Raw genomic sequence first — 234,511 nt, 5'->3', positions numbered from 1 at the left:
CAGCAGTGACGGATGGGGGCCTCATCTCCTATTTTTGCATTATTCAGCCTGGACAAGAACTTGATCATTGCTTACAAAGTAAATAATGCTGGGGTCGTTCCCAAGCCAAGAATTCTCGATTCCTTTCAAGACCAGGGTCAGCGAGGGCATGGGCAAGTTGGGGAGTAGAGGTGCTCACTGACTAGTCTCTGGCCCTCTTGATGGCTGGTGCTGTGTGCTCCATCCTTGTGGGTGCAGGGGCCTATAATCAGTTTGAGATCTGGACACGAAGAAAAGCCAGAGTTGGCAGGGACCCTTCCCTGCGTGGAGACTGGAGCCCTCACAATGGCTTTCACGCAGAGCCAGTTCTTACTGTGATGCCTCCAGGGCAGTTCTGCTGGGCAGGGCTTCTCTTTCACATGTCAACAAACACAAGTCTTGCATATCCTCTGCTGCACTTTAAAGTGAGATTACGTTCACTCCAATTTGGTAGAAAAGTTTCTAAGGGAGAAAACTCAGCCTGCTGCTTTGGTACAGATTGATAGATGTTAAGGTTTGTAAAAATAAATATGGTGGTAACTATACGTACATTCTAGTCCAGATGTTCATGTGAAACAAGAGTCACCAGGACCTGAAACTTTTTCTAAGAGCCACGTGGAAGGATGAAAAAAGGTTCTATATGCAACCATTGCCCCCCAAATGAGCCTCAGACCTGCATAAACACAGAACTTACTGGGGACAGAAACCAGGGAAAGCACCTCACCATGGACATGTTTGGTCCTTGTCCTGAACACTGTTTCAGATCTCTGCTGTTCTTGCTTTGGAGGGGTCATGTCTACATAGGGAGCTGGGCTGAGCCTTCCACAGAGAGGCCCTGGAGTCTCAAAGGATGAGAACAATTAATTTATTTGTGTCTTCTGTCAAGCTCATATCTCTTACTTGTTTTGACAATAAAATTCCTTACTACTTTCAAAAACAAATAAATATATTTAAAATAATAATAATATTTTTCAGTTTTTGAGCATCATTTACAGCATCTTGGTTCCTTTGGAGAAACACTGGTAAACTATTTTAATAATTACTGCTTGGTCTGTAAGTGAAATACTGATGAAAATTGAGTACTCCTCTAGACTCACACTCTGTTGCATATGAATTCCTGTTAGAAAAACCTGAAATAATTCAGAATTTTTGGTGAGAAAATCTAAAGTAAATTTATGCTTCATCCATCAAAGAGATATTGAGTTATGAGATATCTATTTAAAGAATAAAATAAAATAAAAGTCCTCTTATTCTGTCTGTCCTGCCCTTCACTTGGAAAGTGCTAACCTCCATTAGCCCCACATTAGTCAGCACCACGGACAGCACCGCAGAGAGGAAAGCTTTTGCGGACTTGGTTGTCAAGGACAGTATTAGAACAGAACTGACTGCTTTGAAGGTGTCAGATCAGTTATGGGTGAACAAAGACAGAGATGTGAATAGTAGAGAACAGAAAAAAAGAGGCGAGGAGAGGAGAGGAGAGGAGAGGAGAGGAGAGGAGATAAGGGAAGGGACGACTTTAAGTTCTAGGAATGTCTTTCTATTTTTAGATATGCCTTATCTGCTGGGAGATTTGGATTGAGGAGGATTGAGAAAAATGGGATCAGTGAAGTCCCCAGAAGCACTTCAAAGATTTCTTGTGGAACACTGATCCCTGGACTCTCTATGTCATATCTTAGTATCTGAGACATCACTACTGGCACCATGAGCACACAAGGTAAAGATGAATGTAATAACCCATGGGAAGTGGACTGAGTTGGACAATATCATTCAAAAGGAGGGCAATTATTTTGAGTTTGTTTAGCAGGGCCACCAGGTAGGGTTGGCTAGGTTATTCCAATAAGATGACCACCAGCCAAGGGGAAAGTAGATATGAAATCTAACTCATGTTCTGCTGACCAAGCCAAGGGCCCCAGGATAGTTTTCATCCACTTAGTGCAAGAATTAGCTAATTCCCTAAAATATAAATTACTGGCTAATGATGAGGTCCTAGGATCCATAACCAAAATGCAGAAGTGACCAAAATGAAGACACAAAAAGTGAAAGAAGAAGATTGTGCCTAATCAAAACACAAGAGTTTATAGGTAGTGAGGGGGAAATTTCATTCCAGTATGAAATGAAACCCAGAAGAAAGGCTGAACAGTGCCATTAGCAATGTGTTGCCACGTCACGGCTTCTAGAGGTTAGGTTGAAGACTAAGGAAAGAAGCATTCCAGTTAAGAAGGTTGGAGTTGAAGAAGAAGCTGTGGCAATGGACATGGTGAGAGATCATGTGAGTGATGCCCAAGGTAGTCCTTGTGGAGAAAGAGGCTATTTCCAGAAGACTTTCTTAAATATGCCATGGTCTATTTTTATGAGTAATCTCTTCTAAGTATGTCTCCTAAGTTGTTCTCCAGACTTGCTAAGGGGCTGGTTATCAGAGCTCGTAAAATAGTCATTCTGGCATCTAGGCAGGAATTCAAAGAAGCTGAGAAAGGAGGGTGGATGCTATTGATGCAGAGTAACAATTCCAAAAAAAAAAAAGGTAGATATGAACCTGTCTGGTTTTCAGATATGAAACAAAGCAGTGGCTGCTATACATCTCCTATGACTGCCTGTTAAAATAGACGTGGATTGCATTTTTATGTCTGTTTCAGCATGTATGTCTGCCATGTATGAGGCAGGTATTTTGTCCCTTTAGTGTACATATTAAGAGGAGTTATACTCAGTTCACTTCATGAGCACCAGGCCCTGGTTTAGATGGTGAGATGCTGGACTTCTGTCCCAAGCTTGTTCCTGTAATTGTATTAGATTTGGAAATTCCGTAGAAAGTGGTCCGTGTTTTGGGTTTGTGGGAAGTGTGAACGTCTCTGGGGCCTGAGGGTGGAGCAGTAGCTAGTCTCTTAGGCTGATTTCTATGAACCACAAGTCAACATGCCCCTGCCCTAGTGTAGTCTCCTCCACGTGATTATGGCTGTCTCTCTGACTCACCTTTGAACACTGGGATGTGAAGGGACTGGCACTGCATGACTTCTAGAGCTAGGTCCTATTATACCTTGCACCTTCTGCTTGGGCCTTTTCAAGAGATCACTATGGCAGCCATGAAACCTAAGTGAGCTGATGAGGTCTAAGACAGCTATGAAGGTTGTGTAAAGAGAAACAACCAGCCAGCCTCCAGCTCTTTCATCCAGCTCAAGTGAAGTGTCAGACATGAGGAAAGCACCCATCAGAAAACTCTACCTCCCACCACAATCTGATTAAGGCCACAAAATACACTACCCACATGAGTGCAGGACACCTGCAAACCTGGGAGACATAATAATGAATTATTGTTTTACAACTACATATTTTGGAGAGGTTTGTTATTCTGCGACGATTCTGTGGGCCATCACAACCAGAGTCAGGTCACTGCATCATGTGCGTAAATTGTCAATTTTATCCTCCCTGGTCTACAATCATAACAGTTCATTATCAAACATGTCGCGGGTTCCTGCCCACATAACTTCAAAAAATCTTGCACTTGTTTGAGTAATAGAAAAAGAAATTCTTTGAGGTAAATCTTCTTGGTTTTCCAACTACTTCTTGGATGAAAACTTTTTAAGGGCTGGCCTTGTCATTTTCTTAATTTTTCCCAGTGCAGTTCACACAGAGCCAGGCACAGTGATAATATATATTAAACATCCTTGGAATAAAAGAAGATTTAAGAAATCTCACCTGATTGTCTTCCAAATACCAAGTTCCTTCCCCAACTACCAATTTTAGCTTTGTGGCTTGAGCCAGATACCTAATATCTTGGTTTAGTTGTCTGAAATTGGGGAAGGATTTTGCTTCAGAGTCTGACATATCCTAAGTACTACATACAGACATTGTCACCAAGGTCTTCTCAGACATCCCATGACCCTGTCCCTCACTCCTTGTGTCCGAGAAACATTTATCCTCTCTGATTCCTTGACCTCTCCCACAGTACTCTCACGCCCCTCTTAGTGTTGAGCACTTAATCTTTTTTCTCTTTTCCCCCCCTCAGAAACACGAAGCAAATCTTTTTAAGTTCTCAGGAGTTTTAATGACCAAGTGTGGGGGAAGGTGAGAACCCATGTTGTTAGCGAGCTCTGGGAATCACAGCGTCACTTAGGTGGAGGGATCTCCTTGACAGTGGGGATTCTGGTCACATCCTTCTCTACTGGACACTCACTGAAGTCAGGGAGACATCTCTCCACACCTGGATCATCTTCACACTATTTGACGGGAGTCGATGGGAAAATGTGTAACATTGACGGCCATTTATCTTTATCTGGAAGGGAAAATGTATCATAAATACAGTATGCCATCAAACAAACTTACCGTCTTTCTTTCTACTTCTGCCCTATAGACACACCATCCACCCAGAAACTCTCCGTCACACTTCAAAAGCCAGTAGACGTGCTTCTTTTTATAACCTATATTTTGCGACTATTTCGGACAGTTGTTCACTCTATTTTCTGTGATTCTCTTATTCCTCCACTGAAGTGCTACCACTTTCTGTTGCATTGTCTATGTCGGTCAGGCCTTCCCTCTAGCTTAGAAGATTCTCATGACCAGAGAAATTGTCTCTCATTAATCCTGAGTGTCTGTAGCCTTTCTTTCTTTCTTTTTTTAATCCTCACCCGAGGATATTTATTTCCATTGCTTTTTAGACAGAGTGGAAGGGGGAGGGAGAGAGAGAGAAACATCGATGTGAGAGAGACACATCAGGGCCAAATATTGTACTTGCAACCCAGGTATGTGCCCTTGACTGGAATTGAACCCAGGACCCTGTAGTCTGAGGACTGACACTCTATCCACTGAGCCAAACCGGCTAGGGCTTCAGTGTTCTTAAAGAGGTAGAATTGTACATATGATTTTAAATGAGGATAATTTAAATCAGCTTACAAGCATATGAAAAGATACCTGGCTTCAATCATAATATGATGTTAATTTTTTGCTTCTCCATTTAGATAAGTCAGAATTTTTAAATATACACTTTATTACCATGGCTATGGGAAAAAGTCAACTTTTTAAGGTCTTAGTTTTTCAAATTTAAATTGCACACACTTTTTCAACCAGCTATTCCATTTCTCTGAATTTGTCCTTTCACATAAGCATTGAGAGGTTGATAATGACAAAAATGTTATATAGAATGCAGCTTCATTCATGAAAGCAAAATATGGAAACCACCTAAATGTGCATGAATAAGGGTCAAGTTAAATCGTTCTGAGAATGCTTCTATTGGAATATTAGGTGAACATTAAATAATATGGATACATCACAAGCAGAATGATTTCTCTAACATACATTTTTTATATATATATATTTTTAAATCCTCACCCGAGGATATTTTTTCCATTAATTTTTAAGAGAGTGGAAGAGAGAGGGAAAGACAGAGAGAAATATCAGTGTGAGAGAAACCCATCAATTGGTTGTCTCCTGCACGAGCCCTGACCAGGGCCTGTACAGGGAGCAGCCTGCAACCTAGATATGTGCCTATGATCCGAATAAAATCCAGGACGTTTTGGTCTGCAGGCCGATGCTCTATCCACTAAGCCAAACCAGCTAGAGCAGTGGTCGGCAAACTCATAAGTCAACAGAGCCAAATATCAACAGTACAACTATTGAAATTTCTTGTGAGAGCCAAATTTTTAAACTTAAACTTCTTCTAATGTCACTTCTTCAAAATAGACTCACCCAGGCCATGGTATTTTGTGGAAGAGCCACACTCAAGGGGCCAAAGAGTCACATGTGGCTCGCGAGCCGCAGTTTGCCGACCACGGACTAGAGCATCTAACATACATTTTTTTTACAACAAATAAACTCTAGTCCTCAATGTGTGATTACTAGAAATACTTGTAATATCATTTATTTAGAAAGAAACAAAAGCAGATACAGATACATGATGATAGATGATAGATAGATAGATAGATAGATAGATGATAGATAGAGAGAGAGATAGATAGATATGTAGATGATAGACTTGTACAAGCATATAATATCTCTGTAAAGAGCACAAAAGGACTAGTAACTGTTGCTCTGGAGAGAGGGACTGGATTTAGGAATGTAAAAACACTCAATTTTAAACTAATTATAATTATTTATATGCATATTTTAACAATCTCCTACATGAAAACTGAAAGAATGATAGCACAGATAGAAAACATGGCTGCAAGTGAAGACGGAGGACATTTTCCACCGTGGAGAATAAGGCATGTGTGCTGATCTTGACCTGAGCCTGGCAGTACACGCAGAGGGTGCTGTGTGATGAGAGGGGCAGGAGATGAACCACAAGTGACTCTGGGGCCAGGCCAGGGAGAGCTGTGTCCTCCTCTGGGAGCCCTTAGGGCCCATGTAGTGGATGCTCCTGGGTACACTCACCTGGTACTCATTCTGAAGCACCGAGATGCACAGCTCAAATGCTTGGCCATCCACAAAAGGCATACCTTCGTACTTCTCCTCTGATTTCCAGTCCCCAAACTGACGGCTGTTCATCACCACATAGTTTCCAAAGTACACTCGGAAACAGAAGGCGATGTCTGAGTCCTCTTGAGTTCCAGTGTGGAAATCCACCTGCAGTTCTGGGCGCATGCTGAAGGCAAAGCACACAGCATGTGGAGCAGGACCCTTCCTCTTGGGGGCCCAGATTTGACACCCGCATACACACCCTTCCCAACTCCCCCTGGGGGAAGGAAGGCCTTCCTGGGTGACACTGCAGTACGTCCCTGTGGGGTGCTTCAGCTTGTCCTGCCCAGGCTGGGGAGATGCCTCATCTCTTAGCCCAGGGCTCACACCGAGCAGTAGTCACTGGCCTGGTGCTACATTTCATGCCCTGGAAATACTGCTGTGTCCCTTGATGATAAACCTCAGCTCCAATGCTGAGTGACCCCAGCCCCCAGTCTTCAACACTTACCCACAGACATGCACCTGTAGGTTTAATCCTGGCACCGGATGGATCTCCAGGAACTGCAACTGCATTGTGCTACCATTATGCTAATTACACATTTCAGTATCACTCGTGCATGAAGTGACCTCCAAAGCTACAATAACCTCACTTCTTCGTTTTCCCACCATAGGCTACAGAGTACTCACATGAAAGACATGGCAGGTGTCCCTTTGATTGTCACTGAAGAACCAATGTTCAAGGATGTAAGTTTTGTGTATGGGACCTGCCATGGGAGAAGAGAGTGGATGAGAGGGACAAAGCCAGGTGTGGTCTCCCCTCCTACCACCCAGTGGCAAAGCAGGATAAACATCAAAGGACAAACTCTGAGGGCCCCCTCCTCCCCACCTCATCACAGTCAGGACCCTGTGTCCGTGAAGAAATGAGAGAATTGTCATTGAAAGCAAGCTTTCAAGAACCAGGCTTCCTGGATTCTAATTTTGCCTCTTACTAGCAGTGAGACCGAAGATCAATTACTTGAATTCTCCTTGCCTTCGTCTCCTCAGTGGAAGGAGGATTATCAGAAATTCCTACTTCAGAGGGAGCTCTCAGTAACACATGACCTAATAGATGTAAAACCTTTAACCTGATCACTGGTATGTATGAGGTCTAAACAGGGGTGACCTAGCAGAAGGAAAGGGCCCTTTCTGAAGTACCACCCTCTGATCATTTCCTATCTGAAACTGTAAAGACAAGACAAAACTATAAAACTATAAATATTCACTCCAATGAAAAACATTTGTTAAAAGAGAGGGCAATGATAAGGGAAAGGGAGACGCCCGTGTGTGGGCTATATACGCATAAGAATTTTCAAGGACATGCATGTTCTTTCAGGAACATGCACAAGTCACTGAGGACACAGCCAGTACCTGCACACAGGGTGGGGGACAGTAAATAATTAAAGAAATCTACACATTGTCCATTGGTATCTACTGTTAGCTTTGTCTGGACTGAGGTTGATTTTGTTCCTTCCATCTTCAGGTGATCCATTCTCTGACACCAATTCCCACAACCACCTTCCCCAGAGAGCCAGGATCTGGTTCACCGTTGTTGTTGTTGTTGTTGTTGTTGTTGTTGTGAGGACAAAGGAAGGACTGGCTGGGGGAGGAGACCTGAGGCAGGAGCAGGGGTCACTGTGTGCTGACCTAGACAGGAGATCCTGTGCCCCACAGTCTGAGTTCACCTCCCCCAGGCTTCTTGAGAAGAGGCATCTGAGGACTGACTCATTCTGCTCTCATTAATGCTCAGGGAGGAGTCCTGGGAAACCCACTCTCCCCAAGACCTCCAGTTCTGCCCACCAGGAGCCACAATGATACACATGGAAAGACATACAGTTACTTAAAAGTCACTACCATGTAAGGGAGAACACTCACATGCAGACACAGCCACAAATATTCACAGTTCAACACGCAGTCACAAATTATCACACACACACAGAGAATCACACAGAGTCACACAGAGACATGGGACTCACCATACCTGCCAACACTCCCAACTGACATGCACAGTTGCTCAACCTCTGCCCCAGCTGCACTCTCTCACACACACACACACACACACACACACACACACACACACACACACACAGTCATGAAGACAAATGTGCAATCTCACCCCTTGTACCACACACACACTCTGATCATTTCATCCCAGTCAGCTGTCTACTTCCCACACAAAGTCACAGAGTTCACAGTCAGTCAGACACCACCAAATGCTGGCACTGGATTACACTGGCCCAGGTCAACACACGATTCCCCATAAGGATTCCATCATCATAGGCCCAGGGTCTCTCTTCCACACTTTCACAACTGCTAAATGCCCCAAATATTTTCCTCTTAAACTATCTTGCACTCTTTCCTCCTTCCTTCATGGAACCTGGGATCACTGAAGTCTGTGTCGTTTCTACTCACCGGTACCACTGACATTGTTGCGTCGTCTGCTGGACAGCTCTTCCTAACTGTGTCGAGTTGTGTGTGTGAGCTCTGCGAGCGGCAGATTATAAAGAATTCCTGGAAGCCCCACCCTCTGGATTCATTCCAGTCTCTAAGCCTCTTCTAGAAAGATTTCCAGCATGAGAAGGGGTGGAGTATCACAAATAGGATCAATCACTACATGCGTCTGGACCCGTCCTTGAGCAGGATGTGTTTGTGATGAGTAGAAATTTCAGTGGGTGAGGAAGGAGTAGCAGGGAAAATGCACAAATAAGGGTGATGTAGTGAGTGTGGGAGTGGGTCTAAAGGCCAGCTTACATGCCTCTCACTCAGTATGTATACAATAGCGTGGAACCCACCCAAAAGATACACATTCTTCTTACTGGAACAACGGCAAAGAATTGGTCTTCCAGGAGGTAAGGACTGTCTTCCGGAGGCCTGGGGAGAGCATGGACATTGATCCTCAGCGGACTTGGAGACAGAGGTAGAGAAAGTCTTTGTGTCACCTCCACTCCCCAGTAGGACCCTTGCCTCTGCCCATGCCAATAATGCATTGTTCTCTCACACCTGGAATCCAGCCACACCTTCTCACGTCTCCCTGGGCATCCATGTGAATCCAAATGAGGCCCTGATTCTCCTTTAGATTCGGAGAAAACTGTGAGCACCTTAAATTCTACTCTGATGTCCGTGTTCTTTGGTTCTAGGCCTGTCTGAGAACAGGCACAAGAACAGGTGATGGGACTTCAGCCACATTTCATTCTTTACCTGGGGTGGAGGACTGAGGACCTTTTTCAAGTTCAAAGCCTGAAATAGGAATGTAAAGCAGGGACATATTCAATGTAATCATCATTGACACAGAATCGTGTTTGCATTGCCTGCACACTCAACAGTTCATTTCATCCAATGAGGCTTCCTTCTCCCTGCGGCTCTGAAGAGGTAGCGAATAGAGGTCTTTCCGCCATGTGGGGCAGCAAATGGGGTCATTCCCAGCCACTCGGGGTCCCTGCAGAGCAGCTGTCCCTGAGCACCTTCTTAAGGTTCTTCCCAAAGATGCTTGTGCCCCTGAAAATACTCAAGAGGGTTGGAGTATATGTGATAACTATAAGGCACTTGCTTGTATATGTTCTATTTGTGTATTTATTTAGATGGGGAATCAAGTTATGGAAGCAATATAAGGCTATAACCTGAGAAAGACACTGTAAAAAAGGCTGTTCTTCAGTCTTACTCTGCCAAATGTGGCCTCATCTGGTATTTGTGGGAGTTTTGGAATTGAAAGAGAGAATCGCTCTAAGTAAATACAAGTTGCAAGTCATCATAAGGAAGTTTCGACTGATTGTCCTTTGTCATTGTTAAATCTGAGATTTGTGGGGGCTTTTTGGGGGGTGAGGTTTTGCAGTCTCCCATGAAGAAAACATGACAGGTAGGAGGGGTGGGGATGCTTCTTCCATCTTTTAGACACCATAGTCAAAGCTGGGACATGTTCACAGTTGAAATCACTTTTCCCATAGCAAAGTGAAACCTGACTAGAAAGCCATAAAATTCTTTCTTTTGACCCCTCCCATTGTCACAGCAAAGAAACATGGGTGTGGGGGTTCTTGTCTTCAGATTGACTAAGGAAATGAAACCAAATATAAGATTCAAATACCTTTTGGAAAAACAGTTTTAGCCTTTAAGCTTCACCCCCATGGTCAACTTCCAACATACATCAATCAACATGGGACATTAAAATGAAAAATTGTTTATAATAATAAAACTTCAATAAGTTATAATTTAATCATGATAAACTTTTCAATAAATTATAGCTCATACAATTAATAACACATTTAAGAGTCATTTTAGCCCTAACCGGTTTGGTTCAGTGGATAGAGCGTCGGCCTGCGGACTAAAGGGTTCCTGGTTCGATTTCGGTCAAGGGCATGTACATTGGTTGCGGGCACATTCCTGGTGGGGGGTGTGCAGGAGGCAGCTGATTGATGTTTCTCTCTCATGGATGTTTCTAACTCTCTATCCCTTTCCCTTCCTCTCTGTAAAAAATCAATAAAATATATATTTTTTAAAAAGAGTCATTTTAAAAGTTAAAGTTTATAAAACAATAAATAAAAAACAAATTAAATCAGAATGTTTTCCAACATTAAGATTCCCAAGTGGTAAAATGAGTTTTGTTAGCCGAAACCGGTTTGGCTCAGTGGATAGAGCGTCAGTCTGCGGACTGAAGGGTCCCAGGTTCGATTCCGGTCAAGGGCATGTACATTGGTTGCCAGGACATCCCTGGTGGGGGGTGTGCAAGAGGCGGCTGGTCGATGTTTCTCTCTCATCGATGTTTCTAGCTCTCTGTCCCTCTCCTTTCCTCTCTGTAAAAAATCAATAAAATATATATATATAAAAAAATGAGTTTTGTTATTTTTTAAAGTAGGTTGTGAAAATATGTAGAGTATAACATTTATCACACTTTATTGGGATTAAATAACCTTACTTTAAATCTGGAAATATATATATGAAAAACCATCAGCATGGTTCCTTTAGGAAAAGAAGCTTTAGATTTAAATTTTTCTGAATTTAAAAAAATGTGAATGTAATTGCTTATCAATTTTTTTCTGAAAATTTTGTTTCTAGCATAGAGACAATCATTTGAGATGGGCTGGTCTGTCCTTCCTTCCTTCCTTCCTTCCTTCCTTCCTTCCTTCCTTCCTTCTTTCCTTCCTTCCTTCCTCCCTTCCTTCCTTCCTTTCTTCCTTCTTTCTGTAACCAGACAAATCAATGGGTCCATGCTGCCTGTCACTACTTGAGCCAATTAAGCAGAGACAGGGTTGAATCATATATGTGAGAATAAAAAAGTAAAAAGGCAACCACCATTTTGAACCGGCAAAGGGCAACCCCTCCCTCTTTCCTTTAAATTAGCCAATCCCACAAGAATGTGAGCCTAAACTCTGACCAATCAAGAGTGAGGGACAGACGGTGAGCATCAGGGATAAAGCCCCAAATGGATGACCCACTCAGTGTGTGTGCTTGCCAGACCCTGTGCATGCACACCCATCTGCAGAAGGAAAGATATTTCCCTTGCTATATGGCTCCCCAGTATCCTTTGTGTTCTACCAGGACCCCTGGTTTTGGGGCTTGCCTTCTTCTAAACATTTTGGGGACTGGTCCAGGATTCCATCGATTGCTAGGGAGGGCCATTGGACCCCTCTCCTGAGGAGGCACACCCCACTGCGAAGTTGTGGTGGCCTCAGTGAGGAGGGACGGCCATTACCCCCGGGCCAACTATAAACTCGGGATTGCGAGTCAGCCAGCAACATGGGAAGGGCCCAAGCCAGCACCATGGCAACCAGGCAAACCTCATGCATGAGCCAAGGTAGGAAACCAGACTATAAACACTGCCTTGGTGGTTGGGTATCCTCGGAGGTCGAGTATATGTGACTGGGATGTGTCTTGGACACAAAGCGAGTGCAGAGTTCTGATCTGCGGTTCCATTCTCCTGCGCGGGAAATGACTAGAGAGGGACGAAGCAGATCTCAGGGAGTGCAAGAAATCTCCAGTATGGGGGGTTGAGAGCATAGAATAGCCACAAGGGACCTACCAAGGATGGGAAACAAAAATTCTAGGCCCCAAAAGAGCCATTCCCCCATACAGTCCATTGGAGAGAATTCTGAGGTTCTGAAGGGGGGACAGTCCCCAAACCAGGGACAGGGGACATTGCTTTGCTTCCGTTGTCTTTTTTATGCAGGGCACTCTGTGGTGTCTGTGGCTGAACAGACAGGGAGCACGGTGTGAAGCTTTATCTGTGGGTTGTGTGTGCCTGTAAATATTGTATATGTGTTTCTATTGATGTTTCCTGTCTCCTTGTTGCTTGGTTTAATTTGTTTAAAGATGGGGCATGTCCCGCTTTGGGGGCGGGGGGGGGGGCAGCTATTTGTGGCAAGGCTGACCACGTGGCAGAGATTGCAGGAACGTTCCAGCAGCTGCCAAGAATCCTTAATCTTGGGGACTCTTCCTGCTTTCCCTCTCAGGGCATCAACCACCAGAAACTTAACTAGTGAAAGTTCTTGTCTCTGTGCCTGTAATTTTGGTTACTGATTTACTTTGCTTGCTTTCTATCCTTTGGGGACTTAGTTTGCTCTTCGCTGGTTTATGAACATAGGGAATCCTCTTGGGTTTTGCACCACTCAGAACCTAAGGCATTTGCTGTGCTGGGTTAGTATGAGATAAGATCCTAGTGTAACCAGGTAATCAATGGGTCCGTGCTGCTTGAGCCAATTGAGCAGAGACAGAGTTGAATCATATATGAATGTTTCTCCCATACTGCTGGCCGTATGGGAGAGTAGCGGGTCATCCACAGAAATCTGCTCTGCAGCCCCACATAAGTCAGCTGCTTGTACGGTGTGTGAATCCACTGTTTAGGCAACAAGAATAATGTTTCCATGATAATGGGCAGTTCTTGAATGAGAATGGACCTCGTTCTAAGGTTGACTCCTAGGTCCCGGGGGCATACAACTCCCAGTCAACTTGGTATGTCCTGTTTTTGACCAACACAGGGCAGTCATGGTTGACAGAGCATCATTAATATTTCCCATAACCATAGCTAGTTCCCAGTGTTCTGTTTTTGCCCCGAACAATGAAATATTAATCTGACTTTACCTCGTATGGAGAATCTAGAGGATGGATTTGAATCTGATATTTGAAATCTCTCTTAAAAATGTGAATGTATTGCTAACCTGAGGAATGTTAATTGCTTACATGTCACCTAAAGATTAAGGTTTCTAAGGGTTAAGAATTCTAACTAATTGGAAAGAAATTATGGTTTTGGTATCATTTTGAAGGAAAAAGAAAGTGGGTTCTGAAAGTAGTAAGGTTTGCAAGGAAGGGTTTGTGAAAGTTGTGGAATGTCTGTAAAGAGAAATATTAAAAGGTAGTTTTATAAATGACACAGGCCAGTAATCCAGGACAAGTAGAATAGGAAACCTACGTTGGTTAAACACTAATTTGGAGCTATATATTAAATCCCATCTTCCCTAAACCAAGAAAACTTAAGAGTAAATGGTTTACATTTGCCTCCCTAATCAGAGGGTAAATAGCTTTTATCAATGTACTCAGGGAGACAGGTAGCAGAAATCCAATTAGTGTCATTTGTTGACCACACTGAAGAATAAATGAAGTTTTTCTTGACCGAGAATTGGCTTTAGGTGAATCCAATAGGCCCTGGAATGCCTCAAGATCTTCCTACAATGGAGACTAGGGACCAATGTTTTAAGAACTACTTACTGGATACCTCTTCTACTTTAATCTCTCTCAGGTTAGAAGGCCTCCTGGCCCAAGGCCCTCCTCTTGAGTTCCCAGCTCATTGCCATCCACTGGAAGACTACATTCTGGTTAAGACATGGAGGGAAAACAAGTTGGAACCCTCCTGGGAAGAACCCTACCTTGTCTTGCTTACCTCTGAGATGGCTGTTCAGATTGCAGAATGAGGTTGAACCCATCACACTCAGGTTGCGGGCGTACAACCAGCTTCTCTGGGTGGCGACACCTCAAGTTGGACAGCCATATCAGGACATAGCCCCTTGAAATTAACACTAAAGAAACTATAGACTGTCTATTTGCTTTCCGGTTCTGGGAAATTGCAGGGGCTTGCAATGTGGGCTGGGGAAATGTGTAAAATCCAGATCATGCTGAGCCAGTTAAGTAGTTGATTAACATAACCAAGGGCGATAAGCCCATAACCCTTCAATTTGATGCTTGCCAAGTTATACCATGTGGAGATCTAAACCTTCAAAAGCAGGTACAGGCCTACTCCATTTGCATGTGTCCTGATACCTCACTGTGAGTGAATGGCCTATCCCTTGTCCTGCCTGGAATGATGTATTGTGCACCACCCAACACCAGGCCTAGGCGACTGTATCCTGACCAGGAGATAAAAAGTTTAGTCACCTAAAGACTAGAATACATCTATATAGAGGTACCCTTCCCTATGCGTGCCAGAACTTACAGTGTAATCCCTCCTTCTTAAGTATAGAAAACTTCAACGACTTGGATATTTCAGCATTTAGGCCAAGAGATTGACTAGGACTAGATTTAGGAGTAGATGTCACAGGAAAAGATCCCCTAAAGAGGTTTGCTCTGAGACTGTTAGCCCCACCAGGGACATTGCCACTGCCACCATGATGCAAAAGGAGGCAGGATATAAGGAAACATATGCCTGGGTAGAATGCATTAAATATTCTGGAATATTCTAAATAAAAGAGACTGTCATGCTTGCGTGCCAGGAAGGCTAGAGGGCCAAGTGATCCCACTTCCATTCAGATGAACCTCAGACAGTAACGGATGGAATGTGTGCTTGCCCTGTATCAGGAGGAAACCATGTGGGGAAATGCTTCCTGTAAGACTCTCTCCCTGTTGTTCCCATCCAACAGAGGTAAAGAGCAAGGGTCCCCCAAAACAATCCAGCCGGCAACTTCTGACATAAACTATACCTCCTGCCTCTCAAGGTGGGGGTAGGGGAACAGTACTCAGAGTTTATGGGAAATTTATCTGGATGCATAAATGGCCGGGTATCCTCAGAAGCCCATCATTGTGCACCGCCGATAGCTTGTGCTGATGTCTGGTGGTAATGCGGGGGGGCATTACCTGTGTCCTTGCCCAGCAATTAGACTGGAACTTGTCCCTTTCACTTTGGCATATTGTAAACCCTTTTCGATGGACAGACAGACTAAGAAGAAGAGAGAGAGTCCAGGGGCTCCTTTGATCAACCAGAGGACTTGTATGCATGCATGTAAGCATAACCAATGGACACAGACACTAGGGGGGCAAGGGCATGTGCTGGGGGCGGGAGTGGCCGGGGAGAGGTCAATGGGGGGGGCGGTAAGGGTAAAGGAGACATATATAATATTTTCAACAATAAATCATTTAAATTTTAGGAGCAGGAGGGCGGGAGGGCAGATAGGCGGTTTGTGTCCGGGCTACAAAGTGTTTGGAGTCTCCTCGGACCTTGCAGCCTCTGTCTCTTTAATGTGAGAGGAAGCGATGCGGAGGGGTGGGAAATGGCAGAGCTGCAGATGTTACTAGAGGAGAAAATCCCTTCTGGCAAGAGGGCGCTGATAGAGAGTGACCAGAACCTGGCGCGGGTGACAGACTTCTGTGAGGACAACTACATAGAGGCTACAGACAAGAGAAAAGCTTTAGAAGAGACCAAAGCCCGCACAACCCAACCCCTAGCAAGTGCTGCTTACCAAATCAATGCACTGGCCAACAAGGTACTCCACTTGCTGGGCATCCAAGCCTCTCAGCTTCGGAGAATGGAGTCTTCCATCAATCATCTCTCACAGACGGTGGACATTCATAAAGAGAAAGTGGCTCGAAGAGAGATTGGCATTTTGACAACAAATAAGAATACATCAAGAACTCACAAAATAATAGCGACCTGCAAATATGGAGCCCCCTGCAAGGTCTATTCCAAAACCTTTGGAATATACAGTTCTGGATGATGTGGGCCATGGCGTCAAGTATGGAAATAACCAGCCTGCAAGAACTGGCACACTGTCCAGAACAAATCCTCCTACTCAGAAACCACCAAGTCCTCCCATGTCAGGCCGGGAAACGTTGGGACAGGATACGCCTTACAAAGCCCTGGCACCTGTTAAACCCCCAACAGTTCCTAAGGACTGCATGACCCGTCCTGCTAGGCTTGGAAGTCAGCAGAGCCCAGGCGGACAGCTTCTTCAAATCAGAGACCGAGGACACACAGTGGAAGTAATGGGGGAAGTGGAAGTCGGGAAAACAGGGGAAGCAGCAGTATTGGCATTCCCATGGCCGTGCCTACACCTTCACCACTCACTATTGGATCATTGCTGATAGTCCAACTCCACCACCACCACCTCCACCAGATGACATTCCCATGTTTGGTGACTCTCCACCTCCGCCACCACCACCTCCAGTGGACTATGAAGAAGAGGAGGCTGCAGTAGTTCAGTATAATGACCTGTATGCAGATGGGGATCCTGCTTCGGCCCCTAAGAATTACTAGTATATTGAGAAAGTTGTGGCAATATATGATTATACAAAAGACAAGGATGATGAGCTGTCATTTATGGAGGGTGCAATCATCTGTATTTATAAAAGGCTAACATCAAAGTGTCCCCTTGGGATTTCGACCGGGAGACCGGGAGTTCGATCCCTTCCTATAATGTGCTCTGACCACCAGGAGGCAGCGTGGAACAAAGGAAGGCCTAGGCTGGCAGCCGGAGGCCACGATTGGCTCTGATCGCTGGCCAGACCTAGGGACTCTACCCATGCATGAATTTTGTGCACCGGGCCTCTAGTTTATGTAATAAAGAAGAATGATGATGGCTGGTATGACGGAGTCTGCAATTGAGTGACTGGTCTGTTCCCTGGGAACTATGTTGAATCAATCATGCACTATACTGACTAAAATTTTTGGCTTTTAAAGTAGGCTCTTATTATTACTCAGTCATACTATTAATGGTTAACAAAATTGTCTTCAAATGTGCCCATATTTCCAGGACATGCTGTTTTCTTGGTATAATTGAATATCTACCCTGTAAGCATACATCTTTGAGGCAGTTTGTGTATTGCTAAACAGCAATTTATACAAGAGGTTGTCCATAAGCATTTATGCTTATATACTTACCTACACAATGTTAACTTCATGACCAGCTTAAATATTCTGGGGGTCTGGAGTACAATATTTAACAAATCCTGATTCAGATTGTACCATTAATGTTTCAATGCAGCACATTACTAATGCTATGTCAGAGTAATATTAAAATCAGAAACTTAAATGCTTGTGCTGGTCATACCATTTGTTTAGACCCTTTCATTCTTGAACTATAACTATTTGTTTAAAGCATGCATGCAAATTAATTTTTTAGGAAATATACTTTTTTAAAATCCAAAAATAATTAAATTTTAAAAAAAATATGAGAGCTAAAATGTTAAACTTGTGCAATATAATAAAAATCATTAATATTACATTGTAATAAGCATACATTGTATGAAAAACAAAGAAAAGGGGGAATTGTGAGAATGAACAAGTCATCTTTTATGTCAAAGAAGGGAGTTTAGGCAACAACCATATTGAAACCACAAAGGTCAACCCCTTCCTTTGGCCTTTAAATTAGCCAGTCACACAAGAATGTGAGCCTAAGCTCTGACCAATCATCAGTGAGGGACAGATGGCATGCCTCAGGGATAAAACCCTGAGCGGACCCCCCATAATGTGTGCATGCTCCCAGACTCTGTGCGTGCTCACCCTCCTGCAGGAGAAAAGATATTTGCCTGGCTGTGGGCGCCTGAGTATCCTTTGTGTTCTACCACCACCCCGAGTTTTGGGGCTCGCCTTCTTTCTAACAATTTCAAGGAGAAGATTTTCAAATGAGATGAAAATCAAAAGATCTGGATGTAGAGCTGTTTCTTTGGGGGATGTTTCTACTTCCAGGAACGCTACTGGGTTTTCACTATGGAGATCAGAGAAAATCCCCTTTTGGTTCCAACACAAGGAGGGAAACGTGATCGTGGTAAAATGTGCTCCAAACTCTCTGTGCTCCTTAACAAGGCCTACCCACAAGGGAAAATATTTACCTTTCTAATGGTTTCCTGCCTTTTCCTTAGTCTTTCTTTCTTTCTCTTCTTCTTTCTTTCCTTTTCTAAGGATAATTGAGGCATAACATTATATTAGTTTCAGGACAGGATTTTATCTAGTGTATATACTGTTGCATTCCCATGCCTTGCTTATTGTCTAGGCTTTAAAATGATTTTATGACCATTTGTTTAATGTCTTCTCTTCCTTGTTTTAAAATAAAAATGATGTAGCAATTCTCAGAAGTCAGCATTGATTTTTAGTACATGATAAATCTCAGGTAAATATTACTTCAGTATCTCTTTATGATTTTATGACCTAAAAAAGGAAGTAAATAGAAAAATACCTCAACTTGTGTTTCCCAGTAAATGTTTATTCAGCCTAAGGAAGTAAAAGTTCTGGTGAACACATGCTATGAATATCTTAGTAGTTCTTTTTTAAAAATATATATATTTCTTTATTGATTTCAGAGAGCAAGGGAGGAGGAGAGAGAAATAGAAACATCGAGGATGAGAGAGAATCATTGATCGATTGCCCCCTGCACACCCCCTACTGGGGTTTGAGCCCTCAAGCCAGGCATGTGCCCTTGGCCAGAATTGAACTTGGGACCCTTCAGTCCGCCGGCTGATGCTCTATCCACTGAGACAAGCAGCTAGGGCTATCTTAGTACTTCTTAATGTAAACTGTATTTAGCAGCTGTGCGAACCTTTGTTGTAATGCCAAGTCAAGAGGGAACGTTTTCAAAACACATTAAAAAATAATGTGTAATACACAAAGCTTTTGAACTAAATTATAAAATTATTATGCAAGAGAAAAATTAACAAAATGCATAGGTAGAGCAGTTTGCACAATTAAGAATTCTGTCAACTGTGCAAAAATGCTTACTCTCACTAGTGAAGACTGAATTACAAATAATAACAGTGATGATGATTGCCTCATTTTCTAGAGAAATTACTAATATATTATGTGAGGATTAGGGTAAACAAATACAATGGGCCTGGCTGGCATGGCTCAGTTGTTGAGCGTTACGGTTCAATTCCCTGTCAGGGCATATGTGCAGGTTGTGGATTCGATCCCCAGTGTGGGGCAATCCCCATTGTGGGGTGTACAGGAGGCAGCCAATCCATGATTCTCTCTCATCATTGATATTTCCATCCCTCCTCTCCCTCTCCCTTTCCCTCCGAAATCAATAAAAATATATTTTTTAAAGAAATACAATAGAATCACTATAGTCAAGCTGCTACATTACAAAAATAAAGAAAATGGTGTCATGAGAAAATGATTCTATTCTTGTTGTAATTAGCCTGGGAACATCATCTCTTGAACTTTCCAGTCCTGTATTAATATGTAGAAGTACAGCAAACCTCCAGACAACCATGTGATTGGTCCCTGAAGGACTAAGGAGAGAATGTTCAAGTATCCAGACCAACTAACAACCAGTCTTCAAAGCACTGCTCTTTTAAGAATTACCATCTCGGACCAATTAGTTGTATCCTCAACCTAGGATATGTTTTCATTGATTTTAGAGAGAGAGGAGGGAAGAAGGGAGGGAGGGAAGGAGGGTAGGAGGGAGAGAAGATGGGAGGAGAGAAGGTATGAGGAAGAATAGAAGGGAAGGAGGGAGGAGGGAGAGGAGGAGGGAGAGGAGGAGGGAGGGAGGGAGGGAAGGAGGGAGGGAAAAGAGACAGAGAAGAACATGGATGTGAGAGAAAAAGCATCGATCGGTTTCCTCCCATACACACCCTGACTGAGGATTGAACCTGCAGCCTAGGATGTGCCCTGACCTGGAATCAAACCCGCAACATGTTGGTGTACAGGAGGATGCTCCAAGTAACCGAGCCTCCTGGCCAGGGCAGGTCTGATTCTTTTCAAGAATGTACCTTTCACTATAAAAACTCATCTCTTTTTCTTCTTCAGAACACTCTGGGTATTGCCTAGTTATGTTTGTCATCTGTAAACCCTCTGATTCTTGAAGAAATGTTTATCACTTCTTTCTAGGCAAAGCCTCCTGACTATCTTTGAGTAGTTATTGGGTATTTCATATAAGGTGGGTGTGATAATTAGCACAGGCTTCTCAATTGGAATTTTTGAAGAATCAATCAAAATTTAAGTGATCATATAGCTCACCTCATTTGAGGCAATGAAAGTATGTGGAAAGATAGGAGAAAATGACTTTCTAAAAATCAAAAAATATATTAAATTTTTCAAAAGAATAATAGAAGAGAACTAAAATGTTAAACTTGTGCAACATAATAAAAATCATTATATATTACTTTGTAATAAGCATACATTGTATGAAAAAACAAAGAAAAGGGGGAATTGTGAGAATGAACAACTCATCTTTTATGTCAAAGAAGGGAGTTTAGGCAACAACCATGTTGAAACCACAAAGGTCAACCCCTTCCTTTGGCCTTTAAATTAGCCAGTCACACAAGAATGTGAGCCTAAGCTCTGACCAATCATCAGTGAGGGACAGATGGCATGCCTCAGGGATAAAATCTTGAGTGTACCCCCAGTAATGTGTGCATGCTCCCAGACCCTGTGCGTGCTCACCCTCCTGCAGGAGTAAAGATATTTGCCTGGCTGTGGGCGCCTGAGTATCCTTCGTGTTCTACCACCACCCCGGGTTTTGGGGCTCGCCTTCTTTCTAACAATTTCAAGGAGAAGATTTTCAAATGAGATGAAAATCAAAAGATCTGGATGTAGAGCTGTTTCTTTGGGGGATGTTTCTACTTCCAGGAACGCTACTGGGTTTTCACTATGGAGATCAGAGAAAATCCCCTTTTGGTTCCAACACAGGGAGGGAAACGTGATCGTGGTAAAATGTGCTCCAAGCTCTCTGTGCTCCTTAACAAGGCCTACCCACAAGGGAAAATATTTACCTTTCTAATGGTTTCCTGCCTTTTCCTTAGTCTTTCTTTCTTTTCTTCTTTCTTTCCTTTTCTAAGGATAATTGAGGCATAACATTATATTAGTTTCAGGACAGGATTTTATCTAGTGTATATACTGTTGCATTCCCATGCCTTGCTTATTGTCTAGGCTTTAAAATGATTTTATGACCATTTGTTTAATGTCTTCTCTTCCTTGTTTTAAAATAAAAATGATGTAGCAACTCTCAGAAGTCAGCATTGATTTTTAGTACATGATAAATCTCAGGTAAATATTACTTCAGTATCTCTTTATGATTTTATGACCTAAAGAAGCAAGTAAATAGAAAAATACCTCAACTTGTGTTTCCCAGTAAATGTTTATTCAGCCTAGGGAAGTAAAAGTTCTGGTGAACCCATGCTATGAATATCTTAGTAGTTCTTTTTAAAATATATATATATTTCTTTATTGATTTCAGAGAGCAAGGGAGGAGGAGAGAGAAATAGAAACATCAGGGATGAGAGAGAATCATGGATCGGCTGTCCCCTGCACACCCCCTACTGGGGTTCGAGCTGCAACCCAGGCATGTGCCCTTGGCCAGAATCGAACCTGGGACCCTTCAGTCCGCAGGCTGATGCTCTATCCACTGAGACAAGCCAGCTAGGGCTATCTTAGTTCTTCTTAATGTAAACTGTATTTAGCAGCTGTGCCAACCTTTGTTGTAATGCCAAGTCAAGAGGGAATGTTTTCAAACCACATTAAAAATAATGTGTAATACACAAAGCTTTTGAACTAAATTATAAAATTATTGTGCAAGAGAAAAATTAGCAAAATACATAGGTAGAGCAGTTTGCAGAATTAAGAATTCTGTCAACTGTGCAAAAATGCTTACTCTCACTAGTGAAGACTAAATTACAAATAATAACAGTGATGATGATTGCCTCATTTTCTAGAGAAATGACTAATATATTATGTGAGGATTAGGGTAAACAAATACAATGGGCCTGGCTGGCATAGCTCAGTGGTTGAGCGTCATGGTTCAATTACCTGTAGGGCATATGTCCAGGTTGTAGCTTCGATCCCCAGTGTGGGGTGTGCAGGGGGCAGCCAATCCATGATTCTCTCATCATTGATGTTTCCATCCCTCTTTCCCTCTCCCTTTCCCTCCGAAATCAATAAAAATATATTTTTAAAGAAATACAATGGCCGAAACCGGTTTGGCTCAATGGATAGAGCGTCGGTCTGCGGACTGAAAGGTCCCAGGTTCGATTCCGGTCAAGGGCATGTACATTGGCTGCGGGCACATCCCTGGTAGGGGGTGTGCAGGAGGCAGCTGGTCGATGATTCTCTCTCATCAATGTTTCTAGCTCTCTATCCCTCTCCCTTCCTCTCTGTAAAAAAAAAAAAAATCAATAAAATATAGAATATAAAAAAGAAATACAATGGAATCACTATAGTCAAGCTGCTGCATTACAAAAATAAAGAAAATGGTGTCATGAGAAAATGATTCTATTCTTGTTGTAATTAGCCTGGGAACATCATCTCTTAAACTTTCCAGTCCTGCATTAATATGTAGATGTACAGCAAACCTCCAGACAACCATGTGATTGGTCCCTAAAAGACTAAGGAGAGAATGTTCAAGTATCCAGACCAACTAACAACCAGTCTTCAAAGCACTGCTCTTTTAAGAATTACCATCTCGGACCAATCAGTTTTATCCTCAACCTAGGATATTTTTCATTGATTTTAGAGAGAGAGGAGGGAAGAAGGGAGGGAGGGAGGGAGGGAGGGAGGGAGGGAGGGAGGGAGGGAGGGAGGGAGGGAGGGAAAGAGGAAGGGAGGAAGGTAAAAGATACAGAGATGAACATGGATGTGAGAGAAAAAGCATCGATCGGTTTCCTCCCATACACACCCTGACTGAGGATTGAACCTGCAGCCTAGGATGTGCCCTGACCTGGAATCAAACCCGCAACATGTTGGTGTACAGGAGGATGCTCCAAGTAACCGAGCCTCCTGGCCAGGGCAGGTCTGATTCTTTTCAAGAATGTTCCTTTTGCTATAAAAACTCATCTCTTTTTCTTCTTCAGAACACTCTGGGTATTGCCTAGTTATGTTTGTCATCTGTAAACCCTCTGATTCTTGAATAAATGTTTATCACTTCTTCTAGGCAAAGCCTCCTGACTCTCTTTGAGTAGTTATTGGGTAATTTCATATAAGGTGGGTGTGATAATTAGCACAGGCTTCTCAAGTGGAATTTTTGAAGAATCAATCAAAATTTAAGTGATCATATAGCTCACCTCATTTGAGGCAAAGAAAGTATGTGGAAAGTTAGGAGAAAATTACGAAGTCAGGAAAATTTGTATTAAGACTTAGAGGACTATTTGCTGGATTTTAACTGAGGATGAGTAAAGAGAGAAATCACAAAAATGGCAGACGTCATGTCTTGAACATCTGACTGGAGGTAATTTACCTCCAGTGAAGAGAGGGGAACAAAAACATTTGGTGAAGAGATAAAGAATTGTTTCATACATTAATTTAAAATCTTAATCACATGCTGCAAATGCATTTTTTAAAAAATATGACCAGAAAAGAAGATGGCAGTGAAGTAGGTGAAAGTTACACTCACCTCCTCCCAGGTCCCAACTGGAATTATAATTAAACTATAGAACAATTAACCTCAATAACCAACGAAGACTCGTCTTATGGGCAAGGATTTACAGAAGAAGCCACATCAACACTGGTAGGAAGTGGGGAGACTCGAATAGGGCTGGCCCTACACTCACATGCAACAGCAGAAAACCTGGGTGGATATCTCAGTGGCATAGTTTTCCTCTGAAAACGTGGAGTGTCAACCCCACTCTGGGCCCTTCATTGCAAAAAGGCACCCAAATACCATCTGGCTGTGAAAATCAGCAGGGGTTCTATATGCCAGGAAGAGTCTGCTAGAAACTCAGGTGCCCTCTTAAAGAGCCAGCACACAAAATCTCATTCGCAGCCATTCACCCTAGGCTTCAGCAGAGTCTTTCAAGGGTAGTCGGGGTTGTGTGGCTCTGGGGAGAAAGCTGAAGGAACAGCCACCGGGGTCCCTGTGCTGAGCCACTTCCCTGCACCACCCACAGACACCACCGAGCACTCCCCTTCGAGCTACATCAGACAAGAAGCTGCACTACCCCACACTCCCTGGGGAGCTCACACTCTGCTGAGGAGGCTGTTGCCTGGGCCGGCAAAGTAGACTTTCTGGAAGGGATCTTCAGAGCAAACTCAGAGAGAGTCAGAGATTGAGTTGTATGTCTCTGAGGCAAAGTCCATTTCCACTCCCTCACACCACTTAACAGAGCAACAGAGCCCTGCTTTCCACAGGCCACAGCTGCAGCCCAGCTGGCTAAAGCAGCAACACCCTGCCTCCTGCAGGCCAAAACGGTGGCCCCCCCAGGCCAGAGCAGCCATGGCCTACCCTGGAGAGCTAGAGCAGAGGGCCTGGGCCCCAACATGCCAGAGCAGTGGAGCCTTGCCCCCTCAATGGAAGAACCACTAGCTCCATCTCGCTCACTGCCAGCGACCTAGCCCTGCTTAGCTGGCACTCTGCAGCATTGTCAGCAGGCTGCGGCCAGCCTGGTCCCGTGGTGCAGAAAAATCTCCAGAATGTCCAGGCCGACTCTGAGGAAAACGGAGTTATCTGGCTCTTGGGAGTTCTCCTTTATTTCTCACGTGCCCAAAGGGCACTAGCATTCCTGTGCAGAGCCATCCCTTCTCAGGGCCAAATCTTGGCCTGTTTGGGCCTGATGAACTCTGCTGGCCTCACCCTGACACCTCCCTGATAGCCTGCCCAACCATAAAGATCTGCACACGGCGAGTGGTGGCTGACCGGGGTATACCATGAGTTTGTTGCTGAGTCACCTCAGCGCCGACTCTGGCACTGAGTGTAAATCTGGATCAATCTGATGATCACCGCTTGCCCCATGTTGTGAATCACTGGGAACCTATCTCACAGAACTAGCATATCACCAGAGGCTCATTCAGCGACTGAACCTAACAGGCAGCTTTTAGGCGGAGGTGGGTCTCAAGAAGGCTTGGGTCTTTTTCTGACCTGCCCCTGGGCTTGGTGTGGGTGGAAACTGGCCTTGGTACACAACTTGGCCTCTCTGACACATACCCAGGCCCCGCAGAGGTAGCCGCAAAAACTGTGGATTGCCTTGTAGATCCAAATAGCTAGCACAGAGCTAGTTACAGGCAGTGCCTAATATTAACCTGCACTGGAATCCCTCCCACATGGCCCCAGACCCATTACAGCCAGTGGCAGGATTCCGACAACGTCAGAGCATGCCCCAATTAGCTCCACAAGCGGCACACACAGAGAGGTCTCAGCAGACACCAGACCCTGTAAGGCTAATTCAGCTTTGTGGGGTCGAGCCCTGCACAGAAACTCCTACAATGCAGTCGAAGTCTGTCCTCTTAGCCAGACAGGCAACACCCTGACAGGCCAATAGCAATCAAAACTCAACTACAAGCCTGGCCTGTGTGGCTCAGTTGGCCGAGGGTTGTCCCATGCACCTGAAGGTGGCTAGTTTGATTCCCGATCATGACCCATGACTGGGTTGTGGGCTCAGTCCCCTGTGGGGGTCTGTAGGAAACAGCCAATCGATGGTTTTTTTTTCTCTTCCTCTCCTTCTCTCTCTAAAAAATCAACTTTAAAAGAACATTTTTAAAGGCTCAACTAGCCCTGGCCAGTGGTTTTCAATGGTTAGAGCATGGGTCCACATACCAAAGGGTTGTTGGTTTGATTCCCGGTCAAAGGCACATACCTGGGTTGCAGGTTTGCTCTTGGCCCCTGGTTGGGGTGCATGCAGGAGGCAATCAGTCAATGTGTCTTTCTCACATCTCTCTCTCTCTCTCTCTCTCTAGTTCTCTCTCACCCCCTCCCTCCCTTCCACTCTCTTTGAAAAAGCAATGAAAAAAATATATCCTCAAGTGAGGAATAAGAAAAACAAAACAAACAAAAAGTCAATACAATAAGAGGGTTCACATAACCCACCCAAAGGACATTCTTGGAGCACATAGTTCAGGTGACCAGGCAGTCTGTGCCACTGAGCCCCACAAGACACCTACTAAATAGGCCACCATACTAAGTCTGGAAAGCATAGCAGCTCTTCCTAATCACAGAAACAAATACATGCTCTAAATGAGTGAACGAGAGACATCCTCAAAGGAAAAGAAACACTAAATGAAATAGAGGCAAGCAAGCTACCAAATACATAGTTCAAAGCAATGGTTACAGGGATGCTCAAGAAAATTAGTGAGAACTTCAACAGCATGAAAACGGACATAGGAAACATCCTATATAATAAAGAGGTAATATGCAAATTGGCCATCACTCCAACACACAAGATGGCCGCCCTCATGTGGTCAAAGATGGCCACCCCCATGTGGATACAAGATGGCCGCCATAAGATGGCAGGCAGGGGAGGGTAGTTGTGGGTGATCAGGCCTGCAGAAGAGGGCCGTTGGGAGGACCAGGCCTGAAAGGGAGGGCAGTTGGGGGTGACCAGGCAGGCTAGGGAGGGCAGTTAGGCGTCAATCAGGCTGGAAGGGGAGTGGTTAGGGAGTGTTCAGGTTGGCAGGCAGAAGCAGTTAGGGGCAATCAGGCAGGCAGGCAGGCAAGCAGTTGGGAACCAGCAGTCCTGGATTGTGAGAGGGATGTCCAACTGCATGATCAGGCCTAAACGGGCAGTTGGACATCCCCCAAGGGGTCCCAGATTGGAGAGGGTGCAGGCTGGGCTGAGGGACACACACACCCCATGCATGAATTTCGTGCAACGGGCCTCTAGTCTATATATATAAAACCCCAAGTGACCATTCAACCATTTGACCAGTAGCTCTCATGCGCACTGAACACCAGGGAGCAGACGCTCACCTGCAGGAGCTGCCCCCTGGTGGTCATGTGCTCCCACAGAGGGAGCAATGCTCAGCTGACCAGTGAGCACCAGATGCCGGGCTCACGGCTGGCGAGCGCAGCTGTGGCAGTGCGATCCTCTCCCGCAGACACTCCCCTGCACGCCCTTCCCCATCTGGACCAGGACCAGGATGGGACCGGCATTAGGACTGACTGGGCATGAGCCCATGGCCACTTCTCAGTCATGGGCACTCCGTTATCACTCTAGGATGGCACGCGGAGACCGCAGCAGAGCGCAGCGAGCCTGCATAGCTGCGGCGGCAGGTGCAGCGGGGCCAGGATGAGTGTGCAGGATGAGTGGGAGTGGTGCGCAGCCCGCCCAGGCTCGGGCTCCTCCCTGGCCACCTGCTGCTTCATGCACTACTACATCCCTCAGGGGATGTCTGACTGCTGGTTTCGGCCCGATGCCCACAGGCCAGGCCGAGGGACCCCACGGGTGCACGAATCTGTGCACCCAGCTTCTAGTAAAAAGTAATCAGACAGGGCCCTGGCCCGATATGGCTCAGTTGGTTGAGCTTTGTCCTGTGTACCAAAAGGTCCCCACTGTGCAAGCAGGATTGACAACGGGTCAGTGGGTTAGAATAATTTGTTGCAGGATTGATATTATGATGTGGAGCATAGTAATAGCCTTCACAAGATGTATTAAGCAGGTTTGGGAAAATACTCATCTGAGTGTGACTTAATTTTAACTGGCCCTGCAGAATGAATAAGCCCAGCTCCCACTTCATTTCCTTCGGTGAAACATAAAGGGGGAAAAGGTCCAGAGACAAGAAGGTTTCACTGAATTTTTTGTGTATTAAAAGTCAAGGCACCAATAGATTTTGAATGGGGAACCTTAGTTCCACTTCTGAGGGTTCTTCAAGAAATAGTCCATCTCAAAGCACATACAAAATTTCAGAGGAGACCCACTCAACAATTTAATGATAGAGAAGCACTAAATAAACTGACATGAACCCAAACAACACTCACAGGGAGAAGTGAGCAGTGCATGACTGCTTGCATAGAATTTTCTTTCCGCGTCAACAATCTGGAAAAGTCCCTTAGAACTTGGTTCTATCAAGCCCTGTTTTTCTCAAGAATTTAACTTGGCTCTTTTCCCACTGGAACCATGGAGGGTGCAGAAGAGACGAAGAAGAAGGTTTCTGCTGTGCCATATACCCTTAATAAAAGGAAGTTCACAGAGCTGAAGACCAAGCACCTGAGAAAGATGTTTACCCAAAAGATGCTTCAAAGGGCAAGGAGGAAACTTATCTATGAAAGCTAAGCACTATTATGAGGAATAAAGGAAGATGTACAGAACTGAGATTCAAATGACTGGGATGGTAAGAAAAGCTGGCAATTTCTATGTGCCTGCAAAACCCAAATTGACATTTGTCATCAGGATGGGAGGTATCAATGGTGTGAGCGTGTGGGGCCCTGTCTAGAATCCGCCAGTTGCTCAAGGCCAATTAGAGTCTGAAGGCCCTATTCAGAGTATGCCAGATGTTCAAGGCCACTCTGAGCATGGGAATCTTAATCAGGGTGTTCAAGGCTAAGATGCTATACACAGGTGCAAGGACGCAGTAATCTATGCACTGAGCAAGCGTGCCCTTCTATAACCCAAATGATTGATGTCACTATTTGGAAGGAAGCCTCTTTTGCCTCAGTAGTATAAAGTTGTTACTGACCAGCCAGCACAGCTGCTTAGAGAGGCTGTAGCTCTAAGGATGGCTCTTGTATAGCTTCTATGATGGAGGCTACGATGTAGGAAAGATGTATTGTTGCCTAGCCGGTGTGCAGCTACCTGCTGTATGGGACTTTGCTTTGAAGAACTATTTTCTCTGGTTGCTCCTTGTTAGCAATGGCTACTTGGCCACTGGCTCCTACAATAGTCTCTCATACGCCTACAACTTCTCATGGCTTCTCCGTCTACCACCCCGCGTCCAAGAAGGTCCAGGCCCTGGCAGAGGGGCTCGGTCCGGACAGTTGGCACAGTGGAGCAGGATGGAGAAACTGAGTTCCTGACAGAGCGCAAAGGTCCAAAAGGTGCTGCAGCTCCTTTGCCTTCACCAGATCTTCAATGGCACCTTTGTTAACCTCAACAAGTCTTTGTGGGGTTGTTTGTTTGTTTGTTTGTTTGTTTTTGTTTGTTGGTTTGTTGTTGTTTAACAAGTCTTTGATTAACATGCTGAGGACTGTGGAACCATATTGGATGGGGTACCCAAACCTGAAGTCAGTAAAGGAATTCATCTACAAGGGTGGTTATGGCAAAATCAACAAAACCCGAATTTCCTTGACAGATAACATACTGATTGCTGGATCTCTCGATAAATATAGCATCATCTGCATGGAGGATCTATAATATCTATAGTGTTGGAAAATGCTACACAGAAGCAAACAACTTCCTGTGGCCCTTCGAACTGTCTTCTCTAAGAAGGAGAATGAAGGAACAAGCCACCCATTTTGCAGAAGGTGGAGATGCTGGTAACAGGGAAGACCAGACCACCAGGCTTATCAGAAGGATGAACGAAGGTATTGTAATCTGGTCAGTTATTTACGAAGGTTATTGTTGTAATCTGGTCAGGTAATAAACAGTGGCTGCTTTAAAATTGGAAAGAATAATAATTTGACTTGCCTGCCCTCTAGGGGTCAACTTCTCTTTGCCTGGTGGTCCTTAATGGCCTGTGGATTCTGGACAACCATTTCCAAGATCCGCTGAATACTAAACTTTGTTTAGCGGTTTATTTAAAAATTTATCTCTCCGAGGTCTGTTCATAGTAGTGACTTAGGGGAAAGGACAGCAAGGAAAATATTAAACTTGGACAGCAGGAGAACACTACCAAAAATTTCAGCCAGAACCGCCATCTTCCTGTAATTCGCCAAAATGACTAGCACAAAGGGAAAGAGGAGAGGCACCCGCTCTATGTTCTCCAGGCCTTTTAGAAAGCATGGAGCTGTTCCTTTGGCCACATACATGCGAATCTACAAGAAGGTGATATTGTGGACATCAAGGGAATGGGCCCTGTTCAAAAGGAAGGCCCCACAAATGTTACCATGGCAAAACTGGAAGAGTCTACAATGTCACCCAGCATGCAGTGCGCATTGTGAACAATTGCCCGGGCCAATGTGGTTCAGTTGGCTGGGCAATGTCCCATGGTTGCTGGTTTGATTCCCAGCCAGGGCATACCTCCCCCTCCCCCCCCCAAATTGGGGGATCAACCCCCCAGTAGGGGGCATGCAGGAGGCAGCCAGTCGCTCTCACATCAATATCAATGTCTCTCTCTCCCTTCCTCTCTCTCGAAAACTCAATTTTAAAAGTAAATAAAGATTTATTTATTTTTTAATGTGGCTCTCTTGGGTCCTCGTTTCCAAGATGACCAAGAAAAGAAGGAATAACGGTCGTGCCAAAAAAGGCCGAGGCCACGTGCAGCCTATTTGTTGCACCAGCTGCGCCCGGTGCGTGCCCAAGGACAAGGCCTTTAAGAAGTTTGTCATTCGAGACATAGTAGAGGCCGCAGCCGTTAGGGACATCTCCGAAGCGAGTGTCTTCGATGCCTGTGTGCTTCCCAAGCCGTATGTGAAGCTGCATTCCTGTGTGAGCTGTGCCACTCACAGCCCGGAAGGACCGAACACCCCCTCCCTGATTTAGACCTGCGGGTGCTGCCCCACGACCTCCACCAAAGCCCCTGTGAGGAGCCAAGTCTTTAAGGAGTGAAGAAAAGTTCTCTGGGGGGGAAAACGAAAATTTTTCTTCAAAAAAAAAAGTGAACTATTTGCAGAAGAAATACACAAAGCATCAAATATAGGATGAGTAGCCCCACCAGTGGGCTCAGTGGTTGAGCGTCGACCTATGAACCAAGAGGTCATGGTTCAATTCCCGGTCAGGGCACATGCCCGGGTTGCAGGCTTGATCCCCGCTGTGGGGCGTGCAGGAGGCAGCCGATCAATGATTCTCTCTCATCATTGATGTTTCTATCTCTTTCTCCCTCTCTCTTCCTCTCTGAAATCAATAAAAAAATATATTTTTTTAAATATATATAGGATGAGTAATCAAAGAAATGCAAATGAAAACAAGGAGATGTCCTTCACACCTAGTACGCTGGCAAAATGCAGGAAGCTGGTGGTGGGGACGTGGGAACTCAGAAACCCCATGCATTGTGAGTGGAAGTCAGCCTGGAACAGCCATTCTGACTGTCCTGTCCAGCCCTCAAAAGTAGTGGACTACCCCTGCTCAGAGAAACACAGGGGGGTGTTTAAACACAGTGCTTACATAATAAATTGTTAGCCATGGGAAAAAATGGGAGTCCCTAGAAGCTCCTGGAGTTTTCCCATTGCCTTGAACGGGGTGCCCAGGATGGAGATGAAGATTTGCCCAGACTGGGGAAGCTACCAACCAGATGCCCAGGCAGGCCTGGTCCTTTGGAGCTTCCTGTACTTAACCTCTACTGTCCCCTGACCCCACATACAGTTTCCTGACCCCGGGCCCTAGCCCACAGAGTGCCCTCTGCATACGTAACATTTCTGTGGCAAATTCTATCCAGCATTTACCTAGCAAATGCACTTAGCCAGACCCTGTTCTGAGCCCTGTGATAAGGACTGAGGATGAAGCGGTTCCTGCCCACAGGGAGCACAGTGGCCAGGGCAGAGCCGCCTGTCGCAGCCAAGGGGTAGGGAATGGGGTCCAAGCCCACAGGACATCAGGGAAGGGAAAGGTCAGTAACTAGGGTCGGGAAGCTTCCTGGTATAGAATACAAGAGGGTTGGGCTGTGAACTATGGGTAGGAGTTCATGAACCCACAAAGGCCAGGGGTGTCTGGAAGGACAGTGAGGGAAAGGGGTTCCTGGTATCCTGGGTTTCTGCAGCAAACCTGGGGAGCCACAGGTCTGGCCTCATACTCCCCCTGCCCTTCCCTCCCCCACTGGGCTGACGGTTGGAGATGCTGTGAGCACTGCAGCAGGCAACTTCCACAGACCTCGGGACGGGACGGAGTGCAGTGACGGAAGACGCAGTAAGAACAGAACACTGGGGGACAGGGAGACAGACTCTGTATTTCCCCCTTCTCCCCACCTGACCCCACCCCAGCCCCAGCCACCATCAAAAAAGGACCTGACCCCAAGGGCAACATTTCAGCCCTTCTCGTCATCCTGCTGAGGTTCCTAAGATGGGGAGAGAAGAGAGAAAAAAAAAATTTTAATAACAATAATGATGACAACAACTCCATAAGCGTTTCTATCAGGCTTACTGGGTGTCAGGCACCATTCTAATACTTTCCATGGATTACAATACCCACTCGTGTCTCCTTGCCGTTTTCCAGACACATGCCCATCACAGGGCCTTTGCACATGCTGCTCTCTCTGCCTGGAATACTTTCTACCCACCTGGTTTGATCCCTTCTTTCAAGTGTTGGCACATCACCTTCCCACTGAGGTCTCCCCTGACTGCTCAGTTTATTTTTTTATTTTTTTTAATATATTTTATTGATTTTTTTACAGAGAGGAAGGGAGAGGGATAGAGAGTTAGAAACATCGATGAGAGAGGGAAACATCGGTCAGCTGCCTCCTGCACACACCCCACTGGGGATGTGCCCACAACCAAGGTACGTGCCCTTGACCGGAATCGAACCTGGGACCTTTCAGCCCGCAGGCCGACGCTCTATCCACTGAGCCACACCGGTTTCAGCCTGACTGCTCAGTTTAGAGGTGAAAAACCTTCCAGCACTCCCCATGCCCCTTTCCTGCCTTATTTTTCTTTTCCTGCCACTTATCTCCTTCTGAAATGCCTGCATCGGCCTGTGTTGCTCATTGTCTGTCTGCCCCAGGAGAATGTCAGCGCCACTAAGGCAGGGGTTTGTATCTGTTTGGTTTGTACTGTTTCATCCCTAAGGCCTAGAATCAAGCACTTAGTAGGCACTCAGCAAACATTTGTAAAAAATATGAAATCCAATGAGGTAAAAGCTATCATACATAGCTTTCCTGTTTACAGACAAGGAAACTGAAGCACAGAGAGGTTAGGGTATTTGCCCCAGTCAGTAAATAACAGAGCTGGGATGCAAAGCCAAGCAGCACAAGAACAGGCATATAGACCAACGGAACAGAACAGAGACCCCAGAAATCGACTCAAGCCATTACATTCAATCAATACTTGACAAAGGAGGCGAGAGCATACAATGGAGTCAAGACAGTCTATTCAACAAATAGTGCTGGTAAAATTGGACAGGTACATGCAAAAAAATAAAACTAGACCACCAACTTACACCATACACAAGAATAAACTTAAAATGGATAAAAATGCTTAAATGTAAGTCATGAAACCATAAAAATCCTAGAAGACATAAAGCAGTAAAATATCAGACATCTCTGTAGCAATATATATTTTTTAAAATAATTCTTTATTGTTGAAAGTATTACATATGTCCCCTTTACCCACCCCCCCATTGACCTCCTCCAGCCCGCCACCACCCTCCTCCCTAGGCCTTCACCACCTTATTGTCTGGGTCCATGGGTTATGCATATATGTATACGCGTTCTTTGGTAGATTACCTCGAACCGACCCACCCTTCCCCACCTTCCCCCCGAGATTCCGCACTCTGAGCTATGTCTTGTAGCAATATTTTTGATGATGTATCTCCTAGGGCAAGGGAAACAAAGGAGAGAAAAAAACATATGGGGGTACATTAAACCAAAAAGCTTCTGCACAGCAAAAGAATCCATCAACAGCCCTAGCCGGTTTGGCTCAGTGGATAGAGCATAGGCCTGCGGACCAAAGTGTCCCAGGTTCAATTCCGGTCAAGGGCACGTACCTTGATTGAAGGCTTCTCCCTGACCCTGGCCCTGGTCAGGGCTCGTGCAGGAGACAACCAATCAATGTGTTTCTTTCACATCGATGTTTCTGTCTGTGTTTCCCTCTCTCTTCCACTTCCCCTAAAAATTCAATGGAAAAATGTCATCAGGTGAGGATTTAAAAAAAAACAAATAATCCATCAACAAAATGAAAAGGGGCCGAAACCGGTTTGGCTCAGTGGATAGAGCGTCGGCCTGCGGACTCAAGGGTCCCAGGTTCGATTCCGGTCAAGGGCATGTACCTTGGTTGCGGGCACATCCCCAGTGGGGGGTGTGCAGGAGGCAGCTGATCGATGTTTCTCTCTCATCGATGTTTCTCTCTCATCGATGTTTCTGACTCTCTATCCCTCTCTCTTCCTCTCTGTAAAAAAAAAAAAAAAAAATCAATAAAATATATTTAAAAAAAAAATGAAAAGGGAACCCACTGTGTGGAAGGACATATTTACTAATGATACATCTGATAAGGGCTTAATTTCCAAAATATAATAAAGAACTTACACAATTCAAAACCAGGAAGACAAACAATCCAATTGAAAAAAAGGGCAAAGGGCCTGGTCGGCGTGGTTCAGTGGTTGAACATCGACCTATGAACCAGGAGGTCACGGTTCGATTCCCAGTCAGGGCACATGCCCGGGTTGTAGGCTCCATCCCCCGTGTGGGGCATGCAAGAGACAGCCTATCAGTGATTCTCTCTCATCATTGATATTTCTCTCTCTCTCTCTCCCTTTCCCTTCTTCTCTGAATAAATAAAAATATATTTTTTTAAAAAAAGAAAAATGGGCAAAAGACCTGAAAAGACACTTCTCCAAAGTGGACATACAGATGGCCAACAGACATATGAAAAGAATGCTCAGCGTCACTAATCACCAGAGACATGCAAATTAAAACCACAATGAGATATCACCTCACATCTGCCAGAATGGCTACTATCAATAAATCAACGAACAACACGTGATGGCGAGGATGTGGAGAAAAGAAAACCCTAGTGCACTGTTGGTGGGAATGCAGACTGGTGCAATCACTGTATGAAGTTTCCTCAAAAAATTAAAAATGGAAATGTCTTTTGATCCACCAATCCCACTTCTGGGAATATATCCTAAGAATCCCGAAACACCAGGATGAAAGATGAAGAGAATAGCCAAAGAACATATATACATAGCCTATGAATGCAGACAATAATGTGGTTGGCTAGACCACCTTATTGTCTGGGTGGAGGAAGGCAAAGTGAGGGAAATAAGGGGTATCTATAATAATGTCAACAATTTAAAAAAAGAAAGATATTCCAGGCCTCATGTTATTTTGCCTCCTACAGAAGGTTCCCATTGGCCTGGACTAGGTCATATGTCCATCCCTGAACCAATCACTGAAGCCCAAGGGAATGTAGTGCTCTAATTGGCCAGTCTTGAGTCATGTGCCATTATTGGAGATGGAGGTGGAGTTTGTTCCCCTGGTTGGGGCACATGCAGGAGGCAACAAATCAATGGGTTTCTCTCACATCAATGTTTCTCTCACATCAATGTTTCTCTCAGTTTTTCCCTGCTCTCTTCCACTCTCCCTAAAAATCAATGGAAAAATATTCTGATTTTGTTTATTTGGATCCTCTTTCTTTATTTCTTGATTCTGGTTAAAGCTTCTTCAATTTTGTTTAACCTTTCAAAGAACCAGCTCTTGGTTTCATTTCTCTTTTGTTTTGTTTTTTGTGGTTTTTTTTTAGTCTCTATATCATTTATTTCTGCTCTGATCCTTATTATTTCCTTCCTTCTATTTACTCTGGGCTTTTCCTATTGTTCTTTCTCTAATTCTTTTAGGGGTAGGGTTATATTGTTTACTTCAGCTTTTTCTTGCTTCTTGAGGTAGGCCTGGAATGCTATGAATTTCCCTCTCTGGACTGCTTTCACTGTGTCCCATAGATTTGGGTTTGTTGTGTGTTCATTTTCATTTGTTTCCATGTAATTTTTAATTTATTCCTTGATCTCATTGGTAACCTATTCATTGCTTAATAACATGCTACTTAGTCTCCATGTGTTTGAATGTTTTTGAGTTTTTTATTATGATTGATTTCTAGTTTCCTGCCATTGTGATCTGAGAAGATGCTTGATATGATTTTAATCTTCTTGAATTTGTTTACACTTATTCTGTGTCCTAACATGTGGTCTACCTTTGAGAATGTTCCTTGTGTACTTGAGAAGAATGTATATTTTGGTGCTTTGAGATGACATGTCCTGTAAACATCAATTCAATCCATTTGATCTAGTGTGTCATCTAAGGTTACTGTTTCCTTGTTGATTTTTTGTCTAGAAGATCTATCCATTGATGACAGTGCAATCTCCCACTTAAAGTCCACCAAGAGTTTTTTTTATATATACACTAGAGGCCTGGTGATTTGTGCACCGATAGGGTCCTTCAGCCTGGCCCATGCCCTCTCACAATCTGGGAACCCTTGGGGGATATTGGATAGCTGGTTTCAGCCCCATCCCCACAGGCCCGATCCAGACAGGAGGGAGCCAGATCATGTGCGTTGAGCATCTGTTCTCTGGTGGTCGGTGTGCATCATAGCGACCAGTCATTAGGTCGTTCGGTTGCTTAGGCTTTTATATATATAGATATAGATGCTCCTACGTGGGGTGCATATAACTTTATAAGGGTTATATATTCTTATTAAATCGATCCCTTTAGTATTATGTAGTTACCTTCTTTGTCTCCTTTATGAACTTTGTTTTGAAGTCTGTTTTTTCCAAAATAAGTATTGCTACCCCACTTTTCTTTCATTTCCATTTGCATGGAATATTTTTTTCCTTCACTTTCATCCTGTGTTAATTTTTTGTTCTGAGGTGGGTCTCTTATAGACATCATATATGTGGATTGTGCTTCCTTATCCATTCAACTACCCTATGTCTTTTGAGTAGAGCATTTAATCCATTTACATTTAAGTTTATTATTGATAGTATTTATTACTTTATTTTCCTTTATGCCTATGTTCCTTTCTCTCTGTACTTCTTCTTCTTCTTAAAGCAGTCCCTTTAGTATTTCTTGCACTTCTGGTTTGGTGGTACTGAACTAATTTTGCCTTCTTTTGTCTGGGAAGCTTTTTATTTTGCCTTTGATTTTAAATGATAGCCTTGCTGGATAGAGCAATTTTGGTTGCAGGTTCTTGCTTTTCATTACTTTGAATACTTCATGCCAATCCCCTCTAGACTGAAGGTTTTTTGTTGAGAAATCTGCTGACAGTTTTATGGGAGCTCCTTTGTAGCTAACTAACTGTTTCTCTCTTGTTGCCTTTAATATTATCTCTTTAATATTATTGGCCCTGGCTGGTATGACTCAGTAGTTAGAGCATCAGCCAGTTCACTGAAGGGTCACAGGTTTGATTCCCAGTCAAGAGCACATATCTAGGTTGAAGATTTGATCCCTGGTCCCGGTCAGGGAACATGCAAAGGCAGCCAATTGATGTGTGTCTCTCACCTTGATGTTTCTCTCTCCCCGCCCTCCCTTACACTCTCTCTAAAATTTAATGAAGCCCGGCCAGTGTGGCTCAGTGGTTGAATGTCAACCTTTGAATCAGGAGGTCATGATTTGATTCCCGGTCAGGGCACATGCCCAGGTTTTGGGCTTGATCCCCAGTATGGGGTTTGCAGGAGGCAGCCCATCAATGATTCTCTCTTATCATTGATGTTTCTACTTCTTGCTCCCTCTCCCTTCCTCTCTGAAGTCAATAAAAATATTTTTTTAAAAACAGGAAATATTTTTTTTAATGGAGAAATATTCTTGGGTGAGGATTAACTAAAGAATTCTTTGTCTTTAACCTTGGCCATTTTTAAAATATTTTTTATTGATTTTTAGAGAGAGGAACAAATAGGGAGGAAGAAACATTGATGTGAGAGCAAAACATCCATCAGCTGTCTCCTGCATGCCCACTAGTGGGGATTGAGACCACAACTTGGGCATTTGCCCTGACCAGGAATAGAACTGGTAACCTTTTGGTGCATGAGATGATGCCCAACTCACTGACCCACACTGGCCCTGGCAACCTTGGACATTTTAATTATGATGTGTCTTGGTTTGGATCTCATTGGGTTCATTTTGGTTGGGACTCTCTGTGCTTCTTGAACTTGTGTGACCTTTTTCTTTCCCCAGGTTAGGGAAATTTTCTGTGATTACTTCTTCAAACAGATTTTTTAAAATAACAATAAAATAAATTTTTGTCGGACATCCCTCTCACAATCCAGGACTGCTGGCTCCCAACTGCTCACCTGCCTGCCTGCCTGATTGTCCCTTACCACTTCTGCCTGCCAGCCTGATCACCCCCTAACCACTCCCCTGCCAGCCTGATCGATGCCTAACTGCTCCCCTGCCGGTCTGATTGCCCCTAACTACCCTCCCCTGCCGGCCTGGTCACCCCTAACTGCCCTCCCCTGCCAGCCTGGTCACCCCTAACTGTCCTCCCCTGCAGGCCATCTTGTGGTGGCCATCTTTGACCATATGGGGCAGCCATCTTGTGTGTTGGAGTGATGATCAATTTGCATATTACCTCTTTATTATATAGGATATGAGGCATCTCATAGATCATCTCAACAGCCCCATTTCACAGATTTAAAAAATGAGGCTTAGAAAGGTTGTAGATGCCTGATTATAACAGTGAGGACTGGCTGAGCTAGGATTGGAGTGGGGTGTCTTTGTCCTGCCCACCTACTCACCCTCAGCCCAGCCTCCACCCCTCCCACCTCACCTCCCTCACCTCACCTCCAGCTCACCAGTTGCCTGTTAACTTTTCCTGATCTCCTCTTCAATAATGTTCACAATTTTCTGCATTTTGGCCTCATCCACAAAGCCATCACCTTTCTGGACACAGAGGGGAAAGAGCACAGACATGTGTGTCTCCCACAATCCAGGACGCCAGCACCACCCTCCCGCCCTGTCTGGGACCCTTACTCAGAATCACCTTCTTTGAATGAACCAGTTTCCCATCCACAAACACTTCAAACTCCCCGGTAGCCTGTGCAGATATGTCCTCCTCCTGAGGAGGGAATGTTGGGGGTGGGGGAGGACTAAGAGCTCCTTCCAAGCCCCTGGGGCTCTTGAAGCACTGACTACCCCCACCCCCCTGGTAACCAGCGAACTCACAAAGTGTAAACAGTTTGGAAATTGTTGCTCCAGACTCTTTCTCAGTAGAATGTACTGCAGGAAGGAGATGAAATCACGCTGTCACAGGGTCACAGGTCTTGCAGAAATGGGAAACAGGAACTCCTTCCAGACTTCATGTCCCACATTCTCCCCATTTCCAAAGCCAAAAACTACTCACCCGGAGGTTATAGCTTCAGAGGCCACTGAAGGCCAAGGGAAAAAAAGAGAGGGAGGGAGGGAGAGAGAGAGAGAGAGACAGAGAGAGAGAGAGAGACAGAGAGAGAGAAAGAGAGAGAGAAGACACCACATCAGTCTCTCCCCAAGTCCAGAGGGACCCTGTGAACACCCACGTCAGATCACGTCCTTCCCCAGCTCAGAACTGTCCCATAGTGCCATTTCATTCAGGGCAGAAAACCACACTCCCCCCAAGTCCCCACAGGCTTTGCCCCATCTCCTCCCACTCTGCCCCTGGCCCACTCTGCCCCAGCCACAGGGACCTCCTAGCCTTCCTTCCTACCTCCAGGGATGCCTTGCTCAGAGCCTTTGCGCTGGCTGTTCCTTCTACAGAAGGCAGTTTCTCGTATCTACATCTCTCCCCTCCTTCAGGTCTTTGCTCATATGTCACCTTCTCAGTGATGCCTTCCTGACACCCCCCCCCCAGTTAAATGTGTGACACACCCCCCAAGATGCTTTTTGTTCATAGCACTGATCACCTTCTAAGTAAGATATTAAATAATTTGCTCTGAGTCATACTTATTCCATACCAAAATGTCAGCACCACAAGGACCAGAATCTCCGTTTTATTCGCTGTGTAGCCCTAATGGGTCTGGCACATGGGAGGTGCTTAATAAATAGTTGTTGAATGAATGAAATAATGAATCCATGGAGTCAGAGAAAGATATAGCAAGGAGGAGATGGGAAGAGAAAGAGACAGGGGGAGATGAGGAAACAGGGAGAAAGAGAAAGAGAAAGAGAAAGAGAAAGAGAAAGAGAAAGAGAAATACACACATACAACATGGGGAAAGGAGAGAGATCGTGAGCTGGGGAGAGAGAGAGCCCCTGGCAGAGAGGGGAGAGAGAAAAAGTGGGAGCCGTAAGGGGAGAGGACCTCTAGAGCAGAAGAGAGGTAAGGGGACTGAACGGAAGATCACGCCCCTCCCACAGAGGCATCCAGTCCTGGGTCTCAGGAAGGTCTGTTACTGTTGTCCTTGACATCATAGACACTCCAGACCTGGGGCCAGCCTGGCTTTGCACTTGCTGCTTTCCTCCTCCTTGCTACCTTCATCGCCACGACCCCCAGCTCTCCACTTGGCAGCCTCCTTCTCATCACTAAGATGCCATCTCCTGAGAAAGACTATCCCTGACCCCCTGATCTGAAATTCCCTACCCCGTGTCCCTCAGGTCACACCTTGTCCTGTCTCCCCTGGGGAGGAAAGCAGGTGGCTCTGCTCAGCACTCCATCCCCAGCTCAGGCCTGGCCCATGGTGGGCAGGACACTCCAAAATAAGTAAGGAAGAGAGGGAGGGAGGGAGGGAGGGAGGGAGAGGGGGAGGGAGAGGGGGAGAGGGAGGGGGAAGGGCAGAGGGGGAGAGGGAGGGAGAGGGGGAGAGGGAGGGAGGAAGGGAGGAGTTTGAGTCCCTGAATGAAGCTTGGAGCCAGGAGTCACCTCTGTGGGGCAGAGCAGAAATTTGAACGCAGCGCTCTCTAGCCCCAAAGGGATGATAGGGAGAGCCAAGTTTCCCACCTGGGAACCGGGACGCCCTCCCCTTTGCCCTACTTTCAATTCCCCCAAAGCCCCAGCACTCACCCCTCCCACCCTTTCCCCCTGGGAGGAAGGCAGTGTGGGTGGGGACAGCCCCTCACCAATAGTTCACTCGAATCACAATCTTGTGGTCCACTTGAAAGAACTCGCTGGTGGAGGCGAATGTGTTTGTAGAAATAGGTAAGAAGGTGGGGAACGGGGAGGTCCCCAGGATAGGCATGGAGATGGGTCCAGCCATAGCCTCTGTCAGCTTGGTGGCCGCGGGATCTGCCGTTGGGGTGGACCTGAGCGTGGGCCCCAGTAAATCCGAGGCGGACGCGCTGAGAGCAGGAAGGAGCTCCTGGGTGCGCCCCGATTCATCCGAGCGGCGGTGCTCCACGCCGGGCGGCAGAGCGGGCCCCGGGGGCGGCCCCACAGGGAGCGCCGAGCTCGGGAAGGACTCCGAGTCCGGGACCTCGGCCGGGACCGGGACCGAAGAGGGGGCTGGGGTGGTTGAGGCTGGAACCGGATTCAGGGCCCGGGCTGGAATCCAGGTCCGGACCGTAGTCGATGCAGGGACTGGAGTCGAAGTCCGGACCGGGGCAGGGAACCTAGCTGAGGTCTGGACCGGGGCCGGGGCAGGGAACCTAGCTGAGGTCTGGACCGGGGCCGGGGCAGGAACCGCGGTCGGGGTTCGGACCGGAGTCGAGGTCCGGACCGAGGCCGGGGTCAGGTTTCGGACCGTAGTCCAGGCCGGGACCGGAATCGAAGTCCGAACCGAGGCTGGGAACCGAGTGTAGGTCTGGACCGGAGCCGAGGCAGGGACTGAGGCAGGGACCGGAACCGAGGTCTGGACTGGGGCCGGGGCAGGGACCGGAGCCGACGTCTGGACCGGGGCCGGGGCCGGGACCGGAACCGAGGTCCGGACCGGGGCCGGGGCAGGGACGGGAGCCGAGGTCCGGACCGGGGTCGGGGCCGGGACCGGAACCGAGGTCCGGACCGGGGCCGGGGCCGGGACCGGAGCCGAGGTCCGGACTGGGGCCGGGGCAGGGACGGGAGCCGAGGTCCGGACCGGGGCCGGGGCAGGGACTGGAATCGAAGTCCGGACCGAGGCAGGGTACCGAGTCGAGGTCGGGACCGGGGCCGGGGCAGGGACTGAGGCTGGGAACCGAGTCAAGGTCCGGACCGGGGCCGAGGCAGGGACCCGAGTTGGTGTCTGGAGCGGAGTTGGTGTCTGGAGCGGGGTCGAGGCCGGGACCGGAGTCGAGGTCCGGACCGGGGCCGAGGCCGGGACCCGAGTTGGTGTCTGGAGCGGGGTCGAGGCAGAGACTGGAGTCGAGGTCCGGACCGGGCTCACGGCCTGGAACGGAACCGGAGTCCGGACCAGAGTCGGGGTTCGGGCTGCAGTCGAGGCCGGGACCGGAATCGAGGTCCGGATTGGGGCCGAGGCCGGGACCTGAGTCGGGTTCGAGGGCCTGGCCGGAATCGAAGCCCGGACCGAGGCGGGGGTCCGGGACGGGGCGGGGTCTGCGGCCCGCGCCTGGTGGTTCATGGGGGCCCGGCGGCGGGGAGGCCGGGCAGCCGGGGGCGATCCGCCCGCCCTCCTTCCCGGCGGAGGGCACCGGGTTCCACACGGGGCGCGACCACAAGGGGGCACTGTTACACCGGGTTCCACCCGCCGCAGGTTCCATGGCTCCGGGCCGGGGGACGGCGGACCTTCCCATTTCATCCCCGGATGCCCTCCCCCCTCCCCCTCACCGCCCCGGTAAGGAGCCCGCCCGCTGCCCCGCGTTCAGTCCGTGTGTGTTGAGTGCCTCGTTTGCTGGCTGGTTCTGGGGACAGAGCCCCGAGGAGGAGTGCCCTGGCCCGGCCTCAGGCTCCCCGCCCAGCAGAGGGCACCCCCATCACTACATTTTGGCACCCGGGGTGGTCAGGCCTGGGGGAGGCACAGGCAGAGGGCTCAGAGGTAGGGGACGGAAGCACTGGCACCGGTAGGACGCCAGAAGAGCGGCTGGGACTAGTCCGGGGCCATCAGACATGGCTCCCTAGAAGGGGGGCAACTGAGCAACCTGTAGCAAATAATAACCATAACAGGTTTTACAGTTACGTAGTGCCACGTGCTACACACGTGCCCACAGCTAGTGAGTGGCAGAGCCAGGATTCAGACCGAAGCTATGGGACTCCCGAGTGCAAGCGAAGAGGAAGAATCTATTTCACTGTGAGCTCCTCCAGGGTGGGATTTGTCTTGTTCTCTGCTGGGTCCTCACTCCGAGAACAAAGCCTGGCACAGTGGGTGCCCAATAAATGTTTGTCCTTTTATCTTCAACTAGAGGCCGGGTGCACAAAATTTGTGCACTTGTGGGGGGTCCCTCAGCCCAGCCTGTGCCCTCTCACAGTCCAGGAGCCCTTGGGGGATGTCCGACTGACAGCTTAGGCCTGCTCCTGCACTGCCACTGCGCTTGTCAGCCATGAGCCCGGCTTCTGGCTGAGCAGCGTCCCCCCCCCCCCCCCCCCGCCCCCATGGAAGCACACTGACCACCAGGGGGCAGCTTCTGCATAGAGCGTCTGCCCCCTGGTGGTCAGTGCATGTCATAGTGACCAGTCATTCTGCCGTTCAGTTGATTTGCATATTAGCCTTTTATTATATAGGATGAGTTTAACTTAACACACGATGGGGGGGGGGGAAATAGCAGAGTGGCTTCCTGGGTAACTTTCACATATACATAACAGCATCTTATGTAACCACAGGATGTGAAAGCAGGAGGTTGACCTTGGTCCCATGTTATGAGGTCAGGTACAGCCTTGATTCAGATTCACAGCAGGGCTTCAAACAGGAGTCCTGGTCCACCGTGTTTCCCAACCCCTGAGCCTTTCCCGTGTCCTCGGAAGATCAGGAAACACACCCAATTTTCTGTGATGCTAAGCAAGTCTCTACCCATCTCTGGACTTCAGTTTGACCCTCTGTGAAATGGACTTTTTTCTAGGTAATATTGAAAACTAACATGTACTGAGTACCTATTACTTGTCAACTCGTTATAAATGCTTTGCACTTATTATTAAATACTCACAACTTTCTGAAGCAGGTTCTGTTATCATTCTCATTTTGCCAGTAAGGATATTGAAGCACAGAGAGGTGAAATGACTTGCTTGAATAAGTGGTATAATCAAAATATGAACCCAGGCAGTCTGACTCCTGTGCATTTGTAGGCTTTTAATTTTACTTTTTTTTCTCTTCTTGAGTAATCATTCAGGTTACTTTATGTACTATTGCCACTGCATTGTGCTAAATGCAGTAAGTTTTGGCCTTAAAGCTTGGCTAAAAAAGGAAAAAATTAGAAGTTGTCCCTTAATGTGGAATGCCTTCTACCTTAGTCCTTTGGGGCCCTGCTTCCTTTAACTGTAAAGTGAGGGATTTGGACCAGAATAACTTCTCCTTCCCTGTGTGCTCTAATAACCTAAGATGGTCTCCCTTGTTCCGGAAGCTGCTGCTCTACTTTAGGTTAAACCTTAGGAGCCTGCCAGGCAAAGCCATAGAGCAGGGCCTGCTGACTTGGGTCGGGACTCTTCCCTTATGATGGCAAATCAGGGAACTTTGGTCGTCCCTACTTGATAATCCAGCCAGCTCTGCTCCTGTGATGACCAATGGGTTTGTATGGTGACAGTGCCAAGACTCTGCCATGGGTGAGGCATCCTTTAGACCAGGAAGTATATCCAAGGGGGAATCCATGGACTCAGCTGCCTGCCTTCAGTGTGTATGCAGTCACTGATTAAAAAAAAAAAAAAATGAGTTCTTCCCATCCAAGACAGGAAAGCACATCTTCCCAGCTTTGCTTTTAAATTGAGTTCTGCTCTCAGCAGGCTGTTCATGGCAGCAAAAACTCTGCCTCTGAACTTCGAGAGTGGTCTTAGAAGGAATCATGGGCTGGTGTTGATATCTGTTTTTAATCTCAATTTAAATAGTATTTTATAATAGGATTTTGTTTTAATGTCCATTAGTTCTTTAATGATAGTTATTCCTTGTGACACAAATTCAATATAGTGAAACTTGAATTTATAGGTATTTATTCAATCTATGGTCTCTGTTGACTGAATTAGAGGAATAAGCAGATCTCTTGGCTGATGTTCTAATAAAATGACTCCTTCATTTGATGCTGTATTCCACTTGTTATTTTTCTCTGTTCTTACTTCTTCAGTTTCTATAATTTTGCTCATTTCCAAAAGTCCATGCCTACTACCTGCTAAACAATATGAGGAAGGAGGATTGGCAGAAATTGGCTGATGTAGGCTTGTTATTTTTCAGTGTAGTAGTAGTAGTAGTAGTAGTAGTAGTAGTAGTAGTAGTAGTAGAAATGTATAACTGTCTTAGGATATTCCCAAAATTAAGGAAAATTCCCCCCTCCCCTGTTGGATCTTACTGAGCCTTGTTCCATCTCACATGGAAGGAAATTTGAAGACCTGGAGAGGCAGAGACAAGTCAAAGCACTTGCGTGTCCCATTTATTCCACATCCAAAATAGTACCATCAACATTCAATCACTGCCAGTCCTGCTTCCTACCATTTTCAAGGAATGGATTCTTCACCTGAATGACACCCATGACCCATCCCATTTGGGTTTTTGTTTGTTTGTTTTTTCAGTAATTGGACATCAAGAGAAGGGTGTGTCTGTATCCAACAGCCTGGATAGTTTACCTTCCAAGGAAGAAGGCACTTCAGTGTTGGAGACTGATTGCAAAATTCCCCAACCTTCCCCCACCCATGCCCTTGAATGTGACTATATTCCTTCCCCCACCAAGTGGTGGAGTGGCTCGGTTGAGCATCCTACCATGCACCAAAAGGTCACCGGTTCCATTCCTGGTCAGGGCACATATCCAGGTTGCGGGTTCAATCCCCGGTGGGGGTGCATACGGGAGGCAACCAATCATTGTTTCTGAAATTCTCATAGATGTTTCTCACTACTATCTCGATCTCGATATCTCTCTCTCTCTCTCTCCCTCTCCCTCCCTCTCTCCCCACCCCTTCCTCTCTCTCTCTAAAATCAATAAAAATATATTAAAAGAAAAAAAAAGAGCCCTAACCGGTTTGGCTCAGTGGATAGAGCGTCAGCCTGCGGACTGAGCGGTCCCAGGTTCGATTCTGGTCAAGGGCATGTATCTTGGTTGCGGGCGCATCCCCAGTGGGGGGTGTGCAAGAGGCAGCTGATTGATGTTTCTCTCTCATCAATGTTTCTGGCTCTCTATCCTTCTCCCTTCCTCTCTGTAAAAAATTAATAAAATATATTTTTAAAAAAAGAAAATAAAACGTTAACTGGTGATGTCACAGGGGATCCTTCCTGAGGTTTTCCAAAACAATAACATGTATACACGGGAAAACTTTTTAAATACAATAGAGCAAAGGTATACACGGAGAAAAGGCAGTCTCCCCAGGAATTCTTGTACATCGTGGTGGGAGTGTGGGCTGAGGAAGCAATCTGTCAATACTTGGTGAAATTGGTAGCTGTGCCCTGTAACCAGGCAATGTCTCTCCCGGGTATATATCTGCGGCAGACTCTATAACATTCAAACTATTCACTTCCCTCCCTCACAAGAGGATTTACTTACAGCCCCATAGATACCAAGCTTAACCATGTGACTGACTTCACTCAATAAAATGTGAGCAGAAGTGTTGAGAGCCTGAGCACATGGTTTACTATTCCCTTCCCCATAATGCCCAGAAATGTGTCGGACAGAGGCTGCCTCAGCCCCAGAGTGAAAACAAAGTGGAGCATGTGCTCAGACACCAGATACAAAGCACGCAGCCTGATGGATCAAAGCTGATCAAAATAAAAAGTCAGTATAGACGTCTCTGGAGAAGTGGAAAGAAAAAAACTCAATGATATAAACGACCATGATGTACTTCCAACTGTAAAATGCTCCCCGCCACCCCTTCCAGGTTGAACTCCAAAGTGTCAGGCAGAGATTGGTCGGGCACCACCAAGGAAACACAAAAATATCCAAGCTCTGCCTCCAGGCGCTGATGGAGAAGGAGCAGGTCAGGCCTAGAAACAAAGTGAGTGTATGAGGCATTAAAAAGGGCTGTCCTACTCCTCCCGCTCTCCCCGGTGAGGGGAGATCCGTGGAGAAGTCTGCCTGAGGCTCCCCACTGTGACCTCTTCAGGCCCACAGGAGAAGGAAGGCAGCAAGCAGCTCAAAAGGGCAGCAAGAACTAAACTGAGTCGGAACGGAAAAGGGGGTTGGGGACCTTCCCAGGACTCTCCCCTTATTTGATAGATTTTATAGATATGGGAAGGAGAGCTACAGGCAAAGTGTGGCTGCCTCCACCCAGCGTGTGCAATGTTTGCCAAGGGAGTAGAGGCGGGGTAGCTACCTCCCGAGCATAGACCGAAGGAGCAGATATGACGTAAATCTCACTGGAGTCTCCATCTTCAGGGCGATTCCAATCTACTGACGGGCTGCCAGGGAAAAAAACAAAAACAAAAAAGACTCAGGCTCCTTAAATTCTCAGATCTTGTTTTCCTCACCCACCACGGAGGGGAACCCAAAGCCAACTAGAGGAACTGAGAGATGAAAAGGGCCGGGGTCGGGAAGGCCCGCGAAGGAACCAAGCCCATTGCGCAATGGAGATGGACGCCAGCAGCCCGCTGTGGCCCAGCCGCTCACCTCGGGTCATCCCCGGATCTCTCCTGCGCCCTCAGGTTGTTGAGTGCATCAGGGAGCGCCAGGACCGACGGACCCGGGCTACTCGGCAGCAAGCGAGACCCAGGACCTCGGCCAGGGCCGCAGCGTCGCACGTGGACCAGCAAGAGCGCAGCGCCGGCCAAACCTGCGGCCGCCAGCAGCCCCAAGGCCGGCGGCAAAAGGACGCGCGGCGGGCCACCCTGCCTTAGGCCCGGCGGGGCCGCGGGCAAGGCGCCTACGCTGCCGTCGTCTTCGTCGTCGTCGTCCGCGCCGTCGGAGCGAACGGGAAACTCGCAGCGCGCGCCCATGTAGCCGGGCGCGCAGGCGCAGACCAGGCCGGAGAAGTGGGCGTAGCAGCGGCCGCCGTGGGCGCAGGGCCGCGCGGCGCAGGGGTCGGCGCGCTCGCGGCAGTCGCGGCCGCCGAAGCCCAGCGCGCAGGAGCAGCGCCGCCCGCCGCCGCCCTCCAGGCACGTGCCGCCGTTGGCGCAGGCGCGGCCCGCGCAGTCGTCCAGGTCGTGCTCGCAGCGGGGGCCCGCGAAGCCGGCGCGGCAGCTGCAGCGCAGGGCGTGGCCTAGGTCCAGGCAGAGCCCGCCTGTGGGGGAGGGGCGTCAGGGGCGCCGTTCCTGGAGAGGGTCTCCCCCCAACCCGCCCCCGGTAGTTTCTCAGCTCGGGCAGCCCCACCCTCACCTTTTCTCGGGTTCCCCTCTGTGTATCTCCATCTAACTCCAGGGCCAGCCGCTGGGAGCGTGCGTGGAGCTTCTTGCCCTCTGGTGAAATCTTGGATTAACTCAGCCTCACCTGGTCGGCTGCCTGTGTCTCTCTTTTTCTATCGGCCAGAACGACGGGTCTGAACCACCTGGCCTGTGCCCGGGCCTTCTCCCTTTTCCCTTCCTTCTTGTCTCCATTCTTTTCAGGTTTCTCCTCCAGAGCTCTACCTTCAGGTCTCGGCTCAGATGTCCCCTCCTCCAGGAAGCCCTCCGGGAATCTCCCTCCATCCCAGTCCTGCACTCCCCATGACTACTCTGGGCTGTAGCTGAGGATGACTCTACTCTGTCTTCCCCTTTGGGCTGATACCCCCCCCCCCCCCATGAAGGCAGGGCCGAGAGCTGTCCTGGTCACGGCTGTGTCCCTAGTATCAGACAGCCCAGAATGAATACTCAGTGTTTTGGTGAGAATTAGTTATAATAAAAATGCACCAAGCTCTTTACGTTAATATTAAAACGTTTAGCACCTAGTTCAAACCAGGTCTATCCATCTCTTTCTGGATAAAGCCAGAACCCTCCCCCAGGGCCCATGAAGTTCCATAGGATCTGTCCTGGTCACCTCCTGACCTCATCTCTCACTCACTGAGTCAACCACACTGGCTCCCCTGAGATCCTCAGCACACCTGGCATATTCCTAACTCGGGGCCTTTACAGCTTGCTGCTCCCTCTGCCTGGAACATAATCTTTCCCCAGATCCCACATTGCTCCCTCCCTCACTGCCTTCAGCAAGGTCTTCCCTAACCATTCTCGCTAAAACGTCAACCTGCCTCCATCCCATATATACTCCCCATCCCCTTTCTGGCTTTATTTTTTTCTTATTTTTATCACCATCTAACCTCCCACACATTTACTTCTGTATCTTGTTTAGTGTTTACCTGCCCCATCAGCTCTATGAGGACGGGGGCTTTGGTTTCATTCCCAGGGCCTAGAACAAAGTCTAGCACATTGTAGATGCTCAGTAAATAGCTATGGGAGAGGAACAGTGCCTCACCCCTTTGGTAAAAGAACAAACGGAGGCTGGGAAGAGGGGCACTTCTCCAGGCCCTGGGGCGAAAGGAGGCGAAGGCAGGGTTGTCAGCCAGGACTGTCTGAACCAAGCCCTGCTCTTGCACACTGCCCCGCCGTGACCCTCACCCTCAGCCCTGGTGTTCTGGTCTCCCCACCTCACCGTTTTGGCATGGCTGCAGGCTGCACCGGTCCACCCTCTTCTCACAGTTGGAGCCTTGGAAACCGGGTGGGCAGTGGCAGACGTAGGCAGAGTCCGGGTCTGTGCCTCCCACACACAAGCCGCCATTGAAACAAGGTCCATCCGCACACGTCACCCCACTCACCTCACACTGCAACCCATAAAACCCACGGGGACAGGCACAGGCGAAGGATCCGGGTGTCTCCTGGGCAGGGGCAAGAGGACTTCAGATTGAGGTCTCCTTGGAGCAAAATCCCATCCCCTTCCTTAGCCTTGACCCTGGGGGCTGCTCCTGGGCAGGACTCACCTCCCAGCGTGCAGGGCCCTCACCTAGAAAGCCCCCCCAAGACAACCCCGCCCTCTGCTCTAAGTTTCTGGGTCTGCCCGTCCACCCCACAGGGAAGAGGCTCTGGAGGCCCTGAGAGAGCCCCCTCCCACCTCGACTCCTTTGCCTACCAAAGGCTGCCGGCCTCGTCTGCCCTCCCCAATTCTGTCTGCACAGCCCATCTGGAGCTCCTGGCTCTGAGCCACCCTCTGCCACGGATCCTTCCTTAGATCTCTCCTTCGAAGGCCCTTCCCCTCACGTGCACCCTGAGTATGTCTCCCTGTTCCACGCTGGCATGTCCAGGGGGGTCCACGTTATCCCAGTACACACCAGGCTCACTCCCACAGCCACACCTTTGCTTACCCCAGGCCACTTACCTGGTCTACCCTCTGCAGTCACCGCCCCTCAGCCAAATGGGATTTCAGAAGCCCCAGCCCCGGGCCCATCTCCAGGAAGTCCTCTCTGATACGCCCCCACCCCAAATCCCCACAGGAAGGACAGTGTGTGGCCCCTCAGGACTCATCGTTCCCACCCTACACCCTCAGGTGCCACCTATTGGGTCTGCTATCCCCAATCCCATCCTACATGCAGACTGGACAGCTCTAGGGAGCCCTCCCCCAACAGCTACCCCAGCCTTCCCCAGGCTGCTGTCTCGTGGAGCCCCAGGCAGGGGATGGTGGGAACTCCCAGGGTAAAACACCACTCATCAGGAAGAGGTGGGAGGGGGTGATACTAACACTACAGCTGCCCCCGTTGGCACAGGGATTCCCATCACAAGGCCCAGGACCAGGCGCGAGGCACCCAGTGACAGCAGAGAACGGGTCCCTGGAGCTGAGACAGGTGCTGGTGGAGACAGGGACGGTGCAGAGGGGCCCCGTCCAGCCCTCCAGGCATTGACATTCATCAGGCCGCTCACAGAAACCGTGCTCTGGGCTGCAGCCGGCTCGACATGCCGCTGTGGGGGACCGAGAGGCAGAGGGAAAAGGAGTATTCATGAGGGCAGAGTTGTGTCTAAGTGCGTTCTGTGCACCATCTTGTTTCATCCTTTTGACAGACAACCCTCTGGGCTAGATGGTATTGTAACCCCCAGTTCACAGACAGGGAGACTGAGGCCTAGAGAGGTGGAATGATGCGCCCAGCTAGAAAGTAAAGGAGTGAGGAGTAGAACCCAGGCCACTGGGCTCCAGAGTCTGTGCTGGTGGATGAAGAATGTTGGAGCTCACCCACGGTCTGAGCCTAGAAATGGGAGAATGAGGGAAGGGCATCTGGGGGTTGGGGAGGGACCCTGGCTTTTTATGGGAGATGGGAGGGTCTTGGATTAGGGCCGGTCTGGGAAGATCTGAATTAGCCTAGGAGTCCTACGAGCTTTGGTGGGGCTCAGACATTTGGGGAGCTGTCTGAGGATTCCCAGGATGGAGGTCGGGGATCCCAAGGTTTAGAAGGCAAAGGGGTCTGGCCTGCATTTGCAGGGAGGGAGGATGAAGGATCCTTTAGGGGGCGAAGGGAAACTCGGAGGGGTTTCCAAAGCTTCTGGGTGGGGGTAGGGAGGGCCTCAGAATTAGGAGAGCTCTGTTGGTCCTCGCATCTGGAAATGGGTGTGGGTTACGGGAGGAAGGGGGGATACCAGCATGGGAAATGGGCATGGGATTTCTATTTGGGGCAAAAAGAATGCTAGGAAGAGGAAAGGGGGCTGGAGTGCCAAGGCAGGGCTGGCGAGTAGTCTAAGGTCCTCAGTTTCCCTGAAGCGGGGAGCCGGATCATGGGAGGGAGCTAAGGCCCATCCATGAGTGAGACTAGAGTGGGGCCTGGGGTACCTGGGCAGCAGTCAGGGGCATTCCCTAGTTTCCTGGAGTGGGGTTCTGGGGTATCTGGTGAGGGTTCTCCAGTCCCTAATTCCCTGAAGAAGGCTGCAAAAGGGACCCAGGGTGGGTGAGTGGAGCTAAAGAAGGGCCGGAAAGGAGTTGGGGCAGAACTCGGGACTCACGCTGCGCCTTGCACTCGTCCTCCACCGGCGCGCAGGGGCGCAGTCCCGGGCTGCACCGCGAGGAGGCACTGCGCGAGCGGCAGAGGCGCGCACACGCGGCCCCGACGGCCGGCGGCTCGCAGCGCGCTCGGTAGGAGAAGCGCAGCTCCCAGGCGCCGGCGCGCTGCACGTCCCGAGCCCACGGGCCCCCGGCCGCCAGGCGGCGCCGGCCGGCCACACGCGCCAGCAGACTCCAGGCGGGCCCTGCGGGGAGGGAGCGACGCTGGAACGCCCGGCCGGATTGCGGCGCACTCAGTCTGGCCCTAGAGCCGTAGCGCGCCTGCTCGCACTCTTCCTGGCCCCTCTTAGCAAGGCCCAAACACCCCTTTTCAACCCTGAGAATGGGGGTTACCCCCTTAGCAGCGCGGTGATCCCCCCTACTGCGCCCTGAGACCTTTGATGTCACAATCCCATCTAGTATCCAGTGACCATCACTATGATCACAGCTCTTCCATAGAAGCCAAAATACCCCAATGTTTTGCACCACAATCTTTGTGTGTGTTGTTTATTTGTGGTTAATCCTCACCTATTTTTCTTCCCATTGGGTTTGTTTGTTGTTGTTTTTAGAAAGAGTGGAAGAGAGAGGGGAAAAAACAGAAATGTTGATGCGAGAGAAACACGTCGATTGGTAGCCTCCAGCATGCACCCTGACCAGGGCCCCGGCTGAGGAGGAGCCTGCAACCGGGGGCATGTGCCCTTGACCAGAATCGAACCCGGGACCCTTTGGTGTGCAAGTCAACGCTCTGTCCACTGAGCCAAACCGGCTAGGGCTGCCCCACAATCTTTGCATTTTAGCGACGAGACCTCTCACACCCTGAGACATTTGCTATCTCTATAGGGCCAAGGGGAAACAACGGGTCTTTTGAAGTGAGGTCATAATATTCCCAGATTGTGCCCTGGGATCTTCCTATAGGAAAATGGTGACAGAGACCCCAATTACTAAATCATAAATTACCCTGATTGCTTGAGGCCTTGGAAATACTGGGAGAGTAGCCGTTTCCCCTCATCAAAGTTGTCACACTCCAATATTGTGCCACAGCTTTCTATATCAAAATGATGACAACACCACCCTAGCCGGTTTGGCTCAGTGGATAGAACGTCGGCCTGCGGACTGAAGGATCCTGGGTTCCATTCTGGTCAAGGGCACATGCCTGGGTGGTGGGCTTGATCCCCAGTAGAGGACATGCAGGAGGCAGCCGATCCATGATTCTCTCTCATCATCATTGTTGTTTCTATCTCTCTCTCCCTCTCCCTTCCCCTCTGAAACCAATAAAAAATATATATTTTTTAAATGATGACAACACCCACGTGGGCTTTACATGACATCAAATTCCCCGAATTAAGGATAAGATCACCTCATATTCCTCCCTGAAACCTTTGCTCAATATTCTCTCTGATAAAACCGCAGCAGCGCATGCTCCCTGAGGCCTCTATGTGGACACAGTGACAGAGCTTTGTGTACAAGAACCAAAAGTAATGTACCCTTGGTTCTCAAAATCAAATGGCGGCCGAGCATGACGGTCACTGGGAGCTGCTGTATCCTGCTCTGGTGGCTTTAATTCCAAGGTAGTAAGTGCTCCTATCTATCACTTACTATTGGGACCACAGACTCCTACATGCAGTACCAGGACATTTCTGTATGGACATGGCAGGAGCCCTCGAGCTGTCAACACCCAGCACCACCCTCCAGGAGCTATGATGGCATCCTGGGTCCAGCAATCCTGTGAAAAGCACCCTGCAGACAGCCCAGGTCACTCATGTTGGGCCCCAACTCCCACATTCCACACCGTAGTCCCGAGACTGAAGACACTCACCTCCAACCTGCTCTCCTAACTCTTCTCTCCAGGTTTCAATGATGAGAGAGAAGGTGCCCTGGAAGGGTGAGAGGAACGGATGAAAAACAGTGGTCAGGGCGAGCACTTGATGAAGGCCAGGGTTTAGGGGTAATGGCCATTCCTGGCACCAGGCAGGCAAGGCACAGCTTCGAGAGGGGCTAGCTCAGGGAAGGAGTGGCAGTTTGGGCTTCCTTTACTGAGCATTTAGTAAGTGGTGAGGACTATATTCAAGATAACCTGGTGGAGCCGAAACCGGTTTGGCTCAGTGGATAGAGCGTCGGCCTGCGGACTCAAGGGTCCCAGGTTCGATTCTGGTCAAGGGCATGTGCCTTGGTTGCGGGCACATCCCCAGTAGGGGGTGTGCAGGAGGCAGCTGATTGATGTTTCTCTCTCATCGATGTTTCTGACTCTCTATCCCTCTCTCTTCCTCTCTGTAAAAAATCAATAAAACATATTTTTTTTAAAAAAGATAACCTGGTGGAATCCCTCAACAGGGACCCTTGTGAGGTACCATGGTGCCCCATTTCACAGGTGAGGAAACTGAGGCTAGAAAAGGAAAGTCACTTGCCCAAAAGAGCAAGGGTCTTAGACTTCAAATACAGGTTTATTCACCTCTGTGCTTTTGGGGTTGTGGGATGGGAGAGAGGATTTTGGAGGTGAAAGAGTCACGAATACAGGCCCCAATTGGAAGATCTGAGAAAGGATAAAGTGAGAGGAGATTGGGGGGTCCCCAAAGCAGGGTGTGAGAGGGTCCCTAGGTGCAAGGAAACTTGGAGAACTTGGAAATAAAGATAAGAATCCCAGTATTTAGAGATCTCCAGGGAACAGAGGCAGAGTTCTGTGAATTTATTCTTTCCAGAGGTTGAGTTGTGTGTTGGGGAGCGGGGCGGGGGGGGGGGGGGGGGGGGGGGATCGGGAATTTGGGGTTCCAAGCATGCAGGGCGGGGATTATAACATTTTGGATACCTAGAGGGCAAATTGGAGTCAGAAAAATTGGGGTCGTTAGTAAGTAGGGTTTATGAGTCTGAGAAAGGGGGTTTCCAGGTGGTAGACTTACTGGTCTGGGAATTTGGAATGAGGGGGAGGGTTGGAGGACAGAAAAGTGTCAAGGTTTGGGTAAGGGCTCCAGCACGAGGGTGCCCCGGGGCCGGGTCTCACCGGCCAGGCGTCCCGGAAGGGCAGGCGCATCAGGCCGTCGGGCAGCGGCAGGTCCGGGGCTGGAGCCCGGGACTGTTTGGTGTAGACCGGTCCACGCGCACTCAGCGCCGCGCCCACAGCGCACGGAGACTCGGCGGCCTCCTCTGGGATCCCCGGCTTCAGGCAGACTCTGAAGAAGAGGCGGCAGGGGCCCCCGGCACTGCAGGGGGACCTGGGGGCCCCTGGACCTGATCCCGGCCGGAAAGAGTGAATCTGAAGCTCGAAAACGCCTGCCGGCCGCGCCTGGAGCGTTAAGGGGCACAGGGTGACGGGACCGCGGGTACCCGGGTGTCCTGTTCGCCCTGCGCCCCTTCCCCAAGACCTCCGGTTCTCGCCCCGTCCCATCCATCCCTTCCCACTCCGCTCTGACCTGGGGAAGGAAGAATAGCGCCAGGATCGCCGCCCAGGACAGGAGTTGAGGCATCCACGGGCAGACCATGGCCTTTTGGAGGTCTGAGGAGCCGCAGCTGCTGGCTCCGGAGCCTTATATTTGAGGAGGCGGCTCCGCCCCTTCAAGTGCTGCGGGGCTCGAGGGGGCCCTCGGGGAGGAGGTCGAGGGGAAGGGGAGCATGCTGGAACAACCGTAAGTTTGTCTGGTGGATACAGGCAATGTCGTGAGGGTGTATGTGTGTGGCTAAGGATGGGGTAGGTTTAGGGGGCTGTATCGGATAAGATTGTGTGAATGTGAATGTGTGTGATGTGAACAAGAGCTACTGAAGGGTAGACCTGACTTTGTGATAGTGTGTCTAGGTGAGATTATGTGGCTCTGCGTGTGTCCCAAATTGTATGTTAAGCCTATTTGTGAGGCTGTAAGTAATTCTAAGATTCAGTGTGTGTGCGCACAGGCACTCGCGCCAGCATCTACATAAGAAGAGATGGAGGTGCATGTGACTTCATGATTGTGTGACAGAATGTGTGGCTGCTCCTCTGCATGTGGAAGAGTATATATGAGATCCTGGACCACTGGGTGTTGTCGATATGAACCTGTGGTCTGTGCAGGTGCCTCTAGGCGGCCGTGTGGAGGGGGTGGGAGACTTGAGTGTGGGAGGTCCGTGGGTATAGCCTCATGTGGGTAGGATGAAGATCCGGAGTCCTTTGTGGCTGTGTTCTCCCCTCCCCAAGACAAAGCCATCCTCCCAAACCCACATCATGGATGCAGCAGACGCCAGGGCCAGGAGCCCTGGTCTGAGGGGACTACCAGCTGTATGTAAATGCCACCATCTGCCGGCCCCCGCGCCCCTCCCCCTTTGGGCTACAGCTGGGTTGCCCGTTTGGCCTCCGGAAGGTGTGAGGAGCAAATGGGCAGGAAATTCCATCTTCACATCAAAGGCCCTATCCCTCACTCCAAGATGAATGGGGGGCGGGCGGGGTGGGGGTGGGGGTGACCCCAGGGCCCTCCAGAAAGGAAAGTTAGGAGCAGGTGTTCCAGCCCACTCACTCTGCCACTCTGTGCCAGGTGCTGAGCAAAGCCCTTTAGGTGGAGTAAACTTTTTTCCCCCAGAATAAAAATTTTAATACTTAGAGGCTAATAATTATAGTAGAAAATACAGGTGTTTCATATATATGCATATTTTTTTTCTTTTAAAATGAAGATAAAGCATAGCCCAGCAGAGTCAGGCAGACAATAAGTTAATAATTTTTAATGAATGAAATAATTCAACCCAAAGAGGTTTTTTTAATCCTGAGGACTTGAGTTTTGAGTCGAGAGCCATAGTCAAATTGTACAGAACATCCGAGGTTCCTCTGTACAGGTTTTCCTTCCCTTTGTCATAGTGTCACCCAACTACCTCCTGTGGGAGGCCTTCCCCAACATTCCAAGGCCAGGCACCTCCTCGGAGTTCCAGCTTCCAGTAACTCCTCTATCCCAATCCTGACCTCTGGGTCTTCCTTAGCACACACCCTGTCCCTCTCCCGCATAGACGCTTCCATGGCTCCCCAGTGCCTTTAAAATGCTTCGAGATTCTAAGGTTGACATTTGAGGCCCTCCTTTCCACACCCCCACTACTCAAACAGGTCCTGTGGCCCCAAAGTGTAGTGCCAGGCCTCATGGACCAATAACTGGGAAGCAAACTGGGCCCTGTACTGGGGAAGGCGGAGGGAGCTTCCCATCATGAGACATTCGAATGGAATTTGGACAACCATTAGAACCAGCAGTGAGAGAAGGCAAATACCTGCCCTGGATATAACTTGGGAGGGTAAGATTCCAGGTCTGATTTCTCCAAATGTTTAGATTGTAAAAACAGCAGGCCTTTATTGAGGTCTGTGCCAGGCGTAAGTGTTGGATGTGAATCCTCCCACGTCTCTGTGTGAAGTACTTTGAGGGATTTCTAAGCGTCTTTTTGGCTATTCGGGACTTTCCTTATGTGCCCACAGAATGTCATGCTGAGGTGACATGTGAGCGAAGATCTAAAGGAGGGGAGTAAGCCATATGGATCTGTGGGGGGGGGGGGGTGGCATTCATGGCAGAGAGAATAGCAGGTGCAAAGACCTGAGGTGGCCATGCCTGGCACACTCAAGCTATCTCCACGGCTTTCCTCATTTTGGCCTCAGCTCAAATACACCATCCCAAGTCCTTCCCTAACTGTTCTATCCCATGTAAGAAAGCACCCCAAGACCCCAAAACATTCCTTCTCACCATATTTTTTTTGAGTCATTGAATTTTTAGAGATGGAGAGGGAGAAACATTAATGGGAGTGAAACATTGATCGGCTGCCTCCTGCATGCCCCCTACCAGAGATTGAGCCTGCAACCCAGGCATGTGCTCTGACGGGGAATTGAACCGGCAACCCTTCGGTGCATGAGACGACACCCAACCAACTGAGCCACACCAGCCAGGGCTGTTTTTAATCCATTTATTACCCCAAGAAACATCTAACCATTGTGTCTTCTCCATGAGATTATCAGTCCCACCAGGTCAGAATTTTTTAAATTTGTTCACTGATGCACTCTAGCTCCTGGAACGAGGCCTGGCAGTTGGTGCTTAGGAAACACTGATTGAATGAATGACGGAGGCATTATTAACCTCTTATGAGGAAAGTGAGAAGCCTGAGACCTTGTCCAGGACCATAGGCTTGCGAATGGTATGACATGGGAATTCAGACCCTGCTGGGGTTATGCCTTAACACTAATTAGCCCAATCCTGCCCTTCAGATGATGCCATGATACAGCCCTAGAGCACTTAAGGAAAACATCCTAGGCCAGTGGTCGGCAAACTGTGGCTCGCGAGCCTCATGCGGCTCTTTGGCCCCTTGAGTGTGTCTCTTCCACAAAATACCACGTGCGGGCACGCACGTACAGTGCGATTGAAACTTCGTGGCCCATGCACAGAAGTCGGTTTTTGGCTCTCAAAAGAAATTTCAATCGTTGTACTGTTGATATTTGGCTCTGCTGACTAATGAGTTTGCCGTCCACTGTCCTTGGCCATGTAACATAAGCAGTCTCAGAAGCCACCTGTGCATAAGTCTACACCTCTCCTCCCCTTGCCCTTCAGCCTCAAGCAGGTGTGGCCTGACAGACAGCACCGTCCCTCAGCCAGCACCAAGATTGGGGGAGAGGCCTAGGAGGCCCAATGGGCGCTGAAGCATGCGCCAGCCAGTGCCAGAGCCTTAATCCCCAGGGTGACTGGGCCATTGGGGGACAGGGGCCAATTGGCAAACACACTTCCTTCTTCCATGCCATGTGGGCAGACTGAACGGATTTCCACTTCAAAAGGCTCCTCAGGTTCTGTGGGACCGTGTCACCCATGTGGTAGGCAAGCACACACTTGTCGTGGCTCTTCCTCCATCCTCCACTCACTCTGCAGATCACATTGCCCAAACACATAAGCCTGTCTCCACCTTTGCTTTTGGTTAAGACAGTCTCCAATTCTCAAAGATATGTGGAAATGCTGCCAAACTCTACAGGTTATTTCAATCTGTGAGTAACCAGTATGGCCTGGTAACAAGCCCCATGTGAGTACACACACAGTTTGAATAGGAATTGTCCCATTTAGCCCACATAACCACTCTAGTAAGATAGGTACTATCATCACCTCCATCTTACAGATGAGGAAACCGAGGCAGAAAGCTGCCTTGCCCAAAATTCACAGCTGCTATTTGAGAGCCTACATAGAGTGCCTAATTCAGCCCTCAAACCACTGTGGGGTAAGTACCATTATTATTCTTTTATAAATGTGGAAACTGAGGCACTGAGAGTGAAGTAACTTGCTCAACATCACATAGGAAGTGGTAGAGCTGGGATTTGAACTCGGACAGTCAGGAATTTATAGTCTTAAATAATAAATGCTGTCCAATTCAGGGCCCAGGAGGCACATGAAGCTATTTAAATTTAAAGTAATACAAAATTAGAAATTCCATTCCTCAGTTACCCTAGCCACACTGCAAGTACTCAATAGCCCATGGCCACCGGACAGTGCAGATACAGAACAGTATAAACATTGTAGAAAGTTCCACTGAGAGTGCTGATACACAGTCTGCCTGCTTTAATTAGAAGCCAACATTTAAATATTGGGAGATTTATTATTAATATAAAAATCCCAATTTCTGGCTTCCATTAACAATTAGAAGATCAGCCTGGCCAGCATGGCTCAGTGGTTGGGTGTTGACCTATGAACCAGGAGGTCATGGTTCAATTCCCAGTCAGGGCACATGCCCGGATTGCAGGCTTAATCCCCAGTGTGGGACGTGCAGGAGGCAGCCGATCAATGATTCTCTCATCATTGACGTTTCTCTCTCTCTCTCTCCCTCTCTCTCTCTCTCTCTCCCTCTTTCTTCCTCTCTGAAATCAATAAAAATATATTTTTTAAAAATCAGATCAAGCAACTCTATCCCCACCTTTCCATGGGGCCATAGCTGGCAGAGCTGAGCAGCAGCTGCCCTCTTGGGATCGGGCGATCTGTCCACCAGAGTCCACCGAGCCCACGCTTCACATATTTACACAGCAGCCTAAGCAGCTACCTGTCTTTAAGCCCCCAGGGAAGTCCTCTCTTCTCTTTTCCAGATGGGGAATCTGCAGCCAAAAAGGGAGCTGCACTTTTTGCAGATCACACAGGACACAGAAGACTCAGCCAGAGTAGGGACCCAGGTTTTCAGATCACCAGGCCTGGGTTAAAAACCAGCCCTGATCCACCAAAGCACCCACTCTGTGCTTGGCAGCTAATCAGGCACTCAGACCTCACCCCAATGCCCCCATCTGGAGACTCTCTGGACACAGGAGTATGGCGTCTGGGATGGACTTTATTGGACATGTGGCTGCCCAAGCCGTGGTCTGGGAGCACTGCAGCCTGGGGTCCAGGACCCAGGCACTAAGTTTGAGGAGGCCCAGAGGTCAGGGCTGTTTGGAGCGAGGCCACAGGCGGCTGGTAAGAGAGCTGAAGAAGAGGGTCTGCTTGCTGGATCTGGAGAGCTCGGCCAGGCGCTGCTGCTCTTCCTGGGGCAGGCAAAGAGGAGAGAGAGGGTCAGCAGGATGAGTAGAGCCTCCTCCCAGAATCCCAGGTCCCCAGTTCTCAGCCCAGAAGCCACCTTTCTTAAACCTCTGCCCAGCCCAGACCCCTTCCCTCAAACCCCCAAAACAGCCCAGACCCCAGGAACCGAGACCAGACACTGGCATGAGCCAGCTGTGAGTCATAGGAGCCCAGATTCAAATCCCAGTATCCTCATGATCACCTTCCCCAGCTCCCTGGGGCCCCTCTCCTCAACGCGGAACCTATTTACCCCTGCATGGATGCTGGCGAGACTCGAAACCCTTTACCAGACTGCACTGTTCCGTTCCCTGGTCTCACATTGCCCAGCCTGGAGGCCTATGACTTCTGTGTGGATGGTGGGGGATCCCAGGCTCAAATCTCCCAGGAATTCTGGCCCTACTCCAAGGACCCAATGCAGAATCTAATCAACCTCAGTTCTAGATCCCAGGGAATCTCTTTCCCAGACTCCATCTATACTTTTTAAAAATATGTATTTTTATTGATTTCAGAGAGGAAGGAAGGAGAGAGAGATAGCAACATCAGTGATGAGAGAGAATCATTGATCGGCTGCCTCCTGCATACCCCCTACTGGGGATCGAGCCTGCCACCCCGGTCATGTGCCTTTGACAGGGATTGAACCCAGGACCCTTCAGTCCGCAGGGTGACACTCTATCCACTGAACGAGACTGGCTAGGACAATCCATACTTAGTCTTACTTCCAAGTCACCAAGATCACAATAGACCACCAGAACTCATTCCCCAGACCCTGGGGCCAAATGTTCATGGATCCCTCTTTCCAGACCTGATCCAACCCATGGTCCACAAAACACTGGGGCCCCCAGACCAGCTCAAGACCACCAAGGACAACTCCTCTCCCAGATCTATCTCAAATGCTTGGTGTTTTCTGCCTCCTTTTCTCAGAGCAGGTGCAGAATCAATTTGCCCGTCATTACAAGAGCCCTACAGGACAGGTGGTGTGGAAGAGAAGGTATCTATCTGCTCAAGGTCACAAAGCCCAGAGCAGAGCCAGGCTGCTCCAGGCTCCACCTTCAGGACCCTGGATAGCTGCTGCGATGTCCCCCACCTGGGCTGGGATCGGAGCACCCACCTGCTCTAGCCGGCTCTGGCGCTGTTTGAAAGCCTCCAGCGGGTCATCCTCCAAGGCATAGTGTTCCAGCACAGTCCGGACATCCTCCACACCATTCAATGCAATAGCTGGGGACACAGCAGGCAGGAGTCAGCCAGGCTGAAGGCCAGAGGCAGGCAGACCCACAAGAATAAAGGTCAAATACTAGGGGATCAGTGCTACCTGGAACACTTTTCAACAATTTAAAAGGGCTCCCCTAAACATTCCTGAGGAGCACCCCAAACATGCTAAGCTTCTAAAGATTGCAAGATGCTTGTGGACCTTCCACATCTCAAGTACCCAGTTTTACATGAAAAACAAGCCAAAAATCAAGTGACTGTAATTCCTCTTGAAGGTCAAAGGCTCTAGGGTCAGAAGTCAGGTCAGGGGTCAGCCTCACTCTTGAGGAAGGCAGACAGGTCCAACAAGACCCGGTCATCAGAGTTGCCGTCCCAGGGCCGCAGTGCGACACCATTGTAGGGCTGTAGGCGGAAGGCTTCCTTCTTGCAGTCCACAACCACCACACGGGCTGGGTCCCGATTCAGACAGGAAATGTCCTAGAAGTCGGGAATAAGTCAGGTTAAAGCCTATGCCCCTTCCCTTCCCACAAAGAACCCACAAAGGGAGAGACAGACACACACACACACCATTGTACACCGGGATCATCATGATGGAGCCTCCCAAAGACCAAGCTGGGATGATGGCATCAAATTCCCCAGGGAGCCAGTACACAGATTCCTGGACCCAGGGCCTGGTACACAGACAGGTTGATTTGGAGGTTCCCTGGGGAGGAAGCCAAGCACTTGTGTGTTCAACCACTGCCCCAAGTGACTGTGACAAGTTGAAAGTTTGTGAACCTCTCACCCAGATAAAAAAGTGCAGACTGCCCTAGCCGGTGTGGCTCAGTGGATAGAGCATAAGCCTGCGGACTGAAGAGTCCCGGGTTTAATTCTGGTCAAGGGCACGTACCTCGGTTGCAGGCTCCATCCCTTGCCCTGGTCGGGGCATGTGCAGGAGGCAACCAATCGATGTGTCTCTCTCCCATCAATGTTTCTCTCTCTGTGCCTCTCTCCCTTCCTCCCACTCTCTAAAAATCAATTAGGTGAGGATTAACAACAACAACAACAAAAAGAAACACAGACAGATCTATAGCTACACTGGGACTCACTCAAAGACAGGTACCCAGACACAGACCCTTCAAACCCTCAATCACAGTTCACATCCTTCTGAACCTTGAAGAACTACACAGATCCACCAACATACAGTGAGAAAGCCAACAGACACCTAAACATATGGGAACTTGGACCTAGACTCACAGAGACCCATTCACAGACCCATGAACTCCTGTTTCCATGGGTACGTTGCTGGTGACAACAACAGACCCCAGGTCAAACAAACCCCAACAGGGTCTCAGATAGGATACTATAATTACACAGTCCCAGAGACACTCAGTTCCAGACACAGAGAAATAAAAACAGCTTCCTTTTCCCTACCCCTTGCCCTCTTTAGGAAGATCCCATTTCCCCACTTCCATTGCCAGATTCTGGGGAAGGGAGAGGGCCCCGAGGCCCAGTCCAGACTGGGGACAGGATCAGACCTGGGTCCTCTTTCCCTCATGAAGTGCCAACCCCCAATCCCAGAGATCGACCCATGGCCCCGACATGGCACCTTAACATGGTGCCCATCCATGTATCGTGTAGCATCCCGGAAGAGGCGGTAGGAGATGAAGCCGTGGGGGTCCACACTGTCGATGAGTGGAAATGCAGTCTGGAGTACAATGGAGGAAGAACAAAGTCAGGCTGAGCCCTGGCCCTGCAGCTCTCTCACCCCTCCCCCACACAGACCATCCCTCCCTTCCCCAGGGCCTCACCATGCCAGTCTCTGATGTAAAGATGACGATTTCATACAAAGGGGCAAGCTGTTGGAATAAGGTCTCTATGCCTGGACGCTTCTTAAACCTCCAGCCAGTGGCCAGCTGGGGAGTGAGAAGAGTAAAGCACTGAGACCCAGCGGTCCCAGAGTTCCCAAAAGAACCAAGACCCAGCCCGAGGGATTCCCAGAACCAGCCTGCTCTTCCCTGTCTTTATGGCGCTTGAGGGGTTCATGGTGGGGAGCATCACAGTTGAGGAAAGAGGCAATGAGAGTGACACCTCCTCCCCAAGATCACACAGGGGAGCTTGGGCTAAATCCCAGACTGGCTCCAGGCTATGCCCCTAACCACATCATCATCATCTAGCCACCCAGGTCTATCCAGTGTCCCCAACTCGCTGCCTTCCCCAGGACACACCGACCACTCAGGGTGCAAGAGGACGCCGGTGAGCTCCAAGACCAGCGTGTAGGGCGGCTGATAGTACGGCTCTCGCAGAGGGTCTGGGAGAAGGCAGGGGCTAGTGGGCTCGATGATCATCTGTGGTACAGGGACAGAATGGGGCATTCAGACAAGGAGCAGGGGGCTGGGGAATGGAGGGATAGGGACTGGGCCCAGGGCTCCTGCTCACCTGTCTATAATCTTTGAAATATTTGTATGTCCGGCGCAACTGCTGTACCAGAATTGGATCTAGAACACCGGGCACAAAGGGATTCCACGATAAGGCACTGTTCAACCTCTGGACAAACCATGGCTTTACTTATGGACCAGATACAAACAGGTCTACCCGTTTTGAACCAGCTCATTTCTAAGTCCAAAGGTAGAAGGCAATGATGTAACAACCAGACAGGAACAAATATATTTATTCACCTGCCCAATTTTAACTCAAATACTTCATTCACACACCACCCCAGGTATAAAATAGAATGTTTATACATCTGCCCACTTGAAGCCCACCTATAACTCTGCTGACATGAGGCCACTATATTTAGTTCATTTGGAAACACTAGGCTTCCAGATCTGCCTGCTTTAAGCCAGTATGCTGAGTCTAGTTAAAAAATGATGGACAGTCCGGCCGGTGTGGCCCAGTGGTTGAGCGCTGACCCATGAATCAGGAGATCACAGTTCGATTCCCAGTTGGGGCACGTGCCCGGGTTGCAGGCTTGATCCCCAGTGTAGTGCATGCAGGAGGCAGCCAATCGATGATTTTCTCTCATCGTTGGTGTTTCTATCCCTCTCTTCCTCTCTGAAATTAATAAAAACTTTTTTTTTAATGATGGCATATACACACATTTGTGTACTTTAAACCAGTGGTTCTCAACTAGGAGCAATTTTGTCTCCCTCTCTCCCCAGGAAATTTGGCAATGTCTGGAAACATTTCTGATTGTCAAGATACTAGCATCTAGTATGTTGAGGCCCAGGAAGCTGCTAAACATCATACAATGCACAGGACACTCCCCCACAACAAAGAATTATCTGATCCAAACTATCAATAGGGCAACCAAAGGACTTGTGTGCAAGCAAATGAGCCTAACCAGTGGTTAAGGACAACAGGGGGGTGGGGGCATGTGTGGGGAGGGGTGTGGGATGGGAATGGGGGGATGAGGACAAATATGTGATACCTTAATCAATAAAGAAATTAAAAAAATATATATATATATATATACATATATATTTTTTTTTATGAAAAAAGAAACAGAAAAACAAAAAATAAAACCATGAAAATGATATATTCTTTAAAAACAAACAAACCTGACAACTACTCTCTACTGTCTAATCGGTCAGAAACTCCCCACCAAAAGCTAATTAAAAAGGGGAGGGAGGAAGGAGGCATTGTTTTGGAAATGAGGAGCTCGATGGGGTAGAGGCTTGGGGCGGGGAGAAGAGGCTGTTATAAAGTGGAGGGACTTAGGGGCTGCATATGCTCAGATCTAAGGCACAGGAAGCCATGTGTGTCTGGCAACAGACAGCACCTTCTCCCAACGCACTCCCACCCCAGACTCCCCTCCCCCCATCTGTCCCTGACCATCTGCTCCTGGGCTGAGGGGCCAGAGAAGGGGACTGGGGCTTTGTAATGCCCTTCCCCCAAAAGTCATCCAGCTACTGACTCCCCTACCCCCAGTAGAAGGAGGAGGGGCACCATATGGGCAGAGCAACATCCCTACAAATGGCAGAGTATGGAGGGTCAGAGGACCATAGATTTTATGCTTGTTTACTCACCATTGTCGAATTCATCGGGAATCTATGAGGTAGAGAGAAAAACAGAGGGTTTGAGATAGCAGAGGCAAAACCCCATCACACCCAGAAAAGGAATCATCTCCAGGGCCCTGGAAGGAGTAGGCAAAGGTGCCCAGGAGGGAGAGACTCACTCCAGACCAGAAATGAGCCTGAACTGACCAAAGGGGGGTAGGGGTGTGTGGCATCCACAGGATGAGACCCCTAGCAAGGCCTCTGGGTATCTTTCCCCCTTACCTTGGCACCAGTTTCATCCACAGAGTTGTTTCCTGCAAGGAAGACAGAAATGAACCAGAGGAACTGGGACCCCATCTTTTGGGTCTTGAGGGAGAAAAAAAAGCAGAGGGCCTGGATTCTTGGGTGTAAGGGAAGAGGGCTTGAAACATGGTCTCCTAAAACTGAGAGGCAGGGGCTTATAGCCAGGAAGCCTGGGTCTCTAAGAAACGAGGGAATGGGGCCAGAGTGATAAAGGGATTAGTGGAGGGCTGGAGTTTTGGGTGCAGAGGAAAGAGGCAATGTAGGAGGCTGATCCAGGCCTATCCTTCCCCATTTTCCCCTCTTCCAACTTATTCCCTGTAGACTAATACAAAAGCAACTAGAAACAGTGGAACCTTGAGCACAGGGGATAGAAGAGAGAAGAAAGGAGATTTCCCACTTTCCAAGGTAGATGTTCTAGTTCAGCGGTCGCCAACCTTTCGGACCTCATGGACCACCAGTGGTCCGCGGACCACTGGTTGGCAACTGCTGTTCTAGTTGACTGTCCTATTGTAGGAGGGGCCAGGGAAGGATGATGGGTAAAGAGGGGAAGCTTCTGCAGGAGAATAAAGAGCCAACAGAACAAAACTGCAGGACAGGAATATGTCCCTCACCGAAGATATAGACGACACTCACGGTTCCACCAGCCCCAAGCAGCCCAGCAAGCCAGAGTGCGACTTTTTTGGCATAGCTGGGACCCTCTGCGCCCTGCTGCTGCTGGGACCCCTGGGCCTGGGCCTTAGTGCTTTGGCGGCTCCCCATCTCCTTGGCCTACAATTGAGAAAGGGTTGGTTAGCCGAATGAGAAGAGAGAGATAGTCAGGATGGTTCCGACACCCTGGTCAGATAAGAATCAAGGTCCGGAGCCAGGAAGCAGACACCCACATAGCCTATGGGATTGTGTCCCTGGAGGGGCAGCCAGCAGTTTGACTGGGTCTCTCAGAGGGGTCAACAAATACTGTCTGAGCCCTGACCGGTTTGGCTCACTGGATAGAGCATCGACCTGCAGACTGAAGGGTCCCCGGGTTCGATTCCGGTCAAGGGCATGTACCTTAGTTGTGGGCACATCCCCAGTAGGAGGTGTGCAGGAGGCAGCTGATCGATGTTTCTAACTTTCTATCCCTCTCCCTTCCTCTCTGTAAAAAAGCAATAAAATACATATTTAAAAAAAAATACTGTCTGAGAGATTCAAGAGTTGACAGGCCTGGTACCCAGGATACTGCAGGCAAAGGACTGGAGAACCTGGCGCCCAGAAAAGCAGGGCGGGGAAATGAGATCAGGAGCCTGGCTGAACATGGGGATGCCAGGAGCAAAGCAATGGAGGGCACACAGGGGGACAGAACAGGGAGTTAAGGCATCCTGATGACTGGAGCCCAGGTTACTGAGGGGAAGAGGTTGCGAGCCGGGACGGGGAGCTGGGGGTGTGGGGTTGCGATCGCTTGTCTGGGGATTGGGGAACAGGGCACGGAAGTGATGGACCTGAAGGTCAGAAAGGCTGGTTCTCAGTCAACATGGAGGCAGGTCGAGTCAAAAGCCCGAACATCTACTTCACCACCATCACTACCGCGGGGAAAATACCCCCAAGGCCAGGCAGCGATTCCAGCGTCCCGAGTCCCTTCCCCTCAAGTTATTCCCTGAGCGGCCATAGAGTTGAGGAACAGGTGACCCTCCTTCCCCGGCACCCACGTGGTGCCCAAAGGAAGTGGAGTCCAGAGCATGTCCTGGAGCCCCTAGCACCCACCCCACCCCTGGGGAGCAGGTGTCGGTCACCCCGGGGAGGCTGGGACAAGCCGAAACGCGGGCGGCGTTCCATTCAGCACCCTGAGGTGCAGCGTCCCAGAACCGTGGAGCGGCGACCCGCCCGGAAATCCAGGAAGGAGCCTTTGCACCCGGAGCCCACCACCGTCCCGGGACGCTCACCTGGCCCGAGGCCCGGGGGGGCAGCGTCACCAGCCTCGCGCACAAGCCCCGCGCGCCGAGCGAGAGTCCGCTCCGCCAGCGAAGGGCCAGCGCCGCCGGGGCCGCCATCTTGCGCTGACGTCACGCGGTCTCCGCCTACTCGCCCCTCTTCCCTCTTGTCCCGGGCGGGGCTCTGGCCAATGGGAAAGCAGGGGCGGGACGGGTGGACGGCGGCCCGAGAGAGACAAAAGGCTTCGGGCGTCCAGTTGCGGCCGTGCTCGCCTGAAGCGGCCCTTCCGCCTGGCCCCGCGCGCCTGAAGGGATGGAGAGCCAGCCTGCTCCACGCGCCGCTGGGGCCGAAGGGACCCTCCCCCGCCCCGGCTGCAGTACCTGCCCAGAGGTGAAGCTGAGCCCACACTGACACCCTCAGGCTGCCAGCCCTCACAAGCTCGCTGCCTCACGGGGAGGCCATCTGTTTGCGCTCCTGTTCTCAGACCCCTCGCTCGCCCTTCCTCCCAGGTGGGTAGGCCAAACATTTCAGGGGAACCTGCCAGAGGAACAGCGGCCGCGTCGGGCCTTGTCGGGAGTGTGGGAAATCAACGGATTAGTGGCCACCGGTAGCCACAGTGGATCTCCTTCAAATTAGTTTGAGGGGGGGAAAGTCGGATAGTATTTATGTGAACTTTAAAAAACTTGTAAAACGACCATATAACCTTTAGGGGTACATACTATGGTGGTTAAAGTACCAAGCCAAAAGACAAATGGGCCCTGGCCGATGTGGCGCAATGGTTAGAGCATCAGACTGCGCACAGAAGGGTGGCGGGTTCCATTCCTGGTCAGGCCACCCCACAGGGTCGGGAGCCTGATGGAGGCAACCAATGCATGTCTCTCACATCATGTTTCTCTTTCTGCCCCCCCCCCCCCCCAACACACACACACACACTCACACTCACTCTCTGAAAAGCAATGGAAGAATATTCTCAGGTGAGGATTAACAAAACAAAAGACAAATGCAATTAAGGGTTGTGGATACCTATGGGGGGGAATGGACTGCGGGTGCTGCTAAAGTGGGTGCTATTTGGTACATATTGTTTCCTAAACTGGGTGGTGGGGACACAGGTGTTCCTGGTATATCTTTTTGAAATATTTTATAATACACTAGAGGCCCGGTGCACGAAATTTGTGCACGGGGCGGGGTGGGGAGGCTGTTCCTCAGCCCAGCCTGCACCCTCTCCAATCTGGGACATCCCTCTCACAATCCAGGACTGCTGGCTCCCAACCGCTCCCCTGCTTGCCTGCCTGATTGCCCTAACTGCTTCTACCTGCCAGCCTGATCACCCCCTAACCACTCCCCTGCCAGCCTGATCGATGCCTAAATGCTCCCCTGCCAGCCCGATTGCCCCTAACTGCCCTCCCCTGCTGGCCTTGTCACCCCTAACTGTCCTCCCCTGCTGGCCTTGTTACCCTTAACTGTCCTCCCCTGCAGGGCTGGTCACCCCCAACTGCCCTCCCCTGCTGGCCCTGTCACCCCTAACTTCCCTCCCTTGCCAGCCTGGTCGCCCCTAACTGCCCTCCCCTGCTGGCCCGAATGCACCTAACTGCCGTCCCCTGCAGACCTGGACCCCCCAACTGCCCTCCCCTGCAGGCCTGCTCCCCCCACAACTGCCCTCCCCTGCAGGCCTGGTCTCCCTCAACTGCCCTCCCCTGCAGGTCTGGTCGCCCCTAACTGCCCTGCCCTGCAGGCCTGGTTGTCCCCACTTCCCTCCCCTGCCAGCCTGGGTCCCCCCCAACTGTCCTCCCCTGCAGGTCTGGTCGCCCCTAACTGCCCTGCCCTGCAGGCCTGGTTGTCCCCACTTCCCTCCCCTGCCAGCCTGGGTCCCCCCCAACTGTCCTCCCCTGCAAGCCTGGTTGCCCCCAATTGCCCTCCCCTGCAGGCCTGGTCACCCCCCCAACTGCCTTCCCCTGCAGGCCTGGTCTCCCTCAACTGCCCTCCCCTGCAGGTCTGGTCACCCCCAACCGCCCTCCCCTGTAGGCCTGGGTCCCCCCCGCCAAATGTCCTCCCCTGCAGGTCTGGTCCCCTCCCAACTGTCCTCCCCTGCAGGTCTGGTCCCCCCCAACTGTCCTCCCCTGCAAGTCTGGTCCCCCCCCAACTGTCCTCCCCTGCAGATCTGGTCGCCCCTAACTGCCCTCCCCTGCAGGCCTGGTTGCCCCCAACTTCCCTCCCCTGCCGGCCTGGGTCCCCCGCAACTGTCCTCCCCTGCAGGTCTTTGCCCTCCCCTGCCAGCCTGGTCGCCCCCAACTGCCCTTCCTGCAGGCCTGGTCACCCCCAACTTCCCTCCTCTGCCTGCCTGGTCACCCCTAACTGCCCTCCCCTGCAGGCTTGATCGCCCCCAACTGCCCTCCCTTGCAGGCCTGGTCCCTCCTAACTGCCCTCCCCTGCTGGCCATCTTGTGTCCACATGGGGGCAGCCATCTTGTGTTGGAGTGATGGTCAATTTGCATATTACTCTTTTATTAGATACAATTATTAACTGTTAACTATCCTGCACCCACCTAAATAAAAGAAGTATGTGTCTTATCATTTTTTTTTAATCATTTTACCTTTTATCCAATCCCCGAAGGTTCTCCCCATGCCCCTTTGCTTTCTCCCGCCTCTCCAATCTATCACCAATGGATTTCATATAACCCACTTACATCTCCTTTGATTACAATGTATAAAACAAGGTGAAGAACTGCCATTCTCCAGAGCATTATCCCAATCTGTTGAGATCTGCTTCCCGGCAATTGTTGACGGTTTGGCTCAAATAAACTCACAAAAATTCTTTACAAGTTTGAATGTTTTTACGTTAGCACACACATACGCACGCAAGACTTTTGACAGCTTTTTATTGTAAGACCCTAACATAAAAGCAAGCTGAGGAAGGGGGGATACAGGAAAATGGGGACCCTCCCCCAGACTCTACTCATTCCCATAAACATCAAGGAGAAAGATAGGAATCCTGAAAGGAAAAGAAAAGGAAATACTGAACAACCAGGCTAAGGTCTGCTCCACACCTGGATCCTATGTCAGAACCAAGGACTAGGGAAGGAAGAAGGGACACCCTCTATTTGCCAGATGACTGTCAAAGTTCACCAGCCCGGCCGGCCTCAAGCCTCCAGGAGCTTCCCCAGGAAGCGGAGGTTGAGGATCTTGAACTGTTCATCTAGGTCCATGTGGACGATGCCATCCTCACCATCAATGCTCAGCAGGACTCCTGTGGCTTCCCGATCCTCGCCCAGGATGACCTTCACCTGGAGAGCGGGTATGGCGTCAGGTCCATGCCAGCAGCCCAGTGCCCGAAGCCCAGTGCTCACAGCCATGTCCCTCCTTACCTTGTTGTTCTTGGTGGGGGTGATGGGCTCCAGGTGCTCACTGGAGATGCTGACAACCTTCTCACTGTCCTTCAGGTACACAGAACACATGCCTCCCTGGGGGTGGGGACAACCTGGTTAGCCTGACCCGCTCCCAACATAGGACTGATGCTCACACGCAAGGGACTCGGGCTCAGTGCTCATTCTAAGAAGTCACTTTTCCAAGGTGACACGGCAGGAAAGGCCAAGGCTAGGCCAGGTTCCAAGGCCTGGAGTCTGGTATGTAGGGGCAGGGTGACCAGATCAGCAAGAGAAGCATCAGAATGAAGCCACCTTAGGCCAAAAGGGACACTGCTTCTCAGGCACTTAACTCTTCATCCTAAAATGGCTTCAGATTTTTCCACACACCTGCTCCTCCTGGGCCCTATCTCAGGGATGGCCCTACCATCCCTCAGTCCTCAGCCAGACTCTGAACCTTGTCTTGGCTCCTTCACTGACAACCTCCAGCTCTGAGGCCTGTCCATTCAGCCTCCTGAGGGTGTTTCCCTCCTCTCCTCCTACCCGCCGCCCCCTTCCGCAGGCCCTGTAGTGCAACCTGACCTTCCCCCAGCTTTGTCCCCAGGCTCACCACCCATAACCTTGATAGAGCAACATAGTGAATTAATCCCAAAAAACATATCTGATCCCTGCTTAGATTCTTCCATGATCTCCATGTCCTCAGGACACAGTCCACATTCCCCAGGCTGACATGTGACTTGGCCCCAGTCACTTCTGTGGCTTGGTTCTTTATGTTCCAGACATGATGAACATACTTCAACTCCCCATAATGTGCCAGGCTTTCCCTCACCTCTAGGCCTTTTGAGTCCTCTCTGTCTGGAACACACTGAACCACCTCTCCAGCCACTGACTCCTATTATTCTTCAGGTCTCAGTGCAGGTGTCTCCTCCAGGAAGCCCGCCCTGACCCCTCCAAAGTTGGTAAGGTGCCTTCTCTGAGTTGGCATAGCTCCCCTTGCCCTCTGGGCTTCCCCTATTCCAGCTCTGGCCACTCGGGCAGTGTCGGGGGCATGTCTGGTAACATGTCCCACTAGAATGTGAAATCTGTGAGGGCAGAGCCTGGAGCTGTCTTGCTTGGTCTCTGATGTTTAATTAATTCACTATTTGCTGGTGAGCCAAACAAGGTGCCAGTTCTTCAACTAAGAACTGGGACTACTTAGGAATAAAGCACAGGATTAGTAATCAAAAAATCACCAGGGCAAACTTAAAGCTTTTAGGCAGAGGTCCATGAGGAAGAATTATGTGGACCTATACGATATAGACCTGAAATAGCCTGGGTGCTTTCCTGAAGATAAAGAGAAGTTAACTAGACAAAGAATGAAAGGAAGAGAGTTCTACACAGAAGAAAGTGATGAGCAAAGGTCCTGAGGGTAGAGGGAACTCGGTGACTAAAAAATGGAGAGGCCAGTAGTGCTGGAGCAGGGAGAACCCAGGGGCTGTGGGTGCCTAGTGCTGTGGGTGAAGCCTGGCTCAACAGCATTCAGTCCATGTTACTGAACTGATCTCAGAAGAGTGTCTCACAAAGTAGCCATACTCATGGGTGTCAGTCATTATTCCAGGCAGCGGGAACCCCAGTGATGAACACAACAGACTTTATGGAACACCCAAAGGAGAGGATGCCTGCCTACCCACCAGCCTGGGCCCCACTTACCATGACACTGCGGATGACCCCCGTCTGCCCCACCACTTGCGTATCCAGATAGGTGTCCCGCACTTTCACCTGGATGTCAGTGGTTACCCAATCACTAGAGTTCTGCTCAATGCCTGAGCCTGGTGTATGTGGGTTGTAGCCACCAGGGGAGGGCGCTCCAGGTGTCATCGGACTGTAGCCAACAGGGCTCGGACTGGGGCTGGCCTGTAGGAGAAAGAGGGGCAGTACTGTTGGGAACAGGTCATCTGAGCTGGTTGTCCTTAAAGGCCTGACACCCACCCTAGGCCACCACCCTCAAGGGACATGCCAGCTAACCAGCACCTGATAGGCCATGGGCGAGGGTGTAGGGTGGTAGCTGGCCGGAGAGTGGGTGTTCTGGTAGCCAGCTGGGCTTGGTGCCACCTGGTGGTAGCTCTGGGGACTAGGGCTGGGCTGGTAGGAGCCTTGTGGAGAGGGGGCAGCATAGGGGGAAAACTGGTCTGTGTTGTACCTGCAGAGACAAGGAGCGAAGGGGCCGTTTGTTGGGGGCAGGGAAGAGGAAGTGGTGGCACTGGGGAGAGTTTGGGCAGAGTTAATTAGGGCTACCCCAGTGGACTCACATGGCTGGTGTCCCTGGTGTCTGTGGGTTGTACTGCGGGTTAACCTGCGGAGATGAGGGGTCTGGGTAGCCAGGTGTTTGGGGATTGGGGGTACCCCCGTAGGCCTGCGGGGATGGAGTGGGCTCGTCGTCGAAGGCGTACTCATATTCTTCCTCAGCCCTGTTGGAGAAAGAAGTCTGTTTAAAATGGTGATCATAACAATGTAGCAAATGCTTCCAGAACACCACTGTAACCAGACAAACTGAGGCAACTTCACCCTTACAACAGCCTCATCTGGAAGCTTCCATTTCACAGCCGAGGAGACAAGAGTCAGAGATTAGGCTGCCCAGAGTCACACAACCTGTCACATGACCAAAGTCACACACACTGTCTCCAAACCCAGGTTTTAACCAGTGTGCTACTGAGTCGGAAAGATTATTTTGCCCCACCATGCCTACTCCTTCACAGACCAGCCAGGGCTGGAAGCTGAGAATTCAGGGTGAGCCTCTCCTCCCAGACACCCAGCATAAGTCACACGTGGCACACACTCCCAGTAGCTCAGAAAACCTTGTGCCCTCAGCAACTGGTCCTCACCGTGATGGCGTGTTAGGGTTGTTGGGATCCCAGGCCCCACTCTGGGCAGGAGTACGGCTGCCATCATGCAGGGGTGTCTGCGAGCCGTAATGCGGGGTGCGGCTGCCTGTAACAGGAGAGATGTATGTGTCCTTCAGCTCTGTCCTATCTCCAGTTCCCCTTCATCACGCCTCCTCCCTGTCCCCTGGGGAGCACTCACCATCCTGAAGAGGTGTCTGAGAGCCATACATGGGTGTGCGGGAGCCAGAACCATACATGGGTGTCTGGGAGCCATACATGGGTGTCCGCCCATAGGTTGAGTTCATGCCACCCGGGCGCCGTGAGCCCCTGTGGACAGAGACAACTAGTGGGGTGAGTGGGCCTTCTCACCACCTGATAACCCACTCCCAGCCCTGCCCTGGCCCAGCCCGTACACTGTGGTGAGCCGCTGACGGTCTACAGAGATGGTCTGGCAGGTAGAATGCAGCTCCACTCGGGCCGTAGACTCCGTGGCATCCTTCACCACACCAATGTAGCCTGGTGGAGAGTAGGAGGTCAGACTGGGTGGGCTCTCCTTCACCATGCCCCCTCCCCAGGCCTCCACATGGCCTTCAAAGATCACCTTTATAGGGCCCCTGGGAGATGCGCACAGTCTGGCCGATGAGCTCATTGTCTCTTCGCCCCCGACCCCTGCTCATGCCACCACTGCTGCCACCTGGGCTACCAAAGCCACCACGCTGACCTGAGGAGGGAAAAGAACATCACCAGTCCCAGGGCCATGCCCTCCCCTCACATTCTGTGCCCAGCTAGGGTACCCACAAACCCTCTCTTCACCAGTTTGACTCTCCTCCTCCCCTGCTGGGTTAGAAGCCTTCTCTGGGGTTCCGATCACAGCCCTGACCACCTTGGGCTGTCACTTTGGGGTGGGGCCTGGTCTCCAGTAGGCTGTGAGCCCCATCTGGCTGAGCCAGCCCAGAGTAGGCACTCAGTGACTGTGGGCTGAACCTCCCTCCCCAATCCCCAGACACAGCCCCATCCTGACTCCCCCTCACCTCCAGCACTGGGGTGCATGGGGCTGCTGATCCGGGGACTCATTGGGGCAAAGCCACCCAAGGTGAAGTTGGTCACATCTCGTGGCTAAAGGAGGAACAAGAAGTGAACTGACAGGCAGGGTCTGGGTGACTGAGCCCAGCCCCCTTGCCAAACTGCTTGCCTGCATTTGAGAACAGTTCCTACTTGAACCTTCCGGCCACCATCCCCACCTCCTCCTGGTGACAATACCTCAATTTCCCTTTGGGGAAACTGCCAGCACTCCTGTGCCATCGTGGGCCTGTTAATCAAGAGGCCCTAGTCGAGGAGTGGAACTGAAATGTGGTCATCAGGAATTTAAATCCCTAGTGACACAAAAACTGCAAGCCATGGACTTCATCATCCCATTTGCAGGGCCTTAAGGAAACCACCTCCTAGTCCCAGCTACCCAGATCCCAGGCCTGATTTTCTTTCTGATACCTGGTTCTACAGAACCTTCCTGCAAATACCACCTCAGGGCCTTTGCATTTGCTGTGTCCCTGAGATATTCTTGTGGCTCTCCATACATACCGTATATTCAGGTTCTGCTCAAATATCACCTAAGGCCTTTCCTTAACCTCCTCTATCTAAAGCAGCAGCCCCCATCATTCTCTATCTCCTATCATTATCCTTAATAGACCATAGTAGTTAAAACAAAACAAAACAAAAACACGAAGGAAAAAGCTAGGAAAACTTTCATTATAAATGTCTATTAGACATTTTTCTCTTTAATGCCCATAAACTTCCTTTGGGTTTCTCACAAACACAAAGAAAGTAATGTAAGATGAAAATGAAATATATCATGTTAACAATGTTATTAATGTCCATGTTACCAGTAATATTTCGCCTTTAAAACTTACGGGCTTTTAAAAAATCAGAACCATTTTTCATCTGTTAATGGATTAGAGCAGCAGAATAAACTTAAACTTCAAATTCCATCATGCAATTTTGTATTACTTTTAAAATATACACACCTCGCCCTAGCCAGTTTGGCTCAGTGGCTAGAGCGTCGGCCTATGGACTGAAAGGTCCCAAGTTCTATTCCGGTCAAGGGCACATGCCCAGGTTGCATGCTCAATCCCCAGTGGGGGGCATGCAGGAGGCAGCCAATCAATGATTCTCTATCATCATTGATGTTTCTATCTCTCTATCCCTCTCCCTCCCTCTCTGAAATCAATAAAATATATTTTTTAAAATAAATAAAAAATAACCACACCTCTGGCAGAGAGAGTCCTCTCCTTTGTAGTTCACCTTCCCATCCTTCCTACCTCCCACAGGGGCAGCATATACACAGCTCTAGCAGAAAATATGCAAGTTAACCTATACAGCATATATGCTAACTCTCTGCTAAGGAAGGATGCTCTGTTCCATTGACAAGGACAACTACAACAAAGTTGAACTACTTTTGTTTTTTCTTAAGGTTTTTTGTTTGTTTTTTAAATTTTATTTATTTCAGAGAGGAAGGAACAGGGAGAGAGGGAGGGAGGGAGGGAGAGAAAGAAATATTAATGAAGAGAATCATTGATTGGCTGCCTCCTGCACGGACCCTATTGGTGATCAAGCCCACAGCCACAACCCAGGCATATGCCCTGACTGGGAATCTGAACCATGACCTCCTGGTTCATAGGTCGATGTTCAACCACTGAGTCATACCAGCAGGGCAAAGATGAACTACTTTTAGATAACTAGTTTTGGTAACCAGATTTTCTTAAATTTAAAATAGGTATTATGGCCGAAACCGGTTTGGCTCAGTGGATAGAGCGTCGGTCTGCGGACTGAAAGGTCCCAGGTTCGATTCCGGTCAAGGGCATGTACACTGGTTGCGGGCACATCCCCGGTGGGGGGTGTGCAGGAGGCAGCTGGTCGATGTATCTCTCTCATCGATGTTTCTAGCTCTCTATCCCTCTCCCTTTCTCTCTGTGAAAAGTCAATAAAATATATAAAAATAAAATAAAATAAAATAGGTATTATGTTGCCCCAAAACTATTTTGGATCACTTTACAACATTCGTAAACAAAATAGTATTCTAAATGTATATTATTATATTGACCCAGGATAAAATTCACTTAAAGAAAGAAAGCAAATTAGAGTAATGGAGTCAAAGGAAATGAAGCAGGCATTATCAATAGCACCATCAAAACTCATACTGTAACCGCAGCCACACACCCAGAGTAAAGACTATTGTAGTAAGAGGAATGTTCTATAGCAGTCACAAATAGCAACTATATAGACTGTGGAACAAAATCAAATACTTATATTTGAATATGTCTATGTTTGATCATCTTAAAACAAGAGATATTTAGATATACCTCTTATTCAACGAAATCCTAAGAGCCTCCCATTAGGTGAATGAATAGTATCACTGACCAGATTAATGAAAAGTATAAACCAGCAGATCTGTCCCCTCTCCCTTTCTGAACCAATCCTTCTTCAAAACACAGAATTAAGCCTGGCCCTGTGTCGTTCAGTGGTTGAGCACTGACCTATGAACCAGGAGGTCATGGTTTGATTCCTGGTCAGGGCACATGCCCTGTGGGGGTCATACATGAGGATGCCAATCAATGATGCTCTCTCATCATTGATGTTTCTATATCTCTCTCCCTCTCCCTTCCTCTCTGAATCAATAAAAACATTTTTTAAAAACACAATAATAAATAAAATGATTATATTTAAAAAAAAAACTTCCCTGTTAAGGCAGCAGGCAAAACACAAAATTATCACATTTACTTAGGAGAATTAAAAGTGAGGTATATTTTGAGCCTTGGTGGGATAGCTCAGTTGGTTAGAGCTTCATCCCAACACACCATGGTTGCGGGTTCGATCAGGACACATATTAATGAATGCATAAATAAGTGGAACAACCAATTGATGTTTCTCTCTCTCAAAAAAAAAATGTTTAAAGGTGTATCTCTAGAACATAAGAATGAAGATAAAATTAAAAAATAAAATAAAAATAAAGCAGCACCCCTCCCCCCATCATTCTCTATCTCCTTTTCCTGTTTTATTTCTCTTCCTAGTGCTTGTCATCACCCCACATTGCACGTTGTGCCATGTATGTACTTATCTGTTCACCTCCAAAGTAACAGCTCTGAGAGGACAGGTTTGCCTCTTATCCACTACTTTTCTCATGTCTGGCACTTAACAGGTGCTCAATAAAACCAAATGAATGAAGGATTTAGTCAACAGCTCAGACACCCAATAAGCCTTTTTCTTCACACTTTGCTGAGGACCTGACACTGACATCTGCCCCTCTAATTCTCTCCAAGCCCATTCTTTGTCTCTCCTGGGGTCAGGGAAGGCTGGAGAGCCAAGCCAGGCACCCATTACACAAGGTGCCACCATGCTCACCTTACCTTTGAGCCCCCAGCCAGCACCAGGTGACGTGTCTTGCAGACAAACATGCCCCCGTTCTCCACCAGTTTTTTGCAATGCAGGAAGGCAAAGCTGCGGAAGAGATGGCGAATCTCACCCTCCCGGCCCTGGAGGAAAAAGAACGGTCACTCATGGCTGTGCCCCACCCCTCCTCTTTCAGACGCAGCTGATGGGCAGGAGCTCATACTTACTGAGTGGGGGCCATCAATGACCTTGACGATGTCTTTTACATGGATGTTGTTTTGTTCCGAGTCCAGGGCCACAGCAAATCGGTTGTCCTTCTTCCGAGTCACAGCCTGGTGCCTGACAGTCACCACCTTCCCATACATATTAAGCACCTATGGAGGGAGAGGGGGGATACTGAGGGGTGAAAGTGGAAATGGTGACCTGGAGTAAGGCTTCCCTTAAGTGGGATGATCCTTCCTTGTGGGAGACTGCAGGACATCTAGGCTCCCTGGCTCTGGGTCAACCGAAATGTCAGAGCGCCAGCCCCTAGGCACTGGGTCAACCAAAACGTTCCCAATCAGACTCCACCCCCTTGATTGAACACCAGGAACTGGAGAGATGGGCAGAGGAGTAGATTCTAACATAATAGCTAATGTTTACCTGTCATTCTGTACCAGGCAGGCCCCATGCTAAATTATTCATATAAGATTTTACTGAAGCTTCAAAGCTTCCCTCTGAGATGGATGCTGTCATGATTCCCATCTTACACAGGGGGTGTCTCAGGCCAAGAGAGGGCAAGTCAGCAGCCCAGGGTAACACAGCACCAAAGTAACAGAGCTGAGATGTGAATCCAGAGTGCAGGGTTCTAAGCACTATGCTGTGTGGCTCCCACATCCATGAGGATGGGTGAAGGGGAAGAGGGTACCTGCAACACCCCTTACTTTAACAAGCACCGAATATCTGACCTCAGAAATTCATTCACAACTAATTAAGTAGATGCTGCCACTATCTCCATTTTATAGGTGGGAAGCTGAAACACAGAAAGGGTAACTGACTTGCCACTTGCCTAATCTCACAAAGCCAGCTACGGGTGACAGAGGCAGGTCTGCCACACACAGCAGTCTGGGCTCTTACCTGCCATACTCTGCCACCTCCCAGGATGAAAAGAGAAAGAGAGGAAGCCCCCTAAAAATAAGCCCTGCCAATGAGTGCAGCACACACACCTGGAAGGTCTCCCGCTCTAGTCGCACGATGACACCCACGGTCTGAGGGTCCAGCTGCACCAGCTCCCCCCATTCGTGCTGGCCCCCAACATCCACACCTGATGCCGTCTCTGAGCAGAGCTGCAGGTCCCGGGGGAGCACTTTCAGCTGCCAAGAGAGGGAGAGGAGTGAAGCAGGGCCCAAATGGCTGGCCTGCCTTGCCTGGGTCTTCTCCTCGGACCACATCCAGCCAGCTCCCACCCTTCTGACCTACCTCATGCATGGTGAGGTCGGAGAAGAGGATGACAAAGTTCTCCTCCACTCGCACAATGAGGCCTGTGTCACCCTCGAATCGGCCAGCAATCACCTTCACATGATCCCCCATCTTGAAGTATTTCCTAAGTTCCTGGGCCGGGAACTCTAGCATGTCCTGGGGATTGGGTGTGGGGACAATGAGCAGGTAAAGGCACCACAAACCACCTGCCCCACCCATCCTCAGTATCCATTCAAGTTCTCGAAAAGACCCTAGCCAAGACCTACTCCAGGCTCACACCAGACTACCTAGGCCACCGGGACAACCCTCAGATCGCCCCAGACAGTTGAACTCAGATAGGATATCAGCCTAGACAACCCTTTATCCCACGGAGCCAACCTGTCCCCAGACATGACACCAGACTCAACACTATCTCAGACCCACCTGGAGACAGCCTCACCCTAGACACACCATGCTAGCCTAGACAAGCCCTCGGACTCACAGACACACACACACACACACACACACACACACACACACTCCTATGCAAACTAAACCCAGCACCCACCTTACATTACTCATGGTTACAATGTCATGCCCTCATCCCAGTATATACATGTGGACAGTAGGATACCCACCTTGAGGTCCTCATGCTTGGGCATGATGGTGATCTTGTTGCCGTCCACACTGAGAATCTTGCCCTGCAGGTTGATGAGCTCACCCTCACATACCTCCACATTGTCCCCAGGCTGGAAGTTGTGCTCCCTTTCCTTCCCTGCAGGGGCAGACATGGGGCTGACATGGGGGCTGCCTGCCATGAGCCACCTGTTCCTCCGTGGCCTAAGTTACAGACAAAAGCAAATACCTGTGCTCTCAGTCACCACCTCCAGGTCAATGCCCTCCGGCTGGTCCTCAAACTTCTCCAGCTCAGAGAGTGTGGGCTTCACACCCTCTGTGATCTGAGCCCCAAGAGACAAGGGGAAGAAGAGGATGTAAGCCAGTGTCACAGACCAGCTGAGTGGGCTAAAGACAGTGAGAATTATTCCCCTAGAGACACTCCTGACTTGAGGGTTACCTTGAAAGACCTAGATAACCCACTGCTCCAGGGCCTGGGCTGCAGGAGGGAAAGCTTGGCCACCCCACTCCCCACTGCCATTAGCACGACCCTCTTTGGGACCCTCACCACAGCAGACATGGCGAAGCTCTTAAACAGAAAGCCCTTCCGGCTGTAACGGTTCCCCTCGAAGATGAGGAAGTCACCATCAGAGGCAACATCACCCCCCAGGGACCTGGGATTTTGTGAGGGAGAGAAGATTGGAAGGGAAGGTTAAGAAGAGAATCTGCTAAAAGGGGAATATGTAATACTTTCAACAATAAAGGTTAAGAAAAAGAGAGAATCTGCTGTACTGTCTCCTCCACTGGCAAGGGAAGACTTCAGGATGACCATCCCAGGCCATCCCAACACATACCCTCTTGGAGTGATCTCTCACAGAGAGGGGCCGCCACACAGCCCCCACCTTCCTGCACTCCACTGCCCCTTCCCTGCTTTGTCTGTCACCACAGCGCATCATGCACTGATGAACTACTGTGTGATTAATCTTCCTAACCAGAATGGCAGCTCCAGAGGGGCAGGGACTCCTCTTTTTCCCCTCTAAGTGTCTGCACATCACAGACACACAGTAAATACCAGTTGGACAAAATTTCAGAGTTAACATTCATGGAGCACTGAGCCCGTGCCTGGCCTGGACACACACTACCTCACTGACTCCTCCCCAAAGCCTGTGACATCAGTAATATGCTCTTCATTTTCCAGGGAAATGAGGAAATGAGGCTCGGAGAGGCCTACCACATGGCCCAGCCGTGAGCCTGAGACAGGATTCAAATGCAGGGGAGGGACAGCGAAGCCTGTTCCTTAATTCTACTGGCCCTGCATGTGGGGTGGGAGAGACATTTAGTTCCTGTTCCATGCTTCTGGAGTGGAGAGGGAAAGCCTCTCCCATGCCCCAAATGGGAAATGTAAGGAAGAGCAGGCTGAGCTCCTCCTGCCATTCACTCAAACATCTGCTCATTCACATGGTGCATTTGGGAGAGGGACAAGCATGCTCTGCTGGCTATGTCAGGGCACTGTTGCCTCAGCTCGCTGGGGGGCAGGAGGGGTCACTCTGGTTTGCTCTCGCCTACACAGTAAAGGAAGGTTCAGTCGGGTGGAGACCAGTGGTGTAAATGGGTCAAATTCAGTCATGGGAGGTATCAGCCAGGTCCTGGGATCCAGATCAAAAGGCACATTCTAATATGTAGATGATGAAAAACTGTCTGCCTGACTCACAAGGGGTTCCAGAACAAGACCAGAGGGAAAGTGTCACTGGCAGCTCTTGTTTCTCCATATCCTCCTCTCCTGCCCTTCCTGTTGGAAATCCTGCTGGATCTGGAATGCTGGAATCCCTGAGCTGCTCTGAGTTCCATCCAGCTGGGGAGGGGAGGGGAGGAAGACACCCTGAGGGGTAGGGGCTCTATACCCTCATCTTGTTTGCATGGGCATCAGGGTATCAGGGAGAGAGACTTCATAAAACCTGGCGTGTCGATAAATCCCATTTCAATATATGATACCATTAAACATGCTTACTACATGCAAAGTGATACTCTGTGCACACATGCATATTAATTCATTCAATTCTCCCTACAATCCAAGGAAGCAGGGGTTGTTATTATTAATGTTTGTAAGCAGAGGAAACTGAGGCATGAGGATGCTAAGTGACTTGGCTGAGGCTATACTCACAGCTAACCACTCCCAAACTGAACCTGTCAGGGGTCCATCCCTGTGAGGGAAACTGCGAAGGCACATTCTGCACCACAGCTCTGGGAACCCAATCCAGACAGTCCCCAAGGACACTCACCTAATCTTCTCAGCGTCAAACAGCCTCTGTGGAGGCCGTTTAAACTTCTTCCTTTTAGCAATCCAGTCTTTCTGTGGAAGAAAAGGGGCATGGGTGGGAAGGTGAGGTAGGAGGGCTTGGCCACCAGCTGGGATAAAGCATTCCCTCTCCCCCAGAGGCATCACATCCCCAGGGTACCAAACTCATGCGGGCCTTGATGCGGTCATAGTCGATGCGTGGGATCATCTTCAGAGAGATGGTGTTTTGGCTGGGCTCCACATAATCAACCTGAGAAGGACAGGTGAGTGATCAGGAAGGGCCCAGCCCTCCCTCCCTGACCCTAGACACAGGGAAAAAAGAGATAGCAGGAAGGATAGGGATAGAGGGTGATGGGAAACCAGATTCCTGACAACTCTCAAGTTCTCTCTCCAGCCTGTCTCCCCTCAACTCTGAAATTGACTATGCTTGCTTGACACCTCCACTTAGATGGCTAAAAGGTCCCTCAAACCTAGCACAATGAAAACTGACCTCCTGATTTCCCCCAAACCTGCTCATCTCCCACTCTCCTCCCATTCCATCCTTCCTTCTGCTCAGGCACACCTGGGAGTAACTTTTAACTCCTTTCTTTCTCCATATCCAATCTGTCACAAATCCTGTCAGCTCTGACTTCAAAAACTCTGACCTCTTTCCCCTCCTCTACTACGCTAACCTTAGTCCTGAACCACCATCATGGCCACCTCCACCATGGAATCACTAGTCTCCTCACTGTCTCCCTGCTCCTGTGGTTCCATATAGTCTATTCAAGGGTTTCTCAGCCAGGTAACTTTTTTTTTTTTTTTAATTTATTGAAAGGCAATTCTTTATTGTGGGGGGCTGTTCCGTGCTTGTAGAATGTTAGCAGAATTCCTGGCATCTATCCATTAGATGCCAGAATCAACTCTGCAGTTGAAATAACCACAAATGTCTCCATACATTGCTAAAATATCCCCTGGGGGCAACGTCCCCCCAGCTTGAGAACCAGTCACCTGAGTAATTCTATTAAAATCAGAGTCACGCTGTGTCCCTTAGAGCCCTCCCATCTTACTCCAGTAAAAGCCAAAGCCCAATGATGGGCCTCCCTGAGCTCATGACCTGCCACACTGCTTCAGCAAGAGATGGTCCCATCTCATGTCCCAATACATTTCCCCAACAACTCCACATGCCTCATTCCCTCACCTCTTTCAGATCTTTACTCAACATGCTTTCATCATGCACAGAATTGTCACCCATTTCCTGTGCACTCATGACAAAACCTAGGCTCTGCTTCACCTAATCTGAGTGGGGTGCTGCTCTCTCCACTAGGAAAGGGGCTGGAAAGGAGAGGAGGGGAGAACAGAGGAGCAGAAGTGTGGACATGAGTCCTGACCCCCTTGGCCACCCAACCCCATGCAGAGGCACCTGTGCAATGTCATCCTTATAGATGCCTCGCTTGAGGCGGACCCAGGATTTGGGCTTCAGGTTGGCCACCTCCTTCACCACTTTGAGCACATCTGTCATTTCCTTGATGGGCACCATCTGCTGGTTCCAGTAGCCAAGCCGCAGGTTGCCCACACCCTCGATGGCCTGCTTCACGTGGGTCTGCTTATAGGCCTCCACGTAGATGTAGCCCTTCACGTGCTCTGGTGCCACTACCGATTTAATCTGCAGGGGCTGCAAGGCCGAGCCCATGGGAGAAAACAGTGAGACACAACTGCTAATAACAACTGTCACCTAGGCAGTCACTCTTCCAGGAATTTATCCCACAGAAACATGTTGGCCCAATGACATGGATACAAAGATGTTCACTGCAGTTGTATATTATAGCAAACAAACAAGACTGGAAACAAGACATATATACTAAAAACTTATTAGAATGTGAAGACAACCATGCTCAGAAGTTTACAGCTGTAAATGTCAACTTAAAAAAAGAAAAATAGCCCTGGCTGGTTTGGCTCGGTGGATAGAGCATCAGCCTGTGGACTATAAGGTCCTGGGTTCAATTCCGGTCAAAGGCACATGCCGGGTTGCAGACTCAATCCCCAGTAGGGAGCATGCAGGAGGCAGCCAATCGGTGGTTCTCTCTCATCGTTGATGTTTCTCTCTCTCTCTCTCCCTCTCCCTTCCTCTCTGAAATCAATAAAAATAAAGAAGTGTAACGCAAATAAACCTATTTTTTAAAAAAAGAATGGGGAAAAAGAAAAGATTAGAATGGAAACAAATGAAATAGAGAATTAAAAAAAACAAACAATAGCGCCCTGGTCAGTTGGTTAGTGTCATCCCAATATGCCTAGGTAGTGGGTTCAATCCCCGGTCAGCCCAGATATAAGAATCAGCCAATGGCCCTAGCCGGTTTGGTTCAGTGGATAGAGCGTTGGCCTGCGGACTGAAGAGTCCCGGGTTCGATTCCGGCCAAGGGCACAGGCCCGGGTTGTGGACTCGATCCCCAATAGGGGGCGTGCAGAAGGCAGCAGATCAATGATTCTCTCTCATCATTGATATTTCTATCTATCCCTCTCCCTTCCTCTCTGAAATCAATAAAGAAATATATTTTAGAAAAAAAAGAATCAGCCAATGAATGCATAAATAAGTGGGACAACAAGTTAATGTTTCTCTCTCTCTCTCTCAAATCAATTTTTTAAAATTTTAAGAAAAACAACAGCAAAGCACCTACAAGCAAATGTTGCTTCTTTGAAAAGATCAAAAGCTTTGACAAACCTTTAACAAGAATGATCAAGAAAAAAAAAAGAGAAGGCTCAAATGACTAAATTCAGAAATGAAAGAAATAACAAGGCAATACCATGGACAACTGCCTGCCAGCAAATTAGATAACCTAAATGAAATGAACGTTTTCCATAGAAAGACAAACTACCAAAACTAACACAAAAAGAAATAGAAAATCTGAATAGGCATGCAAGAAGCAAAGACACTGAATTAATAAAAAAAAAACAACAAAAAAAACACCTTCCACATAAACACAGAAAGCCCAGAACTAGATGGCTTTGCTGGTAATTCTACCAAACATTTAAATAATTAACATCAATCCTTCAGGAAACTCTTTTGAGAAGAGAAGGAAGCATTTCTCAATTCATCCTATGATTCAGGATTACCCTGAGATGATCATAAAAAACTACAATATCCCAATATCCCTTATGAACATAAATGCAAACATCCTACATAATAAAAAGGTAATATGCAAATTGCATCACTCGGCTACGCCCACGATTGGGCTGGCTGGAGGCGCGGGGGGGGGGGGGGGGGGGAGCTGGAGGCGCGGGGGGCGGGACTCAGGGTGGCCGATTGGCTGGCAGTAGGAGTGGGGGGCGGGGACTCGCGAGTCCCCGACCCCCGCTCCTCCCACCGACCCCCGCTCCTCCCACCGGCCTAAACGGCCGACGCTGTGGAAGAAGACGCTGGTGATGGCCCATTGCGTGGCTGCTGGCAGCAGTTTTTCCGCCAGCAGCAGTTTTCCTCTGACCACCCGCCGACCGGAGCGCCTTCGATTGGAGTTCCTCTCGGGGTGGCCGATCGAGCTGGCGGGAGGCGCTCTGATCCGTGGGTGGTCAGAGGAAAACTGCTGCTGGCGGAAAACTGGTGCCGGCAGCCAGGTGAAAGTCTATTGCACGAAACTTCGTGCAACGGGTTTCTAGTCTTTAATAAAATAGAACACCAAAACCAGCAATAAATAAAAAGGATCATCCACCATGACCATAACTTTTTTTTTATTTTATTTTATTGATTTTTCACAGAGAGGAAGAGAGAGGGATAGAGAGTTAGAAACATCGATGATAGAGAAACATCGATCAGCTGCCTCCTGCACACCCCCTACTGGGGATGTGCCCGCAACCAAAGTACATGCCCTTGACCGGAATCGAACCTGGGACCTTTCAGTCTGCAGGCCGACACTCTATCCACTGAGCCAAACCGGTTTCGGCACCATAACTTTTATGGAATGTGAATTATATCTCAATTTTTTAAAAATGTTTTTATTTATTTTAGAGAGAGAGGAAGGAGAGGGATAGAAACATCGATGAGAGAAACATCCATCAGCTGCCTCCTGCATGCCCTCTACTGGGGATAGAGCCCACAACTTGACAGGGAATTAAACTGGTGATCTCTTCATTATGGGTCAGTGCTCAACAACTGAGCACACCGGCTAGGCTACATCTCAATTTTTAAAAAAACACACAATTAGCCCTGGCCATTTTGGGTCAGTGGTTAGAGCGTCGGCCCAAGAACCAAGGGGTCACGGGTTCAACTACTGTCAAGGGCATATGCCTGAGTTGCAGGTTTGATCCCCAGCCCTGGCCAGGGTGTGTGCGGGAGGCAACCAATCGTTACGTCTCTCTCACAGTGATCTTTCTTTCTCTCTCTCCCTCCCTCTCTCCTTTCTATTTCCTCTAGAAATCAGTGGAAAGATCCTCGGGTGAGGATTCATAACAACAAAAAACATACAATTAATTTATTTCAGCATCAGTTGTGACAGTGAAAAATGGGAACCACCTTATATTTACTGGGCATGGAAAGATGATTATGGCACTGACAACAGGCTTGCTGCAGAATTATGTGTACAATAAAACACCACTTTGTGTTTTTTTTAAAAAGCAAGACATAATTTTCAAAATGCAGAGAAAATGGTCTGGAAAGACATACAAACCAATAGTAATTACTTGTGAAAAATGGGACTCAAATATGGAGAGATTTGAGCTTTTGTAATATGTGTACTATTTTGCTCATTAAAAACAAAAACAGTCCTAGCTGGTTTGGCTCGGTGGATAGAGCGTCGGCCTGCATATTAAGTAAGAAAGTTACTATACAATATGCAGTTACTCGTAACCCCATTTTCACAAATTTTGAGGACACTCTTCCTAAGGTTTTTCCTGGTTCACAAACTGAGAATTATATCTCTGACAACAACTACATTTATTGAACACAAGCTGCTGGACATGTCCCCAGCTGTTTAATCCTAATGATGCTGAGGCCCTAGCAGGGCCCAGAGAGGGGAAGTGGTTTGATCAAGGTCACAGAGATAGGAAGTGGCGGGACAGAAACCCTGGCAGTCTGAAGAAAGATCTGTGCCCTTAATGCAGCATTTGCTGCCCTCACTCATGATTGTGTGCTGAGTGAGCCCCGAAAGGGCAGGGACCAGCTCTGGCATGGTCACCACTGTATCCTCAGCTTCTCCCAGTGCAAGCACCAGCCCAGAGGAAAAGTTCAGCAAATGTTTGATGACTGTGTGAAAGGAAGGAATTCTCCAAGACAGACCTGTTCCCTGACGCCCTTAGTCAAACTGTCCCACTGTAGGACTCTCAAACAATAAGAGATGACAGCTACCCAACAGGGTTGGTGAATAGGCAAAACTCACTCTCAGGTAGAAAAAGCTCAGGAAGCAAAATGGCTGACTTCCAGAGGGCTACAGGGGCTTGGGAACCCAGCCAGAAATGCAGAAAGAGAGAAGACAGGGCACACAGAACGCTTCAATTTAAGGAGTGGTTTTTTCCTAGCTGAAGCAGCTCACTTAACAGGCAATGGTAGCCTTGAATCTACACTCTCCCTCCCTCTGGGCTTTGTCCCCCCGCCCCCAAAGCTGCTTGCCTACACGTACCGTGTCTGTGAACTGGTAAGCAATGAACTTGCGCATCAAGGAAATGGCTGTGGCCCGTTCCTCTCCAATCTGGAAGAGAGGCAGACTTATGAGACAAGATGAGTTGGAGGGCAAGACATGGGAAAGAGGACAGGAGATAACAGTAAGAGTCATCAGGCAAGAAAAAGTAGGAGAGAGAGGAACATGAGAGATGGAGAAATACAGAGCGCGAGTGATGAACAGCATGAAAGACAAAGGTGGGAGACAGTGAGGCAGAGGGGAGAGAGAAGAGAGAAGGATGGAAAGGCAATCAGGCCAAGGAAATTCAGGACAGACACATGGACAGTTCTCCCAGACAAAGCCACCTCCCTCATTTCCCTGTCTCCCCTAAGCCATGACGCCAGAGCACACACCTTACATTTGACAGTCCACAGATTTGGATCCCTAGATAGGAGAGGGAAAGAAAGCCCTTTAGTGAAATTGTCTCATCATGAAACATACAAAAAAATCACACCCATCCTTCCTCTTGCTCCACACCCTCTCCTTTCCCCCTTCTTCCATACACAAGGAGAGAGAAAGGTGCATCTCACCCCTCCCTCCTTCCTCCTCTCACCCACCACTGCCTGTGTGACTGTGTCCTGACTTATTTTAGGAATGACTTGGATGGGCACATCACCCAAGTACAGTACAAGGGTTCCACCTCAGCCCTCCTGTCCCACCCCCTTACTTGACTCCTGGGAGCAGCTGCTGCTGAGTGATGTCATCAGAGAGCTCATCAGACCCTCCATACACCCTGGAGAGAAAAGACAGTTGGGAAGAAGAGGTGAAGCTCTGTCAGACCCCAACCCTTCCCACAAGGGGACCACCTCTCCTGGTCCCCCAAGCCCCCATCCCATGCACTTACGTCTCTCCCACAGATGACTTGGCATATTTCTTCATGTAATACTCGCCTAATTCTTCTTCTCGCTGGTCCCTGGGGTGTGTGGAGAGGGGGGGAGGGATAAACATGAATGGAAGGTTGAGGAGAAAAGATGGGCTGATCCACCCCCAAAACTCCCTGTGGGAGCCAATTTCACCACTTTCCCCCTCCCTTCTTACCTCCAGAGGTTCTGTAGGCGGCGAGCCCCAGAACGGTCTTCGTCCAGGACAACATTATCGATATTGGAGGCTGCAGAAGAATGGGCAGATGGGTGAGTAAGAGAAGGTGAAGAGCAGGGGCCTGGAGAAAGTAGTGGGGCTAAGAGGGCCAGAGGTGGGCCTTGGGGAGAACACACCTCACTGAGGAAACCCCCAACTCTCATCCCCCAAATCCTGCTCAGGTTTCTGCTTCTCATGAAAAGACTGTCCAGCTGTTCCCTATCTCACAGCCACTGACTAAACACACCCTGAATTCCATCCCACGCCACCCATCCCTGCATCCCTACCTCCTACAATACTCATACACAAATATACACCCACTTTCCCAGGCCAATCATGGCTAGAGGCCGGACCCAGAACCCCCTTACTCTGGACCCTAACATGAGTGAAAGACCCCAGGGACAAACAGGGATCAGGGATGAGGGAGGGTGCCAAGGGCAGGAAAGAGGAGATGTCAGGATATGGGAGGAGGGTTGAGGAATCACACTTTTCAGATTCTTACCTTCAATCTCTTCTACTTGGAGGAAGAGGAGGTGGTGGTGGTAGTGGTGGTGGTGGTGGTGGTGGGCGAGGGCAGACAAAGTATGAGCCAAATTATAGCAGCAAAATCAACCAATGGGTTGGGGGAAGGGGAAGGGAGGGGCACAGAAGGTTGAAAATCAAAAGTAAAGGCCAGGCACCAGGTGGTTGGGGGAGAAGCCGAAATGTATGAGGTGCACAAAACGGAAAATAACAGGGAAGGGGGGCACTGGCCCAGGAAGTGGGGGGTATCTTGGGACAGGGCCCACCCACCCTATAACCCCCAGAAAGGATTTACGGGGCCCTGGGATCCCAGAGTCCTCTCCCCACAATACCTACCACTCTACAGCCCCCGCCCCCCAACTCATGGGCCTCAAAGGAAAAGGGTACGGAGCTAGCTGATCTCTCTGGCAAGGACAGAAAGAAGCGAGGTGAGGAGGGTGGGGGTTGGGATGGTGCAAGGCATGGGGGTGCAGGATGGGCTCTCAAGACCCTCTGGGTCACATCCCCTAGTGGTCTTCTAGAGGTGGGCCCACACACACCTTTCTCTAGGATGTCCTCTGCTCCATCTTCCCATTGGTCCTCATCCTCATACTCATCGTCCACATCTGAAACAAGGCCAAGTGGTCAGGGGCAGCAGGGGCAAAGGGTACGTAATGACAACAGCTTCCAGGAAAACTCCTTTGGGAGATGGGCACAACAAACCCCCATCTTCCAGGTCAGGATACTGAGGCTCAGACGGGTGAGGTACTCACCTGAAGCCATAGGGCTGCTCCAAGCAGCAGGGTCAGGTCTCCTATGAAAATCCCCCTGGCTCTAAACCACCCCTCCCCTCAATCCCACCCAGAGATCCATCTTAAAAAGAAAGATCTAAGTAAGTAAGCAGAAAAGTTTCCTCTCAACTATCAAGGGAAGACAGATATATCGTTGTTGTTTTTTAAAGACAGAATTCATGGTTGATTAGTGTTATTATTATGCTCTTACATTTATAATGGCTACCGCTTATTGAGATTGTACTATGTGCCCTACCCTGTTCTGCATACTTGCTAGATTCCTCACTGAATCTTCCTGGAAACCCTAGGAGTTATCATCATTGTTCCAATTTTATACGGGCTCTGAGACCCAGAGAGGTTATCTAACCTGCCCAAAGACTCTCAACTGGTACCTGAGAGGCAGCCTAGCTTCAGGGTCTATGCACTTCAATACATTACAAATACTCTTCTGTATGCATCAAATACTACACTGAAAACTTAAACAATAGTGATACTAGCACATGATGAAACAACCCAAAGTGTACAGATGATGTTAAGTGTACAGCAAGTCTCCCTCCCATTTCTAACCCCCACCATCTCAGTCTTCTTTTTCAGAGGTAACTCTGTAACATTTCTTGTCCAGAGATAATTTGTGCATATATAAGAAACCCCCATCACTATTCTCTCTCTCTCTCTCTCTCTCTCTCTCTCTCTCTCTCTCTCTCTCTCTCACACACACACACACACACACACACACACACACACACTTTTTTTAAACACTGTTCTGTACCTTCCTTTTTCTGAGCAGTAACACTAGCTTGGAGCTCTTGCACAGCAGCACATGCCTCATATGCATATGCTGTCTGATTTCTGCTCCATAATTTGTTTTTCCAGGCCCTTATCATCAATGAACGTTTAGGTCACCAAACATTTGCAATTGCAAAGAGGATTGCAGCAAGTGTCTTTGTCTTCATGTTTTCATGTACCTCTGTGAGTTTAACTGTGGGGTGAATTCCTAAAAAGGAACTGCTGTATCAAAGGGCCCCTGCATGTTAAGCATTAATGGGTACAGCCACATATGTAGCCTTTTAATAGGCAGTGACCGCCCTAGCCAGTTTGGTTCAGTGGATAGAGCATCAGCTTGCGAACTGAAGCGTCCCAGGTTCAATTCCGGGTTGTGGGCTTGATCCCCAGTAGGGGGCACTCAGGAGGCAGCCGATCAATGATTCTCTGTCATCATTGATGTTTCAATCTTTTTCTCCCTCTCCCTTCCTCTCTGAAATCAATAAAAATATATATTTTTTAAAAAAGGGCAGTAACCCAAACACTCCCATCACCAACACATAAGTATCCCTAGTGGCCCACATCTTGGTCATATGGCATATTATCCATTCTTTTCTCTTGATTTGCGCCCATCTGCTATCTTAGACCTTTTCTCTAAGCAAGGACTCCCTGCCCCTCAGCCTTTGAGAAAGGACCGAAGCTCTCCAAGAACAGGAACACCCAGAGCATCTTCTGCCCCTCTGCTCTGTTTTCCCCGGGGGTAAGAGAGTCCCCAGAAAATGGAGGGTGGTGTTCCAAGTCACTCCCCTTTACATGGGTGTGGGGAAATCAAGTATTCTCATGTATGGCTGGTGGGTGCATCAACTAGTGTGACCTTTTCAGGGGCTGATATTTGGCCACAGATATCAAAAGCTTTAAAAACATATGCCTCCTCTTTGCCTAGCAATTTGACTTGTAGGGATTTACCATGTAAAAATCTGTGAGGTATGTGTTAGATGAAAAAAATCATTTTCACTAATTGTAATTTAGCATTTCCCATCAATTATGAATAATGACAACAAACCACAGCAGTATTGGCAGTGAAATCTGGTATTACAGCTACAGTTATATCAAAATCATTCACTCATTGCTACTTCAAAATTAGACTCTTACCAGACCCTCCCTCCACTAAACATAGCTAATTAGATGTGTTAATGATGTTCCTTTAACAGTTTGACACTGTGTTTTAATATAGTTGTTCTCTTTGGAAACCTATGTATTTTGTTTTACACATTTCAAAACATAACTCTAAGAACAGATCCATAGACTTTATTAGACTGCAAAAGAGGCCACACACAAAAAAAATAAGAATCCTGATCTAGACAATAACTTGCATATGTGTGTCAAAATATGAAGATACTCACAGCAGTGCTACTTAAAATACTGACAAATATAAACTTCAATGTCTAACAAGAGACTGTTTAATAAATAAAACACATTATGGAACACTATGCAGCCAGCGGAAAAAATTGCTATTTCAGTGATAATGATAGTTGCTAATGTGTATTGAGCACTTGGGTGCCACAGGTTGTTCAGAAAACTTTAACACCAATTGACTTTTTAACCTAAATTATTTAGGTTATATCCACCGCCACAAGCACTGAGTGAGAAAAGCAGTTGATAGAACAGCATACATAACGTGGACCTAAATAATCGCAAATAAAAAACCACCCTGTTGTCCAAGGGCCCTCTCTAGGCTGGGCATTACACTTTGGGTTGCCATCAGCCGTAAGTGCTTTATATGCATGGTCTCCCAAATCCTCAAATTATCCCTGCTGAAGTAGGAAGAACTGTTTGTCCCCTTTGCACAGAGGGGACAAGAGGCTCAGAGAGACATATAGCAACTTGCCCAGAGTCACATGGAAAAAAAAGCAAAGCCAGGCCAGGAGGGACCAAGATCTGTTGGCCTCTACTACCCTGTCCTGTTGTCTATCTCTAGATCATCTGAGCTTTCCATGACAAGCACAGAGTATTATCAGTTTTTTAAAGGGTAATAATGGTACTGTGATTGTGTTTTAAAAGGACCTATCTTGCCCTGGCTAGGTAGCTCAATTGGCTACATGTTATAATCATATGCCAAGATTGCGGGTTCAATCCCCAGTCAGGGCACATACAAAAAACAATTAATGAATGCATAAATAAGTGGAACAACAAATCAATGTTTCTCTCTTTCAAGTCGATAAGTTTGTATTTTTTTAAAAGAATCAACCAACGAATGCATAAATAAGTGGAGCAACAAATCAATGTCTCTCTCTCTCTAAAAACATTAAAAAGTTATTTTAAATCAATTCATTTTAAAAAGAAATTAAGCCTGGCTTAATTTGGTTATAACATCAACCCATGCACCAAGAGGTCCCCAATTTGATTCCCAGTTAAGACACATGCCCAGGTTTCGGGCTCAATCCCCACAGGAGGAAAGGGGATGCAGGAGGCAGATAGATGTTGATGTTTCTCTCTCTAAAATCAATAAAAACATTTTTTTAAAGAAGAAATTTTAATACAACAAAAGGACCTATCTTTTAAGAATATATATACAGAAATATTTGGGGGTAAAATTATGTATTTGAGATTTGCTTCAACATCATCCAGCAGTAAGTGGAGGAGGAATAAGTAAAACAAGCTGGTACTAAGCTGCTACCTGTTTTTTTGTTTGTTTTTATTGTTGTTAATCCTCACGTGAGGATATTTTTCCATTGATTTTTAGAGTGAGTGGAAGAAAGGGGGAAAGACAGAGAGAGAGAGAGATACTTCAATTGGCTGCCTTCTGCATGGCTCCCCGACCAGGGCCGGGGATTAAGCCTGCAACCAAGGTACGTGACCTTGACCAGAATCAAACCCAGGACCCTATCTCGGGCCGATGCTCTATCCACTGTGCCAAACTGGCCAGGGCATATTTGGTTTTTAAAAAATACTTATTTATTGCCCTAACCGGTTTGGCTCAGTGGATAGAGCATCGGCCTGCAGACTAAAAGGTCCCAGGTTCGATTCCGGTCAAGGGCATGTACCTTGGTTGCGGATACATCCCCAGTAGGAGGTGTGCAGTAGACAGCTGATCGATGTTTCTCTCTCATCGATGTTTCTAACTTTCTATCCCTCTCTCTTCCTCTCTGTAAAATATATTTTAAAAATAAATAAATAAATAAAAATACTTATTTATCGATTTCAGAGAGGAAGGAAGAGGGAAAGAGATAGAAACATCAATGATGCAAGAGAATCATCAATCGTCTGCCTCCTGCACGCCCCCCCACCAGGGATTGAGCCTGCAACCCAGGCATGTGCCCCAACCTGGAATCGAACCATAACCTCCTGGTTCATAGGTCGGCCCTCAACCACTGAGCTACACTGGCTGGGCTAAGCTGTTAACTGTTGACACAAGATGATGGAACATGGGGGCTCCACATACCATCCTACTATTGTGTTTGACATTTACCAAATGTTGTTTTGTTAAGTACATTCAAGAAATAGAACTGAAGTGGAAATCCAGCCTCTGCTCAGCATTCGCCAGCCCTGGGACATACCAGCCTCATCCAGAATGAAGCCACCATGGCGGGGTTTCTTGGGAGGTCGGTCATCATCTTCTTCCTCTTCTTCCTCATCATATTCTTCCTCCTCCTCCTCCTCCTCTTCTTCCTCGGGCTCTTCCTCCTTCTCACTGCCTGCTGCGCTCCGCCGCTCCTCCCCTACCTGCAAAGTCAGAAGGGATGGGACACCAGAGTTCTTCAGCCCAAAATCCAGACACCAATCTCCCTACCCCCAAATGTGACTTCAGCCCACTCTGCTCTGTGTGCACACCCTTCCATTCTGGCCAGGTCTCTCTGGTAGCCATCCTCTCAGTGACAGCATCACCATCTACCTGACCAATATCTGGGAGCTGACCTGGACTCCTCCCTCCACTAGACCTCCTCACTAGCCCCCACCAGGCCTTTAAATTTGTAAGCTCCATGAGGTTTGGTTCTTGGCTCTCTGTACTCTACAACTCCCTGTGCCATCTCACCCATCCTCTTGGCTGTGAAAGACATCTCTGTGCCAAGAACTCCCATCTCTCTGTTTCCAGGCCACAGTGCTCAAATTAACCACCTCTTGCTGCTAATTCTGTACACACTTTTTGGTTGGTCCTTACCTACAAGCCATCTCACACCACCCCCTCCCTAACAATATGCTCTTCCCTTGGCATCTGTCACACTATGCTCTCCGGGCTGTCCCCCAAACTCTTTGACTGCCCCTCTGCAGGTCTTCTTACTCTGTTCACTCCTCAAGGGCCCACTTTGTTTCTCACGCTATACACTCCCTCCCTGGCCATTTTATCTTCCACAACTTCAGTTCCTCTCTCTGCAAATGACACCCCATCTGTCTCCAGTCCCCCTTTTTTCCAGAACTAAAAACCACCATATGCCAGCAGCTTCCTGGATGCCTCCCCAGGAAGTCCTCTGAGTCCTTCACATGAAATCCCAAACTGACCTTCATGTCTTCCCCAAGACTAGTGCTGGTCTTCTAGTTCCCATTAGGCATCAAATTCATGACCCTTCTGCTTTTTGAACCTCATCTCCCCAATGCATGCCTTCTTCCTCATCCCCACAGCCCCTATTCTAATCCAGAACACTGCCCTCTAAAACTTGGATCCCTGCCCAGCCTTCTTTCTGGTCTCTTGGCCTATAATCCCTCTTCCCACACCAGTCACAGAAGGCAGTGATCCATACAAAACAGTGTTCCCCAACTGTAATATTTTCCTCATTAATGTTATAACTTCCTGCCATGTCCACATCAGTGCAACCCATTTGTCTGATATTTTCTTTAAATTCACTCACATTTTTACTTACTTTACGAGAGAAATGTTTCTATGTTTTAAAATAGTTCCTAAATAATAAAAAATTTTTGAAGGTTATCTTGTCATAAATAGAAAGTAACCATAAAGATATGAGCAAAACAATGTTAAGTCTCAGCAGGATACTTTGCCTGCTTAGACTCTAAGCCAAAGGCCTGTTCTCCCTGATAAACAGAGACTAAGAAATTTCAGAAAGGTGGCCAGAGGCACAGTAGCACCAAAGTGAAACTTTTTCTATGTCCAATTTCCGTGACCCAATCGAAAGACAGGACATAAATTAAACTGAAAAATACACACACACAAAAAAACTTTTTCACTAAATGATTCCATGTGGCTGAAGGTCTTGTCCTTATTCCACCTACAGCATTTCTTCTTCACCACCACCCCCAACCTGGAATGCATCTATAGTCTTGGGAAACTATGATCTAAAGCATGAATTTGATCATTTGGTCCCCTGCTTATAACACGGCCATAGCTCCCCTCAAACCTCAGGTAAAGCATAAGCCCCCTGCCCTGGCCAGATGGTTCAGTTGGCTGGAGCATTATCCCATACACCAGAAAGGTTGCAGGTTCAATCTCCGGTCTGGGCGCGTACAAGAGGCAACCAATCGATGTTTCTCTCTCACACTGATGTTTCTCTCTCTCTAAAATCAATAAAAACATATCCTTGGTGAGGATTAAAAATAATAATAATTTTAGCCTACCGGTGTAGTTCAGTTGTTGAGCGTTGACATATGGATCAGGAGATCATGGTTCTATTCCGGTCAGGGCACAGGCCAGGGTTGTGGGCTCAATCCCCAGTAGGGGGCATGCAGGAGGCAGCCGACTGATGATTCTCTCTCATCATTGACATTTATATTTCTCTCCCTCTCCCTTCCTCTCTGAAATCAATAAAAATATATTTTTTTAAAAACACCATTCTCCTCTGCCTCTCATTCTTACTCCAGTCAAAATACCGACCGCCTCCCTAGCTCGTTTGGCTAAGTGGATAGAGTGTCAGCCTGCAGACTGAAGGGTCCCAGGTTCGATTCCAGTCAAGGGCACATACCCGGGTTGCAGGCTCAATCCCCAGTGGAGGGCATGAAGGAGGCAGCCGATCAATGATTCTCTCTCATCACTGATGTTTCTCTCTCTCTCTTCCTTCCTCTCTGAAATAAATCCTACCTAATAAAATAGTAATATGCAAATTGACCGCACCTTCGCTATGCCAAAGCCACGCCCACCAGCCAATCAGGGTGAGTATGCAAATTACCCAACAAAGATGGCAGTTAATTTGCATATGCTGAGGGAGGGAGGAGTGAAGACTGAAGACAACTTAGAAGGAAGACGGAGGAAAAGCGGAAAGCAAGATGGCTGCCAGAGGGAAAGCCCGGGCGGGGCGGAGCGGGGCGGGTGGCAGAGGCGCGCGGGTGCAGGCGCGGTGGCCGAAACAGCGGCGGCGGTGGCAGCGGCAGCGCATGCGGCCGCAGCGACCGCTTGCAGGATTTTTCCTGCAAATGGGCTACTAGTAAAAATATATTTAAAAATAATAATACCCACCGCCCTCCAGGAAGTCATGCCTGCCCTCTCCCCCTCACACCCTAAGTAAAGCTAGGCACATCCTCTGAGCTTCCTCCATCAAGGCCCTGACTACTGAGAGCAGGGCCCAGGCTATCTCAGGCACCACGGAGTCCCCAACATCACCCAGCCCAGGCCTGGGGCAGAAAACAACTTTAGAAACGTTTGCGCCTGACAACTCACGGCATGGCAGCTGGTGGGGCGCAGTGGGGTGATGACTGAGCTATTGCCTGGTAGACAGGCCCCAAGCCCTGGCTTGGCCACTGTGTGCCCCCTGGGCTCTGCAACCCTGACGCTGCTCGTGTGCGGATCCTGCCCCACTGGGACCATGATGAAGTATTTCCTGAGCCAGAGCATGCTCTGGAGTTCCTGGGACCAAGTGTTCACTGCATTCTGGCAGCAGTGCCCAAATCCCTATAGCAAACATGTCCTGCCTGAAGACAGTGCACCGGGAGGTGACCCCTAACCAGAAGCTCCTGTCCCAGATTCCTGACCAAGACCAACAGGATACCCCACTGGGCCAAGTGAATATTTCCTGCCAATGTTGCTCACTCAGTGTACATCCTGGAAGATTCTAATGTGGACCACAGAACCAGACCACGACCACCTTCATCTAGAACATCAACCAGGCCTGGCTGATGGCTGTGGAGGAACGATTTGTTTACTGTGTGAACTCTTGATAACAGTGGCTGGACCGAAATCCACCAGGAAGCTTGGGTCTCCTCTAGCTTATTTGGCATCTCCAGAATATGGTCTCGACCCATTCAAAAGCAATGTGACCAAGACAATAAAGGGTTTTGAATACATCTTGGCCAAACTGCAAGGTGAGGCCCCTTCCAAAACCTTTGCTGAGACAGGCAAGGAGAAGGCAAAGGAGACGGCACTGGCAGCTACAGAGCAGGCCATGGACCTTGACAGTGAGGCAGCCACCAAGCAGCAGCAGCAGTTTGTGTAGACAGCCCAGACCCTGCGCAGCAGCACACCAGACCACCCGGCTGCACTCCCTCTGCCCTCCCCCCTTGTATTTTATTATTAAAAGTCAACTACCAGCCTGACCTATTTTCGGGTAGTGGGTTGGAGGTGGTATCTGTTTGGCATCTACAGTGCACCAGATACCTTACCCATGTCTGGTCCAGGCCTGCTTCTTCCCACATGGGATAGCTAAGAAGAGATTTGCCCAGGGTCACAGACAGCGTGCAGGCAAAGTGGTCATAAAGCCTAGACTGTAAATTCCATGAGGGCAGGGACCTTTGTTTTGTTCTCTGCTGTGTCCCAAGTATCTGGAACAATATCTAGCGCATAATGGGCACTCAATAAATATTTGTTGAATTCAATCAGCCTCCCCCCCAAAAAAAACAAATATTTGCTTAACACATAATCCTAACTAGTCCACAAAGCCCCACTTTTTTTGAGAGAGAGAGGATGGAGGAGAGAAATACTGATCGGTTGCCTCCAGCACATGCCCAGACAGGGATTGAACCCACAACCTGGGTATGTGCCCTTACTGGAATGGAACCCCCCACCTTCTAGTGTACGGGACAATGCTCCAACCGAGCCACACCGGCTAGGGCAAAGCCCCACATTTTAACAACTCAAACTACAAGAATCACAGCATAATTTCTAGAAACCCTGTCATCATCCCCTTGGCACAGCCCCAGCAAAGCCTTCTTTCCCGAAGAGAGAGCCCCCACTACTTACTGTGTGTTACCTCAGGACTTGAACATGCTCTTACACCATCTGTCCTAAGCATCCCCCTCAGCAACCATCCCCGTTTATGAAACTCTCTACCCCAAAACAGAGGGCTCCATGAGGAAGGCTGTGATCCAAACATGCCAGGAACTCAAGGAACACTTGTTGAATGACTGAGCAAGTTACCGAAGCTGAGCATAGTGAACCAACTGATCCCTCCAATAAGTGGCCCATTATTTACCATCCCTGCATGTCTATCCACAGGACCCAGTCCTTCAAGGACCATGCCAACATCTGGCTGTCTGAAAAGCCAATCCAGTCCTATCTCTGGCAGTAAGACCCTACCCTTCCGCCTCACCTGGTGACAGCAGACGAGCCAGCCTAGCGTGGTGTTAGGGAAGTGAGACCTGCACAGTACAAACCAGACTACCCCAGCTAGGAAAGGAACGGAGGATCCTGGTCTCATTACCATCAGGCTTTAAGCACAAGCAAAGTATCCTGAAGCCATGACCCAGCACTACAACTTGGAGCAAAGGCCCCTCCTGGCACTTTCCCACTTGCCCCGCCCCCACCATGATATCCCAATTCCTCCAGCTCTTCAGTGGAGGCTGAGGACCTTCCAAAGGGCACAGGGATTGACAATCAAATGTCTAAGAGGACAAACAGACAATATAAATAAGTGGGACAGCTCAAGGGAAACCCATGGCACTCTCCATCAACAGGTATAAGAAATCTTTCCTTTGCCGAAACCGGTTTGGCTCAGTGGATAGAGCGTCGGCCTGCGGACTGGAAGGTCCCAGGTTCGATTCCGGTCAGGGGCATGTACCTTGGTTGCGGGCACATCCCCGGTGCAGGGTGTGCAGGAGGCAGCTGGTCGATGTTTCTCTCTCATCGACATTTCTAGCTCTCATCCCTCTCTCTTCCTCTCTGTAAAAATCAATAAAGTATATTTAAAAAAAAAAAAAGAAATCTTTCCTTTTCTTTAAATCTGCCACAAGACAGGCATGAGGATAAATGGCAACTGATATATCCTGGGAACGAGAGAAAATTCCCTGCTCTAAAGAGGGCTGCCACTTCCTGAGCAAAGAGCTACTGTGCAGAACAATCCTGAGTCTCAGGTTGCTGGCTCCTCCCATTTTCCCAGAAAACAGGAAATCTTGATTTTTACTGAAATCACCCAAGTGTTAGCAACTAACTTACAAAATAAATGTACATTTCTGTAGGTCAAATGAGATCTCTATAATCATCATGTCATCTTCTTTGTTTATTAGTTTGTAACTGTTGCCTACTAAACTCCATGAAAGCAAAGACTTGCCTTGTTCCACTCTCTCTCCAACACCTAGGATGTATCTGGAACAGTGTGAATACTCAAACATTTATTTGTTCAACAAATGAGTAAATCAGAAATAAACGAAATAAAAGAGAATAACAGTGAATAAGAGAATATCTGAAATCAGTTGTGTCCCAGGAAATGTTGAACAGTTCCTGAAACGGGACAGTCAACAGACCCAAAAACAGGTTGATCCTTTCAAAACATTCGACCACATCCCTCCTTTACTCAAAACTCTCATGGCTCTGTCTCACTCAGTTAAGGCCAAGTTCCTCACCACAGCTTTCAAGATCCTATACCCGTGGTCGGCAAACTGCGGCTCGCGAGCCACATGCGGCTCTTTGGCCCCTTGAGTGTGGCTCTTCCACAAAATACCACGGCCTGGCGAGTCTATTTTGAAGAAGTGGTGTTAGAAGAAGGTGAAGTTTAAAAAATTTGGCTCTCAAAAGAAATTTCAATCGTTGTACTGTTGATATTTGGCTCTGTTGACTAATGAGTTTGCCGACCACTGTCCTATACCATCTGATTCTTATTTCTCCTATTGTTGAACTCACTCTGATTCTGCCCACTGGCCTTCTTGTTACTTCTTGAACACCACAGACGCGCTCCCAACTTTGCACTTGCCGTTTCTCCTTCCTTGGAACACTCTTCCGTAAGACATGACTTACTACCTCCACTCCAACAAGTCTTTTGTCAAAAGTCACCCACTCATACTCACCCTGACCACCCTATTCAAAGTGCAACCAGGATTCCTATTCCCCTCCTCTCTACTTCAGAATACCTTCTAGCTTACTAAATGATTTACTCATCAATTATATTGATTTACATTCACAAGGCCAAAGTTGTTTTTGTTGTTTTTTTTCACAAGGACAAAGACTTTTTAATTCTGTTTTGTTTACTGGTGTAGTCCCGGGGCAAAGAATTGTGCTTAACACATACTAGACACTAAAAATGTTTTTCTGGAATGACTGGGCATGCCTAAAAATAAAAACTAATAGTGAGTGCTTACTTTATGCCAGGTTTTGTTATCTCACCGTACCTGGAGCATCCGAAAGCTCCCATAAACCAGAGCTCATTTCGATCCCCTCTGATCTCCCACGGGGGCCTTTCTGCCCAGGTCCTGTCCCCGGCCTCAATGCCTCCCCCGGCGTCCCAGCCACAGACCTCGGCCTCCTCGCCGTCACTGCTGCGCTCGCTGTCCTCATCCTCAGAGAAATTGCTGTCCTCGCTGTCCGACATATTCTGTTCTTGCAGGAAAAAGACGGCGGGCTCAGCGTACCCCCCAAAACCCGAACCCCACCTTGAGCCTGTTTCCCCGGAGAGAAAAAAAAAAAAGCCTCTTAGCGCACTTCCGGCAGCCTCCTTCTGGCAACCGTGAACCCGAAAGGGAACTTCCTTACACCACCTGCTGCACCTCCAGAGTCCCTAAATCCGGGCTCTGTCTCTCCCTAGCTCCCGGCGACCCCCGGGCCTGCTCTGTCGCCCTCCAACCTACCCCACACCCCTCCGGTCCCACCTCCGCCTTCGGCACCAGCTGCAATTCACACGACGCCTGGATGGGACTGACGTAACCTCTCGCGAGAATGTACTCGTTGGCTTCGCCTAACGCGAAATTTCTGGGGCTCATTCGTAATGACGCACTTCCTGTACGCCATATTGAGAGTGGCGCAGCTGTCTTCATGTGGACGCTGGAGCCGACATCTTGGGAGAGTCAAATGGGAGGTCAATTATTCCTTCCGGGACCCGGACTTTTCCAGCCCAGAGTGAGTGCTTGAATGTAGTCCAGACCACTAACGCGGCGTGCCGTGCGTAAGAAGGCAGGGAATTAGCAAAAAATAGTAGCAAATTATCAAATAAAGTATACTTTATCTCATGGACCCTCTAAAACATTCCTAGGAGGTAGGTAGCCCCACTTTGCAAAACGGGAAAACTGAAGTCAGAAAAATTAACTAACTGGAAAGTGGCAGACCCAAGATTCCTCCCCAAGTTGGGGTGACTTCAACGCCCGTGTTTTTGTTTGCAGTGTCCCTGAGTTGATTGAATGTGAATTTATGTTCTAGTCCAATAATTATTCATCAGAGAGGTGTCAAAGAGAACCAGGCATGAGGGAGAGATATGAAAAATTAACCTGATGGCAAAAAAAAACAAAAAAAAAAACGTTTGAAGCTTTCAGAACACATTGCTAATTGATAAGCATGGATTCAATTGACAGAAATTTACTGTACATCTGGTTAGTTACAGGGGAATGTAGTGCCGTTGGGCTGGCAGCAGGCACACAAGGCAATTACCAGAGTCAAAATACCTGGGTGTATCTCTGCATAAGTACAAACTCCCCAATCCAACAATCCCCCAAACTGGACCCAAGACAGATTGGGAAGGGTCTCAGCACCCTAAAGAAATGATGCCCTTTCTGTAAGCTTGCTTCCTTCCACACAGCAGCTCTTTAAAATGAGATTTCAAAGCCGAAACCGGTTTGGCTCAGTGGATAAAATGAGATTTCATGCTTCCTTCCTTTCTTTCTCTTTTCCTCTCTCTTTCTCTCTCTCCCCCTCTTGCTCCTCCCCCTTCTTCTCTCTCTAAAAAAAATCAATAAAAACATATCCTTGGGTGAGGATTAAAATAAGATTTCACGCCCTGGCTGGTTTGACTCAGTGCATAGAGCGTCAGATCCTGGGTTAGATTCCCGGTCAGGGCACTGCCTGGGTTGTGGGCTTGATCCCCAGTATGGGGCGTGCAGGAGGCAGCTGATCCATGATTCTTTCACATCACTGATGTTTCTTTCTCTCTCTCCCTCTCTGAAATCAATAAAAACATATTTTTAAAAAATAAAAAAAATAAGATTTCACATATAAAATGCCTATTGACACTTCTGCAAAAAGACATTTACTGCAAGAAAGAGAAGGAACACTCATTTTCTCCCTTTGGAGAATTCTTCCCTGGTGTATCTGTGGTTCTCAACTCTCAACCCTAGCAGCATATCAGAATACATAAAAATATTAGAGAGAGAGAGAGATGCATGATAGCTCCAAACTGGAAACAACCAATATCCATTGTTAGGAGAATGGATAAATAGTTGCTGCACATCAATGCAGTGCAATAGTAACAAGCTACTGATACACACTTGAATACATTTCAGAAGCACTATGCTGAGTGAAAGAAGCCAGCACTAGAATATGGAGATATGATTCCATTCATATGAAATTCTAGAGGAAACAAAATACAAGCACCTTAGTCAGTGCCTAGGACTGGAGGTGGAGACTGACTTCAAAGGAACGTGAGGGATGCTTTGGGGTGATGGAAATGTGGCTACCTGTTGTAAAAGTTTGTCAGAACGCACTGAGCCCTGGCTGGTTTTGCTCAGTGATTAGAGCGTTGGCCCGTGGACTGAAGGGTCACATCAGGGGTGCAATTCCCAGTCAAAGGCAGGTACCTCGGTTGTAGGTTTGATTCAACCAGTCAATGTGTCTCTCTCACATCGATGTTTCTCTCTCTGTCTCTCCCCCTCCCTTCCACTCTCTCTAAAAATCTATGGAAAAATATCCTTGGGTGAGGATTAACATTAAAATTAAAAAACACTATACTTAAAAAATAATAATAATAAAATAAAGATCGCTCTAGCCCCGTGGTTGGCAAACTGAGGCTCGCGAGCCACATGTGGCTCTTTGGCCCCTTGAGTGTGGCTCTTCCACAAAATACCACAGCCTGGGCGAGAATATTTTGAAGAAGTGGCGTTAGAAGAAGTTTAAGTTTAAAAAAGTTGGCTTTCAAAAGAAATTTCAATCATTGTACTGTTGATATTTGGCTCTGTTGACTAATGAGTTTGCCGACCACTGCTCTAGCCAGTTTGGCTCGGTGGATAGAACGTCTGGCTGCAGACTGAAGGGTCCCAGGTTCTATTCTGGCCAAGGGCACATACCCGGGTTGCAGGCTTGATCTCCAGTAGGGGGCGTGCAGGAGGCAGCCAATCAATGATCCTCTCTCATCATTGATGTTTCTATCTCTCTCTACCTCTTCCTTCCTCTCTGAAATCAATAGAGAAATATATTTTTTAAAAATAATAAAATAGCCCTAACCGGTTTGGCTCAGTGGATAGAGCTGCGGACTGAAGGGTCCCAGGTTCGATCCCGGTCAAGGGCATGTACCTTGGTTGCGGGCGCATCCCCAGTGGGAGGTGTGCAGGAGGCAGCTGATCGATGTTTCTCCCTCTTCCTTCCTCTCTGTAAAAAAATCAATAAAATAGCCCTAACTGGTTTGGCTCAATGGATAGAGCGTCGGCCTGCGGACTGAAAGGTCCCAGGTTCGATTCCGGTCAAGGGCATGTACCTTGGTTGTGGGCACATCCCCAGTGGGAGGTGTGCAGGAGGCAGCTGATCGATGTTCCTAACTCTCTATTCCTCTCCCTTCCTCTCTGTAAAAAAATCAATAAAATAGCCCTAACTGGTTTGGCTCAATGGATAGAGCGTCGGCCTGCGGACTGAAAGGTCCCAGGTTCGATTCCGGTCAAGGGCATGTACCTTGGTTGTGGGCACATCCCCAGTGGGAGGTGTGCAGGAGGCAGCTGATCGATGTTCCTAACTCTCTATTCCTCTCCCTTCCTCTCTGTAAGAAGATCAATAAAATATATATTTTTTAAAAATCAATAAAATATATATTTTTTTCATTTTAATTTCTTTATTGATTGAGTTATTACATATTTGTCCTCATCCCCCTCATTACCTTCCCAACCCCCACAATAAAATATATATATATTTTAAAAATAGTAATAAAATAAAACAAAGATCAATGGAAAAAATATCCTTGGGTGAGGATTAAAAAAAAAACGCACTGAAACATACACTTAAAACAGGTGCCTCTCACTCTATATAAATTATATCTCAATAAAGTTGATTTTTAACAAAATACTTTTAATTGATTTTAGAGAGGAAGGGAGAGAGGGGAAAAAAAATGTTTATTTGAGCCCCAGCTGGTTTGGCTCAGTGGATAGAGCGTTGGCCTGCGGACTGAAGGGTCCCAGGTTCGATACCAGTCAAGGGCACATGCCTGGGTTTCGGGCTTGATCCCCAGTAGGGGGCGTGCAGAAGGCAGCCAATGATTCTCTCTCATCATTGATGTTTCTATCTCTCTCTTCCTCTCCCTTCCTCTCTGAAATCAATATATATATATATACAAAATGTTGATTTGAGAAACATCGATTGGTTGCCTCCATATCCATCCCGACCAGGGATCAAACCCGCAACCTGGGGATGTGCCCTGACTGGGAATGGAACCTGCACAGGACAATCTCCAACCATCTGAGCCACAGAAGCCAGGGCTAAGGTTGGTTTTTAAAAATATAGATATCCAGGACCCACAAGAATAATTATTTGCAGCCAGGGATGTGAACCACAAGACTCTCCCTGTCCTTGGGGGTGGGGATGAGGTTAAGAGGCACCTGTGCAGTGTTCTGTCCCTTCCTGGAAGAGGAGAGAGGAGGAGTATCTGAAAGAGGCAGAACAGCGGCAGGGGGTGGGGGTGGGGACAGGTCTGAGCTTCCAGCAGGTCAGAAGCTTCAGGCTCAGATCTCACCATATTTTCCATCTTCTCTCCTCTCCCCCTTGGCTTCTAGGGCTCCAGGGGCATCTCTGGTCTAGAAGGAGAAGGCTTAGGGTTTGGTACCAGGGAGTCTGTCTTTCAAGGCTTATCTGAGGACAGGTGCTGAGCACAAACTTCTTCTTTTTTTTTTTTTTATATATTTTATTGATTTTTTACAGAGAGGAAGGGAGAGGGATAGAGAGTTAGAAACATCGATAGGCCGAAACCGGTTTGGCTCAGTGGATAGAGCGTTGGCCTGTGGACTGGAGGGTCCCGGGTTCGATTCCGGTCAAGGGCATGTGCCTTGGTTGCGGGCACATCCCCAGTGGGGGTTGTGCAAGAGGCAGCTGATCGATGTTCCTCTATCATCAATGTTTCTAACTCTCTATCCCTCTCTCTTCCTCTCTGTAAAAAATCAATAAAATATATTAAAAAAAAAAAAAAAGAAACATCGATGGGAGAGAAACATCGATCAGCCACCTCCTGCACACTCCCCACTGGGGATGTGCCCGCAACCAAGGTACATGCCTCTGACCGGAATCAAACCTGGGACTCTTCAGTCCACAGGCCGACGCTCTATCCACTGAGCCAAACCGGTTTCGGCAACAAACTTCTTGTAATAACTCCGAGAGTTTGGCCAGGAAAAGAGGGACTGGTCTCTGAGGATATTCTTCACAAGGTGGACAAGGGCCCTGGGCTGTCACCCACAGCTGGAACCCAGGGCATCCAGCAGCTGCTGTAGCCTGAACACAGCAGTCCCCACGGATGGACCCTCCTCACACCCAATCACAGACAGCTCCAGCCGAAGCAGCTTACCTTCTCAGCAGGACACACCTGTGGGGACAGAGTGACTTGGTATCTCTGGGCAAGGGCCTGATCCCAAATTCCCACCCCCAATGGCCTGGGACAAGTCCATTTCACCTCTTTGGGTATCAGTTTTCTTATATGTAAAAGGGAGCTCTGAATAATCCCTATTTTTTAAAAAATATACAGTTTTATTTATTTCAGAGAGGAAGGGGGAGAGAGAGAGGGAGAGAGAGAGAGAAACATCAATGATGAGAGAGAGTCTCTAATCAGCTGCCTCCTGCATGCCCCACACTGGGGATCAAGCCCACAACCTGGGCATGTGTCCTGACCAGGAATTGAACTGTGGCCTCCTGGTTCGTAGGTCGACACTCAACCACTGAGCTCTGCCGGCTGGGCAATAATCGCTATTTTGAGGGCTGACACTAACCCACACTGTACTTCTGTAAGTTAGAAAAGGACATTCATTCCTTAAAACATTTCCAAGTGCTATTTTGTTAGAAAAAAAGATATTTACTGCCGAAACATCTGCTGAAAATTGACTATTATGTCCAGGATGTGAATACTGTCCTTGAGTATGTGGGATCCTTGTGCAGTGTACAACCTTCACACACACACACACACACACACACACACACACACACACACAATGGCCCTGTCCACCTCAGAGGATCAGCGTGATTAGTAAATAAGCTAATATACTTAAAGCATTTAGACTAGTATCTGGCCCAGAGTAAACACTATTTACGTGTAGCCATAATCGTCATCATCATTTGTTGTTGTTATGTGCCATCATCGTTCTAGACTTCAGAGACAGCAGTGAACAAAATATATTTGTCAAGCCTGGGGCTGGGTCATGGACTGGACACCCAGAACACTTGTGCCAGTGCCTCTGCTGCTAACAGTCATGTTTTCCAAGCCTAGTGGATTCTTCCTAAACTTCCAACTTCACTAAGAAGCTAATGAAATACTCACCAAGAGATCATCTGGGGTGTAGAGCCTGCCATCATTTTTGTTCCCCTACAATTTTGGGGTAGGAAGGAGAATGAGATCTTGGAGCGGGAGAGCCTGACCTTCCTCAAACATGCCCCTGCTTCCCCTCCCTGCCCCTGCCTGCTGACTCTCCCCTCCTGCTCCTCACCAGCATCTTCATGATGGTAACCAGGAAGTAGAAAGGCTCCCGAGGACAGAGGGGTGGTACTGAGCCCCCGGAAGGCCTTACCAGCAGGAGAATGATCCGAGAGGCCACATGGGCACCCTGCCTACCCCCAGGCTTTCTCTGGTCCCTTGGCCCAGTGGCCCAGGGTCCTGGAAGCAAGAGGTACAGAGAGAGGGAGCAAGTTGGCAGACTGGAGGGGGTGAAGGGAATGGCCCCATTCCCTCCCTGTCCAGCTCCACTCAGTCCACAGATGCTCAGGGAACGCTCTCCAAGAGGCAGGGGAGATTGTGACTCTAGCGTAGAGAGGGCCTAAGTCAGGGGGGCTTACTGACCGCCCCCCCACCCCCCCAGCCAGGCAGATAGGAGGCTTGATTAGTACATGAGGATCAGCCTGGAGAGTTTGGAAGCCTCCTCCTCTCCCAAAAGGGCCCATAAGATAGTAGCAGGTGGTGTGTGTGCAGCCTGTGGCCCGTCTTCTCATTGGGCGACACCGTGCTAGGCCTTATCAGCGTCTGAAGGTGCGTGACGGGGGTCTTTGCTCTCCTTTCTACTTCTACTTGCCCCACGTTTCTTGGATCTCTGTGCCTGCCTGTCCCTGTCTGTCTCTTTCTCTGAGGGTTTGGCCTCTGTCTCTGAATCTCTGTGGCTTGTATTTTCTGACCGACTGGTGTCTCTCCTTTCTCCTCCTCTTCTCCCTTGGCCCCTTTGTCTTTCTGCTCCACGTGTGCCTGTCTCTCTCTTGGGCTGTTGTCCCTCCAGGTGATGCCGTGGGCGCTCCCTCCCTCCCTCCCCCTTTCCCTCTGGCTCTCTCACCCTTTTGGAGCTGGAAGCTAGGCCCACCCACCTCCTCCTCCGCTCAGGCCTCCAGGCAAAAGGTGAATTACCACACCCCTGTGAACCTTGGCCCCCAGACCCAGAGCTGCCAGAGAAACTGAGGCAACAGTGGGCTCCCTCCTGCAGCCTAAAGAGGAGCCTCCTGGCTGGGAAGGGAGCATCCTGAGTGGGGGGAACAAGGCACTCCTGAGGTGGCTCAGAGGGGATGGGGTGGGGGCAGGGAGGCATTCTGCGGAGAGGGGCCTGGGGGCAGAGAAGGCGGAGATGATGGGGGGGGGGGGGGGGATACAGTAGGGATTCCAGGTAAGGAGCCGGAGAGGGAGATTCTGGAGGCAGGTCTCTAAGGAATGGAGGATTCTGGGAGAGGAATTCCAAGGACGTCAGTTGCTGGGGAAAGGAGGCTCTGAAGGGAAAGAAATTCTTAAGGATGGTCGATTTTGAGGGAGAGGGCTCCGAAAGAAAGGAAGATTTTGTGAAAGGAGGTGGTTCTAGAAAAGGTGTATTAGGGGGAAAGGGAGATTTTTGTGAAAGGGGGTGGTTCTAGAAAAGGTGTATTAGGGGGAAAGGGAGATTCCGGAGGAGGGGGTGCTAGGGGTAGTTGGTTCTGAGAAGATTGTGGGGGGAACGATTGGGGAGAAAGCCCTTGAGTGGAGGGAGATTAAGGGAAAGGAACCCAGAGTGAGGGACCCCAAGAGGCAGATACGGGAGTGGACTTCTGAGAGGATTCTGGAAAGAGAAGACCCTGGTGAAGGGTGGGTTCCAGGGGAGGGGACTCTAGGAGGAAAAGGACTCGGGGAGGGGACTCTCCAAGAAGGTGGGCTCCAGGGCGTAGGAGGACTCTGAATCCTGAATCTGGGAATCCTGCCGGACTTGTCGGTTCCGGAGGGAAGATTCTGGCGGAGGAGGATGGGGGAGGAAGTCTGCGGGTGATGAGGGGTTAAGAAAGGCCCCTTTATTGGGGGCTTAGGGTCGGTGTTGGCTGGGGTAGGAAGGAGGTTAGTAAAGACCGGATGCAAATGAGAACCGGCTGTGGCCAATGAGGGCTGACGATGTGGAGAACGGCGTGAGCTCCTCCCCCTTCTTTGGCCGCGCTACACCCTTCAGGCCCCGCCCCTTCCACTCCGGGTCCCGCCCACCGGTCTTGGGATCCGCCATCCTGCCGCCAAGCGGAAGTCCTGCCCTCTGGCTACCTCAGCAGCCGTAAAGCTTCTTCCCGTCGCGACGCTGTGCTCAAAGCGCCTGCGCACACCCTGTAAAGCCACCGGTGTGGCCTTGCGTTTCCCTTTTCCGGTGTCGGCGCCGCGCGGTGAGCATCTCTGGTGTACGCCCGCAGTCATGCCATCCAAGGGTCCTCTGCAGTCTGTGCAGGTCTTCGGACGCAAGGTGAGCCGGGCGCCAGGTGGGAGGGGTCGGGGGAAGCCGGGGTCTGGAAGAGGTCGATGGGCAGGTTTCTGGGGCCTACGTGGGAGCCGGAACCCTGGTCTCACGTGGCCCTCGTCTCTCTCCCTCGCTTTCTGCAGAAGACGGCCACAGCCGTGGCGCACTGCAAGCGGGGCAACGGCCTCATAAAGGTGAACGGACGGCCCCTGGAGATGATCGAGCCGCGCACGCTTCAATACAAGGTGCTGGCGCTGAAGACGGGCGTTTGGGTTGAATGGAGGACTGGGACAGAGATGTTGAAATAAGCAGGTTCCTGGAGTTCGATGATCTTGGAAGCTGAGGAATCTGGTATCAACAGGGATGTTTAGAAGCTGAATTGGGATCAGAAAAATGGGGTATTTGGCGATGGTGGTGGGTTTTGGGAGTACAGAAAATGTGATAAAAGCTTAAAGTGAGTGAAAACATGAACGTTGAGAGGGGAAGGATGGGGGGAGGTAGAAGAGGGTAAAGGGAGGATAAATAGTGATGCAAGGAGACCTGACGTGGGGTGGTGAACACACAGTATCATGTAGAGATGGCATATCATAGAATTGTACACCTGAAACAATTTTATTAACCGATATTACCCCAATAAGTTCAATAAAAAAGTGAATGTTGAAGATTGAGAAGATGCTTTGAAAACGGATATTTGGAAGCCCACTCAATTGGGGACCAGATGACAAGAGACAAGAGCATTACCAGAGTTTTTTTTTACATGATTTCTTGCAATTAGTTAATGAGGGATAACAGTTTCCACTCCTCTGGACTTTGTAGGAACTCAGTAAGATTTAAAAGAACAGGAATGGAATTTGGGTTTATTTTGCTTGGCTGAGGAGGGGCTTCTCTTTGTTTGGGCCTCAGTTTCTTTGATATTGGCGTGTGATTTCTGTCTCTGATAGCCTATGTTGAGGCAAATGACTTCTCTTCCTTGGTTGAGTTCATCATCTGTAAAATGGGGATAATTTCTACCTTCAAGGGCTGTTGTGAGGATAAATTAGAACAGTGGTCGGCAAACTCATTAGTCAACAGAGCCAAATATCAACAGTACAACGATTGAAATTTCTTTTGAGAGCCAAATTTTTTAAACTTCTTCTAACGCCACTTCTTCAAAATTGACTCACCCAGGCCGTGGTACTTATATAAAGTCTATTACTTTTAAATGTAAAGAATAACACCCACATTTCGGGGTTAGTTAGAATTTAGAGGTAGGGTATAAGATCCTTGGAATAGCAGACATTACATATTGTGGGTTTACTCTTTGACAGTTTATTTGAAGGCTTTTTGTGCACAGCCTGTGAGAGGTAACCAGGTGCTGGGGATAACGGTGATCCAGAAGGCCCAGGCTCTGCCCTCAAAGGGCTGCCAGTCTACTGGGGGAAATAGAATGGACCTAATATCAGACACTCCCAGAGTAATTGGAGCTGGGATGGGGGAACTCAGACGAGGATTCTGGCATCTGAGTGGGTCAGGGCAGGATGGGGGGTGGTTTGAAGGGAGACCTGTGATCTGAGACCTAAAGTAGGTAAAATAAATGTGTCCAAGCACATGCAAGAGACTTATACCTGGCAAAATGAGGGTGTGTCACAGGTTATAGTGTGGTTGTAATTTCTCTGGGAATCTGTAAGGCTCAAAGGGAGGATGGAAAACTCAGGTGGGGAACCCAGAAAAGGCACCTGATGTAGCCCAAGAGTGCCTTTTGCTGTTTGAGGCAGCTTTGGTAGCTGCAACGGTTTCCTTATTGAGCTAAGTCAGAAGTCTGAGATGAGGGATCTGAGATGCAGGGAGGTTGCCTGCTTAGGTTGCTTTGAACAATCTCACTGGTCTTCCATTCCTCCCTGCTCCTGGCTGTGGTGCTAGCTCAACCCTCCCTCGCCCACTAGCACTTTGAGGCCAGTGGTGGTAGAAGCTACTTGAAGAGAGAGAAGGATGCTCAGTGAGGTGGCTCAGTTGCCCAGATTGTGGTCTAAAATCCTATCATGCCCCCCTGTTCCTCCAGCTGCTGGAACCTGTTCTGCTTCTTGGGAAGGAGCGATTTGCTGGCGTGGACATCCGAGTCCGTGTGAAGGGTGGCGGTCATGTGGCCCAGATTTATGGTAAATCCCAGGACCTGGGCAACATGGGTGGGAGGTGGCTCTGAGAGCGAGATCCTACTCCTGGGTCTTCTTAAAACTAATGTGTCTTATTTTGTGTGTTTTTTTCACAGCAATCCGTCAGTCCATTTCCAAAGCCCTGGTGGCCTACTACCAGAAATGTGAGTGAGTGGGTCCTTCCCATCGGCGTTGGGATGGGTGCAAGTCAAGTACCAGCTCTGGCATTTAGCTCCAGAGAGTAGGTGTATGCTTCTGTGGTCATCTAAATCTTTATCCCACTTCTTATCCCCAGATGTGGATGAAGCTTCTAAGAAGGAAATCAAAGACATCCTTATCCAGTATGACCGGACCCTGCTGGTAGCAGATCCCCGTCGCTGTGAATCCAAAAAGTTTGGTGGTCCTGGTGCCCGTGCTCGCTACCAGAAATCTTACCGATGAGCTCATCTGGGTTCACCTTTCTAATAAACAATGGTCGTGGGATTTAAGGTTTCAAGGATTGTGCTATCTTTTGTGGTAGTCTTTGGCTAAAAGAAATACAGGAAACACCCCAAGCCCACTGCCAGTCTGGATTTTAAGCCCTTCCATAAGCCACCACTCTGGTGTGGATGGGTGGGAAGGTAGGTGGGAGCAGACCTGGCCTCTTTCCCTGCACCCCAGTGGAGTGGAGTGTGCGGACACAGCTGAGATGGGGAGGTTTGGGGCCATTGGTTGTGTAGGATTTCATGTGTTTGTCTTTATTTCAATTCTTTTGCTGCTGGTTAGCACCTCAGGAAAGAGCAGGGGAAATACATACTTCAATCTTGAATACAAAGAAAGACAACCTGGGTGGAGTCTGAAGTCAGGAACTAAGGGCATGGCTGGACTGGGAAAGGAATTTTAATATATTTTTATTGATTTTAGAGAGGAAGGGAGAGAGAATCATTGATGAGCTGCCTCCTGCACACCCCCAACTGGGGATTGAGCCCACAACCTGGGCATGTGCCCTTGACAGGAACCGTTCAGTTGGCAGGCTAACCCTCTATCCACTGAGCCAAACCAGATAGGGCAGGGATTTTAATATCTGTAGCTTAGATAAGATTGTGATCTGGGGGCAAGGGCCCTAAACCCCACAGGGGCGTCATCTGGCTTCAACCACGGTGTCAATACTGCCTCCCGGGGAAAAGTAAGTCCCAGTTACTCTCAGTAGTAACTTCCTACCATTGGGCTACAACGTGATAGAACACTTCCATTGTCAAAAAGAAAATTCTGTGGGATGGTGCATGTATATGTACAGCTGATAGGGAATGAATACAGTCATGCAACCGCCTAACAATGGGGATATTCTCTGAGAAATGCATTGGTAGGTGTTTTTTTTTGTGTGCAAACAGTGTACTTGACACAAACCTAGGTGGTACAGCCTATTCTGTAGGGAAGGAAAAATAATTTTTCCTCTACCCTTCTGGGTTCTTGGCTGACATTGCCATAATAAAATAACAGGAGGAAAATGTATTTCTCCTGTATATAAGGAAGAGGCCCAGGAAAACAATAATTCATCAAAATGGTTGTGAAGATGTTTCACCTGGCACCTAATTGGTGCTCAATCAACCCCACTAAGTTGGTGGTCCTATAAAATTCTGTTATGAGGTAGTCCTTGTAATATAGTTGAAGCCACCTTAGATACCTTCAGTTGAAGATTGAAGACACGGGTTGGGGGTGGGGAGGGGTCAGTTGTAGATCACCAGGAAAAGCACAGTGAACAAGGGTAAGGGTGTTAAGTCCTTATCGTGAGTTTCTAAGTAAGGTCATCACCCTCTTGGTACAGTGAGGGAGACCTGTTACCAATGGAGATTTCCCATTTACGAAAGTAAATGTCCTACAAAGGGTAACCTCTATTTGGTTTTCAGAGCTCCCATGTCTGCTTTTTCTTAAAATTAACCAGCCTAAAATAATCCTCATGCCAAATAGGCATATTGTGAGGTGGCAATTTCCTACAGCTCCTAGGCTGCAAACCTATACAGCACGTTACTGTACTGAAGACTGGAGGCCGTTCTAACGGTGGTATTTGAGGAATGCATTGCGCTGTGTCACACATGAGAAAATGAGCCCAGTGGCAAAAGGCAGCTCAGCAAGCTTTTGCATGGCAGCTGGAGTTCACTTGGGTTAACTTCAGTTGACTGGCATTAACCTAATGCTCCCAAGGAAGACTGCAGTATCCCGAGGAAAGCAGCAGCCAAACCCCACTCCTTTGTTTCTTGGTAATCCTCAGAGGATATTTTTCCACTGATTTTTAGAGAGTGGGAGGGGAGGGGGTTGACCCTCGCATGCTTCCCGGCGCGTCAGGGCTCGAGCCTGCAACTGAGATACATGCCTTGACCAGAATCGAACACGGGACCCTTCAGTCCGCAGGGCACTGCTCTATCCACTGAGCCAAACCGGCTAGCCCCCACCTTTCCCTTTTTAAAAAAGAATATATTTGTATTGATTTCAGAGAGGGAGAAATAGAAACATCAATGATGAGAGAATCATTCATTGATCAGCTGCCTCATATACACCCCACACTGGGGATCGAGCTGCATCACAGACATGCCCGGACTGGGAATTGAACCGTGATCTCCTGATTCATAGGTTGATGCTCAACTACTCAGCCAAACCCCCGCTCTTCCCTTTCTGAGCCTGATTTTGCAGAAGCTCTAAAATCGGCTTACAACAGGCAAACTATATTCCTGAGTCTTCAGAGCTGGGCTATGAAGCAAATATAATTGGGCAGGCAGGAGGAATGGAATTTAGGGGCAGGGACCAGGAGGGACTAAGGCAAGCCTGGTGCTGGTGGTTTTCCCACAGGATCCAGAGATATCCTCCCCGCCCCCCCACCCCCCCCACTCCACCTCATTGAGGCTCCTGGCTGCCTCCCAGAGGCACAGCTGGGATGCATCTGGAGGAGCTGAAGGCACTTGCCTCTCTTTCCCTGCGCCAGGCCTTAGAGTAGACAGCCTTTTCTCCCTCCCTGACGCCTCCCCAAATACCGGGAATTCCGGCGCTGCTGGGAGCCCAAGTCAGGCTGTGAACTTTCCTTCAGCTGGGAATGTGCAGCTGGGGGTGGCTGGGAATGTGCAGCTGGGGCTGAGAGGAGGGCCAGCCTGGGTCCTGACCTTGGGGAGGCTGCAGCAGAGCAGGCCCAGGCCCCGGTGGAGGGCATGGTAACGGCTCAACTGAATAGAAGCCAGCAGCTAACATTTATTAAGCCAGGCCTTGTCCTGGCTACCTTATCGCCTAGGACCCTTGGAGTACTGGACTGTGCCTCAAGTTGGGGGTGTGGTGGGGGGAAGTGTTCCTCATTGTGCCCCCAGTGGCAAAAACCGTGTCTGACACAGGATAGGTACTCACGAGTATGGACTCGGTTGAGCTGCAGGAAATGGAGTCCCAGCTCTGCCCCTTGCCTGTGTGACTGGGCAAGTTCCTTACTCAATCTGCCTCTTTAGCCTCATCTCTAAAGTGGGGATTAAAGTCCTCACTTGCCTTTTAGGGCTGTTGTGAGGACTCACAGTGAATGAGTTCATATGAAGTGACTAATGCCCATGGTATGCCATTAGGATTCGATAAATCTCAGCCTTTTTTGCTGTTAGTTGATTGCTGAAACTTCAGACTTCTAGGCTCCTGTCCTGGAGGTTCTGATTCTATAGGCTGGGACCAGGTCCTGGGACATCTGTGATTTGAATAATGTGCCATGAGTCAGAGGCTCAGACACACGGGGGAACTGAAGATACCTTCACGGAATCTTGGTTGTTGTTGTTAGTCCTCACCTCAGGTTATTTTTCCCATTTTTAGAAAGAGTGGAAGGGAGGGAAAGGAGGAGGGGAGAGAAACATCAATTAATTAGTTGTCTCCCTCCTGCACCCCAACTGGGGTCAGGGATCCGGGGATCAAACCTGCAATCCAGGTATGTGCCCTTGACCAGGAATCAACCCTGTGATCCTTCGGTGGGCAGGCTGATGCTCTAACCAGTGCATCACACTGGCCAGGGCTCCTTCACTGAATCTTTACAATGACCCTACAAGACCCCTACAAGATGGGATACTATTGTCCTCATTATACCTGAGAAAACCCAGGCTCAGAGAGAGATTACATTGACACTGGTGCCTCAGAAAATTACAAGAAAGGTTAAATAAGATGTGCAAAAGCACAAGAGGGTAAATGTTCAATTAAAAAAGCTAATGTTACCAACGATTGATTAGGTTATGCTTCTCACAGGGCATGCTGCAGCTGGGAGGGCAAAAAGGATCCTTTGGCCCTGGACAGGTAGCTCAGTTGGTTAGAATGTTGTCTCCATATGCCAAGGTTGCAGGTTCGATCCCCAGTCAGGGCACATACAAGAATCAACCAATTAATGCATAAATAAGTGGAACAACAAATTGATGTTTCACTCTCTTCCCCTTCCTCTCTAAAATCAATCAATAAATAAAATCCTTTTTTGGGAAAAAGCCTTTGTCTCTGTAACCTGAATTTTTGGGGGGTGAGGAGGCACACTAAGGCACTGAAGAGGTCTCAAACTAGAGAAGGGGGAAAGAGGGTCTGATTATGTGTGGGTGAGCACAAGAACCAGAATATTCATGAAGGTGGGAGTGTTTGCCAGGAGAAATCGGACAGATGGGGGCCAAACTTTTCTCAGAATCTCAAACCTGATCCAATTTGGTGTTAGCATGGAACTGTCTTTGAAGTTCTGTAGTACCAAGACCCAGCAGAATCCAATGAAGGATGGACAGTGGTTGAGATGGTTGATGGGTTCGGAGATGGTTGTGTGAATAAGATGTATGGTTGAACAGATAGAGATGGAACTATGGAGAGGGTTGGGTGGAAAAGATGAACAGGTGGGATGACAGACGGATCAATGGATTAATGGAAGAATGAATGCTAGATGGGTGGGTAGGATGATGGATGAATAGAGATGGTTGAATAAATCAAGGCATATGGGTGGGATGATGGATTGAAAGATGGATGAAATAAATGGAAAGACAGCTGCATGGATAGATGTAAAGGTGGCCGAGCAGATGAGGTAAGTGGGTGATGATGGGACACACGGACTGGATAAACTGCTAAGGGAATGAATTTGTACTTGGAACAGAGCTTCGTGGCTTTTCTGGATGGCCATAAAGCAGTTCATAAACCCTGTGAAATCACACACCAAATTGTAATGAGTCCAGGTTCCAGCAATTCTTGAAAGAGTTTGAGACTCCCCCAATTTTCAGAACCACTGAGTTGTACTGTGACAGACCTTCCCACTCATCGCCGTCTTCTGTTATCCCCCACTATCTCCAGAATGGGAAAAGAGACATGATTTCATAATATTAATGAACAGAATATTAATGAAATCCCGACCCCCATCCCTGCTGAGTTAATCAAGGTAAGTTGTAAGGACCACTTGCCAAAGCAGTCCCAGAAGTCGGAAAGCCGCAGCAATTTCAGACTTGTCTTCAGTGTCTGGACTTCTAGGTGAAGTTCTGAGAGTCCGTGGCGTTTGGTTGAAGTCCTTGCTTTGTAAGAAGCCCGATATCCTGGCTCACATGTGGAAAGGGGCATCAGGAGCCCCCTGGGCTCTGGGAAAGCCCGCAGGTTCCTGGGCGGAAGCTAATAGAGCAGGGTGGTTCAACCTGACCTGGGCCTTGGCTGGCCGTAGCCGCCCACCACCCCCGACGTGGATGTTGACTGTGGTGGCATAGCTGAGCCTCCTGGCTGGAGGTGGTGGGGGTTGGGGCTGGGGCGGCGGTGAAGGTGCCCGTGATGTGGGGGCAGAAGAGGACCAGGAACCCCGGAAAGCTTGGGGGGCCTCTCCCCCAGGCCCCTGCCTCCGAGCTAGGCTCTGGCTGATGTATGAGGCTGCCAGGTATCTTGAGAGAGCGGCTGCGTTGGGACCCAGGAGCTGACGGGTTGGGGGTGAGGGACTGTGGGGTGGAGTCAAGTCTGAAGACTCTGACCTGGCAACAGGAGAGACAGGGTGGCCTTCTGGTTTTGACAAAGCCACAGTGGTCTGCACTGGGGTGGGTGACAGGCCCTGAATGTCCCATGAGCCTCCTTGCTCAGGCAGAGGAGTGGCAGCTGTACAATGGATGTCTGGGAGGCTCTTTTGCTCCGACAAAGGTGTAGGTTTGGGGACCTGGAGGTCTGTGAAGCTTTGCTCCTGGAGCAAAGGGACAGCAGTGGCACCCTGGACGTCGGGCAGGCCTCCCTGCTTGGGCAAAGGAGGGAGTGCTTGGACCCGTGTGTCCATGAGGCCTTGTGGCTGGGGCACGGTGATGGCAGCTGGAGCCTGAATGTCTGGGAGATCCTGGGGCAAAGACGACGGAGCATTGGCTGGGATTTGATGGTCTAGGCGGCTTCCATATACAGGCAAAGGTGAGGTATCCAGAACCTGAATGTCTGGGAGGTCGGGTTCCGAGGGCAGTGGGGTGTTGGCTGGGATCTGGTGGTCCAGGCTGCTTCCATGCAGAAGCAAAGGGTCAATGGCTTGGCTGCAGTCCGTGGCTGGGGACCGAACATCCCCGAAACCTCCCTGCTTAGTTAATGGGCTGTTGGCTGGACTTGGGCAGTCTCGGTCGTCTTCTGGCTTGGGCATCGGAGAAATGGCTAAACCTGGGACACGAGGACAACTTCCCTGCCTCAGCAAAGCTGGGGTGGTTGGAACTTGGATGTCCATCTGACACTCTTGCTGAGGGAGAAAGGTGGTAGCCGGAAGCTGTCTATTCCCGTGGCCTCTATGCGCAGGCGAAGGAGTGGCCACTGAAACTTGCATTTCCAGGTGGCCTTCTTGATCAGGTAGAGATGTAATAGCTGGAACCTGGACACCTGGGCCTTCCTGCTTGGGAAAAGGTGTGGTGGCTGGAATCTGGATGTTCCAGAGGCCTTGCTCAGGCAAAGTGGTAGCATCCGGAATCTGGGTGCCCTGATGGTCTTGCTCAGGCAAACTGGAGACATCTAGACCCTGGCCACGCAGGCAGCCTCCCTGCTTAGACAGGGGTGCAGCAGCTTGAACCTGGGCAGCAGGGCCCAGAGGGACAGATTCCTGGGCCAAAGTCAGCGGGAAGGCCAGTTCACATACCAGCACGTGTCCAAATGCAGGCAGGGGCCCTGTAGCAAAAGAAAGGAGGACTGAGTCAGGTACTGCATTCCAGCATGGGCTGCCCCTGCAGCCACATACCTGGGCCTCACCTGGCTCGGCCTGCTCCTGGGGCAGGCAGTGGGACACTTGGAGTTTGGCGAGAGCCCGTGGCCTGCGGCGGGGAGCATTGGCCGACGCCCGAGTCTCAGCCCGCTGCATCTGCTGGATCCGCTCGCTGTAAAGCCGGGCCAACTCCCGCACTCGGGATGCGGCCCGCTCTGTACCGGGGGCTCCAGGCTTTCCACTCACACTCCCTCTACGCAGATCTGAATCTTCCAGAATCAGCAGCGGTTCTGGGAAACCTGGCCGGGCCAACTGCCCCTGCTCCAGCGCCTGCCAGGCACTCCGGATTTCTGAGCAGGAGCGGAATCCCAGCTCATCCTGGAACCCGTGATCCTGGGTGCCATCCTGGGGCTGGAAATCTGGAAACGATACCCCATCGTCCTCCTCCCTTGCCTGCCCTGCCCTGCCGTCTGGGGAGGGCTCTCCCAGTTTCCCAGCACGGTCTCCAGAGAACCGTTCTCTCCTGGTGGCTAGAGCCTCATCTGGCTCCTGCAGAGGGCCGGGCAGCCAAGAGTCACAGGGGAGGGCGGGAGGGCTGGAAAGACCAGGAATGTCGGGGACACTAGGTATGACTGGAAGGCAGGGCATTTCAAAAACACTGGAAATGTCAGAGAGACTGGGAAGGCAGGGCATTGGAGGGATTTCAGAAAGGCTAGACATTTCAGGGATGGTGGGCACGGCAGGATTTTTGGTAAGGCCAGGAATGTCGGGAACTTCAGCTGCACCGGAACTTTCGAGTCCCTCCAGGACGTGGAGTGGGGAAGGGCCCCGTTCGTCCATCTCCAGCTCTTCGTCCTCCTCTTCTGAAGAGTCCCGGCTGGCCAGGGCTGGGAATGTGAGACTTTCGCCATCACGTGGCACTTGGGAGTCTCCAGGGAACGTGGGAATGTCGTGGGGAGGTGGCTGTAGTGGGCACTGGGGAAGAGACCAACGGTATCGAGGTGCGTGGGCTGCCCCGGTGCCCGGTCTGCGCCTGCCCAAGCGGAGAGCCCCAGGGACACTCTGATGGGACGCCCAGCTCACCCCTGCATCCCGGAGGCCTCTCTGGTTCAGCAGTTCCAGGATTTCTTCAGTGATTGAGGTCCCAGAGGGGTCCAGCGTGGGGGGTCCAGTGTCTTCCAAGTCCTCAGGAGGTCCAGAAGCTGGACCCGATGGCTGAGGCTCTAACGGGGGGTAGAGCTCCCCCTCACTGCCAGCATGCTACGAGGAAGGAAAGAATGGAGGGCAAGCACCCAGAGCCCTCAGCGCCCCTTCTTCCCAGTCCCCTTCTCATTCAGACCCAGTTGATAACTCAAGCTCCCGCCACTATCAGATTCTTGATTCTGGGTCCCCAGACTCCATCCCAGGAGATTTCTTACCTTGAGTCTAGGCTTATCTGGGAAAGGAGAAAAGAGAAAAAAAGTGAGATGTAGGAATAAGTTTATTCCTTATCATTGATGAGCTGCCCCTATCACCCCTCCCCCATAAGCACTGGCCACCCCATGGGAAGAGACAGACAGACAGACAGACCGGGCTGGACCTGGCTGGGCTGGGCAGTCACTTACCATTCTGTGGAAACATGACATAAGGGTCCTTCACTGGCTCTGGGGAGAGGACACACTGATGTCAGGGGCCTAACTCCCACCCCGACCCCTAGTGAACCTCTCAGTGGAATCAACTCACCGGACTGTCTACGGCCACGCCGGGCAGTGCAGGGGCCAGGAGACGGAGCTGTGGGAGAGGCGGATTGGAAACTCGGTATGAGCCCAACCCCAGGCTTCTAGGGGGGAAAGGGCTGGGGGTACATTCCTGAGTCCCGGGGGAGAAGAGGGTGGGACTCTTCTTTACCTGTGTTCCTTCGTCCAGGGGTGAAACTTCTAGCATCTCGAGGTTGGGGCGACCCAAGGAGGGGAGTCACTGGCTCTGGGATAGGCTTACTTTTAGGAGCACCTGTGGGGAGAGATCTGGGGCTAAGAATCTACCTTTTCTTGGAAGTAAGCCCTCCACTTCCATACCTACCAACCCAAGGCCCCAGCTCACAGTGCAGGCTGTTTTCAAGGAGAACTTGTTTTGCCTGAAAGACACAAGGATGAGGGTTGAGGAGCCGGTCTCCTGAGCACCCGAGTCGTAGTCCCTTTAGCGAGTACTGCTACATGACAGGCATGTCACGTGACGGCTGACAATCATCCCGCACCACAACCCTACGAGGCTGGTGCTATTATTCCTCCTGGTGAGGAAGCTGAGGTCAGAGAGGTTGCCCAAAGTCACAAAGCTGGGACATGGTGGAGCTGAAAGTCACACCCAGGCAGCCTGTCCGCCATTTAACCATCACGTTTTCAGAGAGTCCCCTGCACTCCGTGTCTTCCCGAACTACAGGGGGCCAGAGTCTCTGACCCTCCGACAGCGCCCAGCTGTGGCGGGAGCGGTACCTTGGCGGGGATAGAGGCGGGGTGGTTCTCAAAGAAGAGGCGCTGGAGACAGTGAATCCACAGCCTCTTCTCTTCTTGGTTCTTGGCCTGGCGGGAGGTGGGGGTGGAGTGGGAAGTCAGGTGTGCGGTCTGTGAGCTGGAGGGGACCCTGCCCACCCAGCCCCGTTCTCCTCACCTGGAGCAGGTGCCTGTGCTTGGGAATGGTCAAATCGGCCACCTTGAACCCGAGAGGGTCACGAGGACTCTCGCTCACACTCAGGTTGCAGCACTGAATAGGGGAGCAGAGAGGGCGGCAGGCTCAGAGCCCTTGGACTCAGCAATGTGGCCCCTGCATTTGGGTTCTTACCCTCTAGAAATATGTGCCCTGGATGGCTGTATGGGGTCCCCCTTTCCCTGCTGATCCTCTCCTCCAGGCTGGGCTCTGCTCTCCCTCACCAGCCCTCCCTACCCTCGTCTGGATCAAGACGTGCTTCCCCCGTGAAGACACGTGTCTGGTGCAAATCCAGGCCTCCCCCCATCCTTATTACACCCGCCCCCACCCTCAGACTCAAGAAAACGTGGCCCTGGCTGTCCCCCCTTGCAGACCCTGCCCCGGCCACCCCTTTAGGGATACAGGCATCGGTATGTAGAATATAGTCCGCAGGTAACTCACAAAGATGTGACCCTTGTAGGTGTATTCAGGCCCCCGGCGTTTGGCCACGAGCAGCATCCGTGAGAACAGGAAGAGCAGCCGCTCACCCCCTCGAAGTCGGGGGCCGCCCCCTCCGCCACCTCGGAATGAACCTTCCAGCACCAGCTCCCCGAAAGCACTGAGCTCCGGGCCGGTCCAGCCACCCAGATGCCGCTGCACCTCCTGCCAGGACCCCACCAGGGACACGGGACACAGAAACACGTCACGGGAGGCACACACATGCCGGCACGGGGGAGGGGGGCTAAACAACCCCCCGAGGCCACCTGGGAAGCACTGACCATCCCCACCAAGGCCCTCATGCCACTCCTCCCACCCAGCCCACCCTGCAGTCACCTGGAGGCGCGCGGCGTGCTCCTGCTTGCGCTTCATGTCGTTAATGTACCAGGCAACTGCCGTCATGGACACGATGGCCTCCTCCACCATCTCGCGGCCCCCGGTGCCCGGGCCCTCAACCCAGTGCTTGCCCAGCTCCTGCCAGGCAGTCACCGGGCACCCAGGGAGGGGAATAGTAACCGAGGAAGAGAAAGAATGATAATAATAGAGACAGAGAGATATATATAAAGGCAGGGGCAGAGATGGAGATCCAGAGGTGGAGAGAGACAAACAGGAAGAGACAGAGAGTGGAATCAGTTGATGCCAGTCCCCATTGCCAGCAAGACCCTCCCCCCAAGCGCTGGCACAGTCTGTAGGGATCAAATGCCTCCCCAGGCCTTGCCCAGTTCGTCCCTCCAGATGCACCCAGTGGCCCATGGGCAGGACCTGGCCCCCCCCAAGCAGACCCTCCAGGGCCACAGCAAACCTGCAGCAACAGATGGTACTTGAGGATGCGCTGAACAGGCTTCAGCAGGAAGCTCTGCAGGGGCAGCGAGTGGCGGAGCTGGGCCTGGCGCTCCTGCAGCCAGAGGGCCGCTGGTGGAGACAGCGACAGGTCCCGGAGCAGGGCTAGGGAGCTGAGGGCGCAGGACAGGTCAAGGGAGGGCATCTCTGGGGGGCAGAGGTGGGAGGGGTGGGGGCAGGCAGGGGTCAAGGGCAGGTGAGGGAGAGTTCAGTTACTGTCACGGTCTGGCAGGGGTAGGAGTTAGATGGGCTGAGTGGAGGGAGGTTGGCTGGCACCACAGCTCCGGGGCACAACCTGGGACCCCTCACCTCGGGTAGTTCATGCAGTACAACGTGTAGATGTCAAAATCTTCACTCTGCGGGTGACGGGGGAATCGGCACCTCAGACTCCCCATGACCCCCCCAGCGCAGGCTTGCTCCTCCCTTACCCAGGCACCAGTCCAGATTGAGCCCTGGCGCCCCGACTCACCCTCTGCACGAAGCACTCTGCGATGCCCCCGGCACTGCTGCTGCCCTCCAGGTCCTCCAGGAGCTGGCTGGGGGGAGAGGGAGGGTGAGAGACCGCCCGGCCCCCAGGCCCTCCCAAGGGAGGGCTCCGTCCGCGAGGCCTGGTGGGGGCTCGGTGCGGCCTGGATCTCTCCGGGGGATGTCATGTCCAGAGGAAGAGCCCTCTGATCCCTACATGGAACATCACAACCTGCTCAGACTTCCAGGGACTGAATCACATTCCTCGGCCTGAAATCTTGTCACAGCTGGCTGGAGCCTGGGTGTCTCGTGTCATGACCCAGGGAGAACAGTGTCCTAACATTCAGAGCTGTGATAATCTTAAGTTTCCGTTGTGATCCTGAGATCTTGTCACGACTCTCAGACCTCCTGCAACAATGTTATGATCTCAGCCCGGGCCGGATATTGCAGCTGGTTAGAGCATTCGGTGTGATCCCCGGTTGGGGCACATACAAGCAGCATGAATAAATGGAACAACAAATAGGTATTTCTCTCTCTCTCTCTCTCAATTTAAAAAGTAATAACCGCATGATCTCCTGGTTCTTGAAATCTAGCGTCCTCCTCACTGAGGACCAACCCTCCTGGCTTGTCCGGGACTGAGAGGTTCCCAGGACACAAATGTCATGATCTCCAGGCTCCACCTGGGCCTTAGACAGCGTTCTCCCAAGTCTGACACATTGCTAAGCTCCATCCAGATGCCTGGACCCGTCCCCTTATTTGGACTGGGACCTCATCCGGATGCTCAGGCTCCCCCCTCCCCATCAAGATCCCTGCCCAATGTTTCGACACCGAGCCCCCCTCTCCTGGCCCATTAGCCCCTGACCTGCTGAACTCGTAGATGTCCTCAATGTTTGCAAACAGCGTGCCCACCTGCTCCGTGCTCAGCCCCAGGACCCCGCCGTCCAGCAGGGGGCCCAGGTAGTCCTGCGGGGATGACCGGGGTTACTAGGGCAAAGGGCTGGGCTGGGTCCCCGTTGACCTCAGGTGCCCTCCTGCCTCACCTCCACAATGCTGCGGAGGTCCCGGACGTAGGCCCGCTCTGTCTCCACGATCTCACGGGCCACGCGCTCCAGCATCGAGGGTTTCGCCAAACCGGGGGTCCCCACTGGCGACAGATGCAGGCGGATGGGGGGCCCTGGAAGGGGCTCCGGTCTGGAGGCTAAGCAGGCAGGGGTGGGCCCCGGGGCCAGGTCCCCCTCAGAGCCCACGGTGCTCAAGGATGTGGAGCTCCCAGAACCTCGAAGGGAGGCCATGGCAGGGGCTGCGGAGGCTGCTGGGGGTGTGGAACAGGAGGTTAGGGTGTCTCCCCAGCTGAGCGAGTGCTCTCCGCCCTCGTGCTCCCACACATTTAGTCAATGCCTTTCCCAAGGCTCTCTCCTCCTCTTCCTGCTGTGCTGCCTCCATCCATTCCTGTCTCCCGCCAGGGTCCTCTCGGGCTTCTGGCCTGGATGTCTCTATCAGTTTGCTGCCTGACCCAGGCACTCCCATGAGTACAACCCCTTGAGGCCCTCAGGACTAAGTCCAAACTCCTCCGGTCCAAAGGCCCCTATGCAAGGTGGCCATCAGAGACCATTCCAGTCTGCTCTCTTGCCACAGCCAGGCCGCTCCTCACACTCCAGATGCCAGTCACACGCGGCTTCTTTCCGTCTCTTAAACAAGCAGCCTCCGCTTACCTCTGGGCCTTTGCACACACGGCTTCCTCTGCATGGGATACTCTTCCTTGCCTTTCTCAGCTCGTTCCTCCTAATCTTTCTATTCTCAGTTTAGATGTCCCCTCCCCCAGAAGCCTCCTCTGACTTCCCAGACTAGGTTCCCACAGCCCTGTGCCCCCCCCCCCCCCCCATGCTGGCTGTGATCACTCTGTCCTGAGATACCCACTACGGACTGTCAGTCCCACCAGACTTGGAGCTCTGTGCGGGCAGGACTGGGGCTATTCTGGTCACCCTGTGTGGCCAGCATTGCCCAACACTGGGCCCGCCGGAGGGCTGCAGCGTGTCTGGAATAAAGGAATGAATGCCCAGCAGGCTCTGCCCCTCCCTTGCATGCTCACCTGTCGGAGTCTCACACACAGTTGCACAGTCACACACGTCACCTCTGTGGCGGGGGCTAAGGCGAGGGCTGGGTTTGGACGGGCTCCGTCCACGGGCTCCCTCTGGCATGGCTGCGTGGCTCAGCGGCTTCTGCAGAAAGACCCCTTCTTTGATATCCAGGCGTCACAGGCCTCCAGTGGCCCACACTCACAGTTTGGGGGGCTGAGAATTAGGAGTGCGGTCTAAATCCAGGGAGGGGCCCCTGGGAGCAGTAACTCATGGGGCAGACAGAGGCAAGATGATAGAAAGAGGGGGGCAAGGAGAGAGAACATAGAGGAAAAAGATGGGAAGGCAGAGACAAAGAAGAGTGAAGACAGCAGAAGAGTCGCTGAAGCCAGGAGTCTGGTCTGTCTGGGGCCGGAGGCTCAGGGATCCTGGGAACGGTTGGGCTCGGGCTGCAGCCGAGGGCGAGGGGCAGGGCTGGGAAAAGCCGTGGGCGGGAGGCCGCGGGATCCCAGGGGAGGGCGGAGAAGGCCGAGGGACCGGATGCCAGGGTCCAGCAGACGGCTCCCTCCCCCAACCGAGAGCGGCGAGCTGGGGCGCAGGCCCTGAGGCCTGGGTATCCCCTCCACCCCCCACCCCTCCGGCCATTCACTCGGCGATCTGGCTCTCCGAACCCTACGCCTTCCCACACCCCGCAAGCCCCCAACTCCCGCCGGCGCCTCCGCTCGCGCCCCGCCGGCACGCCCCCTCATTGTTTAGCTGCAGAGGCACCGCCCCCTCCCCCAGCCCTTCGGGGCCTCTCGCCTCCCCCCCCCCTCACCTCCCAGGGAGTCTCCGGCCCCGAGCCCAGGCAGCCCAGCTCCTATCTGACCCATAGCTTGGTCCCTGGGGAGGCGCAGGGCCGAGTCCTGGGCCCCTGGATCCCTCTGCAAGCCAGGGGTGTAAACTTCGGGCTCTCAGGCTCCGGGGACCAGAATCCGAGGTCTCTTGGAGACATGGGGTGCCGGGGTCCGAATTTCTTGGTCTTCTAAAGGGAGGATGCTGGGAGCCTGAATCTTGAGTCTCATAAGGGGACGCTCGGGACCCAAACTCCTGAGACTTCTAGATAGGGCGGTGGGCGGCACGGATTCCAGAGTTCCCCTAACTCTAGGAGCAGGAATTAAACCACCCCGAGGCTGGAGTGCAGGCGAGTCCCAAACTCCTGGGTGCCCTTGAAGTAGTGCCCAAAACAAACTGGCTGGGGCGCTAGCAGTCCACAACCCAAGTTCTTCCCACCTCGGGAGTATTGGGCTCAGGTTTCTGGGAACCCCGGGGCGGGATCTCCGATCAGGGATCCTACATTCTTCCAACTGGGATGCAAGAAGCTCGCCCTCCAGGGTCGCGGGGGCTGCTGTCCCGGACTCGGGGCTCCTCCAGGGAGGAGGCGCTGGGCACCTGGGTGGGTATCTGGAAGTCCTCTAACCTGCACGCGGAAGCCTGTGCTTCGGGGTCTCTCTCGACCCGGTGCAGTGACCAGGGACCCCCGAGCTCGCGACTCTGGAGCCTAAGGGGTCCAGAATGGGCTTCACGGGTCTAAAGCAGCAGCGGTGGCAGCGTCACTTCGACAGTGGGAGACTCGGGTCCCAGCTGTGGGGCTGGGGACGGTCGCCTTGGGCTTCCCCTCCCCCCTAGCCGCCTGGGCTCACATCCTGTTCCCGCCTGCGGGGGGTGGGGGTGGGGGCGCGGAGGGGCCGGCTTCCGGTCGGCCTGCCGGGGAAGGGTTAACACACCTTCTCTTTAGGTTCTGAATATTCAGGAGAAGGCGAGTCCAACCAAGGCAGGCTACATTCTCTCCCACATTCCAAACGCCTCTGGGACTTTTCCTTTTTTCTGCAAGGACCTTCCTTCCAGGCGTGAGAATCAGGAGCTGGTCACACACTTTCCCCTATCGACCAACCCAAAAAAATGTACATCTGCATATACAGTACAAAACATAGCGGTCCAGGGAGGTCATGTGGCCGAGAATCACTGAAGGACCCCACGGCGAAAGGGTGCGGCCGGAGCTCCAGTGGCGCAATCGGTTAGCGCGCGGTACTTATAAGACAGTGCGGAGCGAGCGATGCCGAGGTTGTGAGTTCGATCCTCACCTGGAGCACTTTTGGTTTTCCCTCCTCAGCTTTTTGTAAATCTTAAGCGTTTTAGAAATCTGTATCACTTAGAGGAATGAACATTTCGATTTTCGGGCTGGAAAAACTCCAGGGATTCTGGTGATCATGGGTTGTTAAGGCGTGTTCTGCAGAATGGGGAGGTGCCGTTTGTATTGGCCACTAGAGGGCGGTATCGCCCTTTAGATGCCTGCACATTTCACAGGATCTGCAGGTCTCCGTTAAGACCTGTGTATCACGCAGTGGGTCCTACCGCAAACTATGTATGTATAGGGCACTGCCTCTTTCCCCAACTTTCTCTGTCTTGGATTTTCTCCAGTTTCACTTAGATACAATTACCATATAACATTGTACTGTATTAGTCCAAGGTCTACAACATACTTATGTATAAAATGTGAGATGATTATCATGATAACTTTAGTTAACATCATTTTTTTTTCTTGTGTGTCTTGAAGTTTTAACTCTTTTCCCCTCCCCGTTTCTGAATCGATTTGCTTTTTTTCTCAACAAATAGCAAACATCCACTATGTGGCCAACTCCTGTTTAGGGTTTAGACATGAATGATACTGCAGTGAACAAGGCTAAGTCCCTGTCCCTGAGGACTTGACATTCTAGCGGGGAAGGCAGATTCCTATAAACATAGGAACTAAATACATTTCTTTCTCTTTTTAAAAAATATATTTTATTGATTTTTTTACAGAGAGGAAGGGAGAGGGATAGAGAGCTAGAAACATTGATGAGAGAGAAACATCGACCAGCCGCCTCCTGCACACCCCCCACCAGGGATGTGCTAAATACATTTCTTATGTTAGGTGGTGATAAATGTCATGGGAAAAGTTGAGCAAGGTAAGGAGGATGGTGGAATGGGAGGTGGGGTGTGGGTTACAGTAAGAGTGGTCAGGGACCTCTCACTGAGGAGACATTTGAGCAGAGACCTGAAAGTTGGGAGTGAGCATATGAATACCCAGAGGAGTATTCCAGGCGGCGGGCACAGACAGCACAAAGGCCCGGTGGCTGAAGCATGTCAAATACACTACTTATTGGTGGAGCAGTTAAGAAGCCAGTGTGGCTGTAGCAAGACTGACCAGAGATAAAATCAGTCCATGGAAGCTGGTTAAGAACTTAGGACTTTGGCTTTTATGTGATCTGACTCAGGTGTCATGACAGGTTCCCTTTGGTTGTCTGGTAGGGGCAGTGGGGAGAGACTGAGGGCAGAGGTCTGAGGCAGGAAACTAGGGAGGGGCTGCAGCGATGGTTCAGGTGGGAGATGATGCTGGATAGAACCAGGTTGAGAACAGAGGAAGAGCCAGGAGGATGGATTGTAGGTTTAGGTGAATCAAAGAGGATTGCTGTTGGACTGGGATGTGGGTTTGAGAGAGGAGTCAAGGGGATGACCAGGTGTTTGGCACTGGTAGTTGGTGGTAGGTGCTTTTTTTTTTTTTTTTATCCTCATCTGAGTAATAAGGATATTTTTTCCATTGACTTTTAGAGCAAGTGGGGGGTGGGGGGGGGGAGAGGAGAGAAACATCAATTTGACACACCAATTGGCCACATCCCACTGCACCCCCAAGGGGAGCTGGGATCGGACCTGCAACCCAGGTACTTGCCCTTGACTGAACCTATCCTGGATCGTCCAGTGCGCAGGCCAACACTCTAACCACTGGAGCATACCAGCCAGGGATAGGTGCCATTTTCTTAAATGATTTCTTTCTTGAGAAGGGGCAAACTGAACAGAGATACGTTTCTTATTCTTTCAGTGTCTGTAAATGTCTTTGCAAACCTTGCTCTTCCTCTCTGCCTCCCCTATGTCTTTAGGTTTCTGGGTTTCTATCTTTCCCAACCCCCTTTTTAAAAAATGTTTTTTTTTAATTGATTTAAAAAAAATTTTTTTTTTTTAGAGAGAGGGAGAGAGAGAAAAATATCTATGTGAGAGAAACATTGATCGGTCGCCTCCTCTGTGTAACCGGACTGGGTATTGAACCTGCAACCTGGGTATGTAACCTGACGGGGTATGGAACCAGGGATCTTTCCGTGCATAGGGAGGATGAGGACGCTCAACCAACTGAGCACACCGGCCAGGGCAACACTTCAAAAAAAAAAATTAAAAAAAAATTGATTTCAAAGAGGAAGAAGGAGAGGGAGAAGGAGAGGGAGAGGGAGAGGGAGAGGAGAATGCTTTTTTTAATGTATGGGGGCCAGAGCCCTTTCCCACAACAGTGTCCAGGAAGAGAAGATCAAAGGTCAGAGCCTGTGCATGGGGAAGGGAAGAGGGCCAAGGAGGGAGGGGTGAGAGGGCCAGGAAGCATGAGGAGGGGAGGGGAGGAGTTGGAGGAGAGGAGGAGAGGAAGAATACTACGGGGTTGGGGGGGAGGGAGGGAGGGGAAGGAAGGAGGAGAAAAGAAGGGTTGGGGGAGGGCGTGGGGAAGGGCGGTGGAGCGGAGGAGAGCAGGGAGGGAGGGGAAGAGTGGAGCGGGTGGGGGGAAAGGAGAGGAGAGGCACTTGAAGGGAAAAAAAGAGGGGGTAAGGGGCAAGGGCTTGGAGCTGGAAGGAAAGGATGTATTAAAAGGGGAACAGGAGGGGAGAGAGGAGAGCTGAGAGGGTGAGGGGAGACTAGAGGCTCTGGGAGGGGGAGGCGGAACTGGTCGGTACGGAGAGGAGGGACTGAGCGGGAGGAGGAAGGGGTGAGGGTGGGGAGCGGAGGCAGGGGGAAGTGGAGCGGGTGGGGGAGGGGAGAGGAAGGGGGTCCAGAGGGCGGGGCCCCGGCGGAAGGGGGGGCGGGGCCCCTGACGCGGAGCGTCTTCCGGGCTCCCGGCCGCAGGGTGGGTCCCGCCGCCTCTTGCCTTGTATGGTCCGAGGGTGCCCCGGCCCCACGCGCACGTGACCCGACACCCAGGCCCGGCGCTTCGCCGGAGCCCAGACCTCCCCGCTCCCGGGCGGCCGAGGCGCGGAGCCCCGCAGCGCTAGGGTCCCGAAAGCCAGAAGCCACCAGCCCGCCCTTGGGGCAGGCGCCCAGACGCCAGGCCTCGAGTTCTGAGTGGCCGGAGACCACCTGTGAGACTCCAAAGTGTTGTGTCCACATAAGAAACGTCCAAACCTGTAAGAGTTTTAGAAAAATGTTTTTATTATTGATCGTATTAGTATTACAGGTATCACCCTCTACCCCCAGGCCCTACCCTCCCAGGCCTTACCCTCCCAGGCCCTCCCCCCGCCCCCAGATCCTACCCCCCCCTCCCAGGCCCTACCCCCGCCCCCAGACTCTACTCCCCCCTCCCAGGCCCTACCCCTGCCCCCAGACTCTACTCCCCCCCTCCCAGGCCCTACCCCTGCCCCCAGACTCTACTCCCCCCTCCCAGGCCCTACCCCCCCCTCCCAGGCCCTACCCCCGCCCCCAGGCCCTCACCACCCCATTGCCCGTGTCCTTGGCCATACATATAAGTATATAAATCCTTTGGCTTATCTCTTCTCCTCCCCCCAACCCCACGTGGAGGTCTGTCAGGCTGGTCCGTGCCTCCTGGCTCCGGGTCTTATTTTGTTGGTCAATCCCCTTTGTTCTTTAGAGTCCACAAATAAGTGAGATCATGTGATATTTGTCTCTCTCAGTTTGGCTTATTTCACTGAACCTGTAAGAATTCTTATTAGTTTATTTGAGCCAAACTGACCATTGCTGGGAAGGAAAGTCTCAACTGACTGAGAGAAGGCTCCAGAGAACGGCAGATTTGCATCGTACACATTACAATCAAAGGAGGGGTAGGAGGGTGGGAGCGGCCGGGGAGAGGTCAAAGGGGGAAAAAGGAAACATATGGAATACTTTAAACAATAAGGAATTTAAATTAAAAAAAAAAAAAAGGAGGCCCTAGCCAGTTTGGCTCCGTGGAGGGAGCGCAGGCCTATCCTGATTTCAGACCATCCCACGGGGTTTCTGTAGGTCTCTGCGTTGGTGAGGTTTGCCGTGCAGGCCGCCCTGAGCTCGTCAGATTTGTTGTGTGGCCCCTTTTCCTCCACAGCTGTGATGCGGGAGCCCTGAGAGTTAGTGCTGCCGCCCACAAGATCGGAGCGTCCGAGGCCCCCGGCCCCCTAGGTCCTGGGAAGCTCGGCGGGGGACCCCCAGACGTCAGTGCCCCCCGCCCGCCCGCGCCGGCTCTCCGGCACATTCCGTTCTCCCAGCGCAGCCCCACCCTCCCGGCTCCGCCAGCCTGGACGGAAACGTCCCATCCCCACCCGCCCCCGGCTGGGAGCTGGGTCAGAGCGCCGGGCCCGACGGGAGCGCCGGCGTCCCCCACGCCCCGGGAACTGGCTCTCCCGGTTTCTATCTGGTGACCTCACCTGGCCCCGCCCTCTCAGGTGAACTGCTGGCCCAGGTGACATCACTTCCTGCCAGGTAAGAGCGGAGGAACTATGGACGGACGCTCCCCGATTCAAAACAGGGCCACACCATCCTCCCCACTCCTCACTGCCTCTAGACCGCAGAAGAGCCAGGATTGGAGTTTACACACAGGTGACTTTTATTTAAAAATTCCAAAAGACACAAAAATAAACTTTAGCAATATATATTACTTAATATATTATAGCATACTTATAATAATTATTCCATTGTTTCCAACATTACAAAAAGGAGGAAGAAAAATATAAGGGAAGCAGACGACCCAATATATATAAATACTATAAAATCTATTAGAATAAATAAAGTCGTCATAAATAAAGGGCCCAATGGCTGGGGAGAGGGGATTGGCAATGACTTTGGCTACTTGCTTTTGGAGGGAAATTTGAGCACCAGGATTGACCCTCAAGGGGAAGGCTCCAGTCACCACCAGTCACACCAGAACCTCAGGGGTCTAGGAAAAATCGGGAGGGGGCGGTAGGGGCCTATTATTCACAGCATTGGGAAGGGGAGGTGGGGTCGAGAGGGCTCACTGCTACCCTCAAATCTGCTACATCTTAAAAAAAAAAAAAAAAAAAAAAAAGGGACTCCAGAATACACTCCTATCCTCCAACACCAGGAACACTGAGCTTGCCCCCCCTGGGGACCTGCCCCAGAACAGGGTCAGGGGCGTAGGTTAATGCATTTGGAACGCAGTGAGGCCACTTGATGGAGTTCCCCAGTTCCCCACAGCCCCAGGGCTTCTGTGGAGCCCACAGCACAAGAGAAATGGCCCCCCTTGAGATCCAGCTGATCTGCACTGGGCAGGCACTTGTCACTCAGACACTGAGATTCGATTGAAGATGGGGAGTCGCCGAGGGGCTATAGGTTGGGGTGGCCCAAACACTCCAGCCTCGAAGACAGGTGAGTCAGACCCTCCCAGGCTGCTGCCGCTGCTGGCATAATCGTCGGGATCAGATCCCAGGGAATGTGCAGAGGGGCTCCGCGCCAGGCCACCCACAGGTCCCCAAAGGCTGCCAGGGGTGGCCCTTCGGCAGGAGGGACAACAGGGTGGGGTGGGATCCCTTAGGGCCACCGGAGTCCCAGGGGCCGCAGAGAAGGCAGAGGGTGAAAGTGGAAGGTCCCCAGGTGGTGGTGGTGGGGAGCTGGAGGGCGAGAAGGAGCAGGAGGACAAGGAGGGGCCTGCCAGGCCTGCCGGTGGCGGCGAGGATCTTCGGCCAGAGGGCAGGCCCGAAAAGCTGATGCTCTGTCGCAGCACGTGAGGGTGGCCCGGCGCGGCCAGGTCTTCCCCGGGGTTGTGGATGAAGTGGCAGCGTGAGCCGTAGGGGCAGCGGCCCTGGAGGTAGAACTTGTGGCAGAGTTCCGTCTTGTACTTGGGGTGGCGATTGGCTTGGCGCAACTCGCCCAGGCCATGGGCGAACTGGCACTTGGCCCCATAGCGGCAGCGCCCACTCTCTGAGAAGGTGCGGCAGAGCTCGGTCTTGTATCGGGATGAGGTGGGGGTGGAAGTAAGTGAGGGAGACAGCTCGGCGCCTGGGCGGGGAGCCAGGGGGGCGAAGCCTGGGGGTGGGGGCACCCACCCACAGCTTCGACCCTCTACCAGGCTGGTGGAACGGCCAGGCAGGCGGGCAGCGACCCCAGCGGGACTGGAGTCCGATGAGCTGAAGCTCCAGAGTACAGAGACCCCGCCTGGGCTGGACTCCGTATCTCCTTGGCTGGATGGCCGATCAGGGCTCAGCGACAGGAGGCTCTGTGGGAACAAGGCTCGGTTATAACACCGACAATGCAAGGGGCGCCCCTCCCCAGCTGCCGGGCACCTCAGAGCTTGCCAGTCCAGTTTGTGGGTTGCTGGCCTGAGCCCCACCCGCCCGCAGAAACCCATGGGTTTGAGATTGTGGGGATCCCAAATTAGAAGTTCTGAGTTTTTTTTCGGGACAGAAGCCTATCTCGAGGGACCCAGGAATCCCGGCTCCCCCACTCAGGGCACACCACTGTTCACCCATTTTGAGCCTCTGGGTCTCTGCCCCCAGCGCTACGTGTTCTCCAGTTTCACAACCGGCGGGGCCGGCAACGTTAACCCAGGAGTCTGTTCTCTTCGGTTTTGGAATCCCAGAAGTCCTCTGGTTCATAAATCGCCTTTCTCACCCCAAGATACCAGCCCCCAAAAACGTCTCTGCGTAAAACCGCACCCTAAGAAACTACTTGGGGGAAGCCAGGTGTGGGGCCATTTCCGCCTCTAGACAGTCGTAGTTGGAGAAAACTCCTCCAGCTTTCCATCTCCACGGGACACCCTCCTATCCATGTTTGGGCCGAGACCCGAAGGTCGCAGGCTCCATTTTTCACCTCCAGGGAACCCCACGGAGAAGGGAGGCAGGACCCCGGGCGGCGCTAGGGAGCTCCAGTTGGAGCAGAGAGCCGGGGGTCCCGGGCCGGAGTGTGCGATGCCAGAGAGCCCTCGTGTGAGGAGGGAGCCAGTTGGGCACGGGGACCCCAAGGTGCCGGTCGGCGGGGACTCACCTCGTAGAGGTCGCTGAGATTCATGGCGACGCAGAAGGCAGATCTGCGGGAAGCCCGGGAGAAGGTGGGAGCGCTGGAGCCAAGCTGCGGCGGGGCGGTGGAGCGGGTGGTTTTATAGACACAGGGGCGGGGGCGGGCCCTGGGGGCGGGGCCAGGAGGGGCGCTTCCCGGACGCGCACCCCCCAGCGCAGCCCGCCCGGCCCGGGACTGGTCCTCTTCCGCCCCGCCCCCGGCCGGGACGCGCGGGAGCGGGGCCCACCAGCGGCCGCGACCCTGCGGGGAGTGCGTGGGATGGGGGTGTCGGCCGAGTTTTCAAGGTTGGAGACCGAGGGTCCGGGAAGGGAACTGGGACGGAGGTGGGGGCAGGGCTCTAGGGGAAATGGACCAGGGGCGAGGCCGAGGCAGTGGGCGTGCGCGTGGGAGAAAAGACTGACGCCGGTGGGGAGCGGCGCGGAGAGAGCCAGAGACCAAGAAATGGAGAGACGCAAAGAGAAACACACAGAGATACACAACAGAGGGAGGGGGGGGGGCACACACACTCAGGGAGGTATGCCGAGAGAGGGGAAAAACGGGGTAAGGAGAGGTGGGGAGACAGGCAGAAAAGGCACGAAGAGACAGTCCCGGGGACAAAGTCAGAGCGAAAAGCTAGAAGGGAAGTCAAATAAGAAGAGGGAGGAAATAAAAGGGAGAAACAACCCCCAAGACAAAAATCTGCAGGAGCAAGACAGAGAAGAAGAGACCCAAGGCCTGGCAGAGAAATTCTCTTGTGAGACCTACCCGCCTGCCTTGGTTTCACCCTCAAACGGCCCAGATCCCCGACCTCGGCCCTCCCCACCCTCCCTCGCGAGGGGTGGGGGGGCCTGGTATCTGGCAAGATTGGAAAGGGGTCTCCTTTCCCAGTTCCAGAGCCGCTGGGACCTGGCGGCTTTCTCTGGGCTAGGTGCCGTCTATGAAAGCGCTTTGAGTTCGTTCACTCAAGGAGGGGTTATTGTGCTCCTTTTACACACGAGGAAACCCAGGAATAGAGGTCAAGTTACTCTCCTATTTAGTAAATGGCAGCAGCCTAATACCAGGGCATTCAGTCATGCTAAGAGTTTGCTCTCTGGGAAAGCTCAAGGTTGGAAAGGGTAAGATCTTTTATTATGGTGGAGGTTCACCTTGATTAAAAGCTGTTTTGAGATGGAAGAAATGGGTCGTCCCCAACTGATGGCCTAATGGGTCTTCGAGAGAGGTGTGCCTTGAGGGAATTCTAAACTTGCCGGGAACCTTTCTCACGTTCACCAGTCGTTATGGTCGGAGGGTTGCCCAGTGTGAGGACTTTCTGATCTGGGAAGAAAACTGGTTTCTTAAGGGAGTCTGGTGAGCTGGCTGCCCTGAGTGAGCACCCGGGGGCAGAAATCATTGCCACGGAGCGCAGGTACCACGGTGCAAAGTTCGCTATTGCAGCCTGGGACTGCTGGCCTGTGCTGAGGTGGGAGGTTCGGGCCAGCACGCAGACCGGCCTCGTCGGACAGAGTTCAGGGGAATCCCTGGTGCGGCGCCGGACAGGCCTTCCCGGCCGGTCCCGTGAGTTGGGCCGCTTGGGGCGGCTCCGCACGGTTGCAGCCTCCCGTGACTCACTCGCAAGGGGCGGGGGAAGGGGGCTTCCTGGAAGCCGTGACGCCCGGGTTCCTCTCGGTAACCAGGGCTTCTGTCGCCTGTAAACAGAGGCTCGAGGACAACGGGAAAAGGCTGAAAGGGGAGGTGTCTGGCACCCGCCTCCGGGCGAGGCTCCAAATCCCTCCGCCGCTAGGAGGACGAAGGCGCGGGGACGCGGGAGGTGGGGGACCGCCTGGGGTCCTCAGAGCCCGGCGGGGCTCCCGTGGCGGTCCTGGGGGAGGGGTTCCAGGTTCGATTCCCTGGAGACTGGGAGCGCTCCCCAGCCCTGGGTCAGGCTGGCCCCCTCCCCTCTTCCCTGTGCTGAGTCAACGGCAACCTGGACGCTAGGGACAGGGGGACCCTCCCAGAGGCTGCCGGCGGCGCGGGGCTTGGCCCCGGCCAGGACGGGCCACCTCCCGAAACGCCGGCGGGTGGGCCCCGAAGCCCAGGCCGCGCCCCTCCCTGCCCAGATCCAGGGGTCCAGGTCTCCAAGCCACCTCCATTCTCAGACCCCGGAAAGCCGGCCCCTAGCCCAGCCCTTCGTCAGACCCGAGTCCGAGCTCCCAGCCCCCCTCTCCTCGGACTTGGCAGCTGGGCTCCGAACCCCCCTCCAACTTGGCCCCGGCCTGAGGAGGAAGTTCAGGCCAGGACTCCGCCCCGCTCCCCACGTAGCCAGCGGGAAAATCCGTGGCCCCGCCAGCGGCCGGGAATCCCCTCTGGAATGAGGGTGGGGAAGGGGATGGCCGGGGTACCCCGCGGGGCGCTGGGGGGCAAGTCTTAGGCCGGCGGCAGGGGGAAAAGGGGCGGAAACCAGAGAGGCTAAAAATACAGCGAGCACTTCCGGCCTAGGGGGAGGGGAACGGAGAGCAGTTTCCAGAAAAACAAGCGGGGACGGGAAACGCGGGGGTGTGAGAGCCAGAGTGAGTGCGCGGGCGAGCGGGGCCCAGTACTCGAGGCACGTGTGTGTCCGGGCTGGGTGTGCGCCCGGCTTGATGGGCGTGAGCGGGCGCGGTGGGCTGTGTGCAGATGCGTGGGGCCGCCGGTGTGTGTGCATCTGTCGCTGTGCGAAGTGTGGGCGCCGCAGGTGTGAAGGTGTGCACCCTGGCTTGACTGGGTTTGTCAGACCTGGGGTGCCTGCGGTCCACTTGACTGTGTGAGGCCTGTGTCTCCCAATCCCACTTGACATGCCTGTGAATAAATGTGTGAAACCGCCTGGACCGGTGTGATTGATTCCACCATGTTACTTGAACCATCTTGAGTTTGTACTCAACCCCAACTCCCTAACTGCCTTTGAGGTGGCATTTATGGCAACGTGTGACTTACCCACTGCACACCTATGTATAGCTCTGAACCACTGTGGGATCTGGAGTGACTAAGTGCAACTCCTTGAGGGAGTCTAGTGAGGGTATGACTGCTCTCTTGTACAATGAAGATCTGGGCACACACTTCAAAGTTGAGTGTGTAAGTATCTGTGAGATTAAAATCTGTTTATTTTCAAGTATCTGTGAGATTATAGGCAGTTGTAGCTGTGTGCAAGTTTCCTGCAGTTGTGTGTGTAGTGAATAATATGTGTCTGTGTCCTTATTTGGGGGGTGTTGCTGAGGACATGTGAGGCCACTGTCTGGATCTGGTTCCTCTGTGGCCAGTCACAAGGCAGTGAAACTGGTGAACTTTGGTTCATGACGTCTAGAACGAACCTGATGATGGGGAGGGCAGCTGGCGCGCACCCACTTCATTTCGCTGATTCTGGTGGCCTCTGTGGACCAACCAGACACACAGGCACACACACACACTGCCACCTGGGAAACTCTCCCCCCCACCCCCCCAGCCAAGGCTGCTTTTGATAATGTTGACTGAGGGCAGGGCTGAGTCAGCCTGTCATGGGCAAAGTCTGTGATGGGGTGAGAGATAGCAGATTAAGTGGTGGTTAGAGGGTTGTTTATATATTTACATGGTTGAATTGTTCCTTTAGTCTGTTTGTGGGCTTGTGCTAAGACCATGAGTACACCATGATTATAGGATGGCGGGTTATGCTGTTCCCTGCTGGATGGAGTGAGTAAAGTCTCTATGTCCCCCTGATGTTTTGCTGTGCGGCTGTGCAATTCATCTACCTTCCCTAAAGTGTGTGGTGTGTGCTAGGCTGTACAATCTCCTTCTGGGTTGAATAATCCAGTAAAGATCTAAGCCAAGGCCCTCCATAACCTGTCTTGGCTTTTATTCCAGCTCCTTCACTGCGGCCCAGGCCTCCACGTTATTCCACAAACACACTTATCACATTCCTGCCTCGGGGCCTTTGCCCTTGGCAATTCCATTCCCTCTTCCTGGAATGTTGCTTCCCTCAATGCCCTCATTTTCATAATTTATTCTCTCTCAAGTCAGTCTTGTGAGGCCTTCATATCCTCTGTTAAAGATAAAAAAAAAATCTTGCTATCTACTTAATACATGGAACATCTATTTACAGACCATGATAATGAATTACCTATGAACCACTACCCAACCTAAGCTCTCCAACTTTATTTCTCAATAAAGTAGCAGTTCACATGCAAATCTTGCATTTGTGTTAGATTTATTCCTTTTTCCCCCTATCAAAATTCTCTCTCCACTTTTGATCCCCGTTTTCTGCTTTATTTTCTTCTTGGAACTTCTATTTGACATACTGCTGACCCATGAACTGGGCAGGTCCACTTACATGTGGATTTTTTTCAATAAATACTGTATTTTTCATTCCTTACGATTTTCTTAGTTTCTTGTGCTGACTCCACCTCACAGGACAGTTGTGCGTGTCTCCTGAACGTGTGTGCTGTGACCTACATCTCCCACTAACATACATCATGTACCCCAGGCTGGGAGCCAGAGGGCTCTTTGGGGTAAAGAGTGCATTTCTGGTTGTACACAGATAATTGCATCATGTTAGGTGGGAAGATGACTTTGTTCTGGTATTTAATTAGAGATTAACTATGGTTAATTAGATGTGTATGGGTGCCAAATTGACAAAGACTAGATTACGATGGTCAGTTTTACATGTCAACTTGGCTAGGCTGCAGTCCCCTGTTTTTCAAACACTAATCTAGATGAGGCTGTGAACTTTGTACATGTGATTCAAGTTTACAATCAGTTCACTTTAAGGAAACTATCCTAGGTGATCTGGGGAGTCAGATGTGGGGAGTTGATTCAGTCAAATAAATGGGCAGGAATGTGGCTTCCCTGTGGGAGAAATTCTACCTGTGGAAGCAGCTGCAGCTGGTGACCCAGTGATCTGCTGCCCTTTCCGAAGGCCTGTCCTCCCTGCCCGACACCCACTCGGCTGGCCATTTCCAAGGACTCCAGTGTAGGGACTTGGGCTTTGGGGAAAGCACGGGTCTCCATGTCCCTGGGCTCTCCTTGCAGGTGCGGGGTCCAGAACAAGAGGCCTCTGGGCAGTAACATGGGAATCAGGGCACAGAAGGTGTTGGGTGGGGCAGTTCCCCAACCAGGCTGAGTCACTGGAGCCTTTCACACCCCTCCAACTAGGCCTGGGCTGGCAGCTCCACCCTACACTTGCCCAGGCCTGAAGGCCATGGCTGAGCTCTCCAAATCTTGCTCTCAGAGAAGTGAGGAGCCTGGTAGGGCACTCCCTCCTTGAAGCCCCCTCCCCAAGGCCTGCTTCCCAGAGCTGGGGCTCAGGCAAGGCACCTGGGTTCTCCCCAGGACAGATGATTCACCCCTTCTGAGGCCTTTTCACTTCTCCTTTGGGCCTAAAAATATGGTGACCCAGGCATCCAGCTGGGCCAAGGCTTCACCACAGATTGCACAACGCCCCCAGTTTAAATGATGCTGACGCAGGCCCTGGGTACGGGTGGGGGCCTGAGTTGCTCCCCAACCAGGCATGCTGAGGTCAGGGCTTGGACCCCAATACTTCCCCTTTCCTGGGCCAAGGATCCTGGGGGCTGGGCTGACATGGGAGGTGCCTGGGATCCCTGGGCCTGGCTGTTAGCTAGCTCCTGGAAATGAAGCTCCCTCCCCTCACCTTTGGTATCCCAGCGGTTCTGGCTCCCAGAATCTGGTCTCCTTCAGAGACACAGAGTTCCAGTGAGGAGTTGGGGGCAGAGGCCAGCAAAGGGGGACTGAGAGAGAGATGGTTAGAGATAGGGAGACACAGAACCACAGAAGCAGAGAGACAGACACATGGACAAAAAGGCTGAAGGAGAGAGACAATAGATACATGCAGCAGAGACACATAAGGGAACAGCTAGAAAAAGGAGCAGAGACCACACCCATACTGGGACAGAATCAAGTAAGGATAGAGGGACAGGGGCCCAGTTAGGGCTTCACACCCAGGGCAGATCGTGGAAGCATCCCAGGAAGGGGTTTTCCACAGGCACAGTCCAAAGTCCACACTCCCTTGGGAGAGCAGGCCACCCACAGAGTGGCTCCCCCCCCCTTCCCCGTGCACGCCCTGCTGGCCTCTGCTGCCCCCTGCTGGCTGCCACCCAAGAGCTCAGGCGGGAAGAAAAGTCAGAGACAAAGCTGCTTTGAGGCCACTCTTCATTCCCTCCCTGTCCCTCTCCCCCACAACTTGCCCACTCCCAGCCCTGCCAGCTCACAAGGCACCCCCCGAGCCAGCAGGTGGTGCAGAAGTCTTCCCAGTAACCTTGTTGGCACAGTCTAGCAGAGCGGTGTGAATGTCCTTGGCACAGGCAATCTGGGCTTTGATCACTGCCAGGTACTGAGGATAGGGTAGGCTGTCGGGCTGTACTGCATCTGGCTTGGTTGCTGTGGGCACCAGCGTGGGAGAGTGCTTGGCGCTGTCGCAACTCTGTGACAGGCACTCATGTGCCAGGCGCTGTGGACAGGCAGGCAAGGTGCAGCATCAGCCTCCTTCTGGGTACTCCCAACCCTGCCCCAAGGACCAGCCTGGGGTAGCATGCGGGCTTCTGAACCCAAGCCTTAAATGCAGCATTCTGCATGGCCTACCTCCTCCTCTCATTCTCATGCCCTTGGGGTTATCTCATCCCCACACTGCTCAGTGCCCACCTCTGCACTGATGATGTACATGTACGCCCCCAGCCTCCCCCGAAATTCCAGAGCTCTGACGCTCCCCCCAACCCCAAACTGCTCCCCTTCTTGGGTCCCTGTCTGAAAAATGACCCAACCACTCCAACTAGAGCCCTGGGCTGCATCCTGGAGGCTCCTCCTCCCACAACCCTTCAGTTCCAGGCTGTACACAAAACCTTGGAGTCTCTCACCTGCCCTTCGCCAGAGCCTTTCCCAGTAAATCCTGCCATGGCGGTCTCCCTGAAATCCCAGCCTCCACCCTTGGCCCCTTTAATCCATCCCTCATTTGGAAGCCAGAGGAATATTCTTTAAAAAGCAATGGATCATGTTCTGAGAGCCCGCAGGTTTGATCCCCAGTCAGGGCACATGCCCAGGTTGCGGGCTCGATCCCCAGGAAGGTGCATGCAGAAGGCAGCTGATCAATGTTTCTCTCTCTCCCTCCCTCCCTCTTTCTCTAAAGAGAAATAAAAACATAAAATAAAATGCCCTAGCCAGTTTGGCTCAGTGGATAGAGTGCCCGGGTTCGATTCCCGGTCAAGGGCAAGTGCCTCCGTTGCAGGCTCGATCCCTGGTCAGGTGTGTGCAGGAGGCAAACAATCGATGTGTCTCTCTCACATCGATTTCTCTCTCTCTGTCTCTCCCCCTCCCATCTACTCTCTCTAAAAATCAATGAAAAAAAATATCCTTGGGTGAGGATGAAAAAAACAACAAAAAGCAATGGGTCCATGTTCTTCCATGCTTGAAACCCTGGATGGCTTCCCAGCACGCTTAGGGCTGTTTTCAAAATTCAACAACATCGGAGCAACCTCCCCTTCCTTTCCTCAGGAGATATATATATGTATATGGTTTTTAATCTTTATTATTGAAAGTGTTACATAGGTCCTCCTTTTCCCCCATTAGCCTCTTCCTACCTGCTCCTGTCTCCCCTCCCCCCCTCCCCCCGCTGGGGCCATATTTTGCTTTCTTTTCTCCTAAACTCTAAGGGTCTCCATGAGCCTTGCTACCAGGGGTGCAGTGGGCTCTAAAGACTCTGCTTTTGCCTCTTAACTTGCCTTTCTGAGTCTAGGCATCCCAGTCTAGGTTTATTCCCATTGCTACGATCTTGCCTCTTTTATCCTAAGCCCTTCCTTTGTTTTCCCTCTAATAAATCTTGCCACTAGCACTTAAAAAAAATCAACAAACCCCAATGCCAAATACACCTCAGTCAGACTGTATTTCACGACCTTCCTAAAGCAGAAGCTGTTCCTTTTGGTTGGAATACCTTTCTGCCACCACCAGTCTTCTGACACTCTGACTTGAAAGCCTAATTCAAAACAATGACTACGATGATACTACAAAAACAAAGATGACAATACAATATGACAGGAAACATTTGCCATGTGCCTAGTACATGCATGAGCTTGCTGAGTTCCTCCTGAAAATCCATTTTCCTAGGGAGGAACCCATGGCTCAGAAGTAGAGATTGGAGGTCCATCTGATTTCAGATGCTGTGCTCTTTGGTACTTGCCCTCTTCTCAGTTCCTGCCCCTCTTCAATTTGTGTTACAGCCTCGCCTCTGATGTGCTCTCTACCAACAGCCTTCCCTGAGCCACTCTCTCCCTGGAACCACCCCACACAGGGTTAGAGGCCTTCGCTGAGCTTCCACAGCCCCCTGAGCTTCCCTGATTTTAATGCTGACTTCCCTAACTGTGTCCCCACCCCCACCTGAGCCCTGAACTCTGAAACCTAGGCTTCTCCCATCCCAGCTCTTAGTACTCTGAGCCATCATTATTTGGGGACATACATCACCTCACTGAACCGGAAGCTCTGTGAGGGCTAAGATCAGAGCAACACCGGGTGCCCGACATCAACTGAAGCACAGGTGTGGCCCACGGGAGGTGCTCACTGTGTGCTGTGTTGACTGACTGAGAATTCCCGAAGACCCAGGGATTGAGTTAGGGTTGTGGTCACCCCGTCTAGGAAGCCCCTTACCAGGCAGAGCTCCAGCTGGTCACAGAGGGCGTAGAACTCCTCCAGACACTTGTCAAAGCGCTGGATGGGTCCGTCGCTGCTTTTTCTATAGCCGGGGAAAAGGAGGAGACGGAGGAATGATTTTCAGTCTCTGGCACATCAGTGTCTACGCGATCAAGTATCCATCAGGAAATCAGGTGAAGGCACAGGTTCCCGGAGGCAGGCACTAGGGGATTGGCAGTAGTAGCAGGGGCAGAAAGAGCAAGGGGCCGGGAGCTAGGGAACCCGGCTGGAAAGTAGGAGGGAAGGAGGGCGAGTGGGCGGGGCTTAGGGGACGAGTTTCTAAGAATGGGGTGGACCTAGGTGGAGATCCTGGGAAACGGGAATGCACTTACTGTCCGTTGTCTATGTTAGTGTTCTGAATCAAGTTCTGGGCTGCAACCTTCATCAAGGTCTAGTTTAAAAAAAAAAAGATGCGGGAGGTGGAGAAACAGAAGGGGACACGTGTGGTACCCTACACTTCTCAGATCCAATCTCAGGCCTCCTCCTCACTTGCCACTTCTCCTCCTGTAACTCCCGTTTCCATTTCAATAGTAATAAACACTTGCATTTCCCCAGGGGCCCGCTCTCATCTGGGGTTCTCGTCAATGGCCTCCCGACATACCTTAGGGTCCTCCCTCACCCACCAATCACAATCAGGATCTCTCTGTACAAGCCGTCATTCCCTCAGGCTTTAACGACCAGAGCCCGGCTTCTCCTTTAAAAACTCCCTCCCACTCGAGTTCTGGCCAATCCCAGGCTCAACACTCGCACTGCTCCCACGAAGACCAAGTCTCCCTCCTTTTCCCTTGCCCAACTCTCCTTCTGCTCGCTGCTTGCCTCGGCAGCACCTCCGTCGGCCTCCTCTGTCAGAGAACCAGACCCCGCTAGCGTCTCGCAGCTCTAGGCGGATCACCTGCAGACTCTCCTTCAGCTGTGGGATGAGCATCTTATACCGCTGCACAGGGTCGAAGTCTTGTTGCTGTTGCTGCAAGAGCCCGCCCTGGGCAGAGCCCACCAGCTGTGTAGGTGGTTGCGGTTGCTGCTGGGTACCCAGGCCACCAGCCGAACCTGGACCCGACACACCAGCAGAGGAAGAAGCCGCCGGGACCTGCGGCTGAGATGCAGCCATCTTCCTCACGGAGCGCGCCGGAAGTGCGTGTGCCAGCCTCCTTTTCAGCGTCTTCCGCTCTAGGCCCGGTTCGCTAGTTGGCGCCCCTCTAACAATTCAGCCAATGGGCGGAAAGAAGGCGCTTCCAACACTGGATTCTCAAATCCTTCGTCCCAGACGGAGATACCTATCCACCAACCACAAAAGCCTCTTCTCTCGCTCCGCCCCTTACCCAGCGGCTGACCAATCCGGGCGTGGGTTTAACCCGGACTCCATTTCCCAGAAGCCTCCGCGGCTTGAGGAGATTTGTCCGTGCCGCTGCTCCTGGTGGCAGTTGGCGGACCCGCAGCTGATCGTCGGCGCCTGCGCGTTTACCTGAGACCCCGCTGGAACTCTTCTCGTTAGCCTGCCTCATCCCGACGCTCACCTCACGGACGGGGGCGCCCACCCGAGCGCGGCCTCGGATTAGGTGTCCGTCCAAGTCGGCACGCCCCACCTTGTCTGCCCGCGGCTCGGCAGGGTCCGGACGGCTGTCGCCTCGTCGCCATGGCTCCCACCATCCAGACCCAGGCACAGCGGGAAGATGGCCACAGGTAGACGCTTCACCTTTTTAGCTTTACCGTCTGTCCAGGTTTCGGCGAGGCGGGGGGTCGGGCCCAGAGTCTCCTTATAACGTCGCTAGCCCCCCGGGTCTGTCCGTGACGTCACGGAGCACTCAGAAGAGAGGGGTTTCTTTAGGGATGGGGTGTTATCCCTCCCCCCCCCCCCCCAGTGGAGTTCGAGAATTAAACGCTTGGGAGATTTTATTCAGAAAGGCAGTCCTCTTTTAAACACTTGGAGGTGCGCCCTTCACTCTCCTGTCAGTCTCGTCTTCTCCATCTTTCTACCAATGTCTCTCTTCTCTTACCCACCAGGCCCAATTCCCATCGGACTCTGCCTGAGAGGTGAGCCCCGTTCTGTTTTCCTAAGAGGGGTGGGCCAGTGGGGGTTGGGGAACAGGTGGGCAGCACGGGCCAGTTTCCACACCCAACGTATCAAGGGTTTTTATTTTTTTATTCCCAAACCTCCATCCTCCTCCTCTTTGGCCACCATTAGCTTGTTCCCTCTATCTGTGGGTCTGTTTCTGTTTTGTTTCGTTTATTCACTTGTTTTGTGTGCGGGTTTTTTTTGTTTTTGTTTTTTTTTTTAGTGGAATCATGTGGTATTTGTTTATTTCATTTAGCATAATACCGTCTGGGTACACCCCTGTTGTCGCAAATGGCAATTTTTTATTTTTTATTGCTGAATAATATTTCAGTATATATATATATATATATATATATATATATATATATATATATAACTACATATATATATATAAGACTACATATATATATATATATATATATAGTCTTCTTTGTCCACTCAGTTATTGATGGACATCTAGGTTGCTTCTGTATCTTGGCTATTACTAATAATGCTGCAATGAACATAGGGTTTAATTTTTTGAGGAATCTTTGTGCTGTTTTCCATAGTGGCCTCACTAATTTACAATCCCACCAACAGTGTATGAGAGTTCCCTTTTCTCTACATCCTCACCAGCACTTATTTGTTCATTCTGACAGGTGGTGACAATCATAGTGGTTTTAATTTGCATTTCCCTGATGATGTTGAGCATCTTTTCATATGTCTGTTGGCCATCTGTTTGTCCTCTTTGGAAAATGTCTATTCAGGTCCTCTTCCTATTTATAAATGGATTGTGTGTGTGTGTGTGTGTGTGTGTGTGTGTGTGTGTGTTTGATGTTAAGTTGTGTGAGTTCCTGATATATTTTGGATATTAACCCATTATTGGATATATCATTTGTGAATGTCTTCTCTCAGTAGGTTGTATTTTCGTTTTGTAGATGGTTTCTTTTGTTGTGCAAAATCTTTTTAGTTTGATGTAGTCCCATTTGTTTATCTTTATTTATTTTTAAATTTTATTATTTCTCAATATATTTTATTGATTTCAGAGAGGAAGGGAGAGGGAGAGATAGAAACATCAATGAGAGGGAATCATTGGTACACCCCCTACTGGGGATCGAGCCTGCAACCTGGGCATGTGCCCTTGACCAGAATTGAACCTGGAATCCTTCAGTCCGCAGGCCAATGCTCTATCCACTGAGCCAAACCGGCTAGAGCTATGTTTTGGCTTTTTAAAATATATTTTTATTGATTTCAGAAAGGAAGGGAGAGAGAGAGAGAGAAAGCCATCAGTGATGATAATCATTGATCAGCAGACCCCTGCACGCCTCCCATTTGGGGACTAAGCCCACAACTCAGGCATGTGCCCTGATGGGGAATGGAACCTCCACCTCCCGGTTCATAGGTTGACACCCAACCACTGAGCAACACTGATTGGGCAGTCTATGTATGTTTTTATGCTAGTACCATACTGTTTTGATTATTGTAGCTTTATACCATAGCTTATCAGGGAGTATGGAACATCCTTCCACTTTGTTCTTTCTCAAAATTTCTTTGGCTCTTTGGATTCTTTTGTGGTTCCATAGAAATTTTAGGATTAGTTGTAGTTCTGAGAGGAATGCCATTGGTGTTTTAATAGGGATAACGTGGACTCTGTAATTTGCTTTAGGTAGTAAGGACATTTTAACAATATTAATCCTTCCAATCCATGAGCAAGGTATGTCTTCCATTTATTCACATTTTCAATTTATTTCTTCAATGTCTTACAGTTTCTGAGTACAGGTCTTTTACGCCTTTAGTTAAATTTATTCCTAGGTGTTTTATGCTTTTTGATGCAATTGTAAATGGGGTTTTCTTAATTTCTCCTTATTATTTGTTATTAGTATGTAGAAATGCAACAGATTTCTGTATATTGATTCTGTATCCTGCAACTTTACTGAATTCATTTATTCTAATTTCTTTTTGGTGGGATTATTTAGGGTTTTTTACATATTGTATGTCTTCTGCAAATGAGAGTTTTACTTCTTTCTGATTTGGATGCTTTTTTTTTCTTTTTCTTGTCTGATTGCTGTGGCTATGATTTCCAATACTATGTTGAATAGAAGTGGTGATAATGAGCATCCTTGTATTATAGAGAAAAAGCTTTCAGCTTTTCATCATTAAGTATATTAGCTGTGGGTTTGGCATATATAAGCCTTTATTATGTTATGTTCCTTCCATATGCACTTTGTTGAGAGTTTTTATCATAAAATGATGCTTAATTTTTAAAAATTATGTTTGTATTGATTTTAGAGAGAGAGGAAGGGAGGAGGATGGAAACATCAATGAGAGAGAAACATTTATTGGCTGTCTCCTGCACACCCCTGTCTGATTGCTGTGGCTAGGATTTATTATATATCCTTGTCTCCTTTAGTGTAGATTAGGCCACAACCTGGGCACGTGCCTTCACTGGGAATTGAACTGGTGATCTCTTGATTCATGGATCGATGCTCAACCACTGATCCACCAAAATGATGCTTAATTTTATCAAACACTTTCTCTGCATCTATTGAGATGATCTATGGTTTTTATCCTTTTTTTTTTAAACTTGATGTGTCACATTGATTTACTGATATTGAACCATCTTTACATCAGTGGGATAAATCACACTTGGTCATGGTGTATAACCCTTTTAATGTATAGTTAAATCCAGTTTGCTAATATTTTGTTGAGGTAATATTTTGTTTGCATCTATTTTCATCAAGGATATTAGCTAGTAATTTTCTTTTCTTTTTTTAATTTTTGTTGTTGTTAATCCTCACCCGAGGATATTTTTTCCATTGATTTTTAGGGAAAGTAGAAGAGAGAGAGAAACATAGATGTGAGAGAAACACATGTATTGATTGTCTCCTACACGAGGCCCAACCAGGGCTTGGGCTGAGGAGGAGCTTGCAACCAAGGTATGTGTCCTTGACTGGAATCGAACCCGGGACCCTTTGATCCCCAGGCCAACGCTCTATCCACTGAGCCAACCTGGGTAGGGCTCTTTTTTTGACTTTTTATAGAGTTTATTTGAGCCAAGCTAACATGCAAGAGAGCAAGTTCTCAAATGCTCCCTTTTTTTGTAATGTCTTTGGTTTCAGTATTAAGGTAATGCTGTCTTTGTAGAATGAATTTGGAAGTGTTCCTTCCTCTTCAATTTTTGTCGATAGTTTAAGGATTGATATTAACTCTTTGAATGTTTGGTGGAATTCACCTATGAAACCATTTGGTCCTGGACTTTTATTTGTTGAGAGTTTTTTTTTATTACTACTTCAATTTCATTGCCAGTAATTGGTCTTTTTAGATTTTCTATTTCAATCTGGTTCAGTCTAAGGAGGTTATGTCATTTCTAGAAATTTATCCATTTCTTCTAGATTGTCACATTTGTTGGCATATAATTGTATTTTTTGAGTGACTCTTTATCTGTGGTGTTGGATGTACCTTCTCTTTCATTTATGATTTTATTTGGGCCTTCTTTACTAAAGGTTTGTTAATTTTGTTTATCTTTTCAGGGAATCAGCTTTTAGTCTAATTGATCTTTTCTATTGTTTTTAAAATTTCTATTTCCATTCTGATCTTAACTATTTCCTTCCTTCTGTTTACTTTGGGTTTTATTTGTTCTTTTCTAGTTCCTTTAGGTATAGAGTTAGATTGTTCGTTTGGATTTTCCTTTTTAAAAGATTTTTAAGAATTGACTTTTTAAGAAAATATATTTTTATTGATTTCAGAGAGCAAGGGAGAGGGAGAGAGAGAGAGAAACATCAGTGATGAGAATCATTGATTGGCTGCCTTCTGCACACACCCCTACTAGGGATCCAGTCTGCAACCCGGGCATGTGCCCTTGACCAGAATAGAACCCGGGTCCCTTCAGTCTGCAGGCCAATGCTCTATACACTGAGCCAAACCGGCTAGGACAAGAATTTATTTTTAGAGAGAGAGAGGAACATAGATGTGAGAGCAAAACGTCAATTGGCTGCTTCTTGTATGCCTGCAGCCAGGACATGTGCCCGGACTGGGAATTGAACCAGCAACGCTTTGGTGCCCAGGATGACATCCAACCAAGTGAGCCATACTGGCCAGGGCTATTGGGATTTTTCTCATTTTTTTGAGGTAGGCCTGTATAACTATGAACTTCCTTCTTAGAACTGCTTTTACTGCATTCAATAAATCTTGAAAAGTTGTTTTCTTTCAAGATAGTTCTTGATTTCCTTTTTGATCCATTCATTCAATAGTATGTTGTTTAGTCTCCATGTATTTTTTTTTTTTTTCAGTTTTCTTCCTGTAGTTGATTACTAGTTTGATGATATTGAGGTTAAAAAAGATGCTTGATAATGATTTCAATCTTTTTGAATTTGAGGCTTGTTTTGTGGTCCTAGTCTGGAGGGTGTGCCATGTGCATTTAAAAAATGTGCATTCTGCAGCTTTTGGGATGAAACATTCTATAAATGTCCATTAAGTCCATCTGGTCTAATGTGACATTTAAGGCCATTATTTCCCTATTAATTTTGTGTCTCGATGAACTTATCCATTGATGTGAATGGGGTATTAAAGTTACCTACTGTATTTTATTACTGTGGATTTCTCCCTTTATGTCCATTAATATTTGCTTTATATGTTGAGTATGTAGATATTTATAATTGCTTTATTCTCTTCTTGGATATACCCTCTGTAATTATGTAATGTCCTTGTTTGTCTTTACATTTTTTGTTTTAAAGTCTATTTCTTGCCATTTGAAAACAATAATTTATTGCTTTTTCCTCCAAAGCTTTGTGAATTTACAAAAAAAAAAAAATCAAAGTTTACAGACTGCTTATTTCAGACTAAGAATGTAAGAGTTAAGAACCTGGGCCACCGTGGTCACGGGGTGTTTACCAGATTAGATATGCACTGGCATCTGAAACAAGGCCCCCCTAGATTTGTTTCATTGCCTTCAGAGATGATGCATCCTTCACACCATCTCACATGATATACGTGGGTCATTAGTCAAAGTCAATGGAATGGTACAGAGGTTTTTTTGTTTTTCTGCCCTCTTGCTATATAATGAAATTTTCAGTTCATTTCTGAAAAATAAATTGGCCAATAAATTCATTTTGTTCTGCTTCTACTTTACACAAAGCTTCATATTCAATCCGATACCTTTCAAGCTGCATTTTCTTTTCTGTTATTAGTGCTTGGCGTTGTTGCTATTGGGCTTCTCTCTGCTTTGCTATAGATTTGAGCAAATTCTGAGCATCAAAGGCCTTCATCTTCTCATTTTCTGCTTCTTTTGCAAGTTGGTCAACAAGCTCAAGTAAACCAACTATTTTCTGAAATTGGCCAATTTTGTCCATAAAGCCCTTGCACTCTTCCTTGAGCTCTATGGTCTGGGTAACCTCTGGGTCCAACACCCGCAGCTTGTTCAGTTCATCAAAGTGTAGCCCTGCTTCACCCAGATGTCCTTGTCCATAGCTTCCGACCCTGCAGCGGTGGCACACGGGCGGCCCAGGCTGAAGGTAGTCTCTCTTCGGTCCACGGCTGCGGTACCTGGCCCACCAGTCTCAGCTGCTGCCACGGCTACAGCAGTTTTGTATTTATTAAAAATGTATTATAGCTTGGCTGATGTGGCTTAGTGGATTAAGCATCGACCCATAGACCAAGAGGTCCCGGGTTCGATTCCCAGTTCAGGGCACATGACTCGGTTGCAGGCCTGATCCTCAGTAGGGGACGTGCAGGAGGCAACTGATCAATGTTCGCTCTCATAGATGTTTCTATCTCTTCCTCTCCCTTCCTCTCTATCTACAAATAAATAAAAACATATTTAAAACAAAATAAAAAACATCTATATTTACTGATTTTTAGAGAGAAACATTGATTTATTGTTCCACTTATTTATGCATTCATTGGTTGATGTGCCCTGACTGGGGATTGAATCTGCAACCTTGGCATATCAGAATAATGCTCTAACCCAGTGGTCAGCAAACCGCGGCTCGCGAGCCACATGCGGCTCTTTGGCCCCTTGAGTGTGGCTCTTCCACAAAATACCACGTGCGGGCACGCACGTACAGTGCGATTGAAACTTTGTGGCCCATGTGCAGAAGTCAGTTTTCGGCCTGGGCAAGTCTATTTTGAAGAAGTGGCGTTAGAACACTCAAGGGGCCAAAGAGCTGCGGTTTGCCGACCACTGCTCTAACCAATTGAACTACCTGGCCAGGACTTCAGCTTTCCTTTTGTTTCTATTTATATGGGATATCTTTTTTCCATCCTTTCACTTTCAGCCGGTATATGTCTTTTTTTCTATATATATTTTTTTATTTCAGAGAGGGAGAGGGAGGTAGGTAGAAACATCAGTGGTGAGAAAGAATCATTGATCTACTGGGGATCGATCCCCATGTGCCCTGATTGGGAATCTAACCATGACCTCCTGGCTCATAGGTCGACACTCAACCACTGAGCCACGTCAGCTGGGACGGTATATGTAGTATTTTTTTTTTAAATATTTTTTTAAATTGATTTTAGGGAGAGGGAGAGATAGAAACATCAATGAGAGAGAACATTGATTGCCTGCCTCCTGCATGCCCCCTACTGGGGATCTGGTCTGCAACCCAGGCATGTGCCCAGACTGGAATTGAACCTGCGTCCTCTTGGTGCATGGGTCAGCGCTCAACCACTGAGCCACACCGGCCAGGCATCAGTCTGTATATGTCTTTCAATTTGAAGTGAGTCTCTTGTAAGCAACATGTAGATGTGTCATGTTTTTTTGTGTTTGTTTTTTTTTGCCGTTGCTGCCACCACTGCCCTTGTTGGGTCATGGTTTGTGTTGTTTTTTTAAAGTTTTACACGTCTCCTTTTTCCCAGATTGACACCCCCCCTCCCCCAGCCATTCCCACCCTGGGCAACCCCCACTGCCCCAGTGTCTGTGTCCATGGGTTATGCTAATATGCATGCATACAAGTCCTTTGGTTGCTCTCTAACTCCCCCCCCCCTCCCTTGCCATTTCTCTCTGGATCTATTCTTGTTCATCAAATTAGGGTCATGTTTTTTAATCCATTCAGCCATCCTCTTTTTATTGGAGTACTTAATCCATTTACATTTAAAGTAATTATTGATAAGTATGCACTTACTGCCATTTTGTTCATTGTTTTTTGGTCATTTTTATAGCTCTTTGTTCTTCCTGTGCTTTGCTGGCTTGCTCTAGTATTTTGTTTGGGTTCCTTCTCTTTTTTGTATAACTTTTGTAGGTTTTGTATAGCTTTTGAGGTTTATGGCTATCATTAGCAGTTTATTTTAAGCTAATAGGCATTTAAATTCAAATTTATTCTATAAGGATTACATTTTTACACCCCCTCCACATTTTATGTTACTGATGTTGTTTTAGGTCTTTTTTGTGTTGTCTCCTCTGTACTTACTGTAGTTTGAGTTGCGTTTGATACTTTTTCTTTTGGCCTTCATAGTAGCTTCTTAAAGGAGCCATTCTATTCCTAGATCTGGAGTGGTCTGCCGAGTCAAGTACTGCAATAGCCTCCCTGACATCCCCTTCGACCCCAAGTTTATTACCTACCCTTTCGACCAGAACAGGTGAGATTTAAGATTGGGAATGGGAAACAACTCAGAGTATGAGCTCCTTGCAGGCAAGGACTGCTTCTCTTGTTGACTGGTCTCTCCTCTGGGCCTAGAACAGTACCCTACACATACTATAGTAGTAGGTGCCTGATAAATACTTGTTAATGAGCAAGCAGTGTCCAAGTTTCTTTCCATTGGAGAACCAGTGTTTGGACTTGAGCATGGGGGAACACTCCACTCTGAGTTCCTTCCTGTAGAAATTTAGCCTCTGTGAAGCAGGGATTTGAGGGGTAAAGCTGAGTCAGGAAACCATAATGGGCATGTTTCCCTACCCAGGTTCGTTCAGTACAAAGCGACTTCCTTGGAAAAACAGCACAAACATGACCTCCTGACTGAGCCAGACCTGGGGGTCACCATCGACCTTATCAACCCTGACACCTACCGCATTGACCCCAATGGTATGTAGGGAGGCAGGTAGGGCCTGCTTTAGGCTAGCAAAGGCCTGGACCTCTATCATGGTTTCTTACTCCCTTGCTCTCCTCTAGTACTCTTAGATCCAGCTGATGAGAAGCTTCTGGAAGAGGAGATTCAGGCCCCCACTAGCTCCAAGAGGTAAGAGGATAGGATGCTGAGTGGGGACTGGGGACTGGCTCCAGTGGAAGGAGGGTGGTGAGGTCCTGAAGTGCCTGATCCTCCACCTTAGGTCTCAGCAGCATGCGAAGGTGGTGCCATGGATGCGGAAGACAGAGTATATCTCCACTGAGTTCAACCGTTATGGCATCTCTAATGAGAAGCCTGAGGTCAAGTAAGTTGTGGTAGGTAGGGAGGGAACGTGGAAATTTCAGGTGTGTCCAGTGGCTCCTAAAGGCCTTTCTTTCTCTTCACCCCTAGGATTGGGGTTTCTGTAAAACAGCAGTTCACTGAGGAAGAAATTTACAAAGATAGGGATAGCCAGATAACAGCCATTGAGAAGACTTTTGAGGATGCCCAGAAGTCGGTAACTGAGGGACTAAGATGGGGAGGCAGAAAAAGAGGTGGCTTCAAAGCTCTTCATCCTCCTTCTCACCCTGTTTTTGTCCCTTCCAGATCTCCCAGCATTACAGCAAGCCCCGAGTGACACCGGTGGAGGTCATGCCCGTCTTCCCAGACTTTAAGGTCAGATTTGGTACAGGAGGCAGAGACGTGTCATCTGTGCACATCTCACTTCTAACTCGTGTCCTCTGTCCAACAGATGTGGATTAATCCATGCGCTCAGGTAATCTTTGACTCAGACCCAGCCCCCAAGGACACGAGTGGTGCAGCTGCATTGGAGATGATGTCTCAAGCCATGATCAGGTAAGTGGCACTGCTGCCAACCTTGGCCTATTTCTCATTGCCCTTTGTCCTCATTTATCACTGCTCTTCCTCTTCCCCCCATCAGGGGCATGATGGATGAGGAAGGGAACCAGTTTGTGGCCTACTTCCTGCCTGTGGAAGAGACGTTGAAGAAACGAAAGCGGGACCAGGAGGAGGAGATGGATTATGCGCCGGATGATGTGTGCGTGGGTTGGGGATCGAGAAGTGTGTCTCCCTTTCTCCCTCATAGGGAAGAAATGGGGCTAACCCTGTCCCCCTCATCCTCAGATATGACTACAAGATTGCTCGGGAATACAACTGGAATGTGAAGAACAAAGCTAGCAAGGGTTATGAGGAAAACTACTTCTTCATCTTCCGAGAGGGTGATGGAGTGTACTACAATGAGTTGGAGACCAGGTACTCAGCATATTTCTACCCCAGATTAGCGTGGGCCTGTGCTTCAGGGTCAAGACCCTAGGATATGCCACCTTGGAGGTCATTTGTACCTAAGGATTTGTCACATGCATTTGTAAGTGACTAGCAGAAACCTGCTCATGCATGTGGGCTAGATCTGTTTCTAACACAGTAACCTACAGAGAAAATTGTTACATAAACACTGGAGCTATTTAGACCTTTTGTGTAGGGTAGACAGCCAAATTTCCCGATATTAAGAGACTTCATGTGAAAGTAAACATAGCTAAAAAGTATTGGATTATACATAAAATTAGCATATTTAAAATGAAATCCTGGATACCCAAGTTAAAAAATGTGACCCCAAAACTCTTCTCCGATGGCTAAAAGTTTATTTTTGGCTGAGGCCTTTGGTGTAAGGGTTGGAAAAAAGTGTGACCTTGAATTTTAAGTAGAGATTACAAATTCTGATCCTGTAAGCCAAGCAGGAAATGTGAAAGAAGGCACAATGGGCTGGTGGGATCTGGGTGACCTAAAACTCTTGGCATTCTCCAAGGGGCACCACAACCCAGCTCAACAAAAGATTCCAACCCATTGCTGATAAGTTGTAGGAAGCAAAAAGGCCTGGTGGGGCCATAGATTCATATTTTCCCTAAACCAGAGATCTAGGGTCTTATGTTTTTAAGTGTTGGTAACTAATTCACATTAAAATCTATACACACACTTTATGAAGTGCAGAGCAACCAAACTGGTGTCTTGGGAGCAATCATCCTTCCCCTCACCTGCCTCAAACCAGAGTTTAATCGCCCTTATTAAATCTGAATTTATTCTCATCTGTTTTGAGCTAAGCATTGGTGAGGAATTGAAGAACCAAGCTGAACCACACCCCTCACTGGGGGTTTTAACTGCATCTTCCACACCCCTCCCCAACTTGCCCACTGCAGGGTCCGCCTAAGTAAGCGCAGGGCCAAGGCTGGGGTTCAGTCGGGTACCAATGCCCTGCTTGTGGTCAAACACCGGGACATGAATGAGAAGGAATTGGAAGCCCAGGTAACAATTACCACTGGTTCAGGGCACCCAAGGGGAGTGTGGTGGTGGGTAAAAGGGACACAGAAATCTGATAGAATACTTTCCCTCCCCCCCTGCTGCTTCCCAGGAGGCACGGAAGGCCCAGCTGGAGAACCATGAACCTGAGGAAGAGGAGGAAGAGGAAATGGAGACAGAAGAGAAAGAAGCTGGGGGCTCAGGTAAAGCTGCATGGGCTAATCCCTGGAAACTCTGGGAGGGTGGGAAACTGGGTCTCACTTCTTTCTGTTCTCTCACAGATGAGGAGCAAGAGAAGGACAGCAGCAGTGAGAAAGAAGGCAGTGAGGATGAGCGCTCAGGCAGTGAGAGTGAGCGGGAAGAGGGTGACAGGGATGAAGCAAGTGACAAGAGTGGTAGCGGCGAGGAGAGCAGTGAGGATGAGGCCCGAGCTGCCCGGGACAAAGAGGAGATCTTCGGCAGTGATGCGGATTCAGAGGACGCTGACTCTGATGACGAGGACAGAGGACGGGCCCATGGCAGTGACAATGATTCAGAGAGTGGCAGCGATGGAGGTGACCAGCGGAGCCCCAGTCCCAGCCGCAGCCGCAGCCCCAGTGGCAGCGCCAGTCCCTTCCCCAGTGGCAGTGAGCACTCAGCCCAGGAGGATGGCAGTGAAGCCGCAGCTTCTGATTCCAGCGAAGCAGACAGTGACAGTGACTGACCCCTTTCAGGGCTGGCGCAGACAGGATGATGATGCACAGGAAGGCACTTTTCTGTGGTGTATTTGTGAGCCTTTCACCGTTTCCCTTCCCTCCTCCAAACCTTTGCTGTTAATAAAACCAGTTTCTCCCCTTCCCAGTCCTTATGGTCTCCTTCTGCCTACACCGCCCCCTCCCACTCCATCACCTTCTCCATCCCTACCCCAGGTACTCAGTGGCCTCAGCTTAATGGCATAGAAGCAAAGGCCACAGGTTTTCAATGAAATGTAGCATAACAAAGATCAGAATCCTTTTTTTGTTATGTTTTTTTTTTTTCTCCAAAATAAGCCCAGACCATTAAACAAGTGAAACTCCAACAAATAAATCTCCAACAGCGAGAAAAACTGTACAGTTACTCAAAGCTGATTCTGCCAGTGGGGCTGGGGATAAAAGGGAGGGTGAAATCATGGCGGGGGGTGGGGAGGGAGCCTGGGGGCTGGAGCTGGAGCTGGAGAGGGTCAGGGTCCTGCCCATCAGAGTGAGGCCGCCAGCGTCCTGCACACTCTGGTCAGGTTGGGGGAGGGAGGCAGCATTGCCTCCCATTGTGTGTGTGTGTTGAGGGGGGGGGGGGGGGGGGAGTGTCCCTCACCACCTCCCAGTGCCAGGCAGAGCCAGCTCACCCTGATGAATAGTGAACAAGATGGGACTGGCTGGGAGGAGGTAAGGGTCCTGTAAGAGGGACACCCTGCAGATTCCAAACGAGGTGGCCCCTGTCCATCCCACTTCCCTGGGCTAGTGGGAGGGGAATTGGGGAAGCCCTGGGAGTTTGAGGGGAATGAGCAAAGGCACAGAAACATGGAGGGGCCGGGGTGGGGGACTTGCATAGGTTGATGAGTGTGCAAGAGGTACATAAATAAACCTGACACCCCACCCAGCCCGGCACTGGGAGAGGAGGTAGGGACCTGGAGCAGGTCCCCAGGGCTACACCCCCTCTTCCCCCAGGCTTTCTCCCTCTCTCTGGGCTCAGAGTTGAGGGAGGTCCAGACCTGGAGGGCAGGGGCAAAAATAGGGGAATGGGGTGAGAGTGCTGGGAGGGCGGTGGTTTTAAAATTTTTTTGGTTTTTTGTTTTTTCCCAACATCTTTAATAACATACACAATGGTTACCAGCCATATTCATAACAAAAGTTATTCATAAAATGTATCTAAAAATAACATTTTTTTTTCCCTTTCGGTGTGAAAAGCTTGAGAATGTCCCAGTGTGTATGGGAGGGTTGAGGGGGGAGGGGGTTGGAATAGGGGACCCTGGCTTCCCCACAACCTGAACCCTCAAATCCTCTCCCTCCACCTGGGCCTCAGCACAACCCAGCAGTAGGAACAGGGACCAGAGGCTCTGTATGACTCCAGGGCTGGGGGAATCTCTGGGTTATGATATAGTGTTCCACTTAATGAGGTCATGACATAATGGGGGGTAGGGGAAGGATGAGAGAAAAGGGGGTGGGGAATGAAACCAAAACCAAACAATCCCCTTTCCCTTATTCCTTACCCCCAAGTCTTTCAGCAACCAGACCTGGGAGTGAAGAGTATGTTGATGGGGGAAGGGGATGTTAAGGCAACAGACTTCCTGACCTCATTGGCTGTCCTGGCTCCCCACCTTCAACTTCTGCATCTGGGGAGCCAAGGCTGGGGGGAAGTGGGGAAGGGCTAGGGGGTCTGGAGGAAGGGGCTCTGCCCCTCTCTCCTCATAAAATTCAGGTTCCCCCTGCCACTTTCTTGGCTCAGAGAGAGGCCTGGGGATTCTAAAAATGAGAGGGAATGATCAGAGAAAAACCGTTAAGAACTATATAAATATGTATCTTAAATAGGCCTAAGAAATTAATTGTAGAGAACCTCTGATAAACAGGGCAAAAGGAGGTGAGAAGAGGATGGCTCCTGTCCTCGGGGAATGATGGCAATTGGGAAGGAGAAGAAGGTGGCGAGGAGAAAGAGGTTCCTCTCCTCACCTGCCTTCTCCTTAGCGCCTCAAAATAATATTCAGGAGAGCAGGTTATCTACTCTGCTTGTCTCTCCCCAAATGTCTGATGGTTCTGAGCAGGCCCCATAAGATAGTGGGTCAGTGAGTCTTAGGGGAGAAGGGGGCTGCTCCCTCAGGAGGGGCAGGAGGTGAACATTCTGGAGGAAGCAGGGGTGGGATGGGGCCAGATGGGATATAAGGAAGGAAAGGGGGGCAGGCAAGTTCCTGCCCCCTTTATTCTGGCTACCCCCTACCTCCCCGGGCCTCGGCAGAGATCCCTCAATGGGCCCGAGAGTGAGCAAGGCATGTGCCAATGTTAAACAAAAGTTAAAAGGATGAGAGAGTAGAAAAATATTAGAATGTATAGCTGAGCCAGCCCACCCTCTCGCTGTCGCAGAGAAGCCTGTTGGGGGTTGGCCCCCTCCCGCCGCCCAGGGAGCCTATGGGTGCGCTGGGCTGTGGGTCCCGTCAGATGGTGGAGGTTTTGTCTGTCCCATCTGTGGTAAGAAAGGGAGGAAGGGAGGAAGATCAGGAGCTGGTGGGAAGCTTGAGAAAAGATGCTCAGGTAGCCAGCCATCCCAGTCAGGTCCTCCCTGAAGTACAGCCTCCCCTAGGGCCCCCTCAAGGATGACTATGAGTTGCTCAGTTCAGAGGTGGAGACGCTGCTGGGTAGGTGGAAGCTGGGTCAGGGAAAGAGGAAATGCTCACCACCCAAGGCGTGTTCTGTCATGCTCAGACACAGAGACTCCAGAGTGGGGTTGATCTCCAGGTCAGGCCCAGGGACCGGACAGTCTGTATGGGACAGAGGAGAGTGGAGGTGGTAAGGACTGGACTTGGGTGGAGAGTAAAGCTGGGAAGACAAAGGACAGGATAGGCTGGCATTGGGGAGAGGCTGGGAGAGACAAGGGGGGAAAGAAGGGAGAGGGAGGGAGAGAAAGAGAGAGACAGAGCACATGAGACAGGCACACACTAGGATGGAAGGTGTAACTAGGCAGCGATGAAGGACAGAGATAGGCCTGGGTGTATCACAAAGCAGGTAGAGGTGGCAAGGGCAGAGGCTTGGCCAACAAACAGAAAGCCTGACTGCAGACAGAGAAATGTGGAGCTTCCTGGAGGCCACACAGGCTGTGACTATTTTGGACACATACTATACGTTGTCTTCTTGGGCACAGTCTGGGTATCTGCTGTGGGTGCTGGGCAGCCCCTGTGTTCCCTGATGACCTGCTCTATACTTCATTCAGAAGTTTAATTAGAACTCCTCCCATCCTTTCTTGGACTTTCTCCTCTGGGATGGATTCGATCCGGGCAGGCCACACAAATGGGGCAAACCAGGGCAGCAGCCACGGGGCTTATCCTCAAACCACCTCTCAAAAGGGCTTCCTCTTCTGGAGTCTGGGAGACAGCCCCCTCCCTGGGATAACTGAGATCCACCCCACACTGCTTAAAACCCTTCCTGGCTCCTTACATCTGAGCTTTTTACCTGGGTTTAAAAGACCCTGCTCCCACCTCCAGCTTCACCTTTTATCATGGCCCCTCTGAACCCTGAGCTCAGGCCATGTCAGACCACCTAACTGTCTTCCCTTTGGAGTTATCTCTTCCCTTGGGCAAGTTATCTCTTTGTGTCTCAGATTTGTGACGGATCAGATAGGAATGAAATCAGTGCCCTCACTTGCAGTTGGGAGGGTTTGGTTAAACAGTGCAATAAAACTGTCTGACAAAAGCCCGGCATATAGCATACCAGTAAAAAGAAATGTTCTTTTTTGTTGTTGTTGTTCCTGCAGTTCATCCAGTCTTATAACACCATTTACAGGTGCTAGGCACTGTGCTAGGATGAACACAAATGACAGGGTCTCTTGCCTTCAACAGATGGCAGTCCACATTATCTTATAAATTAAGAATCCCTACTGATTTGGCAGTTTATGACAGGAAGAGTTTAGGGTCACCTGCATACCTAAGGTCTCTCCAGCAGCCATTCCAGAGTAGCCTTATCTGCCTCGGTGCCCAGCAACGGGCTTGGCACAGGAGGAGTCATCCTCACTCGCTGAGCAAGGTAGGGCTAACACTTCTCTACCCTTTTGTCCTCTTCACCCTCATTCTGATCTCCTATCTCTGGGCTGGTCTGTGAGCACGGGAAAAACAGCCCCTCCATCCAAACACCCTTTAGGAGTTTGATCCAAGAAAAATCTGATCCAAGAGCTAAATGGTTCCGGCCTGGTCATCTGGCTTCTGAAAGAATGCCAATGGATTGATAGACACTTCCAAAGAAACCTCATTGCTTTGACTCTCATCCCCTCAACCCCTTCCAAACTGAGTATTTAATGATCCTCTAAAAAGATGGTGACAGAGACCGACATGGATACCAAAATTATGACATAGGGAGGGAGAGATGTGGACATGTGGGAGTGGAAGTAAGGGGTGAGAGAAGAAAGAGAAAGGAAGGCAGTGCTGGCTTTGGTAGCACATGTAATAAAATTGGAATGATACAGAGAAGATTAGTATGACTCCTGCACAAGGATGAAATGCATATTTAAAACCAAGAGAGAAAGGAAGGAAAGAGCTGAGAGAAAAAATTGAAATGGGGGCAGGGAAGAGTACAAGAAAACCCACGATGAGAGGAGGTTGGAAGGATGGGGAGAGGTGCTCGAGTGTAAAAGAAATAGGAGAGAAGATAAAGGCCAGCTAAGGGTGTTGTGGAGGCAGTATCCCAAGGGCTAGAGCACTTTACCTGGAGGGAACATGAGAATGGCCTGCGGCGAGGAGTGGACTGGGAGCGAGTGCGTGCGCTGCACAGAGCTACGGCTCTGGCTGGGCATGCTGTTGCTGCCTCCAGGGTTGGCAAACCATAAGTTCTGCAAAGGGCATGGGAAAAGAGAAAGGGGGTGAGTGGTGGAGACCCAGGCCCAGGAGTAGTGTAACTGGCAAAGGAGCCCCTCCCCTCTAATCCAGGCCCAGATCAAAGATACAGACACACACATCCCAGACACCACCACCCACCTCAACCCCAGAAGCACCAGGCCCTCTATATCTAGCCGCTCACCTGTCGGCCCTGGCCCCCAAGGTTGGGGCTGGTGAGGGCATGTCTGGGGGAAATGCCCCCAATGCCCGAGGGGCTTAGAAGGCCCATTCTGCCGGGTGGAAGGGCCCGGGGAGGCATTGGGAACTGCCGCTGGGTCCGCCGGGCCACCCCCATCCCCACAGAGCCAGCTATGGGGAGTGAGTTGGAGCCAAACGCCCAGCTGTGAGAGAGCAGAAGGCAGGGTGTCAGTTTAGGTGGATGGGGCCCATCTCTCCACCCCTCCTCCCGTCCCTGTACAATCCCAATGGGTAGGACACAGCACAGACCTGCTCTGAGCAAAGATTCCCTGTCCAAGTTCCTGTACCACACATTCTGTCTCCTTCTGACCAAGGGGTTCCCCCAGGATAGAGACAGGAAATGTTCCTCATCTCCAAGCAAAGCAGTTCTCCTAACTTCAATACGCTTGTGTGATATTCCTGTTATTTGTTTGGGAGTGAGAAGGGACTTCAGAACCCTCTGCACACAAGATGAAGAGAACAGGGACAGGCAAGGGGTCTGCTATCAGGACATGATCTGGTTCTGCCTGCTTAGCACCCTATTTTAGCAATAAGAACATCCTGATTTTCTTCTGGAAAAAGTCTTCACTGGGTGATGTGTATAAGTCACCCAGTGCACTGGATTCCCAGCCCAGAATGCAATCACCCCTCTAAACACTAGCTGTCCACCAGCAAGGGCCTAGGGAAGGCCGGCCTGCATGCCCGCTGCCTGCCTACCCTTTCTGCTGCCGGTAGTTCTGCATCTCTAGTGCGGCTTTGCGCGGGAAGGTTCGGAGGAGCTTTAGCACTTGCTGTTTCCAGGACAGCAGCCGTTTCTTCTGTGTCTCCGTGAAAGCCTAGATACAATTAGGGAAGTTAAGAAGGGAGGGGGTGTTTCTTTCAGATCTGCCTTCTGTTCATTTGCTCAAATATTTATCTACTGCCTGCTCTGTGCCAGGCAATGCTGGGACGCAGAGGTTCCCCGTGCACATGAAGCTTACTGTGTAGTTGGGTAGATGAGTGATGAGTGCTGTGAGGGAGAAACACAGAAGGCACAAGAAACTTGATCTAGTATGACTGAAGGCCAGTGAAGGTGTCCCTGAGGTACAAATGTTTGAACTGGGAGCTGAGGGGCCAGTAGGTGGTGAGATGAGGGCTGGAGAGGTTGGCAGGAGCCAGCCAGGTAGTGCCCGTTGGCCATATAAGGAACGTTGGCTCTGAGAGTGATGGGGTCACCTTGCCCTTCTTGGGAGTTCTAGGGAAGGTCTCACCTCATGAGTTAGGCACTTTTCGATGAGCTGGAGGTAACTGGTGATGTTCTCCTCATCTGGTCGAGACACCAGCAGCTGGGTGCACACTGGGGACATAGGAAAGGGTAGGAGGTCAGACCCCAGCATGCCTTCTGCCACAGAAAGAGGGACAGGAAACTCAGGCTGGATGAGTACTAGTTATGTGCCAAGCATGATACCTGGCTTATGAAGATACATAAAGCACCCAGCATAGTGCCTGGCATAAGGCAGATATGAGGTCAATGATACCTTTTAACTCTTTACAAGAATCTCATCAACCGGCATTTTTAGCATGAGGAACCTTGAGGCTCAGAGAGTGTGAGCGTGTCCCAGGTCACACAGATAAAGGGATCTAGACCCAAGTGTAAAGTCTGCTATGTCATGCTGCCCTTTGAGAGCTTTATCATACTCATTTGTGGATTTCAGTCACTGAGAGAACTAACCAATTCTCCTTATTTGTTCACTCTGTACTCTATGTGGTTTCCACCGACATACTGTCCTCTTCTTCTCAGGCTGGAGATGCTTGGAGTGTGAGCATTGTCTCCTACCACCAGCCAGGACACACCTGAGGGCAGGGGCCTTGCCACCCGTCTCAAGTCACTCTCTATGGTATTCTAGTCCCCAGGGTTCTTTAAAAGTTCTGCTTCCACTATTTAACTTGGATTTGACCCCTAATGCCTAGGTTCACTTGGCTCTCTGCCCCAGAACTTCCTGCTGGGCCCTGGGTGGTCTCACCTTTGCCCATCACCCGTGTAAACTGGCTGGGAATGTCTCCGTCAGCAACGGGAGCTGGGGCTGGCTCGCTGCCATCAGTAGGAACTGGAGCTGGTGGAGGGGGGTAGCTCTCTGCAGCTGGAGGATCCTTGGCCTCAGTGCCCTTGTCTGCGCTGGGATGAGCCAGGGGAGTCTCAGCACCTGGCAGCAGTGGCTCCCCCTGGCCCGCATCCCTGGCAGTCGAGGTGGAGGTGGTGGAGGTGGGGGCCACAGTGGCCTGGAGAACACTGTAGGCCTTGATCGGGGTGACGATGACCTGCTGCAGCTCCTGCAGAGCGTTTCGCAGGTTTCCTCCTTCCAGCACGTCCTGCATGGGAGGGCATGGCTGGGGTCACATGCCGACCCCACATCTATGTAGAAAAACTACACAACTGCGGTCAGACAGGGCTTGGAGAGTGCTTGACAGGACCCTGGGTTCCAGCACATAGAGAAGGAAAGTAAAAGTACCACAAGCCCACATATATATGTACACATTTGTAACACACATTCCCTCTTCCCCCTTCAAGGTGGAGTCCCAGGGAGCTCAGGAGAAGGTGGTCTAATCCTGGGGCCTTCAGGTCCCAGCAAAGGTGGAACCAGATTCGGATGTAGAAATCTGGACTGTGAACTGAGGGGGTAAAACCAGAAGGCAAGTGGCAAGGAAAGGATAAAAGGAATGCAATTGAGGCAGATATGGAAGCAGTGAGGAGATGAGAAACAAACCAAATGGAGAGATCATGCACCCAGGGAGACGCTCTGCTCTACCAGAAAGACCAGTCAGAAATGGGAGTGAAAGAGAAGAGGTTAACAGGCAGCCTGGGGACACACACCAGGACACACAAGGAGGGGAGCCTCTTAGCCACAGGCAAGTGAGCCCTGTCATCCAACTTATACTTGGTCCCCAGAGTCTGGCTCCCTAAGGCTGAGGCCACTGCAGATCAGACCCGAGGGCTAGAGAGATCCTGAGGAGAGGCCACATGGGTAGCAAGGATGCCCCAGAGCCTTCTGTCTACTGGTACCCCTGGACAGCCAACTAACCTTGGAGATGGGGAATACCAGTCCTCACCTTCTCCAGGGACTTGAGGACGCTCTGCCTCTCACGCAGCTTCTGGATGCTCAGGGCTATCTTGTGGCGGGCACCTTTGGTGACATTCTGTGGTAGGGCAGAAGGGGACAGGAAGCTGGAAATGGGAGGTCAAGCTACTTAGGGTGCTCCAACAAAGCTCAAAGAGCTGGAGGAGGCTCAGGTCACAAGGGTAGTGGTAAAATAGTACCCCAACTCTACCCTGATGGTCCCCTGAGCTTTACCTGAGACTCCAGATGCTGTTCAGTCAGTGTCATCATCTCCTCGTAGCTCATCTGTGAGAAAAGGGCTGCGTACTTGTGCAAGCGGAGGCTCTTGAGCCATGAGGGCACATCTGTTGGAAAAGAAGGGAGGGCATAAGGTCAGGAGTCTGTTCCATCAGTTACCTCTGTGCCCTGGCTTTCTTATCAGACTCGGGTGTCTGAGGGCAGGGGCTTCTCCCCCATCAAACCAGGGTTTGTGGGGGTCTCTCAGATCAGTCTGAACCCGAAGGGCAGGGACTTCTACTCTCCTCAGACTTCTCCCTTCTCTGGAAGGGAGGGGAAGTTGAAGGTTGGGGGAACAGGATAGGCAGGGTGGCAGCTACAAGCTCCTTTCTGTCCATTAAGCTCTGCAGAAGCCTTTGGAGGGTCCTAGCACTGCCCTCCCCTGTTATACCTTTCATGCCACTGCCATCCTCCTGGAAAGTGTTCCGGCTGGAGCCCTGCTCCTCCGTCTGCTCACTGCCAGAGGAGGCCACGCTGCTCTGGGGCGAGAGGGGTGCGTGGTCGGGCGTGGTGAAAGCAGCCCGAGCCCCGAGCTCCTCTGGACTCGGCCACTCACCAGGGGCCTGGGGGCTCGTAGGAATGAGTGACATGGAGCGCTTCAGAGGGCTGGGGTGGATTTGGCAGGGGAGACCTGGCCAGAAAGGAAGAGAGGCAAAAGGTCAGGCTTGGGGATCTGACCACAGTAGATCATGCCACCCCAGTCAGTGCCATGGATGGCGGCTCAGCCCCAGACTCCAATAAGGAGAAGGGGCCCTGGCATCTGCGGGGAACCGCCTATCAGATACCGCTCATCCCCTCACCCTTCATACCTAACCCATCAGCAAGCTATGAGCTACTTCTTTGAACTCCACTTCCTCTGTTGGCACCCTGGTCTGAGTCAATGGCATCCCTAACTGGAATTACTGCCACAGCCTCCTCACTAGTTTCTTTCCCTTTTTTTAAAAAAATATATTTCTTGATTGATTTCTGAGAGGATGGGAGAGGGAGAGATAGAAACATCAATGATGAGCCCTAGCTGGTTTGGCTCAGTAGCTAGAGCATCAGCCTGCAGACTGAAGGATCCCAGGTTCGATTCCAGTCAAGGGCACATGCCCGGGTTTTGGGCTCGATCCCCAGTGAGGGGCGTGCAGGAGGCAGCTGATTAATGGTTCTCTCTCATCATTGATGGTTCTCTCCCTCTCCCTTCCTCTCTGAAATCAATAAAAAAGAAAAAGAAAAAAAAAAGAAACATCAATGATGAGAGAGAATCATTGATGGGATGCCTCCTGCACGACCCCTACTGAGGATCAAGCCTGCAACCCAGGCATGTGCCTTTGGCCAGAATCAAACCCGGGACCCTTCAGTCCGCAGGCCAATGCTCTAGCCACTGAGCCAAACCGGCTAGGGCGTCCTGACTGGTTTCTTGCCTCCTATTCATTTCACAGCAGCACAATGGTCCTTCTAAAAATACAAATCTGACCAAGTCAGTCCCTGCTTAAAATCCCGATGGCTTCCCTTCATGCTGAAAATAAAATTTAAACTCTTCCACATACACCACTACAAGGCCCTTCCTTCTCATCTCTGATCTATCTCCTACTCACCCTTTGGATCAAGTCTTTCTAGCCTTTGTCCCCCACCCCCATTTGTTCCTAAAACATTCAAGCTTGTTCCAGCCTCAATACTTTTGCACTTGCTCTTTCTTCTTGTCTTCCCTCAGGTCTCATCTTGGCAAAGTGTCATCTCTTCTAAAGCCTTCTCTGAACCCTCAATATGAAGTAGTTGTCCCCACCAATTCTGGTTACTCTATCATATTACTCTGTCTTATCTTTCTCACACTACCTATCACAACCTGAAATGATCTTATCTAGTTATTTGTTTACTTGCTTATTAACTATATGCCCCTGATGCAATAACCTGTGATAGCAGGGATCTATCCTGTCCTAGATAGCATTGCATACTCAGTAATTACAGTGGGGCCTAGAGCAGAGGAGTTTCTTCAGAAGTACTTGTAAAGTAAATGAAGGAAGTACATAAACTACACGCTCAACAGCCCTATCCTGGGGCTTCCCCAGCTCCCACAGATTTTTCTTGGACTATGCCCAAATCACGGTGAATCCAGGCCCTCTTACAATGATGTTGCAAAGCCTCCATCTATCCATTCCATTTGTGAGGTAGGAAGAAGAATCCAATTTGGCTTTTTACCATTCTCAGGATAGGGTAGATTCCTACAGCTTCCAGACCTTTACACATGCTTTCCCCTTTGTCTAGCTCACCACTTATCCACCCTTATTTGCCAGCCACTTCAGCCTTCACTCCTTCCTCTGAATTCCTTTTTCTGGGCGTCCTTCCTCTGCATCCCCCCCCCACCCCCCAATATATATATTTTTTATTGATTTCAGAGAGGAAGAGAGAGAAAGAGATAGAAACATCAATGAGAGAGAATCACTGACTGGCTGCCTCCTGCATGCTACCCACTAGGGATCAAGCCCACAACCTGGGCATGTGCCCTGACTGGGAATCGAACCGTGACCTCCTGGTTCATAGGTTGAGGCCCTCTGTATTCTTTGGACCCCTGAGCTGCTGCTGCCTCAAGCCCTGCACTTATGCCCACTTCACTAGCCTGCTTCTCTCACACTGGACTCTGGGCTCGTATGGGATGGCAACCCTGCCCAATCATTTCTGCACCCCCAGGATCAGGAGCAAGGGCACAATATACAGAGCCTTCAAAGTTTCCTAAAGGCCAAAAGGAGGGCACCCATGATCCTAAGGGTGGTAACATGGCCTCTGAGCTCGACACAGGGAATCTGGAGTATCCTAAATACAATTAAAAGGAAAGGAAACAAAGCCAAATGTCTCACCCTAGGTAGGTGAGAATATCAAAGCCCAGCGAACTGAAGCCCTTTGCCTCAGTTTCCAGAGTTGGGTGGAAAGGTTGGGATTCCTGCCAGCGCTCCACCGACACCAGCCCAGAACGGAGGATCAGCCTGGCACAGGCCCAAAGCACCTTCCCCCTTCTGTGACAGTATCTAAGCTCCTAGCCAGGAAGTCACCTGAGGCAGAGCAGTGTACGGTCCCACTCCCTAAGCCAGCTCTACCCCTGCCCACAACCTCTAAGGTCCTCTGCTCAGGGCTCCTTCCAAGCCTCTGAACTCCCAGAAGAAAACGGCATACTTTGGGCCCTGGGGGACTGGGGAACCCTCAATATAGGCTATTTTACACCTGTTTTGATCCCTTTGGCCTCTTCCTTCCTCCCTTCTTAGCCAAGAAGGAGGCAGGGAAGACTGAGAGGGCAGGAAATTATCCTGATTAGAATGACTGTGCAGTTTCTGAGGAGCCCTGCTTGGCCCTACAATAGGGTGGAGGCTGACCACAGCATGAAAACTATAAAAACAGGAATGCTGGCCAGAGTTCCAGGGCCTCACTCTCTCCAAGAAACCCTGGTCTGTCCTTGGCAGCACCCCAAACCTACTGTGCCTGCCCTTACAGGCCAATCCTTGCTCCCCACTCAAAAATATTTAAATCGTTTCCTGCAACTACTTGAAGTTTCATCCTATCCTTCAAGACTCTCCTGCCCCTCAATGTGGCCCTAACATGCTGAGATTTGGGAGTCAAGACAGACCTGAGTTTAATCCTGGCTTGGCCACCTATTAACTGCATGATCCCAGGCAAGTCACTTCATTTGCCCTCCACCTCCATTTCTGTATGAAGCCCTTGGCAGGCACATGGTAAACATGAATGTTTGTTGCCATTACTCATTTAAATCCTTGCACCTCTCAAGCCCTGCCAGACCTGTCTTCATACTGTCTCCTCCAATCTGCCACCCCCATGCCTTCAAATCATGCTGTGCTCTTAATTTGGAATGCCCAATTCCTTTCTCTCTTCTGGCTCAAACCCCATCCAATATTGCTCCAACTTGGTCCTGTAGTAGCTGCGGTCCCCATCATGGGGAGAAGAAATGTATGGGCACCCTCCTCTTGATGAGGTCTGAGGATCTTCAGGAGATCACTTTTAGGTGGAGATGTTGTAGCACAGTAGTTAAGAGTATGAGCTATGGCCCTAACCGGTTTGGCTCAGTGGATAGAGCGTCGGCCTGCGAACAAAAGGGTCCCAGGTTCGATTCTGGTCAAGGGCATGTACCTTGGTTGCGGGCACATCCCCAGTAGGGGGTGTGCAGGAGGCAGCTGATCGATGTCTCTCTCTCATCGATGTTTCTGACTCTCTATCCCTCTCCCTTCCTCTCTGTAAAAAAGCAATAAAACATATTAAAAAAAAAAAAAGAGTATGAGCTATGGCCCTAGTTGGTTTGGCTTAGTGGATATAACGCTGGCCTGTGGATTGAAGGGTCCCGGGTTCAATCCCCAGTGGGGGGCGTGCAGGAGGCAGCCGATCAATGATTCTTTCTTATCATTGTTGTTTCTATCTCTCTCTCCCTCTCCCTTCCTCTCTGAAATCAATAAAATTAAAAAAAGAAAAAAAGTATGAGCTATGCAGCCAGTCTGTTTAGACTTAAATTTTGGCTACACCATGGCCGGTTTGGCTCAGTGGATGGAGCATCAGCCAGAAGACTGAAGGATCCCAGGTTCGATTCTGATCAAGGTTGCAGGCTCCGTTTGGGCCCTGGTCCCAGCCTATGCAGAGGGGATCAATTGATGTCTCTCTCTCACATGGATGTTTCTCTCTATCTCTCCCTCTCCTTCCCACTCTCTGAAAATCAATGGGGAATATCCTCAGGTAAGGATTAACAACAACAACAACAAAATAATAATAAATTCTGGCTATACCACCTTGGACAAATGACTTTCCTGTGACAACCAATGAATGTATAGGTATAAAGTTCTCAGAACAGCTCTTGGCAAAGACTACACACTTAATATATTTTAACTAGGATTATCATTATTAATATATCCTCCCAACCTAGACCCAGAAATTGTCATACTCTGAGATTGGAAAACACCTTGGTTTGCTATATTTCCTAGAAATGGTCCCTATCCCTCCCCTCTATCATCCATGATTCTCACTAGCACCTGGGAGGGAGGGAGGCTACCAGGACATACATATTTAAGATGAGAAGAAAGAGGCTCAGGGGGTAACTGTTGTGTGCTAGGTGCCATACAGCTGGGCACCAGAGACACAGGGTTCACCCCTTCCACTGGCACGGATGACATGTCACTGCCACTCTTTCCTGGCCCGCTTTAACCAGTGCCCACCACAGTGAGGATCTTAGAAACCTCTTGCTTTGAGTCAGGTCATGTTACTTTACCAATCCTTGAAAATACCACTCTCTTATCCTGTTCATTTCAAAAACTCATTGGAACACCTGCTCCTCCTGCTCACCCCAGTCTTCAGGGTGCTTAATAAGAGAGCCCTTTCAAAACCACTTAGTTGGAGGCCAGTGCAATGATCAGAGGCAGGCTCTGGTGGCAGGATGCCTGGGTCTGAACCTTGGCCAGTTCCACCACTTGTTCTATGTGTGAACTTGAAAACATGATTTTACCTCCTGAGTCTGTGTCCTCATCTGTAGAATGGTGATAATAATATGGTTGTAATGAGGATGAAATGAGATCATGTGTGAAAATATCAAGTATAGTCAATGCTCAACAATGTTACTTACTATTACTAATGCACAGCAGCATGAGTTACAGCTTAAATGAACAGGCTTGGAAACAGATTTCTTAGACACAACGCATTAATCTGAGGCCTGATACAAAAATCCAGAATATGTGAACTAGAAGGGACCTCAGATTATGTCATTAATTTAATGCCTTCAGAGGCCAGACAGGTGTCAGATATGACCAAAGAGGGATAGTGGAGGAGGCAGAGGCTGACTGGGGCACATGTGTAGGGTGTAAAAGGGATGACCAACGTTAAATTCCATCTTACTGTTGCCACCAGAAATACAGACCTTGAGCTGCCAAATGTTTTGACTTTTCAAGAGAAGCTAAAATGTGGATTTTTAGGGGAAAATTCCTGATTTCTTATATTACCAAATTTATTTAAAAACATAACAAATAAAACCAAAGTTGTGTTGAGTCTGGGCTCAACAAAACATATCTGTAGGTGAGATATGGCTCTGGGAATGCCAGTTCACCACCTCTGCACTCCCTCATAAGGTGAGGCCCAGAGAGGTTATGTGACTTTCCCAGGGCCACAGAGCAAGTAAAGAGATAGCCCAGTCTGTCCCTTTTCAAGTAGGCATGACCTCCTGGGACTCACTACACCATCACCTGCATTTGCGTTGCTCCCAATACTGTTGATGACTGGCGGCACAGAGCTGGGTGAGTGGAAGGGAACGTGTCCATTTTCCCGGGGTGGCTTGTCCTGCCAGCCTGACCCTGCCTCCCTAGGGCTCAGCTCTGCAGGCCCCCCCCACTCATCTGAGCTCTGGCGAGAGTGGTAAGTGGGCTCGGGCCGGGTGCGGAAGCCACTAGCCAGCCGCTCTTCCAGGTGGCTCAGCCAGAGGGCCAGTGAGTTGCGGTCCTCCAGTGTGGTGGCCGGGTGGATGAGGGCATAAGAGAGCAGCTGGCGGCTCTCCTCGATGAAGGCATTGCTCTCGATCGAGTAGGCCAGCACTTTCTGCAGCAGCCTCATGTACTCCGACTTGGCCTCCGTGTTGCGTGGCTGAAGCAGGGGCAGATGGGACAGCAGGAGAGACACTACCTTCTCTTTGGACTCCTGCTGCCACTGGCTGACGATGGCTGCAAAGGAGACGAGAGAATTTTAGGGGAGCGAACTCCTATAAACCCAGGAGAGGGACCTATAGCCTGCTCCCTCAGCTCTAATCTCTTCTCCCTTCTTTCATGACCCCAACCTGGATCCTTATATAGGTGAGATCAAACACATACACCCTACTTCCAGAATAGTTTTTCCTGGTTCTATCACTCCTACTCTAAAAAAACTTGCTGTAGCTCCCAATCAAATTTGCTACTCTAGAATTTGATCTGAGCTCACCATCTCCAAGGCCTACTCTTTTTTGTTGTTGTTAACCCTCACCTGAGGATATTTTTCTACTGCTTTTAGAGAGAGTAGAAGGAAGAGGGGAGAGACACAAAGAGAGAAACATCGATGTGAGAGGAACACATCAATTGGCTGCCTCCCACATGTGTCCTGACTGGGGTTGGAGATCGAACCTGCAATCCAGGTACGTGCCCTTGACCAGAATGAAATCCAGGACCCTTCAGTACGTGGGTGGATGCCCTATCTACTGACCCAAACTGGCTAGGGCTACTCTTCTTACTCTTTATTTTCAGGGCCCCTATCCACTTTCCCTATCAAAACAGTCTCTTTCCTGATTAGGAGGACAGTGATCGCCTGGCCGATGTGGTTCAGTGGTTGAGCTTCGACCCATGAAGCAGGAAGTCATGGTTCCTGGTCAGGGCACATGTCTGGGTTGCAGGCTTTATATCCAGTGGGCAGCGTATAGGAGGCAACCGATCGATAATTCTCATCACTGATGTTTCTATCACTCTCCCCCTCTCTCTAAAATCAATAAAAAAAAATTAAAAAAAAAAGAGAGAGAGGACAGTGATTAAAAGCATGGAGTCTAGAATCATATAGTATAAACCCCCCAACTTACTAGCTAGACCTTGGGCATGTCACCTTAAACCTCACTAACACTGATTTCCTCACCTAAAAATTTTTGGAGACAATTAGAGTACCCAATTCACAGTGTTGTTTTGAGACTCAATGAGTTAATAAAGAATGGAAAGTGGCCTGGGATACAGAACATCTATATATATAAAAGCCTAAGCAACTGTCTGACTGGTAGCTATGATGTGCACTGACTGCCAGGGGACAGATGCTCAATGCAGGATCTGGTGATGTTTCCTCCCAACCCCACAGGCATGGAAACATGGAATAACTGATGAATTCAGAGGGAAAGGAGGAGGGGGGAGGGTGGGAAGAGATTAACCAAAGATCTTATATACCTAGTGCACGGATTTGTGCACCGGTGGGGTCCCTCGGCGTGGCGTGCACCCTCTTGCAATCTGGGACCGCTGGGGGATATTGGAGAGCTGGTTTCGGCCCAATCCCTGCAGGCCAGGCTGAGGGACCCCACTGGTGCATGAATCCATGCACCAGGCCTCTAGTATTTAATAAATGCTCACTGTTGTTTAACTGGTCCCGGCCTTTACATTTTTCCCCTCCAACCTGTCCCATAAACCCAGATGAATTTATCTTCCTAAAGCACACCAGGATGTCATGTTCCTGACCAGGAGGTTACAATGGTAACTAGCACCAATAGACTAAAGTTCAAGAACTCCTAGCCCAACATCACCATCATTTCCAGGACACTCCTTACCTCTTATCACTCCAGATAAAGACTCAACTCAGGATATCCCCATCTTCGCTGGGCCTTTCTCCAGGCCACTCATCTAAGCTTCCAGTCAAGCTAAGATTCAAGGATTTAGCCTACAACAGTCTCCTTCCTCCTATCCAAATTCTATGTCTTTTATAACTGCCAAAACCTACCTTCCTCTGAGAAGTCTCTCCTGGCTACTCCATGCCATAGTGATCTGGTGATGTTTCCTCCCAACCCCACAGTCTGAAGGCCTGAGTCTGTCCTGTGGAGATGAGCCAGGTTTCCCCTCTTGACCCAGAAGAGAGCTCCCTAAGGATGAGGCCCCAGCCTGGCTATAAAAAGAGGCTTTGGGAGGAACTGTTACAGGTCTGACTATCTTCCTTGAAAACCCTGTTACCCAGCTCAGCAAGTGTAGCTCAATAGTTGAGCATTGATCTATAAACCAGGAGGTCTCAGTTCGATTCCTGGTCAGGGCACATGCCCAGGTTGCAGGTTTGGTCCCCAGTGGGAGGCGTGCAAGAGGCAGCCCCATCAATGGTTCTCTCATCATTGATGTTTCTATCTCTCCCTCTCCCTTCCTCTCTGAAAAAAATAAAATTAAATTAAAGAAAAAAGAAGAAAAAAAAAGAAAACCCTGTTACCCTTTCCATGACTAGCTCAAAAGAGTAGAGGATGGAATGTAATGCTGACAGGGCAAAAAAAAAAAAAAGAACCAAGAATACCAATACCTGAGTAAAGAGATAATGATCAAGGACTGGGGCCAACTCTGCCCTCACTCTTGAGCAATTGAGCTAATACCTGCAGCCAAGGCAACAATCTGCAAATATCTAACAAGGTTGTTCTGAGATGAGCTATTGGGCTACTGGTAAGGCCCTGGAAAGGGGCAAAGAAGCTGGCTCTAACCAACAGAGCTGGCACTCTAGTTGGGTGGGTCATGAAAAAGAAAAGGCAGCCCTGGCCGGTTTGTCTCAGTGATTAGAGTGTTGCCTGCAGACCAAAAGGTCAGAGGTTCAATTCCCGGTCAAGTGCACGTACCGCAGTTGCAGGCTCGATCCCTGGCCCCAATCGTGATGCGAACGGGAGGCAGCCAATCGATGTGTCTCTCTCACATCAATATTTCTCTTTCTCTCCCCTATCTCCCTCTCCTCCACTCCCTCTTTAAAAATAAATCAATGGAAAAAATATCCTTGGGTGAAGATAAAAAAAGAAAAGGCAGTGGCATAGCTTAGGCCCCTTCTCTCCCACTTAATGACCATGGGACTCTGGGCAAATGTAATCACTTCACTGAGCTCTACTTTCTCTATCTGTAAAGTGGGGCTCAGAATCATTCCTACCTGGCATGGCTGCTATAGATTAAGTGAGACCATAGCACACAGTGAGTAGTCCTCAGTAAACATTAGCTGCTATTTCTAGGATCAGTTATTATATCTTATCATGGTTCCTTCCCTTCAAATACCCAGTGGGCACAGCCAACTCCCAGCACAGGAAACAGAGAGGCTGGGAATAAGCATGTATAGAAGGAGAGCCCCCAGAATTCTAGGCATCTGGATTTCAAGTGAGCCCTGCATCTGACAGTGTCTCAACACAACTTCCTTAGGGCTTAAGGTTCCAAGGACCTCGGGTCTCCTACATCTGGCCATTGGGAACTTTGCATAAAAACCCTTTTGCACCTCTCTTTCTTTTAATGACCTGCTTGGAAATCTATGGCTTAGGAATTCACATAAACTTCTAATTCTGCCTAAATCTGTAGCTCTGCGAAAATGACTCACACACACAACTCCCAACTCCTGGCCATATATAACTACACATTTTCTTGGCCTGGGACTCTCTGCTCTAAGCTTCCTAGAGAACCCCTGTTGAAGTGTCTATGGATTCATCCATTTATTCAATTATCAATTCATGCTATGCCCATATTACTGACCAAAATAGAATATTAATACAGTAATCCCCCCACCTTATCCATGGAGTTTCCAAGACCCCCAGTTGATACCTGAAACCACAGATAGTATGGAACCTATATATACTATTTCCCCCCATACATACATACCTACGATAAAGTTTAATTTATAAATTAGACATGGTAAAAGATTAGCAACAATAATAACAGAAGAATTATAACAGTATACTGCAATAAATGTTACGTGAATGTGGTCTCTCTCTCCCAAAATATCTGATAACCAAGATGGCTACTAAGTGACGAATGAGGTAGTCAGTGTATACAACGCGATATACTGGACAAAGGGATGATTCACATTCCAGGATGGAGTGGGACGGTGTGAGATTTCTTCACGATACTGAGAATGGTATACAATTTAAAACTTATGAATTGTTTATTTCTGGAATTTTGCATTGAATATTTTTGGACCATGTTTGACTGTGGGTAATTGAAACCATGGAATGCAAAACCACAGATAAAAGTGGGGACTACTGTAGTATACAATCTATAACAATAAAAGCATAATATGCAAATCAACTGAACAACTGAACAGAACGACCGTCCAGATGACCTTCCGGATGACCATACCTTCCGGATGACCATACTATGACACGCACTGGCGCCAGGCCAGCCAAGGCAGGTGCGATGTGATTAGTCGGGGGGGGGGGGGGGAGGGGGGGCGGACCTGCCATCACCCCACAATCGCCTTGCAGAGGGAGGCCCAGGCCACCTGCCAGTGATGCTGTGGTGGGTGTGCGGGGCCGGCCAGCTACTGCACCCCACACCTGTTGCCTGCAGAGGGGGGTGACCGGTCGTGGGGGCAGTACAGCAAAGATGGCAAGCAGTGGCAGCAGTGGGGGCGGGGCCAGCTGTAGGCAAGGGGGCGGCGGGGAAGGAAAGCCCTCATAGGCCCTGATCACGAGCTAGGGACCCTATTCAAGGGGTCCTGGATTGCGAGAGGGTATAGGCTGGGCTGTGGGACCTCCCCACTGTCCCCCATGCATGAATTTCATGCACCTGGCCTCTAGTAATAGTAATAACTGAGCATTTACTATGAGCCAGACTTTATGCTAAGAACATACTTGTTTTTCATTCTCAACCCAACCCTGTTTTAGCATCTCTATCTTGAAGATGAGGAAATGGATTTGGAAAGGTGAAGTCACTTCCCCAAAGGGAAGAGCCAAGATCCAAATCCAGGGCTGTCTGCCTCCAGAACTGGGAGGAACTTCACCCATAACCCTCTACTCTCTCTCCAATGCCAGGTCTCTTCTTTTTCCCTGTCCTTGGCTTTTCAGATTCCCTTTAGGACCTGCTACTCAAGGCTAGGAAATCTCATCCTCTTCTCTCTTAAAAAAACCCAAACTTTCTTTTTTAATGTTTTTATTGATTTTAGAGAGAGAGGAAGGGAGAGGGATAGAGAGATAGTAACACTGATGAGAGACAAACATTGATTGCCTGCCTCCTGCACGCCCCCTACTGGGGATGGAGCCTGAGACCTGGGCATGTGTCCTGACTGGGAATTGAACCATGACCTCCTGATTCATGGGTGGAAGTTCAACCACTGAGCCACACCGGCCAGGCAATCTGTCTCTTTTCTTGAACTAGTTCCCATGAGCACAAAGCTGTCTCTTAGGTCATCTCCAGATCTAAGGCTCTTGCCAGAGTTAGATAGGCCTTCCTGACTTCAGGGAGCCTCCACCTTTCCAGTCCTCCCAGCTCCATCTGGCACTGGATCACATGGGAAGGAACTCCCTGATACCCTATTTCCCTGACTTAGTCTCTGGGTTTTTAGTTCTTGATGAGAGGAAGAAAAAATAGAGTAATTAAAATTAGGGACAAAGTCAAGGACTTGTATCCCAACTGTGTCACCCAGTTGCATGGGTAATATGCTTCCTCTGTAAAAGAGGGATTATAGGGCTGCCAAGAGGATTTAGGGAAACAATGAATGGAAAGCACCTGACAGTCTGCCCATAGTAAGCACTCAGTATGTGACTCAAAGATTGGTGTTTTTCTCCCTTCTCCAGCAGTCAGCCTGCCCTTTCAGCCTTATTCTGATGTTCTCAATCACTGCTGTTTAGGCCTTCAGGGTAGCCAGAAGCATCTGGGATAGAGAGAAGCCTTGTCTAGTCCCTCCCCCACCCCAGGGTACTGTGGGACCCCAAGGCTAAGGGACACAGATTCTCCTCTGGTACTGCCATGGGATGTGACAGAACAGCCCCAAGGATTAGGCTCAATGAAGGACCTTGTCCTACTGTGGACCCTAGGGAAATATGTGTTTATGTGTCTGTGCGGTGGTGTGTTGGGGAGGGTGGGCCTCCCATGACTGGGAAGCATCAGTAAGCAGTGGAACGGGTCCAAGGAATTTGTGCAGCCTCAGGCCCCTTGGGGTGAGCCCAGCTGGGGCTTTAGATGAGGGGTGGGGATGGAACTTCTAGTTTCCTGCCCAGATCAGAAAAGTCTGGCTCAGAGTTGAGGCATAGCAGGGACCCAATGAATACCTGCACAATTGAACCCAGATGGTCCCCTTGAAGATAGTGGTGTTTATGTGTGTATAATGGATTCTTTCTAGGATCCCCTGACCTCAGGTTACCCTCTCTTGTGTCCTAGCAGAGTATACTAAGTAAGAGCACAAGTTCAACAGGCAAACTTGCCTGGATTAGAAAAATCCAGCTCTGTCTCCATGACCTAGGTTAACATAATTTAAAGTCAGTCCTTTAACCTCTCTAAGTCTTGGTTTCCTTTTCTGTACAATATGGGGAAGTAAAAACCCCTTCATCACAGGACTGTAGTAAAAGTCGATGAGCCCTAGCTGGTTTGGCTCAGTGGATAGAGCATCAGCCTGTGGACTGAAAAGTTCCAGGTTTGATTCCAGTCAAGGACACATGCCTGGGTTGTGGGCTTGATCCCCATTAGGGGACATGCAGGAGGCAGCCAATCAATGATTCTTTCTCATCATTGATGTTTCTATCTCTCTTTCCCTCTCCCTTCCTCTAAAGATATATATATATATATATATATATATATATATATATATATATATATATATATATGTTAATGAGACAACTGTGCATAGCACCTAACATGTGTAAAGTGTTCCATGCATTTTAACTGTCATTGCTGTTCCTGGTTGAAGATTTAGAGCCCATGCTGTTTTGGGGCTGGGGGAGGAGCAATTTATATAGGAGGGCACATCTGAGCCTCCCTCTTAAGATTCCCAACAGGGTTGGGAGTTTCACAGTTATTTACCAAAATGTACATATCTGATTCTTCTGAGCCAGAAGCACAATAAGCAATGATGAAATTCTGGAGGTGGGTGAACGGGGAGGGGAGCTAAGGGATGCCATGATGCTAACTGCTGCTTCTCAACAAGCTGCCAAGTTGGACACCACAGGCATAGAGAAGATGAGGTAGACTGCATAAGAGTGCCTTTCTTGGCCAGGTGATCAGAGCTAAGTAGGTCATGAACCTGGGTCCTGGCAAATCACAGGAGCCAAATATATCTTGGAGACTGCCATAAGAGCAAACCCATTTTTATGTGCTGGCTGTTGCAACAATTGTGGCAGCCTCATGCACTAGTTAGAGAGGCTGGGGTTTGGCTCCAAGCATGCCCTTCTCTGCCTCACTCCAGCTCACACAAACATGGGGGAGTCTGGGGGTTCACATTTTTGTTTGATGAACTATGTCAGTAGAGTTTGAAAGGGGAGGGTGTAGGCATCAGAGTTGAGTTCTAGTGACTCACTCAGCCATGGCCCCCTCCTGACCTCAGTTTCCCCACCCAGTTTCAGTGAGCCAGAGAGGGAGGGGCTTACCTGCTGGATATTGGGACTCTGACTCAGAGGACAAGAGGAGGAAAGAAATGCAGGAAATGTGACTCAGGAAGCTATAGGACCAGGAAGGGAAGGGGATTTCAGCCTCTCTGGCTCCACCCTTCTGGTCCAAGTCAGCATCAGGGGAAAGAGAGACAAAATTACTGTTATAACTCCAAACAGGCAGGGAAGACAGCACTGGGAGAAGGAACAGGGATGACAAAAAGGAAACCTGGGGCCTATCCTTGCCTGTTCAGATTCTGTTTCCATGAAACCAACGCTAGCTGCCTAGGTTGGGGCACTTCCCAGTTGCCTGAGAGGAAGAGACTGCTCAGACCAGAGCCCTCTTCCACAGCCCCCACTCTCAACATGTCACACAACAGTACCCTAAACACCTTTCTGGGCCCACCCAGAATCAGTGTCAGCATCAAGACAAATGGTTCTCCACTCGATGCACTCAAGGGTCAACTAGGGAGCTTAAAAAACATCAGAATCTCTGGAAATAGGACCCAGGCCTCAGGTTCATTTAATAAAGAGCCTGAATGATTCTGACATGAAGCCAGAGTTAGGACCCACTTTCCTAAATCAAGTCCTCTGCATTCCCACCCTTTCTGAGGAGATGGACAGGTGGGCAGCTCTGATTGATTTAAACCCAAACCTGAACCCAGAGTCTCCCTGGGAGAACTGGAGAAGTAGCAGGGTTGGGTGGGTGAGATATGGAGTACAAACTCAGAAAATGGCAGAGGACCTGCCTCACTGTTTTAGCCCTCTTGGCCCGAAGGGATCTGAAAAGTTGAAGAACTTTAGACCCTGTAATAGAGAATTGGTGGATGAAATGAACTCAAGATTTGGTTTATGGAGTAGGTGTGCATCTTGGTGGGGATGAGGGACAGATTCACTGATGGATCCATCTCATAAAATATTAAGAACTATTGCTTTAGAAGAATGTGCTGGGCCCCCAAACAAAGTAATATGCATGGCCATAAGTCTGCCTTCTTTGACGCATTCTTTCAAAACCCAAAAGGTACTGGGAGAGTATTTATAACAACGTCTTCACTCTCCAGATATGGATCCTCAGGTCCAAGAGGGGTGGGGCTGGCCCAGGTCTCAAGAGGTGTTAGTGGCAGAGCTGGATCTGGAACTTCTGGGTGTCCTGATTCCTAGTCCCACTTGTCCTATGACAAATGAATCATCCAGCAGGGCTTCATTGTTCAAACTGCTGGTTCAGCAGAAGAACCTGGGTACTTGTTCCCAAACCTATCCCCTCAGGATTCTAAGTTAGTGGGTTTGGGTAAAGGGCTCAGGAATCTGAATTTTAACAGTCACCTCCTCTCCCACTAGATGATTCTGCCAATGATATAAGTTTGGGAAACACCAGGGAATGGGAAGGCCATATGAACAGAGGAGGAATAACAGAGAATGCATACAGCTCCTTTCACGAGGCAGGCACTCAAGCCCAGGAAGTAGCTCCTTCCTTCACAAAGGTGGCTGTTCTACTTGAGTGTGGGAGCAAGTCAGAAGACACAGACCTCCTTAGTCTTGTAACCCCGTGTCAATTAGGAAAGAGGCATTAAAGGCCCAACAAAATTTACCTCTTAGGAAAGATGCATCCAAGACTCTACCAAATTTCTCTCTCGTCGTGCTTCGCTCTAATCCTGGCAGGCTTCCTGCTGACTATGGAAGATACCATGGCTCTCCCTCTTTTCTCATTCTAAGTTTTCCCTACTTCTCTATTCAGCTAAGTATTAGCTTGTTGTATTCTCTGACATGGGACTCAGGATAAAAACCTTGATTCATATATTCATTCATTAGTCAATTCATTCCACAGCAATTTTCAACACTAGTTAGGCATTACCTCCAACATACCAATGCAAACCATCTTGGATGAGCCTCAGGTTCCTTGTATACTAGTAGAGGGTTCTTCAAGAGCAATGTGGTAATAATAAATACTGAAATGCACATAACTTCAAACTTAGCAATCCCACAGAATTCTAGGACTTTATCCTACAGATGATTAAAGGGTACTCATTACAGAACTGTTTATAAGAGTAAAGCTGAACATAGTCTGTGGTAGAGTCTACTGGTCAATAGCAAGAATTCTATAAAGTCCAAGTCTAGCTCTACTTCTGACCAGATGACTCTGGGCAAGTCACTAAACCTTCCCAGACCCCAGTCTCCTCATCTGTAAAATGAGGGAATAGTGAGACCAACCTCACAGAGTTTTTGGGAGGGTTAAATGAGTAATAAAGGTAATTGCACTGCTTGATACTCAGGTAGGGTTCTATAAATGTTACCTATTCTTACTACTAAGCCACCATTAATAACAATGAGGTATACATGTATGTGCTGAATATGTAATGATCTTCAAGTTATTATTGTTCAAGTGAAAAACACACACAACTGGTTAATATGCAGTGTTCTATGTGATAAAGCAATCAAAACAATGAAAAAGCTGGAGGAAAACTATGACTATGTTCATACATGCACAGAATATCTCACAAAATACACACAAATTAGGAACATGGAAGTCTGGAAGGGAGACTTCACGTTTCGCCTTTCAAATGGTTTGATTTTATCACTAGTTTTGAAAACAACTAAAGAACGCAAAATGCTCTAATAAATAAACAGCAATAAGCACAATGGTGAATCTGATATGTAGTCAACACTGGAACTCAATGCTCATCCAACTGCCTGCACAGATGGGATTGTGAGGATATGTGACAAAGCTATATGTAAGACACTGGCCTGCCCAAAGCAACCCCCATTCTGGGTGCAGAGCCATATTACAACCACAAAACTCCTGCCCATGGTGCTAGGGCAGAGGGGAGTCCTCCCTGGTCGGGAGGGTGAGAAGGATATCAAATGGCTGAGCTCTGGACCTGTTGCAGCTAAGCTGTCCACCAGACTGGGACTTAAGCTGGTATGACTCCTGGTCTGAGAAACCATCTTCTTCTACAACCATGGTGCTTCTGTGATTTGTACCTAAAAACTGGGTAAAATACAAGTGACTGTTTCTAAGGCAGGTGGTCCTGGGGAGATGAGGGAAGCACGGCAGCTGTGGTTCCCCAAATCCTAATCCTAGCAGCCCATGCTGACTTGTTCACCTATACAATGGGAATAAGGACAGTATCTATCTCCTGGGTTTATTGGGAAGACTACATGAGTTGACAATAAACACAACAATTTACATTTATTGAGTGTTTACTACATGACAGGCACTAGTCTCAGAGTTCTCAACCACCTTAGAAAGTAAAGACAGGCCGAAACCGGTTTGGCTCAGTGGATAGAGCGTCGGTCTGCGGACTGAAGGGTCCCAGGTTCGATTCCAGTCAAGGGCATGTACATTGGTTGCGGGCACATCCCCAGTGGGGGGTGTGCAGGAGGCAGCTGATCGATGTTTCTCTCTCATCGATGTTTCTAGCTCTCTATCCCTCTCCCTTCCTCTCTGTAAAAAATCAATAAATATATTTAAAAAAACAAAAAAAACAACAAAGTAAAGACAGATATCAAACTTGAGTTTTAAGACAAGGAAACCAAGGCTCAGAAAGGTTAAGTATGGCAAGTAACAGAACTGGGACATTTGGCTCTAGAGCCACCAAAGAACACTGCTTTTGAAGTTAACTATAAAAGTAAAACCAGGCCTGGCCAGTGTGGCTTGGTGGTTGAGTGTCGACCTATGAACCAGGAGGTCACAGTCGTGGGCTCAATCCTCAGTAAGGGGTGTGCAGGAGGCAGCCAATCAATGATTCTCTCATCATTGATGTTTCTATCTCTCTCTTCCTCTCCCTTCCTCTCTGGAAAAAAAAAAAAAGTAAAGCCAGTACTTGGCTTGCTGTAAGGGCTCAGTGTGAATATTATTATGGGGAAGAAGGTGGGAAGGGTCTAGACACACTTTACAAGGGGTCCCTCTCTCCAGCTAGCTTTCAGGTGTGCATGACTCGACCTCTTCTCTGGTCTCCATCTCTCTCACCTATTACCAAGGACAACAGGTCTCTATCAGGCCTGTGGGGATCCAGAAGGACAATATGGCTTTAACAGAGTCTCTTGAGATGGTTCTCTGGCCTGACTCCTATTTATGCCTAGGGCCCTTGGGAGAGGTTCTAGAGAAATCTGGCTTACCCATACCAGTGCCAACCTCATGGGACACAAAGCATTCTCTATTGCAATGGTCGCCAACAGGTGGTCTGCAGACCACTGGTGGTCCGTGAGGTCCAAAAGGTTGGCAACTGCTGCTCTACAAAGTGGTAAGGGAACTGATACGGACTACATCTAAATTCAATATTCTCTTGAAGCTGTTTATGCTTTAAGTCCAACTTACCTTTCAGGGGTTAAGGATAGTATAGGAAAACTTATAAATTTGGAAGAGTTCCAAAATATCCTCCTAGCTCTGATGTCCTGAGCTTGAAAAATGAATTAATGCTCACCTTCAATTCCCCTTTCATAGGTAATGATTTTAGTCTGTTTCTTTCAGCTTCACAGACAAGCCACCCTACATGATCCTTCCTTTGCTGTGGGTAGTTTCCAGTTTGCACTGTCCACCCTCAGAAGTCCCCCATTCCATGCCTGAGGATACTTAGCAACAAAGCCCCAGGAAAGCCATGATGATAATTTGGGAGGTCAGGGACTTCCCACCCACCAAATCTAGAACACACATTTCTTAGCACCACTGTTGAGTAGGCCTCCTCAACCATCTAACATCTGTTCCTATTCTAGGTCTCCCTCCTACTCCCATCCCTGGGGGTGGAGACTTACCAGCACTGTTGGCCTCTGACTCCAGCAGGTGGATGTCATTGCAGTCCGCCAAGGAGTGTTCCAGACAGAGCTGCAGGAAACGAGCCTGGGTGCGAGTGACCCGCTTCAGAAGTGACAGCAGGGCCACTGTCTGCTCACACTCATTCCAGCCCTTGAACCAGCCAGCGAGAATGCCCACCTGGTCTCGGAACATCATGGTGCCGGGCCTGGGGCCAGGGTGGGGGGTACGGCGGTGGCCAGGGCCAGCGCCGTCACATGGTCTCGGCTCCGGGCTCCTGTTACCTCTTCCCTGAAGGCCAGGGCTTGAGGACGTTCCCTGGCGTGGTGGCAACAGGTGGTGGGGGGAGGAAACCTGCTCACATCGGGGGAGGTCTTGGTCCAGCCACACCTCTCCAGGCTCCTGGAAAAGGAAGCAAGGGGTCAGATAGAATGAAGGGGCTGGAAATGACCTAGTGCTGAGGGAGTAAGGAGTCTTCATGCCTTCCTCTTTCAGGCTATCCACTCTGCGGAGATCCTGGGAGAAAGGTAAAGCCAATACCAGATACTAAACCAACTCTCCCTCCAATCTTCAGATCCAGAGAAAAGGCTTGATCAGGACTCAAGAGACCTACCCTAGACTAAGGAAAAAATGCTGCCCCTCAGGCCTGGCTGTCATAGGGCAAAAAGATGTGAATTTATCTTTATTTACTTATTTATTTTTATTGATTTTAGAGAGGAAGAGAGAGGGAGAGAGAGATAGAAACATCAATGATGAGAGAGAATCATTGATCGGCTGTCTCCTGCAAGCCCCCTACTGGAGATCGAGCCTGCAACCCAGGCATGTGCCCTTGACCAGAATCGAACCTGGGATCCTTCAATCTGCAGGCTGACGTTCTATCCATTGAGCCAAACTGGTTAGGGTCAAAGGATATGAATTTAAAGCAGAGAGTAAATGGGAAATAGGAGAGGCTGCACATTATAGGAAAAAAAATCTGAATTAATGGAGACCTGGCCCCAGGTTACTTGACTATGCAGGCATATGACCCCAAGCACATGCCCTCACCTTGTTGGTCTCTGGCCACCTCCTTCCAAATCTGGACAAAGTGACTATTTACCTGCTGAAAGGACCCTATGAACTATTTATGTTATTTCAAGCTAAGACTTACAAAGCTAGGATGTGGGTGGGTGGTGAGGTGGTGACCCCAGTGGAGATCTCAGGTATGTGAATCCTGATTAGTAATTGTCTGAGTACCTAAGGGTAAGGGGAGAGAGGCCTTTTCAGAGATCTTAAACAGGCTGGGGGGATATCAACTCCACCACTCCAGCTTACTCTAGAAAAGTTGCAACTCCGATGTTTAAGATCCCATCTATCTCTACTCTGAGGTGAATCTCTTCCAGCCCCCTTTTTCATTTCCCTGAAGACTAACCCTGACCAAAGTCCTCTGGGTGGGGAAGTCCCTTTGGCTCTCAGAGATCTGAGGATGTCACCTACAAGCCAAGGGGATGTCAATCTGAGGACAAGGGGGACACTTCAAAAGTCAAAAACTCCCAAGTAAGAAAGTGTCCAAATTCCTCTTAGGCAGGAACTACAAAGGAGCTGTGTCAACTGGACAGACAAGACAACAGGCCTATTCTTCAGTTGACTGGTTTGTGGACACTACTCTGAAACCTCTTCCTAACTGTCTCCAGCTCCAGATCCCTATTCACATTTCGCGTCTTTCTTGCAACCAGTGCCCTTGGCTCTACCCTCAACCACATTCGGCTTCATCCCCATCTCGCTGCCAAGAGGACTGAGAACTCCATACAGAGATCTATTGAAGCTGCTGTGCTCAGGTCTTAGGGAGCTACTGCCATCTCCTTGAACTTCCATGCTCCTGCTGAGGAAGGCTGACCTGACAATGGCTGTGACTAACCTCACCAATCCTCTGTGGGACAACTGAACCGAGCAAACTGACCTGGTTATCAATCCTTTGGATATAAGAAGCAAGTGTGGAAGAAAGTGGAACCTCCAAAAATCTTTTTAAAAGGGAAATCAAATTTTGCCTCCCTGGCTTAAAATCCTCAATGACTTCCCATTGCACTTAAACTTATATTAAACCTGAACTTCTTATCTTGTCCTACAGGACCCTGAAAGATTCCTGTGGCCTCTCCAACTTCATCTTGTATCAAGTTGTTTCTTGTTTACTGGAATCCTCTTCCCCCAGACCTGTCTATAGCTGGCTCCTACTTGTCCCTTAGGTCTCAGCTTGATGTCACTTCCTTAGAAAGATCTTTCCTGACCAATCTCACTCTCAGTCACTCTATTATGTTAAAAGTATTTCATTTCTATATAATTCAGCACCCTCAAATATCATCTTATTTATATTTGTTATTTTTCTCTTCCCATCAAAATACAAGCTATACCGTCATCACTCAGAACCCAGAACAATGACTGACACATAAAAGGTGTTCACAAATGAATGAATAAAAAGGTGCGCATGGAAGTCACACTTGGGATTTCTACAGCCCTGGGGGAGAAGACAGAAAGAATGGCCCACAGGATGGTAAAGGGATTTGAAAATCATGAGAGAAAAATTTGAAGGCATCAAGGAAATTTCTCCTGGTGAAGAGAAGACTCAGGAGCAATTTCATAATTGACTTCAAATATCTAAACGGGTAGCACACAGAAGAGGAATTAGATTTATTTACTTACTCCAGAGGAGAACCTGGGTAGACATTTCTAAGTGAGAGGCAATACAGGATATGGGAATATGGGAAATGTTGAAAGTCAAGAAAATTAAGTTCTAGTCTTGCCACAGAACAGATTCACTTGGATCTCTGAGCTTGTCTGCTTCTATTCTCTAGAATGCATAAGGTAAGCTAGATTGGATCACACATAACAAAATGGGTTTTATTTCTCAGGCTAACTCAAATTGACTGGTAGTAGCTGCCTGGAGCACTGTGGTGAGAAGGATCCTGAAGCAATGAAGCAATGGAAGAATGATTAATAATTTGGGCACACCTCAAGGAATGGGATATTATGTAGCTATTAAAAATATGCTTGCCCTAAAAAAAAAAAAAAAATGCTTGCCCTGCCATGGTGGCTCAGTGGTTGAGCATCGACTTATGAACCAGGTGGTCACGGTTCGATTCCCGTACAGGGCACATGCCCGGGTTGTGGGCTCGATCCCCAGTTGGGGGTGTTTCTCTCTCTCTCTCCCTTCCTCTCTGAAATCAATAAAAATATATATTTTTAAAAAGCTTGACTTTGATAGAATACAAAAAAAAATGTATATAGTATTTGCTCTTTACTGATCTAGAGTGATGTCCATAAGCTGCATAGTAATATGTACAATGTGATGTCATTTTTTTTGTAAAAAGAAAAAAAAAGCCAAATACAAAAATCATTATATATCATATCTGATTATATACACATATGTATATAGAGAAGTGTATACAGGGATAGACCCTAAGGCTGTTCACACTGATTACCTTGGAAAGGAGGAGGCATTATTAACACTCTCAACATAACTTTTTAGTATTTCACTAGTTACAAGTAAACACATATTACTTCTGTAAATTTTAGAGGAATTTAATTTAATTTTTAAAGTTTTAAGGGTACATGTTACTTTCTGGCTCAGTGAGAAAGAGTACTATTGTTTATCAATGTTTGCCCTGGATGCAGGATGGGTGAGTGGTAGCTCACGTGCCTGGAGACAGTCTTAACATAAGGAAAAACTTTAAAATAATGTTATCTGTCCAAGAATGGAACTGGCTGCCATATGAGGAGGTAATAAGCTCTCTGGTTGCTGGAAGTGGTCAAGCGGAGGCTGAATGAACATCCCTCGGGAGTGGGAGGGATTCCTTCACTGGACGGCAACTTGTAAGATAGAAGACATGTTACTATTTCAGAGGGAACATTTGTGATGGGAGGTTTGATATGCCAACAGCATTTACTGCAAAAGATGACCAAACCCACAAACAGACCAAAGTTGTGCACATTCTTTTCCATAAACTCTTTTATTGAGTTGTTACTTTTCCTAAGCAACAGCACTGTGTGTCCCAAATAAACTGTTAACTGCACATCAATCCAGCTTCTTTCCCCAAGTCAAATGCTAGAAGCAAAGCCTCGGAACAGAGTGGGGTCTCAAACATGATACTTTACAAAACCAGGTTTTAAAAAGCAGGCTGGTGAAGACTATGGTGAGCTGGAAAGCACATACCCTGTCTAAAGGGTGAAGTCACAGTTCAGCTCTAATTAACTGGTGCCATGGGGGAATGTGGGTCTAGTACCGTTAGGTCTTATCTTTTTTTTTTTAAAAAAAAGAGAAACCAGAAATCTGGAATTTTAAATAAAATTCCCCTATTTTTAAACGTTGGAAATTAATTCACATTAATATAGCAACTATATAGAACAAAGCCTGTGGCTTATGGTCCTTTGACTAGATGGACACATACAGAGAAAAGACCAGAAGTCTGATAACTATCCCTCCCTCAGGCCTCTGTGATTCACACTTTTAAGCCACCTCGCTGCTCAGGAAACATGACTGATGGAGAGGATCTAGTATCCGAGGATGGGTCGGACAGTTCTCAATAAACCCTGGGGCTTTAGGCGAACAGTCCGTTTTAAGAATATACTGTTTTAAAAAAAAATCAGCCTTAAAGGAGGGATTCCTATGCTCTGGACAGAAAGATGTTTGTTCTGGATGATGACTGAAGAAGACTGGATGGCTTTCTTCTATCAAAGGGCCAATTACCTCAATATCCTGGGTGCCTGACTGCAGTGAGAAAGGAAGACCTGGCTTGGTGAGATGGGCCAGGGGAGAGCCATCAGCATTGACTATTCCAAGGCATCTTATTGTAATGGATTTTGGAGGATCTGCCTGCCAAATATGCATTCCCATCTTCTAGTACCAGCCCCATAAGAGCCTGTTGGAGAATTAACTGTCTTTCTTGGATCCAGGAGTAGACATAGAGTAAAGCCTGGACAAGGAAAAGTTTTCCTTGAACTTTTGTTGGAGCTACTGGGGAAAACAAGTTCACTGTTAGGGTTGCCCAGATTACACCTCTCCTGATGCTACTGGTTGCCACTTCTGCTACCTCACAGTGAGAGCCTGCCATAGAATGAAGCCAACAAAGATGAAGGCTGAGTCAAGAAATTAGGGGAGGAAAAGGGAGACCTGTTCACATTTGAAGACCTGCACATAGCAAGTCTAAAGCCCCCCAACCCCACATTTTCTTAATTACATGGACCAAAAAATTTATTTTTCACTGAGGCCAGTTTGAATTGGGTTTCTAACACTTAAAGTTGAAAAAGCCTTGATGTTCCCATACAGAACAATTCACTACTGCTCTGGTCTCTTTTGTCTTCATGTGACCAAAAATGACTCCCTGCCTTTGAGGAAAGACATGAGAGTGGAATGTCTATAGCAGTCTCTAAAAAAGCCCAACATGCCATATTTGGTCTCCATGGGCCCAAGTAACCTCTTTGGGAAGCATCTACCAACCCTGGAGGGTAGAAAATGGAGCCAAAAATTGGCTAAAGGTTCTAGGAAAAAGTGCCCTCTAAGCTCCTTCCTTGGCCCCGAAGAGTGAGAAGCAGCCTACAGACAGGCACCTCTCAAAGTCAATTCTCCACATTCAGAGAAACACTGTGGAGTGCTGAAATCTGGGCTCTCATGCTGATACATACTTGCTGTGTAACCTTTGGCAAGTAACTCAGTTTCCTCCTCAGTAAAGCTTGTGGTAAGAATGAAATGAAACAATGTATATAAAAATACCTAGCACGATGCTTAGCGTATCTTCATATATTAAGTGTCAGGTCCCAGACCCTGTGATAACAGCTTTCCATGGAAGAGCTCATTTGATCTAAAACTATATATATTCTATATCTGTCTTATATATGTATATAATATCCACATTTTACAGATGGAAAAACGGACCGTTAGGTTGTCACTTATCCAAGACTGCACACAACTAAGCTGAGATTTTCAAGGCCAGGCAGTTTGGCCTTGTAACTCTTGGCTGTTCCTGAGAATAATGCTAGTCTCCTGTAATTTCTCTTCCAATGCCTAGAAAGTTGGGCTGAAGGGTACAACATTTAATGCCAGTATCTCTGGATAAATAAGAGGCTCCCATTAGCCTCCCTACACATTCCTGGCCCTTCTACAGCACCTACCTAGGCCTTTGAGTAACTCACACTTCACGAATAAGGTAATACGCTAGTTACCTAAGGTTAACTCACTATCCTGACCTAAGAACAGGAGAATGTCAGAAGCCGAGGGAGCCCAGCGTCTCTCTTATAAAAACCAACCAGCCCTGGAGGGTATGCTTATTGGTTAGAGCATCAGACTGCACACAGAAGGGTCTCGAGTTCGATTCCTGGTCAAGGGCACGTACCTGGGCTGTGGGTTTGCTCCCTGCCCCCAACTGGGGAGCATGTAGGAGGTAACAATCAATGTGTCTCCCTCACATCAATGTTTCTCTCTCTGAAAAGCAATGGAAAAGAATCCTCAGGTGCGGATTAACACCACCCCCACCAATCAGTATTTTCAGAAACTCCTAAAATATGTACACAAAATATGTACACTATTGCCTCAGCCAAGAATGAGGCTTTTGTATGAATGGTCCTGGGGAAGGGAAGGAGAGGTGAGAGGCCAGGCACAGCCTCCTGGAAATAACACGGCCTAGAGAGCTCTGGGAAACCCTGAAGTAGAGAAGCTGGTGTCCCATCCCAACCCTTACCTCCCCTCAGTGTACTGCCATCTCTTTTACTCCTCCCACTCCTAAATATGCCACCTCTTCCCTCTAAAACTCTCTTTGACTTTCCTTCCCTTCTCCTTCCTCTTCCATAAGATCTAGTCATTGAGTCTGGATAACTTTTTTTTTTTTTCCTACAGAGACACTTTATTTTAGAGAAGAGAGAAACATTGATTTGTTCTCTCACTTATTACACACTCACTGGTTGAGTCCTGTAAGTACCCTGACTGGGGATTAAACCCACAACCTTGGCATATTGGGACAAAACTTTAATCAACTGAGCTACCCTGACAGGGCGATAATTCTTTTTTCTTAATGTCAGTTAAACATGCCCTCCTGCCTTTTTGGCTCTGGGACCAGACGGCCTGGGTTGGAAATATAACCCTACCACTTACTGCCTTCCTTAATTTGGGCAAGTGAATTCATCTTGCTATACCTGATTTCTCATATGTAAAATGTAGTTAATAATAGTAGCTATTCTCTTAGAGTTGTCAGGCATAAATACTCTCATAGAGTTGTGGTCATCATGCTGGATTCTTCTTTTTCTAATGCCATCACCAAGTCCTATGAAAATTGTGAAAAATTTCCCCACCTTGCAGCAGTTCTTTCTCCACAAGTAACAATGCTTGGATTAGGATGCCCCACTAATCAGATCATCCACAACTGGTGCCTTCTCATCTTTTAGGCTATCAGGCTCAACTGTCACCTCCTCAAAGAGGCCAATTCTGACCACTTTGTGTACAGTGGCCATCCTCACCCTCTCATTCACATTACTGTTTTAATTTCTTCATAGCACACACCATTATTTTGATTTGTTTATATATTCTCTCCCCCATCAGAATATAAGATTCATGAGATCCAAGACCTTGACTTTTTCATTCACCGCTGCATCTCTAGTACCTAGAAAAGTATCTCCATAAATTGTTTGCTAGAGATATTTGAGACTTGCATGTTCTGCTGTTCTGTGACTTGTTCTCAACTAGACTCTATTCATCGAATTTGCACCCAAACAAAATCAACTCGCTACTTAACTCTCTTCCAAAGTTTCGGACCCTGGAAAAGCAAAGTTGATGTAGGCGTGGGGAGGGGTTTGGGATGGGAATAGGGGGGATGAGGACAAATATGTGATACCTTAATCAATAAAGTAATTAAAAAATAAAAAATAAAACCAGTGCACGGATAATAGCAACAAAATTAAAAAAAAAAAAAAGTTGATGTAGGGAACTGAACACCATTACTCCTGGATTCCTCTGCCTCGAGGCTACCACCAAACCATGCCAGTCATTTCATCTCATTTCTATATTTCCCAGTGAGATCCCAAAGGAAAGTCTGGTTGGGTCAGACTAGCCATAAACTCTCTCTGGATCCAAGCAAGCATAGATTAGGGCTAGGGGAACAGTGAGGAAGGGGACTATCATCAATGCTTAGAAAGGTAATAGGATGGAATCAAAGTCTTATCTGGCTCCACAAGTGAGCAGTTCCAGGCTCAAGAGCCCAACACATGTCTCTAAGGATCTTCTGTCACCATCTCACAGATATTCAGGAAAGGACCTTTTCAAACTAAGGGCTCTCAGGGAAGAGTTCTCTTTCCACTGAGGCTGCTAAGGATGTAGGATTTAAGCCTGGGGTTGCTGAGAGCCTTTTTCACCACAAAGCAGAAATCTGTTGAGGATGAAGCTAAGTTAGTGAAGAAATGGAGAGAGATTATTGGATTGTTTCAACTCCTGGATGTAACTAGTTCTGAAGCATCCTAACTCTGGACTTTTTGGCAACATGAATCAATTAATTCTCCTTTTTGATTAAATTAGTTTGAACTAAGGTTCTGTCACTTAAGTCTTTAAAAGAGTCCTGGCTGCTATGAATTTTGTTTGTTTGTTTTGTTTTTCCTTTTTTGCTAACAATGAGAACTTATGTGCAGGGCATTGTTCTAAGTACTTTATATGTATTAACTTAATCCTTATATAATAATTCTATGAAGTAGGATATCATTATTACCTTCATTTTTTAACTTAAAACTGAGGACCAGAAAAGTTAAGTAACTTGTCCTATGTCACAAAACTGGTAAGTGATGATATGGGATACAAATCCTTTTTGGCTCCAAAGTCTGCATACTTAACCACTACACTACAATGCCCTATTGCTCCCAACCCTATGAGAACATAAAATTCAACTCCCTGACTCCAGACACTATCATCTTGGGACAGACAGGGGCCAGAGAGCTTCTATTTGTTCCACCTGCGCTCAATTTCATCCTTTATAAAATGAGGATAATTGTAGTTTACCTACCTCATAGGTCCTGTGAGACAATACATGTAAATCACTTAAACAGTGACTGGTAGATAATAACAACTCAATGAACAGTAGTCATTAGTATTATTACTAATGGGTCACTAAAGTGCAGCTGGCAAATACAATGCAGATGGGAGAAATCTCTTTTCTTTCATCTCTGTCCTTCAGGGGAAGAGAAGAGATGCCATGGATGAGAGATGAGGACACTTTCTTGTCTTCCACCCATTGCATTAGTTGTTTCCTTTCTCTGGAAGGCTAGTTGTCATTGTCCCAATTCCTATGGGATATCACCCAGCCCAAATACCACCTTTTCTATGAAGTATTTCCAGATAAAGTGCTGAATTTCACTTAATCTTAGCCAAATGGCTGAAAAGCAATCTCTCACTGCTGAATTTCTACAACATATAATTTGTACCTCATGTTCTGCCCTGTGTACCTGCCCAACCTCTCTACTGTACTGGGAGCTCCCTGAAGGCAGGCCCCAGTGTTTACCCTGTGATCTCTGTTACCTCTTCTTGACCTAGAGAGAAACAGAATCCCTTAGAGGAAGTTGAGGGCCCTATGGAGGGCTGAGAAGCCAAGTAGGATGGGGTGAGGCAGTTCAGAGCAGTTGGGGTAGATAGCCTCTCCTTGGGCTAGGTAGAGAGGAGAGGAGGGGGAAGAGGAGGAAGGTGTAGGAAGGTGTGCTGAATCTGAATGAGGTGTGAGATCTGAGAAATTTAGAGATTTCTAGCCAAACACAAGAGCTGCCTGTGCTCTAATGATTCCCAATAACTTACAGAGGGCAGATCCCACCATGTGGGATTCAGAGACTAACAAGACACATCCCCAGTATTTCCCAAACTCCAAGTCCAGTGAGGGTGGGTGAAAAACTATAAGGAAGAATATGAGTGGTGCTCTAGGAAGTACAATAAAGGGCTCTATGCAATAAGACACAGAGAACGAAGATTTGCAGGTGTCTTAAGGGGAGGGTGCCTATGTGAAGAAGGACAGATGAGTAGATGAGAAGAGATTTTGGAGGAGATAGCAATTTGAAGCAGAAGCACCAAAGAATGGCGTGGAGGGAAGCCAGAAGGAGAAGTCCTAGGAAGATCTGAAAGGAAACCATTTAAAAGTAGAATCTGAAGTAATTGCTCAGAAGGTGGGGCAACTTTGTGGAGAAGCTAGAGGTCTTTTGAAGGGGTCTTTCTGGAGGGTGGGGACTTCACAAAGGGTACTCCCAGGAAAATGGGGTGGGCAGTAGGGCATCTTTTGGGGGCTTTCTGTGGGGAGAGGGAACTTCTCCTAGAGGCAGTGGTTCTCAAACTTGAGCATGCATCAGAATCACCAGGAGGGCTCCTAAAATCAGGCTGCGGGGCCTGACTCCAGGTTTTCTGATTCGGTAGGACTGGAGTAAGGCCCAAGAATATGCATTTCTAACAATTCCCAGGTGATGCAGATGCTGCTGGTCAAGGGACCACACTTTGAGGCCCATTACCATAGGGAAGAGATTCTCTAGTGAGGAGGCCTCAAAGGGGGAAAGGACGGTGGGAGCTTCTGGAAGGAAAACAGGGGCAGTCGTCCAGCGGTCTCTAAGGAGGGTGTTAAGGGTCCCTCCATCTCTGAAGGGGGGGGGGGGGAGGGGCTCTCTGAGGATGGAACCTAAGAAAAATGGTCTGTGAGAAAGGTCTTAAGGACTGGGGTTTCAAGGGGGTGGAGAATGCCTCCTGACAAACCTCTTACTGAAAGGGGACCTGGAGCCTCTCGGGAGGGTTGTGTGGAGGATGGTGGGGCCTCGGAAGGGACTGTGGGGTAAGGAGACTCAGATCTGCACAGGACCTCTAAGGGGATTTCAGGGGAAAAAGAATGGAGGAGATGAGAGGGTTCTAAAGGGAAGGGAGCCCAGGAGGGTCCTGAACAAGGTTTCTGGGGGCCGTGGGCGGAGAACCTGAGGGGATTCTGAGAAGTCTGGCCAGGGGCTGGGGCGCATTCTCGGAGGGGCCCGGGAGGCGTGGTCTGAGGTGGCAGAACCCCGCCAAGGCCGCAAAAGGGTGCGTGGGGAGGGTCTCCTGAGGGAAAGTGGGGTCAGGTGGAGGGCTCGTGGGGAAGAATTCTGGAGGGAGGGAGGGTTGGCAGTGGGTGCGAGAGGCTTGGCGCTCGGGGAAGCCTCGGAAGCGGCCGTGAGGCAGGAGATCCGAGGGCTCGGGGTGCCGAGGGCCCTGGGGGGGCTCAGGGCACGTCTCGGGGGGCTCAGGAGGTGGCGGGGTCTCTGAGGAGACGCGAGATCTTGCAAACCGCACCTCAGAGGGGTCCTGAGGAGGCCTTAGGGCTTACAGTGTTTTTGTGAGGAGGGTGTTAGAAAGTTCACCTAAAAGTGTGTGTGGGGGAAACTTACAAAGGAAATTTTTGCATCCAGAAGCAATTTTTGGAACATTTGGTGTGGATTCCTGGGAAGGGTTGGGGATACACAAAAGGGGTTTTGGAAGAGGTGTGTGGAACGTGGAAGGAGAGTTCGCCATAGGTTTGAGGCTCTGAGGAAGATTTTCCGGGCACATCTGGGGCATCCTGAAGGATGTGGGGGGCAGGAGTGCTGGGACTCGGGGTTCTGAGGGGAGCACCTCGCAGGTGATTTCGGGTGCGGGGTAGGCGGGAGGGTAAGTTCCCGGGGTGTGTGTGAGGGGAGTCTGGGGAGGCTGTGTGAAGGCGGCCCTTGGGGGACATTTCGGGAATGCCCGGGTCTGGAGGGGGTTTGGGGGAGACTCGGAAAGGAGATTTTTAGGGTTTCGCGGGGAGAAGACATCGGATCCACACGGCTGGATATCCGGCGGCCTCAGGGGATGTTTCTGGGGGGAGGGTGGGGATTCGGGGCCCATTTCCGAGCCCCGGGACAGTCTCCGGAGAAGCCTGTGGGCATGGCAGGGGCGGGACCCGGGGAGGCCGGGGCCGGCGGAGCGGGTGCGAGGGCAGTGTCAGGGGTCTCCGAGGTCGCCGGGGACCGCCCTCCAAGGAGGCGTCTGAGGTGGACGCGGGGGTCGATCCCGAGGATGTGAGGGGGTCTGGGAGGGAAGCTCCGAGCGGCCTGTGGGGGCCCTTCGGGGGCCGGGGTGGGGGCTCCGCGCAGGGGTCGGGACCCTTCAGGCCCGCGCTCCGCGCCCGCCGCCGCCCGCGGCTTGGGGTCCCTGAGGGGGCGGGGCCGCCCGCGCGGCCTGGGACGCCCTGAGGTGAGACCCGCGCGCCCCGACCCGCCGCGGCCCCGGGCCGCCCGACCCTGCCCGCGACTCACCGCCTCGGCCGCCGCCGCCGCTCGGGCCTCCTCAGGCCGCCGCCACCGCCGTCGCCCGCTCTCCAGCCCGCGAGCTCCCCTCCCTCCTCCCGCACCGACCACCGCCGCCGCCGCCGCCGCCGCCGTCGCGCTGCGTCACCGCGCCGTGCGTCACCGCCCCTGGTCCCGCCCCGGCGGAACCGCCGCGCGCCGGCATTAGCAGAGGCCGCGGTGACGAGCCGCGCACCCGCCAACGGGCGGTGAGCGCGGAGGAAGGCCGGGTCCTGGCGGCGAGGGGCGCTGCGGGGGCTGGACGAGGCCCGGGAGGCCCGCCTCTTGCTCCGTGGGATTGGTCGGTCGGGGGGGCTGACGGTCAGGCGGCCGACGGGAGGGGAAGGGGCGGGGCGCGCGCGGCGTTGCCAGGGGCGACGGGCCCGGCGGAGCCCGGCGCTGGGCCTCCCGGCCGGCAGGGGGCAGTCCCGTGCCGTCTACCTCAGCGGCCGCGCCCTGAGTCACAATTCCTGATTCTGGCGTTGAAGCCCGCTCCCGCCGGGCGCCGCGCCCCGCCGCCCCCCCGAGCGTCCAGGTGGGCGCTGGGCTTCTGGAGTCCCCGCTTTCTCAGCGCACCCCTCTCTGAGCTTGTGGCTTCCTCTCTCGAGCAGAATAGAACGGAAAGAGGCAATGCATGCGTAGTGCTGGGCACCAAGGAAGCCGCCAATAAATGGGAGTCGTTGCTCCGGCTGTTGTATATCTGTTCGTTCATTCTGCAAATCCCCTGGCTCGGGGTGAACGACACAGAAGGCGCTCAGGTGACTGAGACTGTGGCTGGTTGGAGGAACTCGGGCAGTGCAGCCGGGGTGGAGGGTGGAGTTCGGCCAGGGAGGGGTGGGACAGGAGCGGCCGCCGGACGTTTGGCCCCTCGAGGGGACTTGGACTTGTCCTTTGGGCGCTACGGAGCCGCGGAAAGGCTTCGAGCTGGGAAGAGTCATGGGTGAGCTGGGGGTTTGGAGAGATGTCTCTGGCTCTTTTATTGGAGGGAATGGAGCTGGGGACGGAGTACGGGGAAGCAGCAGGGATGGGAGAGGGGCGTTTGCACGAGGGTGAGACTGGGAAGCGGAGGAGGTCCGCGTAAGGATGCTGAGTGAACTGGCTGGCCCGTGGGACTGGGCGGCTGCAGCAGGCGACAGAGGCAGGAATCTAAGATAAAGTCCTCTGGCTGGAGGTTGAGGGGGGGGGGGGCGGGGCGGTCTCCCTGAGAAGGAGATCAGAAAAGATGCAGGTCCTGAAGATTCGGAGCCCAGTGTGGGCCGCCCAGCGGCAGGGTCCGGGAGACTGCACAACTCCTGTGTCTGAAGCTTAAGATAGAGAAACTGGAGCTGGAAACCAAGATTTGAGGATCACCCAAGAGGGTACTTGAAGCTGTGGGAATTAGTGACCTAGCCCGGGGAGGGTCCAAAGGATGAATGGAGACAAGAACTCAACAGAACCCCGAGAAAAGTGGGACATGGAAGGTTTGAGCAAAGAAATCAACCAAGATTGAGAAGGAGCAGCAGAGAGGAGGAAAAGCAGACGTGGCATGTCAAGCCAGGGTGGTTGATGGCACAAACCCCATCCACTAGCCCTTCACTGAAGCAAGAGTTTTCACACCAGAGAGAGTGATTGTGCACCATACATGCTGCTTCGTTTATTCATCCAATAATCTTTCTTCTGTACCTAATGTATGCCGTGCATTGCTCAGGGTACTGGAATTTCAACAATGAACAAGGCAGACAAACATATCTTCTTCAGGAAGCTTGCATTCTGATGGGGAGGTGGGGCACAAACAATATATAAACACAGTGTACCTTGGTGATACGTGGTATGGAGAAAAATAAAGCAAGCTGACAGGATGGAGAAATGGGGTCAGTACTATTTAGATGAGGAAAGACCTCTTTCATCAGATGGGGTTTGAGTAGAAATTTGAAGGAATTAAAGGATGAACCATGAGGGAAAGACGTTTCCCGAAAGAGTTAATGGCAAGGGCCAAGGCCCAGGGGCAGGATTACTCACCGAATCACAAAGGCTAGCGTTGCTGCAGTGAGCACAGAGGAGAGTAGTGGAAGACAGGGTCCAAGAGGTAATGGGGGAGGGGTGATGGCAGATAACTTAGCTAGAAAGGCTACTGTAAGGGCTTTGGCTTTTACCCCAATAATATGAGAGCCATGGGAGGGTTTTAAGAGAGGCAGTAGCTCATCTGACTTGGGTTTTATTAGGACCCTTCTGGTAATCCTATGGAGAACAGAGTGAGGGAAAAGGGGAGCAGGGAAACCGTGCAGAGAAGAGAAGGGGGGTTTCTCTCCTTTCTCCTTTACGTGTTCAGGCTGGAGATGAAGGCGGCAGGACCAGGGTGTGGGTTGTGGAGGGGGAGAAGTGGGCAGGTTCTGGTTACACTTGGAAGGTCTAAGCTGACAGGTTCTAACGTACGTTGTCCAAGGAAAGAGAAGGGTCAAGGATGACTGCAAGATATCCAGGTGGAGATGGCAGGTTGGCCACTGGATGAAGAATCTAGAGGTTAGGGGCATGCCCAGCTGGAGACATGATTAAAGTAAGCTCTTTGAAAGGCAAGAGACTGACGAGGACAGGAAGAGAGGAAGGTAGACGGGAAAGAGAAGGGAGCTCTCTGCTGTCAGGAGGAGGAGCAGAGAGGGGAGTTGGAGGAAAACCTGGTGAGGGTGGCGGCCTGAAAGCCAAGTGAAAAAAGCCCGGAGCGCAGGGAGCGATGGGTGGTGTCCGATGAAGAATGAGAATTGGCCGTGAGGTCTAGCACCATACAGGTCATCGGTGGCCCTGTCAGTGGGGAAGGACAGGAGTGGGAGTCTGCTGGGAGAGACTAGAAGGGGAAATTGGGAGGAGAAATTGCAAATAGCAAGTGTAAACAACGCGTTCAAGAAGTATTGCTAAAAAGGGAAGGAAATGAATGGGCAGTGGCTGGGCAGGAGACGGGGTTTATAGTTTTTAAGATAGAAGAAGTAACGCTGCCTGTGAGAGGGGAAGATCCAGCAGAGATGGGAATGTGGATGATGCAGGGAGACGGGGGATAGCTGAAGTGATGCCCTTGAGTGGTTGAAGGGGTGGGGTCCAGCGTGAAGTAGTGGGGAATAGAAAGGCTTGTCCACTACTACGGAGGGAAGCAGCCATTATGGGGCTGGGATCTGCAAAAATTCTCCTTTGTTTGGTTGTATTTTCTTACTGAAATACACAGGGTTTTCCTATGAATTACTTTTTCATTTCTCCTTTATAGGACAGAACATTATATTGATTTTTTTAAAAAAAACTTACGTGTATAAGTAGGGTACATTATCTAGGAATTTCATTTCAGGATGAGACAGGAAGCAATACGAAACACTTAATAAAAAAGGGGGTGCCAGTCTGACAAGATTGAACACCATTGTTGTAGGGCCCATTATAAAGCCCGTGAGGCTGAATAACTTCAGGAAGAAATTCACCATTCCTCTGCTGCTGTGGTGTCTCCTGTTTCCTTTCCATTTCCCCATCAACATAGTAGGTGACAGTTTGACCCGCAGCTCCCCTGTTCAGTTCTGGAGTTAAAATACTCAAAGTGGGGGGGGCGGGGGGGGGAAATCCAGGAAGGCTTCCTGGAGGAGGGGAGGAGGTAAAGAGCTCGTTATTATCTTTTGTGTGTGGAGCATGTCCACCATGCCGGGAGACCTGCGAAGCTATTTTATCCTCACAATAACCCTGAGTCAGAGAGTGAAGGTACTCAGCAATGGTCACATAGCAAGGCAGCATTTGAACCCCAGTCTAGGTGATTTCCAAGGCTCGGAGGTCCTGACAGATTAGGGGAAGGAAGGAGGGGGCGGAGCCCTCTTGCAGCAGTTGTCCCAGAATGGGCATAAACAGGATGTGGTGTATGAAACCTTTCCCCTACCCCACACCCTGCCCCCCCTTCTTTCCCCAGCCCTCGCCCCACCCCTAGAAGACAGCGGAACTGAGAAAAGAAGAGGCCTGTGGACAGAAAAATCATGGTCAGGGGGCCAGGGGGCCAGGGGCCGTCCGGGGTGGGTCTGGGTCTGGGAGGATGCCCGGGTGAAGGTCGGGCTGTGTGTTGGAGAAAAGGGGCTGGGAAAGGGGACCCCACTGTGGCAGAGGACCAGGCTGGGGGAAGAGAAATGGTGGTTCCTGGTTTGGCACCAGGTAAACAGGTCTCGGGGTCTCCTTGAGTGTTGCCCAAGGATACCTGCTGGAGGGCTGGAATTTGGCCTCTGCTCTGCCATCCAAGGATGTGCCCTGTGAGGGGCAGCATCTGCCTGGGGAAAAAAGGTTTCTTTCCTCATGTTCATGACGGCCTCCTACGGGCTATCAGCGCATTCCTCTTCATTGTCAGATGGAGACACCGAGGCTTGGGCAGGGGGCAGGGACTGAGGCAAGGCCTGCTCACCTCTGTTTGGGCTCTGCTGCAGTCGGACTCCCTGGTGGTGTGCGAGGTGGACCCAGAGCTAAAGGAAAAGCTGAGGAAATTCCGCTTTCGAAAAGAGACAGATAATGCAGCCATAATAAGTGAGTGCCATTTTCCCTGGAAGGATGGGAGGGCGGTGGGGACGTATGAGGAGGGCTGGGCTAGAGTCACTGAGTTCGAAGGGGTGTCCTAACTAACCCCTTTGTGCCATCCCTCCCTAGTGAAGGTGGACAAAGACCGGCAGATGGTGGTGCTGGAGGAAGAATTTCAGGTGAGGGGCTGGGTGGATGGGACCTCCAAGAAGTGCAGGGCGGGGCTGGGAGACCCAGGGGTATGGCATTGCGGGCTAGAAAGACCTGGAGGTCAAGTCCCAGCTCAGATGTGATCTTAGGCAAGAGACTGTATGGGTTTCTGCTTCCTCATCTATGAAATGGAGGTAATAGTACCGACCTCATAGGGTTGTTTGTGCTTCCTCATCTATGAAATGGAGATAACAGTACCAACCTCATAGGGTTGATTCAATGATTTAATCTTTGTAATGGGTTTAAAGGCCTGGCACATAGTATATGCTCAATAAAATGATAATACTTTATTGGCACTTAAAGAATTTCCAGATAAATTAATAAAAAGCTAGCAGGAATCTTTTATAATTTACTAGAGGCCCAGTGCACAAAATTCGTGCACTGGGGGGGCGGGGGGGGGGCGGTGCTCAGCCAGGCCTGCACCCTCTCGCAGTCTGGGAGCCCTTGGGGGATGTCAGACTGATGGCTTCTGGCTGAGCGGTGCTCCCCCTGTGGGAGTGCACTGTGCACTGACCACCAGGGCGCAGCTCCTGTGTTGAGTGTCTGCCCCCTGGTGGTCAGTGCATGTCATAGGAACTGCTCATTCTGTTGTTCATATAGGATACCTTACCCTCTCTTGGCCTCACTGTCTTTATCTATAATATGGGAATGATAATAAGGCTTACTTTATAGTGTTGTGGTAAGGATTTAGGGGGGTGGCTATGGAGACTGAGGCTGGGCTGTTTGACAGGGGAGGGGGATTGGCTAGGAGTTGGGCTCCCTCTGGTCTTCTGAAAGGAGGTATAGTAAAGTGGTTATGATTTAAACCCAGATTCATATTTGAACTCCTCTGCTCAGAGTTGCTGTGCAATCTAGGGCAAGTGTCTTAACACCTCGGGGCCTCAGCTTGCTCACCTGTCAAGTAGGGATAATACTAGGACCTACCCCACAGAGTTATGGAAGAGCTCAATGAGTTAGTCCATGTGTGTTACTTAGACCAGTATCTTGGCACATAGTAAATGCTTGTTTAATGGCAATATTTTCTTCTCTCCTGCTTTTTCCCTCTTCCCCCAGAACATTTCTCCAGAGGAACTAAAAATGGAGTTGCCAGAAAGACAGCCAAGGTATATACTGGGGGAAGGAACAGGAGGGTCAGGCCATGGGGAGAAGGGTGATGATGGGGGTGGAGACTGAGGGGACTGCTTGGGGTCCAGTCCTATTCACCAGCTTGGGATCTCTGTGTTTGAGGCCAAGAGTTCTTATCCTAGCACTTTGTGTACAGTATACTAATATTTTGTTGCAGAATTTTACACTGATGATCATATGTGAAATTAGAGCTTACTTTTTAAAAAATACAAACTTTGTCAGGTTTCAGCCTTAACATTGTTCTTGCTTCAGTAAATAAAAAGAAAGAAAATTTCCTTCTTTTTTTTAATGCTACAGAATATTTCTGGTAACAAATAAATTATTTGACATTTAACAATTGGGGAAAATCTTGTGTGAAGCCATATAAGTCTGGCGCTTTTTGTGTATGGAAGAACACTTTGACACTTCTGTGGTAACTGGTCTGTTTAGATTTTCCATCTCTGAGGTGAATTTTGGGTGCCTGAGGATTTTGAGCCTCCATCCTAGCCAGAACCAGCTCCTGGGTGTCTGACAAGTGTAGTCCCATAGGGCCCCATATCTGGAAGGCAGCCTCGAATGTGGGAGGCAATGCTCTGAGGCTGCCTGCTGTCTAGAAATTCTTTATAGTTTTATCTTTGAATTGGTGTTTTTTGTGAAGTCTTCTGAGACAATAGAGCATGTGCTAGGGCTTGGGGCAGTGCCACCTCCAGCCCTGGATGGGTTCTCTGTCCACTCCCTGCACCACCCAGTGATGCCCTGGCAGGGGGCCTGAGTGCAGATTCCAGGAGGGTTAGGGTCAGACTCCTCCTGCTCCTGAATGAAAGCTCCAGCCCTAACTGGTTTGGCTCAGTGGATAGAGCGTCAGCCTATGGACTGAAGGGTCCCAGGTTTGATTCCAGTCAAGGGCATGTACTTTGGTTGCGGGCACATCCCCAGTATGTGCAGGAGGCAGCTGATTAATGTTTCTCTCTCATCAATGTTTCTAACTCTCTATCCCTCTCCCTTCCTCTCTGTAAAAAAAAAAAAAATCAATAAGATATATTTTAAAAAAAGAAAAAAAGAAAGTTTCAGAGTGTGCCTGTGGCATCTGCACTCCCCTTTCAAGTGTTCCCATGTCCAAGTCAGCAAAGCTTACAGAAGAAAGGAAGAAGTTTTTCTCCTGTCTTTTGAACAAGGGGCCCCAAATTTTCAGTTAGCACCGAGCTTGGCAAATTGTGTAGGCAGGCCTGGTCTCAGCCCCAGCTGGACAGTATCACATAGTAGTTGAGCACTCACAGTCTAGGTTCAAATGTACCAAAAGAACTTTGGGCAAGTGACTTCACCTCTCTGGGCCTCAATTATCCCATCTGTAGTATGGGGATAAAATAGCGCCTTCATCATAAGGTTGTTGTGAGTTAAATAAGCACTGACTTTTTGTTTTGTTAATTCTCACCTAAGGATATTTTTCCATTGACTTTTAGAGAGAGTGGAAGGGAGGGAGGGAAGGTGAGAGAGAGAAAGAGACTGAGAGAGAGAGAGAGAGAGTGAGAAACATCAAAGTGAGAGAGACACATTGATTTAGTTGCCTTCTGCAAGTGCCTGAACTGGGGCCCAGATTGAATTTGAAACCCAATTATGTGCACCTGGCCAGGAATTGAACTCACGAACCTTCGGTGTATGGGCCAGTGGTCTAACTACTTAGCAACACTGGCCAGGGCAGCACTGACTAATTTTTTAAGCCATTACGTTTTTCTTTTTCTTTTAAAAAAAATATTTTATTGATTTTTTACAGAGAGGGAGGGAGAGGGATAGAGAGTTAGAAACATCGATGAGAGAGAAACATTGATCAGCTGCTTCCTGCACACCTCCCACTCGGGATGTGCCCTCAACCAAGGTACACGCCCCTGATTGTAATCGAACCTGGGACCCTTCAGTCCACAGGCCGACACTTTATCTACTGAGCCAAACTGGTTAGGGCACGTTTTTCTGTTTAACATGTTTTTATTGAGGTCTATTTGACATATGTCATTACTGTATATGTCATTACTCTTTTAGGTGTACAACGTGATTTGATATTTGTATATATAGTGAAATGATCAGCACAATAAATCTAGTTAACATCCGTCACCACACATAGTTACAAAATCATTTTTTTTCTTGTGATGAGGACTTTTAAGATTTACTCTTTCAGCAACTTTCAAATATGCAATACAGTATTATTAATTACTAGAGGCCTGGTGCACGAAACTGTGCATGGGTAGCGTCCCTAGGTCTGGCTGATGATCAGGGCCCATCGGGGCCTTCCAGCTGCTGGCCAGGGCCTCCTTTTCCCAGCTGCCAGCTGCCAACTTGGGCCTTTCTTTGTTCTGTGCCGCCCCCTGGTGGCCAGCGCAGTCATAGCGAGCCATTGAACTCCCAGTCAAACTCCCTAGGGCAGTGGTCGGCAAACCAGCGAGCCACATGCGGCTCTTTGGCCCCTTGAGTGTTCTAACACCACTTCTTCAACCCTGGCGATCAATGGGGTGACAGATGTCGCAGCCAGATCGCCCTCACATCCCTAACACCACTTCTTCAAAATAGACTCGCCCAGGCCGAAAACCGACTTCTGCGCATGGGCCACGAAGTTTCAATCGCACTGTACGTGCGCGCCCGCACGTGGTATTTTGTGGAAGAGCCACACTCAAGGGGCCAAAGAGCCGCATGTGGCTCGTGAGCCGCGGTTTGCCGACCACTGCTCTTCCACAAAACACCACGTGCGGGCGCGCACGTACAGTGCGATTGAAACTTCGTGGCCCATGCGCAGAAGTCGGTTTTCGGCCTGGGCGAGTCTATTTTGAAGAAGTGGCGTTAGAAGTTTAAGTTTAAAAAATTTGGCTCTCAAAAGAAATTTCGATCGTTGTACTGTTGATATTTGGCTCTGTTGACTAATGAGTTTGCCGACCACTGACCTAGGGGACACTTTGCATATTAGCCTTTTACTAGTATATATATATATAGATAGATAGTCACCATGTTGTACATTAAATCCCCATGACTTATTTATTTTATAACTGGAAGTTTGTACCTTCTGACCCCCTCACCCATTTTTGCCCACCACCAACCCCCTCCCTCTGGCAACCACCAATCTGTTCTCTGTATCTATGAACTTGGTTTTCTGTTTGTTTCTTTTTTTTTAAATTCCAAATGTGAGATCATAACAGTATTTGTCTTTCTTTGTCAGACTTATTTTACTTAGCATAATGTCTCAATGTTTCATCCATGTTGTCACAAATGGCAGGGTTTCCTTTCTTTTTAATGGCTGAATAATAGTATTCCATTCTATGTATAAACCACACCTCCTTTATCCATTCATTCATCCATGGACATTTAGTTTGTTTCCGTATTTTGGCTATTGTAAATAATGCTGTGATGGACGTGCAGTGCATGTATCTTTTCGAATTTGTGTTTCATTTTCTTTGCGTAAATACTCAGAAGTGGAATTGCTGGATCATATGGTACTTCTATTTAGCATTTACTATTATTGTTATTTTTAATCATTTATCGTGTTTGAGGCCAGAACCTTCAGTCTCAGTTATTAACCCTAGGTTCTCAGACTCATGCAAGATTTCAAGGTTGTAGACTTAGGTTATCGGCATTGGTTCTGGGCTCCAGGCTGAAGTCCTGAATTTGACTTCCTTTTCGCCGGTGTAGGTTCGTGGTTTACAGCTACAAGTATGTGCACGAAGATGGCCGAGTGTCCTACCCCTTGTGTTTCATCTTCTCCAGCCCTGTGGGTGAGACTCAGCTCTACCCATCCTGAGAATAGGGTCTTGGATTCTGGGTGGGGTGTGTAAGGTAGTGTTTGAGAGTGCAGGTGTGTGTGTGTGTGTGTGTGTGTGTGTGTGTGTGTGAGACTTGGTAAGTACTGGGAGGGCAATGCATGGAAGTTGGGGGCTTAGATTTCTCATGAGCCCAACCCATCCTCCTCAGTCCCGAGATGTGTTAAGTAATCCTACTTTTTTTTTTTTTAACCTAGAAACTCCTATCTGGGAGTTATTCTGAGGGTCCCACCTGCAAGGACCCTCAGAATAACTTCAAACTCCTAGACAAATCTGAAAACTGGGACTCCTTAGAACAGCTCCTAGGACGCTTAGAAAACTCCAGGGCCTGCAGGACATTCCTGGCCCCTTAGAGAATACCCTAGGATCCCCCAGTTATGTTTCCTTCTCCCCTTTTCCATGCAGGCTGCAAGCCCGAACAACAGATGATGTATGCAGGGAGTAAAAACAGACTGGTGCAGACTGCCGAGCTCACAAAGGTCTGGGCCTGGGGCCGAGGCTCCCAGAGTGTTAGGGAGGAGGGGTCAGGGAGTCTGGTCTCCTGGGTCTGAGGGAGGAGGGGGCTGGAGTCCTCCCCCTCTCAGTGCCTGAATGGATCATAATATTGATAACTCTCCCTGCCCAGGTGTTTGAAATCCGCACCACTGATGACCTCACCGAAGCCTGGCTCCAAGAGAAGTTGTCTTTCTTTCGCTGACCTCTGGGTTGGGGATCTGAATTCCTGATGTCTGAGTCCCCAAAGGAATGGGGGACTCAGACCCCTAGGACCTGAACATCCCAGACCCCGAAGAAATTAAAATGCAAGAACTCAGAGATCCTCCCATTCTGGCTCAGTTTCTGTTTCTCCTTGTGGGCGCCAGCTGACAGTCCCTGCAGTACCAGCCTCAGGCTAGCAGAGGGCAGGCAGACCAAGAGGATGTCCGCTGGATTCCGGGAGGAAAGGAGGATACCTGCTTCTTTGAAAGAAGCCTGTGGGGTTTCCTAGGAAGTATGGGGGAGGCCCGGTCTCCGGCAGGAATTGGGGGAATATTCGAATCCATGAAGGAGCCACTCCGGAGGGGATTAAGGATACCTGGGTCCCTGAGAGTAAAGGAGAGAGTGTCCGTTTCCCCTCCTCCCTTCCCTTCTCAGCTCTAGGGGTCAGCAGGCATTAGCTTACACGGAATGCTACTTTTCTCAGTGAGGCCTCAGGCAGGAAGAATTTAAATGCAGAAAGTTGTTGAAAGATCAAACATAGTTGCTCAGGGGCTTGGGAGTTGTTGGGGTGGGTTGTTTGTGTGGTTGGGTAGACCTAGAGGTTCCAGTGCTGGGAAAGGCAAAGAAGATCCAGGACCCTTAGTGGACCACTAATGGGTATGATGTTGAGGGGGCCAGGAAAGGGACATCCTGTTCGCCCTTGTCTGGAGATGCTTCTTTCTTCTGGCATCCCTGGGCATTTGACTCCCTCAGGCTCTTTGTTTCTGTCTCGGAGGGACATTATTGAGAACCAACAGTGTACTAGGCTCTGAAAACTCCAAGACAGGCAGATCTCCATAGTTATAAATCACTCTTTCAGTCTCATTGCTTCTCCTTAACGTCTCAGCTCTCTATGTCCCCAGATTCAGGGGACCCGGCTCCCTCCTCCACTCCTTTCCAGGTTCCCTATAGAGGTAGCTGTTGCCATGGTAACAGTGGCATTGTGACCTAGGGCCTGGGCTGCCCCTCTCCAGCTCCAACCCTTCCCCATTCTTCCCAGCCAGGACACACCATCCCCTCACCACCTCACTTTGCCCCAACCCTCGCCCCCTTATTCCCAAGCAGGACACGGCCTTGCTCGAGGGATTCAGGATAGAAGCACTCCACATAAAGAAATCCCCTGCCCTCAATTTCCTGCGGGGCAGGTGGTGAGAGGAAGGTCCGGGTGTGATGAGCTCCTTTCCTCTGACACTTGTCCTGGTGCCCTACCTCATCTCTCTGCCAGGCGCGTCTCGACCCCTCCCTCTGATCACAGCCCGAGTCCCTGATGGCTGGAGATGGGAGAGGAGGAGGGCGGGGTATAGGAGAAGTCATTCAATTAAGAGGTCAAGCAATTCCCTGGCCTGCAGAGGTCAGAGAGGCAAAAGGGGTAGTTCCAGCTTGTGCACTTACATGATCAAATTAATAACAACAGCTAACCCTCTGACGGAGGGCTTCCTATGTGCTAGGTACTTCTATAAGCACTTTATAGGTATTATTAACTCATTTAATGCTTACACCGTCCCATGAAGAAGGTACATTATCCCCAATTTACAGATGAAGAAATAGGCACAGAAACTAAAAATGGTTGCCTGAAGTTCCACAGCTAGGATTATGTCGTTAGAACTTGAACCCAAGGCTATTCTGTGGCCAACTGGCCACGCCCTTTCTTAGGCGGGCCATCTCCCCCTCCTTCTCCTCCTCCCTTCCCTCCCACTCTCCCTCCTCCTCCCCAATAGTTAAACGTATGTCTGTGTCCAAGCTTATGATTGCAAACAATCTAGTCAGAAAGAGGCATGTACAAGGAATTACCCAATCAGAAGCAGGGAGTTTGGAAAACAGGCACCAATCAGAGAGTGATTCTGAGGAGCAGCCCAATGCAGAGTAGGTTTGGCTGGAAGGATTATGGAAGGACCAATCAGAGAAGCCAGAAGAGCATACACTATCCAATACTCAGCACAGAGGTGGTGCTTCGGGTTTGGGGCTCCTCCTTCCAGGGCGGTACAAATCAGGGACTGCCCTCTTTCCACTAACCTCCCCTCTAGGCTCCCTAGTTCTCTCTCTCTCTCTCTCTCTCTCTCTCTCTCTCTCTCTCTCTAGCATATCCCTTTTTAGGGTGTTTCTTCAATTTTTAAAAAATGTTTTTACTGCCTCCTGCACCCCTCCCCACCCCTGTACTGGGGATCCAGCCTGCAACCCAGGCATGTGCCCTGACTGGGAATCCAACCGTGACCTACTGGTTCATGGGTCGATGCTCAACCACGGAGCTACACTGGCCAGACAGGCTCCCTAACTTTTGAATCCTGGCCCTAGGCTTTGCTAGGCACTTCTAGCTAACGTAGAATATAAGCAGGGCTTAGGTTGGAGAGGTGGGACTGGATTTTAGGTAGAGCTGAGAATGGAGGACCTAGACTAGGTCTGAGGGACCAGTGTCCAGGCTAACAACTAGCTGCTTATGGGGTGGAGCCTAAGACGGAGAAGTAGGGCTTTGGCTGTGGAGTGGGGCTTAGACTTGTTGCAGGGACACAGCTAAAGAAGTCTGGCCCGGCTAGTACCAGGAGGTCAGGGTTCAATTCCCAGTCAGGGCACATGCCCCGGTTGTGGACTCCATCCCCAGTAGGGGTTGTGCAGGAGACAGCTGATCAATGATTTTCATCATTGATGTTTCTCTTCCTCTCCCTTTCTCTCTCTGAAATCAATAAAAAATATATATATATTTTTTAAAAAGAAGTCTTAATACATACTATACACTTTAGGGTGGTGTCTAAGGTGTGAGGCTTAGACTTCGGGTGTGGGACCTAGAATTGAGGTGCTTTGCTTAGATAAGGCTGGGGTTTTTGCTTTGGAGTGGAGCCTTAGAGACGGGCATGGGGAGTGGGGGTAGGGGTGATAAATTGTGGAAGAATTAGATTAGTCTAGGGCAGGAATTAGGGCCCCAGGGGAATCGTCACACTATCTACTTCTACCTGTTGCCCTCTTTTTCAGGCCAACTCATACCCCCTGACCGTAAGGGGCACACCCTAGCCACTGGCTTATACCCCTTCCCTTCTAGTGACCGCAGGCTAGGAGAACATGTTTGTTCCTGAGTGTGGTCTCTACGGTGAGTCGGTGAGTCGGTAATGGGCCTAGTTCCCAGATCCTCTCCCAAGAGGCATTCAAGAACACCTGTTTACTGAGCACCCATGGGGATCAATGGTCGTTTAAACACTGGAAAAAATGGGTGCCCATGCCACTTCCCGCAGAAGTCTTACATTTCAATGACTAGACAGTAAGCAATAAACAAATAAGTAAGCAGGAAATAGGTAAACACACAAGCAAACAAGATCATTACCAAGAGTAATAAGTGCTCTGAGGGAAACCTAATGAGGTGATGTGATAGAAGTGGTGGGACCTGTTGGGGCTGTTTTTTGTTGCCTCTTTAGTCTCCAAAAGAGTCCTCCTGCTTTTGTCCCCCTCCTAACATTATTTTGAAACATTTCAAACATGCAGCAAAGTCAAAATAGTTTCACAGTGAATACCCACATACCCACCACCTGGATTCCACCATTACTATCTTACTGCACTTGCTTTGTCATGTATCCATTCATCTATCCATCCATCAACCTATTTTATATATATTTCAAAGTAATTTTCAGATATCAGGACCATTGGTGGGGGTGGGGGTGGGGAAGGAGAGCCTCTCCGAAGAGATTACATTTGAATTAAGACTTGTATGAAAAAAAAGAATCAGCCGTGGATCCAAAGACCGAAAAGTCATCACTGAGGCCGAAAACAAGAATGGTCGGACATGAGGATAAGAGCTCACAGGGCCAGATACGCTTTGTGAGTGAGGTTGCCCTGCCTTGGTTTCTCATCTCTGGGTATCTGTCTCCCTTATTATCTTTCTTCTTTTTTAATATATTTTATTGATTTTTCACAGAGAGGAAGGGAGAGGGATAGAGAGCTAGAAACATCGATGAGAGAGAGACATCGACCAGCTGCCTCCTGCACACCCCCCACCAGGGGATGTGCCCGCAACCAATGTACATGCCCTTGACCGGAATCGAACCTGGGACCTTCCAGTCCGCAGACCGACACTCTATCCACTGAGCCAAACCGGTTTCGGCTTATCTTTCTTCTTACCCTCTCCTTTCCATCCCAGGTCTGCTCTCACCCTCTTTCCCCTTCACCTCCATCCTGTCCTGCCACTTACTGTGTATGTGAGAACTTAGGCAAATGACTAAACCTCTCTAAGGCTCCATTTTCCTCTTCTGTAACATGGAGGTAGGGATGAAACCTCCTCATCTGGCTGCGGTGAGAGTGAATGGAGCATTAGGACCATTCCTGGCGTGAGCAGTCCTGGACGTGTGTCCACGTTTGCTGTGGTGATAACGCTCCCGCTTCTGTTTGCCCAGCCCTGGCCGGTAGCACCAGGAACCAGGGTGGGAGGTGGAATCTAGAGCTTGGTGTGTGCGGGATTGGGTGTGAGTGGGCTCAAGGCCCACCAGAGATAGGCTCTGCAGAGCTGCCCGTGATCTGAGGAGCAAGGCAGGCGTCCTGTGATGACCTGGAAAGGAAGAATTTAGGGAAGGGGGTTTGGGGTAGGACCTTGATACAGTGGGATCCAAAAAGAAGTGCTCGGGCCTCCAGGGATCTGGGGGGCGGGGTGGGGTGGGGCGGCAATAAGACAGACTTTGAGGTGAGGCCTTTGGGGGCACAGTGAATATCTCAGAAAGAGGTGAAGCGTGGCCTGACATACTCAGTGGGGTTTGGGGGAGGGGCCGATGGTCATTGGGTAGCGTTGGACTACTAGCAGGCGTCCTCAAACTACGGCCCGCGGGCCACATGCGGGTGTTTTTGCCGTTTTGTTTTTTTACTTCAAAATAAGATATGTGCAGTGTGCAGAGGAATTTGTTCATAGTTTTTTTTAGACTGTAGTCCGGCCCTCCAATGGTCTGAGGGACAGTGAACTGGCCCCCTGTTTAAAAAGTTTGAGGACCCCTGGACTACGGGGTCTGAACACGGAAGGAGCAGGAAATCCTGGACTACACTGACGTCACAGAGAAGGGGAAGGCTCTGCTGGGTCCAAGGGAGAGAACAGGAGCAGGGAGGGGGCAGGGTCCTCACGAGGATAGAACTGGTGGGAAGGATGGGAAAGAATCAGGGGCAAATCAGGGGTTCTGGAAACCAAGGAGCCTATTGGGGGGGAGGATGGTCTGGGTCTAATGGGGGTAATGGGGAAAGCTTAGGGTCTCCCATGGGGACAAGTGACATATTTGAGCCCTCTAGAACGTAGACATAGTTGGGAATCCCTATTGGAGGTGAGGGGATGGTTTGAGGTCCTAGAGAGTGGAGGACATGGCTGGGGGTCCCCAAGGAATGGGAGATGGTTTGTGGTCGTGGGGGGCTGTAGAACATGGGCTGGGTCCCCAAAGAGAGTAAGGCATGATCTGGGGTTTCCCTGGATTTAGACCTATGGCCTGGGGCCTCTGAGGGCTAGGGTGTGGACCCACCTGAATGTTGGGGTACGATTTGGTGTCCTTAATGGGGGTGGTTTGGATCCCTGGGATTCTGGAACATATGGGCTGGGGTCTTTGATGGGGTGTGAGGACAGTCTGAGGTCACCAAGGGGAGTCGGACGTGGTTTGTGGTCCCGGGTGGCTGTAGAACATGTTCTGGGTCCTCAAAGGAGGTAAGGCATGGCCCGAGGTCCCCCTGGCCATTGGGACCTGATCCGAGGTCTCTGTTTAGAAATCCGGGATCCCAGGCCAGTCGGGGCGTGGTCTGGGGGGTCTCTGGGGAAGCCGGCGGGGCTGGAGGTGGGGCCGGGAAGAGGCTGGGGGCGGGCCGGCGGCGCTGCAGTGGAGAGGGGTCTGCGGCGGCCCCGGGCTTGGGCGGGGGTCCGGGTGTCCCGCCGTCCCGCCGTCCCGCCCGCCCCCTCCGGCCGGCGCCCCCTCCCCCCTTGCGGCGCTGGTGGCGGCGGGGCTCGGGTGGCGGGCGGCGCGGAGGGCGGAGCTCGTCGGCGTCCAGGGAGGGAGGGCGGGAGGCGGGCGGGAGGCGGCCCCGCAGCACCGCGCCCCCTCCCCCGGCCCTCCCCCCACCATGGCGCGGAGCGAGGCGGCGGCGGCGGGGCTGGGCCCGGGCCCCCCCCCGGGCTGGGTGAGCGCGGCCCGCAGCGGCCCGGGAGGTGGCGGGCGGGGGCGCCGGTGTGAACGCGGGTGTGAGCGCGAGCGTGTGAGTGTGTGTCCGCGGTGCTGCGGCGGCCCGGCGTGCGCTCGCGCGGCCCTGTGTGTGCCCGGCGCCGGCGTGAGCGGCGCCCGCTCGTGTGGCCACCCGGGCGTGTGCTGGGTGTCGAGCCGGGGTGCTGCGACCGGCCGTGCGTGCGCGTGTCTCCGAGCGGCTGCCCCTCCGGCGCTGCCTCTGGGGCCGCCGCGCGCCCCTCGGAGGGGCTGTGTGTGCAGGTGTGCGCGCGTGGGCTGTGTGTCCAGGTGGGAGCCCCCTCAGCCGGGCTGTGCGCTCAGCTAGCAGCCTCGGGGGTTTGTGCCCGGGTTGGATGCCCATCCGAGGGTCTGCGAGGCGGGTGTGCCCGCTCTGGTGCTCATATTGTGTGTGTATGTGTGTGGTCTGCGGGTTGTGTGTCTCCGAGGGTGTGTATCTGTGCGTCCACGTCAGGCTCCGGGCCGGGGCTGGGGCTCAGCGCCTGGTGGGTCCAGGCCTCGGTGTGGTTTGGGGGAGGGGAGTTTGCCGCTCCCTCGGTCCAGGTCAACTGGTGTGGGGCGGGGGGAGGGGGTCCTCGGCGGTCCTTGGGGGAGACGGCCATATCTTCCCCTTCCCGGTGGCTGGGTGGGTGGGGGGATGGGCGGTTGGTAGGTGGACAGATGGAGGGATGAGAGGCCGAGGGGTGGACAGATGGGCCCGAGGGGAGGCACGCAGACCTGGCCCTTCCCCACCCACCCCACCCCAATCCCCACACCCGACAGATCTCCGCAGATGGGGCCAGAGTTGCCTGCATCCAGATGGCCAGGCTGGGAGACCTTTGGGCTGCTGGGGGGGGGGGGGGGGGCGGAGGGGGATCGCCTTAGACTAGTGCTGTAGGACTCAGCTCCCCCACCCTCTGAGATTCGACCTGCTGAACTCTGACCTCTGGCCCTGGCTTTTGCTGTGGTGGTGGGGGCAGGTATGGTGGGAAGGAGGGATGTTAGGATTTCTTTGGCCTGCAAAGTAAGTGGGCAAGAACGCCTCAGGACTGGGAGAGATGTGTGTCCATGTATGTGTGTGAGTGTGAATCTGTGCCTATCTGTTGACTATGTCACTGTGGTTCAATATTTTGTGTGCATTTGTAAGTGTGTAAATCCCTTACAGGGCTGTGTGTGAGCATTTCTTTATGAGTTAACATCTCAGAGTGTCTGTGCAAAAGGTAGATCTTTTTGTACCTTGTGCTTGTTTGAGTGTGTATCAGCCTTGTAAGTGTCTATGTATACTCGCGGTTCTGTGTATGTGTGTGAGGTGTATATCAGCTAGTGTGTACATTTTTGCATCTGTTGGTGTAGGAACATATCAGCTTTGTGACTGTACATCATGGGGATATGTGAAGTTGTCTGAGCATGTTTGGGCATTTAAGAGTGTTTACCTGTGTATCTTTGATTGTGCAAGTTAGTATATGTTATATGTGTGTGCCCGTGTGTTGGTGAGTGTGCAAGGGTATTATCTGTTATAGGTGCATATATCTGGTTGTCTGCAAGGGTAGGTACATGTTTGTGTGTGTGCGCGCGCATGCGCATCTGTGTGTGTGTGCATTCTTGTATGTGAATGTGCAAGAAAGAATCAATGTTGTACATGTGTGGTTGTATGCGGGTGTGTCAACCTTGAGGGTATGTGTCTGTCTATGTTGTGAGTTCATTTATGCATCAGTGTTGGTCTCTCAAGAGTGAGTTTGTGTGTGTTCAAACATATATGTGCAGGATTGTATGCACACACATGCCTATGTCCCTGGCACAAGGCTGACCCTGCTTCTGGACCCAGTGGGATTGGGGTTCATGTGGTGTGATCTGTGGTATGTTGGGGTCCAGCCTGGGGCTCATGGACACAAGTGTGTCCACATCTCAGGCCAAGAGCCAGTGGGGGGTGGGGGCACAGAGATCATGCTGGTGTACCTATGGAAATACAAGTGTAGAGACTTGAGTTGTGGGCCCATGTGAGTTTTGGTATGTCTACACATGTTGGTGTGACAATGATTTGATGGTGAGCATGGGGACCTCTGATCCCTCCCCAGCTCCTGGTACCACCTAGATCTTTGAAGTTGGGGGACTGGGAGGTGAACTCTGGAAGGAGGAGGCTGGGATCCTGGATCTAAAGGAGAAGGAAGATGGGCTCAATTCTTGGGTCTTGAGAATGGAAGGGACTGGGACCTGGGCTCTTGAGTCTGAGGGAGGAAAAGGGTGGGGTTCCAGACTCTAGGATCTAGGGAGAAGGGAGCTGGTGTCACTGGCTTCTTGAGACCCCAGAGGACAAAGGCTAATGTCCTGGACTCCTGAATTTTGGAGAGTAAACAATTCTGAGGCCAAGACTCCTTGATTTCTAGAGATTACTTTCTGGGTCCATCTGCAATTAAGCAGAGCCTGCAGCAAGAGGGCTGAGAGTGTGATCACACCAGGGACTTCCTTGGCTGAGATGGTCTCTGAGGCACATCTCCAGTGAGGAACCAGAAGGATGCTAACAGGGTCATTTTGTTTCTTTGTAGGTACTGGCCCAGGCCCTGACCCCCTGAAGAGAGGTGAGTGGGGTCCCTCCTGCTGGGGAGATGGGGAGTGGCTGGTCTTGTTCTGAGCCCCTCTGGAGGCCTGGAGCCCTGCCTCATAAGGATTTCAGTGCAGGGCATGGCAGTGTCCTGAGGGGCCAGGCTAGGGATGGGGTGGTGACAAGGTCAGGAGCATCATGTTTGGGTAAGGGCTCATAGAACCAGGGCATGGGTAGTGATGGGGGTCTCAGGCTTGGAGGCATCCCCTCTCTGGATGGGTAAGGTAGTTAAGAAAGAGGGGTTTCCTCATGATGGCAGTAAAGGGTATAAGAGCGTTCATGACATGAGCTGACCCCTGCTTTGGGAGAGTGACATGAATGTGGTCTACCATTTGTGTGTGCATGTGGGAAGATCTCCTGGGAGTCCAGCCTGCTGGTGGCTGAGAGAGCCAGAGGGAAATAACACCAGCAATAGCAGTAGACGTTCATGTAGTGTTTACTCTGCCAGGAGGTATGCTAATCATGTTACACTGCATTATCTCACATAATCCTTACAATAACCTGATGAGGTAGGTACTCTTATTAGCCCCATTTTACAGAGGAGCATGCTAAGGCACAGAGAAGGTAAGTCACTTGACTAGGGTCACACAGCGGGGAATTGGGGTGTGAACCTGGGCAGTTGGGTTCGGTTTCTGTCTCGCAATACTGCACTGCCTCTCAATAAATGTTAGCTATTTTCTTTTTTCACTTAAAAAATATATATTTTGTTGATTTTTTACAGAGAGGAAGGGAGAGGGATAGAGAGCTAGAAACATGGATGAGAGAGAAACATCAATCATCTACCTCCTGCACACTCCCCACTGAGTATGTGCCCGCAACCAAGGTACATGCCCCTTGACCGGAATCGAACCTGGGACCCTTGAGTCCACAGGCCGACGCTCTATCCACTGAGCCAAACTGGTCAGGGCTAAATGTTAGCTATTTTCATTGCTGTTGTAGTTCCTTCAACTTGAGTCTCACCCCAGTGCTGTCACTGGCATAGAGCGGGGTTCTGAGCCCTAGAGACCCACAGCCAGACAGGTGTAGAGCGGAGCCTCCTAACTCAGGAGTTCCATCTTCCAGGCCAGGGCTTCCTGTCCAATCCAGTCTCCCAGAGGGAGTGCAAGACAAGGAAGTTGGGGGCCTCGGAAATGGTGGGACCCCCTGACCCGGCCTCTTTTTCTCTCTTCAGCCCAGTTACTGTCCCCTTCAGTTTCTGTCTCACTCTTTGTCTCTCTATACAATCCGATTCTCCCTTCCTTTCTCTCCCTCTTTCACTTCCTCTCTCCATCTTTATGTCTCAGTCTCTATTTTTTGTCTCCTCTACTCAGTTTTTCTGTCTCTCAATCCTTGTCTCTTCACCTTTCTTTAAGATTTTCCTCTCTCTCTCTCTCTCTCTCTCTCTCTCTCTCTCCCTCTCCCTCTCCCTCTCCCTCTCCCTCTCCGTCTATCTCTTCCTCCCCCTTGTCTCTCGCTGTCTCTTCACCTCTCTCTCTGAGTCTCTTGGTCCCTCCTCTCCACATCTATATTCCCTCTCCCCACGGGGATGAAGGATCAGGGCCACACCAGGTCACAGCCCCAGACTGCAGATTCCCGGGAGGCGGGCCAGCAGGGACTGGGGTGCAGGATGGGGTGAAAACAGTTTCAGGGATGCCCCCTTTGCATCCTCTCCTCTTCACCCCCCACCAACCCCATGTTGTGATGGGAACTGACATGTCGTGGGCTGCAGCTGCCACGGGGGAATCCCTGCTGGAAGGTTTTGCCTGGAGCAGAGGAATGGCATGAGTGTGTGAGTGAGTGTCTGTGTGTCTGTGTAGGCATGTATGGGGTCTTTATGTGTCCGCAGATGTGAGCACAGAAGTCTGCCCCCTGCTTGGGAGCTCAGAAGAGCAAGTATGGCCTAGTTAGGGGAAATCATTGGTTTGGGGTCACAGAGCTAGCAAGTGGGTAGAACCAAGACTTGAACCTGAATCTGTCTGATTTCAAAGCACTTTCATATATATATACTAATATATATATATATATATATATATATATATATATATATATACACACACACATATATATATACATACATATATATATACATATGTGTGTGTGTGTGTCGCTATTGATTTCAGAAAAAAAGGGAGAGGGAGAGAGAGATAGAAACATCTATGGTGAGAGAGAATCATTGATCAGCTGCCTCCTGCACACTCCCTACTGGGGATGGAGCCTTTGACCTGGGCATGTGCCCTTGACCGGAATTGAACCTGGGATCCTTCAGTCTGCAGGCCGGCGCTCTATCCACTGAGCCAAACCAGCTAGGGCCAAAGCACTTTCCTTTAATAATAGTGCATACTTCTATACCTGGCACATAATGGGCACTCGATGATGATAATACTTAACATGTATTGAATACATTTTATGTGCCAGGCATTGTTCATAAGTAGTACACCATTCTCAATAATCCATTTAACCCTCACAGAGGTAAGGCCTGTTTCTTTCTTTCTTTCTTTTTTATCTCCTTTTTACAGATGAAGAAACCGAAATTCAGAGAGGTTCAGACACTTGCCCGAGGTCACACAGCTAGTAAGTGTCAGAGCTGGACTTTGAAACCCGGGGAATATGGCTTTGAAATCCATGAACTTAAACCCTAGTTAGCAGTGATTTTTCAAAATGTTCAGTGGGTACTAGAAGGCCCAGTCAGGGCCAGGTGTCACCCCTCTGGTTAGGAGATTATGAGAGGTCTGGGAACCCCTAGGGGAGGGGCAGAGGTGGGGACAGGGCATTCGGGGGGGACAGTGGTAATTTATCAACCAGCATTAATATATTATCTATTCACAAATGCATGCCAAGTGAGGGTCAGTGCTGTCACTGTCCTACAGAACCTGGTTGTCAGGAAGGGAAGGATCTGGGTTAGACTCCGAGCAGAACATCCCAGGGCAACCAGGCTGGCAAGCAAGCTCTGTGCCTGGGTGACGTGTCTCCTTCTCCTTCAGGTCTCACTGTCCACTCCTCCCACCTTCCCACTGCACCATGGCTCCCGGCCCTTTCTCCTCTGCGCTGCTCTTGCCACCACCTGCAGCCCTGTCCTTTCTGCTGCTCCTCTGGGCAGGGGCATCTCATGGCCAGCCCTGTCCTGGCCGCTGCATCTGCCAGAATGTGGCGCCCACGCTGACCATGCTGTGCGCCAAGACCGGCTTGCTCTTTGTGCCGCCAGCCATTGACCGGCGTGTGGTGGAACTGAGGCTCACGGACAACTTCATTGCGGCCGTCCGCCGCCGAGACTTCGCCAACATGACCAGCCTGGTGCACCTCACCCTCTCCCGTAACACCATCGGCCAAGTGGCCGCGGGCGCCTTTGCTGACCTCCGTGCCCTCCGGGCTCTGCACCTTGACAGCAACCGCCTGGCCGAGGTGCGCGGCGACCAGCTCCGTGGCTTGGGCAACCTCCGCCACCTGATTCTCGGAAACAACCAGATCCGCCGGGTGGAGTCGGCTGCCTTCGATGCCTTCTTGTCCACGGTGGAGGACCTGGATCTGTCCTACAACAACCTCGAGGCCCTGCCCTGGGAGGCCGTGGGCCAGATGGTGAACCTGAACACCCTCACGCTGGACCACAACCTCATCGACCACATTGCGGAAGGCACCTTCGTGCAACTTCACAAACTGGTCCGCCTGGACATGACCTCCAACCGCCTCCATAAACTGCCCCCTGACGGGCTCTTCCTGAGGTCCCAGGGCCCCGGGCCCAAGCCGCCCACGCCACTCACGGTAAGCTTTGGTGGCAACCCCCTGCATTGCAACTGCGAGCTGCTCTGGCTGCGGCGGCTGACCAGGGAGGATGACTTGGAAACGTGCGCCACCCCCGAGCACCTCACTGACCGTTACTTCTGGTCCATCCCCGAGGAGGAGTTCCTGTGCGAACCCCCGCTGATCACACGGCAGGCGGGGGGCCGGGCCCTCGTGGTGGAGGGCCAGGCAGTCAGCCTGCGCTGCCGTGCCGTGGGTGACCCCGAGCCGGTGGTGCATTGGGTGGCGCCTGATGGGCGGTTGCTGGGGAACTCCAGCCGGACCCGGGTCCGGGGGGATGGGACGCTGGATGTAACCATCACCACCTTGCGGGACAGCGGGACCTTCACTTGCATCGCCTCCAACGCCGCTGGAGAAGCCACGGCGCCCGTGGAGGTGTGCGTGGTGCCTCTGCCCCTGATGGCGCCCCCGCCGGCTGCCCCGCCGCCTCTCACGGAGCCCGGCTCCTCGGACATCGCCACGCCTAGCCGACCTGGCGCCAATGAGTCCGCTGCTGAGCGCCGGCTGGTGGCGGCGGATCTCACCTCCAGCTCTGTGCTCATCCGCTGGCCGGCGCAGAGGCCGGTGCCCGGCATCCGCATGTACCAAGTCCAGTACAACAGCTCCGCTGATGACTCCCTCGTCTACAGGTGGGTGCTTCAGTCCCAGAGCCTCCTCCCACCTCGAGGGTCCCCCCTCCCTTCTGTCCACTTCCTTAGGCCTTCTTGCTCCGCTGGGGTTCTATATGGCCGTACAGAGTTGCTCTGTCTCCTTCTGTCTCACGGTCTCTCTCTGTTTTCCATGCATTTTGCAAATCGTTGTGGAGCACCCACAGGAGTCAGGTTGGGGCACTGGAGTTATAACAGTGAGTGTACCCCGCCTATCCCCACTCCCATGGAGCTTATGGTCCATAGTCCTGCTCAACAAAGGTGTTGCTTGTGTACCTTGTCAGTTAAACATTTTGGAGCATGAAACACACACGCACACATACATTACACACACATCTAACAGTTACATTTATATTTATAAATTATATGCCAGTGCTTCTGTATCCACACATTGGGAACATTATAGAACAGAAAACCAAAATATACAAATGTAAGTTATTTTCATTATTCACTGGGTTAGAAGCCATTGCCCTGGTATGGACAGACATTAAAGAGCTACTTTCTCCCGTCAGCTCTCTTATTTTCTTAATTTCACATCTGCCTCTGTCTGTCCCATCTCTCCCTCCTGCCCTTGCTAGGCACTGAGGCCCTGCTCTGTGCTAGGCCCTGAGAGTGCTGGGGACCCTGGGAGACCAAAAGACCAGTCCCCACCCTCAGGGACCTTATGGTCCAGAGGAAGGAGGCAGCTCGTATTCGCTGAATTACTGTAGCCTTGGCCTTGCAGTGTCCTTCATCTCGGTAGCTTTTTAAGTATGACTCATAGCCGTAGACCTGGCACACAGTGGGCACTTGATAAGTGGTTGAGGGCTTTGTGAATGGCTCTCCTTCTTCCTGGCTCTGTCTCCTTCATGTATACTGGAGAGCATCTGCTGTATGCTTAATCCTGTGTTTGACTTCACTTGGTAATGCCAGAGGTTGTAAAGCCATTTTTGGGAGCCCCATTTTTTGGTGTGCTCAGACCTACCCCAAAAAGCCTGCCTCTTGGCCTCCATCGTCATCTTTCTTCCCCAGGATTCTCTTGACCACAGTCTTGGTACACAGTAGGTGCTTTCCCATTGTTGGCTGAACGAGTAAATGCCTTTGAAAACTTTGTCTCTGTCATCCTCATTTTTCTTTTCTTTTAGAATCTGGTTATCAAACACTGAATAGATGCCTATTGCATGTCAGATTCCATGCTGGGCCCTGGGGCCACCGAGACAGATCAGACACTGGCCCAGTTTTACAAACCTGAGGGCAAACAAATGAACAAAACAAAAACCTTTATAAGGCACTGCCAAGGATGCTACTTCATTTGATCTTTCCAACCCTGATGTGAAGCAGTGATGATCCCCTTCCCGTTTTACAGATAGGGAAACTGAGGCCCGTGGAGGGAAGTCACTTGCTCAAGGTTACACAGAAAGTGGCAGAACCAGGATTCCAGTTCTTACCCTTCTAACTCCTAGTCCTGACCTTTTTATGTTGAACACACACTTATTGTGTACCCACTGTTTGCCAAGCAGGGGTTAGTGGAGCTGGGTAATACATTTCTGTAAAAAACTCTTGGTTTGTGACTCTCCACTTCTCTCTTTCCTTCCTTTTCTCTCTAACCTGTGGCCACTACTTAGTGGGATGCAGGGAGGTTTTCAGGACCCAGACCCAGCATGTATTCAGATGTTGATTCCCTTCTGTCCCTAGCTAAGCAACAGATCTGGGGGCTCTTCCCTTCCCCTGAGGGCCACAGTTCCAGTCCACCATCTCCCACTGCAGATGCCTGCACTGTGGTGCAGTAGGGGTTAATTTCCTCACTTCTGCCATGGGTGGAGGTGACATCCAATCAGAAGCCTGCTTTGCTGCTTGCTTGGGTCTTTCAGCCAATTAGAGACATGTGGGCTCAAGCTTTCTTAAGGAGCCAGCCTCTGTCCTTGAAAGGGGGGAGCCCCTAGCAACTGTTTTTTTTTTAGGGAAAGGAGCAAGAGGAATCCTAGTCTCTCTGAGAGGGGAGATGGAAAGAAAAGGAAGACTTACAGCCTGGGGCTCAAGGTTGGGAGGTATGAGGTGGAGGGGGAGGAGTGGGCTGTAAAACTGCAGGCAAGGGGAGAGTTGGAGAAGTGGGTGGGTCTTTTAGAGGGGATAGGGCCCTCACTTGAAGCCTTTTGGTTGGAGGGTGGCTTTTGGTGGTGGGGAAGCTTCGGGAAGTGGGACAACGGCCGGCCGTAAGCTTCAGGACCAGAAGGTGGCCTGGCTGGAGGGAAGGTGAAGCATCCGAGAGGTAAGTGGGGGGCACTGACCTCTTAGAGGAGGTGGAGCTCCTGTTTCGTGGTCCCGTGCAGATGAAGATGTGGTCCTTGTCTCTGGTGACCCACTAAGACCTTTGTAGGAGAGGAGAGCTTGTGAGGTTGAGGGATGGGCATGTGGCAGTCCCAGGTTAGCCAAAGCTGGACTTGGCCGACAGTGTGGAAAGGGTGTGCCCAACAGAAGGAGCAAGGCCTCGTGGGAATGGTCTCATAGATGAGGGAGGGTGCAGCTGGCAGCAGAGTGTGAGCCACAGCAAGGGTACTGGCCAACATAGAGTGGGATGGAAGCTAATAATGATGAAATTTTTAAGTGCCAGGCTTTGGGTATGTTAACTAATTCATACTTACATCGTCTCTATGATGTACTAATTCTTAATATATCCCCATTGAGAACCGCTAGCAGGGTCACCTAAGACCATTGGAAAACACAGATATTTACATTACGATTCATAACAGTAGCAAAATTACAGTTATGAAGTAGCAATGAAAATAATTTTTATGGTTGGGGGTCACCACAACATGAGGAACTGTATTAAAGGGTCGCGGCATTAGAAAGGTTGAGAACCACTGCCCTAGCTAGTTTGACTCAGTGGATAGGGCATTGGCCTGCAGACTGAAAGGTCCCGGGTTCAATTCTAGTCAAGGGCACCTGCCTGGGTTGCAGGCTCAATCCCCAGTAAGGGGCGTGCAGGAGGCAGCCAACCAATGGTTCTCTCTCATCGTTGATGTTTCTATCTCTCCCTCTCCCTTCCTCTATGAAATAAAAAAAGAAAGAAAGAAACTTTTGTAAGGCCCTAGCTGGTTTAGCTCAGTGGATAGAGCATCAGCCTGTGGACTGAAGGGTCCCGGGTTCAATTCCGGTCAAGGGCATGTACCTCAGTTGCAGGCTCCACTCAGGCCCCAGCCCTGGTCAGGGTGCGTGCAGGAGACAACCAATCTATGTGTTTCTCTCACACTGATGTTTCTCTCTGTCTTTCCCTCTCTCTTCGAACTCTCTAAAAATCAATGGAAAAAATATCCTCCGGTGAGGATTTAGGAAAAAAGAAAGAAAGAAAGAAAGAAACTTGTATAAGGTCACAGCTAGCAAGTGGCAGAAGAGAGACTCAAACCCAGGCAGTCTGGCTCCCAGAATTGTCAGTTTAACCACTTCTCTGCACTGCCCCTCATTTGAGGGCAGGGGCCTAGAGCAAGAAGGGGTCATATTTGCTTGGCTACATTTGACCCAATAATTATAGATGAGACTTACCTGGGGGTGTGAGTTGGTGACTTGTGGCAGTATAGGGTAGGGCACACACAGAGAGGTTTCAGGACATGCAAAGAGTGGACACGGCCTTAGCACAGTAGGGGAATCATCCCCAGTGGGCTATTGTGGGGTGTGGTGCAGGAATATGTAGTTGAGGGGCTTGGAAATTGTCTCAGAAGATATATGCAGCTAGGAGATGAATTTACCCAAAGATGTGACATGCAGATAAAGGGAGTGGCCTGTACACAAATCGTTTCCCTGAAAGGGTAGGGATATAAGAGGAACTAGAGGGCCCTGGCTGGTTTGGTTCAGTGGATAGAGTGTCAGCCTGTGGACTGAAAGGTCCCAGGTTCGATTCTGGTCAAGGGCACATGCCCAGGTTGCCGGCTTGATCCCCAATAGGGGGTGTGCAGGAGGCAGCCAATCAATGATTCTCTCTCATCATTGATGTTTCTATCTCTCTCTCCCTCTCCCTTCCTCTCTGAAATCAATAATTATACACACACACACACACACACACACACACACATTCTAGAGGCCCAATGTACAAAGATTCATGTAAGAATGGGCCTTCCTTCCCCTGGCTCCTGGCACTGCCTTTGCTCTGGCCGGAGCCACTTTTCTGCCTTCCCACGCTGCCCAGAGGCCCAGAGCGGCTGGGGTGGTGCAGGATGCCTACTTCCCACCCCGCCCCGCCCCCAGCTGCTCGGCGCCTGTATATGCAAACTAACCTGCCATCTTTGTTGGGTTAATTTGCATACGCACGCCTGATTGGCTGGTGGGCGTTGCAAAGGTACGGTCAATTAGCATGTTGCTCTTTTATTATTGTAGATATATATATTTTCTTTTTATAAAGAGGAACTAGAGGCTCAGTTGGTTGGATAGTCAAGGTTGCAGGTTCAATCCCCAGTCAGGGCACATACAATAATCAAGCGAGGAATTCAGAAATAAGTGAAACAACAAAAAGCACTGCTTTTCTCTCTCTCCTGCCCCTCTATCTCTCCCTCTTCTTCTCTCCCTTCCTTTCTCTCTAAAGTCATAAAGACAGGGGGTGTGAGTTGACCACTTGTGAGGGTGGGGCATCTGGTAGGGGGTGGGGCTTGTAGTAATGGGGCCCCTTCAAGGATGAAAATATGTACATAAGAGACCTTGAATGGCAGTTGTTGCTACCCTAATATGGTGAGACACTGCTAGAGGGTGTTTCCCTTTAGGGTAGGGCATAAAAGCTATAGCACTCCTCTCATTCAAGAACTAGGATATGTAGATGAGGGAGTATGATTGACAGATAGTGTTCTAACTAGGCAGTAAGACAGGGGGTTGGTCTGAGGGCAGGGCATGCAGATGAAAGGCGTGGCCTGTAGCAGTGGTCCTGAGAAGTTAGAAATTTGTTGCCTGCATGGCTGCTGTCCTGGTAAAGGGTGAGACACTGGTAGGAACGCATGGCTTGGTTCCCACTGGTCACCGTAGGTGGGACATACAAGTGAAATGGCTTGGTTCAGAGTGGAGCTAACCCCATGCTGATCCTGCCCCTTCCCACAGGATGATCCCCTCCACCAGCCAGACCTTCCTGGTGAATGACCTGGCGGCAGGCCGCGCCTACGATTTGTGCGTGCTGGCAGTCTACGATGACGGTGCCACAGCGCTGCCCGCCACGCGCGTGGTGGGCTGCGTGCAGTTTACCACGGCTGGGGATCCAGCGCCCTGCCGCCCGCTGCGGGCCCACTTCTTGGGCGGCACCATGATCATTGCCATCGGTGGCGTCATCGTTGCCTCGGTCCTCGTCTTCATCGTTCTGCTCATGATCCGCTACAAGGTCTATGGCGACGGAGATGGCCGCCGCGTCAAGGGCGCCTCCAGGTCGCCCCCGCGTGTCAGCCACGTGTGCTCGCAAACCAACGGTGCAGGTGCAGGTGCAGGCGCGCCGCCGGCCCCGCCGCCAGCGCAGGAGTGCTACGTGGCGCTCCGCGAGGAGGCGTCCCCGGCGGCAGCGGCCGTGGAGGTGGAAGCCAAGACCACGGTGGTGGAGCCGGCAGCTTCCGCAGACCCAGAGGCCGCCTTTGGACGCTCCCTGGGCGGCTCGGCCACCTCGCTGTGTCTCCTGCCATCGGAGGAAGCCTCTGGGGAGGAGTCTCGAGCCGCCGCCGTGGGCCCTCGGAGGAGCCGCTCAGGGGCCTTGAAGCCGCCAGCTGCCGCGCCCTCCACGCTAGCCCTGGTTCCTGGGGCGGCACGGCCTCGGCCGCAGCAGCGCTATTCGTTTGACGGGGACTATGGGGTGCTCTTCCAGAGCCACAGTTACCCGCGCCGCGCCCGGCGGACAAAGCGCCACCGCTCCACGCCGCACCTGGACGTGGCCGGAGGGGGCGTGGCCGGGGAGGACGGAGAGCTGGGGCTGGGCTCTGTCCGCGCGCGCCTGGCCTTCACCAGCACCGAGTGGATGCTGGAGAGTACCGTGTGAGCGGCGGGCGGCGGGCACCGGGGACTGCTGGTGCCACGGACAGGACAAACGCTGAGCCAGCTGCCCAGGCCCTGGGGCAGGACTGGAGGGAAAAAGCACAGCGCCGAGACCTCTGACTGGAGGGGAGGTAGGCCCTTCTCCCGAGGGGGCGCTGCGCCTCCGGCTAAGGCTCAAGGCCATGCACCGTGTCCTGGGGAGTTAGGGAGCAGGCCGCCGCCGGGCTCTCCTCCCGTGAGAACTCCTCGCCCCCTCTTGTCCCTCCCCCAGCGCGCTCGCGGACCTCGCCGGAGCTGGTGCCTTACACAGCGAAGCGCGGGGAGGGGCAGGGCCCCCCCACACTGCAGCACTGAGACACGAGCCTCCTCCCCCTGCCCGGGACCAGGGGCAGGGACGAGGGGCCCATTTCTTGTATCTGGCTGGACTAGATCCTATTCTGTCCCGCGGCGGCCTCCAAAGCCCCACCCCCCAGCCCAGTCACCTCTCTGATCCCGTAGGGTCTGGCTTGGGGTCCCCTTTTCTCTGTTCCCCTCTTTTGTGTCTATCCTGCTCTCTTGTCTTCTCTGTCTTATGTCTCTGCTCTTCTCTATTTGTCTCTTTTTTCTCTGTCCCGTCGTCTCTTCTCCTGCCCTCCCATATTTTGTCCAGTCTCTCTGTCTCTCCGGGATTACCTCCCCCCACTACACATTCTCCCGGGCAGGTCCCACTGGAAGGACCAGACTCTCCCTATTCCTTCCTTTTTCCTCAAGTAAATCCCCACATGAATAAAATCCAAAACAAAGTCCTCCCTACGGAGCCAGGACCCCCGCCGCAGCAGAATTAAATTTTTTTCTGTGTCCGAGGGCGCTCTACTGACCTCTGTGTGTGCCCCTGTGTCGTGTGTGTGTGTGTGTGTGTGTGTGTGTGTGTGTGACCTAGATTACAGCATAAGGATTAAGTGAGACTGAAGGAAGGATGGCTAACTGGGACCAGGGAGACTTGCAGACAATTTCCTATCCTCTGAGAGACTTAAAGGTGGGAAATAATAATAAAATGATAATAGCTAACATTTAGTGAGTGCTTACTGTGTGCCAAGCACTTAAGTAATTTAATCCTCACAACAACCCTAGAACATATTATCCCATTTTGCAGATGAGAAAATTGATGCCCAGAAACGTCTCAAGATCATATAACCAGAAGGTGGCAAAGTTGGGGCTTGAAAAGGCAGGCAGCCTGACTTCTGAATCTGTCCTCTTAACCACAGAATTCTGCTGAGCAGTCAGTGAATGCTCATTCCACATAGAGGCATTGTGCTAAGCACAGCTCCTCTTTCTGAGGTTGGGCAACTGTCCAAGGTAGGTATCTTTGGTTCCATTTTATAGACAGGAATCTGAACCAGGGAGAATTGAAGTCACGTGCCCAAAGATCCCAGTGAGAAAATGGTGGAACTGGCAGTTTGATCCCAGGGTCTTATCTGTTCCTTACCACTACACTGTTGCATCTGGAGGCTGGGGAATGACCCCAATGATAGCTGAGCACAAGAATCCCAAGCCAGCCTGGTGAGGGAGGAAGGAGGGAAAGAGCTCATTGGTTACTGTCTGGAATATATGAGGGATTGAAAGTGGAGAAGGGGTCTGCTCGGGGGCACAGACGATGGTATGGCGAGGGGAGTTTCAGTTAAGGCTGAGGATTGAGGCTGGGGAAGGAAAGTTGGTTGGGGGCTACCCTAATCCTTGAGGGGTGCTGCAGTGAAAACTTCCTGATCCTGGAGAAGGAAGAGACTTCATGCTAGCCAGGGCCCCCCTGAGGCCTGGGGAGGAGGAGAGAAAGACAGAAATAGAAACAGCAGGAGGGAGGGGGAAGATCTGGGCAGACAGGGTGGGAGGCATCAAGGACAAAGGCACCAGAGAACCACAGGCCAGGAGGCTCCCTCACCCAGTGACCCAGCCACACTTATCTATCTCGGTCATCATGGCTCCTGGGTACTGAGGGCTTCCCACGTGCTAGGCACTGAGCTCACAAACCCTCCCTGGTGCATGGGCAAGGGGGGGGGGGAGGGGACATCTGTATTACTCTCAACAATAAAGATTGAAAGAAGAGCATGCAACCCAGCACCAGGCACAAACACTCAAAAATGAAGTTACTTTCATAGTAAGCATGATCACATTTATACTCTGCAGCTGACGTGTAGTGTGTGCACCTATGTTTCTAGAAGAAGAAATAGTTTAGAGGTTAAGGAGCTTGCCCAAGATCATACAGCCAGTAAACAGCAGAGTTGTGATTGGAAAGTTTACTGCCTCAAAATCCTGCACACCTGATCATCTGACTATATTGTCTGAGTCACCCAATAAAACTTTATTGAGCATGTACTATATATGTGGCCCTGTGCAGGAGATAGAGCAGGGAACAAAATAGACAAATAAGAAATCCCTGTGGCCTGGTCAGTGTGGCTCAGTGGTTGAGTGTCGACCTATGAACCAGGAGGTTACGGTTCAATTCCTGGTCAGGGCACATGCCTGGGTTGTGAGTTTGATCCCCACTAGGGAGCATGCAGGGGGTAGCTGATCAATGGTTCTCATTGATGTTCTATCCCTCTCCCTGAGATCAATAAAGACATTATATATACATAATAAAGAAACCCCTGTGCCTTGGGGGGAGGCAGTAAACAAGCAAGTAAATATGTAATGAGTGTCTGGTGGTAAAGAAATGTCATGAAATGAATGAAAACAGGGTGTTGGGACCGAGAATGACTGGCAGGTGTACTTTAGATGGGGGCGGGGGAGGGGGAGAGTATCAAGAAAGGTGATATTGGAGCTGAAGAAATCCATTCTGAAGAGATCCATTGTGGGAAGAGCGTTCCTGGCAATGGAAATAGCATGTGCAAAGGCCCCGAGAAAGGATGGTGCTTGGTGTGTCGGAGGCATTGTGTCTGGACTGGAGTGGGAGGAGAGCAGGTGGGAGAGGCAAGCAGGGAGCAGATTCTGCAGAAGCTTGTGGTTTGTGGTCAAGAGTCAAGATTTTATTCTCAGAGCTGTGGGAAGCCAAAGGAAGGTTGTGAGCAGGGGTGGTGGATGGTCTGATTTCTGTGGAGACCCCAGCTGTGGGGTGTGCCTGCCTTCAAAACAAAATCGGGAACTGTCATCTCAGAACCTGGCATCCATCCATCAACATGTTTGGGGCCCACATGGTCCCTGGTTTAGGACATCCACCACCTTCTTTCTCCTGTAACCCTAAGCCCTTTGTTTAGTAGCGAATTAATGCCAATGATATTCTCTTCAAAACTGAGAGCTTTAAAACCAAGGAACGGGAACAGCAATGAGAGAGGGCATTGGATTTTCCAAGGGGGAGTGTATGAACATCTGCTCTGTGCCTGGCCCTGTGCTGGGCACTGTAGACCCAGCAGTGACCAAGATAGATATAATCCCTGCCCTCCTGGACAGACAGATGGCAATAGGGCGGTGATGGGAGAAGAAAAGGAAACTGTGGGAGCCTTACCCCACCTACGGGTTCAGGGACATATATTAATCAAAGTCATTTGGTAGCAAGTCACAGGAACACAGCTTAACAGAAGAGACATAAAAAGCAGGGATTTATTGGCTCATGTAACTAGGAAGGAAACAATTTAGGGTAGACCCACAAGGAGACTGGACCCCAGACTCAACTCCGTCAAGACACTCTCCTACGCATTTCTCTGTTTGTCTCAGCTCACAGTCATTCCCTTCAGCTGCATGTGCTGGGAAAGTGGCCATTTATCTGCAGACACAAACCCAATCCTTCCAGTGCCATAGCCCAGTGGGAAAACGGCAAACTCTCCAGTATACATGAAACCACAACAACATCCCAGGCAAGGGCTCCGATTGGACTGATTGGGGTCACATGCCACCCTTGCACTGGTTATGGCTTCCAAGGGAATGGAATGCTTCGGTTGGCCAGGTAGGGGGTAGTTTAGCCCTCAGTATTCAGGTGTCCAGGTTGGGTGGCCTGGGAGAGGGGAGTAGCTAAAGAAATTGTTTTTTAGGTTGAATCAGACGAAATTGCCAGTTTTGTAGGTTGGAAACGGTAGAATATTGGCAATTTCATATGGTTGATCCCAAATTCTTACCAGATGGGAAAGCTTTTGGGCCTATAAAAGTAATATAAATCCCAGTGGACCATTCTGAAGGGTATTTGGAAGAGGAGGTGATATTAACAGACATAGGGAAATTAGCCAGGTAAAGACATGGTGGTGGTGGGAGAGTAGTAGGGCATATTTCAAGCAGAGGAAACAGCTTCTACAAAGGCCGTCATTAGGAAGACCAGAGAAGGCTTGTCACTGTGACCTGTAGATGGGGTAATCTGATTGAGCAAACCTGAGTCTTGTGTCCAACCACATGAAGGATTGGGAAAGTGAGCTTTAGCAGGAGAAATGGATGCTGAGCAGGTAAAACCTAAATATATCCAGTTCAGAATTTCTTTTTAGGCCTGTGCTTCTCCAAGTGGATTTGTAACCTTATTTTTATTATAGCATTCAGATTGAAGAGGGCCGTATGCCTGAACTCAGATGTCCTACAGGATTCAAATTTTTATTATCAAATATTAAGTGACCACCTTCTCTGAGTTCTGTGCTGGGCATGCAGAGATGGATTTGTGAGGATTCACTAGGCTGCAAACAGAAAACCCAAGTAACACAACTAAAGACATTCAGTTATCTTACTGAAGAGGAATTCTGGAGTTAGAGGGTTTGGAGGTTTGGTGCAATGGCTTATTGATATCAACAAGGACCCATTTCCTACCCTCTGTTTTACCTTCCTGAGAAGGATAGATTCATATTCAATGGCCATCAGAGATCCAGGTCTCACATCCTCATACCAAGGAACGAAGTAGGAAGGAAGGGAACAAATGGAAATTTTTTTGTGTGTCAAGGGAGAAAAAATTCTATAATAATAGGAGTAACAGCAATAAACATATGTATCAAAATTGTTTTAAATTCATTGTATAAAGTAACTCATTTAAGAAGCCCTTGCCTTGGCTAGTTTTCTCAGTGGTTAGAGCATTGGCCCATGGACCGGAGTGTCACAGGTTCAATTCCAGGTCAAGAGTGTGTACCTGGATTGCAGGTTTGATCCCCGGCCCTGGTCAGGGCGTGCGGGGGAGGCAACCAAACGTTGTGTTTCTCTCATGTCAATGTTCCTCCCTCTCTCTCTTTCTCTCCCCTTCCTTCCTCCCTTCCACTCTCTCTAAAAAAAAAAAAAAAAAAAAAAAAAAAAAAAAAATCAATGGAAAAAATAATCTCGGGTGAGGATTAAAAAAAAAAAAAAAAAAGAAAAGTAGCCCTTTAGTCTGATGACCATTCCAAACTGCAAGGGAGTCTGGGGAAGCAGGTGTTGAGGAAGGGGGAAGAAATTTATGCCCTGGGATGGGCACCTTGCTGCCCTCATCCAAACTGGGGTTCTGCCACTTACAAACCATATAAGGCAGTAGAGTGGCTGTGGGATTGTATGTAGTTTCTAGTGCATGGCTGTATTCCCGCCTTTATCTCCTAACTGAGAAAACATGAGAATGCAAAGGTGTGAGAGTTATAGAATTATGGGGATGATTCTGAAACCCCTGTAATGTGACCAAAACTCAACCATTCAGAAACTTCAGTGGATCGTGGTGTATTGCCTCATTAAACACACACACATACACACACACACACACACACACACACACACACACAACTTAGTGGCATAAAACAAAAGTTATTTTATTATGCTCCAAGATTCTGTGGCTCAGGAACTTGATCATGGCGGAGCAGGAAAGGCTTGTCTCTGCCCCAGTTGGGAGCCGGAAATATCTGAACACTTGTTTACTCACGTGTCTGGCTACTGAGCTGGGATGACTGCAAAGCTGAGTTCAGCTGGGATTGTCACCCAGAGGATGTTCACGTGGCCTCTCCGTGTGCTTGGGTTTCTCGCAGCCTGGCAGTCGGGTTCCAAGAGGGACAGTTTGAGATGTGTGTCCCGAGAGAGGTAGGTGGGACAGCTGTGGGAAGCCATGCGCCTTGACTTCCAACATTCTGTTGGGTGAAGAAGTCACAAATACGGGTTCAGTGAGAGGAACACATTGACTCCACCTCTCGAAGGGAGAAATGTCCAAGGATTGGTGGTCACTTTTCAAAAACCACAACACACGTTGTGCGCGAGCTGCAGATGCCAGCATGCTATTTAACAACTACATTGTTGTTAGAATCGGAGCGCACACCAGCCACGCATTGGAGCAGATCATGGAACACCTCTCCCACCCCCGTATCAGACGCTAATTTTTTGATTGCTGAATTGTGGGGAGGTATAGGGATTCCAGGGCGATGGCTGGGATTGCATGGGTGAGATGACCTGCTTAGGGGGATCTTGGGGAAATAGCTATTTTCCAACTGGTATGAAAGTGTCCCAGCATTTTAACAACAGAAACTGTGCTCCTGTTGCGGGGGGGGGGGGGGGGGGGGGGGGGGGGAGGCGCTGGATATCAGTCCCGCAAGCGATTCACAACCTTGGAACCTCCATGTGGCATTTTAGGCTGCTCCCTAGTTCTGTCTCCCACCTTTTCCCTTCTGGAAGAGCTCTGAATTTGTTTTAGGTATTCACTCTCCCTGGGACACATTTTCCCTAGCCTCAGAGGTGGGTGTTGATTAGTCTAACACCATCTTTGTAATTATATCTGCCTTGCCAGTGATTGGGTTAGACCTGGGCATATGACTAAATTTTAGCCAATGAAGCAAGCATGTACATCCAACAGGGAGTTTCCCTGGAAGATTTTCTTTGCTTCTAAAAACTGTGAAAGCCCTAGCCGGTTTGGCTCAGTGGATAGAGCATTGGCCTGTGAACTGAAGGGTCCCGGGTTCGATTCCTTGGGTTGCAGGCTCCCCCCCTGGTCCAATGTGTTATATTTCTCTCTGTCTTTCCCTCTCTCTTCCACTCTCCCTAGAAATCAATGAAAAAATATCCCTGGGTGAGGATTAAAAAAAAATCAACATTTACAGCACATAAGAGATGGTATTTGAGGAACAAGATAACAATGAGGAGTGCAGTGGTGTGCCCTGAGGGGTCTTGGAAAGGAGATCTCTCAGACCTTTCAAAGGTATGATATCTTCGAAGCAATAAGACAATAGACAGGCTCGTTTAAGGTAAAGATTGACCTTTGTCAAGGACTCCACAAGCCTAGGATGTGACTACCTGCTGTGACCTGCTTTTAGTTAGGAGTTTTTATGTTCAGACCATCATAAGTGGTTACTTTTGGTCTCCGAGTTTATTGGGTCTGTCATGTTGGTCTCCTCTGAACTTGTCCGGTGTAGTATGTGGCCACACTTCTGAAAACTAAAGACAAAGAAAGAATCTTGAAAGAAACCAGACAGTAATGACATTACATTTTATAGGGGGGCAATAATTTGACAGGAGAAAGTGGCACATTTTTCAAGTGCTGAAGGAAAAGAACGACCAACCCAGACTTCCTTATCCAGTGAAAATATTCTTCAGGAAAGAAGGTGAAATAGACATTTTAGCCTGGCCAGTGTGGCTCAGTGGTTGAGCTTCGACCCATGCACCAGGTGGTCACCTGTTCAATTCCAGGTGAGGACACATGCCCGGTGTGAGTGTGCAGGAGGCAGCCGATGGATGTTTCTCTCTCATCATTGTTTCTATCTCTCCCTCTCCCTTCTTCTCTCTGAAATCAATAAAATGTTTTTTAAAAAAGAAAAGAAGTAAGAAAGAAAAAGACATTTTAAAATAAAGAAAACTAAGAGAATTTGTTACCAGCAGAACTGTATTATAAGACTTGCTCAAGTTCTTCAAACAGAAAGAAAATAGAAGCCAAAGAAAACTCAGAACATTAGAAATGAAGAAAGGCTTATGGGATGAATAAATCTGTAGGTAAATATAATAAACAATCCTCCTTTCAAGTTTTAAAATAAATATTTTTATTGCCTTGGCAGGGATGCGGGTTCAATTCCTGGTCATGGGCACATACCTGTGTTGCAGGTTCCATCTCCAGCCCTAGTCAGGGTCCATGTGGGAGGCATCCAATCAAATTGTCTCTCTTACATCCATGTTTCTCTCTCTCCCTTCCTCCCTTCCACTCTCTCTAAAGAAATCAGTGGGGAAAATATCCTCAGGTGAGGATTAACCAGATAAAAAAAAAAATAAAGTTAAAAACGTAAATATCTCTCTATATAAAACCCTAATATGCAAATAGACCGAATGGTGGAACAACCAAACAACCGAACAACCGGTTGC

At 49.7% G+C, this 234,511-nt stretch overlaps 11 protein-coding genes, 1 long non-coding RNA gene and 5 pseudogenes across 36 annotated transcripts; 9 read left to right on the top strand and 8 right to left on the bottom strand.

Moving 5' to 3' along the window:
- The first annotated feature begins 15,902 nt into the window (after positions 1-15,902).
- LOC307116011 (abl interactor 1-like) lies at positions 15,903-17,290 on the top strand (annotated as a pseudogene). The gene is made up of 2 exons: positions 15,903-16,967; positions 17,181-17,290. The product of its transcript is annotated as an abl interactor 1-like (transcript).
- Positions 17,291-28,374: 11,084 nt separating this feature from the next.
- LOC307092512 (large ribosomal subunit protein uL30-like) lies at positions 28,375-29,932 on the top strand (annotated as a pseudogene). Its single transcript has 4 exons — positions 28,375-28,678; positions 29,283-29,365; positions 29,421-29,786; positions 29,901-29,932. The product of its transcript is annotated as a large ribosomal subunit protein uL30-like (transcript).
- A 695-nt stretch (positions 29,933-30,627) lies between these two features.
- Positions 30,628-30,946, top strand: LOC307092511 (small ribosomal subunit protein eS26-like; annotated as a pseudogene). Its single transcript has one exon. The product of its transcript is annotated as a small ribosomal subunit protein eS26-like (transcript).
- Positions 30,947-47,210: 16,264 nt separating this feature from the next.
- Positions 47,211-55,398, bottom strand: DLL3 (delta like canonical Notch ligand 3; the record flags this gene model as incomplete). The annotated part of the gene is made up of 8 exons (XM_079759785.1): positions 47,211-47,403; positions 47,612-48,221; positions 49,562-49,784; positions 50,642-50,859; positions 51,889-52,131; positions 53,742-53,799; positions 54,921-55,202; positions 55,330-55,398. 8 exons carry the CDS (start codon positions 55,396-55,398, stop codon positions 47,211-47,213), a joined length of 1,896 nt encoding a protein of 631 aa, XP_079615911.1.
- Positions 55,399-60,156: 4,758 nt separating this feature from the next.
- Positions 60,157-67,960, bottom strand: TIMM50 (translocase of inner mitochondrial membrane 50). The gene is made up of 11 exons (XM_079800204.1): positions 67,823-67,960; positions 66,518-66,674; positions 65,886-65,917; positions 65,634-65,655; positions 64,045-64,103; positions 63,834-63,953; positions 63,417-63,521; positions 63,215-63,313; positions 61,947-62,103; positions 61,529-61,635; positions 60,157-60,386 (listed from the first exon to the last, which is right to left on the bottom strand). Exons 1-11 carry the CDS (start codon positions 67,928-67,930, stop codon positions 60,285-60,287), a joined length of 1,068 nt encoding a protein of 355 aa, XP_079656330.1. The 5' UTR covers positions 67,931-67,960; the 3' UTR covers positions 60,157-60,284.
- Positions 67,961-70,669: 2,709 nt separating this feature from the next.
- On the bottom strand, positions 70,670-102,526 carry SUPT5H (SPT5 homolog, DSIF elongation factor subunit). 3 transcript variants are annotated; one of them, XM_079799439.1, is made up of 30 exons: positions 102,467-102,526; positions 102,115-102,192; positions 95,071-95,236; positions 90,521-90,586; positions 89,962-89,973; positions 89,421-89,490; positions 89,227-89,295; positions 89,050-89,115; positions 88,736-88,766; positions 88,344-88,412; positions 84,161-84,412; positions 82,922-83,011; positions 82,745-82,815; positions 81,034-81,139; positions 80,716-80,809; positions 80,489-80,625; positions 79,872-80,027; positions 79,619-79,765; positions 78,641-78,787; positions 78,431-78,556; positions 75,062-75,146; positions 74,632-74,751; positions 74,444-74,546; positions 74,230-74,357; positions 74,031-74,136; positions 73,458-73,616; positions 73,180-73,348; positions 72,859-73,062; positions 71,173-71,268; positions 70,670-71,091 (listed from the first exon to the last, which is right to left on the bottom strand). In XM_079799439.1, exons 2-30 carry the CDS (start codon positions 102,187-102,189, stop codon positions 70,948-70,950), a joined length of 3,264 nt encoding a protein of 1,087 aa, XP_079655565.1. In that variant the 5' UTR covers positions 102,190-102,192; positions 102,467-102,526; the 3' UTR covers positions 70,670-70,947. The 3 variants fall into 3 exon arrangements, with proteins under 3 accessions (XP_079655565.1, XP_079655564.1, XP_079655566.1); XM_079799438.1 differs by having other exon boundaries at positions 102,446-102,520; XM_079799440.1 differs by lacking the exon at positions 89,962-89,973 and having other exon boundaries at positions 102,446-102,520.
- LOC307115906 (PRELI domain-containing protein 1, mitochondrial-like) lies at positions 97,945-100,585 on the top strand (annotated as a pseudogene). Its single transcript has one exon. The product of its transcript is annotated as a PRELI domain-containing protein 1, mitochondrial-like (transcript).
- An 8,014-nt stretch (positions 102,527-110,540) lies between the features above and the next one.
- On the top strand, positions 110,541-113,320 carry RPS16 (ribosomal protein S16). Its single transcript, XM_079799549.1, has 5 exons — positions 110,541-110,701; positions 110,839-110,940; positions 112,734-112,830; positions 112,941-112,988; positions 113,120-113,320. The coding sequence occupies exons 1-5, from the start codon at positions 110,654-110,656 to the stop codon at positions 113,263-113,265; spliced, it is 441 nt and encodes a 146-aa protein (XP_079655675.1). The 5' UTR covers positions 110,541-110,653; the 3' UTR covers positions 113,266-113,320.
- Positions 113,321-115,863: 2,543 nt separating this feature from the next.
- Positions 115,864-128,295, bottom strand: PLEKHG2 (pleckstrin homology and RhoGEF domain containing G2). 13 transcript variants are annotated; one of them, XM_079800429.1, is made up of 19 exons: positions 126,510-126,663; positions 125,461-125,732; positions 125,283-125,383; positions 124,425-124,491; positions 124,265-124,311; positions 123,918-124,068; positions 123,452-123,589; positions 123,080-123,280; positions 122,603-122,695; positions 122,428-122,514; positions 122,018-122,072; positions 121,847-121,948; positions 121,682-121,729; positions 121,564-121,602; positions 121,378-121,394; positions 121,043-121,219; positions 120,007-120,934; positions 119,897-119,925; positions 115,864-119,800 (listed from the first exon to the last, which is right to left on the bottom strand). In XM_079800429.1, exons 1-19 carry the CDS (start codon positions 126,616-126,618, stop codon positions 118,361-118,363), a joined length of 4,101 nt encoding a protein of 1,366 aa, XP_079656555.1. In that variant the 5' UTR covers positions 126,619-126,663; the 3' UTR covers positions 115,864-118,360. The 13 variants fall into 13 exon arrangements, with proteins under 13 accessions (XP_079656555.1, XP_079656557.1, XP_079656552.1 ...); XM_079800431.1 differs by adding an exon at positions 128,262-128,295 and having other exon boundaries at positions 115,867-119,925; positions 126,510-126,639; XM_079800426.1 differs by adding an exon at positions 127,955-128,146 and having other exon boundaries at positions 115,867-119,925; positions 125,461-125,729; positions 126,552-126,639.
- A 4,819-nt stretch (positions 128,296-133,114) lies between these two features.
- ZFP36 (ZFP36 ring finger protein) lies at positions 133,115-135,664 on the bottom strand. Its single transcript, XM_079800199.1, has 2 exons — positions 135,532-135,664; positions 133,115-134,764 (listed from the first exon to the last, which is right to left on the bottom strand). Exons 1-2 carry the CDS (start codon positions 135,553-135,555, stop codon positions 133,829-133,831), a joined length of 960 nt encoding a protein of 319 aa, XP_079656325.1. The 5' UTR covers positions 135,556-135,664; the 3' UTR covers positions 133,115-133,828.
- A 96-nt stretch (positions 135,665-135,760) lies between these two features.
- Positions 135,761-145,281, top strand: LOC307116343. Its single transcript, XR_013815204.1, has 3 exons — positions 135,761-135,848; positions 144,266-144,350; positions 145,159-145,281. It is a non-coding gene; the product is annotated as an uncharacterized lncRNA (long non-coding RNA).
- Positions 135,863-145,329, bottom strand: MED29 (mediator complex subunit 29). Its single transcript, XM_079800200.1, has 4 exons — positions 145,109-145,329; positions 144,549-144,607; positions 144,175-144,259; positions 135,863-141,991 (listed from the first exon to the last, which is right to left on the bottom strand). The coding sequence occupies exons 1-4, from the start codon at positions 145,322-145,324 to the stop codon at positions 141,749-141,751; spliced, it is 603 nt and encodes a 200-aa protein (XP_079656326.1). The 5' UTR covers positions 145,325-145,329; the 3' UTR covers positions 135,863-141,748.
- Positions 145,330-145,762: 433 nt separating this feature from the next.
- PAF1 (PAF1 homolog, Paf1/RNA polymerase II complex component) lies at positions 145,763-157,672 on the top strand. 3 transcript variants are annotated; one of them, XM_079800196.1, is made up of 14 exons: positions 145,763-145,896; positions 146,218-146,247; positions 153,728-153,820; positions 154,142-154,263; positions 154,351-154,417; positions 154,509-154,610; positions 154,697-154,802; positions 154,892-154,960; positions 155,037-155,140; positions 155,226-155,342; positions 155,429-155,557; positions 156,496-156,601; positions 156,708-156,798; positions 156,877-157,435. In XM_079800196.1, the coding sequence occupies exons 1-14, from the start codon at positions 145,850-145,852 to the stop codon at positions 157,296-157,298; spliced, it is 1,605 nt and encodes a 534-aa protein (XP_079656322.1). In that variant the 5' UTR covers positions 145,763-145,849; the 3' UTR covers positions 157,299-157,435. The 3 variants fall into 3 exon arrangements, with proteins under 3 accessions (XP_079656322.1, XP_079656324.1, XP_079656323.1); XM_079800198.1 differs by lacking the exon at positions 146,218-146,247 and having other exon boundaries at positions 145,764-145,896; positions 157,058-157,672; XM_079800197.1 differs by lacking the exon at positions 146,218-146,247 and having other exon boundaries at positions 145,764-145,896.
- Positions 150,396-153,054, bottom strand: LOC307092418 (intraflagellar transport protein 20 homolog; annotated as a pseudogene). Its single transcript has 2 exons — positions 153,023-153,054; positions 150,396-151,789 (listed from the first exon to the last, which is right to left on the bottom strand). The product of its transcript is annotated as an intraflagellar transport protein 20 homolog (transcript).
- A 26-nt stretch (positions 157,673-157,698) lies between the features above and the next one.
- SAMD4B (sterile alpha motif domain containing 4B) lies at positions 157,699-196,884 on the bottom strand. The gene is made up of 13 exons (XM_079800194.1): positions 196,771-196,884; positions 184,503-184,902; positions 171,934-172,404; positions 166,122-166,361; positions 165,689-165,798; positions 165,447-165,533; positions 164,363-164,708; positions 163,610-163,695; positions 163,077-163,195; positions 162,325-162,523; positions 162,013-162,136; positions 159,996-160,079; positions 157,699-159,784 (listed from the first exon to the last, which is right to left on the bottom strand). Exons 2-13 carry the CDS (start codon positions 184,696-184,698, stop codon positions 159,756-159,758), a joined length of 2,091 nt encoding a protein of 696 aa, XP_079656320.1. The 5' UTR covers positions 184,699-184,902; positions 196,771-196,884; the 3' UTR covers positions 157,699-159,755.
- Positions 196,885-197,411: 527 nt separating this feature from the next.
- On the top strand, positions 197,412-207,219 carry GMFG (glia maturation factor gamma). Of its 3 annotated transcripts, XM_079800201.1 has the most exons (8): positions 197,504-197,558; positions 200,708-200,774; positions 201,210-201,306; positions 201,427-201,476; positions 202,561-202,610; positions 206,281-206,363; positions 206,814-206,887; positions 207,034-207,219. In XM_079800201.1, exons 2-8 carry the CDS (start codon positions 200,772-200,774, stop codon positions 207,103-207,105), a joined length of 429 nt encoding a protein of 142 aa, XP_079656327.1. In that variant the 5' UTR covers positions 197,504-197,558; positions 200,708-200,771; the 3' UTR covers positions 207,106-207,219. The 3 variants fall into 3 exon arrangements, with proteins under 3 accessions (XP_079656329.1, XP_079656327.1, XP_079656328.1); XM_079800203.1 differs by lacking the exon at positions 200,708-200,774 and having other exon boundaries at positions 197,412-197,558; XM_079800202.1 differs by lacking the exons at positions 197,504-197,558; positions 200,708-200,774 and adding an exon at positions 200,846-200,943.
- Positions 207,220-213,148: 5,929 nt separating this feature from the next.
- On the top strand, positions 213,149-227,278 carry LRFN1 (leucine rich repeat and fibronectin type III domain containing 1). 2 transcript variants are annotated; one of them, XM_079799331.1, is made up of 6 exons: positions 213,149-213,260; positions 215,842-215,874; positions 218,393-218,447; positions 218,858-220,300; positions 222,259-222,345; positions 225,374-227,278. In XM_079799331.1, the coding sequence occupies exons 4-6, from the start codon at positions 218,895-218,897 to the stop codon at positions 226,287-226,289; spliced, it is 2,409 nt and encodes an 802-aa protein (XP_079655457.1). In that variant the 5' UTR covers positions 213,149-213,260; positions 215,842-215,874; positions 218,393-218,447; positions 218,858-218,894; the 3' UTR covers positions 226,290-227,278. The 2 variants fall into 2 exon arrangements, with proteins under 2 accessions (XP_079655457.1, XP_079655458.1); XM_079799332.1 differs by lacking the exon at positions 222,259-222,345 and having other exon boundaries at positions 213,151-213,260.
- The last annotated feature ends 7,233 nt before the right edge of the window (positions 227,279-234,511 follow it).

The sequence above is a fragment of the Cnephaeus nilssonii genome (assembly GCF_951640355.1).
Source record: "Cnephaeus nilssonii genome assembly, chromosome: 20".
Taxonomy (NCBI): Eukaryota; Metazoa; Chordata; class Mammalia; order Chiroptera; family Vespertilionidae; genus Cnephaeus; species Cnephaeus nilssonii.
The sequence above is the reverse complement of the archived record's forward strand: the minus strand, read 5'-3'. Positions and strand labels throughout refer to the sequence as shown.

Bases quoted from the DNA above. Each gene is read 5' to 3' on its own strand.
- RPS16 (XM_079799549.1), top strand. From the start codon at position 110,654: ATGCCATCCAAGGGTCCTCTGCAGTCTGTGCAGGTCTTCGGACGCAAG. The intron at 110,941-112,733 runs GTGCTGGCGCTG...CTGTTCCTCCAG, and splicing joins CGCGCACGCTTCAATACAAG to CTGCTGGAACCTGTTCTGCT. The intron at 112,989-113,119 runs GTGAGTGAGTGG...TCTTATCCCCAG, and splicing joins GGTGGCCTACTACCAGAAAT to ATGTGGATGAAGCTTCTAAG.
- ZFP36 (XM_079800199.1), bottom strand. From the start codon at position 135,555: ATGAATCTCAGCGACCTCTACGAG. The intron at 134,765-135,531 runs GTGAGTCCCCGC...TTGTTCCCACAG, and splicing joins ATCTCAGCGACCTCTACGAG to AGCCTCCTGTCGCTGAGCCC.
- LRFN1 (XM_079799331.1), top strand. From the start codon at position 218,895: ATGGCTCCCGGCCCTTTCTCCTCTGCGCTGCTCTTGCCACCACCTGCA. The intron at 220,301-222,258 runs GTGGGTGCTTCA...TTTTTTTTTTAG, and splicing joins GATGACTCCCTCGTCTACAG to GGAAAGGAGCAAGAGGAATC. The intron at 222,346-225,373 runs GTATGAGGTGGA...CCCTTCCCACAG, and splicing joins CTGGGGCTCAAGGTTGGGAG to GATGATCCCCTCCACCAGCC.
- SUPT5H (XM_079799439.1), bottom strand. From the start codon at position 102,189: ATGTCGGACAGCGAGGACAGCAATTTCTCTGAGGATGAGGACAGCGAG. The intron at 95,237-102,114 runs GTCTGTGGCTGG...CTGACTTTGCAG, and splicing joins GTGACGGCGAGGAGGCCGAG to GTAGGGGAGGAGCGGCGGAG. The intron at 73,349-73,457 runs GTGAGTCCACTG...TTGTCTCTGCAG, and splicing joins ACACCAGGGACACCAGCCAT to GTACAACACAGACCAGTTTT.
- MED29 (XM_079800200.1), bottom strand. From the start codon at position 145,324: ATGGCTGCATCTCAGCCGCAGGTCCCGGCGGCTTCTTCCTCTGCTGGT. The intron at 144,608-145,108 runs GTGATCCGCCTA...TTTTTAAACTAG, and splicing joins AGCTGAAGGAGAGTCTGCAG to ACCTTGATGAAGGTTGCAGC. The intron at 144,260-144,548 runs GTAAGTGCATTC...CCCCGGCTATAG, and splicing joins ACTAACATAGACAACGGACA to AAAAAGCAGCGACGGACCCA.
- SAMD4B (XM_079800194.1), bottom strand. From the start codon at position 184,698: ATGATGTTCCGAGACCAGGTGGGCATTCTCGCTGGCTGGTTCAAGGGC. The intron at 165,799-166,121 runs GTATAACAGGGG...CTTTTCCAACAG, and splicing joins GGATGGCAGTGGCATGAAAG to ATGTGCCCTCATGGCTCAAG. The intron at 162,524-163,076 runs GTAGGCAGGCAG...GCTCTCTCACAG, and splicing joins AACTACCGGCAGCAGAAAGG to CTGGGCGTTTGGCTCCAACT.
- PAF1 (XM_079800198.1), top strand. From the start codon at position 145,850: ATGGCTCCCACCATCCAGACCCAGGCACAGCGGGAAGATGGCCACAG. The intron at 154,264-154,350 runs GTATGTAGGGAG...GCTCTCCTCTAG, and splicing joins CTACCGCATTGACCCCAATG to TACTCTTAGATCCAGCTGAT. The intron at 155,343-155,428 runs GTGCGTGGGTTG...CCTCATCCTCAG, and splicing joins GATTATGCGCCGGATGATGT to ATATGACTACAAGATTGCTC.
- PLEKHG2 (XM_079800431.1), bottom strand. From the start codon at position 126,618: ATGCCAGAGGGAGCCCGTGGACGGAGCCCGTCCAAACCCAGCCCTCGC. The intron at 124,312-124,424 runs GTGAGTCGGGGC...CGTCACCCGCAG, and splicing joins CAGAGTGCTTCGTGCAGAGG to AGTGAAGATTTTGACATCTA. The intron at 122,696-123,079 runs GTGAGTTACCTG...TCCCCTATTCAG, and splicing joins CCTACAAGGGTCACATCTTT to TGCTGCAACCTGAGTGTGAG.
- TIMM50 (XM_079800204.1), bottom strand. From the start codon at position 67,930: ATGGCGGCCCCGGCGGCGCTGGCCCTTCGCTGGCGGAGCGGACTCTCG. The intron at 62,104-63,214 runs GTGCCATGTCGG...CCCGACTTCTAG, and splicing joins TGGATGGGCACCATGTTAAG to GACATTTCCTGTCTGAATCG. The intron at 61,636-61,946 runs GTGAGGCTGACC...CTGTGTCCCCAG, and splicing joins CCTGTCTGCCTTCCTCAAGA to CTATTGCATTGAATGGTGTG.
- GMFG (XM_079800201.1), top strand. The intron at 201,477-202,560 runs GTGAGGGGCTGG...CTCTTCCCCCAG, and splicing joins TGCTGGAGGAAGAATTTCAG to AACATTTCTCCAGAGGAACT. The intron at 202,611-206,280 runs GTATATACTGGG...TCGCCGGTGTAG, and splicing joins TTGCCAGAAAGACAGCCAAG to GTTCGTGGTTTACAGCTACA.